The sequence below is a fragment of the Thalassophryne amazonica genome, chromosome 21 (assembly GCF_902500255.1).
Source record: "Thalassophryne amazonica chromosome 21, fThaAma1.1, whole genome shotgun sequence".
NCBI lineage: Eukaryota > Metazoa > Chordata > Actinopteri > Batrachoidiformes > Batrachoididae > Thalassophryne > Thalassophryne amazonica.
The window spans coordinates 21,396,506-21,684,863 of record NC_047123.1 but is presented as its reverse complement, the minus strand read 5'-3'; the positions used below and the strand labels follow the sequence as shown (position 1 = coordinate 21,684,863).

Below are 288,358 nucleotides of genomic sequence, written 5' to 3'. Positions count from 1 at the left end.
TCCACATTGCCTTCATTTTTCAGCACCTAAGGTTGAGACTTGGGCATGCTTAAAAGACCTTGAAATTTTTATGAGGTAATGGTGGATTAACAACTTGTGCTCTTGCTTGCCTCTACTGGTGGTTGGCTCTCACTGCGGTATTGTATCACTTCCTGTTCCGGAGCACAGCGGTGTTTTGCTGTATCTGTTAGCTGTTTAATCTGCGCAGTTAGATTGATCTAGTTATCTAGATTACGATTTGTTTCCCAGTGTAATCTTCACGTGCCTTAACTAAAGCACTCCTTCTGCTGAATCGCCCTTAAATTATTTACACATTATTCACTTTGCGTGTTTTTAGGAATCCGCTAGCTTAGCGCAGCTACTAGCTCTTAGCCGATTTAGCATGGCGGCTTCTCCTGTCTCTCCCGCACTTTTCTGGTCTGGGTGTGAAATGTTTAGTTATTCCTCGGCCTCCTTTAGCAGTAACGGTACTTGTAATAAGTGTAGCTTATTCGTAGCTTTGGAGGCCAGGCTGGGCAAATTGGAGACTCGGCTCCACACCGTGGAAAATTCTACAGCTAGCCAGGCCCCTGTAGTCGGTGCGGACCAAGGTAGCTTAGCCACCGTTAGTTCCCTCCCGGCAGATCCCGAGCAGCGGGGAAAGCAGGCCGACTGGGTGACTGTGAGGAGGAAGCGTAGTTCTAAACAGAAGCCCCGTGTACACCGCCAACCCGTTCACATTTCTAACCGTTTTTCCCCACTCGACGACACACCCGCCGAGGATCAAACTCTGGTTATTGGCGATTCTGTTTTGAGAAATGTGAAGTTAGTGACACCAGCAACCATAGTCAATTGTCTTCCGGGGGCCAGAGCAGGTGACATTGAAGGAAATTTGAAACTGCTGGCTAAGGCTAAGCGTAAATTTGGTAAGATTGTAATTCACGTCGGCAGTAATGACACCCGGTTACGCCAATCGGAGGTCACTAAAATTAACATTAAATCGGTGTGTAACTTTGCAAAAACAATGTCGGACTCTGTAGTTTTCTCTGGGCCCCTCCCCAATCGGACCGGGAGTGACATGTTTAGCCGCATGTTCTCCTTGAATTGCTGGCTGTCTGAGTGGTGTCCAAAAAATGAGGTGGGCTTCATAGATAATTGGCAAAGCTTCTGGGGAAAACCTGGTCTTGTTAGGAGAGACGGCATCCATCCCACTTTGGATGGAGCAGCTCTCATTTCTAGAAATCTGGCCAATTTTCTTAAATCCTCCAAACCGTGACTATCCAGGGTTGGGACCAGGAAGCAGAGTTGTAGTCTTACACACCTCTCTGCAGCTTCTCTCCCCCTGCCATCTCCTCATTACCCCATCCCTGTAGAGACAGTGCCTGCTCCCAGACCACCAATAACCAGCAAAAATCTATTTAAGCATAAAAATTCAAAAAGAAAAAATAATATAACACCTTCAACTGCACCACAGACTAAAACAGTTAAATGTGGTCTATTAAACATAGGTCTCTCTCTTCTAAGTCCCTGTTGGTAAATGATATAATAATTGATCAACATATTGATTTATTCTGCCTTACAGAAACCTGGTTACAGCAGGATGAATATGTTAGTTTAAATGAGTCAACACCCCCGAGTCACACTAACTGTCAGAATGCTCGTAGCACGGGCCGGGGCGGAGGATTAGCAGCAATCTTCCATTCCAGCTTATTAATTAATCAAAAACCCAGACAGAGCTTTAATTCATTTGAAAACTTGACTCTTAGTCTTGTCCATCCAAATTGGAAGTCCCAAAAACCAGTTTTATTTGTTATTATCTATCGTCCACCTGGTCATTACTGTGAGTTTCACTGTGAATTTTCAGACCTTTTGTCTGACTTAGTGCTTAGCTCAGATAAGATAATTATAGTGGGCGATTTTAACATCCACACAGATGCTGAGAATGACAGCCTCAACACTGCATTTAATCTATTATTAGACTCTATTGGCTTTGCTCAAAATGTAAATGAGTCCACCCACCACTTTAATCATATCTTAGATCTTGTTCTGACTTATGGTATGTAAATTGAAGACTTAACAGTATTCTCTGAAAACTCCCTTCTTTCTGATCATTTCTTAATAACATTTACTCTGATGGACTACCCAGCAGTGGGGAATAAGTTTCATTACACTAGAAGTCTTTCAGAAAGCGCTGTAACTAGGTTTAAGGATATGATTCCTTCTTTATGTTCTCTAATGCCATATAACAACACAGTGCAGAGTAGCTACCTAAACTCTGTAAGTGAGATAGAGTATCTTGTCAATAGTTTTACATCCTCATTGAAGACAACTTTGGATGCTGTAGCTCCTCTGAAAAAGAGAGCTTTAAATCAGAAGTGCCTGACTCCGTGGTATAACTCACAAACTCGTAGCTTAAAGCAGATAACCCGTAAGTTGGAGAGGAAATGGCGTCTCACTAATTTAGAAGATCTTCACTTAGCCTGGAAAAAGAGTCTGTTGCTCTATAAAAAAGCCCTCCGTAAAGCTAGGACATCTTTCTACTCATCACTAATTGAAGAAAATAAGAACAACCCCAGGTTTCTTTTCAGCACTGTAGCCAGGCTGACAAAGAGTCAGAGCTCTATTGAGCTGAGTATTCCATTAACTTTAACTAGTAATGACTTCATGACTTTCTTTGCTAACAAAATTTTAACTATTAGAGAAAAAATTACTCATAACCATCCCAAAGACGTATCGTTATCTTTGTCTGCTTTCAGTGATGCCGGTATTTGGTTAGACTCTTTCTCTCCGATTGTTCTGTCTGAGTTATTTTCATTAGTTACTTCATCCAAACCATCAACATGTTTATTAGACCCCATTCCTACCAGGCTGCTCAAGGAAGCCCTACCATTATTTAATGCTTCCATCTTAAATATGATCAATCTATCTTTATTAGTTGGCTATGTACCACAGGCTTTTAAGGTGGCAGTAATTAAACCATTACTTAAAAAGCCATCACTTGACCCAGCTATCTTAGCTAATTATAGGCCAATCTCCAACCTTCCTTTTCTCTCAAAAATTCTTGAAAGGGTAGTTGTAAAACAGCTAACTGATCATCTGCAGAGGAATGGTCTATTTGAAGAGTTTCAGTCAGGTTTTAGAATTCATCATAGTACAGAAACAGCATTAGTGAAGGTTACAAATGATCTTCTTATGGCCTCGGACAGTGGACTCATCTCTGTGCTTGTTCTGTTAGACCTCAGTGCTGCTTTTGATACTGTTGACCATAAAATTTTATTACAGAGATTAGAGCATGCCATAGGTATTAAAGGCACTGCGCTGCGGTGGTTTGAATCATATTTGTCTAATAGATTACAATTTGTTCATGTAAATGGGGAATCTTCTTCACAGACTAAAGTTAATTATGGAGTTCCACAAGGTTCTGTGCTAGGACCAATTTTATTCACTTTATACATGCTTCCCTTAGGCAGTATTATTAGACGGTATTGCTTAAATTTTCATTGTTACGCAGATGATACCCAGCTTTATCTATCCATGAAGCCAGAGGACACACACCAATTAGCTAAACTGCAGGATTGTCTTACAGACATAAAGACATGGATGACCTCTAATTTCCTGCTTTTAAACTCAGATAAAACTGAAGTTATTGTACTTGGCCCCACAAATCTTAGAAACATGGTGTCTAACCAGATCCTTACTCTGGATGGCATTACCCTGACCTCTAGTAATACTGTGAGAAATCTTGGAGTCATTTTTGATCAGGATATGTCATTCAAAGCGCATATTAAACAAATATGTAGGACTGCTTTTTTGCATTTACGCAATATCTCTAAAATTAGAAAGGTCTTGTCTGAGTGATGCTGAAAAACTAATTCATGCATTTATTTCCTCTAGGCTGGACTATTGTAATTCATTATTATCAGGTTGTCCTAAAAGTTCCCTAAAAAGCCTTCAGTTAATTCAAAATGCTGCAGCTAGAGTACTAACGGGGACTAGAAGGAGAGAGCATATCTCACCCATATTGGCCTCTCTTCATTGGCTTCCTGTTAATTCTAGAATAGAATTTAAAATTCTTCTTCTTACTTATAAGGTTTTGAATAATCAGGTCCCATCTTATCTTAGGGACCTCGTAGTACCATATCACCCCAATAGAGCGCTTCGCTCTCAGACTGCAGGCTTACTTGTAGTTCCTAGGGTTTGTAAGAGTAGAATGGGAGGCAGAGCCTTCAGCTTTCAGGCTCCTCTCCTGTGGAACCAGCTCCCAATTCAGATCAGGGAGACAGACACCCTCTCTACTTTTAAGATTAGGCTTAAAACTTTCCTTTTTGCTAAAGCTTATAGTTAGGGCTGGATCAGGTGACCCTGAACCATCCCTTAGTTATGCTGCTATAGACGTAGACTGCTGGGGGGTTCCCATGATGCACTGTTTCTTTCTCTTTTTGCTCTGTATGCACCACTCTGCATTTAATCATTAGTGATCGATCTCTGCTCCCCTCCACAGCATGTCTTTTTCCTGGTTCTCTCCCTCAGCCCCAACCAGTCCCAGCAGAAGACTGCCCCTCCCTGAGCCTGGTTCTGCTGGAGGTTTCTTCCTGTTAAAAGGGAGTTTTTCCTTCCCACTGTAGCCAAGTGCTTGCTCACAGGGGGTCGTTTTGACCGTTGGGGTTTTACATAATTATTGTATGGCCTTACCTTACAATATAAGGCGCCTTGGGGCAACTGTTTGTTGTGATTTGGCGCTATATAAAAAAAAAAATTGATTGATTGAATTGATAATGCTATTTTTAAAAGGCTGAAATAATTGCAGGGTAGCATACTTTTGGGATGCTTCAGTGTGTCGTCTGCTTATTTACAGTAGAAAATGTTTGAACACCTCTAATTTATCCCCCCGGTTGTATATTAACATATCCTTCTGTGCAAAGCCCATGTTTATGCATCTCCACCCATGTTTAGCATAAAGTCATGACTCAAGCATTCCGCCGCCACCACCACGAGCATAGTTTGTTGGTTTCTTCACGCCACAAACAAGGCATTTTCTTGCTCGTCGGCTCGCCGCGCCGGTTCCCGTAGAGGAGCCTGCTGATGCCTCTTTTAATTGTAGCTTGTAATCTGACTTAAACACAAGGATGATAATAGTGCAGTGTGCGTGGAGGTTAGGACTAGAAAGGCCCCTGATTCCTGCTTGCCTTCTTATTATCCCCTCAGCCTCAGCCGCAAGGAACCAAACGGGCCGACGTGCTTGTTTCAAGCAGTGCCAGTTACTCTGTGACTCATCTCCCTGAGGAACATTTAAGGAGAATGGAGCCCCTGTTTCCTGCAGCTCCCTCTCTGCACCGACATATAGCTGCAAGATGTGAAGGCAAATCTCCCGTCGTGCTTTGTGAGCATGAAAAACACATGGGCCTTCACCTCAGCTGATGTCACTTTAACCATGCCTCCAGGAAACCGCTATGGACTATCCAATTTTGGGTGCATTTCTCAGCATGAGCAATTCTTGAAGATGACATTTTTGCTGCCACTGCAGTGCTCAGTGCTGCCAGACTCATTAATATGGATTTTTTTTTTTTTGAGTCATCTTGTAATTGGACCTGTCATTTGACATATTTAAATGTTGGTGGGCTGGAAAGGTCCTGCATGTTCCTCTGGCACTACCTTCCAATAAACGTTTGGTTTAATGATCGGTGTTGTTGCGACTACACCTTATATTGTATGTATGTACATCATTTAGGCATACGAGTGCCTAAAAACAGAGTTTTGTGGAACTCTGTGTAAAGGATTTGGTCTGTTCTGAAATAGAACTTATTAAAGAGGTTGCAAATTAGTTTTTGGAGATTTTTCATGAGGGGTCAACTGATTATTGTGTCAATAATGAGCCAGGCTGATATGTATGTTTTAGGGGCTGATTATCAGCCTGGGGTCAACTCATGATTTGGATGGGGTTGACCAAATATCTGCCTAGGGTCAATCGATTATTGGCCCGAGGTTGACCGATTATCGGCCCTGGGTCGATCGATTATCAGCCCGAGGTTGACCGATTATCGGCATGAGTTTGACCAATTACTGGCCCGAGGTTGATCAATTATTGGCCCAAGGTTGACTGATTATCAGCCCAAAGTTGACCGATTATCGGCCCCAGGTTGACCAATTATTGGCCTGGGGTCGATCGATTATCAGCCCGAGGTTGACCGATTATCAGCCCTGAGGTTGACTGATTACCGGCCCGAGGTTAATCAATTATCGGCCCAAGGTTGATCAATTATCAGCCCCAGATTGAGCAATTATTGGCCTGGGGTCGATCGATTATCGGCCCGAGGTTGACCGATTATTGGCTCGAGGTTGACCAATTATCGTCCCGAGATTGACCGATTTTTGGCTTGGGTTTGATTGATTATTGGCCTGAGGTTGACCGATTATTAGTCCAAGGTTGACCGATTATTAGCATGGGGTTGACGATTGTCAGCCTGGGTTCAAGTGATTATCGGTGCCGATAATCAGCCATGCTGATATACAGTGAACAAAAATATTATACGCGATACTTTTGCTTTTGCTCCCATTTTTCATGAGCTGAACTCAAACATAAAAAACATTTTCTATTTACACAAAAGACCCATTTCTCTCAAATATTATTCACAAATTTGTCTAAATTTGGGATTCATCCGTGAAGAGAACACCTCTGCAATGTGCCAGACGCCATCGAATGTGAGCATTTGCCCATTCAAGTTGGTTACGACGACGAACTGCAGTCGGGTTGAGACCCTGATGAGGATGACGAGCATGCAGATGAGCTTCCCTGAGATGTTTCTGACAGTTTGTGCAGAAATTCTGTGGTTTTTGTTGCAGCAGCTGTCCGGGTGGCTGGTTCCAGACAATCTTGGAGGTGAACATGCTGGATATGGAAGTCCTGGGCTGGTGTGGTTACATGTGGTCTACGGTTGTGAGGCCAGTTGGATGTCCTGCTAAATTCTCTGAAACACCTTTGGGGATGGCTTATGGTTGAGAAACGAACGTTCAGTTCAAGGACAACAGATCTGGTGGACATTCCTGCAGTCAGCACACCAATTGTGCGCTTCCTCACAACTTGCGACATCTGTGGCATCGTGCTGTGTGATAAAACTGCACATTTTAGAGTGGCCTTTTATTGGGGCCAGCCTAAGGCACACTTGTGCAATAATCATGCTGTCTTATCAGCATCTTGATAGGCCAGACCTGTGAGGTGGGATGGATTATCACAGCAAAGGAGATAATCCAAGGCATGGACAAGGTTTTAACCCGTCACCTTCTAGGATGCATATCTGTGAAAGTGGGGGGGGGGGTTAAAAACTCATTTGGCAACAAGTGACTCCAACAGTATCCAATGATTCTCCAGACAGACCATGTACCAAAGACATCAAGTCTTCACTTTTGGTCACTGGTTAGCATCCAGGTAACCAGTATCTGGTATAAAAAGTAGTTTGTCCCAAACCTTGGAAATCTGGTCAGCAGAATTTTGTCAGCTTCCACTCTTCTGGGTCTATAGATTAGTGTGCTGAGCACTTGAACCCTCATTTTAGCAAATGTTCAGAACAAACGCTGTTGATCGATAGACATTTTTAATGCTAATCTCTTCTACACCATCCATAATATTGATTATAGTTGCTAGCAGGAGGTAGATCACTGCACTGATACACATTCATTCAAATACACATAGTTATTCTCCCCTACAAACACACAGCTAATTCAGGATTTAGCTTGTTCGTTGACGTCGGGCGGAACCCTTGTATTTATTGATCCCTTGGCCTCTGAAGGATAAGGTCATCAGGTCATCTGTCAGAGTCTGAGGCGACAGTGACACACGCATACTTCAAACAGAACTGAGCATGCGGCAGCCAGGCATGGTTTGTTAAACAGGGTCACAAGGGAGTGCAGGTTGTGGTCAGGGCAAAGCTAACATTGTTAGTCTGTATTTGATCACGTTGGATGGGAGATCACCAAGGTTACAGGCGATAGTGAGCCAATACAATGGCAGTCTGTCCTGTCCACCCGTACGTTTGCTAAAGAGACAGTTTGGACCTCATGCGGGTTGGTTTTGGATGTTTCCATCTTGGCATTGCCTGACCCCACCTATCTACTAGCTAAACCATCAATCAGTTAAGGGTGAAGCATCGTCAAAAATGCTACAGGCTACGTCACCTTGGTGTCAGTAATGAACGCATGTTTTTTTCAAACTAGCTTGGGTGTGGGAATTAGTGTCGATAACCGTGGCACTTGTCAGCGTAGCTAATGTTACCAAGCTATTGATATCTACTAATTTGTGCTAAATGCGTGAACGTACAAATTAAATAATACTAAATGCTCACTCAACAGAAATACTGGCACAAGGACTTTTTAGTTGGTGCCTTAGTACAGTTAACCACACAGCAGGCCATGTCATGGCAGATATTTGTAGGAAAATGGCACAAAATGGTGAAGTCCACAGCTAGTAGCTTCGGCTACCTGGAACTGACATACACTAGCTTAAACTGATAAGCTGTTTAAAATCACCCCAATGCAGTTATCTCTTTTTTACTAGGCTGTAAAAACCAAAGTTAGATATTTTGAGGTTGGGGTCTCTGAAAATCAACTCGCTTTTACTGCTAGCCTCAGGTGGCCATTCAAGGAACTGCATGTTTTGGTGTTAACTGATTGCTTTTACTTCATCATTAGTTCTGATTATGTAATGTGAAAGTCTCAAGTGGATGCGACTATGGGCTCGATTTCTAAGCGATGTATTCCATGACTGATCAGTTATGTCATATTGTATGCTAACGGGCAGGTCGCGGGTTGGTGGGTGGGGGGGGGGGTTTCCACACACTGTCTCTGTGTTTGTGTTATATCAGCGTATCAGCTGAAGGTCCTGGGAGCTGAAATAAGCCTGGTCTCTATTGCTGAATGTGAAGCATGCTGCTGACACAGCCTGAGAAATATTCCCGCAATGCTTTATTGTGTTTCCGCGCCGCTGCATCCTCACTTTGACATTTGGCTGTGATAAGAGGAAAGCCTTCAAACCCACACGTATCCGCGGCGAATTCCAACCGCTGTGGCGCACTGGATGGTCTCACCACTCCCACACGGCGGCGTACAGTACGACTGCTGCGCGGCTTTTGGACAATGCCCGGATTCAGGGGGGCTTGCATGAGGCCTATTCACACTTCCTATCTCTAGCATCTGCAATGCTAATGACCGGCTGACTGAGGGTTGCTCTCTGTGGCAGGGTTTGTTTTCTCTGTGAAACTCTGTCACTTCATTTCTTCCTTTCTATGAATCTTTCTTTCTTTTCTCCCCCCCACTCCCTCTCTCTCTTGGATCTGCAGATGGTGTAGGAGGTACATCTGAAGCCGCATCAAAGATTTAGACGTCAAAAGCAGCCATGTGGTTCAGAACATTACACAATCTTGGCAGTAAATGCCATTTGAAAGACTGGATAGGACTTATTTTTGCATTTGTTTCCAAAGATTTTATTATCTTTTCGGAAGATTCTGGTTTTGGATTGACGAAATCTGTGCCCCATACCACGGTCTGGTCCAAACAGTCAATTTTTGTCTTACCAAAACATGCGGCCTCAGTTCGGATCAAGTTGTACCATGGTATAGTTTGATTATGGTGTTACGGGAACACGGATGTTTCAACCTCGGATCTATGTTTAGACATTTTTGGGTTCATCTTAATTTAAATTGGTCTAGTATTGATTTAGAATGCTAACACGTCACATTCTAAACACATACATAATGCAATATCTGATGCAAGATCAAAGTAAACCGCCTCTTCTAAAGAGTCACTAAATCTGTTCAAATGTCATTATGAGTGTTTTCTAGCACGTCTACCTCACTAAATATAAAGAAAGTTTGTTTTTAAACTGACGACGATACAGTTAGCTGCTTACCTGTGCCTTCTGCCCATTCTGTAATGTGAATCTCCATAAAGTAATTTCCTACCTCATTTACCTCCACTGTCATCCAGATCAAAGGTCAGTGAACAGATCCAGAGTCAGTGATTAGAGTAAATACTCAGTCATGAGGTTCAAAATTTAGCAACTGTAATTAAAGATCCAAGGTCAGCAATCATTATTGAAAATTTGTAATATGATCAGAGGTCAACATTAAAGATCAATGTACAGTGAAAAAGATCAGAGACCAGTGAACAGACTCAAAGCTCACACATAAGAATCCAAAGTCAGGAACATGATTAGTTTAGTGATCATGGAAAGTGTTCAGTAATAAAGATCAAAACTTAGCAATCATGATCAAAGATTATGTAAATACAGATCAAAGGTCAGCATTATCGGAGATTAGTAGTATGACCAGAGATTAGCATTAAGGATCAAAGTTCAGTGATCAGGATCAAAGATTATTGATCGGGGTAAATGTTTTGTAATTGGAATCGAAGTAAAGTGATGGCGATCAAAGATTTTTGATTAGGGATACAAGGTTACAATTGCTATCAAAGCTCAGGTGTAGGCTCAAAGGTCAGCAACCAGAATCAGACGTTAGCATTAAGGATCAAAGTTAAGTGATTAGGATTGAAGGACGGTGACCACGATCAAAAATTAGTGTTCAGTGTAAATGTTAAGTAATCAAGACCTAGGTTAACTGATTGTGATTAAAGATCTGTGATTAGGGATCAAATAACACAATCATCATCAAAGGTCAGTTGTAGGATCAAAGGTCAGCAACCAGAATCAGAGGTAAGCATTAATGGTTAAAGTTCAGTTAGCAGGATGAAAGGACATAGACCAGTATCAATGATTAGTGATCAGGGTAAATGTTAAGTAATTGGGATCTAAGTTCAATGATCGTGATCAACGATCTACGATGAGGACCAAAGGTCACAATCATTATCAAAGCTCAGTTGTAGGATCAAAGATCTGCAGTCAGAGCTTTAAGGATCAAAGGAAGGGACCATGAACAATGATTAGCAATCAGGGTAAATCTTAAGTAATGAGGATCTAAGTTCAGTGATCATGATCAAAGATTACTGATCAAAGTTCCATGATCAGGATCAGAGGTCAGTGAACAAAATCAAAGCTCAGATATAAGTATCCCTCATCCGGAACAGGATTAAAAATGAGTGAACTTGGTAAATGTTATGTGATAAGGATCCAAGTTTAACTATCATAACAAAGATTTGTGAATAAGAATCAAATTGCAGTGATCTCTATCATAGGTCAGGTTTACGATCAGCTATACTGATCTTTGATCCTAACTAAAGTTCAGGATTAAGGATCAGAGTTCAGTGATGAGGATCAAACTCCGGGAGCATGGTCAAAGATTAGTAATGAGGGTCAAAGGTAAGCGATCATGTTCAAATGTCAGTCATATGGCTAAAACATCTGATCAGGATCAAAGATCAGCACCTGCAATCAAAGGTCAGGATCAAGGTTAACAGTCAGTGAACAATAATCAGGAACAAACAGTCAAAGTAATGCGCTCTACCGAGGGCTCCTCTAGTTGTTTCTTTGATTGTATTCGGATAGTTTCACTTCTTTCAGCACATTCTTTGATTTTACTGTCGTTCATGTTGTATTTGTAAAGCTGATGGTGAGCTGGTTTATAAATAAAGATGATTTATGTCAGATGTGGACTGGCGGAGCTTTTCGGGGCAGCGTGTATCACTTCCTCGGCTCTTCTCCTTGTCATCATTTTCTGAATTATTAAACATTTCCTCACAAACTCGGCAACACCACATCATTTTTTGGACATGAGCAACATTTAATCACATCCTGCCGCTGATACGTCGTCTCTTTTCCCATCTCTGCTCTAATCCACATCTTTATTGAAACACAGAAGCAGCTTTCTGGTAGCAGTGTCAGTTTTGACTTTCAACCCCCCCCCCCCCGAACGACCGCCGACCAGGCGGTGTGAGGCGGACCGCTGGCGGCAATAGGCCGTGCCGGAGGTGACTTCCTGTTCAACAGCTGGGCCCTTGTTCGGCCCCGGTCCGGGTTACCCCGCGATAATCTCCCATGAGTCTTTCCACATGGGCAGAGAAGCCGCGGTGTCGCACCACTGTTTTTCCTGCCTGCCAACAAAGAAGAAAAGGTGATTGTGTTGAGACCCTCTCTGCCCCTTGGCTTGGGGTCCAAGTTGTGTTTGTGTAGCGCGTGTGTTCTTCTGCGTATGCGCGCGAGCCGTGAATCATTTTACTAGAAGGATGAAGGCATGAATCAGCCTTTTCAGTAAGTGTGCGCGGAGATCGGCCACGTCCAGCTGTAGTCAGCTGACCTCAACCACAAACACACTTTGTGCTCTGAAGCAAACAGGGATCCCGACTCCCCTCGAGAACGCTGACACCTCATCTGCTCATCCTGAAATAATCTGGACTGAATTTGTGTGTGTGTGTGGGAGGCGCAGGGGGGACTTCCAACTTTTTGAAATCTCCTTTCCCATCACCCCCCTCCTGCTGTGACCTTTGGCCCTTTGTGCGCCCAGAGGCTCCCCCAGGCACAGGAACTGACCCGCACAGAGGTCAGCTGAGGTCAGCTGAGTGTGCCCAGGTTCTTGTGCGGACTGATGTGACTTTGATGGCTTATTAGGGAGTGTAATGTGGGTAAAGTAGTGGGAGTTCCAGGCTTCGCCGCCCGCTGAGAACGTGACGAGGCTGAGCTGCTATTAGAGCGATCACTGAGGAATGCCAAGAAAGAGAAGAACTCCTGGTCCAGATATACTCCAACATCAACCCTTTTCTTTTACTTGTCTGTCAGCCTTAATTTAAGGGTAAGTGCATCCAGATCAGAAGACCAGTGTCAGAACTGGACAGTCAGATGATGTAATGTTTCATGTCCAGTATCGATGAGCATCAAGGACTTTTATTAAAGTCAATCAAACAACATTTATTGATATAGCAATTTACAACAACCAAAGTGACCATGATCGCCCCAAAGGGTGTATCTCAACCTCGGCACTTCCAAGTAAAGTTGACCCCTTATGTAGTTGTGGAGAGTTGGCGGTTAGAACTAGAGCCAAACCAATATGGATTTTTTTGGGAGCTGATACCGATATCAGGGAGAAAAATCCGATACTGATATAGGTAACGATATACACATAAAAAAGGTGTCAAAATCCAGTCTGCGTCGTGACACCTGGCTAATGGATCAAGTAGGGGATTGCCTGTTGGGGTGAAATACAGTGGGGAACGTGTGTTTTGTGGTAACCATGAAGGCTGAACAGGAACTCTAAACTCGAGATGGTTAACGGGGCTCTGGTGAAACAAGAAGTCCTCAATGGTGGATCTCCGACCCCAGTCGTCTCGGATTTCCCAGCCATCAGACCAGGTTCAGGATCTGTCGAGGGACCATGTGTTGGTCAGCGTGCAACAACATTCCCACTTTAAACAAAGGCATCTCTAGATCAACCCTGATTAGATTTTCTCCACGTCCACCATCCTGTCCAGGAATCAATCAAAAGACAATTTTCCTCACCGCCAAGGGATTGCCACGACGACTTAAGAATAGCAGTGATTCCTAATGTCAAACCCTTATGATAAAGAAATGTAACTGAGGTTTGATGGGTTTTTTTTGCAGTTCAAACATGAAATTTTGTTGCAAATAACTATAAATTAATCAACAACCAACCAACGTGCGTCAAGCTGCCTTCACTCCTCTATTGTGGCGATGCCTAACTGGCTGAATTGCGACCACTTGTATCTTGTTGCTGTAAAACACCCACTCTGATGGGAAATTAATGGCAGCTGGTCACTTTTCCTCTGTCTCTTGCAGCTGATGTGACCAAGGGGTGATGGGGTCCCAGCTACACTTGACTGCATTGTAAATAATGCTGTCACATCACCAAACTATGTTGTGATACGTTTTCTAACAGCCAAAAATGAATTTCTGCATTATTTGGTTAAAAAAAAAAAGAAAAAGTTTTCATACCTGTAAAAATAACACCAGTACCAATATGTTTGTGAAAGAATTATATCTGCCGATATTATCGCCCGATCGATATATCTGCCAGGCTGCAGTTAGAACCAAGCAACATGATACAGAGAACTGTCTTGACAATTGGTGCTACTATTGATATTTTACCTAAGTAAAAAAAAATCCCAGAGTGATCTGCCTGGGTGGTTGCTATCCAGGACTCAAGGTGGTCCCATTTCACGTTGTCTGTGACTATGTGTTGATTTCCGATTTTTGAGCAAACAAGTAATTTTTTTTTCCTAGCCATCGAACTGGACCTATCCTCAGAACTTTTGCTGTTGCGTCAGTCTTCCTGTCAGGGACCTTGGGGACTTTATCTGCATCCCAGAAAACTCAGAGCAGTGGGCTCGAGATAAGTGTTTGATTCCCCATTGAGGTCCCTTACTTTGAGCATCTGCTATAGAAAATCGAATACATTTCTTGGCGTTGGATGGATTGGCGTCCCATCCAGGGAAAACCATAGGAACAGTTCATGTTTGGGAATCTGGGAATAAACGTGGGTCTGATGAGCCTGTACCGGATTTATGACTCAACGTAACACTTGAAACCAACTCCGGACCTCTAATCTAATGGCTTGCTACCAGTAGAACCCAAGCATTGATTGAATTTCTGCTTCTGCATGTATCTGTCCTACACAGTTAAATTGTCATGATGGTGGAATTATTGCACCACTTCTTTTAAAATCTAATTAGAATCTGAATGAGACTTTTACATTGAACAAAGGCTTTCTGTCTCCAGCCAAGAAGACACATGTACCCGAAAAGACTCATGCCACAGGGTTCACACAGCACTATTCTGATCTCCATTTCCAACTGAAAGGCAGATGACACACACGCGGCTACGATTGGAGGAGACAGCTGCTCCCTGAACGTACAGAGGGCTTTGATTGGCCTTGGCAGCTGCCCACACCGGGGTTCGTTTTAGTGCTCGCTAAGTATGTGTGTGTGTGTGTGTGTGTGTGTGTGTGTGTGTGTGTGTGTGTGTGTGTGTGTGTGTGTGTGTGTGTGTGTGTGTGTGTGTGTGTGTGCATTATCAGTGAGGTCACCGCTTCACCGTAGCCCTCTAATGCGTCTGAGCTGATGTTTATCCCTCTAATCAAGTTAAGGCCCTGACCGCCGTGGCCATCACTGAAAGGGGGGTTGTTCAAAAAGTTGAACTGTTTGTGTTCAGCCCCTCTTTGAAACAGGATTGAGTTGTCTTATGCGAAACAAGTTTTAACCAGCGTAAGTACATTGATATTTGTTTATCCAGACTTTTCTTTCAGTCTACAATAAATACATTTCCTTCTGTATATTACCCAGCGCACCACTGATGGTGAAAGCTGTTGTAATCACCTGTATGTCTCTGTCTGCGTACAGAATAACTCTGAAATGGGTGAGCCGATTTTCACCAAACTTGGTGGGAATATTATTTGGGTGAGTGTCTCCAGATGATTAACTTTTGGAGCAGATCAGTCTAAGGTCAAGGTTAAGGTTGTCAAAAACATAGTTTGAAAATCACGTTTTTCTTGATTCACTCAAAAAATGGCTCATTGTATGAACTCATTTCAGTTATGTGCAGGATTTACATCTAATAAATATATGTAGCCCAGACTCAAATAAAACACATCCATGCAAGATAATGTAACTTAATTTAGTTGGGACTACTTATATTTATTAGATGGAATCCATTCCAGTGAGTCATTTGTTTGAGTGATATCACGCAAACAAATGACTCATTGGATGAACTCAGTTCAATTATGGGCAGGTTTTCCATCGAATAAATATATGTGGTCCCAACAAAATTACATTAAATTGTGTTGCATGGATGTGTTTTGTTTGAGTTGGGGCTACATACTATATTTGTTCGATGGAAATCCTGCTCATAACTGAATTGAGTTCCTCCAATGCATCTGTTTTTTGAGTGTACAGTACTTTGCAAAGGTATTCACCCCTCTTGACATTTTCCCTTTTTGCAATTTAAATGCATTTTTGATTTATTGTTCTATAGGAATTCTTAAAAACAAGTTTTTTTTTTTATTTCACTTCATCAATTTGGACCTTTTTGTAGGTCTTGTGCACAGAATCCATATAAAAATCCATTTAAAATATGGCTTGTGAAGCAAAAAAATAAGGAAAATGTTGGATACTTTCACAAGTTGTACACTCACACATCAGATCCAAAAAACACAGTGAAGGTGATCTTGCATATTCTGAAATCCACAGCATCCATATTCCATCCATCTGTGGTTTTCTTTGAGCTCTACCGACAGCTGAAGCAGTTACATAATCGTATTATTGCTGCGGCGATGGTGGCGGCGACGGCTTGGCCACAAAGTGGCCCGCCGCAGATGGCGGTCCTAGCCTGCCCGCACCTGCAAATCATTGTGCTCTAATTGTTTATTTGGCTTTTCTTAAGTGCTACCAGTGTTTCCTCTCTGTGTTTGTGTCGCCTCTTGAACAAAAAAAGTCCCACTACCCCTTAAGCACATGACCACCAACAAAATGGGGCCAAATTAACTCAAAAGACGCCCTCCACTATCCAGCTCAGCCCTCTTTTCCTCAGGCTGTCCACTTCCAAAAATACATAGGCACTTAACGCAAATAAAGGAGTAATTCAAACAAGCATTTAGAGCGAAACAGAGGACCGTTGTTTGTTGCAGAGTTTTTTTGTTTGTTTTTTTGCGGGGGGGGGGGGGGGGGGGGGGGGGGGTCGTTTCCTGTAATTCCAATTGTATTTGTCTGTTTGTTGTTGCCAACACAATACAGAAAAGAGCAATCACTTCAAACAAACAAACCTCATCGGACAAAATTTTAATAGAAGAAATTCACCCTCTTGTTGGGAGTGAAAAAAAAAATCAAAACATATTTCAAATTAAAAATCGTTACTCAGTGTGGAGTTTGCGCTAACGAGGTTCACTCGATTTGTTAATGAGATAACGAGCTGGGCTAATGAGGCCCTGAAAGCAGGTCAGCTTCCACCAGCGCAGTAATGTGACAAATGTATTCTTCTGGGGAATTAAAGAGCTTGAAATGAATATATAACAAAGTAGATGATTATAGCTCGTCCCCGGTGGGAGTCTTTCCGAGCGAGTGCTTTGATGATAAAACGGAAAAACACAGAAAAAGAAGAAACGAGCCGACAGAACTGTTGTGTGGGCCGCTGAAGAGGAGGTACTGCTGGCCCACCACCACCAGAGGGCGCCCTGCCTGGAGTGCGGGCTCCAGGCACTAGGGGGCGCTGCCGCCTTGCAGGAGCAGCCAGAGTGACAGCTGTCACCCATCACCTGCGACAGCTGTCATCAATCATCGGATCTGCAGGGGTATATCAGCAGGACGGCATCTCCACCTCATTGCCGAGATATCGCTCTACCAAAGAGGTAACGTTCTCAGCCGATTCTATTGTCTTCCTGACAGTAATACTTTGTTGCTTGTGTGCAGACAGTGAGTAGTGCAGCTGGAGACTGTACTGGACTTTTTGGATAAGTACTCACATTCTTACACTACAGTATTTTTCTGACGAGAGGTGGAGGTGGTGTTTCCACCCTACGTGTTGCCGGGTGCTGCCGCACCCACACCTGACTGTTTCTGTTCCTCGCCAGCAGTACCGGATCCGACGAGCGGAGGCAGTGGCCACCTGGGAGTTCGGGACTTGGCGGCTCCAGTATTCCCGGGGTTCGGTGGCGGAGGAAATCGGGTGGTTCCGGTTCGACTTGGACAGACGTCTCCTATCTTCGAGCCTGCCCACACGACACCGTTGACATTTGGCTTATTTCGACATTGTAATCAGTTGTGTTTGTTGTGCGTGTTTCACAACAGTAAAGCTTTATTTGATTTCCTCCATTGTCCGTTCATTTGCGCCCCCTGTTGTGGGTCCGTGTTCCTACACTTTCCCAACAAGAACTGGACTTGTGTTTACAAATTTTTGGAAAATGAGAACGATTATCTCGGAAACGGTGCTGTTAATTAGGGGTGCAAGAAATTAAAAATGAAATGTGCAGTTGTGCACATTTCATTTTTGTTGTTGTTGTTATCACTTATGAATAACCTCCAACCATTTAAGCCAAAAAGTGGGAATTCCATCATTTAAAATGTCAGCCCATATTATTTTTGCCAAAAGTTAACTTCTCACTTTGCAGCCCATTTGAGCAGCTTTTGTCGCCATCTAGTGGGCAGTGTGAGCATTTCAGGGCTTCTGTACACTTCCTACTTGAAACACAAAATTCAGCAAAAATGTATTTATAAAAGTCAGAAATGCATTTTTTTTCGGCAGGCAGATCGTTGAGTCTTAATTTTGAGTCTTGACTTTTAGGACATACAAGATTTTGCCACACGGAAGGACAGCAATTTCTCTTGACAAGCACAACTTACAGTTGTGAATAAATAAATAATAGAAAAAACTGAGTGCAAACAACTGCTAACTGTCACTGACACCACAGCTCACTGAGATCTACCATGTTGGACACACATAGTGATAATTATTCTATTTTTACTACTTGACCTGCAGCACCGCATGATATAAATGGACCAAAAAAAAGAAAAACAAACAAACAAAAAAAAAACCTAAAAAATTTAACTAATTTATTGTCGATGCAACACATTTGTTGGCAAGCTAGCATGCAAAGATAACTGTGAGAGAGGATCATGGATGTACATTTGTAAAATATATGGAACATATAATACTGGAAATGTCCGTGGTTTTCATTTCAGAAATCTGTTCACTTTAACGTGTGTCAGATTTAGGGGTGTTTATCATTATTATTATTATTATATATGTATTTATTTATTTTTACCAAAAATGGAATATAGCAGTTATAACCATCTGGTCATTAGTGTATAATGCTGCAACAGCAAATTTATGTGTTTGTGTAAGGTTTGAATAAACCCTTCTGTATCTACATGGGAGCGGGCCCCATCATGGAGGCAGCCATATTTCACTGCCATGAAGATACAGTGTCCTAAAATGGACATACTTATTCTGTTTTATGTATTTTGCCGTGCAACCGGAAGACTGAAGAAACAAAAAAAAACAGTGGGTTGCTCCCCTACACACTGTCTACGGGTTGCAAATGCAGGCTAACAAGTTTTTGAGAACCTTTATTTTTGTGAAATGGAGGATCATACATATTGCTAATTACAAGAGAAAGCAAGTGTAAATCCCAACGGCTAACAAAGCGAAAACATGAAAAGAAGCAAATTTGTCATCAGTGTTGATATAATGGAACCTGCAACCTCACCACTAGGTGACACCAAATCCTACACACTGTAGCTTTAATCAGACTTTTTTACTTTGTGACAAATAGAGACAATAACTTTGTAATATATCTGTTGCCATGGCAAACACCATGCGATGACTCTTTCCTTGAAGCTCCTGTCATGTTCAAGGAGAGAAAATTACCTTTGAAGGCATGTTTGAAAGTAAAAATACATTTAATGACGCCTGCAGCGTTACAGCTGAGTCTTCACATTTCACAGAACCGCAAACGTTCTTGTTGCTATTTCAGCTCCGAAAGGAAGAGAAAGGTATTCAAACACAAACAAACAGTAAGAGTAAAAACGTCTGACTTACTGGTGGCAAACGACAGGAAGTAAAGCATCCTTGATGTGCGTCTGTGGGCGCGTTTTCAACACCCGAAATAGACGAGGGAGTGCATCCGCTCTTTCTTTGCACATTCTCTCTTCATCTTTTTAATCTCGCCGTCCATTTGTCCATCGCTGGGTGGAGCGACATTTCCTGTCTGTGTCGCGGCAACTACGGCCGCATAGGCAATAAAAGTCGAGCGGGAAACAAAAGCGGAGACGCTCTGATTGCGAATGAGGTGCCTGGCACCCCAGGGTCATGTTGCACACCCGTAATTCTTTTTCCCCTTTCAGTAATGCATATAAGGGGCCACTGGTACATGAAGACACGAGCATCCGTGCACAAAATCAATGATTTTCCAAGCATATTTGTCTGTGGTAGGATATATGTCAACCCTGGCAACATGACTAGATTCATTTATTGAAGCACGAAAAGATAACTGGGAAGGTTTGTGTCCCAGACGGGGTGGGCTGGTGGCCCGACAACAGGCATCTGTTAAAAGTCTGAGGCCTGGCCTGTAACCCTGGAAGGAAATGGAAAGCCTGAGGAGCATTTGGGAGACTATAGGGGGGCAGGATATATAGGAACTGGCTGGACAGTTCTCCCAACTATCATTACCGTTTCTACTTTGAGACCAGCAATGGGTCTGTCACCCCTTCCAGTCTGACTTTCCAGCCATCATTCCTGCAGACTAAGCAAATAACGGCTTCGCCTGCAGCAGTTTAGCTTCTTCACAAAAGTGCCGGTAGTCATTTTTATGCAGCTAAGTTCTAATAACCGCGTGCATGATGTTGCTCAAGCAGTTACGTAGGGTGAGTATAGCATCAATGAGGATGTAGTCATCATGTTTAGGGTAGAATTTCCAGATACATTTTTTTGCGTAATGGAAATCTGACCTTTGACGACAGTGACGTTTACCTTCATTCAAATGATTGATGTTTGGCTGTTCCTGCCAGGGCAATTCCAGAACCCACATACATATGTGTTCCATGTTTGATCCCACCCTGATTTAAGTGAAATTTGTTGAGCTTGACCCAATGATCAAGTTTGGTTTGGTTTGGTTCTGGCGATATCCGAGGATGGACTATAGCTGTAAACACCCAACGAATCCGTCACAGTCTGGCGTAGACCCACAGCTGAACTCTCATAGCAACCCAGAGTGGCATCAAGACTTCTGAAACCACTCCTGCACCACAATTTACTTCACTGCTGCTGAGGTCTATGCGTATACAACATTTCTAGAAATGTAAGAACAGTTCAGAACATTCTGAGGGACTTAACAGGCTATGGAACACAAAGCGCAGATGGATTTTGCTGTTTAGAGGGTGCATAATCTGAAGGTAAAATGGGCCACTGGTCTCAAAGGGGCTGGATTTATCATCTTCATTAGTCATGGGTGTGTTGTGGGCATAACAAGAAATAAACCAGCATCGTCTGTCATCATGATTAAGAGATGAAGTGCACCAGACTCACAGCACTCCGTTGAGAAATCTGACTCAACTGCGATATTTTCTGCAATAATCCATCAGAGCAAAACTGTGTCCATCAAAGCTCCCTGAGGTGAGGCAGTTAGGTGACATTTTTCCATGTGTGTTTACTTGCAGTTTGTTTAATGGTTGTTTTTAAATCAATTTCATTTTTAGATGCCCTTTGAACCCACTTACATAAGGTGTGACTGAGTATTACGCCCTTTGAATACCATGTACACTGCACTGGACTTCAGACTGTTTTTATTGATCTATGGTCCAACTGTGTTCTGCTTCTACACGATGCCAACGCACAAGCAGTGCACGTGAACACTCATGCTTTAGCCAACACACCCATGAGTGCATAGATGAGCACAATTCAACTTGCAGTTTAAACAAAGTGGCCACTAGGCGTGAAAATTATAATTGCATCAGTAGCACACTGTCATTAACACTTCTGTTGCACTATACGCTAATTTGCTTCAGGTGGTCTTGTGGACTCTTATGCACCAGGTGGAAAAATACTTTGTGCAGTTATTTGTTCATGGCGAAAGATTGTGCTGTGCACTCCTTGGCACCGGGTGGAAGATTGCACTGTGCACATCTTTGCATTGGATGGAAGATTGCACTGTGCACATCTTTGCATTGGATGGAAGATTGAGCTGTGCACACCTTTGCATCAGGTGGAAGATTGCACTTTGCACTCCTAGATTGCACTTTGCACTCCTTTGCATCAGGTGGAAGATTGCACTGTGCATGCCTTTTGACTAGGTGGAAGATTGCACTGTGTGCTCCTCTGCATCAGGTGGAAGATTGCGCTGTGCACACCTTTGCATCAGGTGGAAGATTGCGCTGTGCATGTCTTTGGACTAGGTGGAAGATTGCACTGTGCGCTCCTCTGCATCAGGTGAAAGACTGCACTGTGCGCAGCTTTGCATCAGGTGGGAGATTGCACTATGCGCTCCTCTGCATCAGGTGGAAGATTGTGCTGTGCATACGTTTGCATCAGGTGGAAGATTGCACTGTGCGCAGCTTTGCATCAGGTGGAAGATTGCACTTTACACTCCTTTGCATCATGTGGAAGATTGCACTGTGCACGCCTTTTGACTAGGTGGAAGATTGCGCTGTGCGCATCTTTGCATCAGGTGGAAGATTGCGCTGTGCGCGCCTTTGGACTAGGTGGAAGATTGCGCTGTGCGCAGCTTTGCATCAGATGGAAGATTGCGCTGTGCGCGCCTTTGGACTAGGTAGAAGATTGCGCTGTGCGCAGCTTTGCATCAGATGGAAGATTGCGCTGTGCGCGCCTTTGGACTAGGTAGAAGATTGCGCTGTGCACAGCTTTGCATCAGGTGGAAGATTGCGCTGTGCGTGCCTTTGGACTAGGTAGAAGATTGCGCTGTGCACAGCTTTGCATCAGGTGGAAGATTGCGCTGTGCACAGCTTTGCATCAGGTGGAAGATTGCGCTGTGCAAGCCTTTGCATCAGATGGAAGATTGCAGCATGCGCTTCCTTGCATCAGGTGGAAGATTGCGCTGTGCAAGCCTTTGCATCAGGTGGAAGAGTGAGCTGTGCGCTCCTTTGGTGGTGGTGCAAAGGAGCGCACAGCGCCTTGTAATGAACAAATGAGAAGCTGAATATACTTCAGGAGAGGTTTGAGAAGTATCTGATTGTACTTTCCGTGACTCTAGACACCCATTAGAAATAAATGGAGTACATTTATACTCGTATAGCGCTTTCCATCTGCATTAGACGCTCAAAAGTGCTTTACAAATAATGCCTCACATTCATCCCGATGTGGGGTTAGAATTAGAATCCGGGAAAGATACAATTGACATTATCTCAGAATCTTGTTGCGCAGAATGTAGCGCATTCTTCTTTGGAAGCTTGTTTGACTAGCAGAGGCATTGAAGTCCATCATGGACATCATTTTTGGTTAGAGATCCCAGAAAATATCCTTTGTTAACCTTCCCTGGAACCTGTTGCAACTGTTTGAATGCCTTGTAACATCATCAGCAGTCCTCTACAACAGCAACAACAACCGTTACTACACACATTTCAGTTCGGCACTAAGCAATGCTTTGATACCCACTGCAGAAACATTTTGTGCAATATTCTTTGAACAATTTGCTGTAACGTCATCTGTCTCCTGGAATATGCCGCCATACCTGTGTGTTCCTCTCTTCTGTCAACAGTCGGTAAAGACTATTTTACATCGTGATCCTGTGCCAGTTTTGTCTATCGTTTGCCATCCTGAAGTGAAGATGATGCATGAAAGCATAGATTGCCCGATACCAAACCCTTGTGCACACAAAGACACACAGACACAGTCTGCATAAGCTTGATTTCACACTTTTTTCCATCACTTTACATAAACGCATTTGGAACACAACCCTCTTATAGGCCCAGAACAAGATTCTTCTTTTATGGTTCCTGTAATTCTGATTATATAATAAACACGTTTATAGATTTGAGTGCGTCATAAAAGGGAGGGAGTGTGGACCGCCAGCCTGCCAGACCTCAGGCTCGGTATATAAGCAGCTCGACAGTATGTGTGTCTTAAATGAAAGTCTCCAAGGCCCCAAACCTTTTTTTTTCCTCTCCCTTTCTCTCTCATTCTCCCTGGGAATCAACTGGGAAGAGGCTCTGGGGTGTTGCTGGCTCAGGCGCTGCATGCAGAAGCTTGCTCAAAAACCACCAATTATGGACAAAGAGCTGAGATTTCATTTGGTTTCGATTTAAACATCTCTCTTCTCGCTCCCACGATGTGAAGCTCCAACGGCCTTCAGCGCGCATTTATGGATTGCCACACGTCGACTATACCTGTCGGAGTAATTATGTGACTCATGCTGTTATAACATGAAACTGACGCTCTAATTTCCCTTCTGTCATCTGACAGAACCGGTATACTAAATAAACCGCATGTAAACAGACCGGGAGTGATTAACTACTGACATGTAAACGGACAGGTCTCAACCTGACCGTTTATCATTGCACATTCCTCCATTATCTTTGAAACATCAGAACCACTTGTTGTAGATGAGTGGGGTTTACTAATTTGGCTGATAATCTAATGTTTGTGCCTTTGAGTCCCTCGTTAGGGTCAGTGGAGATTAGAGTATAGCCTCTAGGCATGCCGGTAGTTTCTACTACTAGTTACTACTACCATAGACTGTATCATTGTGGCAATCTCCTAGGTAGCAAGGAAGACCGTCGTTTGATCAAATCTGGGACGGCATAGAAAATCTACTTCCGTGGTCGATCTAGAGACTTCTGAGCGTGAGTTAGTTTAATATGGGAATGTCATTGTATGCCGACAAACATACGGCTCTTGACAGATCCTTAGCTTGGTACAATGGCTGGGAAATCCCAGGCGATCAGGGTCTGAGGACCTGCTGCAGCTGTCATCCGCTTTCACAGTCATTCGGTTAAAAGCCATCACCAGCTCCGCCTGATGCACCGTTAAGGACTTCTTGTTTCACAAGAGCTATGTTACCCATCTTGTGTTCAGGATTTCTGTTAGGCCTTCATGGTTACCATAGTGGCCAAGGGGCACACAAGTTCCCCACCATATTTCACCCCAACAGGAAATCCACTACTTGATCCATTGACCAGCTGTCGTGATGCAAATGAGGGGTTGGACCTTTACCCTCAAACTCTCCATCACTGACTCTGTTTAACCCCCTAATGAGTTGGCACGTGGGCAAGACCAGTGTGACCTGGTTGGGACAAATGAAGCCCAAAGATCTCGTAGATACCAAACTAGTGTAGCTACAGCTAACAGGCTAACTTTGCTTCAAGTGTTTGAGTATTGCATATTTTGGTGGACTATGGTTTTCATAACAGTTGACTTGAATGTGTGTATTAAAATGTATGGCTGGCAGTACAGTTAAGGCACAGCAAGGTGTATTATCACACATATTTACAATAAAATCAAAGCAACTGTGCCCCTAATTATTGGTAACCTCATGGCCTAAAATGCCTTAAACTGGTGAGTTATTTAAAATAAATAAATTAATAATAAAAAAAAAATCACCCCTGATCTTTGCCACAAATGGGGAAACTACCGCTAGAGACCAAAACATTTTTCTGCTGTAAAGTTGGACAGTTTAACATGGACATCTATGGAAAATGACTCAGTTTTGGAGCCAACCTCAAGTGGTCAGTCAAGGAACTACAACATTTGGCACTTTCACATTGACCTCATCTTTCAGCATCTGAGATTGCCACTGGGTTTCTGCTAAGGTCAGCAGAGTTTCTTTGGTACTTTGCATTTTTTGATTATCTGTTCTGATCCTGGTCTCTCTCTGAGGTCGCTTACATTTCTCTGAATGCACACTGTGTGGCTTTGTTCTGGAAGGAAACATACGAGGCAGCTGGTCAAATGTTACAACTCTTGACAAGGATGAGCTGAGAAGATCAAAGTTGTTCATTAGGGACCCTATGCGCTGGGTTCTTCATACCCGCTCTCACGTAGTCAATCCTACCCCAGCGGCACCCCTTTGCCCTCTGACCTTGTGAACTGTGCATGCACAGAACTGAGGTGGAACTAAATGGGTGGCTCCGGCGGCGTCATGAGAAGAACTCACCGTCATCCATGCAGAATGCGCGTCTGGGGATTGGGTAACTCTGCCAAGGGAAGAAAGAGCAGGCAGCACACACTGCACACATTGTTGAAACAGAAGACATCTCACTTACACAAGACAAGTGTGTAGTGTGTACACGAGGGAGCATCTGTGGATTTGTATGCACGTGCACGTATTTCTTAGAGACTCCATAAGTGTGTAAATATCTAAATGTATAAGTACTTTAAGTACTTTACACCAGGGGCTAGTATATAGTCAAGAACGAGCCCCTTGTTTTTGGAGAATCTATGCACATTTACACTCATAGAACCACAGCCTGTAGATACACAAAGATACACAAGGTGTTGCGACCTATGCACGGGCTGAGGCAAACAGTATGCTGCCTGGCTCCAAGTGGCCCAGAGGCAATGATTGATTCAATTCCATTTATTGCTATAGTGCCAAATAACCATATAAGTCACCCCAAGGCACTTCACAAGGGTAAGGTCTAACCTTACCAACCCCCCTGAGCAAGCACATAGGCAACATTGGTCAGGAAAAACTCCCTCTGGTGTTTTTGGAGAAGAAACCTCAAGCAGACCAGACTCAAAGGGGTGACAACAATAACAAAAATCAAATCAAAGTACAACAAAGAATATTCAAACATACATAGATATCGAGAAGAGTTCGCCTGCCTGCAGTTATGCAGGCACGTACCACTGACTCCGACTCCAAAAACAAATAAAAACAAAACAAAAAAATGACTTTTTCCTGACTTTTACCAAATGCTGAATAGGATTCTGCCACTGTGATTACAGCCAGGTAAGAGTTAATTGGGAAAAATGAGCTTTGCCTATGACAGTACATTACTATATTTCATTGTCCATCCATCAGGATGTTGACTGCAGACATTGTGATTTTCCAGTTAAGTCGACATCACTAAACAGTGTAAACAGGAATAACTTGTTTGACGTTACAGGGAGAGATTTAGCTGTAATGCAGCACCAAAGCCTTTTCTGAGAACTAGCCTGACTTGTCACAAGTAAACAAAAGGACTATGAATGCCTAGATACATGCACAGTCCATCTCATGTCCCCCCATATCCATGTCCATTTGAAGGAATATCCAAGCCTAACCCTGCCGTTGGAACTAATTCCTTGAAACGTGGGTAGTTCAGATCTCAGGATCTTGTCCCTGTAGTGGGAAAGGTCATTTAAGGGACTATCTTTGGGTGTCTGCATGTGGTTTTGCCTCTGGTCATAACCCCCCACAACCTAAACATATTTAGCTAAAGCTAATGACCCGTCATTAGTCAGTGTGCCCCAATCAAAGGTAATGAATCGTTGCTGCTGCTGTTTGTGCGCGTGCAGGAGCATCCATGCGTTCAGGGTTTGTCTTGCCTGCAGTGTGATGTACATTTTTGTATGTGTCGTCAATCACCAGAGCTTTGTTTTCTCTCTTCCTAGTGTTTGTGTTTACCTACAGATCTTATCTGATCTGGCCACACTGGAGGTCAATGCCACAACGGGCTCGAGGAAGGATTACTATAAGTCCATCCAAAGGGCAAATAACTGAGGATTAGTCTCCATCTGTCATTCGAAGCACATTAGGATGCTGACAGAGTTGGCGAATGAAGATATGTCAAACATTTTGTAATTAAGTATGTAGTGTAGCAAGTCCTGGTTTGAACTGAGTGATCGGTCAGGAAATGAATGTGGTGTCCCTTATGCATCTTCATCCATGAATTCCACCTTTGTGCTTGAATAGACCCTCTTCTGAAATCCTGATTTCTCATGTACAAGTGGTTGGAAACTTGCCTTGATGTATGTGCAATACTTATTGTAAGTTTTGAACTCTGGCACTCGCCTTGTTGGATAAATGGGGTGGGTTGGGGAGAATATGTGTCCATCTGGTTTGGGTCATACCTCCATGGCTGATCAGGTATCATATAATGATCATAACACATGTATGCAACATGTATGTATGTATGTATGCTGAAGCAATTTACTTGATACAATCACTGAATTACCAACCCAGCCTATTTCACTGGGTGTCATGCTCAGATTTATAAGTAATCACCGGGAATTGGTTAATTAACATCAACTTTAATCTCTAAACAAAGCAGATGTTTCCATTAATCATCAGCTTTCAATCAACAGGAACTAAGCACATTCCTTAAAAGACCATTCTCACTCACCTCTTGCTGTTTACAGATCAATGTCAAGACATCCCCTTCTCCACCCCACCACTTATCGTGCATTAAAATGACCAACTTCAACTTGCCTTCTGAGGCTTTCTGGTAGAACTAGGCAACACTTCGTTGTCTTTTGAATGGTTAATAGTGAAATTGTTGTGTGGGCCGCTGAAGAGGAGGTACTGCTGGCCCACCACCACCAGAGGGCGCCCTGCCTGGAGTGCGGGCTCCAGGCACCAGAGGGCGCCGCCGCCGCCCCACAGGAGCAGCCTCGGTAACAGCTGTCACCCATCACCTGAGACAGCTGACGGCAATTATCACTGGGGTATATCAGCAGGACGGCATCTCCACCTCATCGCCGAGATATCGTTTCTACCAGAGAGGTAACGTATCAAAGCTACGGAGTGTATCTTTTTGGATTTGTGCTTAGTTTGTGGATTACTGTTCCAACGAGAGGTGGAGGTAACTTCCCTGCTGTTCGGAGTCCTGGGTGCAAACGCGCCCCCATCTAACTGTCCTTTGTTCCTCGCCAGCAGTACCAGGTCCGACACGCGGAGGCAGTGGCCACCTGGGAGTTCGGGACTTGGCGGCTCCAGTATTCCCGGGGTCCTGTGGCGGAGGAAGCCGTGTGGTTCCGGTCTTACCTTGGAGAGGCGTCTCCTATCTTCGAGCCTGCCCACACGACACTTTTGTGAATTGACTGTTGTCCATTGCTGTGATTGGTTGTATTCGTTGTGCACATTCACAACAGTAAAGCTTGTTATTTTGACTTACTCCATTGTCCGTTCATTTGCGCCCCCTGTTGTGGGTCCGTGTTCCTACACTTTCCCAACAGGATATCTCGGCCAGCGTCATGGATCCCGAGGGGCGTCAACCGGCTGTTGAACGGCCAATGGAAGAACAGGACGCGCAGGCGTCCGCGGGAGGGGTAATCGGTGAGTTGCAGCGGATCCTCACCGCTTTCACGACTCGGTTGGATTTCATGACCGAGCAGAACGTCCTCCTGAACCGCAGGGTGGAGGCTCTCGCTGCGCAGGTGGAAGCGCGCCCTCCGGGCGCCGCTGCGGCTCTCCCTCCCGTAGATCCTGTGCGTAACGTTGACGTTCCACTGGTTGTTCAACGACCTCTCCCTCCTTCCCCGGAAGCATACATAAGCCCTCCAGAGCCGTACGGAGGCTGTGTGGAGACGTGCGCGGATTTTCTGATGCAGTGTTCGCTCGTCTTCGCACAGCGTCCCGTTATGTACGCGACCGATGCTAGTAAAGTAGCTTATGTCATAAACCTGCTTCGCGGTGAGGCACGCGCTTGGGCTACAGCGCTCTGGGAGCAGAATTCACGGCTCCTTCTGACATACGATGGGTTTGTGAGGGGGCTCAGAACCGTGTTCGATCACCCTAATAGGGGCGAGACCGCTTCAACCGTGCTACTGTCAATGAGACAGGGGCGCCGGAGCGCAGCTGTTTATGCAGTCGACTTCCGCATCGCGGCTGCGAGATCCGGCTGGAATAACGCTGCCCTCCGCGCCGCCTTTGTAAACGGACTGTCTTTGGTTCTCAAGGAGCACCTGGTGGCTAAGGACGAACCGCGGGATTTAGACGGGCTTATCGATCTTGTCATACGGTTGGACAACCGGTTAGAAGAACGTCGGCGGGAACGAGACGAAGGGCGTGGCCGGGCACGCGCCGTCCCTCTCCCTTCCGGTTCCGACCGCGCTCCGCCTTCCCCACGCTCCACGGCCCCTGCGCTCCGTGGGGCCACAGCTCCCCCTACTGACGAAGCTATGGACACGAGTAGGGCAACATTTAGGGCACCAGCTGCACAGAGGAGACGGGCCCATGGAGCTTGTTTTGTTTGTGGTGCACTAGAGCACCATGTGAGAGACTGCCCCGAACGGTTACAACACCAACGCCCGCCCCTAGAGACTGGGCTAGGGGTGGGCCGAGACATTCACGTGGGACACACCCACATTGCTACACGACTCCCAGTCACGATCCTGTATGAGGATTTAACCCTGAAGGCCCCAGCACTGGTGGACACGGGCTCTGAGGGGAATCTGTTGGACTGCAGATGGGCCAGGGAGATAGGGCTCCCTCTGGTGGCGCTTACCTCGCCTGTGCAGGTTCGAGCGCTAGATGGCTCCCTGCTCCCTCCGATCACACATAAGACACCACCTGTAACGCTGGTGGTGTCAGGAAACCACCGGGAGGTGATCGAGTTTTTTGTGACTCAGGCCACTTCCCGTGTGGTTTTAGGCTTTCCCTGGATGTTGAAGCACAATCCCCGGATTGATTGGCCGTCCGGGGTAGTGGTTCAGTGGAGCGAGACCTGCCATCGGGTGTGTCTAGGTTCCTCGGTTCCTCCCGGCTCCCAAGCTAAGGAGGAGGTCAGAGTCCCGCCCAATCTGGGGACGGTGCCGGTGGAGTACCACGACCTTGTCGACGTGTTCAGCAAGGATCTGGCGCTCACACTCCCCCCCCACCGTCCGTACGATTGTGCCATCGATTTGGTTCCAGGCAGTGGGTTCCCGTCCAGTAGACTGTACAACCTCTCACGGCCTGAGCGCGAATCAATGGAGACCTACATCCGGGACTCGTTAGCTGCCGGGTTGATCCGAAATTCCACCTCCCCGATGGGCGCAGGTTTCTTTTTTGTGGGTAAAAAAGATGGCGGACTTCGTCCATGCATCGATTATAGGGGGCTGAACGAAATCACGGTTCGCAACCGATACCCGTTACACCTGTTGGATTCGGTGTTCACGCCCCTGCATGGAGCCAAGATTTTTACCAAGCTTGATCTTAGAAACACGTATCATCTGGTTCGGATCCGGAAGGGAGACGAGTGGAAGACGGCATTCAACACCCCCTTAGGTCACTTTGAGTACCTGGTCATGCCGTTCGGCCTCACAAACGCCCCCGCGACGTTCCAAGCCTTGGTTAACGACGTATTGCGGGACTTCCTGCACCGGTTCGTCTTCGTATATCTAGACGATATACTCATCTTTTCTCCGGATCCTGAGACTCATGTCCGGCATGTACGTCAGGTCCTGCAGCGGTTATTGGAGAACCGGCTGTTTGTTAAGGGCGAGAAGTGTGAGTTTCACCGCACCTCTTTGTCCTTCCTGGGGTTCATCATCTCCCCCAACTCCGTCGCACCTGATCCGGCCAAGGTTGCAGCGGTGAGAGACTGGCCCCAACCCACAAGCCGTAGGAAGCTGCAACAGTTCCTCGGCTTTGCGAATTTCTACAGGAGGTTCATTAAGGGCTACAGTCAGGTTGTTAGCCCCCTGACAGCCCTGACCTCACCAAAAGTCCCCTTCACCTGGTCGGATCGTTGCGAGGCCGCGTTCAAGGAGTTGAAACGGCGCTTCTCGTCTGCACCCGTTCTGGTGCAGCCCGATCCTAGTCGCCAGTTAGTGGTTGAAGTGGACGCCTCGGACTCAGGGATAGGAGCTGTGCTGTCCCAGAGTGGGAAGACCGATAAGGTCCTTCATCCGTGTGCCTATTTTTCCCGCAGGTTGACCCCGGCTGAACGGAACTATGACGTCGGCAACCGAGAACTCCTTGCGGTGAAAGAGGCTCTTGAAGAGTGGAGACACCTGTTGGAGGGAACGTCCGTGCCATTCACGGTTTTCACTGACCACCGGAACCTGGAGTATATCAGGACCGCCAAGCGGCTGAATCCCAGGCAAGCCCGCTGGTCACTGTTCTTCGGCCGTTTTGACTTCCGCATCACCTACCGGCCCGGGACCAAGAACCAGAAGTCGGATGCCTTGTCCCGGGTACACGAAGACGAGGTCAAAGCGGAGTTGTCGGATCCACCGGAACCCATCATCCCGGAGTCCACTATCGTGGCCACCCTCACCTGGGACGTTGAGAGAACCGTCCGGGAGGCCCTGGCACGAAGCCCGGACCCCGGGACTGGACCAAAGAACAGACTTTACGTCCCACCAGAGGCAAGGGCTGCAGTCCTGGACTTCTGTCACGGCTCTAAGCTCTCCTGTCATCCAGGGGTGCGAAGAACCGTGGCAGTTGTCCGGCAGCGCTTCTGGTGGGCGTCCCTGGAGGCCGACGTCCGGGACTATATCCAGGCCTGTACCACCTGTGCCAGGGGCAAGGCCGACCATCGCAAGGCTCCGGGACTGCTACAGCCGCTGCCCGTGCCTCATCGCCCCTGGTCCCACATCGGCCTGGATTTTGTCACGGGCCTCCCGCCGTCCCAGGGAAACACCGTGATCCTCACGATAGTGGACCGATTCTCCAAGGCGGCCCACTTCGTGGCCCTCCCGAAGCTCCCAACGGCCCAGGAGACAGCGGACCTCCTGGTCCACCACGTCGTCCGCCTGCATGGGATACCATCAGACATCGTCTCCGATCGCGGTCCCCAGTTCTCCTCGCATGTCTGGAGGAGCTTTTGCCGGGAACTGGGGGCCACGGTCAGTCTCTCGTCCGGGTATCACCCCCAGACCAACGGGCAAGCAGAGCGGGCCAATCAAGAAATGGAGCGAACACTGCGTTGTGTGACAGCCGCGCACCCGGCGGCCTGGAGTACTCATCTGGCCTGGATCGAGTACGCCCACAACAGTCAAGTGTCATCAGCCACCGGCCTCTCCCCCTTTGAGGTGTGTTTGGGGTATCAGCCCCCGTTGTTCCCGGTGGTTGAGGGAGAGGTCGGTGTGCCCTCGGTCCAGGCCCACCTGCGGAAGTGCCGTCGGGTGTGGCGTGCCGCCCGTTCTGCTTTGTTGAAGGCCCGGATGAGGGCGAAGACCCATGCAGACCGGCGGCGGACCCCGGCCTCTACGTATCGCCCCGGGCAGGAAGTGTGGTTGTCCACAAAGGACATCCCACTACAAGTGGCCTCCCCTAAACTACAGGACAGGTACATAGGACCGTTTAAAATCCTCAAGGTCATCAATCCCGCCGCAGTGAGGCTTCAGCTTCCAGCCTCACTGCGGATCCATCCTGTATTTCATGTGTCGAAGCTCAAGCCCCATCACACCTCGCCCCTCTGTACACCCGGTCCGGCACCACCTCCTGCCCGGATCATCGATGGCGAGCCGGCTTGGACAGTGCGCCGGTTGTTGGACGTCCGTCGGATGGGCCGGGGCTTTCAATATCTGGTGGACTGGGAGGGGTATGGTCCCAAAGAACGCTCCTGGGTGAAGAGGAGCTTCATCCTGGACCCGGCCCTCCTGGCCGACTTCTACCGTCGCCACCCGGACAAGCCCGGTTGAGGGGGGGGTCCTGTTGTGTGGGCCGCTGAAGAGGAGGTACTGCTGGCCCACCACCACCAGAGGGCGCCCTGCCTGGAGTGCGGGCTCCAGGCACCAGAGGGCGCCGCCGCCCCACAGGAGCAGCCTCGGTAACAGCTGTCACCCATCACCTGAGACAGCTGACGGCAATTATCACTGGGGTATATCAGCAGGACGGCATCTCCACCTCATCGCCGAGATATCGTTTCTACCAGAGAGGTAACGTATCAAAGCTACGGAGTGTATCTTTTTGGATTTGTGCTTAGTTTGTGGATTACTGTTCCAACGAGAGGTGGAGGTAACTTCCCTGCTGTTCGGAGTCCTGGGTGCAAACGCGCCCCCATCTAACTGTCCTTTGTTCCTCGCCAGCAGTACCAGGTCCGACACGCGGAGGCAGTGGCCACCTGGGAGTTCGGGACTTGGCGGCTCCAGTATTCCCGGGGTCCTGTGGCGGAGGAAGCCGTGTGGTTCCGGTCTTAGCTTGGAGAGGCGTCTCCTATCTTCGAGCCTGCCCACACGACACTTTTGTGAATTGACTGTTGTCCATTGCTGTGATTGGTTGTATTCGTTGTGCACATTCACAACAGTAAAGCTTGTTATTTTGACTTACTCCATTGTCCGTTCATTTGCGCCCCCTGTTGTGGGTCCGTGTTCCTACACTTTCCCAACAGAAATCACCCCACTGCAAACTCGCCCCAGGTGAAGTCACCCCACTGTATTAACACAATATTTCAATTCAGATATGGTCATGTAATAAGTTATTTATACACGCCAGTGGCATAATACACTGTTCTTACTCAGGTTTTGTTAATGAGATGATGTTTAAGGTAGGGGAATGTAAAGCTGCTTTTTGAATCTGCTTTCATACATGATTATTGTACAAAAACAACATCTTAGTAAATGTACCAGAAACTGTCAAATTATTCACAGTGTGTCTTGTAACCATTGTGATGAGTAACAATTAACCATTGTGACAAATGCAGCAGTAATTTACATAATTTGGATTATAGGTGTTCTACACAGTGTCACGCTTACTCAATTGAGAAATAATTAGGTACTTTTACATGTATCATAGCTACTGTAACTATAATCGCTCCTGCAAACAGGGAAAAAAACTCCAGTCCCGTGACAGAAATATAAGAAACACACACTTAGGTGACTTTAGGTGATCTCACCTAAATGAAGTGGGGTGACAGAAATGACTGAAACATAAGAAGCGCACACTGGAGGTGCTTCTTAGGGTAGGGTAAAGCGTCAGGCTTGAGACCAGAGGATCCTCGGTTCAAATCCCAGCCTGACCGGAAAATCATGAGGGAATATTTCCTTAATGCCTAATTGCCTCCCCTTGGGCAAGGTCCTTAATCTCCTAGTTGCTCCTGGTGTGTAGTGAGTGCCTTGTATGGCAGCACCCTCACATCGGGGTGAATGAAAGGCATTATTGTAAAGCGCTTTGAGCGTCTGATGCAGATGGAAAAGTGCTATATACCATTTACTAGGGTGAGTTCACCTGAAGTGTGGTGACTTCCCTGAAAAGGTGCGGTGACTTCACCTGCGGCGAGTTCACAGTGGGGTGACTTCACCTGCGGCGAGTTCACAGTGGGGTGCTTTCGCTGAAAAGGTGGGTTGACTTCACCTGTGGCGAGTTCACAGTGGTGTGACTTCACCTGCGGTGAGTTCACAGTGGGATGACTTTGCTAAAAAGGTGGGGTGACTTCACCTGCGGCGGCTTCACAGTGGGGTGACTTCACCTGCGGTGAGTTCACAGTGGGATGACTTCGCTGAAAAGGTGGGGTGACTTCACCTGCGGCGACTTCACAGTGGGGTGACTTCACTTGCTACTCTTTTCAACTATCCTGTCAATATTAAAACTGGACTATCTATGGCTGTTTAGCTGCATCATTTTTCATTGTATGTTCTTGTCAATTTTGCACCTTTTTTTGTCTTGTTAGTATGCTATAGCGGATGGCCGCCTCACTGAGTCAGATCTGGTTGAGGTATTTTCCTGTAAAACCACAAAGCACTGAGGAAATATTTCCTTAACACCACTGCCAAAGTGCTTGTTCCTGGGGCGTGTAAGCGCTCGACCTTGAGGTGATTTATTTTATGAATGGGTGCTGTATAATTGGCTTGAATTGAATCCTTTCATCGAAAACAATAGAATGTCCGGGAAGGACAGAAGTGAACCTCGAACATACGCAGGTTTCCCCAAATGGAGGTCATGCAGCACCTTATCTGTAGCATTTTTAACCTCCATCTGAACCCACCAGAGGGATCTTAGAAGAGCCTAATTGCCATCAACTGTCCCGGCAGCAGAAGCAGCTCGTAACCCATTGATGCCATTTGTTAAGGCTCACTGCCATTTGCAACCTGCTTTATTTTTACACCACATAGGCTGCATGATTCAATACAAGGATGGGTTTTCCTTCATGCATTCCAACATTCATCCTTTAGCTGATCCCGTTTATCTTAAAAGTCATTTTTCTTATTTTGTCATCATCAATGGTTCCACCACCCCCCAGACATATCCGTTTCCTCTCTACCTCACAGTGGTAAAAGACAACACTCATTCAGACAGCACATACACTAAGCTCCATTACAGCTTTCCTGACACACATTCCATCCAAACGTCCCAGTTAACGGATACCCGGCGTGGGTCATGCCTTCCTATCCTGACATGATCCTCATACAAGCCGCTAACCATACCCATACTTTGAAAATATCCGGGGCACGATTGGATACCCTGCAGATCACTGCCTAGTGACTCCTTACGTCTCTAAACCAGCTGGTTCACATAATCAAGAGCTTTTGAGGAGACACTCGGGAACGTCGGCATTCCTTTGGATATCATTCCATTTCTCGCCAGGGTGGCTGTCGCTGCGAGTAAAAAGCACTCTGGGTCAGCGGCAGCTACAGTAATGGGATGGACAGATGTTTAGATGTGAGGGACCGGGGCCTCTACTGGGGGGGGGGGGGCACAGCCTGACAGAATGCAATCAGCTTGATGTGGAGGAACAGAATCCTGCACCGTACGTTCACAGGAAGGGCTGCAATATGAGCGGGGAAAGGGATTTAGATATCGGGATGGATAAGAGGTGAAATTAGCAGCGGAAAGGTGGCGAGTGAAAAGACCGACGGGAGCAGATATAAAAGACAACCAATGCGACGGATCCATAACATCTCCCTGTGCTGGGACATCTGCATTTATATGCAAATATTCTTGGATAAGCAACTGAGGGAGGACTCACGAAAGGGGCGAGGTTGGACGGGGCGGCTAAAAAAAAGTCACGGCAACAGAGAAGAAACAGTTGAGAAGTTTTTGAGGTGCGTCATTGGCTCCTGTCGCACTTTTATTTTGGCTGAGGTAAAAGGATACATGTGAGCAAAGGCAGACTCACTCTCTCTCTCTCTGGCGTCCTCCAGGCCTCACCCCTCCGCCATCTGTCCATGCCAAGTTTTTTTGTCCTGGGAGGTGATGTGAGTGTTTCCACATGTGGTAGGTCAGTGCTACTAGTTTGGCTCGTTACACCGACCTGACACAAAAGCCCCCTTATAGAAACACAAGTGCAAACAGGAAAGAACCCCACAGTTACCTCATGGTGCTTTAACTTGACAGCTCTGGGTTTTTTTGTAAGAAGAAGAAGAAGAGGCTGAAGAAAAGAGGACATTTACTGATTTAGGAGTGTGTTCTGTCAGTGAGTTGTCACAAGCATAAAGACTCACTTCTTGCAGTAGACCTTGAGCCAGACCCCTGGAAGTGGGTGTGTCACTATACCACCTTACTATCCATACCATAAGTCAGTCCTATATATAGACTTTGAGGTCCGTTGGTGCTGGTACGTACCTCTGGATTCCATAGTGTCAAGAGAATGAGAATCTATGGCACCCCCTGGATGGGGGTGCCATTCTATGGTGGTAGATGTGGCCAGGTTGGGGTCACTGAAGGATTACACAGGGGTCAGCATTTATAAATTTTAACGTTTCAATCATCACATTATTTGTCTAAACATAAAGATTCCAAAAAGGTATAGTTTGGACTATTTATGACTTAATGTTCTGGAGTTATGGGGTAAAATAAGCACAAATGGTGACAACGGGCAACTTCAGTTTATACAGGGGTCAAAAAAAAAAGTGATGCAAATTATTGGTTGAGTTAATAGGTTTCTAAAAAGGAACAGTTTGCACTATCTGTCAGAAGGCGTTATCACGTTACAGGCTAACATATGTGATGTGTCATAGAATCCAATGGGCGTTGACCTTGTTTGACCATTACTTTGGAGGTAAACATATTCAATACAGTCAAAACTATTCCATTTACTAATCCTAGTTACATGAGTAGTCATGCTCCCTTGTCTTCTCTTTTTTATAATCAAAATGTGTGATCCATTTCACAAAATTGAGATTTTGCCAACTTGTTATCCTGCAGTAGCAATCAATGATAGGTGAGCCTGGTGTATTCAATTGTCATTTAAAATACACAGAAATCAAACAATAACAGCAAGTGGACCAACCAATTTCCGAAGAACAAATACTAGAAGTGTTAAAGTTATAATCCCCTGTGTTTTATGGAATTCTGTGATGTGTTTTTACTCCATTTCCGACAGATTGCTTGAAAAAACAAAAGTTTGCGTCTGTAGATGTTAAGCCATATCTCATAAACCGCTGATGCCAAATTATTTCCATAAATCACATTTTTATGTTGTGAGAAACTGAAATGCTACCACGGTTACCGTCCAAAACAACTAAATTCACTCACTTTGCTCTGATATTAGTAACCACTGAGTCTGTTTGACCTTAAATTACTCAGAGTTCCTGATATCCTATCTGATTCAAATGAATTTTTTTTCCTTGAAATGGTCAGAAATTCGTGTTTTGAACTTTGACCCCAATGAAATAACCCGCTTCCAATATAAGGTCAGCAAAGTTGTTCCACTGAAGAGCTACGTTTACAACAATATGAAAAAAATATATGTTTCTGTACCCATCTTTCAATCTGTGGTGGTAATAATTAGAAGGGAAATGTTTTTTTGTATCTTCAGAATAATCCTTGTGATGTAACGTGTGATGGCGTAAAGCTTTGTCGGGTCAAAATCGTAATTTGTTTCTGCCTGTCGTGATCATTTGTTGAATTAGGCTCTTATACGATCTCAGTTCTTCTAATGAAGAACGAGGTACCGTAGACTTACTTGTACCCGGACGTTGTGGCAAAAAGCAGTTTGCCACCTCGGCACGGCTCCTGTATTCCAGGGGAATGCTGCTTGGCAAACATCTGCACAATTTGGGACAGCTCTGTTAAACTCGTGCCGGTTTTGAACATGTTCGAGGTATTTGGCAGCTCAGGCGGAATCCTGGCCTTATTGGCACTGTCTTGGGCAGCCTGGTCCAAACATGGAAAAAATTACGCTGAGATATCAACAGTTGAGGACAGAGTCTACACTAAATTCGCATGGACTTCCATCAAGTTGAGTTTGGACCATCAGGCGAGGCTGAGGTGGCTGATAGACTACGAACTCTGGAATTAGAGAGTTTTTTAACTTTGGCAAAGCAGTGTGCCTGCTCAGGAGGACTGTTTGGGGAAATCTGCCAACATGCGGCAACAACAACACAGACATAATCTAGAATCCAGACTGTTGTCACTGTAGCAAGCAGAGAAACCTGAAAAAGTTTAATTTTTGCACATTCCTTTTGCCATCTGTCAACAAATGAATGCAACATCAGATGTACTTGAATTGGCGATCAAGCTACAACGATGACATCGAAGAGGGCGGTAGTGGAGCGGGAAGCTATGCTAGTCCACCCCGGATGTCATACATTATTTTTTTCCTCCTGTAGATCAGCAAAGCGGTGAAAGCAGGGTATTGTTTTCACTGGCGTGTGTGTGTCTTTGTGACTGTGCACAGGATAACTCAAAAATAGTTGGACAGATTTCCTTTAAATTTGGTACAGATAATACCTGGGTATATATCTAGAGGTGTTTAGTTCGGACAAAACTCAAGGAAAACATGGTCTGAAAAATACCTGTTTTTGGTATATCTCAACAACCGAGAGGCCTTGGTGAATGATCTAAGACATATATGGATTAGAAAAATATTTGTGGCATGAATTTAGTCGGGAGGGAGGGGGCTCTATTTGAACTTACCGGAAGAGCCTAATTGGCGAGTTACTTTCAGTGCCGCGGCACGGTCAGTGAGGATTGAAGGTTGCTGACTGTGATGCAAGTTGAACGCTATTTAGAAGTGGGACAGCCGGCAGTGAGGAGGAGGATGGTGATGAAAGAGAGCAACGCAAGCACACACACACACACACACACACACACGCGCGCGCACACACAGAGTTTTGTGTCATGCCTCCGTCACAGTGGGGGGGCCGTGGCCTCTGTATAGCCTGAGAACGCTAAAGGCTAATCCTGCAGGAATGCTCCAGGAATGTGAAAGTTGAGTCAGAGACTGAACAAGAGATGAGTGGAGAAAATACGGGGTGGGGGTAGAGAGAAAAAAGGGGGGACTTGGAAAAAAGGGTGGCCTTCAGGAATAAATGAAAGGAAAGAGAGAAAGCGAAAAAAAAGGGGAACAGGGAGTTAGGAGTTCAGAGAGTAAAAGAGGTTGATGCTGAATGCAGAGAAAAGAAGGGTAGAACACACAAAAAGGGAACAATGAGAGAAAAAGAGAGAGTGTGTTGCAGGAGGGTGTCTGTCAGATAAGGGTTCGGGCGATTTCTTGAAAACCGCCATTTACAGCAGTTGTAACGGAAACAAGGCCAAACTCGCCGATTTGTTTTCAAAGACAACTCCTGTCCTGCAGGTACATAGAGATCGTCCAGATAAGTCTGCGGGGAAGAGGGGAGCGTGAGCTTGTCTCGTCATGAAAACGAACTTTGTGTCAACTTTGGAACAATGGCAGTTAGAGGCGTCTGCCGTTGGAGCTCAGCTGCCAGGATGAGTCTGTGCCTGTACTTGTGTTTCCTGGTTCCGGCTGCCACGATGGTTTTTCCACCTCTCAACTGTAGTCTTATGTCATCACACCAGCACAGAATGTTATGTTCTCCAACTGCGGTTTGGACACTCTTGGTCCTGGCAGTGGTACAAATGAAAATGTTTTCTGATAGAATTAGTCACGAGATACAGGTAATAAATACATACTGGTATACTGACTACGGATGTTGGTTTGGCACATGTTTTATGCGGGATGCCCTTCCTGATACAGCTCCAGATGTACAAGGGTGGGCTAGAACCAGGGATCTTCTGTTTGTGAGGCAAGCATGTCGCCCACAAGTACAGTGCATCTGGAAAGTATTCACAGATCTTCACTTTATCTGCATTTTGTTATGTTACAGTCTTATGCCAAAATGGAATAAATTAATTTTTCCCCCCACAACACCCCATAATGACAACATGAATTCACACCACTTTCCCCAATACTTTGTTGATACACCTTTGGCAGCAATTACAGCTTCAAGTCTTCTTGAATATGATGTCACATGCTTGGCACACCTATCTTTGAGCAGTTTTGCCCATTCCTCTTTGCAGCACCTCTCTCATATCCAGTCAACTGACTTTACCCCAGGTGGACTCCAGTTAAGTTGCAGAAACATGACAAAGGCTGTGAATAATTATGTATGTACATGTGATTTCTTAGTATTTTTATTTTTAAAATTTGTAAAAATCTAAAAAAAAAAAAAAAAAAAAACTAAAAACTTCTTTCACATTGTCATTATGGGGTATTGTGTGTAGAATTTTTAAGGGGAAAAATGAATTACATCCATTTAGGAATAAGGCTGTAACATAAAATGTTGGAAAAGTGAAGCGCTGTGAGTACTTTGTGGATGCACTGTATACGGGGCGTGTTTGGGTGATTATGTTGAGGCACCTTCAGTTACTAGACAGACAGGTGTGCCTTGATTATAAGAAGGGAACGTGACTGCACTTCATTACAAAGTGGCTTCTTTTGTTTGCTCTTGTGCAATCGTATCTGCAGGTTCAGTTGTGGCTACAGTTGAAGGTGCTGACAAAACACAGCTGGCAATGTGAAATGCACCTGCTTCATTATGAGTAGATGCTTGTACTGTACATTTATAAAAGAAATGAGTCATAGTTGTACTTAGTGAATGGTAAAATCAAATATTAACTGATTATAAAACACAATGAGTAATCATGCTGGGAAAGGTGTAGAGGCAGGCTTGTGACCAGCTGATCCTCTGTTCAATTCCCTAATCAGACTGGAAAATCCCTAAAGTGCCCTTGATCGAGGTCCTTAATCCTCATGTTCCTCCTGGACATCTTGTACAGCAGCACAAAGACATCAGTGTGATTGTGAGGCATTATTGTCAACTGCTTTGAACATCTGCAGTACCCACGCGTTGGAACCCCTGCGGTGTTCTGCCGAAAAAGGCGGGAGGGTGGATGCACGAGTGTGTGGTCAGTGTACGTTTGATGGGATGCCACTTTGTCCCAGCTAAGACATAAACAGGTGAAGTATTAGCCATACCCTACATGACATGGGCATGGCGATTAAACTCAAACATGCTAACAGTCTAACCATGGTTCACATGTTTTATTAAAGCATATTTTGGGGGACTGGTTGGTGGTCTTTCTTCCTTTTTCTTAAAATTTCTGACCATCTTTCTTCCTCAGGAATCGCGGAACTAAAATCATCAAGCTGCTAAAAGTGCTAACCGATGCTAACACAAATTAAATGTCACAAAAATTGTACTGAATGAAAATACTACCGCACAGACTTCTTAGAAGATATGTTGTGATAATTAATTGCACGACAATGCATTTACAGATATTTATAATAAAATGAGAAAGGACAGACACGGTCCTGCACAATGATGAGTAACCAACTGCTAGCAGAGCGCTAAGTGTGAGGAAAGATCTGCGCAAACCAATGACATCATACACAAGATAAGAACATGAAGAGAAAAATCTTGTGAAAATTACTTGTTTTTTGTATTGTGATGCGTTGGGGTGACAAAATTGGGATATTTAAGCAACTTCCACAGAAGAAAGAGATCTAGAGAGTTGCGTTCCATGCACGATAGAAGGGTATTAAACTGATGTGTGCTTTTCCCCATGTCGTAAGCACGTGTGGTTTGAAGGGACACTTCCAGCAGACACATCCCCACCTGCACAGAACACAATGCTGCCCGAGCTGATGTCTGTCAGATAAGGCCAGGCGCAAAGATCTCTGTGAAGATGCTTGGAACTGGGAACCATGTCCAAGGGTCTGAGGTGTCTGATCGTCTCTTTTTGTGTGTTTGTATGTCCGCTGGCCATCAGGAAGTGTGCTCATCGTTTGGTCACTGAAGTCCCCCCCCAGAGACAAGCTACTTCACTTTCTCAGGGATGAACGTATAAACAATTCCACAGAAAAAGACAAAGAGCAAGGAAAGGAGAGAGAGAGAGAGAGTGAACGAGCGGCAGTGGTTGGAGGACAACGGATAAATGGCAAATGTTTGAAAGAGTGGACAAACAGAGTGGGAGAGGAAGAGAGCAGCTGGAAACTGAGCAGCGATGATAGATTTTAAGAGGGAGGGATGTGAGGAGAGACAACCGGACAGACACGGGGCAGAGTGTCATACAGTTGGAGGAAGTCCCCTAATAAAAGGTTTCCTGTCTTGCTGAGCGTCCTTGTGCTCTGAAGGCTGTTCGCAGAGGCCTGCTTGATGCCAATTAAACCTGTTCTGAGACCGACCGCCTCTCTGCGGGACACAGCAATGACAGTCACGCATACGATGCAGCAGGCTTCTCAATATACGCTGACTCATGCTAACAAGTGCGGTTCCTGTAGTACTGTGTGATGTGATGACCAGTTTGTGTCTTCTTTTCTGTTAGCATAAATCTATAATTCTGCTGTCACGCTGAGTTTTGGCAATGCGTCAATGTGGCGATGCATCTTTAAAATGTGTGGTCTTCAGAAATGGATTCGGGATTGTTAGCATCATGACTCCATGGCATTCTATGAGACGCGCTGCACTATTTATTGTCTTGTGTGTTGTCAGTGTGGAGCTCAATAAATGATACAACAGGGTTGATTTATTTAGCCGTAACACAAACTCAAGAGGCAAATTTTTAAGCCAGCTGTATGCTAGCTAGTGTATCTGGCTGGCTTGTGCAAGACTGGCTGTGTCTCAGAAGATCTGGCCTTCCAAGGCCATGGAAACCTAACCAACCATTCTGAAATGAGACAATCTGGACCAAACAGCATTTGCTATTGCATCATTAGCTTATCCCCACCCTGCCTGCTGTCACATAGCAACCTTCATAGCTACAAGTGGTTGTAACCCATAGTTTAGCCATCATTTTTATTGCTTATTTATAATTGTACACACAGATCCTGAAACTATTCTTTCCTGTTTTTTATTTACAAACTATACAGTCTTTGAAGGATGCTGCCCCTGAATTGAAATACAGCTTTAGTCACCTTGGCTAGGCTAGGTAGCGCTCTATCAGGAGCATACATATCTATTCTCCTAGGGTCCTATGTTCACATGGTCCAGTTTTTCCAGGGCAGGGCAGAAGTTTGCTATTTTTTGTATATTGAAATTTAGATGAGGTCTATGTCTTGGGTTAAGGAAAGCTTGATTAGAATTTGAGGTGAATTCTGGAGTACATATAATGTACTGGGTTAGTTTCCAAGTTATGAGTAGTTTGGTGACAGAATGCCCCCGCCTCACTTCACCACAGTGCGGGGACGGATGTATCGGTCCCTCTGAGCAATCTTGTGTAATATGTTTCTTTTAACTACCCATAGTAATGGGCAGAAAGAGAGCAAGAAGTTTTCTATTTGTGTGGCCTGAAAGATCCTGGAAGAACTGGGACGATACAGCTGAGGATAAAGGATTAAGATGGTGGATTACAGAAAGGGGGCTGCCAGGGTGGAGGGGTCCAGAGGGGTTGGTGAAGTGGAACTGGGCCCAAAGCCCGGCACAGCATGCCACGCTCCAGGCTTCATCCAGGCTGCTTCAAAGCACCCTGAAATCTCTCCAGAGCCACTCAGACAAATTATAGCAATAAGCAACAAATCACCCCCCCGATTTCACCCCTTCATCTCCCAGGGGAAAAACAAATGGGCAAGGATCTCGTTGCCCTGGCTACTGAACCCTGACCAGCCCGCCCAGCCACTGACCGTCTGTTTCCAACTTTGTTTGTTTGTTTGTTTACTCAAAGACACCAGAGACTGCAGGGGGAGGGAGGGTTAGGCTGAAAGAGATGGAAAAAATAAAGAACCTCTATTACATGTGATTTAGGCCATCCTGGGGTATTAAAAAGATGGTGTATTTGATTGGTAGCGATAAGCTGGACTGAGAATGGGCTCTAATGATTCAGCCTACGGTAAAGTTGAGTGTACTTTCATCAATGGCCTGATTATTATATAGTGGTAACCGCAATTGTGATCTCCATATCCCAGCACAATGTCCACATTTGTGCTGAATGAAGTGTGTAGCATTAAAGGCACCAGGTACAGAAGATCTTAGTTCAAATTATTGGCAGATAGATTCACTGGTGACTCAATAGAACTGGGTTGGACCCAATTTTGCCTTCAGATTTGCCTTAACCGTCATAATTCTTCATGGCTTTCAACCAAGTGCTGGAAACATTCCTTGGAGATCTTGGTCCGTACAACATTGATACCTTTATGGAGTTGCCACACCATGACACTACCAGCAGCAGTTGGAGTTGGTGATACAAGGCAGGATAGGACACATGCTTTCATGTTGTTTCCACCAAATTCTTACTCTACCATCACTGAGCAGGACAACAGTGGGAGTGAGAGTTGGGCTACAAATGTATAGACCTGGGTTTGATTTCTGGTCATGGTGCATCTATGTGTCATTACACAAGACACTTCATCTGCATTTTCCAATTCTACCCAACTGGAAGTGGGTACCAGCCAGGATTATGTAAGTAACCTGCATCAGAGTGGCGTTCTGTCGAGAGGGAGTTGGAGACCCTCTTCACATTGTGGAATCCAGGATAAGCACCAGTATCAGTGGGCCTTACTTTTTCATCTCAATGCCACAGCAGAAATTGAAACTCATCAGCCTGGGCAATGGTTGTCCAATTTTGGAAAGCCCATGCTCATGTTTTCTTCAGTTTCTGTTCTTGATTGACAGGAGAATCACCCTACAGGAGGGTCTTATGTAGACCTTGTTTGTAACCAGATGAATTTCTGAGTTATTGGTTCCTTTCTCTCAGCTTGAACCATTGTGACAATTCTTCTAAACCATCTGGTTTGGCACCACCAACCATTGCCATGTTTCAGCTTGAACCAGCTTGGCCATTCTTCTCAAACCATCTGGTTTGACACCACCAACCATGCCATGTTTCAGCTTGAACCGGTCTGGTCATTCTTCTCAGACCATCTGGCTTGACACCAACAACCATGCTGTGTTTCAGCTTGAACCATCTTGGTCATTCTTCTTAAACCCTACTGGTCTGGCACAACAACCATCTCATACTTCGCATGAATTTGTACTTTAGTAGATTGTCTTGACCTATGTCTTCTTTGAAAGGTCATGGTTCACCAAACACCAGTGGTATCCAAAGACATTCCAGAAAGGGCCAGGAGGGTTCAGGTTTTCTTTGCAGCCAGTGACTCCAGCAGGTGATTTCACTGATGAACTCATCCCATCTGCTCAAAGGTGATATTAGCTACATTTTAACTCACTTTCTTATCATGTCAAGAAATAAAAATGTGTTGGAAAATAAACGCACCACTCACACGCTTCTCTCTCCGAGGCCATCGGCACCCAGGAGGTGTAGATTTGACAAGATCATAACTCACGGCCCTCTACTGTAGCTCACACAGAATCGCTGACAGAAAGCCTACGAAGCAAGAGTGGACGATCAATCACTGCCCTCTTCTTTTATCTTGTTTAGCTAAGAGGAAAGCCAGATAACACTCTCTGGAACCATTTCTACAAGGTCAATCCCTGCGTGACACTAAAGCTGCATTGGAGATCCACCAGACACATAGTGAGAGCGGGATAAAGAGATGTGCAGACAGTGAGAAAACACAAGAGGGCCTAGCATAAATGTTTAAGTTCAGAAGCCTTAACAGGGAGTGTACCTCCCAGAGCCTTGCTCCGGTAGATCAATCACGCTGATATCAGACAGTCATGGGAGGAATGTCAACAGCCCTCACCTCTAACCCCACGTGTAAAGGCATTACAGTGGAGCAATGACCTCCTTATTCTCCTCGTGGTGACCTCCAGGCAGCCCTGCTCTAATGGAGATTTTATGGATGGTGTTTCACTTTATAGCGCCTGACTGGTCGCTCTGTGAGACGTGTTATACGGATGAGTGAATCCGATTGTTTCAGGCGGGGACAGTCCTAAGCTGCCTTACTCAGGTACAAGTGGTGTTATGTCAGTTAAACTGGTCTTGAGTGCTAATGTGCCAAATAATCAACAATAACATGATGTTCCATGTAATTTATATTGTTCTTCTCAGCAATTTGGAAACCTTGTTTGGAAAACGAAATCAAACCAGTTGAGGAGTAAATCCTTAAATACTTGAGAAGTAATGACAGTGACAGACAAGCCACGGGTGTTAAGGAAGCTGTGGTGACTGATGCAAATCAAAAGTCCCAGTGCTTTTCTGTTAAGCCCACCCTGACCTTACGAGGCCAAAAAAAAAAAAAAAAAAAAAAAAATTAAAAGCCAGGCATCATCGTAGACTATGTATTTACTGGAGAGACGCTTTGTGATGTCACCCAGGGGATTAATGAAGAGTAGTTTTGAAGGTCAAACAGGTGCGGCTCCAAAAGTCACCGTCTTGGCAGTGTCTGATTCTCGGCCAACCCTTAAATGGGAAAAGAGTTGGAGCGTGGGCAAGACCGGCATGACAAATAAATGCTCCTTCCCAAGTGCAGGACCAACAGACTGAAAAACTCCTTTGTCCCTCAGGGCCATCAGACTGTACAACTCCTCACTCAGTGAGAGGAGGAGTAACAGGAAGACAGAGGACAGGAATGAGAGGAACAGTAGTACCAGTATTGATCAGTATGTCTGGTATTTATATTGTGTATTTATATTTATATTTATATTTGAGGGAGTCTTCCCAAAAGATCAATAAAGTTCTTTGTAATCTAATCTAATCTCTAAAGCCCAGACACACCCAATATCTCATAATTCCCATGCAAGTGAAGCTATGGCTAGCAGGCTAAATTTGGCTAAGTCTGATTAATGCATAATTTTGTCGACTGGGCAGTGGTTTTCATAACTGATGGCTTGGGTGCAGTCATGAAAATGTATGACCAGTCTAACCATTGCATGACAGTGGACCTTATGTCACCAAGCTACCTGGTATTTAGTGTTAACCTGCTAGTAAAATTTAAATAATTGTAACATTTCAGTTAGTGGAAATACTAAAGCAATGACTTATTTGATGGTCCATTCGTATAATTAACTGCACACCAAGTCATACGATAGTTATTTGTAATAAAATGCTCAGAAAAGACAAAATGTTGACTTGACTATGTCTTGTCCACTCGCAAGACCACAACTGTCATTCAAAATGACCACGCCTTCAATTATTCATAACTTTATTACTTACATTATCTTAAACTGATGTAAAGTTGTGGGGAAACTATACTCAACAAAAATATAAACGCAACACTTTTGGTTTTGCTCCCATTTTGTATGAGATGAACTCAAAGATCTAAAACTTTTTCCACATACACAATATCACCATCTCCCTCAAATATTGTTCACAAACCAGTCTAAATCTGTGATAGTGAGCACTACTCCTTTGCTGAGATAATCCATCCCACCTCACAGGTGTGCCATATCAAGATGCTGATTAGACACCATGATTAGTGCACAGGTGTGCCTTAGACTGCCCACAATAAAAGGGCCACTCTGAAAGGTGCAGTTTTGTTTTATTGGGGGGGATACCAGTCAGTATCTGGTGTGACCACCATTTGCCTCATGCAGTGCAACACATCTCCTTCGCATCATCCGTGAAGAGAACACCTCTCCAACGTGCAAACTGCAGCGAATGTGAGCATTTGCCCACTCAAATTGGTTACGATGACGAACTGGAGTCAGGTCGAGACCCCGATGAGGACGTCGAGCATGCAGATGAGCTTCCCTGAGACAGTTTCTGACAGTTTGTGCAGAAATTCTTTGGTTATGCAAACCGATTGTTTCAGCAGCTGTCCGAGTGGCTGGTCTCAGACGATCTTGGAGGTGAACATGCTGGATGTGGAGGTCCTGGGCTGGTGTGGTTACACATGGTCTGCGGTTGTGAGGCTGGTTGGATGTACTGCCAAATTCTCTGAAACGCCTTTGGAGACGGCTTATGGTAGAGAAATGAACATTCAATACACGAGCAACAGCTCTGGTTGACAGTCCTGCTGTCAGCATGCCAATTGCACGCTCCTTCAAATCTTGCGACATCTGTGGCATTGTGCTGTGTGATAAAACTGCACCTTTCAGAGTGGCCTTTTATTGTGGGCAGTCTAAGGCACACCTGTGCACTAATCATGGTGTCTAATCAGCATCTTGATATGGCACACCTGTGAGGTGGGATGGATTATCTCAGCAAAGGAGAAAGTGCTCACTATCACAGATTTAGACTGGTTTGTGAACAATATTTGAGAGAAATGGTGATATTGTGTATGTGGAAAAAGTTTTAGATCTTTGAGTTCATCTCATACAAAATGGGAGCAAAACCAAAAGTGTTGCGTTTATACTTTTGTTGAGTGTAGTTATAGACCAAAAGCATTTTGTACCAGGTTGTAAATGTGTTTATTACTGGTATAAAGTCGGTCATTTTAACATGGGGGTCTATGCAGAATGAGTCAAGCTTGCAGCCAGGTTCAAGTGGCCATTCAGGGAACTGCAAGATCCATCACTTCTGCATTAGCTGTATTTTTGAGGACTCTACGTTGCCGCTTGGGTGTCATCTACAATACTAACAATAGCCAGTTTTAAAAAATCTGTTTTAGATTGATTACTTTGGTAGATAAATCAGGAGATATTCACTAAAGCATGTCCTTTGTTTTCCAGTGCTGCATTTGAAAATAAATTAACACACTGTGTTGCTAACATATCACATTGGGAGTTGGGTAAATAGAACTTTAGTAGTACTGATTTTAAAATTAAAAGCTGGGACGTTTATAATTTGTCTCTACCAATTACTGACCCTGAAGCCTGATGAATGTCAGGTTCTACCAAAGGACTTACTTCATATTTTGATTGAATTAAGATACAAATAAGAAAAAGAGACAGCTGATACTTGTTTAAAAAAAAGGGGGGGGGGGCGCCTGCAGCTGCCAGGGGATATTACATTACAATACTTGTGTGACACACCTTGAGGCAACTTTGCTGTGATTTGGCGCAATATATGAATGAAAATAATTTTTAAAAATTGAAAGAAATCCTATGCGCGGGTTTATTTTCCCCCACTGAAAACTCTTAAACCGCTGGGATGAAGCATTTGTGAGCACTCTCTCTGTGCATTTCTGCCACAAAAAATGCCTTAGACTTTCATCGCTTCACGCTACATTATCCGGGGCTAGGTTTTGACACTAAAGGGGACTCAGGGCCTATAGAGAACTTTTTCCTTCTTCACTTGTTCACACACCTAAGAAGGATGTCCACCACTGGTTTTGTTGATCAGGATGATGACCACTTGCACAACGGTGATAAAAGTAACAACTGCTATGATGTTCATGAGTTGAAAAAACACCAAAAGCTTCCTAGTCTTAACTCACTGGGTGGAAAGGAGATAAAGAAGTGAGAAAAAGCAAAGGAGGAAATAGAAAAGGCAAAATTCAAAGACAGACAAGTAGACCTGAGAATAAGAGCGAGGGGGCAGACAAAGAATAAGGCAGTGAGACATTGTGGTTAGAGAGATAAAAAGAACAAGAAAGAGAGTGGCAGAGAGAGGAGAGAGATCAAGTGTCAGGTCCACTGTGGTCCATTTTGCCCAGAGACAGCTGCAGCCACAACTGACAAATCCAGAGGGCCCCTTCCTCTATAGGCAACCGGGAAAGTACCGGGAATTATCTGACGTCTCAGCTCTCTACTCCTCAGGGAACAGAGGGTCACGGCCAATTCCAGTCCCAGTGCTTCCACTGATACCCTTGTTCCACAATTCTCACAGCTCGCAATTCCGTAGCGGGGGCTAATACCAGAGACTCGAGCAGTACAAACCTCTTACAAGAACATTCCTGTTTAAAGTTTAGAGCAAAATAATATTAATTGGCTGTCACATTAGGAAATCCATTGAAGTTATGATCCATATACTTTGGAGTCCTTGCAGAGTTGAGATATTAACTTCCAGAATCTATACTAGGGGAGCTACGACCACTACCTTTGCACACACACACACACGCACACACACACGCGCACACACACACACACACACACATCACAACACACACACACAACACACACACACACACACACACACACACACCACACACCACACACAGGACTAAACCAAACCACTTTTGTTAGGTTCCTTAGATACCCCAAACACAATCAGGATTGTTCCCAAAAATAAATAAAACTGGCCTCAAGCCCAGTTATCCAAGATGGCGTCCAAGATGGCCGCCAAAATAGGGTGTTTTTTTTCCCTGAAACACCGTTCACAACATATAAACAACTTAAATATCACAGAAATTCAATGGGAAAGACCAGTGCAGGTCACAGCAAACTCATTTAGTGCCTAACTAAATTCATTCATGGGTTTAAGATTCAAAATGGCATCCAAATGGCTGCCAATAGACCCTTATCATTGAATCTCTGGGGCCCTTAGTGATTTTCCATTCAGGTTGGGATTTGAACCGAGGATCTTCTGGTCTCAAGCCCAACGCCTTAAGCACTAGACCATCACCTCACCTCTCCGCTATCTTGGGCACACTTGCGTACTCACGTTAAATCGACTGGATGTTGCTAACTTGTGTTCATTTTTGAACTAGCTAATCAGAGTTCAAAGGAGGCCGCAGCTTGCTAGCAAAGCGCAACACCTGCTGCGCTTGTAAAGGGAGCTGAATGAGTAAAGTGAAATGAACGCTACCTACTGTGACAGAGAAAGCGAAAAACAAGGGGGCAGTCTGCACACATTAGCGCATGAAAGGGGCGATCAGGTAAGTGTGTTGGTGTTGAGGAAGCGGGGTGGGGGGGGGGGTGGCAGTAGCTGGAAGGGTGAGAAAGGTACAACGGGGGTTTTGATGTTTGGAAAGGGAGTGCAGCAGGGGAGCGCATCGTAATGTATCTATTGAAGTTCGGGCCCCTGTGTTTGATACACTACATCTGTACCCCATTTCCCTCTTTTCCCCAATCTGTGCACCCTCACGTGTGCAGGACCATAAATTCCCTCACTCCCCCCCCGAATCCTTCGGCATCCATCTCCTTTAGCATTCATGTTTCCTTCTTTTATCTAATTTGTGGCCCCTCCCCCACCATCCTCGCCTTTCTGCTTTAATTAATGTAATGATACGGCAGGCCTTTCCTACCATGCTGACGTTCGCCACACATTTGCTGACTTGGTCAGTGATCCTCATCGCAGACACCACGTCGTAAAAAGCTCGGATTAATTGATTTCCTCTCTGTAAGAGGGGTCGGGTCTTGTTCTCCAGGTTCCAACATCCCCTACTACATCTGTCCTCACCGCCCACTCCCATCTTCTCACCTCCCTTCCCACTCTTACCTGAACCACTTTATCCACTCCGGCCGCTATCACCACTCTCTTCAATCCAAGAGAAGTGGAAGTATCAGTTGCCCCCTTCGCGTCCGCTGGGGTCTGCGCGCACGGTAAATGAATATGGAAGCTGTCGCATTAGGAAATCCATTGAAGTTAATGAGAGCCGGTGTTCTTTGCGGAGCCACATCTGCTGCTGTTAGGCCCAACACCCCCTCATCCAGACGCTACTATGGGGACTGCGAGGGAAAACGCGGGAGTGGGGGGTGAGGCCGATGGGGAAACTGGACCTTGGAGTATTGAGTAGTGGTGGCTACCAGTTGCCTGGGGAAAGCGGCAAGGAGACTCTGAGATCATGACCTCCAGGTAATTCTTAATAGTGGGCTGGATAGAACTCGAGTAATTGATACTCTGCTGTTATCAGGCCTAAGCTGTAGTAAAACCATGGAAACCCACTACTCCACACCCACATGATATAATACATAAGTGCATAATAATATCGACCTGTCATGTGAGACTCTTGGGTATATAACATTTATAGCGTCTATATTCTGGATGGTATCGCTGAAGGTCAGATTACATTAGAAATAAAATCATTTTACCATCTTATATCATATGCCAAAAGGTCTTATGAGTAGCTTTTAGACTGGTCGTGTCAACCAACAGTCAGTAGTTATATCAATAGTAGCTTGTAGGATATGATGACAATAATACTCAGGAAACATTTAGGGAATAATCCCGTTGTGGTCTGATGATGTGTCGGACGTGTCATGCTGGGTTATACCGTTAAGCATACAGCTTACCGACGACGTGTAGCGTAGCCGGTTAAACGAATATGTTTGACTGTATTACAGCATGAACGTCTGACACATCATCAGACACAAAGGGGTTATCCAATTCCATCGTTTGCACGGTTTATTTTTCTGTAGGTAATTCGGTCGTTGAGGCTTGCCGTGATGGCAGCGAGGGTCTCTCCAATAGCGGTCAGGGCGCAAAGTAATCCATCAAATGTGAAACGGTAATTCTGTATCAGAATCCAGATCAATACTTTAGTACAGTATCTTAAATTAACCCACTTCGGCGGCGGCGGCACGCGACTTTCTCTCACTCTAAGATAACAGCACTAACAGCTAGCAGCACGCGCAGCCGGTGTTCTGACAAATTGTGCATCTCGACAGTTCCGCATCCTGACAATACTGCACATGCAGGACGGAATGACATCTCGTCAGAACACCGATCAGGGTGCGGAGTAATACATCGTTGGCCACCGTTCCACAGATATTATACGCCTGATATATCACACAATTAACCATCAGATTCCCGAAAAAAATGTAATTGGATTAGAATCAGGCTAAAATTCAGGGTAGTCCCAAAAACCTTTCAAAAATATAATGGGAAATTTATATATATTTAATAGTTGTAAATAAATATAAGTAAACTCTAGTTCTTTCTTTTTTCAGGTGATGAACCTACGAAAATCTGGGAGTATTCATGTATGACTATGTAAGTAAGTCCCTTCGGCTGCTCCCTTGTTTGCACTCGGGGTCGCCACAGCAATTCCAAGGTGGATCTGCATGTTGAATTGCACCGGTTTTACGCCGGATGCCCTTCCTGACGCAACTCCCACATTACATGGAGAAATGTGGCAGGGGTGGGGATTTGAACCCGGAAACCTTCTGCACTGAAACCAAGCGCTTTAACCACGTGGCCACTGATACTATCAAATTTGGCTATCAGGTTGAGACCCCGCCAAAATATTCTACATGTATACTGGAGCCCAGTCCTCACATTTGTTTTTTCGTGATACTTTCACGACATGCATCAACATTTGTGACATGGTCAAGTTTAGTTCTCTACTTTTAACCCTAATAATTCCAATACCCCCCGCCACTGCATCACCCCAAATATTCTTGATACCATCAGGAACCATTTTGTGATAACGTTAAAGAAAATGTAACACATTTTGTGATTGTATCACAAACAAGGCTATTAATTGCTCAGTGTGGCTTCTTTCCCCTGTGTGCTCCGATACAGTGCTGCTGGAACCCAATTTCCCAGTTCTGTCTAATCTAATATAATCCAATCTAAAACACTTTTCGTTGTGCCATCACGAACTGGTGTGAGATCAGGTTGGATGCTGTGTTTGATGGAAAGAGGCTGTTCAGATTTCCCAGTCTCTAGCAAAGTCAAATTCAAAGAAAATGCCACCAGATGCCAGCTTTCGTATTCGTTAACTCAGGAAAGGTTTCTCAACACTGACTTCCACATTTTACATCATTCATCAGATGACGTTTGGCTCCCAAAGAGAACGTCCTTGGTTCAAGACCAAGTCCCACTGTCCATCTGGAGTTATGTCAGGAACGGCATCCGACATAACTGTGTCATATCCACAGGTGGATCATACTGGATACACTGTAGCAACCAGGAGTAAAAACTAGAGCAGTCAAAAGAAATTATGAGTGAAAAATGAATTCAGCAGAAGATGGTCATCGTTGCTCAAAGAAAGGATGACCCCGCATTAATCACATCAGGTTTGGACCTGGACGCCACCATCTAGGGGGAGATCCCTCAGCGCTGCACAAGCCACCACCCTGCAAGACAAGATCTTTGGTGCTCTCCTGTGTTTTTATCTTGTTTAGAGATGAGGTGCCATATGGCCCTTCATAAGACATGCGACCCTCTGAAGGAAGGCGGCTACAGTACTCCCACAGAGTGCCTGAATTTTAAAGACCCCAGCAACTGGAGATGACCAATGGGATGCACACGTTTCACCTGGCTGTGGCAGATAGATGGTTGGACGGGGTGTCTAACTGGGTGGTTGCCATCCAGGACCTAAGACGGATTCATAGAGTATTGAATGTGGCAACACCTGAATCATGGATTTAAGTGACTTTTTTGCAGTTGCATCCATAGCTTTTCCAACCCGCACCCTCGATAGCTGCATGGGACAAGCTAGCATAGTTGGCGTAGCCATGAGTTTAGTCATTTTTCAATACTTAATTCTACTTATAACACTACTTATTTGTAATTCTGCATACAAAGCCTGAAAGTCTTCTTTTTTCTTTTTTTTTCTAAGAATTCTAAGAGCTCAGTTTTGTCAGAGTGACAGACGCAGTCGGGTTAAAAGTTTAACGATAGTGTTTGAAACCCGGCAAATGTGCGTTCTATTGACGTGCAGACAAATGGTTCAAAGCTGACTTCAGTGACCGGTCATGGCACTTTAGCAGGAGGCCGTGAGTGGCCCAGTGATGTGCCTGGACTCTTCAGTTCTAAAGCAACAGCCTAAATGGGACAAAAAACAAAAATAATAATAATAATAAAAAATTTGATTATACTCATATGACTGCTTGAGTAATTGTTTGGTATCAAACTTGGTTAAATATTTGCAAAAGAGTTTATGTTTGGTTTCAGAATGGTTGGAGTTCAGATGGAAAAGTTTTCCACGTCAGATTATTACAAGGACTGTTTGGTTAAATGTCATTCAAGGAGCAGTAAGACGACATTCTTCATTTTGTTATTGTTTTTGTTGATCTTCAGAATTCCTAGTTTATCTGTTTAGCTGAATTGACTTTTTTCGTTTCGTAAGCAAAGATGAGCCCATTGACCTTTAAGGGCTTTTTCCTCACCTCACGTCAGGCCATGTGGTGCATTTCTCGGCACATACTGGTCATGAAGGTGCCTCAGTGTTGAGGACCTCATCAGCTGGAGAAGTCCAAGGAGATGGTTACATTCAAGAGGCAGGGATGGACTGGTTCTCTGCCTGGGTGGTTGCCATCCACGACCCAGTGTAGTTCCACAGTGTGGTGGATGTGGTAACACCTGGCACCAGTGCAAGCTTCCAGAGCTGACGTGGTATAAACTGGCCCAGAACATACCTAGGGTTAAAAAACAGGCGAGCCCACTTTAACCCCGGGTATAGTGTGAGCGTCTTGGGTTGTTACTCTGGCATGTACATCCTTCCTATATTGTGATATATAGACCACACAACCACCCTCATACGTCAGTTGTGATTGCGCCAACATACAGTAATGCGGAAGTAAATACCAGACTTTTCTCAAAATATTTTCAGCTCATCTCCCAAAACATGACAGTGGTTATTATTATTAATGCTCTTTATGACAGCAGGATAGAACGCTTACATTTAAATAATTTTCTCTAGCATACTAATCTTGTTGAAATCTGTCAGTACATAGTGGTGGACACAGCTAACTTAAAGGTTAGCTTTGATAACCGCTAATTCGCTAGCTGAAAGGTTAACTCTGATAACACAAAACAGATAATAAATTATGAAAACTGTTAACCGCTAACTTTTATTCGATGAATTTAACTTTGGCTTGGTTTTTTTGGGGCCCAAAATCCTGAAAAACAGACCGAGCTTCAAAATGAAAGTTCCCAAAAAGAGTTATAATGTTAAGATCAGATGGCGATCAAAATACACATAATTCAATGAACAAATGAGAATAAATGACTTACATTTAATCAGTGGTACGCACAATTCTGCTAATCTGGATTATCTTTTCAGATAACTTTGAAAACCATCAGCGGACCAGTTAGCTTCCGATAAATTTAGTTTGGATATTTTTAGACCGCTGACAGGTTTTTGCAGGCATAGCGAATAAAGCTTAACAGTTAAAAACATTTGTGAAGTCTGAAATCAAAGATTTTAGAGCCTGTCTGTTACATGTTTGTAGCAGACAGACAGCTATGAGTGGTACAGCTCTATCTGCAGGTAGAGGAGCACTGACTACCACAGAGAAAGAACGACGGAGGGGAAAAAAGATTTTCTTTCACACCATACAGACTTGCCGGCATATCACACAAGTCATGCACAGGCAGACAGTTTTGACTCATGGTTAAAATTTTAAACAAACTAATTCCAGACAAGTTATTGAAATTAATGTCACGTCTGTTGTTTTATAAAGCTTTATGTTTTAGTTTAAAGTATTGCACTAATTTTGAAGGTTTTAGTTTTATACACACATGCCACAATGCATTATTGGTAAATTAGTTTCCTGACATGAGTGGTTTCTTGGTCGGTATAACACATACGACTGAAACGTGTGGTGGGTTTTACAAATAAATCTGTATTTGCAAATATGTATTTTTTTAATTTGTGTGTGTGTGTGTGTGTATATATATATATATATATACTCAACAAAAATATAAACGCAACACTTTTGGTTTTGCTCCCATTTTGTATGAGATGAACTCAAAGATCTAAAACTTTTTCCACATACACAATATCACAATTTCCCTCAAATATTGTTCACAAACCAGTCTAAATCTGTGACAGTGAGCACTTCTCCTTTGCTGAGATAATCCATCCCACCTCACAGGTGTGCCATACCAAGATGCTGATTAGACACCATGATTAGTGCACAGGTGTGCCTTAGACTGCCCACAATAAAAGGCCACTCTGAAAGGTGCAGTTTTATCACACAGCACAACGCCACAGATGTCGCAAGATTTGAGGGAGTGTGCAATAGGCATGCTGACAGCAGGAATGTCAACCAGAGCTGTTGCTCGTGTATTGAATGTTCATGTCTCTACCATAAGCCATCTCCAAAGGCGTTTCAGAGAATTTGGCAGTACATCCAACCAGCCTCACAACCGCAGACCACGTGTAACCCACCCCAGGACCTCCACATCCAGCATGTTCACCTCCAAGATCGTCTGAGCCCAGCCACTCGGACCGCTGCTGAAACAATCGGTTTGCATAACCAAAGAATTTCTGCACAAACTGTCAGAAACCGTCTCAGGGAAGCTCATCTGCATGCGCATCGTCCTCATCGGGGTCTCGACCTGACTCCAGTTCGTCGTCGTAACTGATTTGAGTGGGCAAATGCTCACATTCGCTGGCGTTTGGCACGTTGGAGAGGTGTTCTCTTCACGGATGATGCGAAGGAGATGTGTTGCACTGCATGAGGCAAATGGTGGTCACACCGATACTGACTGGTATCCCCCCAATAAAACAAAACTGCACCTTTCAGAGTGGCCTTTATTTGGGCAGTCTAAGGCAACCTGTGCACTAATCATGGTGTCTAACTTGCTCTGATATTAGTAACCACTGAGTCTGTTTGACCTTAAATACTCAGAGTTCTGATATCCTATCTGATTCAAATGAATTTTTTTTCCTTGAAATGGTCAGAAATTCGTGTTTTGAACTTTGACCCCAATGAAATAACCCGCTTCCAATATAAGGTCAGCAAAGTTGTTCCACTGAAGAGCTACGTTTACAACAATATGAAAAAAATATATGTTTCTGTACCCATCTTTCAATCTGTGGTGGTAATAATTAGAAGGGAAATGTTTTTTGTATCTTCAGATAATCCTTGTGATGTAACGTGTGATGGCGTAAAGCTTTGTCGGGTCAAAATCGTAATTTGTTTCTGCCTGTCGTGATCATTTGTTGAATTAGGCTCTTATACGATCTCAGTTCTTCTAATGAAGAACGAGGTACCGTAGACTTACTTGTACCCGGACGTTGTGGCAAAAAGCAGTTTGCCACCTCGGCACGGCTCCTGTATTCCAGGGGAATGCTGCTTGGCAAACATCTGCACAATTTGGGACAGCTCTGTTAAACTCGTGCCGGTTTTGAACATGTTCGAGGTATTTGGCAGCTCAGGCGGAATCCTGGCCTTATTGGCACTGTCTTGGGCAGCCTGGTCCAAACATGGAAAAAATTACGCTGAGATATCAACAGTTGAGGACAGAGTCTACACTAAATTCGCATGGACTTCCATCAAGTTGAGTTTGGACCATCAGGCGAGGCTGAGGTGGCTGATAGACTACGAACTCTGGAATTAGAGAGTTTTTTAACTTTGGCAAAGCAGTGTGCCTGCTCAGGAGGACTGTTTGGGGAAATCTGCCAACATGCGGCAACAACAACACAGACATAATCTAGAATCCAGACTGTTGTCACTGTAGCAAGCAGAGAAACCTGAAAAAGTTTAATTTTTGCACATTCCTTTTGCCATCTGTCAACAAATGAATGCAACATCAGATGTACTTGAATTGGCGATCAAGCTACAACGATGACATCGAAGAGGGCGGTAGTGGAGCGGGAAGCTATGCTAGTCCACCCCGGATGTCATACATTATTTTTTTCCTCCTGTAGATCAGCAAAGCGGTGAAAGCAGGGTATTGTTTTCACTGGCGTGTGTGTGTCTTTGTGACTGTGCACAGGATAACTCAAAAATAGTTGGACAGATTTCCTTTAAATTTGGTATAATACCTGGGTATATATCTAGAGGTGTTTAGTTCGGACAAAACTCAAGGAAAACATGGTCTGAAAATACCTGTTTTTGGTATATCTCAACAACCGAGAGGCCTTGGTGAATGATCTAAGACATATATGGATTAGAAAAATATTTGTGGCATGAATTTAGTCGGGAGGGAGGGGGCTCTATTTGAACTTACCGGAAGAGCCTAATTGGCGAGTTACTTTCAGTGCCGCGGCACGGTCAGTGAGGATTGAAGGTTGCTGACTGTGATGCAAGTTGAACGCTATTTAGAAGTGGGACAGCCGGCAGTGAGGAGGAGGATGGTGATGAAAGAGAGCAACGCAAGCACACACACACACACACACACACACACGCGCGCGCACACACAGAGTTTTGTGTCATGCCTCCGTCACAGTGGGGGGGCCGTGGCCTCTGTATAGCCTGAGAACGCTAAAGGCTAATCCTGCAGGAATGCTCCAGGAATGTGAAAGTTGAGTCAGAGACTGAACAAGAGATGAGTGGAGAAAATACGGGGGGGGGTAGAGAGAAAAAAGGGGGGACTTGGAAAAAGGGTGGCCTTCAGGAATAAATGAAAGGAAGAGAGAGAGAAAGCGAAAAAAAAGGGGAACAGGGAGTTAGGAGTTCAGAGAGTAAAAGAGGTTGATGCTGAATGCAGAGAAAAGAAGGGTAGAACACACAAAAAGGGAACAATGAGAGAAAAAGAGAGAGTGTGTTGCAGGAGGGTGTCTGTCAGATAAGGGTTCGGGCGATTTCTTGAAAACCGCCATTTACAGCAGTTGTAACGGAAACAAGGCCAAACTCGCCGATTTGTTTTCAAAGACAACTCCTGTCCTGCAGGTACATAGAGATCGTCCAGATAAGTCTGCGGGGAAGAGGGGAGCGTGAGCTTGTCTCGTCATGAAAACGAACTTTGTGTCAACTTTGGAAACAATGGCAGTTAGAGGCGTCTGCCGTTGGAGCTCAGCTGCCAGGATGAGTCTGTGCCTGTACTTGTGTTTCCTGGTTCCGGCTGCCACGATGGTTTTTCCACCTCTCAACTGTAGTCTTATGTCATCACACCAGCACAGAATGTTATGTTCTCCAACTGCGGTTTGGACACTCTTGGTCCTGGCAGTGGTACAAATGAAAATGTTTTCTGATAGAATTAGTCACGAGATACAGGTAATAAATACATACTGGTATACTGACTACGGATGTTGGTTTGGCACATGTTTTATGCGGGATGCCCTTCCTGATACAGCTCCAGATGTACAAGGGTGGGCTAGAACCAGGGATCTTCTGTTTGTGAGGCAAGCATGTCGCCCACAAGTACAGTGCATCTGGAAAGTATTCACAGATCTTCACTTTATCTGCATTTTGTTATGTTACAGTCTTATGCCAAAATGGAATAAATTAATTTTTCCCCCCACAACACCCCATAATGACAACATGAATTCACACCACTTTCCCCAATACTTTGTTGATACACCTTTGGCAGCAATTACAGCTTCAAGTCTTCTTGAATATGATGTCACATGCTTGGCACACCTATCTTTGAGCAGTTTTGCCCATTCCTCTTTGCAGCACCTCTCTCATATCCAGTCAACTGACTTTACCCCAGGTGGACTCCAGTTAAGTTGCAGAAACATGACAAAGGCTGTGAATAATTATGTATGTACATGTGATTTCTTAGTATTTTTATTTTAAAATTTGTAAAAATCTAAAAAAAAAAAAAAAAAAAACTAAAAACTTCTTTCACATTGTCATTATGGGGTATTGTGTGTAGAATTTTTAAGGGGAAAAATGAATTACATCCATTTAGGAATAAGGCTGTAACATAAAATGTTGGAAAAGTGAAGCGCTGTGAGTACTTTGTGGATGCACTGTATACGGGGCGTGTTTGGGTGATTATGTTGAGGCACCTTCAGTTACTAGACAGACAGGTGTGCCTTGATTATAAGAAGGGAACGTGACTGCACTTCATTACAAAGTGGCTTCTTTTGTTTGCTCTTGTGCAATCGTATCTGCAGGTTCAGTTGTGGCTACAGTTGAAGGTGCTGACAAAACACAGCTGGCAATGTGAAATGCACCTGCTTCATTATGAGTAGATGCTTGTACTGTACATTTATAAAAGAAATGAGTCATAGTTGTACTTAGTGAATGGTAAAATCAAATATTAACTGATTATAAAACACAATGAGTAATCATGCTGGGAAAGGTGTAGAGGCAGGCTTGTGACCAGCTGATCCTCTGTTCAATTCCCTAATCAGACTGGAAAATCCCTAAAGTGCCCTTGATCGAGGTCCTTAATCCTCATGTTCCTCCTGGACATCTTGTACAGCAGCACAAAGACATCAGTGTGATTGTGAGGCATTATTGTCAACTGCTTTGAACATCTGCAGTACCCACGCGTTGGAACCCCTGCGGTGTTCTGCCGAAAAAGGCGGGAGGGTGGATGCACGAGTGTGTGGTCAGTGTACGTTTGATGGGATGCCACTTTGTCCCAGCTAAGACATAAACAGGTGAAGTATTAGCCATACCCTACATGACATGGGCATGGCGATTAAACTCAAACATGCTAACAGTCTAACCATGGTTCACATGTTTTATTAAAGCATATTTTGGGGGACTGGTTGGTGGTCTTTCTTCCTTTTTCTTAAAATTTCTGACCATCTTTCTTCCTCAGGAATCGCGGAACTAAAATCATCAAGCTGCTAAAAGTGCTAACCGATGCTAACACAAATTAAATGTCACAAAAATTGTACTGAATGAAAATACTACCGCACAGACTTCTTAGAAGATATGTTGTGATAATTAATTGCACGACAATGCATTTACAGATATTTATAATAAAATGAGAAAGGACAGACACGGTCCTGCACAATGATGAGTAACCAACTGCTAGCAGAGCGCTAAGTGTGAGGAAAGATCTGCGCAAACCAATGACATCATACACAAGATAAGAACATGAAGAGAAAAATCTTGTGAAAATTACTTGTTTTTTGTATTGTGATGCGTTGGGGTGACAAAATTGGGATATTTAAGCAACTTCCACAGAAGAAAGAGATCTAGAGAGTTGCGTTCCATGCACGATAGAAGGGTATTAAACTGATGTGTGCTTTTCCCCACTGTCGTAAGCACGTGTGGTTTGAAGGGACACTTCCAGCACATCCCCACCTGCACAGAACACATGCTGCCCGAGCTGATGTCTGTCAGATAAGGCCAGGCGCAAAGATCTCTGTGAAGATGCTTGGAACTGGGAACCATGTCCAAGGGTCTGAGGTGTCTGATCGTCTCTTTTTGTGTGTTTGTATGTCCGCTGGCCATCAGGAAGTGTGCTCATCGTTTGGTCACTGAAGTCCCCCCCCAGAGACAAGCTACTTCACTTTCTCAGGGATGAACGTATAAACAATTCCACAGAAAAAGACAAAGAGCAAGGAAAGGAGAGAGAGAGAGAGTGAACGAGCGGCAGTGGTTGGAGGACAACGGATAAATGGCAAATGTTTGAAAGAGTGGACAACAGAGTGGGAGAGGAAGAGAGCAGCTGGAAACTGAGCAGCGATGATAGATTTTAAGAGGGAGGGATGTGAGGAGAGACAACCGGACAGACACGGGGCAGAGTGTCATACAGTTGGAGGAAGTCCCCTAATAAAAGGTTTCCTGTCTTGCTGAGCGTCCTTGTGCTCTGAAGGCTGTTCGCAGAGGCCTGCTTGATGCCAATTAAACCTGTTCTGAGACCGACCGCCTCTCTGCGGGACACAGCAATGACAGTCACGCATACGATGCAGCAGGCTTCTCAATATACGCTGACTCATGCTAACAAGTGCGGTTCCTGTAGTACTGTGTGATGTGATGACCAGTTTGTGTCTTCTTTTCTGTTAGCATAAATCTATAATTCTGCTGTCACGCTGAGTTTTGGCAATGCGTCAATGTGGCGATGCATCTTTAAAATGTGTGGTCTTCAGAAATGGATTCGGGATTGTTAGCATCATGACTCCATGGCATTCTATGAGACGCGCTGCACTATTTATTGTCTTGTGTGTTGTCAGTGTGGAGCTCAATAAATGATACAACAGGGTTGATTTATTTAGCCGTAACACAAACTCAAGAGGCAATTTTTAAGCCAGCTGTATGCTAGCTAGTGTATCTGGCTGGCTTGTGCAAGACTGGCTGTGTCTCAGAAGATTCTGGCCTTCCAAGGCCATGGGAACCTAACAACCATTCTGAAATGAGACAATCTGGACCAAACAGCATTTGCTATTGCATCATTAGCTTATCCCCACCCTGCCTGCTGTCACATAGCAACCTTCATAGCTACAAGTGGTTGTAACCCATAGTTTAGCCATCATTTTTATTGCTTATTATAATTGTACACCACAGATCCTGAAAACTATTCTTTTCCTGTTTTTTATTTACAAAACTATACAGTCTTTTGAAGGATGCTGCCCTGAATGAAATACAGCTTTAGTCACCTTGGCTAGGCTAGGTAGCGCTCCTATCAGGAGCATACATATCTATTCTCTAGGGTCCTATGTTTCACATGGTCCAGTTTTTCCAGGGCAGGGCAGATAGTTTGCTATTTTTTGTATATGAAATTTAGATGAGGTCTAGTTCTTGGGTTAAGGAAAGCTTGATTAGAATTTGAGGTGAATTCTGGAGTACATATAAGTACGGGTTAGTTTTCCAAGTTATGAGTAGGTTGGTGACAGAATGCCCCCGCCTACACTTCACCACAGTGCGGGGACGGATGTATCGGTCCCTCTGAGCAATCTTGTGTAATATGTTTCTTTTACTACCCATAGTACTGGGCAGAAAGAGAGCAAGAAGTTTTCTATTTGTGTGGCCTGAAAGATCCTGGAAGAACTGGACGATACAGCTGAGGATAAAGGATTAAGATGGTGGATTACAGAAAGGGGGGCTGCCAGGGTGGAGGGGTCCAGAGGGGTTGGTGAAGTGGAACTGGGCCCAAGCCGGCACAGCATGCCACGCTCCAGGCTTCATCCAGGCTGCTTCAAAGCACCCTGAAATCTCTCCAGAAGCCACTCAGACAAATTATAGCACTAAGCAACAAATCACCCCCCCGATTTCAACCCTTCATCTCCCAGGGGAAAAACAAATGGGCAAGGATCTCGTTGCCCTGGCTACTGAACCCTGACCAGCCCGCCCAGCCACTGACCGTCGCTTCAACTTGTTTGTTTGTTTGTTTACTCAAAGACACCAGAGACTGCAGGGGGAGGGAGGGTTAGGCTGAAAGAGATGGAAAAAATAAAGAACCTCTAATTACATGTGATTTAGGCCATCCTGGGGTATTAAAAAGATGGTGTATTTGATTGGTAGCGATAAGCTGGACTGAGAATGGGCTCTAATGATTCAGCCTACGGTAAAGTTGAGTGTACTTTCATCATGGCTGATTATTATATAGTGGTAACCGCAATTGTGATCTCCATATCCCAGCACAATGTCCACATTTGTGCTGAATGAAGTGTGTAGCATTAAAGGCACCAGGTACAGAAGATCTTAGTTCAAATTATTGGCAGATAGATTCACTGGTGACTCAATAGAACTGGGTTGGACCAATTTGCCTTCAGATTTGCCTTAACCGTCATAATTCTTCATGGCTTTCAACCAAGTGCTGGAAACATTCCTTGGAGATCTTGGTCCGTACAACATTGATACCTTTATGGAGTTGCCACACCATGACACTACCAGCAGCAGTTGGAGTTGGTGATACAAGGCAGGATAGGACACATGCTTTCATGTTGTTTCCACCAAATTCTTACTCTACCATCACTGAGCAGGACAACAGTGGGAGTGAGAGTTGGGCTACCAATGTATAGACCTGGGTTTGATTTCTGGTCATGGTGCATCTATGTGTCATTACACAAGACACTTCATCTGCATTTTCCAATTCTACCCAACTGGAAGTGGGTACCAGCCAGGATTATGTAAGTAACCTGCATCAGAGTGGCGTTCTGTCGAGAGGGAGTTGGAGACCCTCTTCACATTGTGGAATCCAGGATAAGCACCAGTATCAGTGGGCCTTACTTTTTCATCTCAATGCCACAGCAGAAATTGAAACTCATCAGCCTGGGCAATGGTTGTCCAATTTTGGAAAGCCCATGCTCATGTTTTCTTCAGTTTCTGTTCTTGATTGACAGGAGAATCACCCTACAGGAGGGTCTTATGTAGACCTTGTTTGTAACCAGATGAATTTCTGAGTTATTGGTTCCTTTCTCTCAGCTTGAACCATTGTGACAATTCTTCTTAAACCATCTGGTTTGGCACCACCAACCATGCCATGTTTCAGCTTGAACCAGCTTGGCCATTCTTCTCAAACCATCTGGTTTGACACCACCAACCATGCCATGTTTCAGCTTGAACCGGTCTGGTCATTCTTCTCAGACCATCTGGCTTGACACCAACAACCATGCTGTGTTTCAGCTTGAACCATCTTGGTCATTCTTCTTAAACCTACTGGTCTGGCACCAACAACCATCTCATACTTCGCATGAATTTGTACTTTAGTAGATTGTCTTGACCTATGTCTTCTTTGAAAGGTCATGGTTTCACCAAACACCAGTGGTATCCAAAGACATTCCAGAAAGGGCCAGGAGGGTTCAGGTTTTCTTTGCAGCCAGTGACTCCAGCAGGTGATTTCACTGATGAACTCATCCCATCTGCTCAAAGTGATATTAGCTACATTTTAACTCACTTTCTTATCATGTCAAGAAATAAAAATGTGTTGGAAAATAAACGCACCACTCACACGCTTCTCTCTCCGAGGCCATCGGCACCCAGGAGGTGTAGAATTTGACAAGATCATAACTCACGGCCCTCTACTGTAGCTCACACAGAATCGCTGACAGAAAGCCTACGAAGCAAAGAGTGGACGATCAATCACTGCCCTCTTCTTTTATCTTGTTTAGCTAAGAGGAAAGCCAGATAAACACTCTCTGGAACCATTTCTACAAGGTCAATCCCTGCGTGACACTAAAGCTGCATTGGAGATCCACCAGACACATAGGTGAGAGCGGGATAAAGAGATGTGCAGACAGTGAGAAAACACAAGAGGGCCTAGCATAAATGTTTAAGTTCAGAAGCCTTAACAGGGAGTGTACCTCCCAGAGCCTTGCTCCGGTAGATCAATCACGCTGATATCAGACAGTCATGGGAGGAATGTCAACAGCCCTCACCTCTAACCCCACGTGTAAAGGCATTACAGTGGAGCAATGACCTCCTTATTCTCCTCGTGGTGACCTCCAGGCAGCCCTGCTCTAATGGAGATTTTATGGATGGTGTTTCACTTTATAGCGCCTGACTGGTCGCTCTGTGAGACGTGTTATACGGATGAGTGAATCCGATTGTTTCAGGCGGGGACAGTCCTAAGCTGCCTTACTCAGGTACAAGTGGTGTTATGTCAGTTAAACTGGTCTTGAGTGCTAATGTGCCAATAATCACAATAACATGATGTTCCATGTAATTTATATTGTTCTTCTCAGCAATTGGAAACCTTGTTTGGAAAACGAAATCAAACCAGTTGAGGAGTAAATCCTTAAATACTTGAGAAGTAATGACAGTGACAGACAAGCCACGGGTGTTAAGGAAGCTGTGGTGACTGATGCAAATCAAAAGTCCCAGTGCTTTTCTGTTAAGCCCACCCTGACCTTACGAGGCCAAAAAAAAAAAAAAAAAAAAAAATTAAAAGCCAGGCATCATCGTAGACTATGTATTTACTGGAGGAGACGCTTTGTGATGTCACCAGGGGGATTAATGAAGAGTAGTTTTGAAGGTCAAAACAGGTGCGGCTCCAAAAGTCACCGTCTGGCAGTGGTCTGATTCTCGGCCAACCCTTAAATGGGAAAAGAGTTGGAGCGTGGGCAAGACCGGCATGACAAATAAATGCTCCTTCCCAAGTGCAGGACCAACAGACTGAAAAACTCCTTTGTCCCTCAGGCCATCAGACTGTACAACTCCTCACTCAGTGAGAGGAGGAGTAACAGGAAGACAGAGGACAGGAATGAGAGGAACAGTAGTACCAGTATTGATCAGTATGTCTGGTATTTATATTGTGTATTTATATTTATATTTATATTTGAGGGAGTCTTCCCAAAAGATCAATAAAGTTCTTTGTAATCTAATCTAATCTCTAAAGCCCAGACACACCCAATATCTCATAATTCCCATGCAAGTGAAGCTATGGCTAGCAGGCTAAATTTGGCTAAGTCTGATTAATGCATAATTTTGTCGACTGGGCAGTGGTTTTCATAACTGATGGCTTGGGTGCAGTCATGAAAATGTATGACCAGTCTAACCATTGCATGACAGTGGACCTTATGTCACCGAGCTACCTGGTATTTAGTGTTAACCTGCTAGTAAAATTTAAATAATTGTAACATTTCAGTTAGTGGAAATACTAAAGCAATGACTTATTTGATGGTCCATTCGTATAATTAACTGCACACCAAGTCATACGATAGTTATTTGTAATAAAATGCTCAGAAAAGACAAAATGTTGACTTGACTATGTCTTGTCCACTCGCAAGACACAACTGTCATTCAAAATGACCACGCCTTCAATTATTCATAACTTTATTACTTACATTATCTTAAACTGATGTAAAGTTGTGGGGAAACTATACTCAACAAAAATATAAACGCAACACTTTTGGTTTTGCTCCCATTTTGTATGAGATGAACTCAAAGATCTAAAACTTTTTCCACATACACAATATCACCATCTCCCTCAAATATTGTTCACAAACCAGTCTAAATCTGTGATAGTGAGCACTACTCCTTTGCTGAGATAATCCATCCCACCTCACAGGTGTGCCATATCAAGATGCTGATTAGACACCATGATTAGTGCACAGGTGTGCCTTAGACTGCCCACAATAAAAGGCCACTCTGAAAGGTGCAGTTTTGTTTTATTGGGGGGGATACCAGTCAGTATCTGGTGTGACCACCATTTGCCTCATGCAGTGCAACACATCTCCTTCGCATCATCCGTGAAGAGAACACCTCTCAACGTGCCAAACGGCAGCGAATGTGAGCATTTGCCCACTCAAATTGGTTACGATGACGAACTGGAGTCAGGTCGAGACCCCGATGAGGACGTCGAGCATGCAGATGAGCTTCCCTGAGACAGTTTCTGACAGTTTGTGCAGAAATTCTTTGGTTATGCAAACCGATTGTTTCAGCAGCTGTCGAGTGGCTGGTCTCAGACGATCTTGGAGGTGAACATGCTGGATGTGGAGGTCCTGGGCTGGTGTGGTTACACATGGTCTGCGGTTGTGAGGCTGGTTGGATGTACTGCCAAATTCTCTGAAACGCCTTTGGAGACGGCTTATGGTAGAGAAATGAACATTCAATACACGAGCACAGCTCTGGTTGACATTCCTGCTGTCAGCATGCCAATTGCACGCTCCTTCAAATCTTGCGACATCTGTGGCATTGTGCTGTGTGATAAAACTGCACCTTTCAGAGTGGCCTTTTATGGTGGGCAGTCTAAGGCACACCTGTGCACTAATCATGGTGTCTAATCAGCATCTTGATATGGCACACCTGTGAGGTGGGATGGATTATCTCAGCAAAGGAGAAGTGCTCACTATCACAGATTTAGACTGGTTTGTGAACAATATTTGAGAGAAATGGTGATATGTGTATGTGGAAAAAGTTTTAGATCTTTGAGTTCATCTCATACAAAATGGAGCAAAAACCAAAAGTGTTTGCGTTTATACTTTTGTTGAGTGTAGTTATAGACCAAAAGCATTTTGTACCAGGTTGTAAATGTGTTTATTACTGGTATAAAGTCGGTCATTTTAACATGGGGGTCTATGCAGAATGAGTCAAGCTTGCAGCCAGGTTCAAGTGGCCATTCAGGGAACTGCAAGATCCATCACTTCTGCATTAGCTGTATTTTTGAGGACTCTACGTTGCCGCTTGGGTGTCATCTACAATACTAACAATAGCCAGTTTTAAAAAATCTGTTTTAGATTGATTACTTTGGTAGATAAATCAGGAGATATTCACTAAAGCATGTCCTTTGTTTTCCAGTGCTGCATTTGAAAATAAATTAACACACTGTGTTGCTAACATATCACATTGGGAGTTGGGTAAATAGAACTTTAGTAGTACTGATTTTAAAATTAAAAGCTGGGACGTTTATAATTTGTCTCTACCAATTACTGACCCTGAAGCCTGATGAATGTCAGGTTCTACAAAGGACTTACTTCATATTTTGATTGAATTAAGATACAAATAAGAAAAAGAGACAGCTGATACTTGTTTAAAAAAAAGGGGGGGGGGGCGCCTGCAGCTGCCAGGGGATATTACATTACAATACTTGTGTGACACACCTTGAGGCAACTTTGCTGTGATTTGGCGCAATATATGAATGAAAATAATTTTTAAAAATTGAAAGAAATCCTATGCGCGGGTTTATTTTCCCCCACTGAAAACTCTTAAACCGCTGGGATGAAGCATTTGTGAGCACTCTCTCTGTGCATTTCTGCCACAAAAAATGCCTTAGACTTTCATCGCTTCACGCTACATTATCCGGGGCTAGGTTTTGACACTAAGGGGACTCAGGGCCTATAGAGAACTTTTTCCTTCTTCACTTGTTCACACACCTAAGAAGGAATGTCCACCACTGGTTTTGTTGATCAGGATGATGACCACTTGCACAACGGTGATAAAAGTAACAACTGCTATGATGTTCATGAGTTGAAAAAACACCAAAAGCTTCCTAGTCTTAACTCACTGGGTGGAAAAGGAGATAAAGAAGTGAGAAAAAGCAAAGGAGGAAATAGAAAAGGCAAAATTCAAAGACAGACAAGTAGACCTGAGAATAAGAGCGAGGGGGCAGACAAAGAATAAGGCAGTGAGACATTGTGGTTAGAGAGATAAAAGAACAAGAAAGAGAGTGGCAGAGAGAGGAGAGAGATCAAGTGTCAGGTCCACTGTGGTCCATTTTGCCCAGAGACAGCTGCAGCCACAACTGACAAATCCAGAGGGGCCCCTTCCTCTATAGGCACCGGGAAAGTACCGGGAATTATCTGACGTCTCAGCTCTCTACTCCTCAGGGAACAGAGGGTCACGGCCAATTCCAGTCCCAGTGCTTCCACTGATACCCGTGTTCCACAATTCTCACCTCGCAATTCCGTAGCGGGGCTAATACCAGAGACTCGAGCAGTACAAACCTCTTACAAGAACATTCCTGTTTAAAGTTTAGAGCAAAATAATATTAATTGGCTGTCACATTAGGAAATCCATTGAAGTTATGATCCATATACTTTGGGAGTCCTTGCAGAGTTGAGATATTAACTTCCAGAATCTATACTAGGGGAGCTACGACCACTACCTTTGCACACACACACACACGCACACACACACGCGCACACACACACACACACACACACACACACACACACACACACACACACACACACAACACACACACACACACACACACACACACACAGGACTAAACCAAACCAACTTTTTTAGGTTCCTTAGATAACCCCAAAACACAATCAGGATGTTCCCAAAAATAAAAACTGGCCTCAAGCCAGTTATCCAAGATGGCGTCCAAGATGGCCGCCAAAATAGGGTTTTTTTTTCCACTGAAACACCGTTACACAACATATAAACAACTTAAATATCACAGAAATTCAATGGGAAGACCATTGCAGGTCACAGCAAACTCATTTAGTGCCTAAACTAAATTCATTCATGGGTTTAAGATTCAAAATGGCATCCAAAATGGCTGCCAATAGACCCTTATCATTGAATCTCTGGGGGCCCTTAGTGATTTTCCATTCAGGTTGGGATTTGAACCGAGGATCTTCTGGTCTCAAGCCCAACGCCTTAAGCACTAGACCATCACCTCACCTCTCCGCTATCTTGGGCACACTTGCGTACTCACGTTAAATCGACTGGATGTTGCTAACTTGTGTTCATTTTTGAACTAGCTAATCAGAGTTCAAAGGAGGCCGCAGCTTGCTAGCAAAGCGCAACACCTGCTGCGCTTGTAAAGGGAGCTGAATGAGTAAAGTGAAATGAACGCTACCTACTGTGACAGAGAAAGCGAAAAACAAGGGGGCAGTCTGCACACATTAGCGCATGAAAGGGGCGATCAGGTAAGTGTGTTGGTGTTGAGGAAGCGGGGTGGGGGGGGTGGCAGTAGCTGGAAGGGTGAGAAAGGTACAACGGGGGTTTGATGTTTGGAAAGGGAGTGCAGCAGGGGAGCGCATCGTAATGTATCTATTGAAGTTCGGGCCCCTGTGTTTGATACACTACATCTGTACCCCATTTCCCTCTTTTCCCCAAGCTGTGCACCCTCACGTGTGCAGGGACCATAAATTCCCTCACTCCCCCCCCGAATCCTTCGGCATCCATCTCCTTTAGCATTCATGTTTCCTTCTTTTTATCTAATTTGTGGCCCCTCCCCCACCATCTCGCCCTTTCTGCTTTAATTAATGTAATGATACGGCAGGCCTTTCCTACCATGCTGACGTTCGCCACACATTTGCTGACTTGGCAGTGATCCCTCATCGCAGACACCACGTCGTAAAAAGCTCGGATTAATTGATTTCCTCTCTGTAAGAGGGGTCGGGTCTTGTTCTCCAGGTTCCAACATCCCTACTACATCTGTCCTCACCGCCCACTTCCCATCTTCTCACCCTCCCTTCCCACTCTTACCTGAACCACTTTATCCACTCCGGCCGCTATCACCACTCTCTTCAATCCAAGAGAAGTGGAAGTATCAGTTGGCCCCCTTCGCGTCCGCTGGGGTCTGCGCGCACGGTAAATGAAATATGGAAGCTGTCGCATTAGGAAATCCATTGAAGTTAATGAGAGCCGGTGTTCTTTGCGGAGCCACATCTGCTGCTGGTTAGGCGCCAACACCCCCTCATCCAGACGCTACTATGGGGACTGCGAGGGAAACGCGGGAGTGGGGGGTGAGGCCGATGGGGAAACTGGACCTGGAGTATTGAGTAGTGGTGGCTACCAGTTGCCTGGGGAAAGCGGCAAGGAGACTCTGAGATCATGACCTCCAGGTAATTCTTAATAGTGGCTGGATAGAACATCGAGTAATTGATACTCTGCTGTTATCAGGCCTAAGCTGTAGTAAAACCATGGAAACCCACTACTCCACACCCACATGATATAATAACATAAGTGCATAATAATATCGACCTGTCATGTGAGACTCTTGGGGTATATAACATTTATAGCGTCTATATTCTGGATGGTATCGCTGAAGGTCAGATTACATTAGAAATAAAATCATTTTACCATCTTATATCATATGCCAAAAGGTCTTATGAGTAGCTTTTAGACTGGTCGTGTCAACCAACAGTCAGTAGTTATATCAATAGTAGCTTGTAGGAATATGATGACAATAATACTCAGGAAACATTTAGGGAATAATCCCGTTGTGTCTGATGATGTGTCGGACGTTCATGCTGGGTTATACCGTTAAGCATACAGCTTTACCGACGACGTGTAGCGTAGCCGGTAAAACGAATATGTTTGACTGTATTACAGCATGAACGTCTGACACATCATCAGACACAAAGGGGTTATTCCAATTCCATCGTTTGCACGGTTTATTTTTCTGTAGGTAATTCGGTCGTTGAGGCTTGCCGTGATGCAGCGAGGGTCTCTCCAATAGCGGTCAGGGCGCAAAGTAATCCATCAAATGTGAAACGGTAATTCTGTATCAGAATCCAGATCAATACTTTAGTACAGTATCTTAAATTAACCCACTTCGGCGGCGGCGGCACGCGACTTTCTCTCACTCTAAGATAACAGCACTAACAGCTAGCAGCACGCGCAGCCGGTGTTCTGACAAATTGTGCATCTCGACAGTTCCGCATCCTGACAATACTGCACATGCAGGACAGGAATGACATCTCGTCAGAACACCGATCAGGGTGCGGAGTAATACATCGTTGGCCACCGTTCCACAGATATTATACGCCTGATATATCACACAATTAACCAATCAGATTCCCGAAAAAAATGTAATTGGATTAGAATTCAGGCTAAAATTCAGGGTAGTCCCAAAAACCTTTCAAAAATATAATGGGAAATTTATATATATTTAATAGTTGTAAATAAATATAAGTAAACTCTAGTTCTTTCTTTTTTCAGGTGATGAACCTACGAAAATCTGGGAGTATTCATGTATGACTATGTAAGTAAGTCCCTTCGGCTGCTCCCTTGTTTGCACTCGGGGTCGCCACAGCAATTCCAAGGTGGATCTGCATGTTGAATTGGCACAGGTTTTACGCCGGATGCCCTTCCTGACGCAACTCCACATTACATGGAGAAATGTGGCAGGGGTGGGATTTGAACCCGGAACCTTCTGCACTGAAACCAAGCGCTTTAACCACTTGGCCACTGAATACTATCAAATTTGGCTATCAGGTTGAGACCCCGCCAAAAATATTCTACATGTATACTGGAGCCCAGTCTCACATTTGTTTTTTCGTGATACTTTCACGACATGCATCACATTTTTGTGACATGGTCAAGTTTAGTTCTCTACTTTTAACCCTAATAATTCCAATACCCCCCGCCACTGCATCACCCCAAATATTCTTGATACCATCAGGAAACAATTTTGTGATACCGTTAAGAAAATGTAACACATTTTGTGATTGTATCACAAACAAGGCGATTAATTGCTCAGTGTGCTTCTTCCCCTGTGTGCTCCTATACAGTGCTGCTGGAACCCAATTTCCCAGTTCTGTCTAATCTAATATAATCCAATCTAAAACACTTTTCGTTGTGCCATCACGAACTGGTGTGAGATCAGGTTGGATGCTGTGTTTGATGGAAAGAGGCTGTTCAGATTTCCCAGTCTCTAGCAAAGTCAAATTCAAAGAAAATGCCACCAGATGCCAGCTTTCGTATTCGTTAACTCAGGAAAGGTTTCTCAACACTGACTTCCACATTTTACATCATTCATCAGATGACGTTTGGCTCCCAAAGAGAACGTCCTTGGTTCAAGACCAAGTCCCACTGTCCATCTGGAGTTATGTCAGGAACGGCATCCGACATAAACTGTGTCATATCCACAGGTGGATCATACTGGATACACTGTAGCAACCAGGAGTAAAAACTAGAGCAGTCAAAAGAAATTATGAGTGAAAAATGAATTCAGCAGAAGATGGTCATCGTTGCTCAAAGAAAGGATGACCCCGCATTAATCACATCAGGTTTGGACCTGGACGCCACCATCTAGGGGGAGATCCCTCAGCGCTGCACAAGCCACCACCCTGCAAAGACAAGATCTTTGGTGCTCTCCTGTGTTTTTATCTTGTTTAGAGATGAGGTGCCATATGGCCCTTCATAAGACATGCGACCCTCTGAAGGAAGGCGGCTACAGTACTCCCACAGAGTGCCTGAATTTTAAAGACCCCAGCAACTGGAGATGACCAATGGGATGCACACGTTTCACCTGGCTGTGGCAGATAGATGGTTGGACGGGGTGTCTAACTGGGTGGTTGCCATCCAGGACCTAAGACGGATTCATAGAGTATTGAATGTGGCAACACCTGAATCATGGATTTAAGTGACTTTTTTGCAGTTGCATCCATAGCTTTTCCAACCCGCACCCTCGATAGCTGCATGGGACAAGCTAGCATAGTTGGCGTAGCCATGAGTTTAGTCATTTTTCAATACTTAATTCTACTTATAAACACTACTTATTTGTAATTCTGCATACAAAGCCTGAAAGTCTTCTTTTTTCTTTTTTTTTTCTAAGAATTCTAAGAGCTCAGTTTTGTCAGAGTGACAGACGCAGTCGGGTTAAAAGTTTAACGATAGTGTTTGAAACCCGGCAAATGTGCGTTCTATTGACGTGCAGACAAATGGTTCAAAGCTGACTTCAGTGACCGGTCATGGCACTTTAGCAGGAGGCCGTGAGTGCTCCAGTGATGTGCCTGGACTCTTCAGTTCTAAAGCAACAGCCTAAATGGACAAAAACAAAATAATAATAATAATAAAAAATTTGATTATACTCATATGACTGCTTGAGTAATTGTTTTGGTATCAAACTTTGGTTAAATATTTGCAAAAGAGTTTTATGTTTTGTTTCAGAATGGTTGGAGTTCCAGATGGAAAAGTTTTCCACGTCAGATTATTACAAGGACTGTTTGGTTAAATGTCATTCAAGGAGCAGTAAGACGACATTCTTCATTTTGTTATTGTTTTTGTTGGATCATTCAGAATTCCTAGTTTATCTGTTTAGCTGAATTGACTTTTTTCGTTTCGTAAGCAAAGATGAGCCCATTGACCTTTAAGGGCTTTTTCCTCACCTCACGTCATGGCCATGTGGTGCATTTCTCGGCACATACTGGTCATGAAGGTGCCTCAGTGTTGAGGACCTCATCAGCTGGAGAAGTCCAAGGAGATGGTTACATTCAAGAGGCAGGGATGGACTGGTTCTCTGCCTGGGTGGTTGCCATCCACGACCCAGTGTAGTTCCACAGTGTGGTGGATGTGGTAACACCTGGCACCAGTGCAAGCTTCCAGAGCTGACGTGGTATAAACTGGCCCAGAACATACCTAGGGTTAAAAAACAGGCGAGCCCACTTTAACCCCGGGTATAGTGTGAGCGTCTTGGGTTGTTACTCTGGCATGTACATCCTTCCTATATTGTGATATATAGACCACACAACCACCCTCATACGTCAGTTGTGATTGCGCCAACATACAGTAATGCGGAAGTAAATACCAGACTTTTCTCAAAATATTTTCAGCTCATCTCCCAAAACATGACAGTGGTTATTATTATTAATGCTCTTTATGACAGCAGGATAGAACGCTTACATTTAAATAATTTTCTCTAGCATACTAATCTTGTTGAAATCTGTCAGTACATAGTGGTGGACACAGCTAACTTAAAGGTTAGCTTTGATAACCGCTAATTCGCTAGCTGAAAGGTTAACTCTGATAACACAAAACAGATAAATTATGAAAACTGTTAACCGCTAACTTTTATTCGATGAATTTAACTTTGGCTTGGTTTTTTTGGGGCCCAAAATCCTGAAAAACAGACCGAGCTTCAAAATGAAAGTTCCCAAAAAGAGTTATAATGTTAAGATCAGATGGCGATCAAAATACACATAAATAATTCAATGAACAAATGAGAATAAATGACTTACATTTAATCAGTGGTACGCACAATTCTGCTAATCTGGATTATCTTTTCAGATAACTTTGAAAACCATCAGCGGACCAGTTAGCTTCCGATAAATTTAGTTTGGATATTTTTAGACCGCTGACAGGTTTTTGCAGGCATAGCGAATAAAGCTTAACAGTTAAAAACATTTGTGAAGTCTGAAATCAAAGATTTTAGAGCCTGTCTGTTACATGTTTGTAGCAGACAGACAGCTATGAGTGGTACAGCTCTATCATCTGCAGGTAGAGGAGCACTGACTACCACAGAGAAAGAACGACGGAGGGGAAAAAAGATTATTTCTCTTCACACCATACAGACTTGCCGGCATATCACACAAGTCATGCACAGGCAGACAGTTTTGACTCATGGTTAAAATTTTAAACAAACTAATTCCAGACAAGTTATTGAAATTAATGTCACGTCTGTTGTTTTATAAAGCTTTATGTTTTAGTTTTAAAGTATTGCACTAATTTTGAAGGTTTTAGCTTTTATACACACATGCCACAATGCATTATTGGTAAATTAGTTTCCTGACATGAGTGGTTTCTTGGTCGGTATAACACATACGACTGAAACGTGTGGTGGGTTTTACAAATAAATCTGTATTTGCAAATATGTATTTTTTTAATTTGTGTGTGTGTGTGTGTGTATATATATATATATATATATATATACTCAACAAAAATATAAACGCAACACTTTTGGTTTTGCTCCCATTTTGTATGAGATGAACTCAAAGATCTAAAACTTTTTCCACATACACAATATCACAATTTCCCTCAAATATTGTTCACAAACCAGTCTAAATCTGTGACAGTGAGCACTTCTCCTTTGCTGAGATAATCCATCCCACCTCACAGGTGTGCCATACCAAGATGCTGATTAGACACCATGATTAGTGCACAGGTGTGCCTTAGACTGCCCACAATAAAAGGCCACTCTGAAAGGTGCAGTTTTATCACACAGCACAACGCCACAGATGTCGCAAGATTTGAGGGAGTGTGCAATAGGCATGCTGACAGCAGGAATGTCAACCAGAGCTGTTGCTCGTGTATTGAATGTTCATGTCTCTACCATAAGCCATCTCCAAAGGCGTTTCAGAGAATTTGGCAGTACATCCAACCAGCCTCACAACCGCAGACCACGTGTAACCACACCAGCCCAGGACCTCCACATCCAGCATGTTCACCTCCAAGATCGTCTGAGACCAGCCACTCGGACAGCTGCTGAAACAATCGGTTTGCATAACCAAAGAATTTCTGCACAAACTGTCAGAAACCGTCTCAGGGAAGCTCATCTGCATGCTCATCGTCCTCATCGGGGTCTCGACCTGACTCCAGTTCGTCGTCGTAACTGATTTGAGTGGGCAAATGCTCACATTCGCTGGCGTTTGGCACGTTGGAGAGGTGTTCTCTTCACGGATGATGCGAAGGAGATGTGTTGCACTGCATGAGGCAAATGGTGGTCACACCAGATACTGACTGGTATCCCCCCCAATAAAACAAAACTGCACCTTTCAGAGTGGCCTTTTATTGTGGGCAGTCTAAGGCACACCTGTGCACTAATCATGGTGTCTAATCAGCATCTTGGTATGGCACACCTGTGAGGTGGGATGGATTATCTCAGCAAAGGTGAAGTGCTCACTATCACAGATTTCGACTGGTTTGTGAACAATATTTGAGGGAAATGGTGATATTGTGTATGTGGAAAAAGTTTTAGATCTTTGAGTTCATCTCATACAAAATGGGAGCAAAACCAAAAGTGTTGCGTTTATATTTTTGTTGAACAATCTCAATCTAATTTATGTGTTTAACTTGACTTTCCGCTCCTTCAATAATGTGCAGATTTCACTTATTGGATTAGTGTATAAAGTCCTGCAGGAACAAACCTGCATGGTTTTAGGGATTTTTGACTGTTAAACCCTATAAAATAAAATGTTAGGTGACTCAAAGTTATCAGAAGTAAAGTTAGAGGAAGCTCATTAATCTGCGAATAGCTTTCAAAGTTATCTGAAAAAGCTAATCTGCTAACGCAAAAGTTAGCTGTTAGCTGAGCTGTCTAGGTCCATTTTAATAACCCACATGAAGGCAGTAAAGAAATACTTGCACACTTGGCAGTAATGTCATTTCCCAGCAACATTCTTGAAATTTTCCGCATTTGTTGACATGATTGCATTGGTTAATTTTTTTGGTAGCGATAACACTTCCCAGTGCAAGTATAGCTCGTGTTGTGACCTTTGGTGATTTTTCATTTAGTTTCTCACATGTAAACCACAGGTTATCGATAGGTCTACTAAACACAACTAGCAGGAGGAAGGTGAAGAAATGGTCACTTAACCTTTGTCAATTGACAGAATAACCCACCCTTGGTCACCCACGGCGGGAGGTGGGTACACCCGCTATGGCGACTGATCATTTGTCACCTACAGTTCAGATCAGGGAGCATCTCCACCACAAACCTGCTGTCATCCATCTTCACTGTGAATTCTAAGCGTGTGTCCACACTGTGTGTGCGTTTCGTGCCATTTGTCAATAGTTCAGAGTGCATCTTCAGTCATTCGTCTTCTGACAGCTTTTTAAGTGTGCATTGTGTCCATTTCAGGTCAATAGTGGGCTGTGTGTATAATGGATGAATGGAGTTGGTGGTTATCTGGATAGTGTGAAGGATTCTTTCTTCTTGTTTGAAACCAACTGGACAAGTGAATACAATTACCTTCAAAGAACTCTACGCGCTTTATACAAAAAAGGGCACCTTTGATAAATTATAAGGCAAAACTATTAATGTCTGTTCACATTAAGCAGGTTTTTTTTTTTTTTTTGCAAAATATACAGGGGAAATTTGTTGTCATCTTTATTTTTGTGAACAAATTCTATTTTTATAATGCATTGCTCAGCATTTTGCTGGAGTTGACATAAAACAAATTTTTTGTGATGTGTTTGGTAATTTGGGACAGTGTCATTCAACTCTGACATATAGTTTTTACTGTATCATGTGCACAGTAAAAACAGGCAGTTATGCCACACAATTAAATTCTTACTCTGCTCATTCTCCCTAGAAAATTTGCATGTAAAAGTTCACATTAGATGATTAAAAAAAAGAAGAAGAAAGAAAACATTATGAAACACACATTATTAAATATATGTCTAGGATCACTCGGTATTACTATACTTATTAGCAACCCAGTCTCACGGCAGTTTGTGATAATATTACGAAAAGTCAATAAAGGGTTTGTTGTATCGTCATGAAAATGGGTGCTTTTCATGACGGGGGCAAGAAATGTGGGGTGACAGGGGTCTGGGGGGGTTTTCTTTCATCTAACCATAACCCCCCAATCACCCAGTCTCATGGCAGTTTGTGATATTATGAAAAGTCAATAAAGGGTTTGTCGTATTGTCATGAAAATGGGTGCTTTTCATGATGGGGGCAAGAAATGAGGGGTGACGGGTCTGGGGGGGTTTCTTTCATCTAACCATAACCCCCCAATCACTCAGTCTCACGGCAGTTCGTGATATTATGAAAAGTCAATAAAGGGTTTGTCGTATTGTCATGAAAATGGGTGCTTTTCATGATGGGGGCAAGAAATGAGGGGTGATGGGTCTGGGGGGGTTTTCTTTCATCTAACCATAACCCCCCAATCACCCAGTCTCACGGCAGTTTGTGATATTATGAAAAGTCAATAAAGGGTTTGTCGTATCGTCATGAAAATGGGTGCTTTTCATGATGGGGGCAAGAAATGTGGGGTGACAGGGGTCTGGGGGGTTTTTCTTCCATCTAACCATAACCCCCCAATCACCCAGTCTCACGGCAGTTCGTGATATTATGAAAAGTCAATAAAGGGTTTGTCGTATTGTCATGAAAATGGGTGCTTTTCATGACGGGGGCAAGAAATGAGGGGTGACAGGGGTCTGGGGTTTTTTTCTTCCATCTAACCATAACCCCCCAATCACCCAGTCTCACGGCAGTTCATGATATTATGAAAAGTCAATAAAGGGTTTGTCGTATTGTCATGAAAATGGGTGCTTTTCATGACGGGGGCAAGAAATGAGGGGTGACAGGGGTCTGGGGGGGTTTTCTTTCATCTAACCATAACTCCCCAATCACCCAGTCTCACGGCAGTTCGTGATATTATGAAAAGGCAATAAAGGGTTTGTCGTATCATCATGAAAATGGCTGCTTTTCATGACGGGGGCAAGAAATGTGGGGTGACAGGGGTCTGGGGGGGTTTTCTTTCATCTAACCATAACCCCCCAATCACCCAGTCTCACGGCAGTTCGTGATATTATGAAAAGTCAATTAAGGGTTTGTCGTATCATCATGAAAATGGGTACTTTTCATGACGGGGCAAGAAATGTGGGGTGACAGGGGTCTGGGGGGTTTTCTTTCATCTAACCATAACCCCCCAATCACCCAGTCTCACAGCAGTTCGTGATATTATGAAAAGTCAATTAAGGGTTTGTCATATCGTCACGAAAATGGGGCACTTTTCGTGACAGGGGCACAAATTCATTTCGTGACGGAAGCAAGAAATGCGGGGTGACGGGGGTTCTGGGGAGAGTTCTGCTAAGGGGAAGGGAGATGCTTACATTATGGTTGTAGTTAGAGTTAGGAGGAGGATTAGAAATTATAAAATAAAATTAAAAAAAAATGCGTTACGAAAAGCGGCCCATTATCGTGACGGGTACGAAAAAAGTGTGAGACCCAGTCTCATGGAAGTTCATGATTGCATTACAAAAAGTCAGTTAATCTATGGGTTTGTGATATTGTCAAGAAAATGGGGCGCTTTTTGTGACAGGGGCACAAATTCATTTTGTGATGGAGGGTCTGGGGGTTAGGGGAAGGGTTATGGTTATGAGAAGGAGTAAAAAAAAAAAGCTTCATAAAAAGTGACCCATTTTTGTGACTGGGCATGAAAAAATGTGTGAGCTGGTATTACCACGTGGTGGAACTATGTCATGTGACTATATAGTCATGCACATCCGGTCTTAAAACTGTGTATGTGTCAGGGTCACCACATCACTTTCTATATGGACCACATGCTGATTAAGCACGTTTAACACCAGATGCCCTTCCTGTTGTAACTCCAGATGTACGTGGTGAATGGGGCACTTTTGGAGGTAAAGCGCACCAACTCCTTGCGACACCCCACAGTAATACAGTACTGTACACCTTTCACTACTGAGGTCCAACATACTTGTCCAGGTTATAGATTTCAAGTTTTCCATCTTTAGGATCTCCTGTGTGATTTGGATCCTTATCATGCTGGAACATTCCCCTTCTTCCCAAACTTCCAGAGCTTCTTGTCAGCTGGTACTTCAGTATATCCATGGTGTCACCCATAAATCCCATCTCTCCAACACCTTTTACACTCAAGTCATCACACTCCCACTTCTATGCTTCACTGTCAAGGATGCATTCGTTATGGCGTTCCTGGTTGGGCTTGTGCCAACCGTGATGGATTCCATCTCAGCCAAACAAAATTCTTTGCCTCATCTGACCAATAGTGCTCTTGATACTTATCACCCTTCTTTGCATGTTCTTTTGCAAACTTTAAAATAGTCACTTTGAGCAAAAGTCCCAAGCAAGGGTCATTTTCTTGGATGGCGCCCACAGATGTCGGCATTATGGAAAGTCCTTCATACTGTCTGAACTGTCACCGAAACTCCATTTTCCACTGACAACCCTTGTGCCAAGTCTGAGGCACTTGCTTTTTCTTTTTTTTTTTTACAAAGCCAGACAGTGCAGGTTGCACACTGTCCCAGTTTAGGGCTGTTTGGTGCCTTGTTGTGTTTACCTCCTGATTAAGGTGATGCTGCTGTGTTTTCTACTGATTTTCAGTTGGTCTCTGATCATCCTGTATCCCTTTCAGCCGTTGAAGTCTCACGATTAGATTTTGTAAATTCCTCTGGCGATTTGCATGTGGAGCCACGATGCACACATGCAGACAGATGAAACTCATATGTCCAAAACGGCTCATTTTGTAACCATGTTTATGCAGTTAGAAAAACTGCAAATCACACTTGCATTCATTTTTACCACAGTGAAGGTGCAGTCAGGGGGTTCGGTGTCACTACGTGAAGTGGGGGTCAGACATTCAGGCCTGTGACATTTGCTCACCAAATGTATATAACATTCATTACACATATTCACCCCAAGTAGCCTGTCCCAACTCAGAGCATACTTTGTGAAAATCTAAAAATAACTTCTTTTCTAAAGGTCAGATTACCGCCAAACTTGGTATGAGTGTTCAGGATATTGACTCCAAAAAGCCTATCAGCTTTGAGGTCAAAAGGTCAAAGGTGAAGGACACTAGAGCATATTTTGCAAAAAAATCATCTTCTACCGCATAGTCCAGTTAAGGGTCGCGGGGGGCTGGAGCCTATCCTAGCAGTCATAGGGTGCAAGGTGGGGTACACCCAGGACAGGATGCCAGTCTGTCGCAGGGCCACAAACACAGACACACCCACACACCCACCACGGACAAGTTCAAAGATTCCAATCCACCTAACCCGCATGTCTTTGGATGTGGGAGGAAACCGGAGCACCCACAGGAAACCCACGCAAACACGGGGAGAACATGCAAACTCCACACAGAAAGGCCACAGGAATTGAACCCACGACTTTCTCGCTGTGAGGCAACAGCACTACCCACTAAGCTGCCCGCAAGCACCATAATTTCTTTCCTAATTGCTACCAAACTTAGGGTGTGTGTTAAGTCCTACACACCCCCCTTTTTTTAAAGAAAGTCATTTAAACGCCCACCTGAAATTAAATTACATGGAATACATTTAATGAATGAGGAAAAAGACAAAGAAATGGACACAATCAGGTGAGTTATTTGTGATATATGTTTTATTTGCAATGAAATTATACATTATTGACATTATTGAATTGCCATTCCGATGTACGATATTGGTCATACTGATGTTTTGGCCTGCCCTCTCTTCATGCAGAATTTTGCATGCAGAGCCTTGGGCCCTCTGATGGAAGAACAGGGGTGCAAATATATATATATATATATATATATATATATATATATATATATATATATATAGTTCTATGTGGTCCTAAAGTGGCTTTTCTGTGTTGATTTTACCTGGATTCCCTCTAATAACTCCTCACGGCTGAAACACTTTGAAATTTTTCCTCATCCTTGTGATCCATTTTTAATTTCTGCCAATGTAAAGCAAAACTGATGTGTTAAGAGCATATTTTCATCAAAATCAGGAGCATCACTTTGAGATAACCTGTTATATCAGATAAGGTAATGAGAGCAAGAAACGGCATGTGTGGTTGCATCGAAACCCCCAGTATGAGATATTTGGATTGATGTGAATTCAAGTTGAGAAAAAGCCTTTTATCATCATCACTCTTTAAAATGTCGTGACAGCCAACGACACAGTGCGGCTGCTTTAATTAACCCAGAGGATGATTTGTCTGAAACGCACAGTAATAACAGAATTGTGATTTGCGTTGTATAGATGGAGGTCTTTCGGGAAAGAAGAAAAACGGGCGTCTGCGTTAAGCTGGTTTAATGTGGATGCAGACTCACTAGTGACTGTGCATTCTGCATACTTGGCATCAGATCAAGGTAAACCTGGTATGAGTGAGGGAGTAAGTGTGTGTGTGTGTGTAGTCCTCATTAGTAAACTCCAGCCCTGTGTTCACAGTTTGAACACCCCCCCCCCCCACAACTAAATGAGGTTAATAAACTCCAGCGATTACTACCATCAGCCGCACCGTCCCACCCGGGCTTTCGGCCTTCATCTCTCCACCTCACTCCTAAGCCTCCCTCTTGCTTTCATCTCAGGTGAAACACCCCCCCACTTCTTTTCCCTCAATTCATTTTTATTGTCAATGTTGCAGGGCAAAAGCTCTGGGATTTCCTTTCTCGATTTCTCAGGACAGAGCTGCAATTACAGCTCAGGAGAGAAGAAGAACAGCTGTGCAGAGGAACTGAATACTGGATTTAATTGCAACAAGGAGACAAAGATGAGGGCGCCTCTAAGAGGCAAGGCACTGAAACTGCTTCTTTTAATCTTGCATTAATTTTAAACTCTGATGGAATCATCATCCTTTTTTTTTTTTTAAACGTGCTGCAGGTCATCATGACCAAGCAGGTATGGCACTCGAACATATGGCGCATCATGTGTTGGCCAGACTCGGAAATCTGAAAAGAACATCGTCTGTGGCAACAATGAGCGCTGATACCGCGGAAATGTGAAGAATGCATCGGACAGCCTTGGGTGCTCTTATCCTCGTGTTGCCAGGAACATCTGAAAAGAAATCAACAGCAACTAAAGTGATGGGAAATTTCACTATGACCTTTACACGTGCACAGAGTAAGTCTGTAGGAAAGTCTAGCTTTTGTCTAGCAATTGTTTGATGCATTGCAATATGCAAGTTACTACCCCAGCAAAGGCTGGTAGCCATTTACAGCGGGGTGGACTGGGCCAATGCAGATGAAGTGTCTTGTCCAAGGACAGACAGGTAGCATGATCAAGAGTCAAACCAAGTCTACTTATTGGTAGCCCAACTTCTTTCCACTGAGCTACCTGCTCTGAACTTGACACTTTACAAAACCTCAACTTTGTTCTGGAAAGAAAATTGACCTATGACTGTCAAACCCTGGCCAATAAGATTCTGGGTCATTATAGGCCAAAGGTTGCATGAAAAAAAACTTTTTTTTTTCCTGCTGGCCCAATGGTGTTCTAGGAGCATGCATTCGTGTCATGTCCACACCATGGAACCACCCTGGGTCCCAGACAGCAACCAACTGGCCCATCTCCACCTCCTGAAAGTGACCACCTATCTGACACAGCCAAGTGAAACATAGGCATCCCCTTGGTCATGTCCAACCATTGGATTGGATTGACTGAAAACACCTGTGTGCTGGATCCTGCCCCACGGGATTGGATGAAAACGTTTTAGAGCCTCATCTCTAGGAAAATCCTCAGGAGGGCACCAAAGGTCTTATCTTTGGAGGGTGGCGATGCTTGTGGTGGTGATGGGATCATCTGCGGCACAGTGGCACCCAGGTCAAAACCTTTTGTTTCTCATGGTGATGGCTACCTGGAACATCCTTCCCCAGAGCAAGGACGAAGATGACGATCAGGCTTACTGGGTTTATGAAATCTGTTTGATTGCAGTGCTAAGGTCTATTCGTGTGAGGGTCCAATCCTCAATTACTGTGGCTTAAAGTCTTGGAGAAAGACATTGAACCCCAAATCGCTCAATGTTGAGGAACAGCCCATGTCACTAAAATGAAAAAGGCATCGGCAACGAGCAGCATAGAGAAGAAAATGGTTCTCAAGGATACCTCAGCACTACTCTCCCAACAATCACCTGGTATTAATACTCAGATGTATTGAGGTTATGATGTGCACTTTTCATCACCTCATCTTAAGATGGTTGATCCCAGGTGGAAATGAAGCCTTGAACGTGGCAGTGACACCACACAGTATCACATTATTAAAGCCTGCCTGTTCAACTTCAGGCATCAGCTGCTTGCAGCGTAATGTTTTCTAACAGCTGTCGCCGTGCCAGATTGTCTGAGCGCATAACGGAGAGAGAGAGAGAGAGAGAGAGAGAGAGAGAGAGAGAGAGTGATGGCAGCAGGAGACCTGTGGGACAGTCAGCGAGGAGCAGACGGTGGTGTCGCTGGAAACACATGGTGAAACTCAAGTGTGTAATTTAGCTAGGACTACGGGTGGCCCAGAGTAGCACATATACGCATGTACACACAGTGACAGGGTATAATTTACCTAGGGCCTATGGGTGGCCCAGGATCCCATTGCGCTTGAGATAGCCCAAATACAGTTCACACTCCCTGACGGAGAGAGTGAAACTAATTTTCCCAGGCCTGAAGACAAAAAAGTAAGAAATCACAGAGCGACAGAGATGTTGGCGGAGGATGCTGCACGCAAAAGGGGGGACGTTTACGGCCCAGTGGAAGACGGTTCCCCAACGGTTTAACCGGTGGGAGTTGCTGTTCACCCTGTATCACATCCTCTAAAACACATCAATCTGGCTCCTTTTCAAAGCCACCGCTATCCCTTCTTGTAGCGGGGGAGAGGTGAAGGTCTTGGGAGCACGAGCAAAGGAGAGGAAGACAGATTTGAGGAGCGTGTCCCTCCCTACATTCCAACACTGACCTTTATGGTAGTACAGCACTGCAGCTATCACCAACCCGCCATGCTTTACAGCTGTTACGGAGGAGTGGGACCGTGCACGCCCCCACCCAATTCCACAGCAACCCCCCGACTGGATCTTATCTGGTTTCACATGTGGATTGACAGACAGGTTGTCTCAGACGTGTACAGTTTGAGGTGTCTGTCTGGCTGATATGAGAGCCTGTCTGTGAATCGCCGCGTGGGAACCGCCGTTTGATCTCGTTTTCCCAACCGAGGGGGTTTTAGCTTCACTCCAGGTGCAGCAGAGGAGTCAACCTGAGGGCACGGGAGGCGCGTACAGATGGAAGTTTCCTTGAAGCAGTAACTCAGACTGAGTAACTTTATGGTTTGCACTGGTTTACCAGTCCAGTGGTGTCACTGTAGAACGCTTCTAAGGGCTCGGCAGTGTGCTGAAGGGTAAACACACGCATTACCGCCTCCGCATGTGAACACCGGTCTGTGCCAAGAGACAATAACACGGAGAAAAATGAAAAGGTGAAAGGGCCAGCTGGTTCAGTGGGTAGTTTAATGACAATGTGCAGTGTAAGTGTTGGGTCTACTGTACACAAATGCAGATGGAACTGCTCTTCCAGGACACGGGGCCACTACAGAAGAGTGGCAAAAATATTCCCACCACCAGAACCCCTAGCTGTGCACCGACACTACAAACTTGTACCGTTCTTTCAGGCCTTAATCTCGACTGTAATGGGAATAATCCTCCGAGTCTCCATACAGGGAATCTGTGTGGTCCGTAATGAGGCCGGTAAACATCTGTTACCGCCGTATTAGAGACCATTTTCTCTCCATCTCATCCTGTAATATGGAGAAATTAGAGTGCAGGGACTCATTCGGCGTGTTTATACACACATTCACAGAGAGCAGACATAACATAAGGAGTCCAAGTGTTTTTTATACAACCCAGCTGACGCTGTAACATACCATCTCAACGCCACAATTTTCCATCCACAACAGTAAAACACTACCGGGTGTCCTTGGCCTTAGAGCCCATGAATACCAGTGTTTTTTTTTCCCCGCACAGAACAGTTGGGCAAAAGGGCCAATAAAACCTAAAAAGTCACTTTTTAGGTTTGACACTGTAAATATTTCGAGGTAATCTTTTGTCAGAATTTTTTGTTTTACTAAAATAGTTTAATTTGCTTGGCAGGAATTTCTCTCACAACCTACCATGGGACAACAATTAGGTAACTGCAGCTATATAAGGCTGAAGCTTAGAGAAATACTGCCACCTACTGTCAGGATTGGGCATGGCAGCATGATAATAAGTAACACCAACACAACAGACTTTTAAACCATTTTTTATTATTGAAACAACTTCTCAGATCCGTGATGCTAAACATTGCTCCTGTGGACAATAACAGCAAATGACTTCTTAATCCTGTTCCTCAGGACAGTAAAGAAGAACAAGAACTGGAAATGTATCCAACATCCACTTTTTGTTCCATGTTCATTCCAACCACACCTCACAACTCAATTTCTGCTCCTGGAAATGTTGAGGTTGATGGTTAAACTGAAAAACATTTCGAGTTTGGGCCTCCTGTGTTCACTGCTTCATCTCCTGCTCAACCTCGAGCGAGATCTCCTTCTCCAGTTTGGAGGTGTCGTACTCCCTGAGCATGTCGTACTCCCGCCAAGGCTGTGCCCACTTTTGGGCATGCTCCATCTTCTCCGGGGTCAAACATTGCTCAAAGTCGATGCCCTTAATGTTGAAGATGGGTCGCTCCCAACGTTTGGACCACGGTTTTGGCCGCATCTTTACTCTGAGCTGGTGAGTGAAGACAGATGTTCAGTCAGTGTCTAGTATTCAGATGACCAGGCAAGAGAATACCTTGCAGATCTGTGGATATCAAGAGTTTGAGCAAGATGGCTGTCCTTCCACCATTACACCAATTGACATGAGGGAACTGTGTAGCACATTTTTACTGCCCAACAGATTTTGGTCAATTGTCTTCTGTGACACTATCTCAAGCGGCCACATTTAATGTGACATGGAAGATCACTGGCCGTAATTTATGGCAACCCATAAAAATGCACCTTATCCAGTACAGAGATATATGGTAGGACACCCATCTTGCGTAAAGTCCTCCACAAATTTGTTAGGAACTCTCATATAGGGCTGAGACGATTAATCGAGAAATTCAAATAATTCGATTACAAAAAATGTTCGAGGCAAATTCTTTGCCTCGAAGCTTCATTTAAAGCTGTAGTACATATGCCAGGCCTGTAGGTGGCACTGTAACGCTCCCACAAAAAACCGAGAAGAAGACCGTAGAGCATGCCCATAACTAATATAAGTGCTAATCAATGTAGCAGGCGATGCTACAAGTTTACGAAGCCACATGATGAGTAAAATAAAGCCTTTTAAGAGAAAGGGTCTGTGCTGATCGTCTGAAACGGACTTATTATGCATTTAAAGTGAAGCAGTGTGTTTATATATATATTTTTTAAAACGTGGTTTGCTCCACTGGCTGCTGTTCACCTCCGCAGATGAAGCGAAAGGAAGCGCACTTTAAATTTGTTATTCGCCAAGTATCCACAGAAAACAAGGAATTTGACTTTGGTTTGAGATGCTCTGTACGGCATGTATAAATATATATTAAACACTGAATAAATCACAACAATAACAAGTGCAAATGAAATGTGCAATAAGGAAAAAAAAAAGAATGTCCTGTCCGCAGACTGAAGATTTCACAGAGCGCCTGGGCTTATGGTTTGGCAAAGCTCCAAAACTCAATGTGGAAAAAAAAAAATTACCTGGGAAAACAGAGAGAGGGAACATCCTAAACTTAAAAATCTGCATGATGGCACAGTGACATTGCGCCATTGCTTAGGGAGAGCCCTGCCACTACTGATATTGTTTAAAAATACAAAAGTACTTTTTATCCGATTACTCGATTAATCGATAAAATAATTGATAGAATACTCGATTCCAAAAATATTCGATAGCTGCAGCCCTACTCTCATACCTTTGTGACCTATCCAGTTTTTCTTACGTTCCTACTTAATCCTACAAAAATAATACAGGAAGGAACATAGAACCAATAGCTTGAGTAAAATAGACTGTGTTGGTTTGGAAAGGCCACATGTGTTGGAGATCCTCTTTATAAATTAGGTATACGTTTCCCACCTTGTTGACTGGCACGTCTTCAGTAAGAGAGGAGGAGACGGGCTTCATGTCAGGGTCCACAGTACTGTACTCAGGGAGGGCGTCTCTCAGGTACATCAGATTGTCGTCCAACCTCTTCTCCAGCTTTAACACTTCAATCTTCTGGATCCGAGGATTATACATCTGATAGCAGATCTCCACTCCTGGGTCACACAGAAATTAAAACGTAAATCTTCCTGCCTGATTCTCATCTTGTGCACGCGAAGAGAATCACAATGGGGCAAAAATTCATGCGTAACCCTCTCACCTTGATTATCAATGATGTTCCTCAAGACAAACGTGGCTCCGAGCCCCTTTCCGCCCCTCTGGACGCAGATGCCAACAAAGCGGTTAACTTTCCCGTTGGCGTTCACGTCAGCCATGGTCACCGCGAGAATACTCCCTTAAAATATCCAAAACAAATACCAATAACGAGAATGAAGCAGTATTTCAGTTGGAATTCTAAACTGAAAATCATCATGGAATTCCAAATTAGATATCAATGGGAATTATGGGGTGTTCCATTTGTACTCAAGAGGTCAGAACTTTGGGACAGCAAAGACCTGATCACCTTTGTGGCTTTCAGACCTTACAACTGATCTCACTTGAGATATAAGGGACTCAACCAGCCTGAAATTAGTCCTCAAGTTGTCTTCTAAAGCCCTATTTGGACAGGATTAGTTTAACATATGGAGGCGAGGTCATGTTATTACTACGAGAGCGCTCCCGTGTTGACTTTTACCTTCTGTAAAACAATCTGGAGAAATTACCTCAGGTTACATTAATGTTGTGCGAACAGACTCATCAGTTAATATCCTGTGGAAAATAATGGAGGCGCTTAGAGAAGCATTTGGAACACAATCAGCCTGTGTTGGCACGAGGAGGTCACGCCGACAAATACATAAATAAAGTCAACAGATAACTTAAATGTGGACAACAGAAAGTGACTGTATGGATGCGTCCATTCCATTATAAAACAGTTTCTTACCTACATAGAATTCAGGAATATCAAGAACTTTCCTCCTGCGAATCATGTCTTTCCTCTCAAGGAAAAACTTAAAAGGGTCTGTTCTCTGCCTGGGAGGGATGAACTCTGGGCTCAGGAACCTGACGGACACACGAGAGGGACGTCATTAACCTTAATCAGGACTTCAAGAAAATGTGCATTTTCTTTTCAAAATAGACATTTGTGCCCGAAATTGAACAGACACCCATCAAAACTACTTTCCATCCACCTTATTTTGTGCATCTATCGTTTGATTTGTAGTTCAATGTGCTTTCCTTCATTTGCGCATGATCGCTCCTCCTAAACATCTGAAACTTTTGTGTCAAGTCAAAGTGGTTCAAAGCAAATTTTTTAAAGAAATTATACATTTTTCAGTATTAAGGGTTTGATTTGTTTTACTTTATAGTTAGTTAACTGGGGGTATCAACACTTGAACTTTAACAGTCTTGAATCTCGATGTGCTGGAAGTGTCAAAAAAGGTTTAAAACAGTTGCAGTTCCGTCTTTATCCACCAGAGGGCTGGCAGACTAACAACACATTTGCCCTATTGAGATATCCCATAATCCCTTGTGCACCAGAGTGTCACTGCAGTCAAAACAGCATAGAGAAACCACATAACGACAATTTCAAATGCACATTATACTACCAAAATGTAATTTTCTTTATTTTTTTCATCGCGTTACTAAGAGGCTGCATGCATAAACCCTGAAAACTTGCTAAAACAAATATTCCAAATAATCCGTGTCTGATACGTTTAATAAGCGTGGAGTATAATAAACGCAAAACATATTTCAGACATTTTATATATATTACTCTGGAACAAACACAACAAATAGTGTAAGGGTCAATAAGCAGGACGTTAAAGAGCAAATTTCACTTTCCCCCACAGTGACCAAAAGGAAGCGATCGTAGCTCACAGCAACTCCCGCTGAAAATAACGGAGGACCAACCTGTGCTTCTTGTATGTTTACGTAAAACAAACACAATAACGTCTATAAACCCAGAGAATATATTCACCAGAGTTTTACACACAATATACAAAGTGCTTTATGTTGCAATGTTAACGCTGTTGTCCGTGTGCAGCGGTTAAAGTGCAGTCTGATCAGAGCGTCTCAATGCATTTCTCAATGTTAATGACATCTCGCAGTGCGGCAACCTCTTCGAAGTTTTGCGAGATTTTGTGCAATTTGAAACCTCAATTGGGCGAATTGCACAAAAGCAGCATCAAGATGTCATAGCAGCATTATGAAGTCACACCACAAGTCAGGACCAGTACAACTTGAAATGTGTTATCTGTAACCTAGAACAATGAAAGTACCAGCTGTCAACCTGTACTACCACTTTGATATACTCTGATTTTATCCACATCTATTTTGCAACCTCTAATATTCTGTGTAATATAGCTCATTTGTTGTTTATGTCCCTCAAAATGGCAACGCCCTGCATTAACACTGCGAGTTACCGTGTGTCGATCATACAAAGCATCACTTTTATAGCCAGTTTTCTGTCGACAAGTAAGGGAATGGAAACGTGAACATTTCCACATCACTGGATAAACTATCCTGGACTTCACTGGAGGAGGCACTTTCAAAAACGGAGTGATGCAAGAAACTGTATGATGATGATGCACCAGACAACAGCTGCAGAAGCTAACAGCTTCCCTCACTAGACTGTAGTCAGCACTCGATTTTTGAGAACTTCCTTACACATCTTTAAAATCTGCATCACAAGCACATTTGGATTGTTTCAGTTCTATTAGATCGTGTAGAGAGACACATGCGCACAGTCACTGTCCAGAGTCTAAATGGATTTTTTTTTAAAAACGAACAAAAAAAAGTGTAACACATTTGAAATAAAGTGGTATGTATGTGTCTTACTTTCTCAGGGATCCCTCAGGCCGAGTTTTATCTATGATGACAGGTTTAGTCGGAGGGACGAATTTGTGTGGCTGCTCATCAAAACGACACACAGACGTGGACACAAATCCTGCGCGCACACACAGTAACACAAAATCACGTTAGCGTTTGAGGCTAATGCTAGCTCACGAGAAAGTCCATCCAAAAATATTTACCCCCCATAAATGTTAAAATAAAGACTAGAAGGAAAACTGGTCGTACGTTCATTCTGAAGCTGCAGCTTTCGTAATAACCTGACGGAAACCATGAATTTATCCGCCTGTTTAACGCAGGTCGCCATGTCTGACCTTCTGTGTGGTCACATGGGATGTGTACGGAAGCCGTGTTGCAACGCGTTTCACCACCTTCCTCGTAGAGATTATATGATTGAACACCAGGTGGCGCAACTGTCTTGATCAGCTAAAATCAAGACTTACTTCCATTGACTCTTAAAACGTATTTTTCTATTATCTCCCATTTGTTATATTTCTTTTACATTATTGTAGTTATTCCTGCTGACTGTACATTTTAAATGTTTTGTGGGGCTCTTTGGTTAATGTTCTGAGTTATATTCAGCATTTTGGTATTTTTCTTCATTTAAAGTGGCTTATAAAATATGTATTATTATTATTAATCTTGCTGTATTTGTAAATAAAGCGGCATGAGCTATTTAGTAGTAATTAATTAAAATCTAACCACAAAGTATAAACTAATTATTCAGAAAATGTTTAACTTATTTAAAACCAATTACTTATTAAGGTAATGAAAAAGAATAATGTATTTATAAAGAGTTCATGGTAGTTTTTTATTTAAAAAATTAGAATCATGCTGTAGATATGATTTTTTTTTTCACTTCCCTGTCTGTATGATTTGATCATAATTCTTCTCTGTTAGACAGTATATCTTTTTATGTTTTTTTTTTTATCTTTGGTCATTTAATTTCTTTTCTTTTTTTTTTACAAACTATCACATTTTTCCTAATTAGAATTTTTTTTTACTCACTTTACTTTTACTCATTATTCAGTTATATTACACTGAAACATTGTATGTGGTCTCAAACTGGTGGCCTGGGGGCCATGAAGTAATCCTGTGCAGTCTGACATGTCTTGTCATGCATTGTTAATCATCAGGTGTCTTAAGTTCAAAGTTGAGCGAAAACATCTGCATCGTTTTAAACAAAAAAACTTTTTTCAGGTCTCCATCATACAACCTGCTTATGCACCTGTTGCTTCCACTGACAAGTGGCCACACCCCCTACACGCCCACTCACTCAGACTTAGCATAGACACACCCAGTGTCATAGCGAATGATTCTCTGAAGCAGTTACTGCTTCAAACATACCAAAATAATCATTTTCATATCAAAATGTTTCATTTGGTTTTCTTAGTATTGCAAAATCGTGGATAACTTTCTCAAGCATTTTTGTTTGTTTTTCTAAAACAATTACTTCCTTGACTATTTTGATCACTCTGAAATTGAGAATCGCACAAAGCAGCTGTTTGATCCGTTGTTATGAGTGTTTCAAACAGTTTTAAAAAAAGCATTAAATTTGCAGTTTTAATAATTTTAAGAAGCTGAAATATTTCCTCAAGCAACTGTTTTATTTAGAGGGTTTTGCAACATTAACATTTTAAAAGTGAAGTGGCCAACGCGTATGCGTGCATGTGTGTGTACCTTTGATCACGGAGAAAAGGTTTGAATATTTATGTATTTTGGGTCACGGATGAACCCCACGGAAATGAAAAGTTGATAGGATGAATATATTTGGAGAAATTACGGCTATTAGGTAAAGAACTGTGAACAATGGATGTTGATATCACCATAAATCAGTCCCTGGTAACCAGACAAGCTCTGAATGAACGAAATATCTCAACCTTGCCAGTTGTAAAACATGACATCAACTAAATGTGCCAAATAAAAAATACAATTATTCACAAAAAATCTCATTTTAATTTCCTGTACTTTCAGTTCAAATCATGATAGAAACTGCATAATTTATTACCACCCTTGAAAAATGTCAGCTACCTATTTAATAAACACAACCCAATCTAGAACCTGTGGATCCCCACAAGCAACACACTAGTTTTAATTTATTGTTTCAAACTTGCCAAAACAAACACTTTCACTTAATTATTCTTGAAACAATGACTTATTTTCTCAAGCACAGCGTTAAAAGAAAAAAAAAAAATAAAATTTCTGGTAGAGGTGGGCGATACTGGGAATTTACAGGTCCAGTATCACCGATATCGATACCGATACTTTTTCATATTTAGCTTCATAGATCCAAAGGATCCAAAAGACCTAGGATAGAATTTCGCCAAACATTGTACGTGATAACAAAATACTTTATTATCACAATCAACATTTTTGTTTAAAAACATCTCACTCAACACAACTTAAAACAAAATCTCCTGAGGTAGAGGGCTGATAAACCACAATACAACAAAATTAACACACCACAACAAATACTGTAAACAGTTTCAAACTTATTCTGTTTTTCAAGTCGAACAATACAATAAAATAATACAAAAAATAAGGAATTTCTTCCCTTTAGTGCACTTCGCTACGTTGTTTCTTAAATAAAGAGTGTAAAAATAAAACTTAAAGCAAATTAAAAGAATCTTCTGAGGTTAGAGAGCTGACAAACCACAATAGAGAAAAACTAACACAACAAATACTGTAAACAGTTTCAAACTTGTTCTTTTTTTTCAAGTCGAACAATACAAGAAAGTAATACAAAGAATAAGGAATTTCCTCCCTTCAAGCGCACTTCTGGCTTTAAACAAAATAAAAAACATTAAGTGAAAATTAAATAAAGAAAGTATAAATAAAGAAAGAAAGAGCACTGCTCTTACAGAGAGTAGACTTTGATGAATTTGCGTGCGCAGCAGTCAGTGCGTGCGGGAGAGAAAAAAGCTTGCGTATCGATCTTTTTACAGTAGGATTATTCAATATCAATACCAGCGTTGGTATCGATATTATCGATATTAGGATCGATCCGCCCACCTCTAGTTTCTGGCACTGCTGTGAGGAACACTGGGGGAGGGATTGACCCCCAAAAGCCACCCCTCTGCTACGCACATGGGCAGATGTGGATCGATCAAATCTCCACTTGCAATATTAGTGGTGGATTAATGTTGTATCCTGCACGATATTCTTTTAAAAAAATGTAGAGGCTTTTGACATGTTTGTTTGAAAATCCGTGTGCGTGCGCGCGCGCGTGCGCATGATCTCGGGCTCTTTGGGACCATGCAGGGCGCGCCGCGCCTCCAGGTGGGCGCATCCACAGCGCGCACGGAGCCGAACCTCCGGTCCCGATGTCACAGCGGGTTGAGGAGAGACATGCCTGCGCTCGATCCTCGCACAACCTGAACCCGATGCTGCTGCTGGATTTTCTAATGCTCCGGAGAAAGTGCCAAACTTTGAGGCTTCAAGGATGTTCCTCTCGGATGCGCTCCTGCTGGGAATAACGTGTGTGTCCGTCCTGTGCGATCTCACCGGGGGCTCTGCGGACTTCTCAGGTCGGGATTCGATGCGTGATTTGTTGTGTGTGAATGTGTGTGTGTGTGTGTGTGTGTTGTTTTTTTTTTTTTTTGATGCACACTCTTAATGGTTAATTTGAAACAACAACGACAAAATCCCATTGGACTCGGACGGTCGCGTGCGTCTGGCGCGATGTTTACTTCTTAAATCCTGCGCACAAGTTTCACTCTCAGAAACACAAACCTGGTTTTAAGAGCATTTTTTCATGCATTTTGTTTTCGGATGAGCCTTCACTAAACGAAGGTTTATGGTGAGTTTTAGAACTAACTGATGTGATTTTCTATCCAGAGGCGCAACCAGTCTTTTATTTTTTTGGTGAGGTGGGCAGCGGGGTGCCTGCACAACTGTCCAAACTTGTTGTCTTTAGGGCGTTTTGGAATTCTAATAATTAATCCAGAAGCAATAATTCAATTTGTATTTCAAGTATTCGAAAACACAGAGTCATTATCTTAAATATTTGTTTGATGTAGTGTTTTTTTTAACACTGACACTGTCTGAAGCATTTGTTTCATTTAATTTTTTTGAGTGTTTTGAAGTTGAATTTTTGATGCAGTGGTTTAATTTAGTGTTACTGTTAAATGATCAAAACAGTAATCTTAAGTAGTAGTTTTGTTTTTGCATTTCAAACTGGGGGATCATTTTTTAAAGAAACAATTTATCCCTTTAGTTTTTAATATTTAAAACAATTATTTTCAAAGAAGCTGTTTTATTAAGGGTTTCAAGGCTGTCCACACTTTCCAGAAACAATGGTTTGGTTTTGTGTTCCAAGCCTTTCAAAATGGTAAAAACAAAATAAAACAAAAATTCAAGCAGTTGTCTCATTTCAGAATTGTAAGTAATTTATTTTGTTTCTGAATTTTTTTCTAATTGGCTTTATGAGTGTTTCAAAACAATCATTTTCTAAAGCAGTTTGTCAGTATTTCAAGCCTGACCAAAGAGTAAATAACCATTTTTGTCTTTTTATGTTTTGTTCAAAATGTTTTTATAAAATCTGAAGCAATTCTTGTATTTGGTGATTTGAGCATTTCATAGTGTAAACCATTTTTTGAATTTTTTTCCTTTTGGGTTTCTGTGTTATCACTATCCTATTTCAAAATGCTAAATGGTTTTCCAAACCAATTTTTTCATTTAGCGTTTGACACGTTTCAAAGTGCAATACGTTTTGGAAGCAAATCTGTCCTTTTAGGTTTCAAGTATTTCAAAATGCTAAATAACATTGCACATTTCAGAAAACTGAATAATTTCAAAGCAGTTGTTTCATGTTGGGGCAGCATGGTGGCTTAGTGGTTAGCACTGTTGCGCACAGCAAGAAGGTCATGGGATCGATTCCCATTAAAGTGTCCGTAGGTGTGTGTGCAGGTGTGAATGTGTTTGTTTGTCTGTATGTGGCCCTGCGACAGACGGGCGTCCTGTCCAGGGTGTACCCCGCCTCACGCCCTATGACTGCTGAGATGCCCCGTGACCCTTAATTGGAGTAAGCGGTAGAAGATGAGGGAGTTTCCGTTTTGAATAACATAATTTTTAAAATCCATTTGTTTTATCTCAGAGCATTTCAAAGTAGTGAAGACTCTTCTGAAAGGTTCCCCAAAAGCAATGTGCTTATCTAATTATCCCTTTTTGTAGTTTCTTTTTCGCTTTTTTCTTTTTATTTTCTTTTATTTATTTATTTATTTTATTGAGATGGATAAGCTTGTGTTGTTCTTAAATAATGAAATTTCAGTTTAATAGAAATTAAAGTGTAAAAAAGAAAACTAAGTTTTCTTAAACTTTCGAGCCTTTTGAAAAAGTGAATTGTTTTCCAGATTAATTGTTTCTTTTAGTCTTTGTAACATTTGAAAACAGCAACTCGTTATTTCATTTTTTTTTTTTTTTTTTTTCATCCAGCATTTCAAAAAAATATAGAACCTTTTGCTGAAGCAATTGAAAGGATCAAAAATCTGCATGGGTGCAGTCTCTGGGTGGAATAGTTTAAAGCCCGAAACAGCCCCCCCCCCCCCCCACCACCACCACCACCCCCCGTCAACTCCGCCTGTGGCGATGAATGAGATAATGCAGTTAATGTGTTACTAGATGGGAACTGTTGTGTATTAAATGCTGTTATTTGCTGCAGATTTACAACTTGGAGAAGAAGCCGGGTCGTTTTCTGTTGCAGGAATCGAGGTTTATAACCAGCAGGGAGTCGTGGATTTATTTATTTATTTATTTTTAAATGCATGCAAAGAAAAAGCAACTTCTCAAGCACCAAGTGGCTTCTGCTTTTTGCTGATCTTCGTCTCTGAGCCTGAGGCATGTCTGCAGGTTTTGTTTTGCGATGCCCTAAAACAGGAAGTGAGCTTTTTGTTGGCGCTAATTGGCCTCTAATGAGTGTAAGGGTTGGAAGCAGCGCAATTAGCACCTTGGGGAAAAGTGATAAAGATGTGTGTCATAATTGCATGTGTGGATGAAGTCATGATCCCGTGAAGGCTGGCAACAAGGTTTGAGTTGTGTTTGGTCTTTTTTTTTCCACAGCACAATGCCCCACGTGTAAAAGGAATGTGGTCGTTAATACTGGTACACAGGCAAAAAGTGCTGAGTCAGCATCTCCCCTGTGAAGGAACTGAGAAAGGAGATTGTCTCAGAATACATCAGGGACAAAGAAATCCTTCAGTCCTCAAAATTCTTGACCGGTTCAGGTCTCCCAAGAGATAGCAGACGTTACTGTTGACGTTTTACTGCTACGCTGCCTAGTTCCTCTTCACCACTGGGGGCAGTGTTCCATTCAGTACCAGAAAGTGCAGCGCAGAAGAAGCCTGGAGCGTAAACAGTTTTGTGTCTGTTAGCGTAGCTTCACATCTCATCTGTTTAAGTCCATTTGTGAACATAAAAATCAGCTACAACTGTTATAGCTGGTTACATTTGTGTCCCAATGCACGCAGGGATGCAGCTAATCGCTATAAATTCATCTGTTGATATTTGTTTCAATGAATTAATACATTTTAGTTAATATAATGTCATAAAATTCATCTAAAGTGACATATGCACTGACTTATATATGAAGAAACGATCTGCGATGTGACCCAGAGGTTTTCCGAAGAGCGGGTTTAACGCTCAAGTGGGTTGACTTTGGGTGTTGCCATCTTTGTAGTACCGGACTCTGCCTCACCCTGGCCCAACCAATAACATGGTGAAGAGGTGTTTTGCCTGGCATGGCCTGGGCGGGAAAAAAAACCCTGTTTAGTGATTCTTATAATTGATGGCTTGCATATGTGTTAAAAACTTTGACCGACATATTTTCTCAATAACCGTGGTGCCATCAGTGTAGCTAACTTCATCAAGCTATCGGTTAACAGTGTAAATAAGAAAATTAAACATGATGTGCTAAACATGGTACCCACTAAAGGGCGAATATAGGAGAATATTAACTAAAACATACAACAGAACAGCAAACTATAACTAGAATTAAAGACTAGATAGAATGTGTGGCTGGGGATAGCACCAAAACCAAAACCTTTCTTTCGTACTTCAACATAGTGACTGCTACCTCAAAACATTACTGCAAAATATTTTGAAAACTATTTTGAACATTGTTTGAGAGTCCAAATAAAAAGGAAGACATCATAGCATTAGCTTGTACTAAATGGGGCCTCAGTATGTCACCAGTTGTTTCGAAACAAATGCTTTGAAACATTCTAGGTGATATGGTGTTGAAACCTATTAAAACCCAAGCGAATGAACTGGCATTAGCATGTATGCTTATACTGTATACCTAATCTTTACTCATATTAAATTGGTCGATTAACTATCAAGAGTTTTAGAATTATTTAGCGAAGGGTAACAACCAATTTGACGGACATTTTTAGTGGCGGATGAACTACATTGCTGCCCCGGGGTTACAGTTAAGTCACTTTTTTGTTTCCCCGTCATAAAACCCTGCAGACAAAAAAGTCTCACTCAATGGGAAGCGAGGCTGTTGAAAGGTCAAGAGGTCAACTGAGGTCAAACCAGAGCTAACTCATGAGAGTGTGGGCAGGAGGAGGTCTCATCCATCTTGGTCTTTGTTGTGGCTCCTCTGGTGAGCTTTATTGCACACATTACTCACAGGATAAACAGAAAGAAAGTTAAGTAGATGCCATTTATAAATGGAAAATTCATCATAATTGTAATCATAATATAAATTTCTGCATTGAATTCTTTTTATTGAGCAGAAACAGTTCAATTGAAGACTCAATTGGTCATTTGAGAGAAAAAAGTCAATGCAGATTTTGGTAGTTTTCCAGGTAATTTCCAGCAGTAAAGTGCTCTCGTTCTGTTTTTTTTGTATGTGCAAAGTTAAATTGTAAAGTATAAAACTATACTTGCATTTTCCACATCTTACACTACGCCAACTTTTTATTGCAGATAATTTCATGAGAATTACAAATTCCATCATGGGCCTAGCCCACTATCCCTCACCTGTCAAACCGCCAAGTTCCAGTGTTGAAGTTGCCAACTTAGCACACCACTATGGATGCATATAAAATAAAACACCTTAAAACACAGTCTTTCCATTTTTTGATGTTCTAGTCGAGGTTCAGTCCAACAAACTGCTAAGATTGACACCAGGTTTGTTAGCTCAGTTTGGTGATTCCATTGAGCTAATGGCAGTAATGATAGCCTGATTGATCTCATCCACCAGTGCAAGGCTGGTCTAATTGATTCCTGATTGATCCCACCGCGGCCTGATAGATCATGTCCAATATTGTCAGATCCTGCCTGATTGAACGTGTCCAATATTACTAGATCTGGTCGTCCAGCATTGCCAAGTCTGGCCTAAATGAGCGTGTCCAGTATTGCCAGATCTGGTCGTCCAGCATTGCCAGGTCTGGCCTGATTGAGCGTGTCCAGTATTGCCAGATCTGGTCGTCCAGCATTGCCAGATCTGGTCTGATGGATCTCATCCAATATTGCCTGGTCTGATTGATTCCACCCATTCATGCCAGGTCTGACCTGATTGATCACTGAGGGCTGAGTGGTCATAAATACTTTGACATACCCACGTAGACACACAAACTCAACTCCTTTTGTGTTTTGTGGGTGAGGTGCCTTGCAGACATGCATAAACACATAAACCCGACCCTCACAGTTCTTGAGGTCCCTTCAAACCTAATCCACTCTAAATTTTGACTGGCTCCACATAGGGGTAGCACGTTGACCCCCATGTTCTCACTTTGCACTTTCCCTTCCCCCACTCCTGCGGGACGCTGCCCCACTCATCAGCTCCCCTGCCTCTTTTGCCACCACCGCGACTTTGCCTCCCCGCCTCCTCGCAGCCACTCCTCCCTGGGGCTTGTCTGATCACTGTTTCTATGTCTATGTGTGCCAGGTGAGCTCTGTCTAAACAAATCCTGCCTCCCACTTGTTTTGTCTACTGCGGTGAAGGCAGGCGGCTAGGCGGACTGCGTCGGCCTGGTATAAGGCTGCTTTTCTCTTTAACTGAATAGGAGGGGGGTGCTTAGTTTCAAAGGGCGGATACGGTGAATGAGTGTCCCAATGGAGTGAATTGTCAAGGATTTTGATTCATTGCTTGATGGTAAAAACATACAGAGCTGCTCAGAGGGGACGCTTCGTGCACTGAGCCACCCGAGAAAATCCACATTTCAACCATAATCTGTCAATGATTTAATCTACGTATGACATCTAAATCATCTGTAGGAGGGAAGGCACTTGGTATTGTGTGTACAAACCTAGAAGTAATTGAGATTGAAAGGGTTTGTGAGCATGTAAGTCCTGAAAAGTGCACATTCCGAGGCCTTTCACACCTGCCCTGTTTGGTTTGGACCCTTGGAGATCACAGTACCGACCAATCAGCAAATTTCTGGGTCAGCTGAATTAGGTGGCCTCACCATGGTTTGGCTCATTTAAAGTGTGAAATCTTGTTGTTGTTGGAAGTTCCAGCGAAATCGACTATTGTCACAACCTCTTTGGAAATGATGAGGCTCGGTGTCTGTATTGCTCAGTGGAGGTCAGAGTAAGAATGTGCAGCTATTCTTTGAACGCACAAATAGAAGGGAACTCTGACAGTGCATATTTCCACTGAGGTCAATCTCTGTTTACATTTTTGTTTGAACTTTGTTTTCTGTATGAAACAGTTATTATTTTGATCTGTAACATTCTTAAATCCTGATTGTAAACCTTTGATCCTGAGCTGTTGTTTATTCCTAATAACTCATCTTCAGTTGCTGACCTTTGATCCTGATGACTGGTCTTTGATCCTGTTTGCTGACCTTTGATATTGATCTATATGAATATTTGATCATCACTGACCTTCCATCCTGAGTTTTGATCCAGGTTGCTGATCTTTGATCTCAATCTATGAATGTTTTGATCATCATTCACCCTCCATCCTGATCTTTGATCCTGATTGCTGATATTTGATCTCGATCAATGAATGTTTTGATCATCATTACACACCTTCCATCCAGATCTTTGATCTTGAGTGTTGATATTTGATCTTAATGTATTATCTTGATCTTTGATCTTTGAACTTTGTTTTAAAAGGTTAAATTTTGTCACAGTTTGTCTGTTTTGCTTTCATCCAGTATACAAGGTCAGTTGATTGATCCTGATCTTTGATCCAGATTGTTGAACTAATCAAAGATTAGATTAGAAACGAGGTAATAATCGGTGAATCGCTGGTGACGCTCAGAAATGACACATGTGCACTAAAGGCAGGGCGGACCGAGTTTTAGGGGGGACCGTTTGGTTGGCAACACAGGCATTACAATGTGGTGGCACCAAGTCTATTTCTCCCGAGCCCTAGTTCTTTTATGGAAATGGAGAAGAGCCAGTCAGTGAATACAGCTGTGATGATGAACTTGTAGAAATAAGAGTGAAAAATGTTTTGATATTGGAAAAAGAAAAACAGTGGAACCAACAAAATATTTGCAATTGTAGTTTAGCACATAAAGTAAAATGGGAATCCTACAGATGTAATTGAGATAACATTTGGATGGATTTGTCCTCGTATGTATTTATGGCTGTGTGTGTAATTTACGGTGGAAGTCTAGTCTGGCACAACAACATGATGATGATGAAAGACACGACCTATCGTTTCAGCCCTTCCTCCTGGATATAATAAGTACATAAACAAACATAAAGCAGCGCTTGACATCATGCCGCGGAACAACGAAGTGCCGCTGGTGTTGACAGACGGGCGTCGAAAACAGGAAACAGTGCTTTTCAAATTCAGTTTCAAGCTTGAAAATAATGAATAAAATTTGAGAATACGGAATAAAAAAAATTATTACAGTAAACGCGCGATACAGGAATTTTGTATATTGAACTTCCAAGCATATTTTTGGACTGGATGCACAGTTGATTTTTATGTCAAATAATTCTGATCTTATAATAACGAATGCTCAAATTGAAAAAAAAAAAAAGATTGGATTTGCACAGTGGGTGAATTTTGTTATTTTTGTCCTATAAAATTTTATAGGCTTATCAGAGCCTGTAAGATTTTATCTTAATAATTTAATGGTAGAACTCAGCAGGATAATCAACGTGCAATTTATTTATTTTTAGTTTGTTTTTTGAATTTGCCTTTTTTTTATATAAATTCAGCTGAATGAATTGTATGAAGCTTCTAAATGAACAGAGAATGCACCGATAGGCAACGTGTTGACATGATTAATCTCAAGACAGATGTAGCCTCAAGCTTGTGTCAGCTGGATCAAGTCCTGGAGTGTGAAGTGTTCTGAAGTACACCCATCACAATCAGTGTTAGATTTGTTGCCAAAATATGTGTGGCTACAGAGTACTTCCTGAGTGAGGTAATGCTTAACAAATGATTTGGCTGCTGCTGGGGTAATAATGAAGTAAATTGACTTACGGTATGTGTGTAATGTTGGTTACCACACAGCAGCGGTGTTTGGTATAAATTAGGCGGTATTATTGTACAATAACTTCTCTCTACCTAATGTGTTTGTAACTAGAGCTCTGGGCCCGTTGTGTATGCAGATGTTCTCGCATTACTGAAGGTTCCTAGTACTTAGCGTAAACTCAGAGTAGCAAGTGCGAAGGATCCTGTTGTTATTCAGCTGATTAAAATTTTTTGTTGATTTATTTTTAGGTATTTGTTTAGTTAATTTTTTTCTACTACATTATTAATCCATGGGTTCGTGACGGCAGTACGAAAATGCGGCGTTTTTCGTAACGGGGGTATGAATTAATTTTGTGACGGGCAAATATGTGGGGTGAAAGGGGGGTCTGGGGAGTCATTTGGGCAGGGTACACACTTATGCTATGGCTAGAGTTATGAGAAAGAGAAGATTATGAATAGCAAAATAAAAAAACCCGTAGGGCACGTTAAAAAAACATGAGACTGGGCTGTTTTTTTCAAGGTAGAACAAGTCATTGGACAGCCTAAGGGCCTGGTCACACGCCACACGGCAATAGCTGGACGAAGCATAAATGTCACAAACTGTCGAGAAAAAGTGAATGAAAGATCCTGCATCAAGAGTGAATCAAGAGCGAAAAAAGGAAGGAAACAAAACCGAAGCTATCGAAAGAAAAACGAAACTAACGTCGACCTTGACGGTTTAAACCAAATCAAAACGAAACATTCACGATGATGTGACTGAAAGCGGGTATAAAACTGAGCGCAGCCAGCCTTGTCCTTGTATCTGCAGTACTTGCAGGTGCGGGATTTTGCTTGTCTTGACAACAGGTGAAAGATTTTGTTTGTGTTCACAACAACAACAGTTGGAACGTGCATAAATAGCTAAAGTAAATCGTTCTTAACGCTATTGTTTCTGTATGACAACATGGCTTTTTTGAACCCAAACATGGACATTTCATTAGCGATACAAGGATGTTTCATTCAGCGCATCAAAGCTTTTGTTATTGATTCGTTCTGATATCGTCAGCCTTCGTTCAATACATCGGACTTTGGAAGTTGCACAAAGTTGTACGAAAGTCAAACAGAATGCTAACGTTACAGAACCCGCCAGGAAAGAAAGCAAAACAAAATACGGACGAATTGAGGTTGTCGTCGGTATTCGTTCAAATTTTTCAGCAGCTTAAAAATTCGGACAAAGTGCCAGCTGCAGGAACGAAGCTAGACGAAGGTTCAACAATGCCTCTGAAAGTCAACAAAAGTCCAGATTTCTTGTTTCGTTAAGGCTTCTTTGTTCTTTGTTAGTGCCGTGTGACCGGGGCTTAAAGGAGGAGTTAAACTCCCATTTCTGCCTGGAATGGGAGTGCCTGTGTCACTATTTTACGAAATATGCAAACTACACCGACGTAAGCTAGTCTTTGGCTTTTTGATGCAGAAAGGCCATGTTAGTGTTAAAACATTATTTTATTCCTGACTCTGAAAAATTAGGCTCTAAACCTTGAATTGTTTACTTTGTTTGCAAGTTGCTTGGCTTCAGTTTAGACATTTTGTGGTGCTGTTTATTTAAGATGATCTATCTCATGAATGAAATTACCAAATGGCATCAAATTTGGTAGGCCCATGCAGGACCTGTCTTAGATTCACAGCACCAAATTTGGTGTACATGCACCTATAGATGATGCAGTAAAGCATATTTTTTCACATTTCAAAGCTCTAAAATGCTCCAAATTTGACAAGTTTTTGTTTGAGAGCCCTTAAAATGCACTCTGTTATTATTAGACCAAAATTGATGATAAATCACGTTTAAATTCATTTTACGTGGGCTGATTGAGAAGTTTTGAGCCTTACCCAGAAAAAGTAGATGTGGTTCTCCATCTTTTGCGTTCTGAGAAACCAACATTCCTCAACATTGCACCCATTGAGTGAAAACTTCATGCATTTGAGAAATGTTGGTTTCTCAGAAAGCAAAAGATGGAGAACCATGCCCTACTTTTTCTGGGTCAGTCTTAATTCATTTTAGAACAACTAAAATGACTCAAAATGTTCCAACTCATTAATGGACTTACTAAATGGTATAAAATTTATCAGCTTGATCCGGGATATTATATGGAGTTGCTGTACCCAGTTTGTTGGAACTGCACCAGTAGTTGGACCTGTAAACTATGGTGTGAGTACCCTTATAAAAGCTTTAAAATTCTTCAAGTTTAATTTATATTGTCTCTGAAGGGCTTTAAAGGCACTATCACATTGATGGATACAATTTTTGTTGGTGAATCACAAGTTTTTAAAATTATTTCTTGTTTTCAAGTACCTTAAGAACACTTAAAAGGACTCAGCAAAGGTAACAGCATCGCCAAACATCTCTGTCCAGTGACCCCATGACTCGATCAGCTCTTCCCAGTGAATTTCTCTACAAGTTGAGCACTTTTACCACATACAGGTATAGTCCTGGTTAGCATTACTGACATCCCTATATTTTAAAGAACACATTTTAAAGTTAGAACGCAACCAGTATATAGGTAGTCCAATAACAAGCTTTTCTTGACCATATTGAGATCTGCGTTATTTTTGCCGATATGAAAACTTCTAATTTACTCAATAAAAAATGTAGAAAAACACGTTGGCTGTTGGAAATTGAGTCATTAAATAGTTTGTCCAGCAGAGGGCACTCTGACAGCATTGTTTATCACATTAGCTTGATCACATTAGCTACAAGAGACTGAGGCAAAGCAACCAGCTGTCAGTGGTCGCTATGCCACTAGCTAGGTTGTTGCTCACTGTATTTATAGTTATAATCATGTTTAAACTGTAAAACACAAAGCCTCAATTCAATTTCTTTGTCATAAGTATTTGATAATGAAATGTTAGAAATCATTGCTATTTTTTGTATATATCAACAGATATATCAGTATCATAATTTTTTTTTACTACTTAATATCTGTATCATTATCGGCTCCCTAAAATTCCATATCGGTTGGACTCTATTTAAAATATTTTAGAAATAAAAGCAAACAAACAAATTTGTATAATCAGATTACTGGACAGAAACAACAAAACAAAATACTTTCATAAACTGAAATAAAAAATTTAGACATAAATATACGTGGCACAAGGTCATTGGCACCGTTTGATTTTATAATAAATGCTCAGTTTATCATCGGGTTTTCTTCAGCCACATTAGTGGATGAATACATGAACATTTCCAAGTCATTGAATGTGTCTTGGGATAATTTCCCTCAGTCATTAAGAAATACAAACAGGGTGGTACTGTGTGGTAGATCTGTCTGGAGGAGGCAAATCAACACGTTGCTATAAGTGTGTTGACCAAAGTCTTAAACTGGCTGTTGGCGTAGGTGTCCCTTTTTTGCAGAAAATGGTTGTCTTCTTGCTAATTTTGAGGTGAAACCCAGACAGCATCATAATGACAGTCCCATACACCGACCCACTCAGGCTAATCAGGCGTTTTAACAACTAGCTCAGAGGGGCTGGATACATAATTCTGCAGTAGCTGTCTTAATCAAGGTTCGTCAACACCCCTTAATGTGATAATCATTATTTTACATCAACCTCTGTAAATCCCTTGAACCACCCATACGGTCCAATCGGCAGTTGAGCTCGTTGGCGTTAGAGTAATGACTGTTGTCGGGGGAATGGAGACGGGGTCTAATTCCAGAAGCGTTTAACTGTAAAGATGAAGACATTGCAGGTGTGTGTTTGCACTTGCCCACTGTTATGCGGGGGGGGGGCGGTGTTCGAAGCCCGAAAAGAACACACCACGATGATGGTTCTTGAGTGACATTCTGGCGTTGCCGCTGCAATAAACAAAATTTTTTCAAGGCAGCAGTTATATAATTAATGAAGAATGCGTTTAATTTGTTGTAGTCGAGACGATCTCTTCCACAATAAATGGTGTTAATTTAGAAGAGATGAAAACGGGAGAGACGTGTTGAGAAAAGTACGGGCATGCGCAATTATCGTGTCCACCTCAATTATGCCTTTATGTTGAATTATGCGATCCTGCAATACCCGGACGACTTGACTCCCCCTGCAGAATGTCGGCCATGCTTTGATTCTCCGTCCTCCTCCTGTCTCATTCCTACCCCTCCTCTTTTCTTCTTCTCTGTTTCCTTGGAGCTGATTTATGTTTCATTTCGGAGCCAGCGTGTCTGCTTTGAACCACCTTTGTTTTTAGCCTTTCTTCATCCATTCGCTCCTTTTTCACCTTTCTTCCGTACAGTACACGGTTTGATGCGCCATTATCTTTGTTTTTTTTTTTAATGGGTTGAGTCAACCCTTACGGGGGAAAAAGGAGGCATGAGAGGGATGGAGAGGTAATGAGGCAGGGCTCAGAAGGGCCAGTCTGAACAAGGAAGCATTGTGTGCCCCCCCTCTCCCCCAAATTGTGTCGGACTGACAATCTGCATTACAGCACGCTACAGCAGCCTGCTCCCCAAAGCTCTGCTAATCTGTTGCTTACCAGCCCCTCTGGTTAGCTCAGGGAAGGCGGAGGGAGGAGGAGAGCAACGTTTATTCACTTTTGAATGCAAACTCCTTTGTAGGACGCAAACAAAATTAGCATTATCCCCTTTGTAGCATATATAAAACAATCCCATTTGTAAGTTTATCCATATGTAACATTTAAGCGTTATGAATCGAAAATCAACTTTAAAGGAATAGATACGACGACATTGATACAAGTTCTTGAATGTGTCGAGATGTACTACGAACTGGTCGTTGGCTTGGCTTTAACGTTATAAATCGGTAGAGTTGAACTTGTTACCAGTGCGACACTCGCGTCTTCAAACGCTTGTTAAAGTTCATAGGTCGGGGGTGAGACTCATCAACACGTACCGATACACTTCTGATGGCCGAGTCTGAAAATCACTGAAAGTCTGGCTCTTAGTCTTGATGCAAGATGATTACAAACAAAGACACAGTGATTCCTCTTAACTTCTCAAGTGCTGTAATCAGAGCATCCACTGACTGTGGATGATCATTTGTGAAGTCAAGAAAGGCACCTAAGCTGCTACCTTCTAGTAGCTTAGGACATGACTGCTACCCAGTCCATGAAGCCATTGAATGGTGTAGGAACCACAACACATCCCTGAGGAATGCCGGAACTCACTGGGGAAAATACTGAGATTCTGCAACTTTCTGTGATATTCTGAATGAATAATGCGAGTTAAAATTCATAGTTTCTGGTCATTTCTGCAGGTCTGCCTACAATCCTTATGAGTGAAAAGGATCTCCTGTTGCACATCCTGCAGTCAGATTTTCACTTCCTTTGCTCATCAAGCATGCTTGTTTTCACAGACCACCCCTTTAGATGAACTTGATAACCTCAATGACAGTTTGATCTCCCACTGCAAACGCATTAAACCTGGCTAATGTGGTGTGTCAGCTATGGAAAAAAGTCAGCAAAACACAGAATGTGATAGAGTAGGTAGGGTGCTTCTTTGTTGCAGTGATGTGTAACAGAATACACCTAGCACTTCACATTTTACACAAATCATGCCTACATATCTGTTTGGTTATGCACTTCAACAGCCGATTGGCGCCTACTGTAGTCACTGCAGTGACACAAAGATTGTTCCTGGAGGTAAGATTTTTCTTCATGTATAAGTGGATTTTCTGGCTCTATGAGAGACCATTCATATGCCTGGACATCCATAGTTTATACCTATTTCTTGATTAATCTGAACAAACATGCACATCATCAATGCTTTTGGTGGTGATGTAGGAAGAAGAAACTTCAGCATGTTTTCCAACTCTTTTGATAGTCACTTTTCCAAGTAGGTCATTATTTTTGTCTGAGACACCTGGGAAGAGTTTACAGTGCTATTCCACCACGATTGCCCATGATTCAAAAAAACGCAAAAGCGGGATGAAATGGCCTAATCTGGCTTGCCTCCTAACAGATTGGCTTATAAAGTGCAGACCTGGCAACTGGCTGCCTTATAACGTTCAGTTCTGGTAACCCGCCCAAAAACGAAAGCAAGGAGCTGCACCTTCAGCCAAAAGGCTCAACAAATGCTGCTTCGGCTTCAAAGATTTACCCAAATGGAGCACGATCAAACAAGTTTCAAGCCGTAGTCACTATCTCATATTGCTGTTTGGGGTTAAAGGGAAGGAACGGCGCTCTGTGGAATGAGTCATGAGATTGATGGGTAAAGATGTTTGTAGAATAACAAAGGTCCAGTTCTTTAGGTTTCTTGACGCGTCCTGTTTTACTATGTAGTTGTTACTTAAATGCTAACTAGTGACTCAAAACAATGACTGGATTTTTTTGCTAGTTAATGAATGAATGACCTTTTCATCTGCTAACTCAAAAATTAACTGTGACAACAATAAACTGATTAACCACTAAAAGATTTAGCAGCCACAACTGCTAATAGCTAACTTTTATGAATTTAACTTTGCCTGGCTCTGAAGCCTTCAAAAACAGACCTAAAGAATTTAAATGCTAATTTGCTGAAGTGTAAACAAAGAAAGGTTTAGCATACCAACATCAGAAATGTTTTTGACCATGAAACTTGTTTTTAAAGTTCGCTACCTTAAAGCTAATGGAACTAAATATAGTAGAAGACAATGCTAATTTGTCCGCTAATGGTTTTCAAAGTTATCTGAAGAGTGAATCCGCTAATGAAAACGTTAGTTTAGCTAATCAGCTGTTACCTGATTAGCTGGACTGTGCACACCAGTGCAAACGAGTATTTAGTCAGGTCAGACTCCGGTGAGGAGTATCACTTGCATTGCGAGGGAACGTTAACTACGACATTTTCTACATGTGACGCATTTCTGTGAGCCACATGTCCAAGTTTTCTGTCAAACACATTTTCAATCCATCACAAACAGGAAAATACAAACTGTAGATAATTTTTGGGTGGGTGCAGGAGAGTTTCCTGTCTCGTTTTCTTGCTTCTCTTTGACTCGTCTTCATGTGAAGCATCTTCGGGTCACTCCTGAGTTGTTCAAAAAGCGTTTGTGCGCAAATCACGTCGACTCCAGTTGTCCTCACTGTTGAATATGTGTGATACAAAAGCTAGGCTAACTTAAGCTACTGGTGCCCAATCCAGGAACTACTCACGTCCAGTCTGCGTGTCGTGTTGGGAATGACTGATGGACACATCCGTCATTCATTCTGTGGGACACACTGTTACATCTGTGTTGTGTCTCCTGGACTGTGGTTAGCTGATGGGACAGGGACAGTCTGGCTGCCACCCACCTCTGCCAGAACAATAAAATTAACCATTAAAATGATGGATCCCTCCCCAACTCTGACACTTTCTCTCTCTTTCTTGCACTTTCCTATTCACACGTGTGGGTGTTTGGACATGTACGCGAGCGCAAGGGAGGGACCCTCTGTGCCCTCACTCTTTCACCCTTCACCTCGTATCCAATCCCACCAATGACATCAAGCACCCAACGCCCAAGCACAGAATCTCTGAGTCAGCCATCCTCTTGGCTACTGCCCTTTGACCCCTGGGGGTCATAAAGAGAGGCACGTGCTGACAGAGGTCATGGGAGGACATGGGTGGGACTTGCATTTTGTTTCTGGGGACCCCCTAGGGAAACCTAGCTGCTACTGCCGAACCGTGAGACCAGCCCCAAGCCCAGCAGATGTTTCTTACCAGATCGCCCCCTGAGGATGAGCTTAGAAAGCAGACGTACAGGTGGAGGGGCCCTTCTTTTGTAAGTAGAGGTTAGCTAACATTAACCTAGGCTTCCAGACTGGTCACTAACATGGAGAAGATGGCCTTCAGCTGTCACCAGAAGACTGTTTTGTGGACTCATTTAAGGCACAAGTTTCATTTACAGACACGCTTGATCTGTTATTTTCTTTTATTATATGTAAATAACATACAGTAAGCCCCTTATGTTCTTTTACTTTTTAATGTTATGTGTGCAGCTATTTCAAGATTTTGTACAGTACCTGTTCTGTACTTGATGCATAAAAAAAACACCCCAAAATAAAAACAATGGCCTTACATGGACCATAAATGCCCTACCTACCTGTTTATGGTTCATTTTTAAATGATAATAATATCTTAATTAAATTAGAACAGAAAGTGTTAAATTTCTTACCTTCCTTTGAGAAATAGCGGGGCTTCGGTGTCATAACGCTGATGTGGAAACACACTCGCGACTTGATCATCACTAAAAGCAGCACGGGGGAGGTGATGGTCTAGTGGGTAAGCGTTGGGCTTGAGACCAGAGGATCCTTGGTTCAAATCCCAGCCTGACTGAAAAATCACTAAGGGCCCTTGGGCAAGGTCCTTAATCCCCTAGTTGCTCCCCGTGTGTAGTGAGCGCTTTGTATGGCAGCACCCTGACATCAGGGTGAATGTGAGCCATTATTGTAAAGGGCTTTCAGCATCTGATGCAGATGAAAAAGCGCTATATAAATGCAGTCCATTTACCATTGTCCCAAGATCCTAATGACATGAAATTTCCACCTTAGCAGAAAATAGCACACTCTGGAGTTGAGGTGGGATTAAAGAGAGTGAATGCATTAACACACATTTAAGTAAAATCCAATCCAAGTAGAATCTGTCCAAGTAAAATACAATTCGAGTAGAATCCGTCCAAGTAAAATCCAATCCAAGTAGAATCCGTCCAAGTAAAATCCAATCCCAGTAGAATCTGTCCAAGTAAAATACAACCCGAGTAGAATCCGTCCAAGTAAAATCCAATCCGAGTAGAATCTGTCCAATTAAAATCCAATCCAAGTAGAATCCGTCCAAGTAAAATCCAATTCCAGTAGAATCTGTCCAAGTAAAATACAATTCGAGTAGAATCCGTCCAAGTAAAATCCAATCCGAGTAGAATCCGTCCAAGTAAAATCCAATCCCAGTAGAATCTGTCCAAGTAAAATACAACCCGAGTAGAATCTGTCCAATTAAAATCCAATCCAAGTAGAATCCGTCCAAGTAAAATCCAATTCCAGTAGAATCTGTCCAAGCAAAATCCAATCCAAGTAGAATCCGTCCAAGTAAAATCCAATCTGAGTAGACTCTATCCAAGTAAAATCCAATCCAAGTAGAATCCATCCAAGTAAAATCCAATCTGAGTAGAATCTGTCCAAGTAAAATCCAATCCCAGTAGAATCCGTCCAAGCAAAATCCAATCCCAGTAGAATTTGTCCAAGTAAAATCCAAACCCAGTAGAATCTGTCCAAATAAAATCCAATCCAAGTAGAATTCATCCAAGCAAAATCCATCTGGTCTCTTGTGGCACTGAACTGTGCGGTCTGAACAGTCAGTTCAAACATCGCTTTTTGCCAACTGCGGTAATGGCGCTGTATGCTCCTTGTCGACACTGTGACTCTGCCCTCTTGCTTCGTTATACATAACTCTATGGCCTCATTCAAGAACAAGCTAACTCAGCGCTGCCAACTGTCCTGCATTGAGCAGGACAGTTCCTGCATTTTCCCCCGTGTCCCACAGTTGTGTGGGTTTGTGCACGTCCTCGGACCCCCTAGTTACGCTCCGCACCCTTGTCACGTGGGTGTCCCACATTGGCAAGTTCAGATATTGGCAGGTATGCTAACTACGGCTGATGCTAGCACTTTGTTTCTGGTCATTTTTGAGAAACCTTTTTCACTGCTGTTGTAGCCTCAACCTGTTTTCAGTATTAAGTAAAAACGGTTTTATTGATTTTTTTTTTTTTTCTTGCTAACAAACAAATGAACAAACATGCTGAACACAATACTTCCTTGGCAAAGGTAACAAAATCTTCACCACAAGTACAGCTACAATTATCAGTGGTTCGGCCTTTTTTTTTTCTCCTTCTTGGTTAATATTTGACCATTTCTCTCATTAACTGTTATTTTAGCAGATTTAAATCGTGGCTGGAGGCACAGAGTGAAACATGTCAGAAGGCAGTACTCTGCTGTAGGATTTGAAGTTGTGCAGTTAGCACAATCAGTGCTGGGGTTAAATCCACGGGAACAGCCTCATGTGAGTAAGCCCGCTCAGCTGACATGAATCCTATTCACCCATTCATTAAGTGTGTGTACTGTACACTCTGTCTGTCTTTGCATTTCAACGGTGTTGAGTAAATATTGTAAGATGTCTGCACTTCACCTACCCAGCCATCATGTGCTACCCAATTACTGATGCTAGTACGTTACAAGAAACACATCATTAATGTATAGCTCAGAAATTCCCAGGAGGCCTGAAACGTTGAAAAATATTTGGTAATTTATGAGCGGAAACAAATTCTCTTTAGGCTCTTGCAGAATTCTGGTGACGTAGGGCTTGGACAGCATAACGGTAGATGAGTGGGTGAGTGAGTGAGTTAGTACATCTCAGCAAGCTTGTGTAGACAATAACTCCAAAACAATAAATGCTATCATCACCAGATTGACCGAAAGGGCAACATTGTGTTGCCTATGTAATATCCCATAGACATACTGTCACCTGCTGGACGGTATCTGCTTTAACAAGAATCAGTTAGTAAGTTATGGACAGTTAGTGGGTGTAGGGTAACTCGTTGTAAATTCTATACATTTCTGGATAGATCTTATGCCTTCTTCCTGAACACTGGATACATTGTTTGCTAATCCCTGCTCTCCTAGCTAAGACGCTAGCTTACTAGCTAGGGAGAAACATGATGGCGTATGTTAATCCGACCTAGTTTTTATTGTAATACTGTCCCTTTCAGAGTACAAAGTCAAACTATTTTGGCACTATAAATTTATTCAAAGTCACAGTGGAAAAACATGCCTGGATTCTGAAAAACTCACAATCCATCCGTTCAGAACCTCGAACAATGGACCAAAACAATTTTTATGAAGCACAACATGGGCGTGACAAAGGCAGACCGTATTTCGCGAAATCCTTCCCTTATTGGTCCCCGTGGGCAATCAAGGGAGGTCCAACCCCCTACCCATAACCCGCCCGATAACAGGACATATGATTTTTATTGTAACTTGAATCTCTTTGTTCTAAGTGGTAAAACCGGTTCAACCCAGTTCAACATGCACATTAGAAAATAACAAACTAAAAGTTTATCAAACTAAGAATATAACCATTGATGTAAAGTAATTACTTAATACCAAAACAAACAACAAAGAAAACTAAATAACAAAATAATAGATAAACACAAATATATCTAAGACCTATGTTTGCAAATTCTAGAGGAAATATAAAACCGAATATGAACCTCATACCACAAATAAACAATAGATAGAATGTGTGGCTGGGGATAGTGAGAAAACCTTTAGTCAGTTTTACAAATTAGTGACAAAACCTATTTCAAATGCTGTTCTAGAGTATATCTCAAATGGAAGACACCACTATGTGGACAAATGACACATGAAATTTACAATAAATCTGTTTAGCGCATTTTTCCAGACACAGAATCAAAAGGAAAACATCAGTAAATAGTAGTTGGCTTTGGAAACCAAAGAAATGAGATATGGTGATTATCTGTAACAATCCTGGATGTAACCAGCAGGTGGCAGACAGCTATGTGGTGTATTTAATTCACAAAAAAACCTGCTTTTTGTGTTGATCTAGATTAAGTTCAGCTGTTTGTGTTCATTATATGTCCTTATAATCAAGTAGAAATCTATGCCAATTTATGTCAAATTTAATGTCTTCTGTGCTCTTTTTCTGTTACATAGTTTGACCACCTAGAACATTGGCTAATCCATGTTTTTAATTTCTGAAGGTTTTCATGATGTGGATTGTTCCAAGTCCTCTCTTGGCATTATGTCCATTTTGTGGTGTCCATATGAACTTGGGCTCCTGTTTTGTCTTATTCCGATCTCTAGGCTACTTGATGTCATGCTCCAGGCAGTTGTGGTGTCTTTGTGGCCTCCGGGGGAAAAGTAATTATAGGTTCTTAAGCCATCGGATCTGGCCTTGAGACCTCTGCTGCCACATCCTCTAGGGAGTTCTCTTCATCAATGTCTCTCTTCATCTCTCTGTAGAACATTGTTTTTTTTAAACATCCCATCATATCACGAAAACAACTGCCCTCAAGAGTTTTTTTTTAAATAAATGTAATTCACAAAAAAAGTTCTTGCCGATGATGGTTTTCTACTTTTCGTCGTCATCTTTGACGCACTTCGTAATTTTCTACTCCATCTTTGAGGGAAACCTCCGCGTTTCCCAGTAATCACCACTTAAAGGGAATTCCTTCTCCAGGCCTTCAGTTCTCCCATTTGGGAACATTTTGATGGTTTGATGGCTATAATTTGCTTAAAAATAATACCAATAAAAATCACTACGCCGTAAAGGCCTAATGTAGTGAGATGAAACAAGCCTCGGTCTTTGATTTCACTGCTTTCGAGAATGTCACAGTGGCTTTGTTCCTCTGGAATGCGCTCTGAGGTACTGTAGATGGATCATTCCATTTATGATTTATGCTTTTTTTAACAGCATGGACTTTCATTCATGCCGGTTTTTACTTATGTCTAATCCTCTATAAATAGGTAGTGTTTAAGGTTTGTCATTAGTAGTCTTTATGACTGCATGAATCTCAACAGAGTCTCAAAAAGAATCTCAAAGTGTTGTTTCTATGAGTGATTTGTTCATCCGGTTCTTTATTACACAGCGTTACGAGTGCACTTGCCAAACAAACCATTTGGTTCATTCAATACTATACTGGTACCATCAACACTCTTTACAAATGCCTGTTCCTTCAGTGACCGATGCCCCGTTTACACCGGACTATGACCTATACAAGACCTACAAGATCATGACATCTTGTCAACTCTCACGTCTTGGTTGGTCTCCGTTGTGATCTGTTATTTGTGTTTACACTAAGCTTGCATTGCGACTGAATTGTGCGAGTGCAAAATATGCTAATATCTGCAATCATTGATGCAACCCTATGCAGAGTCAATTGAGAGTCTATTACGACCCATAGCATCAAGCTGAGAGCATGTTGATACGTGAGAGTGTATCAAGACCGATTATAAGACCCATGTATCTGTTGCACAACTTGTGTGAGTGTTTTAAACAGTTTAGTACACTCGCACACCTGTTGGAGATCGATGGAGAGTGATGGTGACCAAGAGGGATCTTTTTTTCTGACTACAGAGACCCCATTGTGACCAGGAACCCCAGTGGGAGTCAACAAGAGTGATGGTGAGCAGAGGCCGTATTTCAATCGCAACTCAGTCGTGGACTTGGTGTAAATGGCGTGTTACTGAGTTGAGTCAGGTCCTTATAGAAATGGGACAAAATGCTGAATGTAATGAACTGCACAGAGGACCTGGAAGTTGTAATGAACTATGGATTTATGCCCAGTTGGTCTACTATTTTACCTACTCTCAAATTCCCATTTTGGCACAATCAAAGTTCCCAGTTGGTCCACTCTCAATTTGTCTACTTTCAAATTCCTACTCATTACCAAAATTTTTTCTTGCTGGTCTACTCCCATTTTGTCTACTGATATTTTACTTAAATATATCTTACATCTATAGGTCTATGGTCTTGGAAGACGCCCTCCTCCTCTCGTCTGTCTAGTCTGCCCAGTCTGCCCAGTCTGTATTTTGTCTTTGTGTCTGTAAGTGCCAATACAGTATTTAATGTTCCATATCTCAGTTCATGAAACATCTCCGTGTCAGACTTCTTTTTCTTCCATCCATTTTTGAGGCTCTCGTTGGGTGCTTGTGCAATTGCACAATTGAGGGTTTAAGTCCAGCCTACAGCTTGCAGGACCTGTCTAGAACAGACTAGTGATTATGTCATTTTAGTTTTTACTAAATGCACATTTAAACATGAAATAAAATCTTATACCTTAAGAGCCAAATAGCAGATGATTAAATTTAAAGGCAGTAAACCTAACGCCAAATACGTTTTTGTGCATTGTTTCAATAACATAGTAAATCACAAAGTAAACAAAATGGCACTGTAAAGTGCCATTTAAATGGGAGAAGAAGAAATGAGAATAGACTAATTGGGAGTGGACCAACTTGGAACGGTGAATGGAATGAAACGCCCTCCAGACGAAGACGACGTAGTGACCATTGACTGTAACGAACAGTCCCGGATTAGGAAGTCGTATATAACGAGGAACTCACTGAAGTACCCTGAGTTGCAGGTACTCGCATTGAATAGTGAGTGGAATTAAGTTTTCTAAGGGCCATGTACTTGCATTGAATGATGAATGAAATGAAGTGTTCTGGCAAGTAGGACGTTCCAATGAATAGAATGAATGAACTGAAACTGGGCAGAAAGATCCCAAACAAGGACACAGACACAGGTAGCCTGAAAAGTGGAAACAGTTAGGGTTCGGGTACAGTTGAACCTGAATTCTGGTCTAATGTAGGTTAGGGGTCAGCAGTAACCTGGTGTCACAGTCATGTGATTGTGCTCCATGATGTGGATTGCACAGTACCATCAACACTGAGAAATCAGGCCAAAGAGACCTCTCACTGAAAAATAACATTGACGAAATAATGAAAACTAATGCCAAATATCCATGAAGTTGTAACTTAGTATTCATTTCAGTGCACTGAGTCACTGAGGCTACAATCACAAGCCTGATTTTCTTATAGGTGTAACTGGCTATGAAGTCATTTTCACGTGATTCTGTTGTGTGAACCAGTGGAATTTTGCGCTGCATGCTTGTTTAAGCATTAACGATTGCTAAATTAACACACATGGAGGTTTGTTAAATGTAGAACAAAACCAGTTCTTGAGGTTTCTGATCCACATTTTAACTTTGAGGATGCAAATTAGAAAATATTTATAGTCCAGGTTAATCTCTTGCTCAAATAACATAACTAGTAAAGGGGTCATAGTGTAAAAAATAGAAGGGTCTCCACAATATATGAGCAGTTTGTTCTTCTGTTGTCTGTTGTAGAGGTATGTGTCTAATCAGTGATCATCAAGGAGGAAATCCTTTCCCAGTCGGCCTCTTTACGTATCTTGTTGACACAACACAATGACTCGTAACTAATCTCCAAGGTACTTGACCTCTTGTAGAGGGTCAGACTTTGGGGTCGTCACATGACTACAAATGAGTAGCTAATTATCCATAGGGACTCTGGTTTCTAATTTTAAAGATGGCTCAGTTGAACTATGGATATCAACCAAACCCCAACTTCCAGTGCAGAGAAATGAAGCCAGTGTGGAAGTGTCCAATCTTGTACTTCCTTGAATCGCAAATTGATGTTAACTCCAACAGTAAGTCACACTGAGACCCCCGTGTTACCTCACCCAACATTTCAACAAAAATAAACATGTTTACAGCATGATACAAAAATGGTTTTGGTTTCGACACCTAGTTTCGCCATTCATGACAACTGTACAGGGATAGCTTTATTAAAATGTATATAACTCATCAGTTTAACCTAAATTATAACATAAAATTATGAATAAATAGGGGCATGGTTGCTTTGAGTGATAGTTAGTGTGTGCCAGCGAGCCAAGCGCTAGCAGAGGCCTGTGCTAGCAGCAGCCTCTGTTAGCGCTCTTTGTTACTAGCTGCTGTGGACTCGACTGTTTTCACTTTCTGGGTATTTTATTATAAACATCTGATATAGTATAACTTGCTGTGCAGTTAAGTGTGTGAATGGACCATCTAAGAAGTCAATGCTCCAGTATATATGTTGAGTGTAATTTCAATATTATTTAATTTGTTTGCACAAATTAGCAGACACTGAGAGCTTAGTAATGTTGCCTCAACCATTATTCCACAGTTACTGGGGCGTTATGCTGCTTTTAATTTTTAACTCCTGCACCCCAAGCAACCTGTTTTGAAAACAAGCATACAGTCGGCAAAAAATACGCAATAATAACCAAGGTTAGCCTGTTAGCGTTAGCTTATTTTGTAACTCCAAGATGGGGGGCATGTTTGGGCTTCATTTATCCCACTCAGGTCACATTGGTCTTGCCCACACTCCACCTCTTAACCCATATGAATTGGTCACGAGTTTGGCAGTCAGGGCTTGCCAACGTAGCGATATTTGTAATTGCCCCATTTGTCCAGTATACATGTACTCAGTGAGTTTGACTGGTTGAGATGATGTCCCAGGTATATGTAGCGGTACAAAACAAATCCCTTTCCGGCTTGTGTGAAGATTAAAAGGACCTTGAACACCTTTCAATCAAGGACACAACAAGCACGACCTGTTTGGACAGGAATGCATCTCAACCGCCTGTGATGCTTTTTGTCACCGCGACGCACAGGGAGCAAGTTAAAGAAGGAGTCTGGCCTTGCATGAAAAGAAACTGGGCGGAGAAAGGAGGTGAAGCGATGCCTGGGTTTTCCTCCAGTATTGTTCTGACCTCTGCCTCTGAGGGACACCTGTCATTGGGCGGGCGGTTTACACAGGTGCCCTAACCCCGCCTCATTTGTTGCCCTTGAAAGGAGATGTCAGTCAACACGTAGGGTCAGGTGAACAATATTGACACTCCTGAAGAGCGAGGGGGCGGTGAAGAAGGAGAATAATATTTGTCAGAAGACACCGCAAGGTTGGCATGAAATAATCTGTTGACTTTTACCAACAGTCCTACTTTTTAGGGCAGTAACCTCAACCTGTTGTGTTGTGTCACGGCTATCGTGTTTTACGAAGCCGCCCCTCTGAACAGCCAGTGCGAATTTAAGATCGCCGTTGGGTTTTACCCTCCGCCGTTACCAGGGTTTCACTTCTACGATTGAGGCCCAGTAACCGGGGGGCAGCAGGAACTTGTGGTTTCTCATGGCAGTGGCATTTTGCCAAGTACCAGCCCTAATAATGTGATACTGTGATACCAACGCCGCACACCCTGGCTTTGAGAGCACGCAATGAGTTCTGCTCACGTTGTTTGTGTTGACATTTTGTATTGTGTGTGTGTGTGTGTGTGGTCCTTCTGACAGGGGGAATGCCAGGTTCCCTTTCATGTGCCGTGGAATGCGGCAGGGAAAGCAGGCCCGTGTGTGAGAGGGAGATTACGGTGAAACCTGTCTCAAAACTGCAATCAGTGTAGTTTCTACATCATGTAAAGTACTGTTTGCTTCGTTTTTAATACAAGGAAAAATGTGTCAACTTGCTTGGAAATTAAATTCTTCACAGAAAATTAGGTAAAAACTGCTTTCATCATGTTTTATATCTCAAATCTTACTGCCATGTTTTTGATGCAGTGCCAGATCTTAATTTGGATCAATAAAAACAGGTTGTATTGTTGTTGTGCTGTTATTCAGAGTTGAGTCAAGTCTGGGCATGCGTGCTGGTGTCGCATGTCGCTACATTCATAACACTACATAAACGCCTTGTGCCCTGAATGGCAACCACCCAGGTAGACAACCGGCCTACCACCGCTTGTTGTTACCTCAGTCATTTGAAGCATGGACATCTCCTTGGTCTTCTCCAGCCAATGGGTTCCTCAAGATTGATAAACCTACGTACTATACACATTGAAACATTCCACATGGTCAAAATGTTGTTGCAGATGTTCCCTCACAATGCAAATGGTGCTCCTCATCTGAGTCTCCCTGAAGTCTTTCCAGGGGTACCAAAGCATCCCCCTTTGAGACCTAGTAGTGCCTACGACATCTAGTCATTGCCTTGGATCCCCCTTATCGTCCAACTGTCACAACCTTACAACCACCCAAGTAGACAACCGGTTTACTGCCGCTTGTTGTTGCCTCAGTCACTTTAAGTATGGACATCTCCTTGGTCTTCTCCAGCCAATGGGTTCCTCAAGATTGATAAACCTACTTACTATACACATTGAAACATTCCACATGGTCAAAATGTTGTTGCAGATGTTCCCTCACAATGCAAATGGTGCTCCTCATCTGAGTCTCCCTGAAGTCTTTCCACGGGTACCAAAGCATCCCCCTTTGAGACCTAGTAGTGCCTACGACATCTAGTCATTGCCTTGGATCCCCCTTATCGTCCAACTGTCACAACCTTACAACCACCCAAGTAGACAACCGGTTTACTGCCGCTTGTTGTTGCCTCAGTCACTTTAAGTATGGACATCTCCTTGGTCTTCTCCAGCCAATGGGTTCCTCAAGATTGATAAACCTACTTACTATACACATTGAAACATTCCACATGGTCAAAATGTTGTTGCAGATGTTCCCTCACAATGCAAATGATGCTCCTCATCTGAGTCTTCCTGAAGTCTTTCCAGGGGTACCAAAGCATCCCCCTTTGAGACCTAGTAGTGCCTACGACATCTAGTCATTGCCTTGGATCCCCCTTATTGTCCAACTGTCACAACCTTACAACCACCCAAGTAGACAACCGGTTTACTGCCGCTTGTTGTTGCCTCAGTCATTTGAAGCGTGGACATCTCCTTGGTCTTCTCCAGCCAATGGGTTCCTCAAGATTGATAAACCTACGTACTATACATGTTGAAACATTCCACATGGTCAAAATATTGTTGCAGATGTTCCCTCACAATGCAAATGATGCTCCTCATCTGAGTCTTCCTGAAGTCATTCCAGGGGTACCAAAGCATCCCCCTTTGAGACCTACGACATCTAGTCATTGCCTTGGATCCTCCCTTATTGTCCAAGTGTCACAATCTTAGAGTCATAGAGGACATACCAGACCCTAAAGACTGCCATCATGAACACTTTTGGCCAGGGACCTCATTGATTCATAAGCTCTTCCAAGTCATCTAACATTTGCAAAGTTCGAAGACCCAGAGAGATCAACATCCCTGCAAAGATAAGTGAATGACTCTACAGATAAGTCCAGGAAGTTATTAAAGTTGACCTTCTGTCAGCCCGAACCAGTCTGGCCTCTGCCGTCAACAAGGCATTTTCACCCAGAAAACTGATGCACACTGGATATTTTCTTTTTCAGACCAATGTCTGTAGACCCCACAGATGTCAAGGTTCCAGTAGATCGATCGTTTCACACTAGCCTGCTTAGTACCAATAACTATGCTATATTTACAATCACTTAAACTTTAACTTTCTTGTCTATTCTGATCCTTGGTTTTGAGCAGAGAAAGCAGGAATTCTGTGACATATGTCACATAACTCTGAAATGAGCCTTTTCTGACCAAGTACTGCTTATAGTAAGGTAGTTTCTACATGCACAGTCAGAATTATGGGATGTTGAGGTCACAACTCCTCACTCTGGGAGAGGAGGAGTAACAGGAAGACAGAGGTCACGAATGAGAGGAACAGTAGTAGCCAGTAAACCACTATTGATTATGTCTGGTATTTATATTGTGTATTTATATTTAGATTTGCAAACTGTTTTTCTTTTTTACTTTTACTTTTGATACTCTGTGTGCTTCTTACCCTGTGTGCTGCTATACAATGCTGCTGGAACCTCAATGTCCGAGTCTTCCAGAGGGATCAGTAAAGTTCTGTCTAATCTATTCTAATCTTTGTCATAAAATCCCAATCATATATGGGTTTTAAAGCTTGATTAAAATTTATTTTGCACAATTGAACCCTTTAAAGGATGTTGCTTGATTGGTTTATGTTTACAGATTATTTGTCATATTGCAGGAAATTACTTTTGAAATATGTGTAGAACAGGCGGTACGGGAGTGACATTGTTTGCAGTGTTACGTCGCACCAAGGAAAGCCGTTTGAACTTGACCGACCCGGCTGTATGGGCTCCTCGTTTCTTTCAGGCTTGCAGTTAGGTAGTTAATTACTGTCTGTAAATTGCCCGTAGCTATGATTGTAAGTCAGGTGTCTTACACTCTACTTCCCTTTTGGCCAGTCATGGCCAGGCTGATATTTCTTATAGCGTCTGTTTGAGTACTTAGTTTAACAAGCGGCCATTGTTTTTCATGCTACTTCAGACTGGGTTTCTTTTTAAAAAAAAAATCAACTTAATGAGTGAGGCAGCTGTGAAATTCTACAAACAAGAATAAATTGTTCATCTGTCTGTGCTCCAGGTTAGAATACGGCTTCGGTTTACAATGTCCGGCTGTTGGTTCCAGTGAATGGGTTTATGTTGGCCTGAGTCATCTTGCAGAATGTTGCGGTGGCTCTTCAACTTTATCCTTGAATGGGTTTGCGACCTGTCCAGGGTGTGTTTTACCTCTTGCACTGGGATAGGCTTCACCACCTTGTGACCTTCAACAATGAAAGTTATTCACAAAATAGTCCACAGATTTAGGGAATAACCCTGTTGTGTCTGATGATTTTCAGGCATTAATGGTGGATTTATGGTCGCAAATTGATCTTTATCGGCGGCGCGTTAGTGGAGCCGGTAAAACGGCTGTTTGCAGCCAGCCACGGTAATTCCATCAATCAATCCAGTTAAATCCATTAAATCTACACAGTTCTGCATCGTCATCCCTGGACTAGTTTCTGTCACTCTCAGGTGACAGTGCAGTTATTTACATCTGCGTAGCAGCGCGCATGGGCCACAGACCTCAACATAGCTCATTAACTCATACTTTTGTATGGTATCTTAAATTAATCCATTTTGGTGTCATTGCTCCACCATTTTTTTCCTTCTTCTTCTTCTTTGTGTTTCTTGACAGTTGACAACCTCTTGCTCTCATCTGACAGTGCCATTTTTGATATCTGCGGAGCAACGTGCGCAGACAAGGCACGGAGTAACACATTGAATGTGAAACAGTTTTAATATTTTGTCACCGTTTGTGATATTTTATGGTCTGAAATCTCACACGATTAACCAATCAGATTTGCGGAAAAAATGTAATTGGATTAGAATTTTAAATTACACTACAAATACTTGGAACAGATTTTATTGGGTAGATTTTTTTAAACAAACAAATTCGGTGTTCTGGAGTTACACGACTTGTAAGAATTGTTTGGGGGTGCTATGGATGACAAAACCCGTGGCTGAGATTCGATCAGTTTTTAGTCACAGATTAGATTTTTATTTTATTTTTTAGGTTCAGGATAGAAAAGGTCCTCCGGAGCAGGCGTATCTGTCAGCAGCAATCTGGAAAAGTGATTGTGGTTGGTTTACAATAGTGCAAGAAAGGTGTGGAAGTTACTCCGTCCTCATCTCCTGATAATTCATAGTGATTCTTTCTGTACTTGGACCCAAAGGTGGCAGAGGCCATCTGCTTTTAGCACGCTCCAGTCATGTCAATACATAGCTGCTTTTTCACCACTCATGTGAGCGCACTGGTTTAATTTCATTGTAACTTTGAATTAACATGCAAATATGACATTAAAAACAAGGCACTGTGACAGTCTATCTTTGATACATAGTTGTTTAAAACCAGATTATGTATGATTTATCCAGATTAATGACATTTTACCAAACCAACATTTTGCTGTTGGTTTAGAGCTGTGTGAAGTCTCTGGAATATTGAAACATTAGTGTGTCAAAAAGGGGAATGCGTGAATTAAGTCTTTAGAAATAAGAAAACATCTTGGGTGTCAGGCCATTTTTCTCTAAAATTAAACTGAAAAGGGGAAAATCATCACATTTCAGACATTGGAAGAGGCCAAAATTTGGCTGTTTAATTTTTATTTAAACTTAATGAATTTTACCCATTTACTGTACAATCAGAAAAAAACAAACAATCCCTGTCCAAGGTCAGTACTATGGTGTTTAAAATTTAAAACGAAAATACGGAACTAGAATTTTAAAAATCGAGTGAAACATAAGATTAAAAAAAAAAAAATTTATCCACTAGGTTCATCACAATTTTTGTATAAAATGGATAAAAATGAGTCAGAATTTAAAGGAATCTTGTGGTTCAGAAAATTGTTTTTGCTTTAATTAAGAGATCATCAGAATAACTGTCAAATATATCCATGTTTATCACCTGATCAATGAATTATTTTACAGTTTCACCTGTAAAATATTTCCTGAAGGCACGTGTCTGAGTCATGTATCGAACAGCAAAATTTTATTTAAGAAAACCCAAAAAACAGTATAATAGTATTAAAAAACACCCCCCTTTGGTACGACACAAACATTTGGATGTATTTTATGTATCGTAGTTGATGACTGTGTGTGGCCCGTGTTCCTCGAGTTTGACATAGGCGCTCTATAAGTGCGGAGAAAGAATGGATGAGTGGATGTACGTAAAATCTAAACCAGCGCTGGTCTGGCACCTGTTCTTATCTTTACAACCCAATCACAGATGGAAATGCTTTACTGTGAGTGATGGCGGGCTCATAAACATTTCTTTTAGAATGACGCTGACCTTTCCAAGCCTGTGAATGTCTCTGGTTTCTCTTCTTCCATTTAGCTGTTGCCATGGCAATAAGAGTACAATATGTGTGCATTAGCCTGTGTGCTAGCATACTTGTCTGTTAGAAAACAGCTTTATTTCCTCTTCTATCAGTGAATAAATAAAAGTAATGCGCCGTGTGTCCACTTTGTCGATGTGTGTGCATGTTGACTTTGTGTAAATGTGTTTACAAAGCACTTAGGCGGGAAAACTGAGCTGCCTTTAGATGTTTTCAAAGGAAAGAGCTGTGCCATTTTTTTTTTATGCTACCTGATAGAATAGAATCTGTATCAGCAGGACTTGGGAAGATTTGTGTGGTGACCCGTTATCTCCAGAACCTCAAGAGTCAAGATAAGCAGAGAAGGACTTTATATGACGATGTTCAAAGGAGCTCGCTGTCTTTTATCGTCTCACTGGAATGTTAATGGCGGTTTTGTGATGTGCTCAGGTCTCCTGTGTGACTGACAGGATGCTAACTCTCAAGCGCTTTTAAAGGATTGTGGGCTTACCCAAAAATGTTTCAGTGATTTACAAATAAGCACCATTTAGTTTCATTTGATGCAAATTGCATGTTTAAAAGGGTCATATTATACACCTTTTCAGAAAATGTGTTTTGGCCGGATACGTCATATTCTAATCCAATTACATTTTTTCTGTGAATCTGATTGGTTAATCGTGTGATATAATCAGGTGTATAATCTCTGTGGAATGGAACAAAATATTAGACTGGTGGCCAAAGATATTACTCCACGCCCTGACCGGTGTTCTGACGAGATGTCATTACTGTTAAATGTGATTCCTGTCCTCTGCAAGCAACAGCGCATGTGCACGCAGCTGCGCATGCACAGTATTGTCGGGACGCATAACTTTCAAGACTAACAATTTGTCAGAACACAGCCTGCGCACTCTGCTAGCTGTTAGCGCTGTTAGCTCTGAGTGAGAGAAAGTCGCTTGCCTCCGCCGAAATGGATGAATTTAAGTGACTGTACAAAAGTATTGATGTGGATTCTAATACAGAATTACTGTTTCACGTTTGATGGATTTAATGGATTTTCACATTTGATGACGCCGCGCCCTGACCGCTGTTGGAGATACGGCTCACGCCTTCATATTAAGCCTTGCCGACCGAATTACCTACAGAAAAATAAACCCTGCAAATGATGGAATTGGATTAGAATGGGAATAACGCCCTTGTTTCTGATGATGTGTTGGACATTCATGCTGTTATATACGGTCGAAAATACCGGTTTTATCGAATAAAACTCCTTTTTACTGGTGATGCATAGCAACGTGCTATTTTGGACAGTATATCCCAGCATGAATGTCCGACACATCATCAGACACAACATGGTTATTCCCTAAGTCTCGCAACTAGGCCGTCCCATTTTGAATGCTACTTGGGATGCAGCCACAGAATGCAGCCTTCTTTGCGCAATTTTAGTTATTTATTTTTAAGAGAAAATGGTTATTAAATAAAAACACAATTGTGGGCTCCATATGTGCAATTATAAATGAGTAATGTTAATTAAAGTGTACATAAGTGCTGAAACATGAGTTATGTTCACTATGCTAGCTTGTCAAGGTTTCCAATCGACAGGGGGTAGGGGTGGGAAAAGCTAATGATGCAATTGCAAAACGCTCCATGGGCTATACCTTTCAGAAGGGTTTATTCAGGTCTCTGCTGTCTTGGAGGGCCATATCTATATCGGACACAGCCTTAGAAGTATGCAGCCCCTGAATAAGGACACAGCCTCAAATCTTGGACTTGATTTATCTGAGCAGTCATCCATCCTGCTCCTGGAGATCAGCTGCCCTGAATTTTTCCAACTCTCCTTGTTCCATACTATATAGGACCTGAGGCCCATTGCTACCGCATGAAGCAAATAAGGGACTAGTACGATTCCCTTCGGACAGTATACCAGTCTATTGCATGTTACTTCCCCAGCTAAGGCCAGTACACATTTACAGAGAGGTAGACTGAGACAATGCAGATGAAGCATCTTGTCCAAGAACAAAGACTGGTAGCATGACCGGAAATCAAACCTAGGTCTACATGTTGCAGCATTCTTCTTATCCCACTGACATGAGCCAGGAAACATCAGACTTGACTAATCGGCTGTTTTCAGCAGGTACACTTGGAAAACATGTAAGTCAGGTGATCTCCAGGAGCAGGGTTTGTGGCCCTTCATTTACATACGTCATTAATAAATGCAAACAGTATGGTAATGTACGGTAAATGTGTCTGGAGTAGGCAACTCTCAAGACTGAGCGTTCAAGAAAACAACTGAGGGATGCCCCTGATGACAGACAGCACTGAAAGAGCGTTAAACTTTAGTGGCTGTGTTTGGACAAATTGCATCATGCAACTTTTGTCTGTTCAGTCACCAGTTATGCAGTTTCATGGATCCACAACAGAGCTGCGGTTTTTCCTGGATGGCAATCATCAGACAGGCAACCAGACATCTCTTGACCTTTTCCAGTTGCTGGGGTCCTCAACCCTGAGACAGTATGCGGGATAAGAATAAAGAAGCACACCACATGGCCAAAATGTCATAGCTGACATTTCCTTGCAATGCAAGTAATGCATTTCATCTTAGTCTCCCTTTCATTGGTACCCAAGAATCCTAAAGAGACCTAGTACCAAAGACATCCAGGTGTTGCCTTAGGTCAGTGGTTACTGGTCTCACAACCATACAGTAAGACATTGTATGGTTGTCTACTTGTATGCTTGACACTAGGATCTTAAAATGTGGGCCTTCATTCTCTTGCAAAGGTATTGGCATCGCCAAACACCTCTGTTGAGAGACCTCACGACTCCACAAGCTTGTCCCAGGCATGTCTCTCAGACGTTAATCCCAGGGACCTAGAACCGTGAATGTCTCTACAAGTTCAACACAGATAGACTTGCATAGCTGAGTCCAGGAACTCATTAGAAGCCTGGATCTTAAGTCATCCAGGACAATTGCAACCCTGGACACTTGGATTCCTCACTCAGCTTCTCGAGTGCAGTAATCGGCCTCTTGATTTCAGTTCCTTCTCACAGCCCTGTGTACACCTGTGGAAAAATGTCCAGTATGTGGTATTGTATGAAAAGTGTGATTACATCGGCCCTTTCAAATCATCCTTGGCAGCTATTCTGTTTGGCATCAAACACGACTCTGTTCTGAAGTCATGACTGGAGGCCTGACGCTAACAGCTAAATATGCCAAGGTTTTACTTGCTGTGTGTAGTTGTGGTATTCTTGGCCTAGAGGCATATTTGAGATGTTAACAGTCATTTGTTGGGGCTTGCTGATATGCAACACCCAGTTCCATTCAACTGGTATATTCCTAAATATTTCCTGCACACAGGCGAGGTATGATGGCTACAGGCTTCTTTTTCATCTAGGGTATTTCTTAAAACTAAAAAGAAAGGTAGTTGAGGAGACATGGGGATGTTTTCACCTAAGATACAGTTATACCTGCGTCACAACAGCAGAAAAAAGGATTCAAAGATAGGTCAGGCCTAGGAACCTGTCGCCAAATCCACCGCACTACGGAACAACAAGGGGTCCTGGTTGACAACCACCCAGGGAGACATACTGTCTGTCTCCACCTCTTAAAAACAGCCAACTATCCACTATAGCCAGTTGATACTTGAGCATCCTCTGGGTCTTTTCCTGGTGAGGGGGGCCTCGGCACTGAGTCCTCTGCATATAGGATCATGCTCAGAGTAGCATACTCGCTAAGTAACCGCTCATTTGGCACTACATCATTCCAGCTGTACTCAAGGATCCTCCTGAGAGATGTAGTACTGTAGTTCAGTAGTATGTGTCCCTTGGAGGAGCTAAGTTGGACACGCACTCTGTCAGTTGTGGTGTCCCTCGAGAATCGGTCCTTGGCCCCACCCTGTTCACTCTGTACATACTCCCCCTTAGCCATGTCATCAGCCGGCATGGAATATCTTTCTATTATTACGCTGTACGCTACGCTACTGAAGACATACAGTCATTGCTTCATGCCATGCTCAGAATCCAGGTCTTGCAACCACATATAAATGATCAGTTGCCATTTTCATGATGTTTAACATGATACCCGGCAAAGTATAAGACTCAGTGAGTGTTGTCGGCATCTCATTGACATCTGGTACGGTTGGTGATCAAGGTTCATGCTGTATTGCAACATTTTTCTGATTTTATCAGCACTTAGGATCAGGCGAAATCTGGTTGTGTCGCTTCTTCCTGGATTCCTTAGTGATGTGTGGCAATGTATTGTGCCTCCTGATCCATCTAATTTTAACGCAGTTCTCAACCCATTCCAGGTTTTCAAGGTGCATTGATCACATAATCCAGACTAACACAGGCATTTGGTATTTATACTTCAGTAGTCCTGCACCACCCTTGGAGGTCCTGAGGTGTTAAAAGACTCATTTGCTTTCTTTGAATTTTATAGCAACCTATTGCATTTTAATGTGCAAGCCTTGTTATCCCTCATAATTATGCAAAAATGCCATCAACCCCTACAGTATGGCTTTTTCATTTATTGATGCTCAGTACACCTTTTTGCTGATTCGGCATGTTGTCACCTGTTTCAGATTACCTGTCCAAAGTGTTGAGGAACTACACTGAGCTGGCCTGTGACGGAGACGTCTTGTCGCTTCGCTGCCCACCCCGCACCACGATCACCGTCCAGTCAGCTTTTTACGGGAGGAGAGGGCCGTCTGACTCACAAAAGTGCCCAAAGAGCTCCCAAGCTCTCCCAGGAGCTTTGAGGAGTCAGGAGGATGAGCGACATTGTTCTGTGTCTACTGCACTACAGGTGAATTCAGACGTTCCTGCTAACATTGTCTACTAGCAATGGATCTTTCTTATGTAATTTTGGTTAATTTACTTAGTTCTTGGCATCTTCAGCCAACTTGAAAATAATCACATCTGTGTCACATGGGGAAATTAACAGATTTAGACCATTAATGTAAACATAATATTCATTTTATCCAACGTTGATTGAAGTTTTCCACAATGTGAGCACATTTGCTAGACAACTCACCTATCTTCTTGTCGTGGCATATGTCTCTGCATCCACCACATCATGGAGCCGGCTGTGGTCTTGGATATCAACCATCCAGGCAGACAACCTGTCCATCCCCAAGTCTCAACAGTAACCAATCATCTGCCCCAGCCTGGTGAATCATGGGCATCTCCTTGGTCTTAGTCCATCTGCTGTTGTCCTCAACACTGAGGTACCAGCATGGTAGATCATGGTCAGAATGTTGCTGACACCCCCTCGCAATGCAAGCAGTATTCCTCATCTGAATATCCTTGAAGTGACTGTTTGACATAAAGTAATTACAGTGGCACCCAAGGATGCCTTCACTTGGCCACGTTTTGGCGGCAAGTCCACCTACCCCACTAGGATTGGTGGCCCAGTGCAGACTCCAGTTTTCACCACACTAAGCACGGAAGAGTTGAGGACAAAGTTCACCTGGAGTTGCATCAAGTTGCGCCATCCTGAGGCCAGTGCAGGTGGGGCTGGAAATCCACTGGGTTCAGGAAATTTTTTTTTGCCAACTTTTGCACCTCGTCCCTTTACGGTGCCAAACTTGTCCAGGTATAAGAGTAGCTTCATGTTTTGACCTGAATCGTTTCTCATCTTTAGCATCTCTACCTCTCTTGTACGAGTCCTCACAGACTTGCTAAGTTTGAAAAGTATTGTTTAAACTGGATAAAGTGGCCGCTGTTTAAATTCTGGGTGTCCGCCGATTGTGCAATGCTTCGTCAAAAGGTCTTCCAGCAAACGATGCTCTTCAATGACGAAATGGTCTTGTATGTTCCGATGCTACAAAGCGATTTCGTGGAAGAATGCCCTCCTAAATTGGGATTCAGCCAAGATGGAGGCCCCGCTATGCAACACAAATGCACTCTGTCCAGCATTCATTGCGTTGTTTTGTTTAGTTTAGCCCCACTTCCTTCTAGAGCAGGGAACCTTCTGTTTCCAGAATAGCCATGACCGTCATGAATTCACAGACTCTGAGGCGGCTTTGTGCTAAAGGGAGAGAATGATTGACGGCTCTGCCACCCACATTGGTAGAACCTGAAGAATCCCATTGTAGCACCTGTTCCTGACCTTTGGTCTGTTGTTCCTACGGTATGAATGGCCCTATATAAAGTGCGTAGTTTAAGCATTTCCCACCGTTCATACACAAAAAATGGTGACAGCTCCACAAAAGCTCATAATTAATGGCTTACTGTATGTATACCATAACATTGTTTCTTAATGTGACACATGATACAGAGATATTTAGATCCACAGTTGTGTTTTGACTTGTGTGTTTACACACATAAATCACTGAAATCGCTCACAGTAGGCGCCTTCATATATGTGTGGTGTCGTTTAAGGGGAATTACACCGATCGGGTACTCCATTTACCCCCCAGCACAAACCGCAACTCACAAAGCTGCATTCCATTATCCATTGTTATGAACGCGTCGTCGTGAAAATATCAGCGAACTTTCCACTCAGGTATGGTTCAAGCGACTGGGAGTCATGGAGCACACAATTTCCCTAAGAGTTTTGGTGTTTTGGAAGAGGGGAGTATATATATATATATATATATATATATATATATATATATATATATATATATATATATATATATATATATATGCGCTCTAAGCCTTTGGGGTCCTGGTGCTTCAAATCAAATTTATTAATTTATATAGTGCCAATTCACGATGAAATCGTCTCAAGGCACTTCACACAACATAATAAAAACAGAAAAAACTGAATTAAAAATTTCCAAACACAATAAAAAGACAAAACCATAAAAGAATACAAGAATAAAAACATATCATAACACTAATGATAAAACAAGGAAAGCAAATGAGTCTTTAAACATGATTTAAAAGTCTCCACAGTATCCGATTGCCGTATGTGTGCCGGGAAATCGTTCCACAGAGCTGGGGCACGGTAGGAGAAAGCTCTGTGACCGGCAGACTTTTTATTCACCCTGGGAACACATAAAAGTCCTGCACCCTGAGAATGCAGGGCCCGAGCTGGTACATAGAGGCTTACCAGGTCAGCCAGATAGGGAGGTGCAAGTCCATGAACAGTCTTATAAACTAATAACAGTACCTTAAAATCTGATCTTGCAGTGACTGGGAGCCAGTGCAGGGACGCCAAAACGGGCGTAATGTGGTCGAATTTTCTGCTTTGTATCAAAGTCTGGCAGTAGTATTTTGAACCAGGTGAAGACCCCCTAATCCTGGACTGCGGTAAGCCAGAAAATAGAGCATTATAATAGTCCAATCTAGAGGAGACAAACGCATGAATCAAAGTCTCAGCCATAGACAGGATGGGACAAATCTTCGCTATATTTTGCAAATGGAAATCAAATCAAATCAAATCAATTTTATTTATATAGCGCCAAATCACAACAAACAGTTGCCCCAAGGCGCTTTATATTGTAAGGAAAATCCAGACAGTAATTACGGAAAAAGCCCAACGGTCAAAACGACCCCCTGTGAGCAAGCACTTGGCGACAGTGGGAAGGAAAAACTCCCTTTTAACAGGAAGAAACCTCCAGCAGAACCAGGCTCAGGGAGGGGCAGTCTTCTGCTGGGACTGGTTGGGGCTGAGGGAGAGAACCAGGAAAAAGACATGCTGTGGAGGGGAGCAGAGATCAATCACTAATGATTAAATGCAGAGTGGTGCATACAGAGGAAAAAGAGAAAGAAACACTCAGTGCATCATGGGAACCTCCCAGCAGTCTAAGTCTATAGCAGCATAACTAAGGGATGGTTCAGGGTCACCTGATCTAGCCCTAACTATAAGCTTTAGCAAAAAGGAAAGTTTTAAGCCTAATCTTAAAAGTAGAGAGGGTGTCTGTCTCCCTGATCTGAATTGGGAGCTGGTTCCACAGGAGAGGAGCCTGAAAGTTGAAGGCTCTGCCTCCCATTCTACTCTTACAAACCCTAGGAACTACAAGTAAGCCTGCAGTCTGAGAGCGAAGCGCTCTATTGGGGTGATATGGTACTATGAGGTCCCTCAGATAAGATGGGACCTGATTATTCAAAACCTTATAAGTAAGAAGAAGAATTTTAAATTCTATTCTAGAATTAACAGGAAGCCAATGAAGAGAAGCCAATATGGGTGAAATATGCTCTCTCCTTCTAGTCCCTGTCAGCACTCTAGCTGCAGCATTTTGAATTAACTGAAGGCTTTTCAGGGAACGTTTAGGACAACCTGATAGTAATGAATTACAATAGTCCAGCCTAGAGGAAATAAATGCATGAATTAGTTTTTCAGCATCACTCTGAGACAAGACCTTTCTAATTTTAGAGATATTGCGCAAATGCAAAAAAGCAGTCCTACATATTTGTTTAATATGCGCATTGAATGACATATCCTGATCAAAAATGACTCCAAGATTTCTCACAGTATTACTAGAGGTCAGGGTAATGCCATCCAGAGTAAGGATCTGGAAATGGAAGAAAGCAGTCCTCCTAATGTCTCTAATGTGGAGGTCAAAAGACAACATAGGATCAAAAATTACCCCAAGATTCCTCACTTTATCCGTATGATGTATAACACACGAACCTAAGCTAAGCGCTAGCTGATCAAATTGATGCTGATACCTCGCTGGACCAAGAACCATCACTTCAGTCTTATCAGAATTTAAAAGTAGGAAGTTACTAGACATCCAACTTTTCACTGATGCAAGGCAATCTTCCAAAGATTTTATGTGAATGAGATTACCAGCAGTTATCTGCATGTACAATTGGGTGTCATCAGCATAGCAATGAAAGGCAATCCCAAAACGCCGCAGTATATTCCCAAGGGGTGCTACAAAAGGGAAAAAAGCAGGGGGCCTAAAACGGATCCCTGCGGAACCCCAAATTTCATATCCTTAAGATCAGAAGAAGTGCCATTGCACAACACACAGTAAGAACGACTAGACAGGTATGACGTCAACCATGCAAGGGCAGTTCCCGTAATCCCAGACTGATTCTCCAGTCTGTTGAGTAAAATATGATGATCCACAGTATCAAACGCAACACTAAGATCCAACAGCACCAAGACTGTAGTGGTATCCGAGTCCATTGCTTGGAAAAGGTCATTCACAACATTAGTAAGTGCTGTCTCTGTGGAGTGATATTTTCACTCCTGTCTTACTGTATGGTTGTGAAACTTGGACACTAACCAGTGATCCCAGGTGATGAATTGCTGCAAGGTCTCCTTGGAGGATCTTTGGGTACTGTTGAAATGACTGTCAACAGCAACAAGGAAACTAGTGAGGGAAGCCACTAAAACACCCACGACAACTCTGAAGACATTATAGGCTTCTCTGGATGAGACTTGAGAAACTGGAGAAAGTGCACCTTGTATCTCTTGCAGAATGGGTGGAGTGAGGCTGTTTTTTTTCTTATGCCTGCTCCTCTCCTCCATATTCCCATGACTATGGGCAGCCTTTTTGAAGTGGTTTTAGGTGTGCGTGCTGCTGTTCTCACAATCACTGGCTCATTGTCCTCAGCCTAACCCTCTTTTTGGTCTTCTCGCATGTCGCTCTTTTCTTTTTTAGAAAATGCTGGACGAGTGCCAAGACAGAAGGAGCTGTCAAGTCCTTGTCAACAGCCGCGTGTTTGGGACAGACCAGTGTCCCGGTAGCAGCAAATACCTCATTGTGTGGTACAAATGCAGACCCAGTAAGTTCCGTCATGGCCCCGGATCAGATCTGACTGTCTGACTGACCTTTATCACACACGTCTGCACTGAGTCATCACCTGGGCAATTCCAGAAGCCACCAAGTTTGTTGGATATCAGAGTGAAAATCATACACACATATATAATCTTTGACCGCTATGACCTTCACCTTTGCCAAAACAAGCCCTTTAAGGGCAGTTCTGGAGTTGTCAGTCATCCACATCAATCAAAGGTCTTGGGAGGAACAGATAAACATACATTTGACCTTTGACCTCAGTCATCTTGACCTTTGCCTAAACAAAACCTTAAAGTGAAATTCTGGGATCAACTTAGATGCACAAAACAAGTTTTGGTGGAAATTGGACCAAACACCTCAAACAACTATTGGAGCAAATACGCAAACAAATGTTTCTCAAATGGGGCAGCACGGTGGCTTAGTGGTTAGCACTGTTGCCTCACAGCGAGAAGGTTGTGGGTTCAATTCCCGTGGCCTTTCTGTGTGGAGTTTGCATGTTCTCCCCGTATTTGCGTGGGTTTCCTCCGGGTGCTCCGGTTTCCTCCCACATCCAAAGACATGCGGGTTAGGTGGATTGGAATCTTTAAAATTGTCCGTAGGTGTGTGTGTGGGTGTGTCTGTGTTTGTTTGTCTGTTTGTGGCCCTGCGACAGACTAGCGTCCTGTCCTGGGTGTACCCTGCCTCGCGCTCTGTGACTGCTGGGATAGGCTCCAGCCCCCCGCGACCCTTAATTGGACTAAGCATGCTCGTCGTCCTCATCGGGGTCTCGACCTGACTCCAGTTCATCGTCGTAACCGACTTGAGTGGGCAAATGCTCACATTCGCTGGCGTTTGGCACGTTGGAGAGGTGTTCTCTTCACGGATGATGCGAAGGAGATGTGTTGCACTGCATGAGGCAAATGGTGGTCACACCAGATACTGACTGGTATCCCCCCCAGTAAAACAAAACTTTCAGAGTGGCCTTTTATTGTGGGCAGTCTAAGGCACACCTGTGCACTAATCATGGTGTCTAATCAGCATCGGTTGAGCAAAGGAGAAGTGCTCACTATCACAGATTTCGACTGGTTTGTGAACAATATTTGAGGGAAATGGTGATATTGTGTATGTGGAAAAAGTTTTAGATCTTTGAGTTCATCTCATACAAAATGGGAGCAAAACCAAAAGTGTTGCGTTTATATTTTTGTTGAGTATATTTGTGTGTGTTGTACAATTATTATGCAAGTGAGTGCAAGCTGTAAAAAGTATCCTTGAAGCTGTGTCTGCAAAATGAGTGCTTGTATCATCTGCAATGAGGGTGAAACATCATCCAAAAGAGTTGTTCGTAATCCACAGATGGTTGAAGAACTCCTGGACTGTTGTAAAGAAAGACTCAGCCTTGGGGATACCAGCATTCAAAACCTCAGATAGCTTGTCAAGTTTGGAGGAGTCAAAAAGAAAAGACTTATTATATTACAGTGAATGCCATAAGCCCCTTATGAATAAATGTGTAATTAAAAGACTCAGGGAGGGTGCTAAAACGCGTGATAGATCTGACTCCCCCATAGGTTTCTTACCTGCTCTAGGTCGTCCCTCATGTTCAGATGCCACAAACCATCCAAAAAGGTCAAAAAGTCTATCTAAAGCAGAGGTGTGTCTGTTCTCTTCGTGTTCTTTTTGTGCATCTGATGCCAAAGAGCCTATGGCATCAGAAAATGTATATTTACTGCATAAATACTGTATGACATGTTTAATGTCCATGCTTCTCTTATAACTTGTAAAATGTGCATTTTAAACAACTATTGACATTTTGATACTTAATTGCAGGTATGTTTGTAATAAAATCCATTGTTTAATTAATGGAATGATTTGTTGTGATACTTTTATTTTATATAGAGGTGATAAGCATTAAATATAATTAGAAATTGATCTTACTGTAGTACGTCAATTGAAATCAAAATTTTTCATTGAAAATTTACCAATTAGCATCAACATTTAAAAGATCTAGAAAGCTAATGAGCGTCCTAGTCTCATTTTATCATAATCACTATTTTTTAATGTTTTCCAGGGTGTATCATTATTATGTTAAGTACCCTCATAACCCCATAGGAGGCTCCTAAGATGATAAATGTTATCGAAACTTTGAGAAAGCTAGGCCTCTAGATTAATTTTGGGGACCTTAGTAGACCCAGCCCCCCCAAAAATACAGAAAAGCAACAAAGCTTGATTTATTGCATGCAGGGTGTATTATTTATGTATTTAGTACCCTTACAAATTAAAAAAAGGACTATAAGATTGTGAAAATTGGTCTAGAATTGAGGAAGATATGCTTTATACTGTTTGAGGGCCCCCCGGACAGAATTACCCCCCTAGAGGTGGGTTACAGGGGTCAGAAAAATTGTACCCAGTTATTTTCAATGAACTGGACCCCTAACCAAGTCAAATCAACAAAAAAATACATTTTGGCCCAAAAATCTTACGGAATTACATATCGCACCGCACTATATGCTGAGCACAGACGGACGGATGAAAACCCTTCGCAGTACCCAGTGGCCATATTTGATGGCCTCATGTACAAAGCCATAAACATGAGTAAAAATAACAACCTGACACCAAAAATCTCTCTGAAACCACTGAGACACTCAGGGCAACTCTGGAGGAGTTGGAGGCTTCTGTAGTTGTGATTGGAGAGAATGTGCAAAGTAAAACTTTTGGTTGTATGATCACGACTTTTACAGCTTCATCAAACCATGACGCCACAGCTTTGGTTACTGGATGGCATCCACCCAGGCACACAACCCGTCTATTCCCACTTCTTGAAAGTAGTGACCTATCTGCTGTTAAAAATAAAGAGATAAGTGAGGGAAGCCACCTAATCCACCACCAATCCCAGCTTCACAGTATATCACGATTCATGGATCCACATGAATCATGAAAGGCTGCATAAATTCTACAAAGACTTGAGGTTTCCTGAAGAAAAAGAAGAAAAAACAGTCGAGCCTCCTTCTCTTCTTTTCCTCTCTACGTGAGCCAGGAAGGTAAGAGTATCACTCCAGTGGGGAGCCACAAAATTGCAGTAATCCCACCCAGAGTTGCAGTCTCCATTCATGGCTCGGTGCTGCGCTGAGACGAGCCGCACAACAGTTCACACAAGTGTGACCGAAAGCGGTCTTTAATCCACTGATCCGCCTGGCCTCCTCACTTTTTCTTTCTCGGCCAGACTCTGGGGCCAATCAACAACTCTTTGTTCACTGTCACTTAACCAGTGCCGTCTTGGGGGGAGAGATGGGTGTCAGTGAGGTGCAACGGGCAGGTGTCACTGCCTCTGAAAAGGGGTGGATCAAGGGAAGAGAGGTTGGAGGAAGCGAGAGAGTGAGATTGAATCCGTCAGCGGCACATTTAACAAACCCGTTCCACGTTTTCTATTTTCTGGTCGGCGTTACAGCTCACAGGTCACCGTGGCTGGATGTGTACGAGGAATGTCTCTGCATGGCTCTACATGTCCACTGAGGAAGCCTGTGTGCTTGGTGAATTAACTGGGTGGTATGCTGGTTGTGTATTTTTTGAGGTTTTGGAAACACTGTTGCACAGAACGGAAATGTTTTATTACGAAAGTTTTATTTGGGTCCAATTAAAATTCATATGTATCCTTTTGTCTTGTTTTAATCTCCAGATGAGTATAAGAGTAAGGTGGCATGCGAGGAGGAGAGGATGCGACTGAGCTGCAAACACGGGATGCAGATCGCCGTTTACTCCGCCATGTTCGGTCGGACCCAGCAGGGAACGCTGGAATGTCCACTGCTGCACCACCGGAGGGCGCCGTCACTAGGTGAGACACCCTGTCACTCCTACACTGGGTGGGTGGGATGAGGGGAGTAGAAAAATAAATTAATGAAAGACTTTTAGCTTTATTTTTCATGAATGTGTTTAATTAGTGCTTGTTAATGCTAAAAAATGACCCTGCAGCGCCAAAGACCGCTGGTTCACACAACACAATCACCAGTTTAACAATATTTCCATGATTGTTAAAGCTGTACAGTCTTTCAAATTTCACAAAATGGACGCAATTTAGTTTTTACTGAAATCCAAGCTGTTTCTTTTTGCAACATATTGCAAAATTACAGCTCATTTTAATGAAGAGAACATATTTACCAAGAGCGAATTCCATAGTGAATATTTTCTTTTTACGACTTTGTGCAGATGGACTATAGGAGGAAGTACATGTGCGCATGTTTGAGGTTTTCAGTTTACTTGTGACCTGACCCACTTGTTTGATACACTTTCCCAGGGCATGCACGCTAACATTCACAAGATGTCTTGTAAATCACTTCACAGGTGTTGTCTAGTTTCAGCATAGCATTTTTTAGATTTAGAAGTGTTTATTTCTCAATAACATATTAGATTTTGGATCATTTTATGCCATCTTGGTATGTTTTGTTCAAGCGAGCAACCAGCTGACGTCACACTGCCTTTCTTTACTCCGACTGGCAGTCGCAGTGTCCTTCCCTGCGTCCCTTCAGTGGAAACCCCCAAGTCATCTGACGTCACTACCAAATATAGATTGTGGCGTCTGATTATTTGGATTTCTCCCCCTGAGGGGGAGAAATTCTGAATTGTTTCCAAGCAGCCCAAATTTTGATGATATTGGCAATGACATTAAGAATCCCTTATTTAAATGATAAGGAATAAAATTATAGTGGTGTCAAAGAACATTCTTTATATGACTTAAATTAAAAAAAAAAAAGCCCAGGGGCAGTACAGCTTTAAGTTATGTCTTTATGTGAAAATGAGTTTCTAGCCAGTTATATCTGTTAGAAAATTATTTGACAGGCACATGGAGCTCAGCAGAACAGAAAAAATGGAGGACTGATCATCACAGCATCCATGCCATTGTGCTCGATCTGCACTGCGGATGCGCCAAAATGAATAATTTCCAAGTTAATGGATTTTTTAATGTTATTTTTGTTATTACATTGGTGTTATCCTTCATCGGTGTGATACAAATATATATATATTTTTGTGGTGTGGCAGGGGTTCTCCTTGTCCTGGCGCCAAGGAAAACATTTCTGATGGTGTTGACAGTATTGCGCATTCCATGTCACGCTGTATTTTTCACACCGGTGTACCGCCCACCCCTATTTTATAGGATCCTCTCTGTCTTTTCTGCCTCACATCCTCCAAACCAAACACTTGTCTACCACGCCCGTCCCTTATTTGCAATCAGGGCAGCTCATTTTACTTATTCAAACCCACTTACACACAGAAATCCAGATTTATAATTCCACAAAAAAAATCACATTTTTGAATTTCAGCGCCATGTCCCGAAAAGATGCTGAGGGTCAAGAATTCACATTAGACCTGCTGCACACGCACACACATTGCCAGGGGAATCAGGGTGGAATGTAGATCAGATGTCCGTCTCTGTCATCCAAAGCAAAGAGCGTTTGGCACATGGAAAGGGCCCGTATTGAGTTCCATCTCAGGATGGATGTGTGCGTACGTGCATGCATGTGGGATAAAGAGATGTTACCATCAGCCTTGTTTAGGGGAATGTTAATGACCCAAAGCTGATCCATGACATGTATTAGTAAAGCTACCGTGGTAGCCTTGGTGTCTTTTCTGGGCAGCTCATTCATTTCTTTCCAGTCTGTGGTGCCTTTGTGTAGAAGAATGCAGAAGGAACGGGCACTCTTGTAAATAAGTAGCCTGGGCAGGTGTAAGATAACAGGCGTGCGTGCTCTTGCATACAACAAAAAGCTTTTATGAAGCTGTGAACGAAGGTCAAATGTCATCAGTCACGATTCAATAATTACCTGCATACATGGTCAGCTATTGCGAGCATATCTTGAGCTCTAGCCCTACGTGTGCGCAGTTTAGTTGACTGTAAAATAGCCCAGCGAAAGGCAGCAAATAAACAGGTTTGAGTCATGGGAAAGCACACTTGGATTCCACACCGTTTCAGCCCTTGATGAGGTGGAATCATCCCACACTGCTAGAAGCAACCAGGTGTCTGATCTTATCCGGTGATCGCATGATTAATAATCACTCCTGACCGTCGTACTGCCCTGCAACCGTACCTCACTGAACAGTCGGTTCCAACGCAATCCCTGGGTAATCAGTGACAGATCCAAAGAAAGGCGTTGCATGACCATACTGATGTGTGTTTTTGAAACACCCTCAGCTGGAGTCGATCCTCCAAAAGCAGGCCAAAGGATGTGTGACAGGTAGGCGTAGCGGATGAGACGGGGTTGGCCTGATATCTGGTTTCAGACTCGGTGTTAAATACAGTAGCTGAGTTCCTTCACAAGTGAGTGAAAATAGAATCTACAGTTACAGTTGTATAAAGGCCAGATTAGTCTCAGAGAGACACTGGAGCTGGCAGTATGTTAGCGGTGGAAGACCAACAGTCCAAGCAAATCCAAGTAAATGCCCAAGGACTTTATGGGTGTTTTCTTCCAGTCAGAGCGATATTGAACAAAATGTAAAAACAATACAGATCATACATAGATGCATGAACTGCAATATGATTCAAGAATGCTACTTTTTATTATGGACTAATTTGATGCCGTGCAATACAATTCTTTGTTTTATGTAGTAGACATTTTCATTTTAACCTATTTTAAAATAGATTAAGGCAAAAGTGGTATTGATTATTCAATTACATATGTCATGGAAAAAACAGGGATCTTCTTTTTGTTAGTGTCCTGCAGCTTGTTGGTGCTACCTCTGCTCGCCTTTTGTTCACCACTGGGGGCAGCACCACATATAGTAGCAGAGTGTAGCATTGCAGAAGCCCAGAAAAGAAGAAGCCAGCTGTTGTTAGAATTTCTACTACTATAAACAACAGGTTGGTCTTTGTCTTGTCTCAAGGCTCTTGAAATGGAGCAATATCTCCACCTGGTGGACATTTATCATTGATGCTGCAGGTACAATAGAATTAATGGAGGTATAATGGAATTTAGCTAAGAGCTTGTGTAGCATAAACAGCAAAGATTCTGAATCAGTATGACAGTATTACCAATTTGTGAGCCTAACATAAGTTCAAACAGGTATCTGTTATACTGCCACTATTGAACATGATAACTTTGCTTTTAAACTTGCAAAATTAGCTTTTGTGTTTGGCGAGAGCCTTGCACTGACATTTCAACTTTTACTGGATTTGTATATGTAAAAATAGCAATGAAAGAAGTTTAGATCAACTGATTCATGATGCTAAAATCAAGCTGGTCAACCAGTTTATCATACATTAAGATCAATTCAGGGGTCTGTGTATAATATAGTTGTATCGATTTCAGTTCAATTAATTGTTATTCCCATATTGTTTCAGTGCTTGTGCTTCAGGCTTGATTCAAATGCAAGCATTTGTTGAGGAATTTTCTGCAGTTGCTGCATGTCTCCATCAGATGGAGTGTTTCCAGCTAAGTCAAGTCAAGTCTAGGAGTATGCACTGGTGCTGTGTGTCGCCATGGAACCACCCTTACTTCCAGATGGCAACCACCCAGGCAGAGAATGGAGCCAGCCTACCTCTCGAAAGGAACCATCTGTCTGCCACAGCTAGGTGAAACGCTGGCATCTCCTTACCCTTCTCTAGTTGCCAGGGTCCCCAACACAGTGTGACCTACGTGGTACATCAACCACAGGGAAGCACGTCACATGGCTAAAATGTTGAATGCTAATGTAATACCCAAGGATCGGCCAAAGAGACCGTGTATCAAAGACATACGCAACACCTTAGGTTACTGTTAGCGTACAAGTCTCACAATCACACAGTAAGACAGAAACATTTCAGGCAATACGGCAGAATTCCCAACTCATACATTTTTGTATCCCTGCGCCTATTTTTGCTTTGAAAATACCAAACAAACTATTAGCACTGTGTGCGGCAATCGTTATGCCTCATCACCAATCATGCAGCAGTCTTTCAACTGTGCACAAACGCCTTGTTGTTCCTTTTCACGCATACATCCTCAGGCCCTTCCAAACAGTCAACTGATGGGATTTCCCTGTTGGCTCAGTCTTTGATGTGGCTTCCACGTCACCACTTCAGGAAGGGGGAGATCGCCTTGAGGGACGCCTCAGACCCAAACAGTTAATTCCCTTTAAATGGTTTTCACTCTCCCGTCCAACATGTTGCGATGCCTCACTCGACGTGTGCTTGCTGCTCTACGTGCAAGCTTGTTTTGCTTCCAAATAGCTTTTATGCCTTTTATTTAGTAACAGTTGCGAAACCGTAATCTCTAAACCGCACAGCCCTGGCAGCCGTACGTCAACAGTAAGTAGAGTGTGGGACAACACCTGAACTCCTACTTGCACCTGTTCCTGTGGACGGTGTCAGGTGGCACACACGGCAGCAGGGGATTTGCTTGTGTACTTTCTCCTCCAAAGATCAGGACTGAAATTTGATATCCACCTGCCACATCGGGGGTTGATTTGTCTTTGTGGCTCACTGCCAGACGTGTTGTGTGGGCCGCCAGAAGAGGAGGTACTGCTGGCCCACCACCAGAGGGTGCCCTGCCTGAAGTGCGGGCTTCAGGCACAAGAGGGCGCTGCCGCCACGGACACAACCGGGAGTGACAGCTGTCACACATCAACTCATGACAGCTGTCACCCATCTTCATTTCATCACTCCATAAAAGCCGGATGTCATCTCCACCTCGCTGCCGAGATATCATCTACCTGTGAAGGTAATTCTCTGCTAAACTGAAAACACTGACTAATAGTCTGAACTTCTTTGCAGCCGTTTTCCTGTAAGTGTTTCCTTATCTGTGGAATTGGCGTTTGGTGTGATCAGCGACAGCTTCGCTTCACACCCCAACCAGATAAGTGGTTAGACAGGAGCTGCACGTGTGTGTGATTAGAGGTGGAGGTGACTTTCCACCTTCTGACTGTTTTTGTTACTGGGTGTGCACACACCCACATCTCACTGTTTGTGCTCCTCGCCAGCAGTACCAGATCCGACAGTCGGGGACGGTGATCACCTGGGAATTCGGGACTTGACGGCTCCAGTATTCTCCGGGTTCTGTGGCGGTGGAAATCGTGTGGTTCCGGCTCTTCTCAGGACAGACGTCTTCTATCCTCGAGCCTGCCCACACGTCACCTTGGTGTATTGACTGCTGTCAGATTCTGTGATTGTCTGTATCATCGTTGTGCACATTCACAACATTAAATTGTTACCTTTTGGCTCATCTATTGACCGTTCATTTGCGCCCCCTGTTGTGGGTCCGTGTCACTACACTTTCCCCAACAGGATATCTCGGCCAACGTCATGGATCCCGAGGGGCGTCAACCATCTATTGGACAGCCAATGGAAGAGCAGGGTGCACAGGCGTCGGCTGGAGGCGTGATTGGTGAGTTGCAGCCTATCCTCACCGCCTTTACCGCTCGGATGGACCTGATGACCGAGCAAAACATCATCCTTAATCGCAGGATGGAGGCTCTCACCGCGCAGGTGGAAGCGCGCGCTCAGGGCGCTGCTGCAGCTCCTCCTCCTGCCGACCCGGTGCCGAATACAGACATTCCACTGGTCATTCAACGACCCCCCCCACCATCCCCTGAAGCATACGTAAGCCCCCCAGAGCCGTACGGAGGTTGTGTGGAGACGTGCGCGGACTTTCTTATGCAGTGTTCGCTCGTCTTTGCACAGCGTCCCGTGATGTACGCGTCTGTCGCCAGTAAGGTGGCTTACGTGATTAATTTGCTTCGAGGTGAGGCACGCGCTTGGGCTACAGCGCTTTGGGAACAAGGTTCACGGCTCCTTGCCTCTTATACTGGGTTTGTGAGGGAGCTCAGAACTGGTTTTGATCACCCCAACAGAGGCGAAACCGCGTCTACCGTGCTGCTGTCAATGAGACAGGGGCGTCGGAGCGCAGCCGAATATGCAGTCGACTTCCGCATCACGGCTGCGAGATCCGGCTGGAATATGACTGCGCTCCGCGCCACCTTCATAAACGGACTGTCGTCGGTCCTGAAGGAGCACCTGGTGGCTAAGGAGGAACCGCGGGATTTGGCTGAGCTTATCGATTTGGTTATACGATTGGACAATCGGTTAGAAGAACGCCGACGGGAGCGAGGCGAAGGGCGTGGTCAGGCACAAGCCGTCCCTCTTCCTCCCGAGTCCAAAAGAGAGCCGTCTTCCCCACGCTCCACAGCCACAGCGCTCCATGTGGCTACAGCTCCCCCTGCTGACGGTGCTAGGGACACGAGCAGGGCCACATTCAGACAGAGGAGGCTGGTCCCCGGGGAGTGCTTTGTCTGCGGCTCGAGTGAGCATCAGCAGAGAGTCTGCCCCAAACGGTCAAAACACAAACGCCCGCCCTTAGAGACTGGGCTGAGGGGGGGTCAAAACATTCACGTGGGTCATACACATCTTTCAACACAACTCCCAGTTACAATCCTGAGCGGGGATTTAACCCTTCAAGCCCCAGCACTGGTGGACACGGGGTCAGAAGGGAATCTGCTGGATAGCAGATGGGCAAGGGAGGTAGGGCTCCCTCTGGTGGCGCTTTCTTCGCCAGTGAAGGTGCGAGCACTAGATGGCACTCTTCTCCCTTTTATCACACACAAGACACTACCTGTAACCCTGGTAGTGTCTGGGAATCACCGGGAGGAGATTGAGTTTTTTGTAACTCCTTCTACCTCCCGCGTGATTTTGGGCTTCCCATGGATGATTAAACACAATCCCCGGATTGATCGGCCGTCTGGGGGTGTGGCTCAGTGGAGCGAAACCTGCCACCGTAATTGTTTAGGATCCTCGGTTCCTCCCGGTGTAAACGCTAATGAGGAGGTTAAAGTCCCTCCCAATCTGACGGCGGTGCCGGTTGAGTACCACGATCTTGCTGATGCCTTCAGCAAGGATCTGGCGCTCACCCTTCCCCCGCACCGTCCGTACGATTGTGCCATTGATTTGGTCCCGGGCGTTGAGTTCCGGTCCAGCAGGCTGTACAATCTCTCACGTCCCGAGCGCGAATCAATGGAGACCTACATCCGGGACTCATTAGCTGCCGGGTTGATCCGGAATTCCACATCCCCGATGGGTGCAGGTTTCTTTTTTGTGGGCAAGAAAGATGGCTGACTCTGTCCATGCATTGATTACAGGGGGCTGAACGACATAACAGTTCGTAATCGATACCCTTTACCCCTGTTGGATTCAGTGTTCATGCCCCTGCATGGAGCCCAAATTTTCACCAAACTGGACCTCAGGAATGCGTACGACCTGGTTCGGATCCGGAAGGGAGACGAATGGAAGACGGCATTCAACACCCCATTAGGTCATGCCGTTCGGCCTCACTAACGCCCCTGCGACGTTCCAAGCTTTGGTTAATGACGTCTTGCGGGACTTCCTGCACCGATTCGTCTTCGTATATCTGGATGACATACTCATCTCTTCCCCGGACCCTGAGACTCATGTCCAGCATGTACGTCAGGTCCTGCAGCAGTTGTTGGAGAACCAGCTGTTTGTGAAGGGTGAGAAGTGTGAGTTTCACTGCACCTCTTTGTCCTTCCTGGGGTTCATCAACTCCTCCAACTCCGTCGCCCCTGATCCGGCCAAGGTTGCGGCGGTGAGAGATTGGCCCCAACCAACAAGCCGTAGGAAGCTGCAACAGTTCCTTGGCTTTGCAAATTTCTACAGGAGGTTCATTAAGGGCTACAGTCAGGTAGTTAGCCCCCTGACAGCCCTGACCTCTCCAAAAGTCCCCTTCACCTGGTCAGATCGGTGCGAAGCCACGTTCAAGGAGTTGAAACGCCGGTTCTCGTCTGCACCAGTTCTGGTGCAACCCGACCCTAGCCGCCAGTTCATGGTTGAAGTGGACGCCTCTGACTCAGGGATAGGAGCCGTGCTATCCCAGAGCGGAGAGACCGATAAGGTTCTTCACCCGTGTGCCAACTTTTCTCGCAGGTTTACCCCAGCTGAACGGAACTATGACGTCGGCAATCGAGAACTCCTTGCGGTGAAAGAGGCTCTTGAGGAGTGGAGACACCTGTTGGAGGGAGCGTCTGTGCCGTTCACGGTTTTCACTGACCATCGGAACCTGGAGTATATCAGGACCGCCAAGCGGCTGAACCCCAGGCAAGCCCGCTGGTCACTGTTCTTCGGGCGTTTTGACTTCCGAATCACCTACCGCCCCGGGACCAAGAACCAGAGATCGGATGCCTTGTCCCGGGTGCATGAAGATGAGGTCAAGACTGAGCTGTCGGATCCACCGGAGCCCATCATTCCGGAGTCCACTATCGTGGCCACCCTCACCTGGGACGTGGAGAAGACCGTACGGGAGGCCCTGGCACGGAGCCCAGACCCCGGAACTGGACCAAAGAACCATTTATACATCCCACCAGACGCCAGAGCTGCAGTCTTGGACTTCTGTCACGGGTCCAAGCTCTTCTGTCATCCAGGGGTGCGTAGGACCGTGGCAGTTGTCCGGCAGCGCTTCTGGTGGGCGTCCATGGAGGCCGACGTCCGGGAGTATGTCCAGGTCTGCACCACCTGTGCCAGGGGCAAGGCAGACCACTCCAAGACACAAGGGCTTCTGCAACCGCTTCCGGTGCTTCGTCGCCTCTGGTCTCACATTGGCCTGGACTTTGTCACGGGCCTCCCGCCGTCCCAGGGCATGACGACCATCTTCACGATAGTGGACCGTTTCTCCAAGGCGGCCCACTTCGTGGCCCTCCCGAAGCTCCCTACGGCCCAGGAGACAGCAGACCTCCTGGTCCACCACGTCGTACGTCTGCATGGGATACCAACTGACATTGTCTCGGACCGTGGTCCTCAGTTCTCCTCACAGGTTTGGAGGAGTTTCTGCAGAGAATTGGGGGCCAACTTGAGCCTCTCGTCCGGGTATCACCCTCAGACAAATGGACAGGCAGAGCGGGCCAACCAAGAACTTGAACAGGCCCTCCGCTGTGTTACATCCGCGCACCTGTCGGCCTGGAGTCACCATCTGGCCTGGATCGAGTACGCCCATAACAGCCAGGTGTCCTCTGCCACCGGCCTCTCCCCATTTGATGTGTGTCTGGGGTACCAGCCCCCATTGTTCCCCGTGGTGGAGGGAGAGGTCAGTGTGCCCTCGGCCCAGGCCCACCTGCGAAGATGCCGTCGGGTGTGGCGCACCGCCTGTTCTGTCTTTTTGAAGGCCCAGACGAGGGCTAAGGCCCATGCAGACCGCCGGCGTTCCCCGGCCCCTGCTTACCAGCCCGGGCAGGAGGTGTGGCTTTCAACGAAGGACATCCCTCTCCAAGTGGACTCACCCAAACTCAAGGACAGGTATATCGGTCCATTCAAGATCCTCAAAGTCCTCAGTCCGGCCACAGTGAAGTTCCAGCTCCCAGCTTCACTGCGGGTCCACCCGGTTTTTCATGTTTCCCGGATCAAGCCACACCACACCTCACCCTTCTGTGCTCCCGGACCGGCGCCGCCTCCTGCCCGGATCATCGATGGGGAGCCTGCATGGACGGTTCGCAGGCTCCTGGACATCCGTCGGAAGGGCCGGGGGTTTCAGTATCTGGTGGACTGGGAGGGGTATGGACCTGAAGAACGCTTCTGGGTGAAGAGGAGCTTCATCCTGGACCCGGACCTCCTGGCCGACTTCTACCGACGTCACCCGGACAAGCCTGGTCAGGCGCCAGGAGGCGCCCGTTGAGGGGGGGGTCCTGTTGTGTGGGCCGCCAGAAGAGGAGGTACTGCTGGCCCACCACCAGAGGGCGCCCTGCCTGAAGTGCGGGCTTCAGGCACGAGAGGGCGCTGCCGCCACGGACACAACCAGGAGTGACAGCTGTCACACATCAACTCATGACAGTTGCCACCCATCTTCATTTCATCACTCCATAAAAGCCAGATGTCATCTCCACATAGCTGCCGAGATATCATCTACCTGTGAAGGTAATTCTCTGCTAAACTGAAAACACTGACTAATAGTCTGAACTTCATTGCAGCTGTTTTCCTGTAAGTGTTTCCTTATCTGTGGGATTGGCGTTTGGTGTGATCAGCGACGGCTTCGCTTCACACCCCAACCAGATAAGTGGTTAGACAGGAGCTGCACGTGTGTGTGATTAGAGGTGGAGGTGACTTTCCACCTTCTGACTGTTTTTGTTACTGGGTGTGCACACACCCACATCTCACTGTTTGTGCTCCTCGCCAGCAGTACCAGATCCGACAGTCTGGGACGGTGATCCCCTGGGAATTCGGGACTTGGCGGCTCCAGTATTCTCCGGGTTCTGTGGCGGTGGAAATCGTGTTGTTCCGGCTCTTCTCAGGACAGACGTCTTCTATCCTCGAGCCTGCCCACACGTCACCTTGGTGTATTGACTGCTGTCAGATTCTGTGATTGTCTGTATCATCGTTGTGCACATTCACAACATTAAATTGTTACCTTTTGGCTCATCTATTGACCGTTCATTTGCGCCCCCTGTTGTGGGTCCGTGTCACTACACTTTCCCCAACAAGACGTGGACAAACCGTATTTGCTATGGAGGTTTTCTAGTAGTTTGCTTGTTTGGCTTCCAAAGTTTTCTGTCGAGTTAAAAAGTAAGCGACTGCACACGTGCGCACACAAAGTAGGACCCCTTTGATGTCTTTTTTTGCTCGGTGGGGTGACGGGGTGGGAGTGGTGCGGTTGAACAGGTCTTGATGACGATGTAGGATCCTCAAAGCAAAGGGGCCCATTTCTACCCCCGCTATAGTCATGCACACGTCTTTGACAGATAAATAGCCCCCATGCTTGGCATGCTTGCGCTGCTCCTTTTTTTAATTTGGAAGCAGGGGGAGGGGGCAGTGCCCTTTCACTTCTCTGTATGATCTTCTGACGAAAAGATCTAGAAGTATGCACATGATGATCAATCGGGGGTCACAGTGTCTTTTAAAAGCCACACCGTCAGCTGCAGAAGGTGATGCAAACCACAGCTGGGCTTCAGATTTAACACTCTGGTTTCGTAAGTCTGCAGGCCTAAATATTTTTGTGGTAACTTTATTCTGCAGATGGATTCCCATACATCTGTATTTTTTGGTAGTTTCCTTGCCCATATCTTACTCAAATGACAGGTTCATTATGTCAAGCTAATGGAAATGATATCTTAAAGCAAGAGTGCGTAGGATTTAGTGCCATCTAGTGGTGAGGTTGCAGATTGCATTGCTGGTCACAATGTTGTTTCCCTTCATGTTTTTGCATCTTTGGCTGCAGGGATTCATGCTTCCTTGTCTTCTCTTGTGATATCCTCCATTTCATAAACTAGCACAAACAGTACTGTACACTCTCAGCTACTAACAAACCGATTTTGAGTTTGAACACCGCCAACGCTTCTGATAGAATCAAAGGTGATCACAAACCCAAACACAGCCAATGAGTCAGTGCTTCTGTCTTTGTGTGCCCTGCCCACTGCTGTAGGGAAGCCTCATTTACCTTGACAGCATACAGCCGTTCAGCTGTGAGGCAGACATCTTGAAAAGGAAAGCAGGTTTGACTTATGGTTTTGATTGATAAATCAAATTAATCCGCATAGAATAACTGCATTAATGTAAACTCTTAAAATGTACAAAGTGAAAATATAACAAATCTGTTCATTTTAAAATAATGCACTAATTCTGAAAATTTGAACATAAACACACAGATGCCCAGAGGAATTATGGGTAAACAGCCTCCACTCATAGTGATTGGTTGACTAATTCATCCTATGTAAAAACCAACACAAGTGAATGTAACGTGTGTGTTTGTGTTTACAAATAAATGTGCTTTTGTAAAATTTGTAATTTTTTCATTTGTAAAAAAAGGCATTTGCAAAATCGAAAAGTCTGGTAAGTTGTGATTCAGATCGACAACAGTGTGATATAACCGGGCGCCAGTAGATGGCAGCATTCTATGCTTTTTGACCCCGGTTATATCACACTCATATACAGCATTCCTTTGTTCTGTACTCAGCTGTCACAAGACTTTCTTAATCTCATAATACCATCTTAAACCCCCACACATCAAATCATACAAACTATATGTATCACAGGTGAGTCACATTAGACTTGTAGGTGGGCACTGTCTACCCACTGTCTTGGAAATTCCAAGAGTGACATGGGATTGTGAGTGAAAACTAGAGGGCTGAGAGTTTGGGGAATTTCCTATTCAAGGAATTCTCTGGAAGTACAATAAAATTGGTAATGTGATGCTGGACAAGTAAATGGCAAGTTAGGGAGTGACTGGGACGAGCCATGTAAAAGATTTGCTGGAACAAACAAGATCCAAAATGCTGGCCAGCCATAGAAGATGATGTCTGATTAGGATTGAGATTATTTTTATTCTAATTTAATTGAGACAAATCGTGCTTTGAGCAAATACACTGTGCATTCCTATATGCTTCACTGGAGTTCAATATAATACAAATGGGAGTTCATGGGCTTTCAAACAGGACCCAAGAATCCAAGATCCAGACTGTGAGGTGGGCAGTTAGCAATGTGGTTGTTGCAAGATTAGCAGTTACGAAAATAAGAGGCTTAAAGTCAGGCAGTCTGCAAACATTGATTGGTTTGGACTTTGAGGTTGTGATGGTGGTGGAGTAGGGAGTTCTCTAGAACTCAGTGACTGTGCAAGAAGGAGCATGGGTGCAGCAGATAAGAGAATATTTACAGAGGAAAACCTCAAATGGTGATTCAAGCACCAAATTTGGCACAAATACTCCTCAGACATTACTCTTTTCAAAAAGCAGAATGTCCACTTGAATTTTCAATTGGTGGAAAAATGTGAAAGATTTTTTTTTAGTTGTCCGCTGCGCTACATGGTGAGGCAAGCCACCAAGCGAAATAGTTCTAGGCTTCTGTCGTTGGGATTGAAACAGTGTATTATGCAACTTTTGTCTTTTGCATCACACAGCTTCATGGTGGAATGCAACAAAGGATTTTCTTGCAAGAAAACTGATCAAATCTTGGCTCGGATCTCCCATGTGCCTTCTGGCAAACTGGAGCTGAAATTCCACATCTTCTGTGCCACTCCACAACTGGTGATGTAACATCAGTGAAGATAAATGCACATGTCCATCCAGGAGACTCCTCTTGTCTTGACTGTGGACGTTCTCTTACCAGAGTGCAGAGGCTCAGAGGTAGATGAGGGTAAAGGTTAGAGGTAACGGGGGTTATTCGTGTCTGCATGCAGGAGAGAGTGGGAGAGAGAGAGAGAGGACTGTTTTATGCTTGTCTTTCTGAATTAAGGCTACTAATGGGAGCCAGCGGAGGTCAGACCTTGAAGAATGCTCCTTTAAAGCTGCATGCGCAACTCCCAGAAAGGAAAAGGGAGATCAAGAGTAAATTTAAAGTACATGTGGTAGACGCTGAACATGGAAATGCACACATGTGTAATTGTGACAGATCATGCTACAATTAAAGCTACAGTCTGTAGAATTTAGTGTTATCTAGTGGTGAGGTTGCAGATTGCATTAGGACCTCACTGGTCACAATTTTGTTTGTTGTCACATTTTCGCTTGTTTGGCAATGAAGGTTCAGACTCCATTTGAATAAAATAAACTTGTTATCTATTTTGGCCCCGCACTAACTGGCGGCATAGCGAGCACTTGTCTCCTCGCTATAAACCGCCCATTCTGATTGAAAATAAATGGCAGCTGGTCCTTTTACCTCTTGTGATGAATGTGATCAAGGGGTGATGGGGTCCCAGCCATGATTGAGCGCATTGTAAACAATGGCATCAGAGGCCTCTGCTGGATAAAGTACGCAATGACACCAACAACCAAAGTGGTTTTTATATTGTTTATTTAGTAAGATAAAAGTTTTCATATCGGCAAAAATAAAGTTGATATCGATATGTTTGTGAAATCTGCCAGTATTATCAGGCAGCCCTTATATTGGTCTCGCCTTTAGTAATAAATACGTTGTGTTTTAAGCAGCAGTGGGAACTGTTGAATCTTCGAGGGGCCTGAGTTGAGATTCCTTTAAACTGCTGACAGTCCTCCACCATGCTCTATCCTGGTGGCTCCAGCTGGGAGTACTAGGCAGTGTCCGGTTACAACTTTGGACCATCAAATGAGGTTCTTAGGAAGCTTAGTTCTATGTGTAAAACTAAGGAATGAACCCCCATAATCTTTACTAGTCAGATTTGTTTACTAACATAATCTTGCATTAATGTGAAGGAAATCGTATTTCTCACTTCTTTATATTTGTAATCCAATAAGGCAGATTTACACAGTCATCAGCCACTCGAAGCATTGCTAGTGTTGACCACTAACTTGCCCTCTTTCACTTCCTGAATAGGGCGTTTGCCCTTTGACCGGTGCATCATTCATTGTGGCGAGTTGGCGTGTGAGCCAAGCCTTAACCAGCCCGTTCTCCATCGTTTTTCTGATCTTTCTCCAGGGCCCACCAGGACAGACAGATCAAGATCCCAGTGACCACTTTCAAAGGCGAACCTCTTCCTGTTGTTTTAAGGGGCTGAGAGAACACGGGGGGTCTAGGAGGCATCCAAGCAGAACCCAGGCCCTCTCTGCATTCCCCTGAGGCTAAGCAAGTGTCTTTATTAGTCAAACCCAAGCCTGCGAATTGTACTGAATAAAACCGAAAATACTGATGAGTCTGACCAGGTAGCCCACTCTAGGAAGACACCCAGGGGTCCTAATCTTTTCCCATGTAAGAATTATGGAGATAAATGTGTTTTTGGTAGCCTTCTATGCTTTCTTTATACCTTTATTTGTAGCCTTCCCTAGATTTGTGATTGACGGACAACAATACCAATGGTTGAAACTTTTCACAAAGTGAAAACCTTGAGCGTGTCATCTTGTGAGTTGTGTGTCGAATGTCGGATCGTTAGTCCTTCACAAGTTTCCTGAAGATCATTAAAAGTGGTACAGATGCAACAGGTCTGATACATGTGGTTGGATCAGTTGTGGGATACTCACTGTGAGGCAGCGGTATGGTTTCTCTGGGAGATGCACAGAGATGAGTCGGATGTCGCTACCATCTTCTGTTTGGACTTGCTCATGCATTATGATTAAATATCAAATCTTGACACTAGTCTGTCTTATTGACTGAATTAATCCTGTCATTCCCGTCTTTCTCTTCTTGCCAGACTGCCAGTCACCTGTCGCTCTGCAGGTTTTAACCGCTCGCTGTCAGGGGAAGAGGAGCTGCCTGATACGAGCTTCCAGCAGAGACTTTGGAGACCCGTGCTATTCTGGTACCAGGAAGTACCTCAGCGTGATCTACACCTGTGGTGAGTCCCAAAATACAGGCCTTCATTTCCTTCCCTTCCCAGTAGGTGGGGCTGTTTATTCGTTGATGAGTTAGTGCTTTAGCTCTCAGACAGACCCTGTCATTATGATGTAAATATTATGATGAGCTGGTATGTGTTCATTTCTATCACCATTTCATCGACTCTTACTTTGAAATTATTATTAAGAATGTCATTAAAGGCGACAAAGTGTCAATTTGGTGGTTTCTCTGGGAAATCGGAATTTATTTTGAAAATATAAAACTACAGACATCTCATCTAATTTTTCTTTTTCGTCTTGATATTCAAACAGCGTTGTCTTGATTTTACACCTCTATGATGTTTTTACAGTTTATCTGTTCTGGAGTGTCGTTAACTAAATATTGGCTGGACAAATTTTTACCAAATTTGGCGAGAATATTACTCGGGCATTTATCTTGAGATGATGGACGTTGGTTTGGAAAATATATTTCCTGCTTATATCTCTGCAACCAACAGGGCTGGAGACATGATGCATAATTTATATTGATCAGCAAAATATTTATAATTGATTGGTAAAAGTGATGTAATGATAAGGAAGTAGAGAAGCTTGAATCTTCGACTGGACTGGGTTGCTTGACGCGAGGACATTTCGCTTCAAATCGCAGAAGCTTCCTCAGCTAAAATTCTTGCTCTGGAAGTCTGACTCCTGTCTGACTCTTGTAGAGAAGAATAAAACAGAAGCCAACAAAAGCTGGAGTTTTAAACCTAACCAGACCCCTCCTACTGAGAGGCAGACTGCTATAGGCTAGTGACTAAACAATAGCTCTAATTAGCAACTATTGTGCTGCAGTTAGCACACCTAATGGCTGGACAGCTGTCCCTCTAATGATGGGATGGATGCCTTTCTGATGGCTCCCTTGATGACGTGAATGACTCATTACCATTAACAAAAGACTGAAACTCCTTTGACCTGAGTACCCCATTGTAAACAGGGGATAAAGTGTGTCTCAGACCCCCTCCCCGGTTAAGGCTGGGTTTCAAACGTTTCACAAAGAATGCCTCCTTGACCCCTCTCTCAAACCATTTCTTCTCTCTGGCTAATATTTTAACTTCCTTGTCCTCAAACATGTGGTTAGTGTCTTTGAGGTGGAGGTGAACCGCAGACTGAGGTCCACTGGTGCCCTCTCTGCGGTGCTGGTATAGCCTTTTGTGTAAAGGTTGCGTCGTTTCACCTATGTAGTGTTCGTTACAGTTTTCCTGACATCTGATAGAATACACTACATTGCTCTGTTTGTAACTAGGGATCCTGTCCTTAGGGTGAACTAATTTCTGTCTCAAGGTGTTAACCGGTTTAAAGTAAACTGGGATTTTGTGCTGTCTGAAGATCCTCTGTAGTTTTTCCCCTACTCCTGCTAAATAAGGGAGAGACACTCCTCTTCTTCTTGTCTCCGAGAGGAGTGTCTCTCCCTTATTTAGCAGGAGTAGGGGAAAAACTACAGAGGATCTTCAGACATTTAGATGTATATTATATTGTGTATATTTAGATGTATATTTTGATGGTTGTTTGCTGTGATGATGATGTAAGGCATATTTATAACATATTTTTATGGTGAAACCAAAGGCAAATGTCCACATTATGGATAATAAAGTTCTCGTATCGTATCATATTGTATCATATTTTTGTCACATATTACAACAGAAATCTGCCCTACACGTCTAAACCAGCCCTCATGAGATACAAGAAAAAAATAGGGCTAATACATCATACACTTTTCCTATCAATTCTATTGCCCTGGAAGCTGTGGCAATAAAATCAGGGCAATACAAATCTTAAAACAGGGCGATACAAAAAAAGACATTGAAAACCACCAATGACACACCCCCATCTTGTGTTACCCTGGTGACAAGTGCAGGATCCTGATATCCAGATCTTTTCATTCAGCCAAGATGTCTGATCAAGGTGAGAGAGTTTTCACCTCGCTAGCACAGAGAATTCTACAACTTGAGTCTCACACTGAAGTTGTGAGACACCAGTGAAGAGGACACTCATGACTTAATTTACATCTTTACATGATTTATCTGTGTTATACGTTCAACTTGATTCATGTGTAGGGTTATTGTTCTATATTTTTGTTGTAATATGTGATAAATATATTATTATATGTCTGTTTATGTATCACACCCTGTATCATGCCCCGATCTATCTGACTCGGGCTGATACAGATACATCAGGGAATGATACAGGGCGTGATACATAAACAGACATGTGATAAGGTATACGTATCGCACCGCATCGTATCATATCGTATTGCATCATATCGCATCGTATCGTATCATATCGCATCATATCACATCGTATACCATCGTATCGCCTTGTATCACATCATATCACATAGTATACCATCATATTGCATCGTATTGCATCATATCATATCGCATCGTATCATATCGTATTGCATCATATCATATTGCATCGTATTGCATCATATCATATTGCATCGTATCATATCGTATTGTATCATATCATATCGCATCGTATTGCATCATATCATATCGCATCGTATCATATCATATTGCATCATATCATATCGCATCATATCATATCGTATTGCATCATATCATATCGCATCATATCATATCGCATCGTATCATATCGTATTGCATCATATCATATTGCATCGTATTGCATCATATCATATCGCATCGTATCATATCGTATTGCATCGTATTGCATCATATCGCATCGTATCATATCGTATTGCATCATATCATATCGCATCATATCATATCGTATTGCATCATATATCGCATCATATTGCATCATATCATATTGCATCGTATCATAACGTATTGCATCGTATCACATCCAGTCCAATCCAATCCAATTTATTTATAGAGCACATTTAAAAACAACAAAGTTGACCAAAGCGCTGTACAAAGACATAAAATAAATCAATAAATAAATAATCACACGATAAATAACAGTGGCAACAATAAAAGTTTTTTAAACAGCAAAATCATCAACCCTCTAGTCAAAAGCCAAAGAAAACAAGTATGTTTGAAGACGAGATTTAAAAACTAGAGGTGACTCCGCCTGTGTGATACAGAGAGGCAGGTCATTCCACAATCTGGGACCAACAACAGAGAAAGCTCTATCACCTCTACGTTTGAGCTTTGTCTGAGGAACTAAAATCAGAGCTTGATCTTGTGACCTAAGAGAACGTGATGGGGAATAAGACACAAGCAAGTCAGACAGATACCGTGGAGCAAGATCATTAAGACATTTAAAAACAAACAGTCAAATTTGAAAATCAATACGATAACGAACAGGCAGCCAGTGAAGGGAAAAAAGAATGGGCGAAACATGGTCACACCTCCGGATCCAGTCAAAACACGGGCTGCAGCATTCTGGACCAGCTGCAGCCGTGCAAGTGAGGCCTGGCTAATACCAGCGTACAGTGCATTACAATAATCCAGCCAAGTCATAACAAAAGCATGGATTAAAATCTCCAGGGCGTGATACATAAACAGACGTGATAAGGTATACGTATCGCACTGCATCGTATCATATCATATCGCATCGTATCATATCATATCGTATTGCATCATATCGCATCGTATTGCATCATATCGCATCGTATTGCATCATATCGCATCGTATCATATCGTATCGCATCATATCGCATCATATTGCATCGCATCGCATCGTATCGTATCATATCACGTCATATCGTATCGCATCATATCGCATCGTATCACATCATATTGCATTGCATCATATCGTATTACATCATATCATATCGCCACATATCGTATCATATCATATTGCATCGCATCGTATCACATCATATCGCTTTGCATCATATCATATCGTATTACATCATATCATATCGCCTCATATTGTATCGCATCATATCATATCGCATCATATCATATTGCATCGCATCATATCATATCGCATCGTATCACATCACTCTGCATTTAATCATTAGTGATCGATCTCTGCTCCCCTCCACAGCATGTCTTTTTCCTGGTTCTCTCCCTCAGCCCCAACCAGTCCCAGCAGAAGACTGCCCCTCCCTGAGCCTGGTTCTGCTGGAGGTTTCTTCCTGTTAAAAGGGAGTTTTTCCTTCCCACTGTAGCCAAGTGCTTGCTCACAGGGGGTCGTTTTGACTGTTGGGGTTTTACATAATTATTGTATGGCCTTGCCTTACAATATAAAGCGCCTTGGGGCAACTGTTTGTTGTGATTTGGCGCTATATAAAAAATTGATTGATTGATTGATTGATATTGCATTGCATCATATCATATCGTATTACATCATATCATATCGCCTCATATCGTATCGCATCATAATCGCGTCATATCATATCGCATCATATCATTTTGCATCACATCGTATCGTATCGCATCATATCATATCGTATCGTATCGCAATGTATCATATTGCATCGCATCGTATTGTATCGAATCGTATCGTATCACATCGTAACCAGTAAAGTACTGTTCTCCCGACCATCTAATTCACGTTACAGAATCCAGGGTTCACCACGGGCACCAATGGGTCTTCGGGCCTATATAGAACATAGCTATGTTCATAGAAGTCGTACTACATATTCCTCCTTACAAATCTGAACATCCACACTACTGCAAAATTTGTACGCACATTCTTGTATGATTGCACAAAGAAACAAAATTCCATTTATTTAGTCAAGTCTTGATCCATGGAAGCCTGTTTCCCCTACAGGGGTCTCACATTTATGTAATATTATGACAACAACAACAACAACAACAAAAATCCCCAGAAGATCATGACATAATTATGAGATTGAAAATTTTGTGGCAGAAACGATCTTCAACAGTAACCAGATCAGCCAACTTAAGACTCTTGTTTCTAAGTGTTTGTTGCCGTCAGATTGTTCCCCAAGAATCCGGTTGTTCTCTGTCAGCACCAGTCAGATAAGAACTCGCCGACAGTTCAGCTGTGTTTGTGAAGTCGTGTAGCTCGATTCGCCGTCTGACCTCTCTTATCTGTCCGTCTGATAACGTATCTTTCCAACAGCTCTGGTGCTGAGTTGGGTTTTGTAAATCTGTTTGGCCATGTCAGAGAGAGACAGAAGAGAGGGGAAGGATGTGGGACGGTGTAATGTGGAATAGATAGAACACACTGTAAGGTGGGAGGAGGCGGCTTTTTGGGTTTGGATTCAGGGGGCTGAACGTGAGTAAATAAGTCTAGCTGCAGCAGACGTTAAGTCATTGGTTTTTCCAGGCTCCAGCAAAGGGGTAATTTTTGGAGATTCTCTTTCACTGGTGGTTGAATGTGTGCAGATTTGACCCCCTTTGTGTTGGAGTAGGGGGGCGGAGGATGTCTATCTGTACACGATTGGCTGTATTTATGTGCATAATGATGCATTAAGTATGGGTTTGTAAGCAAAATAATTTGTTCTAAAACAAGATGTTTCCCGTAAAATTGACCAACACAGATAGCCCAATGTTCAAAGTAATGCCAGTACTTCTTGCTGGATAGTCAACCATTAACTCAATAAATCAATCATTATTTCCTGTAGGATTGTCTTGTTGGCCTGGTGGTCGGCTTTGTCAGCTAAAATCGGTTGAGGACTATTGATTTAGAGATGCTTGAGCTGTGAGAGTCAAGACAGACACGTCTGACATGATCTTACTATACAATTCGAGGCCACAACTCCACTTTTCACTCCGTGGTTTTGTTGGGTATGTTTATGGCTACAGGCTCTGGATCAGACAACCCACCTTTGATTCTTTGCGGGGATTTCACTTTTCATGACAAATGTAATCTTTAAAAAAGAAAATCTCAGTTTTGGATCAGGTCTAGGGTAAAGGTTCATGTTAGGGTGAAAGTCTATGTAGTCTTTGGTATTAATCATGGACTTTGCGTCTTCATCATTTGAGGGCATCTTCAGCAATTAGAAGAGGTCAGATTTTGTCAGTTGTGTCAGTGGAAACGCACCCTGTTTGCATCCTACAATGACACACTTTCACATTAAAACTGTTTCTTGTGGCGCTTTTGCCACTTTTATGTTAAATTACTTTTCTTGGTGGTTAGGTTAGGTTCTCGGCGATAGCTTTTCACATTTAGTTTTACTACCTGCTGCAACCCAGTTCTCACTTGATGAAACTCTCATCATTTAAAGGTACTTTATGTAAAATTTCAGGGCTAACCTACGTGAAATATAATTTTGATTGCTAGACCTTTAGTCATTTATCTACCCCCCGCCCCCACTACCACCAATACCGACAGAAAAGAATTCAAGTATCATCTTTTTACAAAGTCAGGATTTGCTTCAATTATTTATTTGAGAGAAATTGTGACTGATTCTGAACTTTGGTAGACCAAGGAGAGAATCCATTGTGGCGACAGACCCTGCTCGGACTGTAGCATTTAAATATGTAGTCTGTCCAACAGGTGGCAGTATAGCACATGGCGTCTTCCTGTTCAAAGACTTTGAAACATTTCAAAGCACTTAACCATTATACTAGGGGAGCTACGGCCACTACCTTTGCATCCCCCCCAGGACTAACCAAACCAACTTTTTTAGGTTCCTTAGATGACCCCAAAATAAAAACTGGCCTCAAGCCAGTTATCCAAGATGGCGTCAAAATCTATCTATCTATCTATCTATCTATCTATCTATCTATCTATCTATCTATCTATCTATCTATCTATCTATCTATCTATCTATCTATCTATCTATCTATCGATCGATCGATCGATCTATCGATCTATCGATCTATCGATCTATCTATCTATCTATCTATCTATTTTTTTTTCACTAAAACACCAATGGTTTCTGTCATTATTAAGTCTATTGTTTGTTCCTACTATGTATTTTAATGATAAGGGTCTATTGGTGGCCATTTTGGATGCCATTTTGAATCTTAAACCCATGAATTAATTTAGTTTGGGCACAAATGAGTTTGCTGTGACCGGCAATGGTCTTTCCATTGAATCTCTGTGATATTTAAGTTGTTTATATGGTGTGTAAAGGTGTTTTAGTGAAGAAAAAAAAAAAACTATTTTGGCAGCCATCTTGGATAACTAGCTTGAGGCCAGTTTTATTTTTGGGAACATCCTGATTGTGTTTTGAGGTCATCTAAGGAACCTAAAACAGTTGGTTTGGTTTAGTCCTGGGGGGGGGGTGGGGTGGGGGGGTGCAAAGGTATGGTCGTAGCTCCCCTAGTATCACTAATTTGCAGTACAAATGAAAAGTTTTGCTTTCATCTCCAGCCGCGCATTCTGTCAGACTTTTCATTGTGATTTTACATTCATGCTCTGTTGTAAATTTTGGCCCATATTTGCCCCCATAGTTGAGATCCTGTTTTTCCCTACAGTTTCTAGCTCATCAAGGTTTTTACTGTCCAAGACCTACACGATTACTAGCGCAAGGAATACATCTTACATCAGCATACGCACACATGCGCCTGATTGGGAATTCTTGTTTGATGTCTGCTACAGATTCAAATTGTGCCTCTGTGTGACTGCGATTTGTCAAGTCATAAACCCTTTGAGCTCCTGATTGTTCTTTACACAGCCCTAGGGGTGGACTCGCTCCCTCACCAAAACACAGCAGTAAATGGCCTGGAACCTTCCATAAGTCTCCGGGCACACTTCAACCAGCCACCACTGTCAGGTTTCATTTGCTTTCACTCCCACAGGAGGAAGTCGCTGTATTTGTTTATTGACCAAAAACTTCTTGAGGGCCATCACAAAGTGACAGCATCATTACGAATCAGACATCTGAGGAGTTTAATGTGTTATAGAATAAAATTTATGTCGAGTCATGTCTCACAATTGGATTAATGTCTAAATTTGCGAAAGTTTCCATCCAACACAGTTGTGGGAGATTAATGAATGAGTGCGCTCGGAGCATTTTCTTCAAAAAGCAAAAGTTCCAACGTGGATCCTTTGAAGTACTTCAGTCATGCTAATTATTTTGTCTAAGGTTTACCGATGCTGTTTGAAACTGGAGGATTGAAAAAAAATGTACAGCTACACGTAGCATATTTATGTTTGAGCTTTTTTTCGTTTAGGAAAAAGCCCAGTAGGAAGGATCTCATACTGCTTAAGCAGACTTGTTTTTTTATTATGCCCCCACTCAACGCTCAATGAAGCTCGGGTGCCATTACGTTTTCACCTTGTCCAGGCGTCTCTCTATAAACTTCTTTATTTGGCCCAATAACTACAGAATACATCCTCTGATTGAAACTATTTCTTGGTGGTGTACTGAGGGAGGCAGAAGGAAGGTTCCTTTCGAAAATGGCCGTCATCCATTAACCAGTATGCTGCTATGGGCGACATCTTGCAAAGTAACTAAAAAAAACATCTTGTTTTATTGAAACCATTTCTTAGTGGTGAATTAAGGGAGGCTTCAGGAATGTTCCTTTTGAAAACGAGGTTCATCCATCAACCACTGTGGCCTCCATGGGCACCATCTTTATTTTTGTTTCCACATAATAACTGAAGAAAGCCTCATCTGATTGAAACCATTTCTTGGTGGCGTATTAGTGAAGGCTAGAGGAACATTCCTTTTAAAAATGGCCATTGTCCATTATCCAATATACCCACTACGAAAGCCATCTTGAATTTCATTTGCACACAATAAGTAAAGAACACCTTGTCCGATTGAAACCATTTCTTATTGGTAAATTAAGGGAGGCTTCAGGGAAGTTCCTTTTGAAAATGGGGTTTGTCCATCAACCACTGTGGCCTCCATGGGCGCCATGATGATTTTTGCTTCCACATAACTGAAGAAAGCCTCATCTGATTGAAACCATTTCTTGATAGTGTATTAGTAAAGGGTAAAGGAAGGTTCCTTTTAAAAAAGGCCATTGTCCATTATCCAATATGCCCACTACGGAAGCCATCTTGAATTTCATTTACTCACAATAAGTAAAGAACACCTTGTCCAATTGAAACCATTTCTTGATTGTGTATTGGAGAGGCTTGATGAAGTATCCTTTTGAAAATAGGGGTCAATACACCACATACCAAATGTAAAGTTGCAATGTTCTGTTATACAAATAGGCCATATACCATCTTTTAATCACCACTCTTTCACTATCAAAATAATTTCTCAACTTCACTATAACCTCTCCTATGAAAAGGACATATGTCACACTTTTCCTTGGTCTTGTTTTTTGTAAGTGTGTTTGTGTGAAAGATCTCTGATATATAAGCTTAAACTGAATTTATCAAAATGTAATTCATGGGCATGCTTGATGATCATCTCATATCCCAAGAACCTTCCTATGTCTTTGCTGTATTGGTCCCAGAGGACAGTTCCTTTCCTCCTTGGACCCGACCTTTTCCCTCTTGAACTTTTCTTTGCAGGCCCTGAATATACCTCACAGCCACACCGCCTATTTCAGCCACGCATAGTGGATTCTTTGAGGGGATGAAGGGAGAGGGAAAAGTCCAATGAACTGGGAAGGAAATGGATTAATTGCAACACTTAGCTGGTTAAAGGAATTTGGTTTTTAAAAGGGGTCGTCAGTGGGACACGTTAGACAGTTCAAGTCCTGAGTCATAAACCTCAAAATAGAAAAAGGAAAAAAAATCCATCCATCCATCCATCCATCCATCCATCCATCCATCCATCCATCCATCCATCCATCCATCCATCCATCCATCCATCCATCCATCCATCCATCCATCCATCCATCCATCCATCCATCCATCATCCAAATATAATTAATAACGCTGATAGCCTATATGACTTTTCAAATCCAGAGCAGAGAGCACTTGACATTTTGACTGGAGGCAAACTCTGATTGTCCCTAATAGCTATACCAGAACTGCATCGCACATCAATTGAAAAATATTTTAGTTGTGTCTTCTGCACAATATTATAGACATTTTTTTTTTCCACAAATCATGACATATTCAGGATGTTAAAATAGCAAACAATAGTTGGCCACAAGACACAGGTGTTTTAGCTGGGGAAGATCAAGAACTGGGGTGGGCATGGACGGCCAAGAGAGTGTGAAGTTCTCAAATAAGATCTTCTGTTTTGACTATATTCAGTTGCAGGAAAATATCAGCCATTCCTCATAATCTTGATAGCAGTCCTGTATTGACAAGTCCAATTGACAAGTCAACAACATATAAAGTAACTGCATCAGTTGTCCAAGATGCCTTCAGAATTATTGAAGATGTATTCAAGGGGAAGATGTATAGATTGAACAAATGGAGTTCCAGGACAAAACCTTGAGGCACTCTGGAAAACAGACTAGCAAATGAGGTCACACTTACTGGCAGCAACTAAGAAAGTCTTAGGCCAGGAAGGATTAATTATGTCAGGGGCAATTGTGATATGACTAAACAGCAGAATTGTTTAAAACACAGAATGATTTCAATCTCCAGGAATTTTCACAGCACTGAGTCCAAACACTAGGCAAAAGACAGGAATCTGGAATGACAGCGAGAGTCGATAACGTGGAGTCCAAAACACTATAACTTGAGCAAAAACAGTATGCAAAAGGAGGCCCAGAGTGACAGCAACTTTAATAAAGGGGAGTCAAGAAACACTGAGACAATACTGAGAGTTACTTCATGACAACTAGTCTTTAAAGGACGCTGTGCAGTTAAACCTGTAGAGATGTGAAGAGGAAGGTCTACAAACCGGAAGTCAAAACTAATGCAGTGTTCATCTAAAGAAGAACACTACAGTTAAACACCACAAAATAGCATAGAGGAAAAAGTATCAGAGATCACTCAGAGAAACTATAAAATGCTAAAATACCATCGGCCATATGAGCATTGTGTTCTCTTTAATTTGCAGTTGTTTAATTAATTATTAAGATCCTACAGTTTGTAGGATCTTACATTTTTTTACATACAATTTGTACATGTTCAATCAGTCAATAAAAAACAATATTTAAGTTTTAACTGTGTCTGCAGGAGGCCTTGCGGGTGCGCATATATGATCTTTTGAGAAGAGCAGAAGTTCTCTAAATCAAGGAATATTTGTAGATCACCCTTTGTGCATTTCCAGGTGTTAATGAGACAAATTTAACTCCATAGCAAGTTAGCTTTGAGTTAGCAGAAGTTAGCGTGCATGCTAACATCAGCAAATTGTCTTGAAAATCAGTTCAGAGCTGTTATTAGGTTCCAAAAACAGCGTTTTAAATAGAAAAGTGTTTATTTCTCACTAGCTTTTAGATAATATGAGAAAGGTGTTATTTCTAGCCAAAAATGAAATGAAATAAGCAGCTACTGAATCCAGGAAGTGACATCACCACGCTAATGGCCGCTAAATGTTTCGTAAATCCTTCCAGAGGTGTGATCATATTACAAAAACAGCATTTTCAATTTTAGAAACGTTTATTCCTGGCTAGCTTTTACATAATATATGAGAAAGGGGTTATTTCTAGCCAGAAATGAAGCGAAGCTTGCACGTAGCGACACGTCACCACGCAAACATCCACGAGATCATACCATAAAATCAGGTGCAGAATGTGACTTTTTCACATGTTTTGTCTAAGGTCTGTGTCCGAAGAATAGGCTCTGTCAATTTGAAGACTGTGGCAGTAACAGGACTGGACTTATGCTGAGCACAGACAGAGGGACGGATGTACAGACAGAAAGCCTTCTCAGTACCCAATGGCCATATTTGATAGTCTCAGGTAAATAGACAAAAACAGGAAAATAGGACTGGAGCTAAAATGTGACCATGACATTATCTTTCCCATCTATAACCAGCTTTTTTGGGACCAGTTGATGTAATTTGATAAAGAAAATAGAGCATTATTTTTATTTTATTCATTTTTTTGTGAGTGCTTACTGCCTATGCCATAAGGAGACTAGTGAGGGAAGCCACCAAGACACCTATGACATCTCTGAAAGAGTTATAGGCTTCTGTGGCTGTAATTGAAGAAACTGTGGCTCATACGTTATACAGCTTCATGGTGGAGTGGCACACAGAAGAATTATATTACAGCGAACACAACATTTCAGCTACCGTTTGCCAGAAGGCACATGGGAGACCCGAGCCTAGATTTGATAATTTCCTGGTGGATTCCACATCCACGTGGTTTTATAAAAACATCTGTAGGCTCTCCATCCGGATATTTCAGGAAAAAGCTACTTTCAAAGCGTTTTGACCCGAGCGTGATCCGCGTTGCGTCTGACTGAGTGTTTGCAGAGAAGCAAAGCAGAATGGAATGAAGAGGCCCCTCTGAAAGTGTCTCGGCTCCTCAGTGCAAACCTGACTGTGCGGAAACCCTGGAACAACAGCACAGACGGCGGCACTCTCAGGAGCACTGCTGCGAGAAAACACACTGAGTGACCTCAGCCGACCCTCCGTTCCGTAGCGCCGGTGGTTGCTTTTGGACAGCGCCTTAAAAAGGCATCGAGTGTTATTTGTCAAATATATTCTTTTTACAAACTCAGCCATGTGGTGCCATCAGTTTCGGCCTTTAATCTTCTCCGGAGTAAGCAGCTGAAACTGGCCGCTCACGGTGCGGCGTGCGGCACGGACGTAAAGACACGTTTTTGGCTCAGATTGCATGTTGTTATTGTGATGTGCTGACGGCACAGGTGGATGGATTGTGCTTAATCAGCATGTTGTGCCACCTGATGTCACTGATCCATGTTGTCAGCATTTGTTGCCACACACATACACACACACACAGACGGGCAGAGAAAGGGATTCTTTTGATCACCTTCAAATATGCAAATCTGAAACGTTCATTTTACATATGTTGGGGTTAAAACGCTGCACTCAGTCAAAAAGGTCGGTTAAACGCGTACAAGTTTTGATGACGGGTCTTTGTTGTCACTTTAAATAAAATGTGTCCTTTGAAGGCACACAAAGTCCACACAGAAAGGAACTAGGCACAGGTGGAGTCAAACCCTAGAACTTCTTGCTGTGAGGCAACAGTGCTAACCGCTGAGTCACCATGCAGGATATTTAGTGCCATCTAGTAGTGAGGTTGCACTTTATGTTCTGATGTCACCGGTCATGATGTTGTTTCCCTTCATGTTTTTGCTTCATTTGTCATGTTGATACCTCTGGGCTACTGTGTCAGCATGGTGGTCTCCATGAGGGGGCGTACTCCCACGTACCAATGAACGGGTTCGAATTTTATGAAAGCATATTGATTCAGTGTTGCAGGTAACGTATGTATTAAAAGCCAAATGGCCTCTCTGTACGTGAATCCGTGCGTGCGTGCATGTGTATGGCTTTGATCGCGCAGAAACTGGGGAGAGCTGACATTTACCATTTGGTATACTTATGTTTTTGGGTCAAGGATGAAAACCGCCAAAACAGAACTTTGATAGAACTAATATTTTTGGAGAAACTACAGATATTAGCTATCAACTGTGAACATTGGACATTGATAATTACATTCTGGACTCACACGTCCTTCCAGCAGGGGGCGGTAAATCATCTCTATATTGAAAGTGAAGTGGCCTCTGTGTATGTGTATGTGTGCGTACGTGGGTGTGTGTACCTTCGATTGTGGAGAAACTGGGGAGAGCTGACATTTGCCATTGGGTCAAGGATGAAAGCTACTAAAACGGAACTTTGATAGGACTAATATTTTTGGAGAAATTACAGATATTGCATAACAGCAGTGAACAATGGATGTTGATAATTACATTCTGGATTTACACGCTATTCCAAGTCATTATAGCAACTTTGCATAATTTATTACCACCCTTGAAAAATGGCAGCTACCTATTTTATAAACACTACCCAATCTAGAGCCTGTGGATCCCCATGGACAGTGCGCTAGTTAATTTATTAATTTGTAACGACATTCCCATTTTAAGCAAGCCCACGCACAGGCGTCTCTAGATCGATCCTTGATGTAGATATCCCATCCGGGATTTGCGCAAGACTACCTTCTTCGCCATTGAGGGATTGCAACAATGACCCAGCACCCAATTCATGCATCCTACTGAACAGAGTAGGATCTAGAACACATCTTTGAGAAACACCAGAATTGGCTGGGAAGAAGTCAGAGACTCTGTTGTCCCAACCCCAGCCCACAGTGGGTCTTCAAAATGTACTTGTGTACTTGTGCCATGATGCTCAAGAATAAATGCTGTTGCTTTACATTTGGTCAACATCATTCCAAAGTCAGATTTTTTTGGCCTCTGTTATTGCCAAAAGGAAGTGATGTTGCCCCCACCTGAATTTGACGAGCCCCTATACCCTGTGAATGGTGACACTAAAGTTTTTTCTGCTCATTTGTTTTCTTTTCCGGACCGTCTGGTATGATTGTCGAGAAATAATACTTCTGTTCCGTGTGTCACAGGATCCAGTAAAAGTTGTTCTCAAAGAAATGGGAAAACCAGGGCCTCTCTGCTGATCGTTTAGGGGTCGGTCTCTTTACTGTTTCCAGTCAAAGCCATTTAAATCGCTGTAATCATTCCAACCCCGAACCTAGGGAGCATTCCCAGAGTGTGGGGGGGGGGGGGGGTCTGCACTCAACTTTGTGCCATTTGTGACCTGCACAAATGCAGTTCAGTCAAGCTACCATTTGTGTCGTCACGTTTATGCTCACTATAAACACTGGACGCGCGCGCAGGCCAACAGCTCCCTCTGATGTTCCCTGCGGCTTTCGCTTCGCCTGTTTTCCCAAGCGAGCGAATGTGGAAAGTGCAAAAGAAGCAAATCGCTGGATGAGAACTCGATGCCAGATTGTCAAATGTGCTCGCTAAACATCTCCGTGGAGTGTGCACGTGACTGTTTTTGTGTTGTTGTTTTTTTCTTCTTCTTGTTTTTGCATGTTGGCTGTGTAGTGTTGATGGGGGGGCTGTTGGGGGGGGCATGGGGGGTGTGTGTGTGTGTGTGTAATGCTTTCCAGTCTGTGGCTGGTTTCAGTTTTCTTCTTGCGGTGAACGCGGACGAAGAGATCAGGAAGAATTTTGTGTGTGTGTTTTGGGGTGGGGGTGCAGTCTGGGAGTTGGGATTCAAAGGGAGGGATTCTGAGGGCATCTTCCACACCGCATTCCCAGATTTCCAGTCGGAGTTGAATGAAATTTTCAGGTCATTTCCTGCGGCTGGCTGCACACTGACTTTTTTTTTCATCTTTCTCTCTTCCTCTTACACACTGAGCCCCCTCCGCCTCTCTTTCTCTCCACCTCTGGACACTGCATTCACCTCTTCTCTCTCTCTCTCTCTCTCTCTCTCTCTCTCTCCCCTGCTGTCACATTCCTGCTGTCTGAATCCGGCTTTAACTTTCCACCGAGAGTTGGACAGCAGGGAAACAAACCTAAAACAAGAGGCGAACCAAAGGATGAGCAGCTTTCCTCACTAGTTTCTCTCGTTCCCAGGATGTGAAGAAGACAAGAAGAGGAATCTCTTCATACTTCCTTGGCTCATGAGGGGAGGCGGTGGTGGGGAGTCATCACAAAGGAGCATACCTTCTTAAAGGGACAAACCTTTGTAATCCCGTCCTCTTCTTTCCCTTTTTGACCCGTCATCCTTCATTCTGCTCGGACCGGCCGACTGTTCACGTGAGCGCTTGTTTTTATGGCAACGATAGTTTCAGCTCTCTTGGCGGGACAGAGAGGGAGGAGTGTTTGGCACACACAGACACCAAGAGAGAAAGTTTCTGTCTGGACCTCGGAGGATTTTACGTTCACAGATGCCTTTGTAAGTGTCACCTTGCTGTCTTACTTTTAAATCCCTCCGCTGAGTTTGATTGTTGTTAAGCTTGTGTGACCGTCTGCAGTCTTGTTGTTTTCAGTCATACTGATGGCGATATGTGAAAGTATGAATGGATAACTTGTTGTGAGTGTGTGCTGTTCATTTGGAAGTGGTTTTGTGTGTCTGTGTTCAGCAGCTGAGAGAGGTAGATTTGGCAAGATGACTGATTGGATTAGATGTAGACAAGGGACTGTAGGTGTCATGTGCGGACAGATGGGCTAGAAGTACTCAGAAAGGTATGAGATGACTTTAAGTGCAACACGTACACATCCACTTTAAAACTACCTAACAACAGCCCTATCAGTATTGCTTTTGTCTCTTATCTCAGTAATGGCCTTTTTTGTAGTTTGCTTTTAATCATAGATAAGATGTGGTGCTCCTCAAGGATCAGTTGTAGAGCCACATATTTTTTCATGACACCTCTATGCAAAGCCATCACAAGACACAGTATTGGCATAAATACACTCTATGTGGTCATATCCATGATGACCTTGCAAAGAGATAACGTACAAATCTGTGCAACAGCACCCACTGATAAAAGAACCAACTTAAAAAGTGTTACAATCGGTAAAACAACTTAATTCACCCATATTTGACCAATAGTAACACTTTTTAAAAAACGTGTTTACATGCTGGCCTGGGCTTTGCGGTCACAGGATGCGGGACTTCTCTGTGTTGCCAGGGTGAGAAAGAAGTCAGCAGGTCAAAGAGCCTTTTCTCATCGTGCACCCCCCCTGTGGAACAGTCTTCCTGCAACCATAAGGTAGTCAGAGTCCGTGGACATTTTTGTCAAGACTGAAAACCTATTTTTATTCTCTTTCTTATGAATAGTTTTTATTTTTCATCTGTTTTATTCTTTTACTTCTGTTTTTAATTATGTATTTGAAATTTTTTATTCATTTTTAATTATTTATTTAAATTTTATGTTGAATTGTTCCGTGTAAGGCGCCTTGAGACGGCTTTTGCTGTGATTTGGTGCATTATAAGCTAATTAAATTGAAATTGAAATTGCTCAACTATTCTCTTTTTTTCAGTGCAGTGTTTGTCAAATTTGAAAAGTCCAAATAGTCATATTCCAGCAAAAATCAAATAACCTATTTCAGTAGTGACACAAGTCAATTATTAAGTTGCAAACCTCATTTTAAATTAAATAAAAATGGCAACAACAGTAAATAAATAAGTTGACAACACAGACGGTTGAGATCTTTACTGAGATATCTGTTCTTTCATTCAGGCTTTAACAGTTGCTTGTCGTACTGATCAGAACAGAACTTGGACTCTGCTTTAATTAACTTCGGGGAATGTATAAAAGTACAATTCACCAATTCACGATGCTGGTAAATGATTAAAACACACCACATCCGGTTGCTGATTTACCGCAGGCAGTTGATGCAAACTAACTGGAAAGATGTCACTTGATCCCAAAGTCCGTGGCGCCGCTATCTTTGAAAGCTGACACCTTATTTTTTGGTTTGTTTTGCGTATTGATGGTTGCTTCCATGTGATTTTGTGTCTCATTGCATGACTGGAAAACTACTTTGCATGAACTACTGTAGCTCAGTAAGATTGAAAAATAGAAGTATTATTTTATGCTATTTCGTATCTTTTGCAAAGCAAAATATTTCTACCTTTTGAATTGAAACAGAGATACTACAATCTGTACGTAAACCCTGAGATGCCACTGTACCCTTTTTAAATAAATCTTTACCTTTCATATATATTGTTTAGGGCCAATTTCACTCTCTCTCTCTCTCTCTCTCTCTCTCTCTCTCTCTCTCTCTCTCTCTCTCTCTCTCTCTCTCTCTCTCTATATATATATATATATATTGGCATATTTACATGTAAAATTTTAAAAATGAGAAGTTAAATTGAATGTTTCATTTGAAAAGATGTACAGAAATGAGGCCAAACTTTGAGTCGCACAAGTCCCTGATTCTTCTTGTTTGTCTTTCAGTCTTCTCAGTAGCCTCCAGTGAATAGCAAATTTTCTGTGTAATATAGGTGCTGTGGCTTTGGTGTGATGTATTCAGCATTTTTGTTCTTTTGCAGAACTACCAGCTGTTGTGCATTTTGTGCATCGACTAAATATTTGATCATGTAAGGTGTTTTTTTTCTCTCCTTCGGTCGACATACTCTCCTGAATGGGCTTCACAATGAAATATTAATATAATTAACGTAAGGCAGGTCAGTCTTTCACAGTGAAGCTCTTTCATTGTGTCAGGTACACACTGCCGAGCTAACAAAGGTGTCCTAAAAACACAATAAAGATTGAGGTATTTAGTCTGTTTTGTGGCTCCTGTGTTGTTTAAGGCCTGCATGGACTGGATGTGTTGGGTCGGGTTGTGGAAACCAGCCGCTTAGGTGCCTTTGTTGTCAAGGAAAGTTTACTGACCTTGACTTTGCTGAGGATCCTGTGATTGCAGCACTTGAGGAGCTGAGTTAGGAATTGGAGTGTTTTGGTTTGTTATTGTCCTGGATTAAGACTAAGATTAAGGCTTTCAATGACTTTCTGGACTTGGCTGTTGGGAGTGTATCTTGGGTCTTGGGAAGAGTTTATGGATTCATGAGCTTGATGCCAATAAGTTTGATTGATGGTCCAAATCTGTGGGTCCTGGTGCTTCCTGGCATGCTGTATAGTTGTAAAACCTTGACATTAACCAGTGACCTACGGTGTTGACAAGATGTCTTTGGGACCAGATCTTTTCAGAAGATCTTTGTGTATTGCTAGAATGACTTTGTCTCAAGTGTGGTTACTTTGGGAGACTCAGATGAGGAGTATCGCTTGCATTGTGAGGGAATTTCAACTACTACATTTTGGACATGTCTTGCATTGATCCACTGTGCAGGTGCCTTGGTGTTGAGAACCATAGCCACTCATGAAGGCCAAGAGGATGCCCATGGTTCACCTGGCTGTGGCAGATAGATGGTTACTTTGAAGCATTGTGGGTAGACCGGTTGGCTACCTTTGTGGTGGTCATCCAGGACCCAAGGCAGTTCCGTAGTGTGGTAGATAGTCTGAGACACTGTACCAGTATGTGCTCCCAAACCTGACCCTAATTTGACATTTGGATACTTCTGTCACATATCATTGCGGAGGTAATACCAGTATCCCACTACAGTGCTGGTCTCATGTTGGGATCGGAGCATAATCGGTTCCCCCACCTCGTCCAAAATTTATTGAAACCTAAAATATGAGCTGTTCCAGGATTGGAGGCCCAAATATTAGCATATCCAGCGATTCTTTCCTGTTGTTCATTGTGTGCCGTTCCAGAGAAGCCCACCACAAGCTCAAGAAAACTGCTGGCTTTGCAACCATCACACACGTCAACTCTCATAAACAGGACTGGAAAAAAACAGGGAGCTGCTTCCACGAGACAATAGTGGAGTCAGACAACCAGGCCCTAAAATGACAAAATACTTCAGATAGCTTCCAAATGTTATGTGTTTGGGAACATGTGCCTTCAGCGGGTCAGTGCTTTTCAGCTTGATCTTAGCTGTGAATGTGGCTGCGTATAAGGTTGTAAGCTGACGATACTTATCCACACCTACTTTCACCTACACCCAACTTGCAGTGCCGGCTCGGTCCCTCCCAAACCACAAGGGACTCTTTGTTTGTAATTTATGAATTAGTGTGTGGTTAGGCTTATGAGAACAGGGGGCAGGCCAGAGGCTCGTGGAACAGGAGCAAGAATGAGACCAATCCCCGAGATTAGCAGTGGAGATATCCTTTAGAGATGGAGAGAGAGATTGAGATGACAGTAGAAATGATGGACGACCGACTTGTTTCTTATCTTTGTTTTACACTCTTTCACCGCACACTAAGGTAAGATTTCAGGTTCGACAATGTTGTGATCATCTGTGTGGTTTGTGTCGGACTGCTCCGTTACAAAAGCCGTCAATCAGCATTTCTCTTTGTGCTTCTTCATTGTTTCTTATTGCGCAAATCCCCCATGCCCCATCACTTGTTGGCTTGCTTTAGCTCTTTTTCTATAGAAAAAAGTTTTATTTATATAGTCTAGTATGAATGGAACCTGGCACCGTCCGGAGCTTTGGCCTTGTTCTCGCAGTGCAAAGCCCCTTTTTCCTATCCAACCCCCTCCGCCTCACTGTACTACCATTGATTTGATTTTCATCCCATTCTTCTGTTTTTGAAAGTCAGCTTGCCTTTCTAATGGCTTCTACTCTCCTACAGAGAGGTGTTTTTTGGTGGTTTTCCTGCTGTAACAGGAATGAGACTATAAAGAAGATCTAGGTTTGGGTGATGTGTACTTATTTGGTAAATCATGAAGTCCCAAACATGTACGTGTAACTTCAGGGAGGAAAGTTCTTCCTGCTATCTTGGATTATTTTCTGTCTGTGCTTGAGAAGAAAATTCTTCAGCCACCAAGCAATTCTGAGCACAATAAAAATAAATAAATAATCATTTTAAAATTATATTTTAACTGCAGTAGAACTGGAACCTTGACCAATAGAAAATCTCAAGCACTAGTTTGGAGTACAAAAAAAGTCCAGTACTGGCAGTGGAAAGGAAGCCTTATTTCCCATGTAGCAACTTGCAACAGTTCCGGGGTGCACCTTCTTTTTCCTCTCCAACATATTATAGCCAATACTCCAATAATATTTCAGTTCAGCCATAGTATCCGGTTACACCCCACTTCTCTGTGTCTGTAGTATCTCAGGCTTCAGCCATGACTCAAACTAGAATAGTGGCTGCAACATCCATTGTTTACAATCATTATCTATATTTGTTTTTATGCCTTTGGGTACTCCTAGTTGCTCAAGGTTGCGGCAGATGCCTTTACTGACATAGCGCCAGTTCTAGATCAGGCAACATGCTTACAGCTCCCAAGTGGTCTGCCAGTCAAGTGCTAATCTACACCTACCCTGCTTCACTTCTAAAATCTTTTGGGATCAGGTGCCCTCAGCATTACGTGTCCTATATTCTCCCTTGTTGTACTGTCTCAGCACAACACATGCGTGATGTTTCGTACTGACACTGTGACAATTCGTGATCATTGTTGCTGACATTTTGTCTGGTCGAAACAAGGTCGAAAATAACCTACCATCCCTGGTTCTCAAGACCAGGCACCTAAGTGGCTGTACTCTACTCTATTCTACTCTTCTATTCTACTCTTCTTTTTTTTTTTGATATTTAGATATACCTTAGTATACACGAGTAGAGTTCTGCCTTAGAATTGGAATGTATTATAGAAGACATCCATCCATCCAGCCATCCATTTTCTTCCACTTTATCCGGAGTCGGGTCGCGGGGGCAGCAGCTCAAGCAAAGCTTCCCAGACCTCCCGATCCACACACACCTCCCCAAGCTCCTCCTGGGGAACCTCAAGGCGTTCCCAAGCCAGTCGAGACACGTAGTCCCTCCAGCATGTCCTGAGTCTTCCCCAGGGCCTACACCCAATGGGACGTGCCTGGAACACCTCTCCAGCGAGGCGTCCAGGGGGCATCCAGAAAAGATGCCTGAGCCACCTCAACTGGCTCCTTTCGATGTGGAGGAGCAGCGGCTCATCTCCGAGCTCCTCCCGAGTGACCGAGCTCCTCACCCTATCTCTAAGGGAGCCCCAGCCACCCTGCGGAGGAAATTCATCTTGGCCGCTTGTACTCGCGATCTCGTTCTTTCGGTCATGAGCCAAATCTCAAGACCATAGGTGAGGATCGGAACGTAGATCGATCGGTAAATCGAGAGCTTTGCCCCCCTACTCAGCTCTCTCTTCACCATGACGGTCCGATACAGCGACCGCATCACTGCAGATGCTGCACCGATTCGTCTATCGACCTCATGCTCCATCCGTCCCTCACTCGTGAACAAGACCCTGAGATACTTAAACTCCTCCACTTGAGGCAAGGACACTCCACATACCTGAAGAGGGCAAAGCACCTTTTTCCAGTTGAGAATCATGGCCTCGGATTTGGAGGTGCTGATTTTTATCCTGGACACTGCAAACCGCCCCAGTGCATGTTGAAGGTCCTAATTTGACGAAGCCAACAGAATCACATCGTCCGCAAACAGCAGAGACGAGATTCTGTGGTTCCCAAACCAGACCCCCTCTACACCCTGGCTGTGCCTAGAAATTCTGTCCATAAAGATAATGAACAGAACCGGTGACAAAGGGAAGCCCTGGCGGAGGCGAACGTGCACTGGAAACAGGTTTGACTTACTACTGGCAATGCGAACCAAGCTCCTGCTGCGGTCGTACAGGGACCGGATAGCCCTTAGCAAAGGACCCCGGACCCCATACTCCCGGAGCACCCCCACAGGGTGCCCCAAGGGACACAGTCGAACGCCTTCTCCAGATTCACAAAGCACATGTGGACTGGTTGGGCGAACTCCCATGAATCCTCGAGCACTCGATGGAGTGTGTAGAGCTCGTCCAGTGTGCCGTGACCAGGACGAAAACCACACTGCTCCTCCTGAATCCGTAAGCATCTGTAAGCAGTTTTATAGAAGACATACCTTACTGAATTTTCATGGAACTCTCTTGCAGCTTTGCTGAAATGAGCATCATTGCAGCAGTATCTTTGCAATGATGTCACTACATGATGAGCGGGGCACTGAGAAAAGTTGCCAAGGTCCTCCAAGAACTTTAGTTGGCTTATAGATCTTGGCAATCTGTGAAGGTCCTGGTAGTCAGGAGGATATAAGCCCTGAGGCCCATTGGTGTTCGTGCTTATTGCCAGATTCCATGGTGTGAAGTGGATACTTGTCTACCCCCTCCTTGGGCACGACGCCGGTCTGATGCGGGTTAAATCCCTGCCTAAATCCGGTACCCATTTCCAGCTGCATAGACTGATCCAATATAGGACTCAGGCATTTAGTGTAACCAGGAAACAAACTCAGTTCTTCATATGGGTAGCCCAACTCCTGATCCCACTGATCTACCTTCTCTCCACTTCTCAAAGCAGATGCTTCACTTTATTGTTCTTCTACCCAGCCTTGGCTTCTCGTTTTCTCCTGGGCCTGGTCTTTTTTATGCTATGAAACAGTCAGTCCTATCCCAGCAGAGCTGTGTTTTATCACATTGCTTTGGTCAGTGTTATTGCTCGTGCTTATTTTGGATCGGGCTTTGTTGAACCTCACAGCCTTGGGGAGTAGTTTGCCTCCCAGCAAGACTGTGAGGTCAACTTTTGGATCCTTCTAGCTTTAAAATGTCATCATGGTGGGTGAGAGCGAGAATGTGGGATGAAAAACAGCGTAAAGAATTGTACTACCAACCTGTGCTACCGTTTTGGATGTCATGTTCACGCAGGAAAATTAACTTTCTGGTCCAAGTACTCTGGTTAGGGACAAGGATGCCACACTCCTGTGTGTCTTGAATCTGTGTGTAGTTTCCTGGGTGGTCTGGACATTGAAGTACTCCAGTTAATTAAAGGAAAAGCAGAAAAAGCCTAGTGTTAAGTGAAGTGGGAGGGTGATTACACAGGTACATCCGATCTAATTAGTCTCCAGACAAATTCATTCACTGTTTTATAGACATTATCTGGGTACAAGATGATCTCAACTCATTACATTTTCATATTAAACTGCATAATATTGCATGTTAATAAGGCCAAAGAGTTTTTTTTTATTCCCAATCAGCCAATACCTGACAATGCTTTGCACCAGTTGTTTCTAGGATGCGATGGGAAATATCTTCAACCATAAAAATCCTCAGTGCAATTAATTAAATTCCTTAAGACAACATTATTTTTGGAAATTATTAATATGTTTTCATTGCACCAGGAGCTCTACTGGTTTGAATGGTACTAGGGTCTTTTTGTGGTGGGCTGCGTTTCCTTTATATGCATTTTGTGGCTGTAAGCTGTCGCTGCAAGATTTCTGCCGGCGCTGATTCAGTTGGGCAGGCGCACATTAAAGCTGGCCTCTCTGTAACTTGCATTCGCTCATTTATTTGATTGGCATGTGCATCGACGTCAAAATAAACCCGGGAATAAAATATCCTGCAGAAATACTCGTACATTCATCAGTATGCCTGGTAAGTTTTTCCCCTATGAAATAGTTCATGCTGTGTGTCAGTCTCACTGTTTCATAAGTGTGCTGCCAGTTTTAAAAACATTTCACTCTCCTTTGCTTACAGTATGCACCACGTCTGTTTCTGATGTGTGATAAACACGTCTAACAGGCCAATCGGGTAGCGATTTCCACAAAAAAATTTGAACATTTTTCTGGTTCTTGTAAATGTTTTCCTCCTGCTCACAGAGACAGTACAGGTGCATAGCCAGAGAGGCATGTGGTTGAAAGGCTTCCTTCACTATTAGAGGAAAGATCCACATTTGAAGACATTTTAAAGATATTTTTTACATATGACAATAACAGTAGTAACAGTAATAATGATATATTTATTATTATTATTGTTGTTGTTGTAAATAATACCACTTATTAGCAGTGGCCTGTCTTCTCTGCTAATAAAAATGAAATAGTTTCTTTCCGAATGGGTCTTCATTTTGTTACATACACTGCTGTATAATTTACACAAGGGACCGTAGTATACTTTTTTCACTAATAGTTTAAATGTGGTAAAGGTGATAAAAAAGGCTTGTATCCAGGGATATTAAAACAATAACCTATTATTTTAAGTTATTCACTGTTTAAGGTGGCCACTTTTGGCCGACATGAATGCGTATGCCTTAGTAGCATTAATGTTTTCCACTTTCCACTCACGCCTCACTCCCATTAAACTGAATTTGTTCTGAGAAGTGGAGAGCAAAGCCCACAAACAAGCTACTTGGACAGACTAAACCAGGAAAGACTCGCCATAGAGCTCTGTTTACTGGGACAGCAGTAAAAAAAGATTGCAGCGATTGGTACACCATTACGAGCATATTTGAAGTAGATTAAACCCAATAAAATATTGTTTAATTGTACAAAATTAGTGTAATTTTTGACTTACTGCTTTAGCAAATGTAGAGCAGGTAGCTCAGCGGGATTGGAGTTGGGCTACCAATATGTAAACCTGGGTTTGATTGCCGGTCACACTACCTGTCTGTATCTGTGGACAAGACTGTGTTTGGCTAGTCCCAGGCCACCCAGCTGTAATTGGGGATCAGCTTAGGCTGGGGAAGTAAGTGCGTTGGACGGTGTCCCATCTGGTACACGGGGCATCTTGTCCACTTTATGCTACAGAATCTGGGCATTAGTACGGATACTAATGGGCCTCGCGGCCTTTGTAGTAGGACTTACCTGTTTAACAAACAACACAGGGTACCAAACTGAGCCATTCTGGTTCTGAGGATGTAACCAGCGAACTGTAGACTGAAGAAGCCACTTGAAAGAGTGATGACATGGATTAAAAAGTAAACAAGAAGTTCAGATCCCTTTGACAAATCCTCTCCAAACCCGTAGTCCATTTATGACTTAATTGATCTAATAAAGATCAACACAGTTTTTATGTATTGGCTTGAGTCTCAAAACTCATCCACCCACTAAGACTTCCAATGAAGGTTGTAATATGACGCCAGTGGGTTTAATTTAAAAACTCAGTCAAAATGAAGACAGTTTGTTAGATCCTTTGATCTAAACATATGTTTCTCATAGATTTCAGTATACAATAAACATGCTTTCAGTTGGTTTCGTCATTATAAAGCCACTGTATTTCAGGTTTTAGAAATTAGCAGACATACTTAATGATATCTCGTTTTTTTTTTTTTTATAAAGCATTATATGAGCAGCTGCAGATGTGAGGCAGGTTGTAGACTTCTGTTGGTTGAGAGGCGGACATCTGCTCGGATACAAGAGGCATAATGAACCATTTGACTTTGTATAACCCGGAGGTTTGATGGGGGGGAATTGAATTTGTGTGAATAGTATTAGTAATAACAGCCACTTGTCAGATGTTGCACCGACACGAACAAACAGCTGCTGGTGTTGGCATGGAGAAGGTTTTTAAGGGCATTCAATGGTACAGTTGAGGCCACATGTTTATAACAAACATCTTTACTAAAAATGGTTAGAAACAGGTTTCCCAAAATACACATTTCATTTCACCAAACAAAGGCCATTTAATTTTTTTAATGAGCTATGTATATAAAAGATGTCCTGATATAATTGCTGTTCCCTCACAATGAAAAGTACAAATAATCAGTTTATCCTGGGATCACTTTGAGTCGAGAGGAGTAAACATTTTCCCACCTTCTCGACAAAGAAGGTCTGACATTTTCCCTCGATAAAGACCTGACTGTATGTCGTGAAGGAAGCACGGGACACGGAGAACGTGGACGCATGATGAACCACCGTCTCAAACAGCCATGTTCAGCTCACTTATCACCGCGGGCTCTGTGGACGGCGGCTTTACTCAACACAATATTGATCTCCGATTGCAGTTTTCAGGGTCATAGGTTATCTGATGGGTGATGGTCACAGGACATTTGTCAGTTTGGTGTTCAGGTTTCACTCTGTTTCAATGATCAACAGTGTTGAAATTTCTTTATCAGTGAAATTTTTGATAATAATAGACTCGTGAGCTGCTTTTTTTTTTGCTTCTGAGCAGCTGCACGGTCTCTAGTCAGCAGAGGAAGACGAGCATTATGGGTAATCAGAGACTTTATGACCCGTGGACATGTTGGCTTGTCCGTTGGGGTTTTACATAATTATTGTATGGCCTTGCCTTACAATATAAAGCGCCTTGGGGCAACTGTTTGTTGTGATTTGGCGCTATATAAAAAAAATTGATTGATTGAATTGATTGATTATATCAAATTTTATTAACATTAGCTTGTTAATTTCTTTGATGTCTACATTGCCCGTTGTGTTGACAGGCATGTTTGTTTACTGATGAATACATATTTTTGTGGACTGGGCGGTGACTTTCATAACTGGTGGCTCTGGTGCGGGTATTAAAAACTGTGACTACCTTGGTAACTATATACCACTGGAGTTAACATTACCAAGTTATCTGTACCTACTAGTTAGTGCTAATGGTGCTAACATGCTAATTAAATAACACTAAAATTTCACTCAGTAGAAATGCTTGAGCACAGACTTCATCTGTGGTCTGTTAGAACAATTAGCCAAACACAAACCATATTATCTCAGATATTTGGAATAAAATGCCCAGAAAGGACCACCACAGCTACAGCTACAACAGCTAGCAGCCTGTGTTAGCGGTGGTCGTCGGCCTTTATGCTAGCTGTCACTCAGAGTGATTCATAACTTTATGGTGTAACATATCTTAAATTAATGAGTTATATAAAAATTCTACATGGTACACTTGGCATGACGAGGGGAACTAGCTATAGAGACCAAAACAGTTTTTGTACCAGGCTGTACACATGTTCTGCTCTAAAGTTGAGTATTTCAGCATGGGTGTCTGTTGAGATTGAATTACTATTGGTGCCAGCCTCTAGTGGCCATTCAAGGAACTGCAGTATTTAGCACTTCCACACTGACTTAATTTTTCAGCACTTGCCACTAGGGAAGCTGCTTCCTTCTCTCCTTTCCCCATCCCGTTATGTAATCCAAAATGAAGTCCAGCACATTGATAGGATCGACTGTTTTCAATCCCCTTCAAAATTAAGAGCCATTTCTGCCATGTACCTAAACCGGTTTACCTTGATCCAGCTCAGTCTCAGTGAATTCCGCTGTGATGGAAATACTGAAAGGAGCACATGATGGCGAGATTAATTCCTCTAGCTTTAAAATGCATTCGTGCCCTTTGGGTTGTGTTCTAAATATGTCTTAAATAGTCTAAAGCAGCCTAACTCCGTACTTCAGAGCCCCGCCGGGCTGTTATTTAAAAACCTCCCAGAGAACTGCATCACTCTGATCTCGAGCCAGAGCTCATTGATCTAGCCTCCAAACACCGCCCAGCTTCACTCTTCCTTTTCTGTCCAAGTGGGAATGAAAGGATGATGAAGGAGGGATGGAGAGGGTGGGGCGTTCTCTCTCTGGCCTTCTTTGGCGTGCTTTTTTCCCTCCTTTTTTCCCCCCAGCAGGCCATCTGTTTCCTGCCTGCAACACGACACCCTCTCCATATTCGGGTTTGGCTACCCCCGTGGTCCGACTGTGAATTGATCTGCTTTATGATTAGCAACAATGCTAATTCATCTTGCGGTTTATTTTTGAACAAACCAGTCCCATGTGCTCTCATATGATACAACTAGACACATTTGACCCTGAAGCATGTGAGAACCATTGGCTGTGTATCACTGATTCATGGAGTGTTCGCTGTGAATGCATTATTGACAGTCAACAAAATAAATGGATGTTTGTTTGCTAAATAATACTCTTTGGGTTAATTTTGGAACTGACTGAACAGAGTAAGAACTAGACGTCCATGATCAAGATCACAAAATGATACCCCACGCTCTCCCATACTGGTTGTTTGCATGAATTATACACAAGTGGCAGTAAATCCTTTATGATGAAATACCTGAATTAGCAACGAGTCTGAACATCAAAACAAAAGTCCAATTATTTCTCCTTGAAAATGTCACACTATAATTATTTTCCTTCAAGCACATCTTCACACATTGTGCAACCATAATGTCAAGTTTCATTGAAATCCATTAAGTGCCCTAGTAAGAGTTGTTTTTCTTAAGTAAATACCATACAGTATAATGCATCAATTAAACACAAAATTCCAATTATCTCTCATTGAAGACTTCAGACCACCATTATTTTCCTTTATGTACCTCTTCATATTGTGCGCTGACATGGTGTGAAGTTTCATTGAAATCCATGAAGTGGCGTAGTAGGAATTGCTCTTGAAAAGTATATATCATACAGTGTAATGCATCAATTAAATACAAAAGTCCAATTATTTCTCATTGAAGACTTCAGACCACCATTATATTCCTTTATGCACCTCATCATATTGTGCGCTGACATGGTGTGAAGTTTCATTGAAATCCACGAAGTGGCGTAGTAGGAATTGCTCTTGAAAAGTATATATCATACAGTGTAATGCATCAATTAAATACAAAAGTCCAATTATCTCTCATTGAAGACTTCAAACCACCATTATTTTCCTTTATGCACCTCTTCATATTGTGCGCTGACATGGTGTGAAGTTTCATTGAAATCCACGAAGTGGCGTAGTAGGAATTGCTCTTGAAAAGTATATATCATACAGTGTATTGCATCAGTTAAATACAAAAGTCCAATTATCTCTCATTGAAGACTTCAGACCACCATTATTTTCCTTTATGCACCTCTTCATATTGTGCGCTGACATGGTGTGAAGTTTCATTGAAATCCATGAAGTGGCGTAGTAGGAATTGCTCTTGAAAAGTATATATCATACAGTGTAATGTATCAATTAAATACAAAATTACAATTATCTCTCATTGAAGACTTCAGACCACCATTATTTTCCTTTATGCACCTCTTCATATGGTGCCCTGACATTGTGTGAAGTTTCATTGAAATCCATGAAGTGACATAGTAGGAATTGCTCTTGCAAACTATATTATACAGTGTAATGCATTAATTAAATACAAAAGTCCAATTATCTCTCATTGAAGACTTCAGACCACCATTATATTCCTTTATGCACCTCTTCATATTGTGCGCTGACACTGTGTGACGTTTCACTGAAATCCATGAAGTGGCATAGTAGGAATTGCTCTTGCAAACTATATTATACAGTGTATTGCATTAATTAAATACAAAAGTCCAATTATCTCTCATTGAAGACTTCAGACCACCATTATATTCCTTTATGCACCTCTTCATATTGTGCGCTGACACTGTGTGACGTTTCACTGAAATCCATGAAGTGGCGTAGTAGGAATTGCTCTTGAAAAGTATATATCATACAGTGTAATGCATTAATTAAATACAAACGTCCAATTATCTCTCATTGAAGACTTCAGACCACCATTATATTCCTTTATGCACCTCTTCATATTATGCGCTGACATTGTGTGAAGTTTCATTGAAATCCATGAAGTGGCGTAGTAGGAATTGCGCTTGCAAACTATATTATACAGTGTAATGCATTAATTAAATACAAAAGTCCGTTTATCTCTCAGTGAATACATCATATTGTAATTATTTTCCTTCAAGCACATCTTCACATGTTGTGCTACCACAATGTGAAGTTTCTTTGAAATCCGTAAAGTGCCCTAGTCGGAGTTGCTCCTATCATACAAAAGTCCAGTTATCTATCATTCTAATCTAGTTACATTTTTTCTGCGAAACTGATTAGTTAAGCGTGTGAAATTTCAGACCGTATAATATCCGGTGTAACCTCACAAAATATTCGACCGTTTCACATTTAATGTATTACTCCATGCCCTGACCGTCCGTGCACGCTGCTACGCAAATGTCAATAATGACGCTGTTAGCTGAGAGCGAGAAAAAGTCGCGTACCGACGACAATGGCAAAATGGGTAAATTTAAGTTACCATACGAAAGTACTGATGTGGATTCTGATACAGAATTACCGTTTCACATTTGATAGATTTGATGGATTTTCACATTCGCGCCCTGACCGCGGTTGAAGCGAGGCTGCCTTGGCTCGACGGTAAGCTTCGCCGACCGAAATACCTACAGAAAATGAAACCGTGGAAACGATGGAATTGGATTACAATGGGAATAACCCCCTTGTGTCTGATGATTTGCGGATGTTCATGCTGTTATACGGTCGCAAATATCTGTTTCACCATAAAACTCCTTTTTACCGGCTCTACTAATGTGTCACTGGTAAAGCTCAATTTGTGACTGTTATATAACCAGCATGAACATCCGCAAATCATCAGACACAACAGGGTTATTCCCTTATTGAAAACTTTGAACCACCATTATTTTCTTTAATGCACCTCTATATCTGGTGTGCTTCCATTGTGTGAAGTTTCATTGAAATCCTTAAAGAGGCTTAGCATGAGTTGGTCTTACATCATCACTTGGTGGATCTTCGCTGAGTGTTTAGACCTTTATTGGGATTTTGTCTGTTTTCCACCATGAACAGTAAGAACTGCCTCGACGAACTGGGACAGTCCCCACTATCTTCTTGCACTTCTCCAGTCTAAAGGTGAAGAAGTGAAAGGTCTCTCAGCAGTAAGATGGATAATTCCCCCCAAAACGACAGAAAACAAGAATAAAAGACATAGGTCTGTCCATCACATTGTCTCTTCATCTCTGTCGTCCATTTATTATTTTCTGCTTCCCCTTGTCTGTTTGTATCCGATGGAGATTTTCCACCCGTAGGCCCACACTGAAAAGCTGGACGTCTCTCTGCCCGTGTTTGTTTTTAATCGATGTGCATAATGATGTCTGTCAGCTAAAGTGAAGCCAGACCTCCGAGGTGTGTTTGTTTAGTGAGGCTACTGTGGAGCTCAGCCTCCGTAGAGAGGCTGAGGCACACTCTGCCAAAGCCTGGCAGATTTTGGAATGGGAAATTTATGCAATTTTAAAGTTGGGTAGTATGCTAGTGCAAGCAAACGTTAAGGATAGATTGACTTGCAGGTTCACCCAAACATCTTCAGCCATGAAGTTCTTAATACCTTGGCACATCTTGCGTTTGTCCTCGTGGGTGGTCTGCATGCAGCTCAGCGGAGATTTCCATGAGTCAAATTTGTGCAGGTTTCAAATGCATTCAAAGTTTTCGGGAGGTTGGTGCAGGCTTGATGCAGCTCTGCATCAACATATCAAGAGTTGAGGATGGAGCACACGCCAAGTTCACGCAGAGCTGCATCAGGTTCTGCTGAGTCTGGTCCAGGTCATTCTGAGCCAAGCTCCACCAAGCTGTAGAAAAAAAAAAGCTTTTCTCGAATCTTACAGAGGTGGGTGCCTGCTGAAAAGGACTCTCCACCATATACAGCCAGGTGGGAACTGCTTGGTGAAACAGCTAAAGTGTGCAGAGTTGTCACTTGCCTCATTACGGAGCAAGACTGAGCTCAAAAGCCTGTACATATGTGAATCTTCGGAGTGACATTATCTACATTGCAGAATGGAAAATCTGTGGAAAATGTCTGAAAGAACAAGGTCACAGGTATAAGCGGTGGAAATTAGATTCCTCCGTTGGGTATCTGGGCTTACACTATGGGACAGGTTGACAAGCTCAAATATCTGGGAGGTACTCACAATATTGAAAGGAGCCAGCGAAGGTGGTTCGGGTATCTAGTGAGGATGCCCCCTGGTCATCTCAGCCGGGAGGTCTACTTGGCACGTCTAACTGGGAGGAGGCCTTGAGGAAAACCCAGAACACACTGAAAGGATGACAAGATATGCGACCCTCCTGTCCTGTGCACCGGCAAATTTTCCTGTATATTCGTTTTTGTAAATTGTTTTGTAAATTGTGTTGGTAGCATGGCCCAAGCAGAGGGTCACCCCTTTGAGTCTGGTCTGCTTGAGGTTTCTTCCTCACATCATCACATGGAGTTTTTCCGTATCACTGTCACCTGTGTGCTTGTTCTAGGGGGTTTTAAGGTTAGACCTTACTTGTGTGAAGCACCTTGAGGCAACTTTGTTGTAAGTAAGTACATTTTTGTAAGATAACATCAGTTAATCTTTAAAATTCAGGAAACACGCAAAAAAGGATCTCATTTAGTCCAAATCGTGGCTTTGCTGAAGTAATAAACAATTTGAAAGCATTTTATTATCGAACAACATGGTAACGTTTTGTGACAAACTGTTAAACAGTTTTAATAACGCTGTTTTCTTACAATACATGAATGTATTTGAACATCTAAGGTTTTTGTTAGCTTGTTCTCTGTTGTGAAAGAATCAGAACTGTTAGAAAAATAAATCCTAGTTTGACTTTAATCTGCCTTTAAAACCTGTTTGGGAACCTGATCTGTGTTCACATTTAGTCCTGAAGATGTGCAGTGGGATTTTATCCCCAAAATATTCAGTTTCTCCACATAAAACGAAAACGGCATATCAACATGAAGGTTACCACTCAGTCTTTTTGTGTATAATAAAAGTACAAAGACCCTTTATTGAGATTCACAGAGATTCCTCGTCTTTCCTTTGTCTAATAAAGTGTCTTATACAGCGCTAATAAGATATAAAGGTCAGTGCTGATGAACTCATGGGTGGTCCTTCTCAACATCTCTCTGGCTCTTTCAGCGCCACATATCTTTCAAACGACCTTGCAAAACCCGACTGTAGTACATCCTGATAGTTGTTAAGTTCCAGTAAGAAAGTACACAACACTACTTGAACTGCACATTAAAATGGGATTGAATCTGCAGATTTGGGTCCAGTTACTTTGACATGTTATCAGCTACTGAATATTTCTGTGTAGGCTCTCAGCTGTCCAGGTGGTTTCCATAGTAGAGAAGCTTGAATCTTCGACTGGACTGGGTTGCTTGACCCGAGGACGTTTTGCTTCAAATCACAGAAGCTTCCTCAGCTAAAATTCTTGCTCTGGTAGTCTGACTTCTGTCTGACCCTTGTCAAGAACAATCAGACTACCAGAACAAGAATTTTAGCTAAGGAAGCTTCTGCGATTTGAAGCAAAACGTCCTCGCGTCAAGCAACCCAGTCCAGTCGAAGATTCAAGCTTCTCTACTATAGCTACTGAATACAAATTGCACGGTCAATTTTATAATTAGTAATGTGGTCCAAATACTTTTGGAGTATTTCGAAAATCATTTACTGAAAACAATGCACGTCATCATAACAATTCACACTACAAATTTTCTTTTTTTCTCTTTGTCTCATAATAAATTAGAAATTCCAACAAACTATCTTAAAGTAGATCTCTTTGAGTTATTAGAAAATTTTTGTGTAATTTGTTTACTAGCCTTCAATGTTTATTTTGTTGTGGTACACATTTTCTAATTAAAAATGACGGTGATATTGGGAGGAATCGAAAGCTGGTTTTTCAAGTAACATGGATGGAATGCTGCTGCTTAAGTCTCGCATCTTGTAGAGATTTTCTTCAATAAAAAAGACATGCCATTGGTTGAAGATTGACCTCTAGTCGCTACTTGGTTGGCGATGCTTCTACTTATTAGCATCGGATCATTAAACTAATCTTTGTAATTTTGTATAATCAGTAAATTAAGAAGTAATCCTTGATGACATAGCGCTAATCTGATTACACATATTTCCAATGTAATCTGGTCTGATTATAGTTACTTATTGGAATCTGATTATGTAATCCTGATTACATGTAATCCATCACGACTCAACCCTGCTAATCAACCAATCGTGTGGCAGAAACTCAGTGTATTTAAGCATTTTCTGGAGTTCAAACCATCCATCAGAATGGGAGGTGGGGGGGTGATTGAAGTGATTAATTGGACTAAAAATGTGTAGACCTGGGTATTTTCCACAGTCGCACTACCTGGCTCTATGACTACCTTCACCAAGGATCTATGGCCTTGGTGAAGGAATTTGGCTCCCCCTTCTCATCTATCTACACCCCCCACCACCACCACCACCAGCCTGCTGTTGCCTAGCATTGTCAGACTTTACACACACACGGACAGAAACTGACAGAAACTTAACTTATCTGCACACGACACATGTCTCCCTCCCTCCATCCCTATTACCCCCCCCCCCCCCCCCCGTGTCTGTCCACTCCCCTCACCCTGGCTTCCTCCCTGCCACCTTGAAGGCAGCGTGGTTTTTACTGCTGCAGCCTTCAACTCCCCAAGCTGGGCAGCGCGGGCCGTCCTGCTGCGGCCTTCACCCACTTTTCCTCAATTCGGATAACGGACTGTTTCAAGTTTAATGCACATAAACAATGTCAAATGTGTATGTGTTGTCTTTAATTCTGATGTGTGTCATTATTACGGTAAACAAGTATTAATTGTGGATTAATTGCTGTATTTTGTCTGAGGTAATTGGAGTGTAAACGTAATTTTGTTGTTGTTACGCTCATGTTTGTTTGTTAGTAACTTGCGATGAACTGGTGTCCTATACAGCGAATGTTGTCACACTACGCAAACACATGCACCGCTGGACTCAGGGCTTATATTGGACTTATTTATGGTAGTAATAAATGCATGACATCAGTAGAAGAACACGGGTGCCACTCCTGCCAACCGAAAACAGGAAACTGAGGCTACAGTGGGCAGTGGCTTACCAAAATTGAGCAGTGGAACACTGGAAAAACACCATCTGATTGGAAGAGTTTGGATTTCTGCTGTGATATTTACATAATAGGGTTAGAATTTGGTGTAAACATCATGAAACCATAGCTCCAAAACCATAGCACCTTGAGTTTTTGAAGCTGGTACTTTGGATTAGCTTGGAGTTGATCCATTGTATTGGTATCAGAACAGATCAGCACATGAGAGTTTAGAACCTGGCCAGTGGGCTTTAGCTAATATGAAATGGAAACCACTTGTTTCGTGACCTGTATGCGTCACGCTCAGACCCTCACTACTTTGGAAGGGTGACCTACGTAATGCGCCTGAGTTATGGTGTCAAGAATTTACCTGTATGTAAGACTCTATAGGCACAGACTATGTACCGTATACGAGATACTGCAGATTTTTAAAAAAATGTACAACCATTTCAGCTCAGATTTCATTGTCAACCAGAACTGGTCTGTTCTGTGGTTGCTCTACGGTCGTTTGATGCCATGTGGATTTACAGCGCAGCTGGAATGACAGTAATTCAGACGATTCCCGTTGTGTTTAGTGACCGTTCGCCCCTACGCTCGTATATCTCACGGGGTTAAGACTCAAGAAACAGTTGGCGAGGTTACTCTGCTACGTTAGATTCATTGTGGAATCCCAGCCGTTCGGTTAGAGCGCCCTGGCTCTGCAGTGTACCCCCCGGGGCGCTTCAGCCACTGCAGCAGGTGTTTATTTTAAAGACCCTTATAAAAATGTCTCCGGCACCCTCTGTCTTGATCGCACTTTGTCCCTGAAGACATAGATCCGCGCATGATGTGGATCACACTGCTTTAAGGCCAGCTGTGCCCAGAAATCATCTGCAGCGGGAAATACCGAAACGTCAGCCCCAGACGTCAGTGTATTTTCAGCAACGGGTGGCGCGGATTTACTGCTCTGTTGCTCCAAGTGTGTGAAAGAAAACATCAGCGATGCCAAGAATCCCAAGTGGGAGAAGAGAGGAAAAGAGTTAAAAGAGAGGAAAGGAAAGGTTTATAGAGATTCTCCTCTTCCTCTATCCACTCTTCTGATGACAAACAGCTGTTCCATGCAGCCTCTGATATCACCCGCCTACCGTGGTCTATTTTTGGACGTAGTTCTAATAATAGCTCATAATAGAGTGTTGTCAGTGGTCGGTTAGGACGGACAGGTTCAGGGCCGTGTTTTGGTGGCAGAGTAGATAAGACCTGTTGTGATAAGACCGATGACACCTTGAGACTGATCCAGACTTTGTCAGCACTGATGAGGTCTGATCCCGATATGACCCAACGCTCTGTCAGCACATGCAAAAACAAACAAACAAATCAAGTGCATAGCCTGCAGTAAGCCATGGTGCACCAGGCAAAACTTAAAAGGCATGTTGCAAAGTACAGTTCAATGATTTTGACCCAGAATCAGTATTCTTCTTGGAGTCACCATATTGAAAACACATACCAAGTTTTGTGACATTCGTGCAATTAGGACAGAAGTTATTGCGCTCCCAAGATTTTTACAAAGCAAGAGCCACTGACCTTGACTTTTGAAGTTTTGACCCCAACAACAGTAGGGTTCTTGGGGATCAGTATAACTAACAGATCCACCAAGTTTGGTAACAATCAGGCAGTTAAAAAAGAAGTTATTGTGCTTAAAGTATTATAGGCATAATTGTTACTAGCTGTAACAAGCTCACCACAAGAACCAGCATAAAATGTTCCAATTAATAGAGTAAGTTGACAATTAGTAATCCTTACAGTTTCTTAAAAATCTTTTGTGCTTGTGTAATATCACCACGCTGCTGTCTTTATTAAGGTAAAATCTCTTCAAATAAAATTTGAGCAGCAAAAATAACATGGGACCATTTTTTAAAATATAAAATGTCAGGAGTGAAGTTTGATATCTTGTGGTAGCAGGCAGAGATCGAGGCCAAAAGCTGCTGTTTAGTTCACACAGGTTCTTGAGAGCAATAAGGCTCCACGTCTGTTTATAATTAGACATAATTGCTAATTGTGAAATTGTAAATTTGAGGAAACAAAGAATATATTTTTTGGGGGGGAGTATAAGTGGCAGGGTTTTTTTTTTAGTTTGGGAGGCCCTGCAATTTATACTCTGGTGCGACTTAAACACAAAAAAATTAATAAATAAATAAAAATAAAATCATAATTTATTATTAATAATAGTAATTAGAATAACCATTGATATCAGACTTTCCCAGAAATCAAAATACTAAACAAAAAAACCTCCAATAATAAAGAATAAATACCAATAATAAAAAGTACACTACAACAATTGCACAAAAATCAAAAAAAGAGCTCATAATACAGAAAAGGGTGTGATTTATAGTTCGGGGTGACTTATATGAGTATTATTGTTTTTTCTTCTTCAACAGCCATTTATTGACAGATATGAACTATGGTCTGGTGCAGTTTAATGTCAAGAAAATGATGTGGATTCGGTTGCCTGATGTGATGCTTTATAGTTGCAGTTTCCTTATGTTGCCACTAGATGTTGTGCATACACATGATCAGAGCTGTTTGTATATTTGCACGCATTCCTAAGTGTAGGTACAAGCTCGTAAATTCTACGCTTTTTCTTAGAAATGGCCCAAGCAAAGGGTCACCCCTTTGAGACTGGTCTGCTTGAGGTTTCTTCCTCAGAGGGAGTTTTTCCTTGCCACTGTTGCTCTGGGGGTTGGTAAGGTTAGACCTTACCTGTGTGAAGCACCTAGAGGCAACTCTGTTGTGATTTGGCGCTATATAAATGAAAATAAATTGAAAAATTGAAATTGAAATTAGAAATGTTCGTACACACGCATTTTGCACAAATCTGTGCATACGAACAGTTAGTAGTTTGATTAGTTCTGGTTTACTGAAAAGGCTGAAGTGGACAAAATGTGAAAAAACACCCAAGACCTGATGACTTCAAGCATCTTGTGCAGAATCTCATTTCGTAAAGAACATACTTCGTGACGTCCATCAACATTCCATCAAAGGGTCTTTGCCTGTTCAAAGACAAGCATATTGCTTAGTCTCAATGCTGTTGGTTTTAATTCAGTCTCATACGTGCTCAGCTAATAGTTTGACAATGACAGGGAGAAGACATACATGAATGCAGAGTGCGGTAAGAGGCAGGTGGTCGTGTTTTGTCCACAATAAAGACAAATCACAGTTGACTGTAAAGGTCTGTTTTAAATCAGAGGGTGTGCTGAATCAAACTCTGCTGTGTTATTCCGGATTCTCTGTCATTTAGCACATTGGGTTGTTTTGTAATCTCTGCAATCCTGTTGTTTACTGACAGCCCAATCTGAGGATTTTCACCAGCGCACGTGGCTCTGAGGTCATGCTCTGTCATTATAGTTATCGTTGTACATTGGCGGTCATGCTCCCAATCTCAGCTTACAGTTTCATTTCTCACTTGTTCAGAAAGGCGTGATTTTCTTTTCTAACTTTGTATTTTAAAGTGTGCAAGATCTTGAGTAGCCCATGAGCTTCAAAGCCCTAATTTGTACCACCTAAGGTGCCCAAACAGCAATTAGAAAGTGTACTATGGCCTACACAAAAATGTCTAATAACCATCACAAGATGGTACCTATAGCCAAGTAAGGCTCAATGAAGGATTGAAGGGTATACCACATTATTTGCCTCATCATATGGATTCCAACAAGGTATAGTTTGGGCAATCTATGATGGGATGTTTTGGAGTTATGGGGGGGAAAAGCAGCACAAATGGTGAGAAATGTCAGTTTCAGTTTGTACAATGGTGAAAAAATTAAAGTTGCTCCAATTTTCATCCAAAGTGGTACAAATTATTGGTTGAGCGAGTAGGATTAATAAATTGAATACTTCTGACTGTGTTGAATGCTTTGTCTCGAAAGCAAGGGTTAAACAAGGTCGATGTCCATTGGATTGACATGACGTATGTTACACTGTAACATGATAACTAAGCATGACAGATGGTGCAATCTATCTTTTTAGAGCCCTTTTAGCGCAATCAGTACGGTGCATCACTTCACCAAAATTGGAGCAATTTTAACTTTTGACCCTTGTACAAACCTAAATTGACATTCACCACCATTTTTGTTGTTTTTTGCCCCATAACTCCATAACATTCAGTCATAGATAGTCCAAACTATACCTTTTTGGAAGTCTTTATTGCAGACAAATAATATGGTATGTTTTTCAATATGACTGGAGCTTTTTTAAATTTTGACCCCTGTGTAATCCTTCATTGACCCCTACCTGGCTATAGCTGTATACCTCAATGGGATGGCTATCATGTATTTTTGTGTAGACCATGGCATAATGAGGTTGGATTATAACTGTTGATTGGTCACCTTAAGTGGTAGTGACAAGCTGCTTGGTCCACAGCGGCTGGGTCACTTGCGAAGACAGAAGACAATGTTCCCTTCAAGGCTTCAATAAAATCATCAAGAACCAAGCAAATTGGCATGCGGACAAACAAGCAAACAAGCGTGCAGATCCACATTGAATCCACTGTGACAAACCCAAGCACAAATAGAGAAGCCAAAAGAAATTATTTGGCCAGTATCCAACAACCATCCAGCAGGTGGTGGTGTTAAGCACGTGGCAATCAGTTCTATGGGGAATTACATAAGCAAAACAAACTTCATCTTTGGATTTAGCTCGTGCACCAGAGTTCACGAAATTTTAATTGGTCTATCACCATTAAATCGCCTTTTAATTTGGAGACGGAGCTTTTCAAAATATAGGTTCAGTGCAACTACTTGTTAAAAATAACAATGGCTGTTGGCCATCGTTTATCTTTCACTAAAACCTCTTGTGTTGGTCAGATCCCTGGTATTTAAGTGTTGATTGTACCACCATGTGTGCACAGTTGTTGGCTCCTACTAAACATAGCACCATTGTTTGGACATTGTTGAATGTAGCTGCCTTCAGTTCGTCATCTGGACAGAACGTGTCGCCACCGCTTCTGAGTCCGTTCTACCTCATTGACAGTAGATGACTATTTTCGCAAGATCCCTCACCATTTGTCAACCGTAGCATCTTGCTGACTTGATTCAAACATGGCACTTTACAGTTGGTATGTGGTGTATTGACCCTCATTTTCCAAAGGATACTTCCTGTAGCCTCACCAATACACCACCAAGAAATGTTTCAATCAGATGAGGCTTGTTTAGTTTTGCGCTGATGAAAATGAAAATCAAGATGGCAGCCATGGCAGCCATATTGGATGACAGACAACCCATGTTTTCAAAAGGAAACTTCCTCAAATTTCCCTCGATCATCCACCTAGAAATGGTTTTAAAAAGACAAGGTGTTCTTCAGTTTAGCAGGGAAATGATAATCATGTTGGCACCTGTGGCAGCCATACTGGATGACAGACAGCCCCCATTTTTGAAAGGATGTTTCCTCAAGTTTCCCCCAATCCACCAACAAGAATTGGTTTCAATCAGATGAGGTGTTCTTTAGTTATAAATGAAAATCAAGTTGGCGTCTGTGTCGGCAGTATTGGATAAGGGACAATAGCCATTTTCAAAAGGAACCTTCCTTAGCTTCCCCAAAAGTCACTCCAGAGGTACCCAAGGATTCTCCCAAAAGACCTGGCACCTTAAGTCACCGGACAGCATCCAAATCTCTCAACCATACAGATACACAGGATCAACCAGGACTCTCCGTACTTGGACCTCCATCCAGCGACTTCATGATTCCATAAGATCTCCCCAGATATCTCTTGATACAAAGCCCAAGGATCCAGAGACATGAATGTCAATGCCATGATAAGTGAAAGTCTCTACGAGTTCAACATTTTCACCACATATGTACAGATACACATCTGATGGCTCCAGGCCAGGAAGTGTTGAAAAGCCTGGATCTTAATGTTGATCCAGGACGAATGCAAACCCAGACTGTCCGGTTTCTCAGTCGGCTTGTCAAGGTCATCCATTGATTCTGCAAAGATCACACCATCGTCCACAAAGTCAAGGTCAGAAAGCCTTTCCTTGCCAACAAAGGCACCTAAAGTCGCTGGTTTCCACAGTCCCACCCCAACACCCCAGTCCACGCAATCAGGACGATTCCAGCATATGTTTATGTGTGAGGTTTAAACAATGAAAAGCTCCACAACTGAGTCATTTTCTCAGTGATTATGACGACCTCACAGTGTCAACAGTGCGTCTATTTCTGTCCCGGGATTTGTGTTAATGACACCAGCTGTGCCTGTGTGTGTTTGAGGCCTTTTTAAATAGTTAAACCAGCTGGGACTTTAAGGTTCGTACTGATGGTTGTAGTGCAGTGAGACCGTGTTCAGACTCTGCAGCGTGGTGGGCGTGTGCTGCACGTTGGAGCGCCCCACAGCAGACTCCAAAGGGATTTGTGTTTTCCATGATAGTAAATTTACATTATTATGATGCCACGCAGCTGATTGGCGGAGCTGTTCCAGTCTTGATCTTCTTTGTCCCAATTTGACACGTCATACTGGATCACAAACCAGAAATGTCTTTCATGCCGCACAGAATATAAAGAACAATGTGCACACCATTCTTGGTGTGTGTGTGTGTGTCTGGCAAAACAAAAATTGAACACATGGTTAGATTGTCATCACATGTCATGTCATGTTAGATTGTCAATAACATTTTTCGCAACAAAACTGTCACTCTGTTTTTAAAAGCACATTATAAAAACATACAGTGGAGGCACTCAGTTAATTAGCATCAGCTTGTGTTATGCCCGTTAGCATCACGTTATGTGACATAGGGGATTTCCGTGCTAACACTAACTCATTAACATTGGGTTTTGTGACACCTGTTAGCATTACATTGCATGACGCTAGAGAGTTTTCACACTAATGTTAGCCCATTATCGTTGTGTTATGTGATGCCTGTTAGCATTGCTTTATGTGATGCTAGCAGGTTTCCATGCTAACCCTAACTCATTAACATTGGGTTGTGTGACACCTGTTACCATTACATTGTGTGACGCTAGAGAGTTTTCACACTAATGTTAGCCCATTATCGTTGTGTTATGTGATGCCTGTGAGCATTGCTTTATGTTATGCTTGCAGGTTTCCATGCTAACCCTAACTCATTAACATTGGGTTGTGTGACACCTGTTACCATTACATTGTGTGACGCTAGAGAGTTTTCACATGTTAGCCCATTATCGTTGTGTTATGTGATGCCTGTTAGCATTGCTTTATGTTATGCTTGCAGGTTTCCATGCTAACCCTAACACATTAACATTGGGTTGTGTGACACCTGTTACCATAACATTGTGTGATGCTAGAGAGTTTTCACACTAATGTTAGCCCATTAACATTATGTTATGTGATGTCTGTTAGCATTGCTTTATGGGATGCTAACAGGTTTCTGTGCTAACCCTAACTCATTAACACTGGGTTGTGTGACACCTGTTACCATTACGCTACGTGAGGCTAGAGAGTTGTCACACTAATGTTAGCCCATTAACGTTATGTTATGTGATGCCTCTTAGCCTTGCTTTATGTGATGCTAGCAGGTTTCCATGCTAGCATTGGGTTGTGTGACACCTATTACCATTACATTGCGTGACACTAGAGAGTTTTCACAATGATGTTAGCCAACTGTTATGTTATGTGACACCTGTTAGCATTGCATTATGTGATGTTAGCATGATTTCAAGACACGTTAGCGATTAAATCCATTGTGAATCATTGCTTTAAGGCTTCCCCCTCGCACAGGTCATCAGCCACCACAAGTATCTATATTTTAAAGTACATTATAAATACCGTTGCTCACAATGGAGGCACTCAGCCCATGCTAACGTTGGGTGCAGTGGCCAAAGACTTGACATTGCACGTAAAGCCAAGCTAGCTCCAAGTCACTTATACAGCATATTATATAAAGACTTGAGCTTTACTAAAATAAGAAAACACTTCTTCAACATACCGTAGCATTCAGTATTTTTTAGGATACCTTGTAAACAAAAGAACAAACTGGTCCTTTGTTAGTTGCTCTAATCTAAATAATCCACATTCACTGGATAATTTCAAACCCCTCGTTTAAATAAACGTTGGAGCCTTTGGGGCAGGAAATCAGGATCACAGTTTTGATTCTTGCAGCTTTTTTCAAAAGCTTTTGTGAATAATGTACATGTGCATTTAGAAACAATCACGCCACATAACTTCCTGTCATGACAAGTTTTCCACCAGCCGCATCAGATCGGCTCCGTTTTAGTTTTGTGGGGGGATTAAATGTCTCTCTGAAGGGCACTTTGTTCTTCAATCGTGGATTTAAAGGGCAACTTTTTGATTTCTGGTGTTGTAATTGTTAAATCTTTAGTTTCTCCTTAAATTTCCCCTCTGTGAATGCTAACATTTAGAGAAGTGCTAACGGCCACGCTAGCATTTGGAAGAGGAAAAAAACTCTCAGCTCAGACCGCCGGTCCCTCACGTTTACATTGCCAGACGTTAAGGATGTCTACTTAGCACACACAAGACGAGAACCTTCGTGCCGATCTCTGACGTGTGCGCTCTCACTCAAACGAACACACGCACAAACAGACACTTGTGTCCGTTACGTGCTAATGCCACTGCACAGTGGAAGTTCCGCATGGTTGTCTGCAGTGATGATGAGGGAGAGCAGAAATACAGCCTCTATATCTCCAGATCATCACCTTCTTGCATGTTGTTCTTCAGGACTGCCATTTGCAAAGTGAAAAGTTGATTGCACGCGTGTTGGTGGGTGTTTTGGCCCAGATGCAGTGAATCAAAACTTTTTTTAGCGTCCACTAATTAGGTAGTTTTTCACCGGCTTTTGTCTGTTAGTAGGATAACTCAAAAAGTAAAGAAAGGCATCAGAAGGCTGATGCATACGTGCAACTTAATTCTGAAGTCATTCATACCAATTAGTCACAAATATTTTGCTGATCAATATATGCTTTTGATCATCCATTTTGGGTTTCTTGGTTGTTAAGATAGACAAAAAAGAAAAAAGAAAAATATGTGTTTTTGGACTACGTATTCCTTAACCTTGACCTTTGACCAAACTACTCTAAAAATCTAGTCAGCTCTAGATATCTATCCAGGTATCCAGGTAATAGTCCCACCAAGCTTGATCCATATAGGCTCCTTGATCATTGAGATAGTCAAAAAAGGTTTGTTTGTTATATTGTCCACATTTTCCTTGATCTTAACCTTTGAGCAAATTACTCCAAAATGTGAGCACAGCTAAATATCTACCCAAGTAACATTCCCACCAAGTTTGAAAGAAATCCATCCAGCCATTTTTGAGTTATCTTGTCCAAAGACACACTCACACACACGCCTGCAAAAACAATCCCCCTATCACAGCTTCACCGACGTGCACGGTAATGAACGGATTTCATCATTCAGCTGCAAATTAACACCATCTTCTGTCAAAACTGCACTGTACGCACTCTAATTTTCAGCTTCAGACACGTCTTCGCCTTCCCCAGGTTTTGTTCTTGACAGCTTTACTATAATATGATGTCATACTCGCACCTAAGTCACGCTGCATATAATTTTGGCTTTTGCTTCACGGCAGGATCAAGCGGCTCACCACATGGGAACAGCTCGGAGAACACGTCATAGAAAAGTTACAGTGTGCCATTTCCCTACATATAGAAATGCTAGCTGTTCATAGTTTTTAATACACAGTTTATCATGTTTTGGTCTTATCTGTGTCCGTGTCCTATTGTCTGACCTTTATTTAGCTGTTGTTATAGTTTAGTCACTTGTCTTAGTTATGTTCTGATTATCTTTTCTGTTTGTTATATTTTTGTCCCATTGTCAGTTCCATTTTAGTTTAGTCTTAGCTTTTAATTTTTGTTGTTGATCTCTTTTCAGTTCTTACATTTGTTTCCTGGTTTGATTCATTGTTCCTTCGTGCTGGGTTTTCTTTATTTTATTTATTACGCCTTGGGTTTTGTCCATCTTTGATTTTGGTATTTTACTTTGGTCACGGTAGGTTGGGTTCATCTTTTAGTTGGGTCCTATTCACTTTGCGTTTGTCTAACTGCACGCTCTTGTCTGGTGTTCGGGGTTTGGTATGGGTGTGTCTTGTCCCTTCTGTTTGCCACGCCCCCTTCCCGATTGTTCTCTCACACCTGTGTCTCATTTGAGGGTTTGTCCAGTGTGTATATACACAGTCTGTGGTTGAGGATGATGGCGAGTGTCTCAGGTTCGATATTGTTTCTGATTTAGTGTGCTTTAATATTCCAAAATATCCACTCTGGCTCACGCGGTTTTGTTCCACCGATGTTCTGTATCAGTCAGCACATGTCCCACAAACGTAACACGCGCTCTTGCCTGCACAGCACACTGAAACAAAGTCGGGCTCTGCCAGTGTCAACACGGCCCTTTGTTATGTGCACCGTGCTCTCTCTCTTTCTCTATCTCTCTCTCCCACTTCACTTCCTGTGGCGCTCCAGGGCTCTCGCCGCTTTGCAAGAGGTCCAACTCTGGCGTGGCTCCTGCGCTGCAGCGTTATATTAAGAATTGAATTCATTTGCCCGCTGTTTATACGACTCTGTCATTATAACGCTGGCTGCAGGGTGTGATTTATGTGCACTCTCTCTCCCTTGCACTCGTCTTTCTCTTCTCCTTTTTTACGGCGTGGCTTTTTTAAGTGTGGTTTGTGACTGTTAAATTTGAACGCGGGGTGGGGTTTACACTTTTTTTTTTTCATTTTTAGACAACGCGGCACACAGTTTAGCTTCACGCGTACGGATGAATGCTAACGAAACGTTTGCAGAACCGCGAGCCCGAGTGCAACTTTACTCGCAGAGTTTTGTCTTCCTGTCTCATCATGGCGTCTCTCTGTTGCGACCCCGGGCCACATGTGCAGCCAGTTAGGGCCAATCAGAAGGCTGTAATTAGGGCGTGGCATGGCGACGGTGGCGACGGTGGCAATGCTGTGACGGAGGAGTTTAAAGACCCATGATTAGCGTGTCAGATTGATGAGGAAGGACAGGGGAAGCTGCCAGGCTAAATCACATTTCTTCTTTGCGTTGCTTTTTTCACCTTCCTGTTACGGACGTTTTTTGTTTATTTAATTTGTGCCAGGCAGAACTGGATGATAGGGTTTCAGATAGTTTGTTTTTGTCTATGTAGTTGTCAGATTGCTGTGGTTTGCCACATAGGATGAGGCAATTAGAGAAAATATTTAAATGTTGGAGTGTAGTTTTCAGTAACTGGCAACTTGCCTGTCATTATATGCAGTGAGTAAAGGATCAGCGACGTAAGCACATGGAATCAACGAGCAGAAATAATTCACTTTTTCTACTTGGTTCCAGGTCTGGCAACAACACGCTGGGGGTTTTGATTATGAAAATAAGAAAAGCTTCAAGCAGATTAAGGGAAGCTGAGTTTGAAGTCTGTAGGTTTCGTTAAACAAAATTTGTGTCAGCGTTTAAAATTCCAGCGTTGCTCCGTACTCCACTGCTCCATCAGTCTCAGCAGCTTCACCGACGATGATGCTCTTTGTAGGGTTTAAAGGGGGTTCATTGTGGAAAAGTTGGATCTCAACCTTGCCCATTTTTTTTAACTGCAGTTTCACAACCAACCTTTAGTGACATACTAACCTTGATTAAAAAAAATGCCTAAATGATCTGGGAGAAGTAGACCTACAAAGAAGACAGGCAGCATGGCCTTGTCCCCAATGACTGACTTTTGGCAACTTTGACCTTGTTGAGCAGTTTCAGAACCAACTCCTTTATCTGTGCCAGGTTTGGTCCAAATTGGAGTGAAAAACTTAAATTTTAACCCTTGAGCTCAATCAGCTTTACCCCAATGACTGACCTTTGGGAAATTAGACCTTGACTGGTCAATTCCTCAACCTTACTATATATATATATATATATATATATATATATATATATATATATATATATATATATATATATATATATATATATATATATATATATGACCTTTCACCCCAATGATCTTGACCTGTGTTCAAACAAACCCATTAACGTCTGTCATCCACGTATCAAGTTTGGTGGAAATTGGCCAGAGGACCTGGTAGGAGCAGATAAACCAACTTTTGTACCTTTTTACCCCAATAACCTTCACCTTTTCCAAAACAAACCCCATAAAGGCAATTCTGCGGTCAACCTACATGCACACAGCAAATTTTGGAGAAATTGGTCCAAAGAGACACAAATGCATGTCAAATTATAGGAGAGGTGGAACGATACACTAGATACAATATATATCACGATACACATATCGTGATTCGATGCACGCCAATGTAGAAAGTAATCTGTTGGCAATGTTTATCTTTCAAGAAACAAATGATTCTGAAGTACGTGATCTATTAGATAATAAACTGACCCTTTTATTTTTTTTTTAACTATATGGATTTGAATGACTAGCAATTACACCAATCACACTTGAACCCTCGTGCGCATGCGTGAGTTGTTTCACGTGTGTCGGTGACATCATTTCCCTGTGGGCAGGCCTTGAGTGAGATGTGGTCCCGCCCTCTTGGCTGAATTCCTTTGTTTCACACGTTGCTTTATTAAAAATTTTTCTGGACCTGTGAGGAATATCCGAGTGGACACTATTCGAGAAATTAAGCTGGTTTTCGGTGAAAAGTTTAACGGCTGATGAGAGATTATGGGGTGTTTCTGTCGGTGTAAGAACTTCCCATGGAGCGGGACGTCGTGCAGCGCTTCCAGGCGCCGTCGTCAGCCTGTTTTGACCTGAAAACATCCTAATTTAAGGCTTAATTCACCCAGGACGTCGTGAGAGAACAGAGAAGATTCAGAAGAGGCCGGCATGAGGACTTTATGCGGACATTCCACTGTTTAAGGACATTTTTTAATGAAAGACGTGCACGCAAATTTGCCGAGTCGTTTCCGTGACGACTCGGCAAATCTGTGTGCTCCGCGACAGGAAAAACACCTCCGTCTTGAAAACCATTTGTAAAATTCAGGCGGCTTTTGATGGCTTTCAACAAGTGAGTAACTGAGAAATTGTTTAACAGCTTGGGCATGTTCCAACTTGCCCGGCCCGACATGCGACTCTGCCCGCACGTTCTTTCATTACAAAATGTCCGTTAACAATGGAATGTCCGAATAAACTCCTCATGCTGACTTCTTCTGAAAGTTCTCTGTTCTCTGATGACTTCCTGGATCAACAGAGCCTGAAATGTGGAAGTTTTCAACTTGAAACGGTGAGACGCTGCCGCCTCGAAGCGCAGATCCCCGTCAGGCGCTGTGGGCCGTCCTTACGCCGACACTACCAGACCAAAATGTCTCATCAGCCGTTAAAATTTTTACCGAAAACCAGCTGAATTTATTGAATGGTGTCCACTCAGTTGTGCCTTACAGTTTTGAAAAAATTTTGATCAAACAAAGCAGCAGTCTCTGAGCCATTCCTAAACAATGAAAAAAATCGAGGAGAGGGTGGACGACTCCTCACTCAAAGCCTGCCCACAGGCGAATGACGTAACCGACAGGCGTGAAAAAACTCTTGCATGCCCACGAGGGTTCAAGCATGTCTGATGTAATCACATGTGATTCAAATCCATATGGTTTTTGAAAAAAAATAAGGTCGGATACTTTTCTAATAGACCTCGTATAAATTGTAATCGTTGATGTGATCTGTTTTGTATTTGTATATTTTATGAATAATTTTGATTCTTTTGCAAAAGGTCATTATTTCTTCCACATAGTAATTGACAACTGACTTTTCATGGTATCATGATATTCATTTAATAAAAGTCATAGTTTTTCCTTTACAGCTTTCAAATTGCTGAGCCCGTCTCAACAGTTATCAGAATCAATATGCAAATGTCAATTAACGGAGCTGTGTTGTGCTAAATCTGTTATGTTTTTATTTTTGTCCTTTTAAGAAGAATTTCACGTTAAACATCAAATCAGTGTTCATTTAAAAGCTAAAGTTAGGCATAAAACAGCCCATTTATCAGTGCTAACAAAGGTTGGTGGTAACCATGATTGGTCTTAAGCATTAGTATGTGCTGTTAGCATATTGTTTGAGACACTAACCCTGTTTGATGCTAATACTGAGTGTCAAACGCATCCAGAAAATCCAGTAATTCCACTTTTTAAAAAAAAAATTACAGCCCACTTTTGTGGTGGAAGGGCATCACATTTAGCAATAGTGCTGTCATCTGTCTTAAAATGGCAAAATGTTGTGAGAATAATGTTGCAAAGATGTCAAAGTTGTGTATAACATTTGCTAAATGTGCATTTTATATTTTTAAAAAAAATCAGATGGGGACATTATTACCCTTAAGGCTTAATTGAGTCTTTGAATACCATCAAAAATGCATCTATTGAAATATGATCTGTTTATTCAATGAGCTTTAAACAAAGAGTCTGTCTTTACCCCAAATGAGATTGTTTCACAGTTTGCACCCTTGATGTCAATGGAATTTTAAGCATGGGGGGGCGGTCAGTAAATTTTGTCTTGATCAGACATGACGGACAAATTCAGTGACCCGAGTGCAACCCACCTTCCTAAACCACATGTGGGCGACCAGGAATGTATAGCCCACTGCAGTGTGGGTTTGAAATTGAAGAGGGGAAGGAGCAGAGACGCCATGAGTCACATGACACTGTGAAGCGGGGGGGGATCAGTGCCATATTGTGAAGTTTCCCCTTTATCCAGATTGGCAACAAAGTGTGTTATATTTTAGAATCAGTGACGTATTCAGGATATAGTGTGTTTAAGAGAAAAAGTTAAAGCTACAGTGTGTAAGATTTAGGGGTGTTTATTAGCATAACTGGAATATAGCATTCATAACCATCTGTTCATTAGTATATAATTATCTGTAACAATGAATCAGTGTGTTTTCATGAGCTTTAAATTAATCGTTTGTATCTATGTGGGAGCAGACCTCCTCATGGAGGCCGCCATTTTGCACCGCCATGTTTATTCAGTCGTCCAAAAGGGACATACTTACTCCGCCATTTACATTTTGCAGTGCGACCAGAAAAATGGAGGAGAAAAAAAAAAAAAAAGAATTATTGCGGATTAGCTCCATTGTGTAATGTCTACTGGTTGCTAGCTCAGGCTAAGTTTGAGAATCCTTGTTTTTGTGTAATGGAGGATCATTATCACAAGAGGCGTCACAAATCCCAGTCGCTAAAGAACTGAAAACACGAAGGAAAACAAAATCATGACTGGCAATAATACATAATGCAGTCTGCAACCTCACCACTAGGTGACACTAAATCCTACACATTGTAGCTTTAAAGGTAACAATCTTTTCTTTCTAAAAGTGTGGGCTATCTAAATGTTTTCTTTCTTGCTCTGTCTCATTTTGATGTGTCTTCTCGACTCTTTAAAGTTCCAAAGAAGTTGATCCGAGAACAAGGCCCCAGAGTGCCGGTGTACCCCGAACCGCCCGGCGTTCATGACCCCAACGTGGTGGGAGACGGCACCCCTCCGGAGGGGACCTTAGTCAAAACTTCAGACACCGTTCCAGGTGAGCGCCAGCGACATGCTTTCAAAGTTGTGTACGTGTTTGTTGCAGTGTGGCTGAAAACATTAAAAAGAATAAAGAGATGAAAGAACGAGGAAGGAAAACGCACAAAGCTTTATTCATGAGACGGGATGGCCGACGTCCAGCGTGGGAATCACCCCGATTGGGCTACCGGGAGGACGGATGAGTGAGTGTGGGTTTAGGAGGATACGAGAACAGGAGATGTTTGGTGGATGACACTTTTCAACACGAGCCGCTCATCTGGAAAAACCCGTTTCCGTCTCTGACGCTGTAACAGGTTGAGAAAAACAATGTAGGGACCTGGTAAAAATGTCTTCATCTGGGTTTAACGTTGCTTATTTAAGCCTTTAGGTCCACTCTTGATTTCGACACGTGAATTCACTTTTGTGCCTCAGCGCCTGTTGTTGCTGTGGTGTTTCTGCTTTTGCACACAGATCGCTGAGTCAGCACTGAAATGCTTTCTGCTGAAACTTTCTGCCATTGCCTTTCTGTAACCTTGTTCTTCTCATTTTATCTCCCTTTGTTGTTGATTACCCTTCCAACCAGTCTTAATGAAGTTACAGCACCTATAAAGTATTCAACCCCTCAGGATTTTAACTTGGTTTTTATTGTTTTATGGCATTAAAAAAAGCACCAGTGTCTGGTGCTGGGAAATGAAGCCATTGTAGAAGTGCCAAATCTTGCAGTTCCTTGAATGGCGACTTAAGGTTAGCACCAAAAGGGAATCAATCCACATAGATGCCCATGTTAAAATACCCCACTTTAAAGCAGAAATGAACATATTTACAGCCTGTACAAAATATAGTTTGGGTTTCCATAGCTAGGTTTCCCGTTCATGACAACTGCAAGTGGGGTGATTTGTTTCTATTATAACTCATCAATTTAAGATATTTTCCACCATAAAATTATGAATAATTAGGGGCGCGGTCGCTGTGAGTGACAAGACTGCTCGCAAGAGGAGTCCAGACTCTAGTGACCCGCTAGCAGTGGCTGCTAGCTAGTGTGCACTCGACCGTGTTTACTTTCTGAGCATTTTATTACACACACACACACATACACACAAGTGTGTTTTCACATACTAAATTTTTAAAAATCTGTTGTTTAAGTATAAACATGCACATAAAAAGTTCAGGCTAACTGAACATTTCCATGTCTGCATTGTTTTTTTTCTGTTTTTGTTTGACTTATATATACAGTGGCAGTCCTGCATGAACAATCTCAAGGTAAATCACAGTTTGTTTGTTTTTTACAGCGAGGACCTCTCCACGCTTTGATTCCTGCGCACACATCACAGCGTGAAAACAGAGTAAAGAAGCCAAAATTAAGAAAAGAACTCCACAGCAGGAAGCAGTCGTTCCCATCTATAAATAGATCCGTTTGTGCAGCGTTACAAATGTGAACCCTTTCCCCCATGTGGGTCTGTGTTCTTGACCTGAGTCAGAATGGATTCAACACAAGCGGATGTTGTGATATCATTCAAAATCTCATGGTTAGCATGTGTGGCTTTGTATGACTGATGCAGTGTATCACTTAAAATCATATGTACTGAAAGTTTCCAGATGATTCAGTGGTCTGAGTGCTGAAGTCACAAAACCCCACGGACATGACGCTCTCATCTGACTGTAAACAGCCCAGACACAGCCATCGTGAACTGACTGTACATACCGTAAGTCTTTGAGTCACTTCTGGTCGCATTCGGTGACTATCCCTGATAGTATGTGTGGCCACAGACTCCAGTCTTAGTGTGTTTGGCAACTTTCCTGAAATATCTGTAGTTAAATGTATTACAAAAGAAAGCAGTTATCACTATAGACTGGATATATCTGTTGTGTGGGCCGCTGAAGAGGAGGTACTGCTGGCCCACCACCACCAGAGGGCGCCCTGCCTGGAGTGCGGGCTCCAGGCACCAGAGGGCTCCGCCACCTCACGGGAGCAGCCTCGGTGACAGCTGTCACCCATCACCTGAGACAGCTGACGGCAATCATCAGTGGGGTATATCAGCAGGACGGCATCTCCACCTCATGGCCGAGATATCCTGTTGGGAAAGTGTAGGAACACGGACCCACAACAGGGGGCGCAAATGAACGGACAATGGAGTAAGTCAAAATAACAACGCTTTACTGTTGTGAATGTGCACAATGAATACAACCAATCACAGAAATGGACAACAGTCAATTCACAAAAGTGTCGTGTGGGCAGGCTCGAAGATAGGAGACGCCTCTCCAAGGTAAGACCGGAACCACACTGCTTCCTCCGCCACAGGACCCCGGGAATACTGGAGCCGCCAAGTCCCGAACTCCCAGGTGGCCACTGCCTCCGCGTGTCGGACCTGGTACTGCTGGCGAGGAACAAAGAACAGTTAGATGGGGGCGCGTTTGCACCCAGGACTCCGAACAGCAGGGAAGTCACCTCCACCTCTCGTTGGAACAGTAATCCACAAACTAGCTCAGTCCAAAAAGATACACTCCGTTAGCTTCGATACGTTACCTCTCCGGTAGAAACGATATCTCGGCAATGAGGTGGAGATGCCATCCTGCTGATATACCCCACTGATGATTGCCGTCAGCTGTCTCAGGTGATGGGTGACAGCTGTCACCGAGGCTGCTCCCGTGAGGCGGCGGCGCCCTCTGGTGCCTGGAGCCCGCACTCCAGGCAGGGCGCCCTCTGGTGGTGGTGGGCCAGCAGTACCTCCTCTTCAGCGGCCCACACAACAATATCATTGTCAAACCCTCTGTGATGCCACCCATAGGTTTTTTGAAGATCAAGTTTGAAGCTGAAATGTGGCAGCTCTAATAGGGCGGTGCAGTCTCGTTTGAACCCCTACGTGATATTGCAGGACCACATCTGGGGACAGCCGGTGTCGCAGACCGAACAGTCTGCCCCTGAAAATTGGTCTGCCCTGTCTTCACTGCGCATGCATCATTTCGGAGCTCAGCCGTTAAGACTGAGTCTCTTCACCCAAAGCGATCAAATGGATTAATGTGATTATGAACAAGGCAGAACCTCTTAAATCATTCTAAAATCAGTTTTAAGCAGAAACGAGGCTGTTTTAAGCAGAAACGAGGCGAAACTTGCTGACACTTTGAAATGACCGACACGCAGTGAACGCATCAGCTAGCAGCTCATGTAGCCCCGGCACTCTGATCGCTTCCTCTGTCTTTTATGATAAAATAATGCTGAATTTATGTGGAAATGTTTGTTGTACTAAAGCTTCAGATATCTGTCGCTGAGATAGATGATGACTGGAGGGAAGTTTGAAGCAGAAACAGGGTGATAATCTGTGAACGCGGCTAATGACGCATGCGCAGTGAAGGCAGGGCGGTCCGATTTTTTGGGGGGACCGTTTGGTCTGCAACAATGGCACAAACATGGCAGAGAATTCCCAGGCGGAGTGTGGGAATTTCAGCACAAACCATTCAGAACGGCTCGGTGAACCTGACAGCATATTTGCTGTCACCTAGCGGACCTGCCAGTTTAAAATGGTTTCCACTGAAACCCCCGTCACCCAAATGGTTTGTGCTAACACTCCCACACTCCACCCGGAGATTAGTCTCTCCCCACAAACAGTGTCAGTTCTAACGGAAAATGGTGAACTGTTTTGTTTTCGGCTGCAGTCACAGAAGCAGTCGCAAAAAGTGCAGTTTTTTGGTTCCCAGCGGAGAAGGGAAGATGAGGCAAATTGGAGCGGTCGTGTCGGTAAGTGTTAGCCTACACAGCTAACCAGAGTAGCTGCGTTCTCTCGCCTGCAAAACCGCCTAGACATGTTTGAGCTCTGGGTCATAAACAAACCGCAATATATGTCCACTTTCCACCGCATTGTTACTTTTTCTTTGCATTTTCACTTTGTTTGTGTGTAATTTGCCCAAAAATTCAGAGAAAGTGCCATGTTTCTGCCCCCGGAAGTAGAGAAATTATTTCACATGCGCCATATTTTACCCTTTTAGCGCCCGCCCTCAGACTGTGCTGCCCAATAGTCGCCATCTTTGCAGTGCCTGACTCTGCCCACCTATATGGAAATTCTCAAGATAGCGAAGGCGAACAAGCCTTAAAATGGTTTTGGATCATTAATTGATGTATATTTTGGAGGACTCGGTAGACATAACGCTATCCGTGTAGCTAACATTATCCAGCTATTGATAATCTGTGTTGGCCAACACAGATAAAAGCAGTGTGCCAAATTTAATAGAAATGGGTCATACGGGGCAAAGTGGGAGTCTGGAATTCTGTACGTCCAACACGGAAAATTTCAAACCCCAATAATAAGGGATCTGGTAATTTTGCAACCAAAGCTAGAGTGGCACTCACAGAGTACAACTCCTGTGCCTTATATGTATAAAACCAACTTATGCTCATTTATTCTTTGTAATTCATTGATTCTTTTCAAATTAAATGTTTGACTCACACACATATCCCTTCCATTCCTTATTCCATATCGCCTACGAAGTGTGTGAGTCAAACACATACTACCTTGAGTTTGACCTTTCAAGGTTACCCCAAAGTCAAAAATCATTTGACCAAGAGAAAGTTGATGACTTCATATTAGTGGTTTTATAGGAACCATAAGTGTGTCTTTAATCAGTCCCTTGAAATAGCCAATCTAAGCTTCTTCTATAGATAATCAATGACCAAACAATTTTACCTTGGTCTATGAACTTAGACCTAGGACCGACTCTGCTCAAAATTGAAGCCCTTTGTCCTTGTCTGACCCTTGGTTCATCCCAAATCTAACCAAAACTTCTAAACATCTACACACATATGAGTTATACAGGTTTACATATTGGTAGCCAACATGTAGACCTGAACCGAAGTTTCCATATTGATAGCCCATCTGGTAGAACAACCTCATCATGGTGCAGTGATACCTGCTCTGTGCCATGATGAGATTGTGGTACTGTGGTGTAGGGTCTTGTGTCGAATTTTAAGGAGATCTGCTGTACTGTAGCATAGTGGGAAAAGGTTTAAACAAGAACTTTAAGAGTTCTAATGAGATTAATGAACATTAAGTATGGACTGACCAACACCACGGTAAACTGTGTGCCAAACTTCAAGAAGTTGCCATAACTTTATGGAAAGCTCAGTCATACACAGAGACATCGTGTGGTATTGGTATATGTAGCACTGGTTATCACTCTTGTCTCATGGCCAGAAGGTCCGATTCCACCTATATTAATTTCCTTTTTCTTTAGAGTTTGGATCACCCCTCCCTAGGTCCGCTGGGGGTTCCTCGGGGCATTTCAGTTTCCTCTCATCTTCAGAACATATCAATCAATCAATCAATTTTTTTATATAGCGCCAAATCACAACAAACAGTTGCCCCAAGGCGCTTTATATTGTAAGGCAAGGCCATACAACAATTATGTAAAACCCCAACGGTCAAAACGACCCCCTGTGAGCAAGCACTTGGCTACAGTGGGAAGAAAAAACTCCCTTTTAACACGAAGAAACCTCCAGCAGAACCAGGCTCAGGGAGGGGCAGTCTTCTGCTGGGACTGGTTGGGGCTGAGGGAGAGAACCAGGAAAAAGACATGCTGTGGAGGGGAGCAGAGATCGATCACTAATGATTAAATGCAGAGTGGTGCATACAGAGCAAAAAGAGAAAGAAACAGTGCATCATGGGAACCCCCCAGCAGTCTACGTCTATAGCAGCATAACTAAGGGATGGTTCAGGGTCACCTGATCCAGCCCTAACTATAAGCTTTAGCAAAAAGGAAAGTTTTAAGCCTAATCTTAAAAGTAGAGAGGGTGTCTGTCTCCCTGATCTGAATTGGGAGCTGGTTCCACAGGAGAGGAGCCTGAAAGCTGAAGGCTCTGCCTCCCATTCTACTCTTACAAACCCTAGGAACTACAAGTAAGCCTGCAGTCTGAGAGCGAAGCGCTCTATTGGGGTGATATGGTACTATGAGGTCCCTAAGATAAGATGGGACCTGATTATTCAAAACCTTATAAGTAAGAAGAAGAATTTTAAATTCTATTCTAGAATTAACAGGAAGCCAATGAAGAGAGGCCAATATGGGTGAGATATGCTCTCTCCTTCTAGTCCCCGTCAGTACTCTAGCTGCAGCATTTTGAATTAACTGAAGGCTTTTTAGGGAACTTTTAGGACAACCTGATAATAATGAATTACAATAGTCCAGCCTAGAGGAAATAAATGCATGAATTAGTTTTTCAGCATCACTCTGAGACAAGACCTTTCTGATTTTAGAGATATTGCGTAAATGCAAAAAAGCAGTCCTACATATTTGTTTAATATGCGCTTTGAATGACATATCCTGATCAAAAATGACTCCAAGATTTCTCACAGTATTACTAGAGGTCAGGGTAATGCCATCCAGAGTAAGGATCTGGTTAGACACCATGTTTCTAAGATTTGTGGGGCCAAGTACAATAACTTCAGTTTTATCTGAGTTTAAAAGCAGGAAATTAGAGGTCATCCATGTCTTTATGTCTGTAAGACAATCCTGCAGTTTAGCTAATTGGTGTGTGTCCTCTGGCTTCATGGATAGATAAAGCTGGGTATCATCTGCGTAACAATGAAAATTTAAGCAATACCGTCTAATAATACTGCCTAAGGGAAGCATATATAAAGTGAATAAAATTGGTCCTAGCACAGAACCTTGTGGAACTCCATAATTAACTTTAGTCTGTGAAGAAGATTCCCCATTTACATGAACAAATTGTAATCTATTAGACAAATATGATTCAAACCACCGCAGCGCAGTGCCTTTAATACCTATGGCATGCTCTAATCTCTGTAATAAAATTTTATGGTCAACAGTATCAAAAGCAGCACTGAGGTCTAACAGAACAAGCACAGAGATGAGTCCACTGTCCGAGGCCATAAGAAGATCATTTGTAACCTTCACTAATGCTGTTTCTGTACTATGATGAATTCTATATATACATATCTACATATCCATCAGGTTCATGCTCCTTTCGTTGTCCTTGACAAATACTCTTTGGCTCCATGGCTCTGCAACTGGATTTGGTCCCTGGGAATTGGACTGCACCTTTATTCTGCACTTTCCACCTTATTTTGCAGAGAGGAAACGGGTCAGGGAGTCTGGTTCTTACTCTGAGGAGAAGAAGTCTACAGAAGCTGGAACAGCAGAAGGTCCACTGCAGCCCCCAGGCATGAATTCCGTCATCAACTCCACCTCCAGCTTCAACATGGCTCTTGTCAGCAACGCACTGGCAGCCTACACCTACGTATCTGGTAGGGCAGAGTTCACATACACGTGTCAGCTTGGAGTCAGGTAGGGTCGAGATATGTGACGTCCTTGGAGTTGGAAGATGAACATAGCAACTGGAAATGTGGAGGGAGTGTTTGAAAATATGTTAACACTGGAAGCAGATGTGACTAGCAGCAATTACATTGAGGTATTTTCTATTTTATTGCCAACACAACACAATGTACAGTAGATTTTGAGGTTATGATGATTTATAGTATTACCCTGGTGCACCCCCATAAACCCCATATCAGCTTGATATAGGGACAAATTGATGTCATGCAAGGGGCCAGGGAGTAGAACAGTGGACCAGCTTTATAGATTTTGATGGATCCTGGATCTGGATCTTGGATCATCAGCTACAACGCAACAGTGATGAGTCATGCCTTCCTGAACAGTATCCAGAGCACAGGTGCCTCAGTGCTGAGGACCCCCAACAACTGGAAAAGTCCAGGGGAATGGCCATGCATCACCACACTGTCGCAGATACTGTAGATAGAGTTGGTCAACCTTGGTGCTTGCCAATTAGGACAAAGGCCGATTCTGTACTGTGGTGGATGTGGTGAGACATGGCGCCAACACATGCCCCAAGATCTAATCTGACCTGGATCCTTGAAGAAGCATTAGAGTTTGCCTACCCAGGTGACATTTGATTTCTGGGTTTGACTATGTCCATTGGGGGCATGGTGGAGGATTTTGTGAGAATATGGGGTGAACTATGAAGTGAAAAATCTGTAGTCAGGTTGGGCAACTTCAATGCTTGATGTCACTGGGAAACAACCACCAAACAAGGACAATTATAAGCATTCTGAACTTTTGATAATCAATTATTACTAACCAGTTTATAAATGACAACCAATAAATTGAGCATTTCCACCTTCTTAAATTCGAGGAGTCCCTCCTTATTGCGATTTTGTATTGCTTTTTAGCAATTTTAGCCATTTTTAAATTACTCTTACAACATTTTAGTCACTACATGATTAATTAATTGTAATCACAATTGACATAGGAACTGAAAATAGTGATTGAATAAGCACTATACCCAACTGCAGTGTTAGAACTGGTAACAACCCAAGTTGCACATTGGCTGTATTTGCTGTAAATACTCACGTGTTCCTTTCTTTCCCCTTTGCTAGGCCACCCAGAGCGAGCGGCATTGTTCTTCGTCTGCGGCGTGTGTTTGGGTCTCTTCCTCATTCTTTTTGCCCTGGTGGTTCAGATATCCTATCGCACTGACTGCCAGCCCCGGCAGCGGCCTCCCGCCAAAAAGCGAGCTCGCCCCACCGAATCGTCATCGAACACCAGCGACTCGGAATCTGACTGGGACACCACCTCGGACCTGTCGGCACGTAGGCACCGGCGATTTGAGCGCACGCTTAACATGAATGTGTTCACATCAGCGGAGGAGCTAGAGAGGGCGCAGAGACTTGAGGAAAGGGAGCGGATAATTCGGGAGATCTGGATGAACGGGCAGCCGGACATCCCCGGAACACGCAGCCTTAATCGATATTACTGAAGAGCTTTTGATGGAAAACCTCTGACTTTTTCTCACTCGAAAGGATGCACTTCCGTGGGAACGGACAAGAGAGTGGGCTCTTTTAAAACTTTATATGCAAGAGCTGACAGTGGAACACTGCTTAGAATTCACAGTGATGAGCCCAGTGGAAAGTTTGGCATAACCCAGTGGTATCATAAGATATACCCCTCTCATTAAGACCATAAAATCCCACTTTTGAATGAAAGTGCATTTTTTTTCAGTGGTATTTACTGATGGAAGTCTATCTGCTGCACTACCTTGCCCAAAACCTCAGAAAACCATTTTGAAGGTAGGATTTATTCCCAATAGTCCTGTACGGATTACATGGAGACTGAAGGACCAATGCCTCAGTAGGACTGAACGTGGGGCTCCGTCAAAAACCAGCAACAGGTTGACGCTCAACGCTGTCCGTGCTCATGTCGGGGCTCAATAACACAACAACAAAGTGTATTTGGACAGCGTTTTAGACAATCTTTCCACAGTGATTCTCCATGCTGTTTTGCAATTTTAAAGAACCAAACAATGTTTCTTGGGAATTCATCTCAACCCTTCTTAAATCTATTTTATAATATTTAATAGTTTGTTGATGATGTGTATTTTTGTCCTTGAGTATGGTTATATTATGAGATATTTTTATACCTGGCAAATGTTGTCTGGCACCTCAGGGATGCAATCCTAGTGTTCTTTGTTTGTATTTGCTTCCAAAAAAGGGGGATCAGCCCATTTAAACAGCTATGTCAGCATTGAAAATAAAAAAATAAAGATTTAAATATAATTTTCAAAGCCTCAAAGAGGTTTAGGGATTTAAACATATTTTTGATACACTGCTTAAATCCAGTGACAAAAGTTCTCTAGGAAATACTGGACTTCCAAGTGTGGCAGGGACTGCTGTTTATGCCAAAAAAAATTGGAACATCAAAATGATGTATTTGACTCCATTTTAAAGAAAACATAACCTGCAATTAATGTTAACGTATCTAGCTGACCACTAGTGGTTAATGTTAGTGTGCGGTCACACAAACTGCAGCTTATGCTAGCGTGACCACATACGTATACTCACTGTGACTAATGGTGCGTTTCATTTGTAGTCTTGAGTTCGGAATTTCCCAGCTGCCCCCCCCCCCCCCCGAACACCCCCTCAAGTCAGAATTCCAACTTGTCAACTTGTTTGAACCCCACATACTCAGAGTTCACAATCCAAGATGGCTGCTTCTACAAGCAACAATAGTGAAAGCTGTAGGGTTTTTTTTTTTTTTATGTTTTTTGGCACTTTTTAAAACACCACTAAATTAAAGTAAGATTTGCACACAGTACTGCCCTACTGCTGCTATCTGTGCACACAGTGCTATGGTATTCATATGCGTGAAATATCACATAATGTACTTTTTATCAAGTGGCGCCGCTAATATTTGCTAACCCGGTAGATGTTAACAACAACTAGCTACACAGTGCTACAAACTGAGCAGTAAATTAAAACAACTTCTGCACTATCTGTTTTCTTCCAAAAGGTCTCTTTGGTGGACAGAATATTTTTTTTTCTAGCACTCTACACTTCAAAAACTTGCAGGGTCAAGATTATTCTCCGATTTGTCTGAGTTTATTTAGGAGTTTGACAGAGCTCATGAACATTTTGAACATGTTCAGATGGGTACAAGTTTAACCGACCTTTCCTCACTTGTGCTGACCAGGGTTCTCACAAAGATTTTTTCACAGCATAGGGGGGAACTTAGCGGGGCCTAGCTGCGCAACGAGCATTGCAAGCGCAAGTATTGTAGAATGGTCCAAGGGCATCTCCTCCCCCAGAAAACTTTGAAGTTTATAATGCTTTGAAACACTATTTCCTGTATTTTGAAGGCCTCTTTTTGTTGGTAACTGGGACGTTAAATAACGTGCGACATGTCCTTTAAAAAAATGGGAAAAAAAAAATCCAGGAAAGCCCCCTATGCTGGTTAAATCATAGCATAGGGGCCCAAATCACAGTGTAGGGGATCCAAATCACAACATAGTGACCCCTATGCTCAACTGCACTGGTGAAAACCCTGTGATCTATGATGAGTTTAGAAATGAGCATTGAAGGAACTATCCTGAGTTGAGTATTAGTTGTCTGGAGTTGATCTGAAGCTACAGGTTTGGCTGGAGTTCACCATGACTATGAAAGATGTTCACCTGGATTGTACCCAGATTTATTTCGGCATGGAAACCAAGTTGGACCTACCTTACTCCGAGCTATTTTGAATTGAGTACAAGCTAAGCCATTGTAGTTATCAGTTTGAGTTACCAAAACTTAGACCAGTATGAGTTTAATTGAGTTTTCCCAAATTGTGCTGAGCCATATCGAGTAATATACCGAGTTCCTTTGGAGTAGTATAAGAGCTAGGTCGAATCAGTACTCAGGCAAACTCTGTGCTAATGATTGACAGGTGCGAGAGCTGGGGAAGTTAACTAACCCACCCAGAGTTGCAACTTAGCCCAAATTGGCACCAGGCATACTTTAGTGTTTTCTTTTATACGGCCTGTCCGCAGAGGTGCCAAAAATGGAAGAATAAGGAGAAGGATTCTAGGGGCCCATGATTAACAGGAGACCAGAGAGGCCCCTAATACAATTATAATACTGACAAAATAATATGGGGGGGTGACCCAGTAAGATTTCTTTTCATGGGGCCCAAAAACCCTGGCAGCGCCCCTGCCTGTCCATAGTCAAACATGCAATGTTAGTATTCCCTCTGGCACAAATAGCAGGATGTTACACATCTGGAAGTTTGACAATTCCTGGTAAAACCTGGTCACTGATTTTGCAGTGCAGTGCCTTTCCAAGCTATTAAGTCACTGTTACCAAAAATGCAGCTAGTTTATGACTGAGTAACTGATCAGACGATGCATTGATTTCAAGTTACAAACAAATCGGATTATACGTGTATTCTGTTTTCTCTTGCTTTGCTAAGTGGAGCGAGTGTGTGTGAAATCCACATAGAAATTAAGAATGTTTCTGTTAAGCGTTGAACTTTCTGTCTGCCTAAATGTAAATGAACGTAACCAGATCATGCAAAGTCTATCAGTGGATATATGTGATACTCACTACTACTTTATCTTTTTCCTGCATGGAAAACTGTGGGGGCGCTTATGGAAAACTTCTTGTTGCTGACTGTGTCCTTATCTCAGAGACAGTGTAAAAACAGAAGGGCACCTGTGGTGTCATCACAGTTTGACGAAGGAACCGGCACTGCAGTAAAAGTTTCATAATGGACATGCAAGCTGGGTCTCTTAAATCACGTTGCCAGTTTTATCATATAAGCTATCGTCAGTTCAGTTGTGTTTGTGCTGCACTGAATTCAGATGCAAAAAAATAAAAAATAAAAAACACTTTTAAATTTCCTCAAGTGCTTTTCATGTCAGAGTTGAATTGAAAGTACTCGGGACACAATATGTAGAGTATCATGCACATTTAAACTGACACTATGCAGGTTTTGCAGTGCTGTCTTTCAATTTGAATGGGGGTTAAAATGTGCCACTAGCTGGTGAAGTGAGACCAAAATACGACTCCTGTGCTTGGAATAAAATGTTTAAAACAGTCGTTGTTTTGTATGTGTTTTCTTTGTGATCTTGTACATTTCTTATGTGAAATGCAATTTTCCACTTCTGTGGTGCACATCGTTCAAGCTGAAGCCTTTAAAAATATTGATCAACTTAACTTTTGCAGAAATGCATAACCCCTCCTATTCTTTTAACATTTTGTCTCCCTCTGTTGGTAAATTTGAAGATCTTCATCTTGAATTATTAGACTGGGAACTCTTAAGCACAGATTTTTATCCTCAAGCCCTTTGCATTTATGATTGGGAAGTGTCAATAAGTATATTTATTTATAATTAGTTCTATTTTTCCATGCAATTATAGAATTATAATATTTGCAAGATTGAATTATAGATTTAATTTACAGGCTGTCCGTATCATGTATCAGCATTCAATTCATTCATAATAATCCTCTCCTGTCACAGACACTATTGCTGTTGGTCTACAATTATTACATAATATCCTGCTCTACTAACACATAAAACGAGCAACATAATAAATAGCAAGAAATATTAATTGACAGGATCTTATCTGTTTTTCCTGCTACATTTGTGGTTTAAATATAGATGCTCAAAAGAACACTCAAAAAAAAAGAAGAGGCTGCATAGTTTCTCCTAATTAAAAAACACAATTTATAATCTCATAATTGTCTCTTCCTAATGAAGTAGCGGAAACTGGCTTCAACCATAAACACGTTGCTTGGTCACATTGCAAAACGTCATTCGATTCCTGACCAATATGGCGGTCCGCTGTCTTGTTTTTTGTTTTAATCTCCGTGGTTACGGCACGCTTCAGCACGCGACGTCCCCTCTAGTGTTTTTTCGTCTCTACGGTAAACGAGGCGAGTGAAGGTTTGAGTGTATATGTTGGTTCAAGTCAAGCCGTTAAACATTATTTTGACAAACTTGCGAGGTTTTTATGTGTGTGTGTGTTACCCGAAATGTCGGAGCATATTAATCACGGTTTGCCATTTTTACCGGGAAACACTTTTCGGGATTTAACGGTAAGACAAACAGTAATAAAGTGAATGGAACAAAGTAACGTTAACTGGTGATTTAAAGCTACGTCAGTCTTTAAGTTAATTGGACTTTTGGAACAACTGTCTTCAGGTGTGTTCTTTTTTTTTCTCATTTAATTTTATAAATAAGTCGTACGGAGCCATATTGGTACGTAGCATCTCTGTCATTGGTCAGTATAGGTCACGTGATCATAAGTCCACGTACTTCTATATGTATTTCATTAATTTTAAATTAACTTTTATTTAACCAGGTTAGTCCCATTGAGATCCAGACCTCTTTTGCAAGGGGAACTGGACATTTATAAAGTTTCCAATTCACCTAACCTGCATGTCTATAAATTTGCTGTTGATGCATAGATCCCTGAACCCCGAACCGAACCATAACAACCCTAATCACCATGACAAGGCTGCGCTTTTTTTTTGGCATGCATTTAATTTTTTTTTTTTTCCTCATACAGAGGACATTATTTCATGTGCCGCAGACACTGGGATATAGAAATGGGATTTTAATGCCCCGTCGTCCCAGCATCGGTATTGGAAACACTCCCTTGTTGTCTGAGCAACTGAACCAGCAAAACACCAGTAATTCGACCTTTAATGAATCAGAATTTACCTACGGCCACATCAGCCGCAGCATATCCCCAGTCTTCATCCCGGCTTATGTGGCTCTTGGCCAGAAGGTACATTTCACAACCTGGACGCACTAGTGATGCTTGTTTATCCAAATAACACAGGTTTTTGTTCCTCACTTATTCCATGTTTGTTCTTCGCTGTCTTCTTGCAGGTGTTGCGTTTCGATGCATACTTTAAGGAGGAGGTATTGTACTTCAGTAATGCAGAGTACCGCATACGGCCTGTAAACATTTACTACTACCTAGAGGATGACAGCATGTCCATTTATGAGCCTGTGGTACAGAATTCTGGGCTATCACAGGGCCTGCGGCTCAAACGTCAGCGCTTACCGACGAACAACCGTGGTGCGTACTACCACTGGAAAGACCTCAACCTTGGTGTTGACTTGGAGGTGTTTGGAGTGAAGTACCGCATCACACACTGTGACGCATTCACAAAGGTACAACACTTACCTGTATGTGTCCTGTTGTATTCTTTGACCCACTGAGTCAGAACCTCACATATTCTTTAGAAATATTGGTTTCTCAGAATTCAAAAGATGAAGAACCACGCCTTACTTTTTCTGGGTCAGGTTCAAAACTCATAGCTTGTGGTGTTCCTCAAGGTTCACTTCTAGGTCTTCTCACACTTGGGGCACATAGCTTCCTTAAAAAAATGAAGAAAGATTTATCTCATCTATGCTGGTGATAATTGTTTATCTGTTGTTCATGCCCAACATTATGCTCACATGATCAGCTCTTAATACATTAACTGTTAAACACCGGATGGCAAATAATTTCTTGCAGATGTAGACAAAATGAAAATCCTCATCCATACCTCATTCAAACAATCAAGAATCATTGCCAAAGTCAGGCATATTTATTGTGAAATGTAAATTTTGAACAGCATATTGCTGCTTTTACAGTGATTCTCAACACACCTTATTCGCCTCATTTGTCTATATGACTATTTACAGGAATTCCTGGAAAGTGAGGGCATGGTTCTAAATGACCCCGAGCCGGTGCCATTGGATCAGTATACCACACATCGCAAAATGAATCAGGCTCCCCGCAAAACACACACTGCCCTCGACCAGAAGCACCGGTTTCTCACACTGGATGACAAGGTAGGAGGAATTCTCTTTGTGGCAAAGTCAGTGAGAGAGTTTGAGAAAGGAGGTTATGTGATGACAAAGTTGCTCGGGGCCCAGTCTTGATAATATACAGCACTCGGTCTAAGGTGCATAGCACGAGTGCGTTTGTATCATGTCCAACTCTTTGCTACTTGCACAGTATGTAAGCTGAAGGCAAAGTTGGGCCCGGGGTGAAAAGGGGGTAGATATCTTCTTTTGGGCTTGTTTTGGGTATAACATGAAATAAACCAAATCAGATTATCTGTCATCCCCTTTAAGAGCCTGATGGTGCCAGGAACCCTGTGCACTGCTCTTTAGAAAGTGAGATGGTTGCAGAGAGCAGCCACCAAAGCTCCCTGAGGTGAAGCAGTAAGGAAATATTTTGTATTTTTTCCCCATTGGTGTTTAATTTAGTGGTGTTTTAAATCAGTTTGCACATACGTACATGCAACTTGTGTGTGTCGTGAAGCCTCTTATGTAAAATGTATCTTAATATCATTTTTATAAACACCATAACAGGCGTGCGCTCGACGTCAGACCAGGCGTCAATGTACGATGATGCAATCGCTTTCTGTTGCAACACAGCATCACTGCAGGGACGCAGTGCCTGACAACACTTAATGTATTGACCAAAGTGCCACTGGATACATGGTTATACTTCACACAACATTAGCAGTGGGTGCAAAAATTACAACTGCGTTAGCTTTATACCCGTTATCTGTTATATCATTGGATTTCATACCAGGTGCTGCGTTTCTTCGCTTTATTGGAGGATAAAGACTCTTTGCACGAGGACAGCAGACCTGTGACCATCCATTATTTTTTGGTGGACGACACGGTGGAAATCAGAGAGGACCACACACCCAATAGCGGGTTGGACCCCTTCCCTGTCCTGATGCGTAGGCAGAGGGTGCTGAAAAAAGTCAAACCAAACTTTGGTGAGAAGCAATCAACACCATAAAGTCGGATCTTACATTGATGCATGTCCATGATATCTGTACAGTGAAAGTACCGAACTTTAATCTTTAACTACAGAGAACTTCCCTGCCTGTGTGCTGGAGGTCTCGTCAAAAGAAGTGGATGAATATTATTCCCCAGCAGACTTTAAGCTCGGTGAAATGATCACGCTCATGGCCCGCCGCTACCTGCTGCAGGATTGTGACGGATTCACCAAACAGTATTTCCAAACGCACCACCTGGACATGGAGCAGAAACCCATTGAGAAACCAAAGGATGTGCCTCCACCCAAACAGATGGTAAGAAATATGGAATATTTGAATTTTATTTTTGCGCTAATGTTAGGGTGATTCTTAGACTATGGGCACTTATTATGTCCTTTGATCATATTGTATGAAAAACAGAAAAAAGGGGAAATGTCACATTTTTAATAGTTATCTTTACAATGAAGTGTGTTAAGATATTTGTTCTAGTAGTCTATGATGACTTTTTCACCTTTTTTCAGCATCATTATATGCAAATATTGCTGTTTTGTGCTTGTCCCACACCCAGACTTTTGATCTTCAGTGATAAAAATGAATGGTAAAGAAACATTTTTTTCTAATGTTTTAAAATATCTCTGAATAAAATATCAGTAAAATAATCAAAACATAATTGGGGTATTCAGTGTCATACAACTGTTGTGATTTTTTTTAAACAAAATGTAGTTGTCCCACACTGTTGCCGTAATTTCCACCACAAAACTGTAATGTCCCTTTAAACAGTTTGTATGAAAGATTGTTTGGGTAGTTTCTATGGAGATAAACAGTGACATCAGAGCACATGTATATAGCGCCAAATCACAACAAACAGTTGCTCCAAGGCGCTTTATATTGTAAGGCAATGGTGTGGTGGAAATTACATTTACAAGGCCAATAGTGCCCGTAGTTAAAGAATCATCCGTTAATGTCCACTCAATATGTGTATATACACGTGTTGTATATACATATAAAATTACAACCAGCAAACTTTTTTTAATGTTAAGATAAAATTTGGCCTGATTTTTGCTGTCATTTCTTTTTCGTCCTGGAATAATTGTACTGTTGCTTCCAAAACTCCCACTTGGCCATGGGGAACCAGTATACTTTTCATGTTTTGTTTCCTTTGTGATATATTTTTGAAAGAGTATAATTTTTTTTACTTTCTTCTCACACTCTGCTGTCCATGTGATCCATCCTAATAGGAGGTTCCTCCCTACAATGGTTTTGGTTCCCTCGAAGACTCTTTCCAGAACTGTGTTTCTCTGATTCCTCAACCCCCCAAGAAGAACATGATCAAATTTCTGGAGAACAATCATAAAGTGTTGCGCTACAGTGCCCGGCTGGTGAGAAAATATTCTGCAGTATGTTTTGTGGTGCTTGTGTGATGTGGACAACTTCAGGTGGCAACTACTTCAACGTCGTCGTGTCATTGATAACACACAGGACTCCCAGATTCCTGAAGACGAAGGCCGCATTTTTGTGCTGTCCTACTTCCTGGCAGATGACATGATCAGTATTTTTGAAAAACCAAAACGGAACTCCGGTATAATTGCTGGCAAATTCTTGGAAAAGTCACGTGTCCCTAAACCCAACTCGACTTTGGAAAATCCCGAATTCTACTCACCCGCAGACTTTGCAATTGGAGCCACTGTCGAAGGTGAGGTTGTGTTTGTTTGTTTTTTTGGTGTATTGTATTTCTCTCCTTTAATGGTCGGAATGAGTCTTTTGTTGTAGTATTTAGGCACCGATTTGTGTTGACTGACGCCGACCTGTACGTGCTGAAACACCTGGAGTCCATCTCGAGTCAGATCCCTACACACACTCTGGATTCTGTGCGGCAGAAGGTTTGTGACGGAACAACAAACGACCAGCCTGTTGGTCCAAGCGGTAAGAAAAAATAATTTGTCTTCAGGGACTTGTCACTTTATTTATTTGTGCTATTCCATGTTGCTTCATGTTTAGTATTTATTGCTTTTTCTTTCTTCACCAGGTGGTAATAACGAAGCCATCGCACCATCATAATGTCAAGAAAGGCCGATTTTACAACGCTGTGAGAAATGTCACGTTCGTTTCAAAAATCTTGAACAGAAAATAAGTTACAAACACCCCAAGTATGAATTTTAGTTATTGAAAATGAAAAGTTGTATAGCCTTGAGATGTGGTTGACGAGCATGCTGTTGCTCTTATGATACAATGCTGCCACCTGGTGGGGGGGAGTAGAAACTTACATACTCACTGTGGGATTTGCAAATCCAAGTCTATACTCGTCAGATGGTACTTGTTAGTTATTGAAGTCAATAAAAGTTAAGCAGCATCTACCTGTGTAAAAAAAATATGAGTGAAAGTTGTGCCAAATTTAAGAGCAAATAAATACTTTGGGTAATTTTCACATCTTTTCCAGTTCTTGTTAAGGGTCACCACAGGAGATGTGAATCTATCAGCTACCTAAATGTTGGTCAGTAGTTTCTGAAATACTCAGCCCATCCAGCACCAACAACCAAAGTTCAAAGTCACTTAAATGCCCTTTCCTCCCCATTCTGATGCTCGATTTGAACTTCAGCAAGTCGTCTTCATCACGTCTAGATGCTTAAATAGATTGAGGTGCTGCCATGTGATTGACTGATTGGCTTTTTGTGTTAACAAGCAATTGAACAGGTAACTAATAAAGTGGCTGGTAAGTGCATATATATATATATATATATATATATATATATATATATATATATATATATATATATATATATATATATATATATATATATATATATATATATATATATATATATATAGAGTTCATATGTAAAACCCAGTAAGTATTTTTTTGTTTTCTTAAATGGAGAAAAATACAGTACAGATTTAAAAGGAAACCATATTCGGAAATGCACAGATTTTCATCAATAAAATTAAAACAGTTTGTTCAAATTTTCATTTTGCACACTGATGGTCCCCTCAACAGCCAAGTACATGTTGGCCTCAAATAAAAATTTATGGTTTTGGAGATACTGGGTTTTATATATGTGTGTGTGTGTACTACTTCATTGCTGAATGACGGGATTGCATTGGTTTACGTGGCTCAGGAGCACTTTCATCTTAATTTGGTGGCACTGGAAGTGGCGCCCTAGTTTTAGGGTATGTGTGATTTAAATGAAGTTAATAAATAATAAAGTTTTAAATGTGTGATATTTTAGCTAAAGCCTATCTATCATTCCCAATTTTTGATACCAGATTGTCTAAGGTGTGGGGGGAAATCTGATTTCCAACAGGGCCTGAAATCAGGTGTAATTTGTAGTAAAAGTAGCATTGCAGAACATTGTAATTGGGAAAACTTAAAAAAAATTATGTCTGGATAAATTGTGATCCAAGAATAGTCACTAATTGGTGCAGATCTGGAGTAATCTTACATAAAAAGTAGGATAAAATAGTATGTATGTATGTACAGTATGCAATAATCGGGACCTACCGTTCCCTCAGTCACCTCCTTCTGATCCTCCTCTGTGACACGAAAGTATGTTGTGCTCATCAACAGAAGACAGAATTGAGATTTTGACATTAACTTTTTTGTAAAAAGGTGTGGCAAACAAGTAGCATTTTGCACATTTGCAAAAACAGTCATGTGATGGAAATCGTATATACTCAGGTATATTCTGCAATAATTGGTTAATTGTATGAAAACTGGCCTTAATTTCCTCCATTTTGAAATTGGGATCAAAATTCGTGCCAAAAAAGTGAAATTGGCAATGGGGCACCATCCTTAGGCACTTTAACGAGGAAAAGCATTCTGGAAAGCATCGCCGCAGTTCCACGTTTTCAGTATTTGGACAGAAATGTGGCTGATAGGGGGTTTGTACCTCTGTCCAAGTGTATCAATTCTCATCTACTGTGTTTAAAAAGTCAACCACAGGTGCAGTTACTTTATAAAAATTTTGCATTTGAAATCAAATGTGAAAACAGACCCAAGAAATAAAATTGTCAGAAAAATGCATCATTTAATAAAGTAATTAACAAAAGAAAAAAAAAAAAAAAACATGGAACGGCATGCAGTAATATCCACCATACATACTTTGTTTAACTGTTACGTGACCAGTGACAAACAGAATTTTAGACCGACAACCCACTGGTAAGAGTTTGCGTGACCGCTGTACTAACTGGCCAAATCTCTGGTTCCTGGCGCGACGTTATGTCTGGCATGGAGCCAGACCTGCATCATCCAACGCTAGTAACATTTTTCTGCTCACAAACGAGAAACCGGCTCAGTTGCAGCTGACAACAACTGCAACGTCAGAAAAGCGCTACAAATACAGTACTCGTGTTCGAAGATAAGCATCATTCGGCAGTGATGCGCACATGGTATACGCTGTGCGCTGCACACTGCTTCTTGTATTTTAATTGTCTTGCATAAAATGGTGCTCCGTAGGGTGGGATAGAAGGCTGTGTGGATTTATAAAAATACTGAATATAAGAAGATTGTATGTCCGTTGGGCGTTTAGGGATTTCCTTGGTTCCAGCATTCAAGCCTGTGTCTGCAGCGACTTGAGTCCCTGGTACATCTCAGGACACTCAAACAGAAGATCGGTGGCCAGCAGTTTGTCCACTGTGCTGATGGGGAGCTTTAGTTGGGGCTAAAGCTACTGTCCAGGCCAGTCAGAGTACTATCTTAGGGCGCTTTGAGTTTTTTGGTTCTTGGCGAAGTTCCGTTCTCAGCTTTGAGAACTCCGTTCTCATGGTGCCCAACTGGAAGAAAGAAACAAAAAAAATTAGCAGTTAGCATGACCACATCTATCGACCAACAAATGTTAATGAAAATGAATAAATCCACTGTTTCTACCAAAGACAGAAAAACATTATTTCTATTTAGAAATGCAGCCTAACCAGAATTAGACAGGTTTGGTTTTACAAATGTACTGCTCATTTGCTCAGCAAGTGGTTAATGCATTTGATTTCAGTTCTCAGAAGGCTCCGGGTTCAAATCCCACCCCCGCCACATCTCTCCATGTAATGTGGAGTTGCGTCAGGAAGGCCATCCGGCGTAAAACCTGTGCCAATTCAACATGCAGATCCACCTTGGATTTGCTGTGGCGACCCCGAGTGCAAACAAGGGAGCAGCCGAAGGGACTTACTTACTGCTCATTTGCTCAGTGCGATACATACTGACAAACAGACAATGTTACACCAGAAAGTATTAATGTTAGGAGACAAATTTATTTTTCCAGAGGAGTCAGAATATAAAAAGTAATCATGCCTGTTCATGTATCTATTCCAGAGTACTGGAGAGGAGGATGCAACCGATGGTTGAACCTCGGATTCAGGAGGAGCAGTGTGGTTTTCATCCTGGTCACGGCACACTGGACCAGCTCTACACGCTCCATCGGGTGCTCGAGGGTTCATGGGAGTTCACCCAACCAGTCCACATGTGTTTTGTGGATCTGGAGAAGGCATTCGACCGTGTCCCTCGGGGGGCACCCTGTGGGGGGTGCTCCGGGCTATCCGGTCCCTGTACGTCCGCAGCAGGAGCTTGGTTCGCATTGCCGGTAGTAAGTCAAACCTGTTTCCAGTGCACGTTGGCCTCCGCCAGGGCTGCCCTTTGTCACCGGTTCTGTTCATTATTTTTATGGACAGAATTTCTAGGCGCAGCCAAGGTGTCGAGGGGGTCTGGTTTGGGAACCACAGAATCTCGTCTCTGCTGTTTGCGGACGATGTGATTCTGTTGGCTTCGTCAAATCAGGACCTTCAGTGTGCACTGGGGTGGTTTGCAGCCGAGTGTGAAGCATCCGGGATGAGAATCAGCACCTCCAAATCCGAGGCCATGGTTCTTGACCGGAAAAAGGTGCTTTGCCCTCTTCAGGACGGTGGAGTGTCCTTGCCTCAAGTGGAGGAGTTTAAGTATCTCGGGGTCTTGTTCACGAGTGAGGGACGGATGGAGCGTGAGATCGATAGACGGATCGGTGCAGCATCTGCAGTGATGCGGTCGCTGTATCGGACCGTCGTGGTGAAGAGAGAGCTGAGTAGGGGGGCAAAGCTCTCGATTTACTGATCAATCTACGTTCCGTTCCTCACCTATGGTCATGAGATTTGGCTCATGACCGAAAGAACAAGATCGCGAGTACAAGCGGCCGAGATGAGTTTCCTCCGCAGGGTGGCTGGGCGCTCCCTTAGAGATAGGGTGAGGAGCTCGGTCACTCGGGAGGAGCTCGGAGTCGAGCCGCTGCTCCTCCACATCGAAAGGAGTCAGTTGAGGTGGCTCGGCCATCTTTTCCGGATGCCCCCTGTACACCTTGCTGGAGAGGTGTTCCGGGCACGTCCCATTGGGAGGAGGCCCCGGGGAAGACCCAGGACACACTGGAGGGACTACATCTCTTGGCTGGCTTGGGAACACCTTGGGGTTCCCCCGGAGGAGCTGGGGGAGGTGTGTGTGGATCGGGAGGTCTGGGCGGTTTTGCTTGAGCTGCTGCCCCCACGACCTGACTCCGGATAAAGCAGGAGAAAATGGATGGATGGATGGATGGATGGATGGATGGATGGATGGATGGATGGATCATACCTGTTCCTCCATGAACAGACTGTTACATAAATGATTATTGCTAGTAGTTAGCATTCGTATGTGCAGTCATGCTAACCATGACTTGCACCTTCTTTAATACAGTCCACCATGTCAACATCATGTCTAGTATTATATCCACTGGAGGTATAGGCACAACCTGGCACATTTCTATCAGAGGTATTAAATTGTTGACCTAATTTATTTTAATACTATCCAAATATATGTGTGTATCTATTTAAATGTGCACAATTAGTTTTTATCTTCCTTTTAAAGCAGAATGACTGAATTTTAGATGAAATCTGGTGGTAACACTTCAGATTGCGACCCATCCAATACCCTGTAGTTCTGTTCTTTAAAAAAAAAAAACTAATAAAAAAAAAAGATCACAGGATGGATCGCTAGGTGAAAACACGCTCAGGCTGTGTGCTGTTCTATTGAACTCAGCTGGTTTGGTTTTGTCTCTAATTTGCTTCTAACAGCCAGCTGACAGCTATCATAGACTGGAACGATGAGATTTATCGATTGATACACCAAGCTGACCTGAAATGAACCACTGTACATCAAATTGATAAGTCTGACCCCTTTGAAAAATGACCAAATTACATATATTTGTACTGAGTACGGCGATGTTTTCACTGACAAAAAATGGCCACTAGAGTGCGCTGGGGTAAAGCCCGACCTCCAGAATACAGTGGCACTTGTGAGGTTTGTGCAGCCAACATGGACTCTGACATTACGCCTCAGTCCCACTTTACCATATTGTTGACAAGACATTAGATTAGGACTAGCGGCGCATAAACGTTAACTTTAGTTATGTAGACAACACAGAGCCTCAGTGAAAGCCAGACAATAATAACTAGCTAGCTTGCCAACACTGGCGTTTCAAACTTTTTTTTTTTTTTTTTTTTTTTTTTAAATTGGTGTAACAGTACAACAGCATACCTTCGGTTAGCGTGCTAGTCTACAGTGTGCTGTGTCTCTGTTTTAACTTTGGCAAGGTCCGGTTATGAAACCTTAAGTCTAGATGACGTTAAAAATTCTGTGATGGCTCTGGAAGATTAATTGCAATTTTGCGTTAAACATCTGCAAATTCCCTTGCTAAACACAAATTAGGCCCAAATCAACCATTGATAACGGTTAGCATTAACATATGTTAGCATACATAGTTACACTTAGGGTTGCCAACCATCTCCTAAAAAAAAAAAAAAAAAAAGTCATCGTCCTGTATTTAGAAACAAAAGTACATGTAAAATAGTTTAAAAATGGTTTCACACAAAAAAGCGACTTTTTTTCCCCGCCATGGCGGGAAAGGTGAAGGCAATCAGGTTGACCGGCCCTGCCAAAGAGGCGTCCCTTATTTATTTTACACCAGCGTCAGCTCCAGTCACCATTAAGTGACTGCATGTACCAATGCTAATCGCTGAATTGTGACTACATACGCTAAGGCTAACCACGGTTAGCGTTATCTTCAATAGAGTGAAATATGCTATTATCAATATAAATTAACTTCATTTTGTGTTATAAAGATGAACACATTACAACCTATGCTTGCATGGATGTACTCACGGGAGTCTCGCTTCAATGGTCGGGCGGGTTGTTTTGAGGCGGCCTTCTTGCGAATGGCCTGTTCGTGTCGGAATTCTCTCCAGCGCCTCAGCTGGAAGCGGATAAACTTCCAGAGTAGCCACGACTGGGTCAAACACACCAGCATTAAAACGATCATCCTAGTGGAACACAACAAAGGAGGATTGCAGCAACCGTGCACAGTTCTGTCCGAGTTTAAGGATTCACAAAAATCTACTGAGGAAAACAGTGACTAGATATAGGTTGAAGGTGCATGTGCGTGATCCATTTTTGTGACTACATTTTTACAAGTGCTTGAATTTGCACTTTACAGAAACTCTAACAAGTAAACACCAGGGCCACAAACTCAAGAGTGTCCACAGGCGGGACGACTGGACGCTAAGGTTAGCTTTTACCTTATAAAGACAGTGTTGAAGTTGCCAGTCTCCAAGTCCAAACCCTGGTTCTCAGCCCGAGCCAAACCAAAGCCCACCGCCAGGAACATCAGGGTAAGGGTCGACATCCGCGTGAACACAAAGCTGACCGCCCACAGGTCAAACCTATGGCGCAAGTGGTCATCATTAGTGAGAACGTAATCTGCAAAAGCAGCAACAGATGTGACACAACTCAAAAATATGATGCTGAGGTAAGAACAATAAACCAGACCGGTGTGACCAGGCTGAGTAGATCAGGAATCAACAGTTGATCCTGTATCTTTTAAGTGAGATATGGGTTTGTGATGGATCTTCCAAGGCTGACACTCTAGACAATCACAAAAGCATTAACAGTTCTAATTTTAGGCAAACGGCCCTTCAAATTTGGCAAGAAAACCAAAGATGTGCCAGAACCACTTCTTGCCACCGTTTTAATATTTTGGATTTTTCATATTGAGCCTATAATCTTCAAAATGTGTGAAAATATGAGTAAATTTGAGACCATGATCTGGGAACCATTTTTTAATTTCGTATGGAATGACTCCGACTTGTAGATGGCTGTATTCCATTTCTGCTAATAAATGCCTCTTGGTACTCTATAAAAATACTCGGCTTATTAGTGCAGCAGATAACAGAATATCTACAGAGGAATCCTGCAAGTGGTGACACAAGCACCAAATTTGGCAGAAATACTCCTTAGACATTACTCTTTTGAAAAAACCGATTGGCCACTTGAATTTTCAGTAGGCGGCCAGGTAGGGGTCAATTAAAGAATTAGACAGGGGTCAAAATTAGAAGATGCTCCAATCATATTGAAAACTATACCACATTATTTGTCTGATCATAAAGATTCCAAAAAGGTATAGTTTGGACTATCTATGACTGAATGTTCTGGAGTTACGGGGTAAAAACAGCAAAAAAATGTGCAGTGGTCAAAGGTTAAAGTTGTTTCAATTTTGGTAAAGAGTGATCCAAATTGTTGTTTGAGTTAATAGGATTCTTAAAAGGAATAGTTTGGACCATGTGTCATGCTTAGTTATCACATTACGGGGTAACATATGTCACATGTCATAGAACCCAATGGACGTTGTCCTTGTTTGACCTTTACTTTGTTTGACCTTTATTCAACACAATCAAAACTATTCCATTTATTAATCCTATTAGCTCAACCAATAATTTGCACCACTTTTAACCAAAATTGGAGCAACTTTAACTTTTGGCCCCCGTCCAAACTGAAATTGACCTTTGTCACCATTTTTGCTGTTTTTACCCCATAACTCCAAACCATTCAGTCACAGATAATCCAAACTATACCTTTTTGGAATCTTTGTGATCAGACAAATAATGTGGTATAGATTTCAATATGATTGGAGCATCTTTTAATTTTGACCCCTGTGTAATTCTTCAACTGACCCCTACCTGGCCGCCTATTGAAAATTCAAGTGGCCAGCCGGTTTTTTCAAAAGAGTAATGTCTAAGGAGCATTTGTGCCAAATTTGGTGATGGTATCATCATTTGAAGGATTGTTTGAGTTATCTGCTGCACTATATTTAGTAATAATATATTGATAACTCAGGTTTGCATCACGTACATTTTCTGGTGGCTCTCGTCAGTGAAGTAGAAAAGTCTGGCGATGTGGAAGCCGAGCTCTGAGATATACTGAAGGAACAGGAGCACCAGTCCCACGCGAGTCAAACTGCACAGAAGACGAGGCGTCATTCCACAAAAATACAATCAATCAGATATTTTCCCCTCAAACTGGGCTGTTAACTTACTTTAACAAATAAGCGGCGGCGATGTGCAGCAGGTACAGGCAGATGTACTGGAGCTGACGAGAAATCTCCTCCTGAGAAACAAACGTGTTATTTTGCAACCTTTCTTCTCTCGCGTTCCGTTTGATACACAACATAACAAGCTCGCACACAGAGATTATCTCAACCCAATCCAGAGCTCCTCCCGTTCCCATGGCCTCCCGACTGACCTTCCGTACTTTCTGGAAGTACAGCTCCGGCAAAGCGTGCAGCCAGTAAGCCAGCTGAGTGAGGTAGAAAAACTTCACCTGAAACCTATGATGAAATAATAATAAAAAGACAAATAAGGTGTTACAAGTCCTATCGCTTTAAATTTATTTTTTAAAAATTCAATGAAATCTCCAGAGGAGTGATATTTACCCTACGTGCACACGCTTTTCAACACGTAATGACAAGACATTTGCTGACTGGCAGCTTTATTGGTTGTTGAAATATCCCTTTTTTAGCCAAGTTATCCAATTCCGTTGGAAATTTGTGGAAATTAGGAAGACTACATTCTTAAGAAGTCTATGCAATAGCCGGTCAGGAAATAGATTATTCCATTTTCCTGGAAGCCACCATGGCGGCCATCCTGGATATGTATATATGAGACATTGCCAACGTATGCATTTTGAATTCCTTGGACCTGAAAATGTGTGTTCCACCACTAGAATCAAGATCTTAGATCATCTAGAAGCAGAGACCTTGAAACCTCCCATTTTAAGTCAGATTTTTTTTTCCATATCCAAGGTGTCCATGGTGGCCATCTTGGATTTGTTTATGACTTTACCTACATATGCATTTTCAGCCTAGTCTCACGGTTTTTTATTTTAATTTTTTGTGATACCACAACAAAATGTGTTACATTTTCATGACACGGTCAACTTTCACTTATTATTTTTAACCCTAACTATAACCACAGTGCACCTCCTCTCACGATGTCACCCCATGTTTCGGGATACGATCACAAAAATCTACTATATTTCATGATGGTCTCACAAACTACTATATTAAGTCACTTTCTGTGATGTCGTCACATTTTTGCCATGTAATCGGTTAACATTTTTGTAATTGGCACAATTAGATTCCTTGGCACTAACTATATGTGTTTTGCCACTAAAATCAAGATCCTAGGTTCTCTAGAAGCAGAGATCTTTAAAAGTGCCCTTTCTTGGCCACCATTTTTACAAATCCAAGATGTTCAATCCACTATGGTGGCCATCTTGGATTTGTATGTGTGACTTTACCTACATACGTATTTTGGTCATTCGTACCATTGGATTGCATGGCCATGACAGTGTGTTACGCCATTAGAATCAAGATCCTAGGTCATCTAGGAGTAGAGGTCTGGAAAAGTGCCCTTTCTTGGCCGCCATTTTTACAAATCCAAGATGTTCAATCCACTATGGTGGCCATCTTGGATTTGTATGTGTGACTTTGCTTACATATGCATTTTGGTCATTCGTACCATTGGATTGCTTGGCCATGACAGTGGTATGCCATTAGAATCAAGATCCTAGGTCATCTAGGAGTAGAGGTCTTAAAAAGTACCCTTTCTTTGCCGCCATTTTTACAAATCCAAAATGGTCATCAAGGTGGCTTCAGGAAAAATGGAATCATCCATTTTCTGAGTGGCTATTGTTGGCACGTTTCGAAAACTTATAGTTTTGCAAACTGCCACAAAATTCCAACAAAGGCTAGTACCTGAACATAGCGAGCCTGACCTTTGACTGATCGGCTCCAAACAATTATCATCTGGAGTAGAGACAGGCGAAATAGATTTTGAAACAATACCGCATATTTAATGGTATTTAGATGACAACAATGCTAGTAGTCACGCCTCCCCTCACCGAAATCCAACAGACCACACACACACACACACGAGCAACTACTTCATACCTGAGGTGTACATGGGGATAATCCTCCCATAGACTGCTGGGATGCAGAAGAAATCCCTCCTGTGGAGAAAAATTTTAAATAAATATATATAAAAAAAAAAAAAAAATTTGTTCCCTTTCCAAGACCTACGGAATATATACCATTTATCACACAACATGACCTCATAACATGACTGTAATCTGAGGAATCACAATAAAAGAATCTCACCGTTATGAGCACATAGAGGCTCCACACGCTTGACACAAAGTGAAACACACACAGCTGACCCGACTCGTTAAACTTTGTATTCTTGCTCTTGGAGAGATGAAGACGCCGGTTAACTTTCTGCAAAGCGAACAGTAAAAAAAAGATGTGACACAGGAATACAAGCTCGATGAGAAATGATAGTGTTATTATTTTGGGCTGCTGCTGGAAACCTTCAATAGGTTGCGAAGCGGCATTAAACTCTACCGAAGAAAAAGAATGTGGCACAAGATGAGGACTTCATAAAGAAAAATCTACACAAACGTGCAGCCAGATTGTGCAGTTTCAAATGTTATTTACATAGTGTTGCCAGATTGTGCGATTTCAAATATTCTTTATGTAGCGTTGCCAGATTGAGTGGTTTCAAATTTTATTTTGCTGGTAAAAATAACTTGGAGATGGTTTGAGATCAGTTTGGTGAGTTTTATAAACACATTTAAACACTAATTTGAAACAAAAGCTAATTTCTGAAATGCGTAAATGTACGAACTGTACAAATAACATGTGCGAGACAGTAACACTTACATCTAGAAGATACTCCTGCACTACTGCATGGAGGATGATGGCGATAAAGAAATAGAAGAGGATGGTAGCGCAGTCCTTCCATCCGTAGTGGTACAACGTCACCTCGCCGTCTGGAAGGTTTAAACACAATCGTAAGAACGAAGCGAGGTAAACTCTGAGTTTAGGATGTCAAGTGAGGCAAATCTCTCTCAGAAGTGGAACGGGTCCCAACTAAATAAAAATGCAAGTAGCCAGGGTGAATTTATAAAAAGTCAAGATATGCATTAAGATACTTTAACGGCTTGGTCCGTTGCACTGCATACCTGCTGATATTGTGCTGACATTGTACTGAGGCTGGATGAACAGTATGGCCGTCTTTGCTGTAGCCTAGAAATTAAACCAGATGGGAATTAGCAACATACACCAAGTTAAGGAATTATCGCAGTGTTTCCCTCTACGACTGTAACTAGCGACTTTTACCATGCGGTTAATGTCTTATGTTCAATCAATCAATCAATCAACTTTTTTTTTTTATATAGCGCCAAATCACAACAAACAGTTGCCCCAAGGCGCTTTATATTGTAAGGCAAGGCCATACAATAATTATGAAAAACCCCAACGGTCAAAACGACCCCCTGTGAGCAAGCACTTGGCTACAGTGGGAAGGAAAAACTCCCTTTTAACAGGAAGAAACCTCCAGCAGAACCAGGCTCAGGGAGGGGCAGTCTTCTGCTGAGACTGGTTGGGGCTGAGGGAAAGAACCAGGAAAAAGACATGCTGTGGAGGGGGGCAGAGATCGATCACTAATGATTAAATGCGGAGTGATGCATACAGAGCAAAAAGAGAAAGAAACAGTGCATCATGGGAACCCCCCCACAGTCTACGTCTAAAGCAGCATAACCAAGGGATAGTCCAGGGTCACCTGATCCAGCCCTAACTATAAGCCTTAGCGAAAAGGAAAGTTTTAAGCCTAATCTTAAAAGTAGAGAGGGTGTCTGTCTCCCTGATCTGAATTGGGAGCTGGTTCCAGAGGAGAGGAGCCTGAAAGCTGAAGGCTCTGCCTCCCATTCTACTCTTACAAACCCTAGGAACTACAAGTAAGCCTGCAGTCTGAGAGCGAAGCGCTCTAATGGGGTAATATGGTACTACGAGGTCCCTAAGATAAGATGGGACCTGATTATTCAAAACCTTATAAGTAAGAAGAAGAATTTTAAATTCTATTCTAGAATTAACAGGAAGCCAATGAAGAGAGGCCAACACGGGTGAGATATGCTCTCTCCTGCTAGTCCCCGTCAGTACTCTAGCTGCAGCATTTTGAATTAACTGAAGGCTTTTTAGGGAACTTTTAGGACAACCTGATAATAATGAATTACAATAGTCCAGCCTAGAGGAAATAAATGCATGAATTAGTTTTTCAGCATCACTCTGAGACAAGACCTTTCTGATTTTAGAGATATTGCGTAAATGCAAAAAGGCAGTCCTACATATTTGTTTAATATGCGCTTTGAAGAATACTATGTATCAAGGTGTTTCGATTCCAATTCTGGCCACCAGAGGGCTCACTCAGAGGGAGGAGGAGTAACATGAAGACAGAGGACGGGAAGGAGAGGAACAGTAGTAGCCAGTAAACCAGTATTTCCGGTATTTATATTTGCAAAATGTGTTTTTTTTCTTTAACTTTTGATACTCTGTGTGCTGCTAATAATGCTGCTGGAACCTCAATTTCCCTGAGGGAGTCTTCCCAAGGGATTAATAAAGTTCTAACTAATCTAATATCTTGTGTTTGTTTTATCTTTACAAAGAGTATTTGTGTTTATCATTTGCCATTTGTTTATGAGAATCTGCCTTAAAGAAAATAATAATCCCAGCTAGCATATGCAGTAATACCAAACTCAGTTAGCATGTTCCGTAAGATGACTCATTGTCAATCAAATGCACCATGTCAACATAACGTCCAAAATACATAACGCTTCACCACAAACCTGGAAATTTGACAATATCCTGAAAACATCTGGCACTAATGTTGGATACTAATCCCAAATTGGTTTAGCATAGGGGTGTGGCTGTACGGCATGAAGCACCACAGTTATCCACTGATGACCACATGGGAAGTAGAGGTGGGCGATACCGGGAATTTTGGTATTAATCTGATAAAGTAAATACAGGCCCAGTATCGCCGATATCAATACTGATACCGATACTTTTTCATATTTAAGCTTCATAGATCCAAAGGATCCAAAAGACCTAGGATAGAATTTCACCAAACATTGTACGTGACAACAACATACTTTCTCACAATCAACATTTTTGTTTAAAAAAAACAAAACAATACAACTTAAAACAAAATCTCCTGAGGTAGAGGACTGACAAACCACAATACAAAGGTGCGCTGCTCCGTGTTGTGTGACACAGCGCAGCGCTGCTCTTACAGAGAGTAGACTTTGATGAATCTGCGTGCGCAGCAGTCAGTGCATGCAGGAGAGAAAAAAGCTTGAGTATTGATCTTTTTACATGAGGATCGTTCAATATCAATACCAGCATTGGTATCGATATTAGGATCAATCCTCCCACCTCTATTGGGAAGTATTTGACACAAACAGTGTCATGTTAGCATGTAAGATCTAGTACCTTTATTAGCAGATAGCCTGTAACCAATGTGGTCCTGAAAAGAACCTGCCCCTTTTTTAATGTCCACTGCAACTACAGCCAGTCAAGTCAAGCATTTTCTAACTCTTTACTGTATTTTGCGGAGTACAAGTTACTCCGGAGTATCAATGTCACCTTTTTTGTTGCCATGCGGAACTCACTTTTTTTAAAAACACATTGTTTACCTGTGGGAAAGTTTAAAAACAGCCACCACGCTGTGGTGTGCACATGTGCACACCACAGCGTGGTGGCTGTTACTTAACATAAGGACTTTTAAATTCCAAAAATAAGCAACTTGGATAAGTAAACATGTTGGTCAGCATACTGGTCAAGGGTATAATGATGCAACATGAATCATGATATTTATATTGTGAAGCCTTTAGAGTCTTTTTTTTTTTTTATTGAGTCCGGTGATGCCATGAAAAGTCAACTGCTGCACACAAGAAATAATAACCTCTTCCAGAAGAATCATAACACACAATCATACACAAAGGAAAGAAACAACATCAAGGATTACAATTTATACTTCAGAATTTGTTTCTTTAAAGTTAGAAACCTTCACCCTACATTACTTCCTACATAATTAGTAGGAAGAGTGATATAATTTCATAGTGTGATATGCATCAAATTGATAGATGTATCACAGTGTTTATCAGATGGTGGCGCTAGTGTATCCTTGGAGATTAGCTGATGCAGTTTGGACAAAAGGAATCATCACATGGATACAGATGGAGAAGTTAACAGTGAATTTATGCTGGAAGCCCTCCGCCTGTGGTGTGTACCATAAGGACTCTTAAATTTGGGGTGGAAAAAGCAAGATTAACAAATAAAAGTGTAATAGACAACATAGTGGCTGTTATTTAACACAAATGAACACTGACTGGTGACCCAAAGCATTGGAAATGCTAGAAAAGAAACATCAGTAAAGACCTTAGATTTTTTTTTTTTAAATCAGCTGTTTAATTTGGAATTTCTGTGTGTTATGTTGTCATTTTATTATTGCCACTTATTCTTTGATAACTGGAGTTTATTTTGTTTACTGCACTGAATCCTGGGAAATCCCAATATAAATAATCATTACTATTATTAAAGAACATGTGATTTTGCAGTATATGGGACGCACCGGAATGTGAGTCTAAGAACCTTCCAAAGTAGCAAAAAAAGTGTCTTATACTTTGAAAAATAAAGTATCCAATTACTGTTTTTTTTTTTTTTTTTTTTACTCTTTACTGCAATAAACGACCAACACTTTTCCTCATGGAAGGGATCAGATGACAGGATGATCGTGACACGCACGTTTAGCATTTGTCGTCATCATTGTGATCCCTTTGTCATTATAATACAACTGGCTGCATCAAGTGATGCTAAAGCCACTCTCACACCAGGCGAGGTGAGGCACCAGAACAGATTTCCCAAAACAGTTCTCATCTGGCCGGGTTCAAGGCTGAGTCCACCGGAGCAGGAACGCCGCTGGGCGAGAGTGGATTTGATCCCGACTACAGTTGGGCTCCCAGCGACCTCATCCCGGCCCACACTTAACTCCGGATGGCCTGGCACAACCTGGTGCAGCCTCATACTTGCCTCTTGATATTTCGGGGTGATTATTTCCGTGATCAGGCTGAGTAACCCAGAGTGTGCAGCACGTCAAGGATGAGGAGTCCAACTGATCCTGATTTTATCAAGACATCAAAATGCATTAGTCCATCTGACTAATCACTAGTCGCGGAAGCTGCAGATGTCTTGACAATACTGAAATTTACTCCTGAAACCAGATAGCTGCGCCTCTGTCACTTCCTACCGAAACTGGCAAAAAAAAAAAAAAAAAAGTTTCATTTAAAGACAACCAGCTGCGCTGACAGCCAGAGTTCCGGGCTGAAACTCTCCTCCCAGCAGCGGCCTTGTACGCTCCATTTGTCTAAAGAACAACCAATTCATGTTTGGTGTGAAAACCCTTCAGGTCAGGAGTGTTTGGTGCAGATTTGCCAGCATATAGCGGCTCAAACGTTTAAGACGTGGCAGTTAACCGCGAGCGTCAAACCACACGCATAAAACACCTAACTTCCTTTAAGTACCTTTCAAAATAAAACCTGTAAAAACGAACTGGCGTTGAGCGCGTTTTGTTTAAAACGCTCGTTTTTTAGTGCGAAGACTATAAAAAGGCTTTACTTCCTATTTTAAGCGCGATTCTTTTGTGGCGTTTGACGAAGAAAAAAGTTGCAGTGACTTCGTTGCTTTTGCTGACAACTGGAATTAGACATTTTTTTCGAGATAAAAAAAGTACAATGATCGTTAAAAGTAAGACGTCGACATCCGAGTTTGTGAGCTTTGAAAACTGTGACGCCACGTGATTAAAACGACAAAAACACGAACAAAACTAGCCGAAAATGCTAAATCTGATCAGTGCAGCGTTCAGGTTGGAAACATTCTTAATTCAGGGGTAAAAAAGAGATTAAAATACAGATCGAGCAGCCATCACGTGTTCCATTTTATGAGATTCAACTTTGATGTGAACATCTGGATTATCTTCATTTCTTAAAACCAGCCGAGGAAGAAAAAAAAAAAAGATTTGAGTTCGTCTCACCTCAAACATCAAACCAATCAGAATGAAAATGACCAAACTGAAGACGATGTCGGCGTGGTTCTGTATTAAAAACTCCTGGCTGAAGAAAGGATAGCTCTTGTTTCTCCGTCGGAATGCCATGTCAGCTGGACGCACTTTCCCCTGCGATTTTATAAATCAGATTTTTATTTATTTATTTTTTTTCTGACTACGAAGTTCAGGAGTTAACTTTCTCTCTGATCTGCGCATGCGCGGAGTCTTAAAGGGCCAGCGCCGTGAATGCCTCCCTTTATAAATCAAAGCCACCTTTAATGATCGATTCATTGTGACGTTTAAAGCGATCATGAATGCAGTTTCAAATTCAATGTGATTTTTTTTTTTTTTTTTAGATTCTGTCTCTGAAGTGTACCGACGATAAAAATTACAGCCCTCTTTATTCTTTGTAGTTGGGAAAAATTGCAAAATCAGCAGTGGATCAAATACGTATTTGCCTCACTGTACATTAAAAAGGTTTTTTTTTTTTTGGACCATGATTTACATGACCGCTTTTTCGGACCAGGTTTTCCTTGACGTTGACTGTTGACCAAACTACTCCAAAATGAAATCACCTCTGGATAACTATCCAAGTAATATTGCCACCAACTTTAATCCATCTAGGCTTTTTGGGTATGAGATATACCAAACAATAATGTCTTTTTTTGGACCAGGTTTTCCTTGACATTGACTAAACTACTCCAAAATGAAATCACCTCTTGATATCGATCCAAGTAATATTGCCACCAACTTTGGTCCATCTAGGCTTTTTTGGGTAGTGAGATATACCAAACAATAAATGATATGCACGGTAAAACAAACAAAACAAAAATCCTGTCCAATTTTGAAATGCCTCTCAGACATACAATCAGTGTGATAAATTTGGAGTAGGCCATTCTCAAAGTCCATGTGCAAAGAGGAGACTAGTGAGGGAAGCCACCAAGACACTCGGACACCTGTTCAATATAGACTTCTGGGGTTGTAATTGGAGAAATTACATAGTGTAATTTTTGCTTGTTGCACTACTAGTCACAGCTTCATGGTGGAGCCCTTTTTCTTTCACTTGACCTTGAAAGTCACACTCAAGGTCACTCAAGCTTTGATCATTAATTGTGTCTATGCAGTGCCCAATTTGCCACATTTCTTTCATAAATGGCATAAATAATCTATTGTGTTTCTGTTCATCAGTTTGTTATTTCAGGTCTATTCAAATCTGATCAACCATACAGGGAAAAAAACGGACACAATTGCCTTTTAGCATTTTTATTCTCGTCACCCCAGTATGTCAGATATTTATTGCTTGTTTAAAGCCACCAGTGGCTCCGCACTTCACATTTTCAGAGTTTTATATCGACAGTCACCTCGGAACAAGAGAAAATACACAAACCCAGCACAGTGCTTTGCCTGTGGATTTTGTGTGTTTCATGAGAACAAGCAGTGAGCGAAACAAAATTTGGCCCACACATAACCAAGAGCACATTAAAAACTCAAAAACTATAACCATCTTTTCATTTTGTTTCACAGCTGACATTTGAGAGTTAAAGTACCTGAGAGATCTTTTCTCAAAATCAAAATATCAATAATAATAATTTAAAAAAATGTATTACAGCAATTAATAAAGTTAGAACATCAAACAGTTTTGCCAGGTTGCCACAATGGGCCTGCTCTAAGCATTGCCAGTCAACGTGAGTGTACAAAAAATACAGCATATTACTGTCTGAGGGGACAGGAATATGATTTTTCAATCAAAATAAAAATAAATTCAAAAATCACAGCAAAATAGATATTGTACAGAAGATATTTGTGCTTTTGAGAAGCCAGTGAACATCTGGCTGTTGCTGAGATGGAAAAGATCTCAGAACAATGTCTCCATCTGCAAAACTGCTAGAAGTCATTAATCTGACAATCACATTTAAGGGAGCCATATTGTGCAGGACATCTTTTTGAAATCTTTAATTTAAAGCTACAGTGTGTAGGATTTAGTGTCATCTAGTGGTGAGGTTGTAGATTGCATTATCCTGTTGATGGTCAGTATTTTGTTTTCCTTCCTGTTTTTGCTTCTTTGGCAACAAGGATTCACACTCCATTGCCTTCTGATAATATGTAAAATCCTCTAGTTCAAAAAAATGAGGGTTATCAAAGTTGGTAGCCTGCCCTAGCAACAAGCAGACAGCGTATAGGGCAGCCACCACTGATTCTTATTATTTTTCCCCTCAATCTTCTGGGCCCACCGCAAAATTCAAAGTTCAGAGCAAGTATGACCCTTTTGGGTTACTGTATCAATATGGCGGTGCAACCAAAGACTGTATATATACTGGACAAAGCCTGCATGATGTCACCCATAGCGTTTCCTACAGACTCATGTCTAAGCGTTGCCACATTGGCAGCAGCAGCCTCGCTGATTCACAATACACTCAATGCATAAAGGGGCCCCTCTGTCTGTGTCCAAACCAGCTAAGCTAACAGGCTAATCTCGGTGCGGGTATTTATTAAAACTCATTGTTGAGGACTGTGTAGCAGTTCTCAAAACAATTTACTTTGGTGTGGATATTAAAAGTCACTTAATTTCTTTGTAATCACACATTAATGTGGCTTAATAGATCCGGCTACCGATAGCTGCTAAAAGCGCTAACGCCATTAGCATGCAGCATTTAAAATACTCCAAAGTATAGACGCAGCCTCCACAACAGCTAGCAGCCGAATTACACAGACTGTGAGCTGCGATCGGATACTACCAGAGGCGGAGTCACTGTGCTCAGCTGTTGTCACTCAAATTGACCATGCCCCCAATTTTACAGAACTATGTGCCTTAAAACATCTCTAACTTATTAGTTAGAGAAAAAAACACCCCCCATATAGTTGTCATGGAGGAGGAAACTAGCTATAGCAACCAAAACATTTTTGGTTTTTTTTTGTACCAGGCGGTAAACATGTTTATTTCAACTATAAAGTTGGACATTTTAACATGGACTACTATGAGAATGCGCTTTGTTTTGTAGCCAGCTTCAAGTGGTCAGTCAAGGAACTACATCTTTTTCTTATTCCGGTTGGGCTTCATCTGAGACCATCGAAGCTTCCCGCTTGGGTGCAAGATGGCGGTTTCCATGAAGGGCTCATTCTAAGATTATTAAAATGCATTGATTTGTTATTGCAGGTAATTAATTACACATGAATGAGCAGACGGTTATTAATGCTATATTCCATTAATGCAAATTTCCACAAAGGTCCACAATGGCTATGACTGCTAATACAGATACTACGAAGCTGTAAATACAATTTTGACTTGAAATGGCTTTTTTAGTCTTCTGTGACGTATGTCAAGGAAGGACTTACCTGCTTTTTCTGTCAGACATGATTAAAACGTCAGAGAGAGATGGAAAGTGTAGCAAACAGCAATTCCTGTTACTGAGTTGCTAACCTTTTCTATTTGGGTATTTTAGGCTACATACTTTAAGATATGTTTTTAAGTCACCCGGTGTTCTATATTAGCTTCCTGTAAATATGTATATATGTATAATATGACCCCTTTAAATGTTTCCCCTCTGCATTTTTGGCATTTAGTTAAGCTAATGCTTCTAGAACAGTGTGTCTCTTACAAGCTAGTTCGCAAGCTAGCTTAGCATGACCAGATCTGTTTCGTGTTCTAAATATAGACATATTGAGTTGAAACGTCTGATTGGCTTTTTCATCCAGCACATTTAGGATTGTTTAGGTACCATCTAATAAAGGCTGCTCTTAAAACATTATGTCACAAGAAGGCTTAGAAGTTATCGTCTTCATCTTTTCGAGACATAACGAGCTGTCTCCTCGGACCTGTGAAATGCAGGACGCTTGATGGGGAGCCCAACATTCCACAATCCAGTTTAGGAGTGGAAGTGCAATGTGGCCCGACCCGGCTCATCAGCCCGCGGATGTCTCGGTGAAGGGATGGATCACTTGGGATGGAGTTAAGGTGCATCCCCCTCTCCGGTCCCCCAGTGTCCCGGTCCAAATGTGGGTTACTGGTGCTGCTGGGTGACTGAGGATCAGCACTGAAATATATCGTTGAACTTGACTCTGTGGGGCAAAAATACGGCTCTGGACTGTCGCAGAGCACAGATTTACCCTCTGGTGAGCGGCGCTTGAAGTCCGACGCCGGCGACTCCATTGGGCTCTCCATCTCCAAACTGTCGTCCTCTTCTTCAGGTTGTTCGTTCGACGTGGGTTCACTCACACTTTGAAACTCATCTTTGCAGTCCGAGAGGGGTGCCAGACCCTGACCCTGAGACTCATCCATGGAGACAGCCTCGCAGCTTGCGGCTGCCGTGATCATGGCGCTGTCATTATTCTTGAACTCTTGGTTGTACTCTTCTGTACCCAGTATTGCTGCTGCTCCACTGGCCCCATATGCCCTGTTAATCTTCACCAGGTCTCCGGTTTTCAGGGCCAACCGGATCAACAGCCAATGGTGGTGGTAACAAGGGCAAGAGCTGTTAGGTCTGGCACCGCATAAACCCGGATGTTCTAGTAGGGTTCCTGCAATGCCTGAAAGGGAGAAGCTGCCATGGTTTTGACTGGAGGAAGGTGGCAGGCTTTTATCTCCAAAAGAAATGGAGGACTCTCCTCGTTCAATACATGTGCTGGCCATGTGGTTGTGAGTTGATCCCTGGGAAATCTCTGTTGACTTGGGGTGGAGTAACCGGTAGTATAGGACCAAAGAGGTAGCACCTGGAGAGCACACAGAGAGGCTTTCCTTCAGTACAAATTCTTTCATTAATTTAATTCATTCTGGAGACAAGCTGTAGGATTATTCTCAGTGTGGGTATTTTAGCACTTTATGTAGGTGGAACCCCATTTTTCAGAGATCAGAAAATATTTAAAAACTTCACAATGTACAAGTGCTAAAAATCCCTTGGAGTTCAGTTCAATGTGTTGAATGTGACATTTCAGTAAACCTGGGTAAGGTTGGTTGTCCTTGAGAACTGAATAACCATGCACGATGGACACGAGTGAGTGAAAACACCTAGTATCAAACGGGCTTGAGGTCTCCATGAGGTGACCTTGTGTACAAAATTTCACCTTGATACACAAAGTCTTTGTAGAGATATTGCATACTGAGAGTTTCACAGGCAATGCCCCCTGAAGGTCATAATTACGATCAATGTGCGCCCAACGGTGAACATATCTGAAGTCTACGTGTGGCAATCTTGTGTACCAACTCCAAGTGGACCATGATACAAAATGGCAAGATATCATGTACTCACTGACCACACGGATACAAACAGACGCACTTGCCGAGTCGAACAACTGACCCGCTCTGCTTTTGGTGATGCAGATAATAACAAAACCTCCACCGATTTCCAACACCTAATTACATTGCACATTGTATAATGAATTTCTTGAGGTCTGGTGTGAATTGCACTTCAACAGAATGTCACGCACTAACATCCAAGTTTGTCTTGGCCAACCTTGGGGTAGATAAGTCTGGCAGTTGTATTGGAGACGCGGGGAAGGTTTTGACTGGCATAATTGTTGCTAGTAAACCCCACCCATGTGATCCAGGCTGGATATATTCTCAGGTTTTGCTCATGTGCTTCAGTGATGGCACTCCCGTGGTAATAAAGACTTCAAATTGAAGCAAGGCGTCTGTCTTCCTCTTCTGCGAGTCAGGGCAGTTATTATTATTTTTTTTCTGACAGAGAGTTAATAAACGCCGTGCTAATCATCATGTTTGTGTAAAAACTGCGGCGATCCCTGCTGGCTCGTCTCAGCTGAATCCTATGCAAAGGAGGGCGTGGCTCACCGAGGAGAAAGCTACACAGCACAGCGGCGGGGAGGGTCATGTTGTCCCATGATGCTTCACTGAGGAAGTCAGAGGCAGCCAGTAGCAGAGTGGCATTCTCTATGAGCATGAACTGGAGGAGACAGAAGGTCACACCATTAGTCATCTGCAGACAGCGAGAGGACACAGAGGCGACAACAACTAACTGCACACTTGTTCTGTGTATCTACACAAACTGAGGAGCTGGAATTTCACCCGAAGCCACGCGCCTCACCGCGTAAAAGCAGGCCATGCGAAAGCGCGAAGGTCCGTCTTTGATGTTGAGGAAGAAAAACACATGGACGAGTCCCATGATGCCATTGAAGGCGCGCCAGCACCAGGGGCCGCTGCAGATGTCTGGTTGCTGTGATACCAGCCAGAAGGAAGCAGTGAGCCAGTGGAAACCTGGAGGTCAACACAAAAATAGACTTGGCAGCAGCAGACAAGAATCCTTGTGCAGAATATCAATCTGAAACAGAGGAACCTCTTGATTAAGCGGACACGCAAGCATCACTGCGTCCGACGATGATTGCATCACTTGTTCACTTGAATATAAGTACATAAAAATCAACCTGTTTATTATTATTATGGATCATTTATTTTGAGCAACCAGTGAGCATACGTCACACTGCCATCACCTTGCCTTCACTCTGATTGGCAGTCAATATGTCGCAACGCTCAGCATTTGCATAAAATAGACTTTTCGTGTGTTTTGGCCCCACCTAGTTTATGATATAGCAACCACAAAATGCCCAAACTGACTGAAAATGAATAGCAGCTCTTTGCTTTGCCTCTGTCTCTTACAGCTAATGTGACCAAGGGGTGATGGGGTCCCAGCCATGCTGGACTGCATTGTAAACAATGCCCTCGGAGTGCTCTCTGCTGGACAAATTATGTAAAGACACTATTTCCAACAGCCAAAGTGTTTTTCTGCACAGTTTATTCTGGAAAACAAAAGTTTTCATATTGGCAAAAATAAGTTCAAATTGTGTCATAAAATCTTGGGTGAAATTCAGACCTTAACAGAGGGATCCCAATGTTCTCAATGTTAACTTGAGTAGAGAATATATGACCATGTTTATTAATGGAAGCAAAATGCATTTAGTCCAAAAATGACTGCCAATATAGGCATTGTGAACATATTCAAACATGTTCCCTCCCATTGGGTGATGATTTTAGTTTTTGGTTTGGTTTTCATATGACAAGTCTTTTTTGAGACATAAGCACCTATTTTCATGTCCAAAATGAAGGTCACTGGAGGGTCATGGTGAAAACAAAAGGTCAGATTCAAAGGTATGGCAGCTTTGAAGGAATTACATTAAGAAGATACCACCCCTTTTCAAAAAAACAAACAAACAAACAAAAACCTCAATGTCCCGAAATGAGGTTAATCTGATGATCAAATCAAAATTAAATAAAACGTGCAAACCTATTGATCACCCCGTCCAAATTTAACAAGATTAACAGCATTTTGTGTTGGAATGAGGCAGACGAATAGACCCCAGTGCTATAACTCCCATGATGCATTGTGCTGGGAGTGAATTAGAGGCACAGCGGATGTTAGGGGTGCAATGGATCACATAGCGCATGATTTGGATCGGATCCTGATTTACAGTCATAGATCAAATCATTTTTTGGATTTGCAAAAAAAAAAAAAAAAAAAAAAAGACAGAAGACAAACAAACATTGCCTCCAAGTGACACGCGCCACACATGCCAGAAGTTGGGAACGTCCCCCTGAACAGCTTACTGGTCTCCCAGCCACCTCAGCTTCACCCAGCGAGGTTGGGACGGCACATGGAGGTGTGGCACACATAGTGTCCTCAACCCCTGATATTTCAGAGTGATTCTTTCCGTGCTTGGACCCCAGTGTGCATGTCTCCAGCAACACAGCACAGGCTGTCTGCTTTAAACATGCTCTGATCACGTGAATGCAGCTGCTTTGATTTCTCTATAACTCTGCCATTATAACTTTAGGAGTCATTCACCTTGATAATGAATCTGTATTTTATGCTAGTCTGTAAACGCCACACAATCAATGTTCGGTTTGTATGCATGCTGAACTGTGGGTAGGTGAGGCGGTCGGTACAGATCACAGACTGGAACTGGACGTTGCCATTACAGACCTGAACAGTCAATGCCAGCTGTGTGGAAACATCATCCTGGCACTGATCACCTACCTGTCGATGGCAAATATGTTCAAAATTCAGGCATGTGTCCAAACTGTGCTCATGAAAATACTGAATTTGGAAGGATGAGGTCGACCTAAATATGTCACCAAGAATTTCAGTGGGAAAATTCATTATTTTTTTTGGAACTCTTTACTATTAAATGAGGGATTTTAGATTCAGTACTGGAAGTGAAAATTTAAATATTGGCTGCGATTTCTATCAATTTAGCATACAGAGTGCTGAAAATAATAAAACTTCCTGCTTACCCACCACGCCGCAGACCCACCAGTTAAACACCCTGGCGAAGAACGTGAGGCAGGTCACCCTGGCTCCCAGCATGCCCGCTCGCCACACCAGCTGGCACAGCAGAGCAGCCGGTGGCATGGCCAGGTGTCCCGGTCGGATGAGGCAGCAGGCTCGGCTGTACAGCACCAGGGCCCAGGAAACGGACAGCAGGCACAGACCACAGCAGTACGCCACTGAACAGAAAGATGGACAGTACGAAATGTCTTGACGATGCATTAAATACTACATTTATAGAGTAAGCGGCACAAAGACCAGCTCACCTGGGGACATGATGCCCACATCAGTAGACATCACGACATACGCCTGCAGCAGGCTCTGAGGCAGCGTGAGGACGAGGGCCTCCATCAGCCAAAGAGCGGCGACATCCGCCTGTTGCATGACGGCGAAGGCGAGCTCAGCCACTGAGCTGTGTGTGTGCAACACAGACCTCATGCATTCCCACAGCCTGTCACAAGAGGGCAGCACAGACGTCAGAAAAGCATCTCCTTGTGATATTGACCTGTCCAGCATTTATACTTGAGGTAATAATCCAAACAAAAGCTGCTTATTAGCCCAAATATTCGTGTGGCGGACAATCTCGCCTTTTGAAGATGCCCAGGTGCAGCACGTGTATGACAGAGAGGAAGCAGCGCCTGTCATCGCCGTCGTCGTAGTACCACTTCAGACTTAACAGCTGAACCGCCATCCCTGGTACAAAGAGGCCAAGGGTGAGCCCCACCCACTGCGTCTCCTCGTTCCAAAGGTAAAAACCTATGCAGTAGATCACTAATGCACACAAACAATGGAGGATCAAACATATTATTGATCACCAGATGAATCCCTGTGGCCAAAGAAGCAAAAACATGAAGGTCTGGTGAGAATATAATGCAACCTGACCACGAGATGATACTACAACCTACACACTGCAGATTTAAAAATACGACGAAGAAGAAAAAACTGCATTTTTGTGTTATACTGCAGCTTCCTGTATCAGATCTGTTAATACATGGCTTCTTATCAGGGATCAGTTAATCTGCCAATTTCTTTCTGTGTGACTCATCAACTCCCCTGTGGAGAACTTTACTAATGCTGTAATTTTATCTGCTGGGAACAGAAATACCTGCTGAAGGCAAAGTCGCTGTGCACATCCAGTCACCTTGTGTCCTTGACATTGGCTCTGAGCTGCTACACGGCGCGGAACATGGTGTTAAATACAGATCGGATGTTGTGTGTCTGTAAGACAATGTTTGCAACCTTGTTTCACTGAAATTTGGTGGTTGTTTTCACGTTGAGCAAATTATATTTTGAGGCAGTTGCTTGTTCTGGATTATTTAAAATTTGGTTTGATTATATATATATATATATATATATATATGTGCGTGTGTGTGTGTGTGTGTGTGTATGTATGAACAAAACTACAAAAAAATTATTAAATTCAACACATTTAATGAAATTAATATTCACATGCATTAATTTAGAATTGCAATTATGGAGATAAATTTACATATACCTTGGCAAATAAATTTCAAGCTACTATCAAAAGAAAACTGATTTTTACTATTATTATGTAGTGTTAAAATGCTGTCATTGGAATCTATTTGAAATCTTATGCCAAAGTTGTTGTATAGTTGAATAGAAAATACTGTTCTGCACATGCTGGTATAAAATCTTCATCAAATGTGCAAACACTTTGAATATAATGGTGCATGAAAGTGCTATTACGCTGAACTTGGAATAACCTGTCATCACATTTCAGTAATTTGTGAAAAAACTGTCATAGAATATAAGCAACAGCGGCCTCCAGTGGCTACAAGAAGCAAGTCATAAGTCTTCAAAAGCAACTTGACAGTGTGTCACACTAAATATTACTTAAAAATAGAAATACTGTTATTTTATTTCAACAGATTCAATTCTCTGCATGTGCGGCCCTGGAATTTCAATAAATATTTGTAGAAAATTTCCATTTACCTTGTCGTTGCTTGGCGGTGGCATGATTCAGTTTCTGCCAATGAACGCTTTATGTCTGAAGCAATTGGATTACAGATTTGACGGCCATGTTGTACTGATTTGTGCATGTGTGCTAACAAGCTAGCATGTGCACATAAGCGTATTAACTTGTATTATACTATGTTCAGAAACCTCTTTGAAGCTCGGAAAGACCCAACATAAAAAAAACCCTACTTCTGGAAACAGTGCATTCATGAGATTACCTCAATCAATTAATTAGCCTACCACATTAGAGCTAGGCCAGGGGTGGCCAAGTTCGGTCCTCGAGAGCCACATTCCTGACACTCTTAGTTGTCTCTCTGCTCCAACACACCTGAATCGGAGCAGAGCGACAACTAAGAGTGTCAGGAATGTGGCTCTCGAGGACCGAACTTGGCCACCCCTGCTGAGCTAGGCTAACATTATCTTTTGGAAAAAAATGAATTCATCAAAGACATTTTTGCTGATGTGTGGTGCTAACTTATGTAATTGCACGTAGACTGTGAATATATTACATATAGCAATAATGTCTAGTTAAAATTTCATTTTAAAGATGCATTTTCAACATTAGTAACATTGTTGTCTAACCAGTTGACAATGTGGCTGCCTTAGCTAATGACGTCAACTTGGATACCTCAGGTTGCTCAATTTCCTGATGACTTTCTGAGTGAAACTCTGGCCCAACAAAGCATTCAAGGTATTTTTCCCGAGCTAGAAGTTGAAATCTCCGACTTTCCCCTGGTTTTGAATGCAGCATAATGTTAATACAGGCAACATAATAGCAGGGCTATTATTTTGCTTGTTATAAGACACCAACATAGCCCAAAATATGAGGTTCGCCGATCTTCACCTGTATCTATCAGAACCCAGCATTTCATAGCTGAATATGCTGTGGTTTTTATGAAATCATTCATAGAAAATTTGCAGACTCATTCACTGACTGTGAATCCCGTCTTTGCTGTGCTACCACAGAGGAAAAAATGTCAAAGGCGAAGTGAGCAGTCAGCACCTTGATGGCTAATATTTTATTTTGCCTAAGATCGTAAAATAAAATAAAAAAATTTTAAAAAGTGAACTGGTCCTTTAAGGCAGTTAGCTCAAACTGTTAGCACGGAGTTAATTTATCAGGCTTGACCTGTGATTAACAGCAACGTTTTGTGGAGATACAAGAGAAAAAAACAATCCGGTTTGTATATAAATTTTTAGTATAAAACGGATAACCTATTGGAGAACAATTTAAATTCCAGGTTCGCTAATTTTTTCAGTAAAAGCTGCCAAACAGCACCACCTCGCGGCGTGGCTGTGCAACTGCACGCTTCGTTCATTCGAGGTGAACGAAAACAAGCCCATCTCACGCGCACGCGCACACGCACACATTTCACAGGTCGGCCCACTTACGAGCGCCCCGTTCGGCCACGATAACCAGCGCCGACGCGCCGAGCAGCAGCGCCTGACAGCCGGCGACCCAGCGGCCGCTCCGCCGGCCCGCCGCCCCGGGAGCGTTCATCACGGCGCCGCGCAGCAGACCGGGGATATTTTCCTCAGCATCGTTCACCCTGCGTGGGTGCACCGCTCCGCGCTCCCACTCTACATCCACCGCCTTCCCCACACACCCAACTCCACAGTACAAAAAAAAAAAAAGACACGTGACGTCACTACGTGTTTTTAAAGGAGCATTCCGTCTTTACCAACATTTTGCATTACCCCATTGTTTTCACAAAACAATTAAAATAATTGTCTCGTTACCTCAAGAAAATGAAATTTTGTTTTCTGGAGAGAACTCGAGAATTTCTCAAGCACAATTTGCAGATGCAGATTCATATCAGATAGAGATGTTTACAGGCGTCGCAAGGTCGGGGTGCTTCTCCTCTGCTGCGGCGAACTCAGCCGTGTTTGTAGCAGACGGACCAACCTGGAAGTCAACAAAACTGTCACGAGTTGGAGGTGTTTCTTATAGTGCCGTTGCCACTATGACCATGAAGATCGTTGACTCGCATAAAACGACTAATCTACAAGTTTAGCCTTTGATGTGTAATGGAGATTAGGCGGAAAATGTTGGGCGACTAACCTTAGTCGACTACATAAACTAAGTAGACTAAAAGATTAGACTGCTTTATGAAACCGGTGTTGCAGACTGAATGGTCCCCCTAAAAAAATCTGTCCCCCTTTTGCATCTGTGCATGCGTCATTTCGGACCACAGCAGCACGTCTGAGACAGTCTCCTCACCCAAAGCAATCAAAAGGATTAATGTGATTATTAGCCATCAGATGATAAAGGTAAAACCTCTTAAATCATTCTAAAGTCAGTTTTAAGCAGAAATGAGGCGTTTTAAGCAGAAAAAAGGCAAAATTCCGTGACGCCTTGAAATGTCTGAAGCGCAGTGAACGCATCAGCTAGCAGCTCAATTAGCCGCAGCATTCCGCCACCTTTTATGATGAAATAATGTTGAATTTATGTTGAAATGATTGTTGTACAAAAGGTTCAGATATCTGTTGCGGAGATAGATGATTACTGGAGGGAAGTTTGAAGCAGAAACGAGATGATAATCTGTAAACCTTGTCACCAGGGGGAACTGATTTTTAGGGGGACCATTCGGTCGGCAGTGATGCCGGTAACGCGTTTAGTAACGCGTTACTCTAATCTGACCACTTTTTTTTAGTAACGAGTAATCTAACACGTTAATCTTTCCAAATCAGTAATCAGATTAAAGTTACTTCTCCAAGTCACTGTGCGTTACTATTATTTTTCATTGTGGGTCGATAGCAGCATTAAAGTTGGTCCGTGGGCAGGAGGTCGGGGTTCGACTGAATTGCCCACTTTAAGCGAGCTGTGAGCTTTTCATCCGCGGTTTTTTGCAGCTGCTCGACTCGTCCTCCCCTCTTAAAGCGCGGTGACAACAGCACACCTGCACTGAGCTTTACAAAGACATTTTTGGGTGATTCTTAGACTACGGGCACTTTTATGTCCCTTGATCATATTTTATGAAAAAAAGAAAAAAGGGGAAATTTCACACTTTTATAGTTATCTTTACAATGAAAGTGTTTGAAGAAATTTGTCCTAGTAGTCTATGATGACTTTTTCACCTTTTTTCAGCATCATTATATGCAAATATTGCCGTTTTGTGCTTGTCCCACACCCAGACTTATGATCTTCAATGATAAAAATGAATAGTAAACAAACGTTTTTTCTAATGTTTTAAAATATCTCTGAATAAAATCTCAGTAAAATAATCAAAACATAATTGGGGTATTCAATGTCATACAACTGTTGTGATTTTTGTTAAACAAAATGTAGTTGTCCCACACTATTGCCGTAATTTCCACCACAACAATAATGTCCCTTTAAAAAGTTTGTATGAAAGATTATGTGGGTAGTTTCTATGGAGATAAACAATAACATCAGAGCACATGTATATAGCGCCAAATCACAACAAACAGTTGCCCCAAGGCACTTTATATTGTAAGGCAATGGTGTGGTGGAAATTACATTTACAAGGCCAATAGTGCCCGTAGTTAAAGAATCACCCTTTTATGCTTTTTTCCTCCTTTATTTAGAATTCTGAGCTGAGCCGCTCCGTATCTGCTGCTAAAAACAGCGACGCGTCAACAACTAACACTATTTTCCACTCAAATACACCTAAACTGTCTTTCTGAGGACCACATGATGTGAAAACGCAATAAAACTTTCTTACCTGTAAATCTGGTCATGTTTTCTGCATAAATAAATGTTATCCATTCTTTGTGCTCAAATGCCAAAGCAGGGGCGAATCCAGATGGAATGGGGCATGGGGCAAGGATGTGCCCCCCTCCCCCACAACACCCCTAGATTAAAGGTCCAGTTTTGAAGCCGTTTTTTACTACAACTACTAATATTGCTTAAAATAATAATAATTTCGACAAGTAAAATGTTTAGAGATAATTTAAATGTTAGAAAAATGTTAGAATTTAATAGTTACATTTATAAACAATGTAGGTTCAAAATTGCAAGTTTTACTGTTACAGTGCTGTCAACAGTTAAATATGAGGTCAAGAGAGAGGTCTTTATTTTACTTTTTATAAAACAAGTATTTATTTTCATTGAAATCAAGAAAGAGTGACTATAAAGTGAGTTTTGGCAAAACAGGTATCATTGTCATGTTGAGGTGGCAGAGGGTTGTTGTCGGCAGCTGGGAAAAGTAACTAAAAAAGTAACTAGTAATCTAACTTAGTTACTTTTACAATTGAGTAATCAGTAAAGTAACTAAGTTACTTTTTCAAGGAGTAATCAGTAATCAGTAATTGGATTACTTTTTCAAAGTAACTGTGGCAACACCGTTGGTCGGTGACACGGTTTCATAAAGCAGTCTAATCTTTTAGTCTACTTAGCTTACGTAGTCGACTAAAAGGTTATAGTCGCCCAACATTATCTGTCTAATCTCTGTTTCACATTAAAAGGCTAAACTTGTAGATTAGCCGTTTTATGCTAGTCGACGATCATCATGGTCATAGCAGCAACGGCACTACAAGAAAGTCTCTCCTTCCTTTATCCTCCATGAAGTGTTGGTACACGATACCCGCCTTTTTTGAGGTAAGACACTGAAGTTTTGTCGACTGAAATAAGATTAGCCTCCTCTGTAGCAAGCTAAAAACTTCAGTCGGCTAACACAAAACTTTAGCCAACTAAGCGCTTTATGCAACAACTAATGTCAAAAAATTAGTCAACTAAGTGAGTTTAGTTGACTAAACACGATTAGAGTACTTTATGAAACTGGTGCTTTGCCAACTAAGAGCTTAGCTGGATTTTTTTTCTATGACAGTGGAATCATTGTCACATTATCTTGGAAAAAAAATGTAAATTTGTTTTACAGACAAAGGAATAGGAATTAAGTTGTTTCAAAATTTATCTCAAGAAACAACTTAGTTTTATACGGAGACAGTGAGTGGAATGATTCACTCATTATCCTGAGAAAATTCCACAACACTGTAATGTCCCTTTAAACAGTTTGTATGAAAGATTGTTTGGGTAGTTTCTATGGAGATAAACAGATGTCACTGTTTATCTCCACAGTGTTGTGGTGGAAATTACGGCAATAGTGTGGGACAACTACATTTTGTTTAAAAAAATCACAACAGTTGTATGACATTGAATACCCCAATTATGTTTTGATTATTTTACTGATATTTTATTCAGAGATATTTTAAAACATTAGAAAAAACGTTTCTTTACCATTCATTTTTATCATTGAAGATCAAAAGTCTGGGTGTGGGACAAGCACAAAACGGCAATATTTGTATATAATGATGCTGAAAAAAGGCGAAAAAGTTATCATAGACTACAAGAACAAATTTCTTAACACACTTTCATTGTAAAGATAACTATAAAAGTGTGAAACTTCCCCTTTTTTTTCTGTTTTTCATACAATATGATCAAAGGACATAATAAGTGCCGTAGTCTAAGAATCACCCTTAAGTTGGTTCAACTATTCTCTTTTTTCAGTGTACTTTGAAAATGTTAATGGCTTTATTTTAATATTATAAATAAGTTGAGTGAAACCATTTTGCTGCTACTTCTGCATCTACAGACTCTTGTAAAAGTTGAAAGGTCAGCATGAGGCTCTCGCCAGACTGGTCACAGGCAAGTTTCCTGGGAGGTTAAAAACAAAATCGGCAGGTCTTATTGTGGCAGGCAGTATATCCAATAAATGTACTAAACGGTATCATTCCTGAATAGTATCGTAGCCCATGTATCTAGATATGTATCAGATTTACATATTCATAAATGTCTCCAGTTTAGTTTCAGTGTAATTTTAATACATTGTTACAGTATTTTCTGGTTTCGAAGTCTTGACTGTTTCACTGGTATTTTAATGTAATGCATAAGTTTACTTCTTTGTATAAAAATTTGCTACTTTTGTAATTTCTATAATTCTGTAAAGTTGTGCAAAAATACTCGGCACCTTCACAGAAAAAAACAATAAATACAGTATTATTGCACATGTATGAAGAATTCTTCGCTACTTTTCTTGAATTTTTTGCCCCGCCCCCACAATAAAATTTCGATGTTATTAATTTTTTTCCTCCATTCACTGTAAATAAGCTTGATTTGAAGTTACTGGTGTAGTTACAATTAAAGAGATAAAAAAAAAACAAAAAAAACAATTGTTGACCCATCCGTTGTTGGTTTATTGTCTGTCATGTCATTAATATTGAAACTAAGATGCAATCCATGTTGGTTTATTCCCCCCAAAAATACACACTGGAAAAACACAGAATAGCAAACTTACTTTATGCATGTTCAAAACAGATAGAAAGCAGAAAACACACTCAATAATGCAGATACATCTTTCACAACTTAAGAAATTAGATTAATATTAGATAAGTAATAAATTAACATTACATCAGATCAGTCGGTTCACTGGTTCCAGCCCGTGCTGCTAAAGTTGTGTCTCTAAAATAGAAACAAGGTGATCGGTGATTTCGATAAGGCTTTAATTTAAAAGGGGCGCTAACAAACAGCTGCTTAGTTGATCAGTAGACATTATATGGCTCTGTTCTAGGGCTCTGATATACAGCCAGACTCTAGCTTGATGTTGGTTGGACACAGAGGTATCAAACCGCCGTGACGTGGTTGGCTGGAAGCATAGTTTTTCACTGGTTTCTTAATGCTGATGAGTTCCAAAGATGCACTCTCCCCTCTGGCTCCATCCTGATGGCCAGAAGTGTGTCTTTCTATACTCTGTAGGAAGTCAAACACATTCCCCTTGTCCATTTTGATGTCCGCAGCGATGACGTCAAGCTTCTCCGCTGCCTCGCTCATGTCAAACCTCTCAATTTCAGAATTGGCCTGATGTAGCTCCTCCGGATCTTGTCCCGGGGAAGCCGAGGAGGAAACAGGGCAGAAGCCTTGAAGGTGCACCTGGAGGCTGCAGTGGTGGAGGTAGGCGCAGGGACAGTGAGGACACCGATGAGGTTGTTCTCCAGTGTGGAGGCATTTGTGAAGCTTCAGGTGGATGAACTGGGTAAAGCGAGCTGGACATAACTTGCACGGGTAAGGTCTCTCACCTGAGTGTAGCCGCTGGTGGGTCTTCAAGTTACTAGTGCTACTGAACCGTTTATGGCACACCTGTGTCAATAGAGAACCAAGGACACTAAGTTTTAGACACTTTTTTGGTCTAATCTAATACCATTGCACTTATTGTCTTGATGCACTAAAATTATGAAAATCAGTGTTAGGACAACGGGTCAGACCTGACAAGATATAGTTGGTTGGTCAGGTAACAAATGTACTGGCACTGGGCACTGCCACATGGCACTGTCCTGGGTCCCAAATGGCAACCAACCAGGGAGGCCAGTGGACTATCCTTAGTGCCCAACGGTTGCCATCTATTTGCCACGGTCAGGTGATACCTGAGCGCCCTCTTGGTTTCAGTCTGCTGTTGGGATCCTCAGCATTAATGCCTCTGTGTGCTGAATACTCAGCAAAACCTACAGTACTGCCATTATATCATAATTGTTGTTCCCTCAAGATGCAAGTACAATGTCTAATCTGTGACTTCTTGAGTATCAGCTCAGTTGGCACAAAGTAATTCCAGTGGTACCTAAGGATACTCCAGAGAGAAGTGGCACCACAGGCATTAAGTTTGTTCTTTTAAGTCAGTGGTTAATGTCGAGGTCTCAAACCTTACATTAAGACCGTAACCCCAGGGCCCAGTTTCATACAGCAGTCTAATCTTTCAGTCTGCTACACTTACTTAGTCGACTACAGTTAATCACCCAACATTATCCGTCTAATCACCGTTTCACATTGACGATTAAATTTGGAGATTAGCGGTCTTACCTTAGTCAATGGTTTTCAGAGGCATGACGGCCCCAAAGCGTGACAATTTTATTTACTTCCGGGTTGGTCGTTATCATGAACTATGTCACTTTTTTATTAACAATTACGGACCCTAACAGCGGAATAACTTGCTTAGCTCTTAGCTTAGCAGTTTCACTCTTCAGTTTCTTCTTGGACACTTCAATCAAGCCTTTTTGTACACACAACGTTGCTCAGCATAACAGCGACGCCCAGTGGCTTGTGTGAGAACTGTCACAAACACATTGTGACAGTCGTCTGCTACAACCATGGCCAAAAGCAGAGGAAGCTCTTTTTTTCGACAAATACAACGTAGGGGTGCTTTTGAGTGTTCCATCAAGTACTGGTACATGATAGCCACCAGTTATTGAGGTAAGACTGAAATTTTGTCAACTAAAATAAGATTAGCCTCCTCTGTACCAGGCTAAACACTTTAGTCGGGTGATGTGAAACTTTATCCAATTAAGTACTTTGTGCAACAACTAACGTCAAAAAAATTAGTCAACTAAGTGAGTTTATTCAACTAAGATTAGACTGCTTTATGAAACTGGGCCACACTGTAAAACTCAATGAGTTAGTTGAACTCAAACCATTTGAGGAAACCGATTGCCTTAAACCATTTGAGTTTGCCAACTTCGATAAAATAATTTTCAAAAATGTAATCGTTAAAGTTTTAGTAACTTAACAATTTATCGTTAATTAAACTTATGTAAATTCAGTTTATGTTTTTCAAAAAAATGTGACAAATAAATTTCTGCCTAAAAAATTTGCATTACATTTTGGATTAGATTTTTTTGATGCAGTCTTTGGTTTACTTGTTGACTCTGCGTTGTGTTGTTATGACTTCGCCCATTTGCTCCCCTCAGGACGCGAACTTACGATCTCCGGCATGTAAGTCGGACTCTTTAACCAGAAGGCTAAAACCCAGGGCTCTGGCCTTGTGACCAGAGAATTCTTTTGAGTTTTCAATTAGTTTAATTAATGGAAATAAGTGACTATAACTTTTTTCAAAGTTTGTGTTCCATTAACTTAATTATTGTATTAAAATGGAGTGTTCGGTTTAACAGTGCAGTACTCTAAAGACATGAACCTTTGGTCCCCTGCAAAGGAATTGGCTTTGCCGTATATGTTTGCATATGCTCCATCGACATCATGACTCTAATAAGCTCCTCCTAGAGGTCTGTCAACCTCATGGTTAGATATTGCTTAGGGTATAATCGTCAAATACACCTTGCAGTACAGTGGGACCCAGATCGGTCAGGTAGAGACTGCAATAAATCCTGATTTGCACAATTTTGACACAAATTGGATTTCCAATGAATGGTTCCAGATTACACTAAATAAGTAAAAATAATTTCCAGAATAACATCAGAGTTTTTCATTGCAAGTTTTGTACAGTATCTATGCAGTATGTAGGCCATACCTTGCATTCGTGCGGTTTCTCTCCGGTATGAACCAGGTAGTGTTTTTGCAGGTGGGCAAGCTGTGTGAAGTTCTTACTGCAGGTTTGACATCTAAAGGGCCGCTCTCCACTGTGTACACGCAGATGTACCTGAGGATAGAAGGTCAGAGATAAGTGTTGGAATTCTGTCAAACTCAACGCAAACAAAAAGTATTTGGCAAGTGTAACACTTCTTCTATGGATGTGTCCCAATTCAAGGGCTACATCCTTCTGCGTCCTACAGAGATGAAGCCGTCCAAGACCATGGAGGCCAAACCAACTGGTCTGAAATCAGACAGCCCAGCCCACAGAGCATTTTGTTATTGCATTACCTTTTCCCGCCTTGTCACCCCACTATGATGTATGCGGTTGACGAATGCAACCTTAGAAGGATGCGGCCCCTGAATTGAGACATGGCCTGAATTGAGACATGGCCTACATTTGACTATTTTAGCAGCCTTATTTAATCCACAACTAACCTTGAGGTTGGACAGCTGCCCAAAGACCTTCCCACAGATGTTGCACTCATACCGGATTTTTCCATTCTGCCTGGTGAGAGGGTAGTTCAAGGTCTTGTAACCAATGACCTGTCCTTCTCCTTTTGTCTTTCCGAGGTCAGCTGCCTCCTTAGTAATTGTCTGTGTAGCAGAGGTGGGTTTGGATGGAAGACCTTCTGGGGAGGCAGCCATGCCCATTGGAGGTGAGCTTCCTCTCGGAGTAAGAGAGCATAGCGCTTCCCGGAGGGAGGCGATGACGGATGAGGCACTCGATGTGGCAGGTATAGGCAGACTTGCTTGGAGATTGCTGGGAGGATGGTGCACGAAATCTCTGGGGAGATCATCAGATGGCACACCACTGGGACTACTGAGGTAGTGCGTCCGTTTGGACGCGAGGTCAGTTTTGTCTTTTTGCTCGGTGGCTGGTGAAAAAACGAGGTTTTGCTTTGTACTGGATAGTGGAAATGTCAAGCTTCTGTGTCTGTTCGGCAAAAGATGTAAGATAGGTGTGTAGCTCTCGAAAGGCAGCAAAGGAGACGAGAGTGTCAAGTGAGGTTTTTGCCGATCGTACAACAGGTTGGAGTGAGGTAGACTGCTGCTAAGGCCAAGTGGGTAGTGAGGCAGGAAATAAGGAGTGTGCCCCAGAGTAGGATGAACACAGTCAAGCATGCAAGGCTCTTGGTAAGATTTGACTACAAGAGGCCCTTGATTTTGCTGAAAAGTAAAACGCAAACTCGAGGGGTGAGGACCACTCAAAGCCGCTGTTTTGGCAGCTGGAGGGCCGCAAGGTGGCAGATGTGCATATCTTTTGTCGTGCAGCGATTCTGAGTGGGGCTGGATTGGATAGACGACACCGGGACACAACGGGAAAGCGGGGAGGTTGGTCTGAGACAGGGTACTGTCCAGATGTCGAGAGCAGGCAGTCTGGGACTTGGTTGGGTCTTCCCGGAGGATTTCAGAGACGGTGTGCCCTCGTTTCCCTGTAGTCTTCTTCTGAGCTTGACTCTGTTCTGTGAAACAAAGATGCGCAACAAAAGAGGACTGAATTATTTACCAACATAAGTCTAATACTGCATTACAGGAGCGTCATCATCTAATTCAGCATCATATACACTCGACTGGATGTCATTAGACACCGTTGAGCTCTTTGTTGAAGACACGTTGCATCTTATCGCATACTTTTAAAGCTACCTCCTCTAGTCCAACGTGTTGCTTTGTGCTTTGATGATAAGATCATAGTTTGTCATTTTATCAGGTGCCTGTGTGTCTTTAAATGCCATCTGTAGTCTACCACACCTGCTTTGGCACAATAAAAGTAGATACCAGAGAAGAAACAATGTTACCTGATCACAGTACAGATAGAATAGAAGTAGGATAGTTAGTGCGTACAGTATGTGCTGTATAGTGACATGTGCGCTATAAATATCTGCTGTCTGCAAGACTAACTGATGACGCATAGATTTGCCCAGACTGTAAGACATGAATAATTCTTTTAAAAAAAAAAACACTGCTAGAGAGTTAAGCACCTGTTAGTACTTTATGATGACATTAAATACCAAACCAAGTGCATATTCAGTTGCACGTTCTTGCATCTTGTAAATCACCAAAAAAAAAAAAAAAAAAAAAAAAAAACATATGACGTTAAAATTAGAGCCCAACCAATATGGATTTTTATTTTTTATTTATTATTTTTTCGGGGAGCCGATACCGATATTATGGCGTAACAAAATTTTCAATAGCATATATCTGCCGATAAATTCCTAACATTTTGTTATCAAACCTTTACATGTATGAATTTTACCGTTAAGTTTTATTCACGATGCCAGCAAAAAAAATGTTCGTGGACTGAAAGTTAGCAAAACTAAATTTAGCAGATGCTAAGTGGTCTGCTGATTGTTTTCAAAATTAGCTGAAAACCTAACAATAAAGTTAGCTATGCTAATTAGCGGTTAGCAGATTAGCAGAATTGTGCCCACCACTGCTTATGATAAAGAAACAAATTTGAAGCTTGATGTTTTACAGCGTAAACATCAACTTTATTCTAAATAGCTGTAAATATAACCAACAACCAACCAACGTACACCACACTGCCTTCACTTGGATTGGCAGTTGCCATGTCACATCGCTCAGTATTTGCATGAAACAGATGTCTATTTTGGCCCTGTTTAGCTGGCAACATATCGACTGTTTGTCTCTTATTGCTGTAAAACACAAAAATGAATGGCAGCTGGTTGCTTTGCCTCAGTCTCTTGAAGCTAATGTGGCCTAACTATGTAATGACACCATTTCCAAAAACCATTGTTGGTTTGTCGAAATGAAAGGCTCACGTCAGCTGACATTATCGGCCAATCAATGACAGTATCAATCGGGCTTCAGTTAAAAATATTACGATGTACCAGATCAATCCAAAAACAAGTTTGTTTTGCTTTGGTAATACCATTAGACCTGTATTCCATCTACTGGATGGTTGGTGGATGATGGAAATTAGGAGCAGGTGTGGCTGAGTATAGACGCAGTTTTTGTTGCCACCTGCTGGTAGCTTTTGTTGTCACCTGCTGGACACATTTGGGCTTGTTGCTGGGAATAATGTAGTCATAGTCATTACATGCATGCTGGAAATTATGAGTAGGTGTGGTTGAAGTTACAGGTAGCTTGAAATGAGCTGTGCTAACAGCTGTTTTGACTGTGGAAGTAGCACAAACACTGTGTTGTAATTCATTCATTCAGGCGTAAAACCTGTGCCAAATATCAATGCGGATCTGGTTATAGCCGCTGTGGCGACTCCGAACACAAAAACGGGAGCAGCCGAATAGACAACCATAAAATTCAGAAGCAGTGGCATCAACAGCCACAGCTACTTAAGCTAGCATCCTCCTCAATGTTGTGCATTTAAGGCTGGTATGATTTTTACATTGCCTTCTGGAAAGTTACAATTTGGGTAGATTTTTAAATTGAATTTGAGAGGTTTTGAAGTTTGACTGAGCAGAAAATTGTAAGTCTAATGTAGCAACACTGGAGGGAAGCACAGTTCTGAACTGCGGAGTAGCGTTAGCTTCTCCGTGAGCAGCTCCTTCATCGCTGTGGTTACACAAATGTCTTCAAAATGTAAAACTATACACCTACAGGAACCACTTTTAAAATGTAAGTAATAATTTTGTCAATTGATATACAAGCACACACCCACAACCAACTGACAATTGGAGTGCGGTTCTGACTCCGCGAGCTACTATTAGAGGCGGGTTAGCAAACAATTATGGTGTTATGCAACGGGAGAGGTTCATTTATTGTGAAATTACATTTGATTATGCAATATGCTATGATTCCAAACTATGAAACACTAAAAAGTAGTATCAAATACAGACACAAGATTATGATTTTTCAAATTCGAGTAACTTTAACTTTCCATTACATTCAGCAACTGGTTAGATTTATGGAATCTGGTACCAAATGTGTATTTTATACCAGCAAATCATTCTGCTGTACACACAGGAAGTCAAGAAGAGAGATTCTTCTTCACTGACTTCCTCCAGAACAGACAACGGACAAGAGCTGACAAACACAGGAAGACAAAATACAGAAATATACATGTGCATTTCACCTACAGACACAATTAAGACGAAGAAGCACCAATACTGAGCGCGGCTCTTATCTCCTGCGCATTACCCTCCCCCTGCACCATCACCACTCCTGAGAGGCCAGTCCTCGGAAAGCAAACAGCCGACACTCAGTGAGATATCAATCTGTCAGCGGGTCGTCTTGTCAGGAAGTTCAAGTAGTCACTGGAGAGCTTCCTACCTTTCTTTCTCCTTAAGAGCCAAATAAATAAGGGGAGTCGTGCCAAAATGCTGTCAGCACCTCGAGCAGGCCGGTGCGCCTCTGGGCGTGCGCGTGACAGGATTAGTATTTTGGTGTCTGCATTCAGTTTCATTGTAAAAACAAATGCAGAGTGGGTGAATGAGTTGTGAGTCCGCATGGGATATTTTTTTTCTAAAAAAATGGGAAACTGAAACATGCCCTAAATTGGTCTCATCTTACCAAGGGACTATGACTGCACCTGTATTCTGGGCTCCTGTTGTCCCCCAATCCCCTTTCAACAATGGGCTGTGGGTGTGACTTGTTAAACACCCACACAAAACGTTTGTAAGTCGGTAAACGCTTTGAGTGGAAGCCTTCTGTAGTGGACTGGCTGCATGCCTTGGAATCCCTAAGTAGCAAGGTGACATCTTGAATGAAGTATGTTCCTATTAGCTAGGAACATATTAGCTTGTAGCTAGTAGCCAAGCTGGTAGGAACATAGTTCAGTCAAGATCTCACTTTGCCACACATCCTTTGCTTTTCATTGGTGGATCAGTGTAGGTATCAAAACCTATGACCAACACATTGCCTTTGTAACCATTACACCATCAGTGGACCAATATCGCCACTCAGAACCAGCTCTAGCCATTTTGGTGCCCTAGGAGAGATGATCATACCTAAATATCATAAGTGGAAATGTGCTATGGTCCGTGAATACTTTGTACTTGTATTTGGTACCAAAGGGCCTATATAGAAATAGAATGTTCAAATAAGACAACATAAAACTATAATGTAGCACTAAAATCTTATCCAAATCCAGTTTCCCTGTCTGGCGCTGTGCAGATCCGTTATGAATACTGACATCGCGTGAAACCTCTCTGAGTAGGATTTCTTCTCTATATATCTTTAATTCCAACAGTCATTTTTTAAAATAATACACTATGTACTTAGGGTATAGTGTATGAAACTCTGGGATTTTGGGAAAAATTACTTTGTTCTTATATATTACAAATAGGAACCTGATTATGATGATGATGATGGTGATGATAAGTGGTTAGTGTGCTTGGTTTCAGTGTGGGAGGTCCCCGGTTTAATCCCTTTGGTACCACTCTGTAAACATACTTATTTGTTCTCTGAAGTTAAATATTTTAACATGGGGGTCTATGGGGAGTGACCCAAGAGGCCATTCAAGGAACTGCAAGATTTAGGTTGGCTTCATTTCCATGTTTGCTTCATTATTCAGTATTGAAGGTTAGGACTTGGTCTTATTTAGGCCCTGATGCCCATTGGTGCTTGAACCCCAGATTCCGTAACCTGAAATGAATGAGAGTCTATGACTCATTGGGTGGGATGCTAGTCCATCACACGTTACTTTCCCAACCCAAGCCACTACCCATTTACAGCTGGGTGGACTGAGTGAATACAGATGAACTGTCTTGACCAAAAAGACAGACCGGGGATCAAACACAGGTCTACATATTGGGCGAGATCCATCAAGGTTCTTGATCTGCTCTATTGGATAACCTTCAAATTTCTCCCCAAAGCTTCTCCTCAACCTAAGCCAGTGTACACCACTAGGTTCTAAATGGATTCAGCTACCTAGATAACAAACTTACCAATATTGTCAATAACCAGCTGACCCAGTGGAGGATAGTTACAGCGCTGTGCAAATTCAGGACAGTACCACACCAGAAGTTCCTGGCCAGGTTGAAGGGGTTTGATGGTGTAGAAGTAAATGTCAAGGCCATTCTGGCACGCAACCAGGTTCTGTTCCTCCACAGCACAGGCTGGGTTGACGTAACGCATCCAGTTGCTCCGCTCTTCATTTAAACCATCCAGGATGTGGTGTAAGCGGCCCTCTGAGAAGACCTATGGGGGTAAGGAAATCACATGATGACTATGTCAGATCTACACTGTGGACATCAGTGACTGTTAAACTGTGCTGTCATGAATTTCCGTATGCTGGTAAATTCTGTGCGGCCTTTCAGCTGAGTCATGGTTGTAATATTAACACAATGTGTTAAGGCTGCTTTAAGTTTTCATTTGGGTTGCACTATTTCAAGGTTGCTGACTCTTAATTGAAGAACTGCACAGGCGAGTTCGTCGTGGAAGACATCCTGCTGCATGATGCTGCTGATTTGTAGCGTAGCAGTTCTCAGGCTCAAAGCCACTTCCTCGCTTAGTCAGTGTGAGAATTTGAAAGTGTGCAGAAGTGATGACATGTGTTTGCCGTATTTACTGGCAGCGATACCGAGAGACGCGGCGAGAGAGGAGAACCGCTGCGTCACTGAAACCAAACAGCTGTGTGTTACCTCAGACAGCCGTGAACATGACCGGCAAACAAAGGCGCATGTGAGCTTTTAAGATACCTGAACAATACCTTATAGTTATAGCAAGGCAAGGTTCTTGACCACAACTTGTCGCAGTAGGGTACACCAATCTCTCCAGAAGGAGATAAAGGGTATGAATTGATATGAAACACACACATTCATGTAGTTCACACACTCACTTACCCTCCAAAAATATTTCCTGTTGGCATCTTTTAGAAGTGTTTCATTGGTGTAGCGTTCCCCTACTAGAGGACCAAACCTTGTCCCCTTAGGAATCAACTCTTTACTGGTCACGCCAAGCACCTGTTACACAAATACAACATGGCATTGTCAATCTATAGACTACCTAAAAATGTAGAAGCCCGTCCAGTCACCAGGATGCACCCTGAAAACCAAAAAGAAGAACTAGGCTCTTGGGAATCCAACCGTCTGACAAGCTTTTCTACCTTCTTTCTTTGTTCTCTTGGAAAAAAAAAGAAGTCTCCTGAGATATACAAGGTATAGGATAGGAAACCAACTACCAAGCAATTGTGACAAATTCTGCCCTCAGAGTATATGAAATTTTTGCTGGGCTGCCAATGAATATTTCATAAGCCAATTGCACAAGTTATCTTTAGTTTCTCTACCATATTAAAATTTCAGCATGATTCTTGTTCTGCTACCTTCAGGTGTGAAACTCACCCTCCGTATCAAGCCTCCTGGGTGGAGAAGAGAGGATAAGGTATCATGGGCACACCCCGACCAGTCAACGGCACCTTGTTCAAATCCCTCAAAGCTCTTTCTCTTTCATTTCTCTTTCAACTATGCGACGTTTGGTTTATCTTTTCCAGCTAGTTTTACCCTGCTTTCATTATTATCTTTGTCCACGATTTCCGTTTTAAGTGCCCTTGTGTCACAGTTATTGCAACGTATCCTGCTTTTTGGTGTCAACCAGACTCCAGGTGGACTTGGGTCCCGTTTCCCCAAAGAATTTTGAGATTATTTTAAACTGTAGACTTAGATTTGGAATAAAATAATCTTGTTCGTATACTTTTTGGAAAGGAAGCCCTAATTTGAAGATCGGTGTAATAGCCTAGTTGTGTTGAAGTAGTCACATCAGTTCTCTTTTCTGATCTCACCTAACATTTCTTTTTTTAATATATCTTTGACTGTCTATGATTTTCTTCATTTTTAAATCTTGAATTTTGAAGTTATTTTGTTAGATTACACCATCAAAATGGCAGAAAAGGTTTGCAAGCAAATCTATAGTACATATGTCATAAATATGCCACCCTTAAAATTGGCAAAATCTATATTGGTTGCTCTACCCCTACTTTACCCCTAAATATTTTGCTTGGTTGAGTTTAATCACCAGCCCTACGTACTATCATTGCTGCTTCAAATAAAATGCTTGGTTTATAGATGCCTGTCCTTGAAAGTCAGACTGCAGTCCAGCAACAGCCAGAAGGGGCAGTGGTTAGACCCAATGCACACCTTGACAGGTTTCACTCTAGATGTTTGAGGAGCAACTCCTCTCAAGGTGGAGTCCAGGGGTCCTCTATAAAACCTCCAAGATACGACAGAAAATGGACTATCCAGTGTATATAGTGTGCCTGTGCCGAAAATGTGAAGTCTACGAAGCTTAGAGGTTTTGCTAACTTCACTGTGTACTTCGATCTCTTGTGGTGGAACTATATATTGTATATTTTCAGAATAGTTTAGGTAGAAAGTTACTCATCTCCATTGAGGATCAACATCCTCACTCCTGGAGATCAACTATCTCCTGGAGTTTAACTAACCTAAAGTCAGGTGTACTTAGCCAGTCAAACTGGGAAACACCAGACTTGATGAACCGACTGTGGTTGCAGCAGGTATACTTGGAAAACATGCAGAGCAGGTGATCTTCAGGAGCAGGGTTGGTGACCCTCGCCCATTTCTATTACTGTTGATGACAACTGTGTCCCCAAAGAAAGTTTGTTAAACAGTCAATCATACCAACTTCCATTTATGTGACTATCAAGAAGGATCCCGTGCCTCTAGCTTTGCTTTGCAGGCTAATTGAGTGTTGCATCACTGGGCTGGGAACCTGAGGTAGGTACTAATCACAGAATCTTCAGGCTCTGCGGTGAGGGGCTTAGGTATTGTCTCTTTGTTTGAACACAGCAGAGAGGAAAGGCTCAAATTGGACAACATATCAAATACTTCCTCCCTGAGGATGGATGGATAGATGAAAGGATGTTGTGTGAAGGAAGGAGTTGGCAGTTACAAAAAAGGGACAACAATACTCAGATACCACTCAGATATACAGTGGAATGCCTTAATAACATCTAGACAATCTGGCGGACCAAAGTAAAAGCTTTGTTTATGTCGGTGACTCCTCATACGTACCTCTGTTGAGTTCCGGCTGCGCTTCAGAGCCAGGTTTCTTGGTAGCGACCTCTCCGCTTGCGTCCAACCTCGATTTTCTGAGTCTTCCCCCAAGGGGTGGTCCTTCACAATGTAAGTGCAGTTCTCTTCAAAATCCACTTCGGCCCATGTTGCCATGTTGACTTCCTGTGCATCTGGCAACCCCGCCGCGAGAACGCCTGTGCTTTTTGGTGAACGCTCAGTTAACATTGCTGTGCTACCCTGGGATGCGGAGGCCTAAAGAGAAGATGGAGAGATTTTTAAGTCGGGAAAGGCAAAGTAAGCATTAAATGAAATACCACTCTTTATTTTCCTATTTCTGTCAGTTTTTGTTTTACTACTTAGAAATGGGGGGAAAAACCCCCACGGTAACAAACAGCATCTGAAAGGATGTTTTGGATTGGGGCTAAATTTAGACTCCTAAGTGTGACGTGTTACGCAGTAGGCTGCACCAAGGTGGGGAAGGAGTGGTGGAGGAGAATCTAGCTTTCCCATCAACTTCTACCGGACAAACAAACATCAAAGTTGAACCTTCACGCAAGCTGCCCTGTTGCCTCCACCATCCCACACATCCTGTGACTCTGTGAATCACAGCGGCTGAGCTATGAGGGAGGTTCCTGTGGACGTCAGCTCCAGAGCAGGACCACTTTCACAAGGAAACCAGTACTCTCAGTGAATCAAGCAGACTTCCTTTGAGCTGACTGGGATTTGGCTCTTGCCCACATCTAAACTCTTTTCTCTCTCTCTCTCTCTCTCTCTCTCTCTCTCTCCATTCTTGGCTATATTAGTATCGTTCCCCTCTTCCTCAGGAAGATTGCTGCAGGACGACTCATAAGTTAGGACAAAGGGAATAAAAGAGTGATTCGATCTGCCCGCTCATTGCTTATCCTTGAGGCTCATCTCTGCAGTACGATATTGGTAGAAAAGACTTTCAGTTAATTGAGCAGACGTCAGGCTTGCTTTTGAAGAGTGATGAAAACCTTTCAACAAATAGAAAAGGCAACTACACCTCAGTTGGTCGAGTCCCCGTTGTGGTTGAGTCTTGATCTGTTCTTCTGCAAGACGTTGAGCAATAAGTTGGGTTCGTAACTCATCAGGGGTTGGGATGAAAACAAGGAAGTCTCCTAATTAACTTACTCATTTGACATCAATTAAATCACAGAGTTACTAATTCGCCCAAAGTTTGGCTTGGACTTCGTTCGCTGCTTTGACCAATTGACTAGTAGGTTGGTTGCTCAGCTGCACCATTTCTATGACTGCATGTTCTGACAGTTTTATTTTGTGTTTTATTTCTTGGCATGGCCAAATCAGATGGGCACCCCAGTGAGTCTGGTCTGCTTGAGGTTTCTTCTGATGATCAAAAAAAACATCGAAGGAGGTTTTTTTTTTGCCACTGTCACCAGTGTGTTTGCTCATGGACTTTGCTGGTATATAGCATTTTGGCGCTCTATAAATAAATTGAATTGAATTGAATTTTTTTCTCATATAAATGTGAGAGACAAAGTGATTTTTGGTAAAATAAATAAATAAATCATGGGTTGATAATTGTATGACTTTACCTAAACTGGAACCTGTTCTTGTTGCCAAATGCTGATAAATTATACTCTATTTATTGTCTTTTTACCGCCTGATTCTGTTTTTTCTCTCTGTTTAAGGTGCGGCTCCATCCAGAGATGGGAGTGGGTGTTTTCTCCTGCAAGGCCTCCCATATTGTGCACCAGCATGGACTCCCAAAATCTTCCAAAATTTCTTGTATTGTCAATTGTATCGGTAGCATGGACCAAGCAGAGGGTCACCCCTTTGAGTCTGGTCTGCTTGAGGGTTCTTCCTCAAATCATCAGAGGGAGTTTTTCCTTACCACTGTTGCCTGTGTGCTTCCTCTAGGGGTTAATAAAGTTAGACCTTACCTGTGTCAAGCACCTTAAGGCAACTTTGTGGTGATTTGGCGCTATATAAATGAAAATAAATTGAAATTGAAAATCTGTAAGTTGTATACAGGCCATAAACCCCGCTTGCATATCCCCAGATACCATATTGAGAAGTGAATGAGAGTCTACAGTTCCCCATGGATTGGACACCAGTCCATGGGAGGTTACTTCCCCTCTCAAGGCTGGTAGCCACTTACAGCTGGATGGACTAGGACAATGCGATGAGTCTTGTCCGAAAACACAGACAGGTTGCTTGAACAGGTAACAAATCTCGGTGTACATATTGGTAGTCCAAAGTCACATGGGGCCTTGCATTTTTCTCCACCAAAAATATTGGAGGAGAAACAAATAGTCACAAGAATGGCTGTATTTTGAAAAGACTACATCGGCCCAAAACCCCCTTCTGTACTTACCATTCGCACGGCAACACAAGGGACACACAACACAATGCAAAATAAAAACTGGCCTCCCACCAATACCTTCTTCAAGTGGTAGAAAGTTATTTATCTCATACATAACCGAATATATTGCTGACAGGGCGTGCTGAGAAGATGCAAATAAAAGTGCACAGAGGTGAGACGTTTTACAGTTTTTCCTCTGAAGTGTGTCACCGCGTATAACTCGGAATGACTGTCACAAGTGTGAAAGCTCAGTGCGAAACCGGTGACACAGCAGAAAATAATATTCTGAAAATCCAGACATGAGTCAAAGTCACGCAGCTGTCGCGCAGGTCGACTCTAGAAAGCACGGGTTATCTCCCGGTGACATTGGAATGTAGAAAAATCAATAGATTGGTGAACACAGATTGAAAGGTGCACACTTACTGCAAAGCCTTGAGAGGAGCCGCACATAGGGCAGGTTGTCTGTCTCTGCCGCCTTTGAAAGTGTCAATGAGCAACCGGTGGCTGTTCTCTCTCTGTCTCTCTCAGCCAACCTCAGTATCCTGTGTAAATGTGTGTGACTGACTGACTGAGCGCCTGAACGCTTCTTGTTTACAGAAGAGGAGGGTGTAGGTGTAGGTTTGAGAGCGATACACCCATTTCCCCGTATGCTCCCTCCCCGTTCTCCCCTCTGCTCCACGACTGTTGATGTGTGTGTCATTCTCTGGCCCCAAGGCGTCGTGCTTTCTCTTGAAGGTGGCTGTCACACAACTATGTCCGGATCAGACAAATACGTCTTCATTTTTCTGTGTCGCGTTCAGGAGCACAAAATTATGTTTGTACTTTATTTGTGTGAGAGAAATCAAAGTTAAACATGAATATTGATTTTGTCCTATTTGGGAGCGACCCTTTTCTTACATTACAGGATGTCTTGTGTCCATTAGTCCCCATCAGTAGACACTGACCAGTGAATTGTGGTGTTCCTCAGGGGTGTGTTCTGGTTCCTACTCTGTTGAATGCTTCCATGGACTGGTTGTTGGGTAGGGTTGTGGAAACCAACATGTTTGGTGAGTTTGCTGGTGGGGAAAGGTTTACTGATCTTTGTGGAATCAGTGGATGTTCTGGTTGCAGAATGCGACGAGAGAAGTCGGAGTGTCTGGGCTTGCAATTGTCATGGATTCAGGCTTTCAATGACTTCTTGGACTTAGCTATCAGACGTGTATTTGGGAGTGTCAGATTTGTCAAGATGTTTATTTCTCTTGGTTCTCAGCCTTTGAAATTGAGAGATGCCTGGAAAGATCTTAGGGAGCCAGCAGGTTGCTCGACATGTTTGCCAATGCCAGGAGAACAAAGGTCCTGGTGCTTTCTGTCTTACTGTATAGCTGTTAGACTTGGATGCTATTGATCGGAGGCCATGACTGGATTAGATGTCTTTGAGGTATTTTCAGATCCATTTCTACCACTTCACCTCAACATATTTCCACAATGTCAAACATTTACACGAACAGCCCCATAATTGGTCTTCTCTGCTATTGTGTCTTCATTGCGGTGAAGACATGCAGCTCATGTGGCTACATATGCAGTGTCAACATAATTCTGTGACCATTTCAGCCACGCCGGAGTTTCTTGTTTCTCCTCAAGGACTCAAATCTTTGTTGGACCTCATCTGTCAAGTAGAAAGCCAACAACACCTGTTCCTCATTATTGCTCCATCTTCTGCGCATTTGGTCATCCAGCTTGGATCTTCTTGTTGTCTTCTCCCATGTGAGTTGACAACCAGTCAGTGTCATGATTTGCCCAAAAGGTTTCCAAGACCATTCAGAAGTTCCTACCCTGGAGAAGGGACGTATCTCCTGGAAAAAAACAAACAAACTAAAAATCACCTTTCAAGGGTGATCCCTGCAGTGGAGACACATGCCAAGGAGATCAGAACCCCTAAAATGCCCTGTGAGTACTTGCAATGGAATGGTTACTTAAGGGGATTCATTTGAGGTGTACCACTGACACTGTGAGGGAACGTCAGCTATGACATTTCGGTGAAATGGCATGTTTCCTGTACATGATCCAGCGCAAAAGTATGTCAGTGTTGAGGACTTCAGCAACTGGAAAAGTCCACCTGGATGTCCACATATCACCTGGCTGACAGATGTCTGATTTTAGGAGGTGGGGATGGACCGATTGGATGACTAGGTGGTTGCCATCTAGAATCCAAGACTGTTCATCCACACTTTGGAATTCTTATATATAGTTTGTCCCGTTAAGAATGTTAAGGAAATTTGTGGGGAAGTGATGGTCTAGTGGTTAAGCGTTAGGCTTGAGACCAGAGGATGCTGGGTTCAAATTCCAGCCTGATCGGAAAACTCACTTAGGGCCCTTGGGCAAGGTCCTTAATCCCCTAGTTGCTCCAAGTGTAATGAGCGCCTTGTATGGCAGCACCGTGACATTGGGGTGAATGTGAGGCATCATTGTAAAGCGCTTTGATCATCTGATGCAGATGGAAAAGCGCTATATAAATGCATTCCAGCTACTGATGCTGTTTTGATGTCAAAAAAACCCAAAATATAGACAAAAGTGGTTGATGTTGTAGGTCTCTGGCTCACTACCAAAATTCCATCTCAAGGACTACTTGAAGACATTTTACCCAGTGTGCTCTGCTCTTGTTCTTTTCCGCAGGCTGGTATTGGCTGGCTGCCCGTGTGTTTTTGATTCGTCTGAATTTTCAGACTCGTCCTCCACACGTGCGACACGTGACCCATTGCCGGCGACCTTTGGGCGTACCCAATTCTCATTGACTTTCAGACGTACTTTAGCATTACACACGTAAAGTGGATGCTCTTTATCACACTTTGCGGTGTTTTTCAGTTCACTCGTGCTTTTCATGTGTCCTGTTCCACTCACCACACCTGAGCAAGCCGCTAAGTACAGCCGCTGACATGAGCCACCATGTAATTTAAAATCCACTTCTCGCTCGTTGTTTCTTTCTGTGCCTCTTTTTTTTTTTTTTTTTTGCCTTCAGTCATCTCATTCATCACCTTCTATTCACTTCTCCTCTTCCCCACCTCCGCCTCCTCTTCCTCACTAATGCATTTCTATCGTGGCCTCCTCCTCGCTGTAGTAATTACTCATACATACTGTGAGGACTTATCACGTAAGGCTCAGGCAGGTATCTGATCTGAGATTGCACTCTTGTGCATGTGGGTGGATGTTTTTGATTGTGGATATGTCACTGAGTGGATTGTTGGCATTGATTTTCCACATATTAACACACTTTGACAGGATGATGAGCGTACTCGCGGGGCTATAAAAATAACTGCCCAAATTATAACAATTATTTGTATCTATCTTATCTTTAATGGGCTTATTCTTTAGATAGAAAAGTTTCACTTTAAATAGGATGTTTAACTGATATGTTACTTAGAAATTGATGCAAAAGATCAAGCAAAACAAAAACAAAAAAAAAAGCACAACTTTTTTTAGTGTATGTAATATCCCATAGGCGTGACTGCCCCCTGCTGGATGCGGTGCCCACCTTCACATGAGCTAACAACCGCGGTGAGAAATATTAGATTAGATAGAACTTTATTGATCCCTTTGGGAAGAATCCCTCATGGAAATTGAGGCATTGTATAGCAGCACACAGGGTAAGAAGCACACAGAGTATCAAAAGTGAAAGTAAAAAATAAATAAATAAAAATATAACCATTTTACTGACAAGTAAGGGCCAAAATATACAACAGAATGGGAAAGTAAAACCTGACTTGTCAGTGGGTAGAAAGAGTAAATGGGGTTGATATCAGAACTTTTCATTGCTACTGCAAATTACTTATGGCAAACTCAAAACACATGCTCCAATTATAAAATGCTTGTTTTCAAATATTGTTCCAGAGTCAAAGGAATACAATACAAACTATGCTGCCACCTACTGAACACTGACACCTGCTGGATGGTTCAGGAATGTGCATCCATATTAAATTCTTTAAAGGCAACAGTGAAAGGATCTGGAGATGAACTTGCTTGTCTGGTTGTATTTCAACTTAATCTCACGCCAGGTTCACGAAAAGTGATTCAATCTACTAGTTTGTGATACCGTCGTGAAAATGTAACATTTTGCAACGGTATCACAAAATTATTTCATGATGGTAAAACGAAATTTGGGGTGACAAAAGAAAAAAAAGCTGAGATTGGGCTAGATATTTAGATGAAAACTGTAGATACCTCACATTAGCAGCTTTTGTAGTGAAGGGGTTAGAGTAGTTAGCTAATTAGCACGGTCATTAGCTAACATATTAGCAACTTCTAATTGTAACTGTGGCCACCAGGGTGTCAATTCTCTCAAAAGTAGCATTTAAAATAATGCCACAGGGACTTGTAAACAAGGTAAATTATCCTGATTATCCTGTTGTTTTTTTAACAGTTTCTTCTTTGGTCAGGCAAAATTTATGAAATTAGCTAGCTAATATACCACCACGGGTAGTGGATAACAACCACCCAGTGCAGACAACTTGTCCGTGTCTGACTTACAGAGACATTATGAGAGACAGTTTTTCTACTGTATAATTTTAACATTTTATATACATATGTATAAAACTGCCACATGGTTTGCAGTGCTGATTATCAGTCCATTGTCACACCTACGCCTAGCTAGCTAGCTAGCTAGGCTATTTATTAGCTAGCTAGCTAGCTAGCTAACAAATAGCTTGCCTTATGCGGTTCTAACTAAGTCAGTGATTAATAGTTGTATTAGCTGTTTTAATGAGTTTTATTTTATTAAAGTAACAGGGAGTGTATAGTTTTGAGCATACAAAATTTTTTTTGGGGGGGGGGTTAAATAATATTTCTCTAGATAAGATTAGACATAGACTAAGTACTGTAGCGTAGCTAAAGATTGTGATAGTTATCATTGTAGCATTTTAGAGACTTTGTACTGTCTGAACCACATGACACACATAGTACCACTACACAGCTTTGCATTGCTTGCTAAATATGCTAAATATAGGTGAAAATAGTGAATAATATGGCATGATTACCTAATATGAGAGCTGCCGCCATTTTTATTTAGTATTTTTATTTTCAAGAGATTAACGCCAAATCCCCTGTGATGTAATAGCTGAAGCGTGTGTATGTGGAATACTGATATCTGCTCGTTCCTCTGCGGCCTCTAAATGGTCCTTTTAGCTTTGGCCCTGTAATTTCCTTGAATGTATAGGGTCTGTTCTCATAGGAGCACTAAAGACAGCTCTCTGTCCTTTTACATCCCACAAAACAATTATCACTGCAGGAATGGTTGCAACTCTGCCTGTTTTACAACTGATTACAATCCAAATACTTGACACAGCCGCCACCTCTCGCTTTTTACAGTTTTATGTCTGACTCCAGGACAAATAGTTGACATTCTATCACAGCCATCTTGTCGCATTCCACTATTGCCGTCCCTTTCATCCTGAGTTTTTCTCTGCCACGCTGTGCTGATACTGGCCTGTCTGCCTCCTTTTCTGTTTTATTTTAGGTCTTATCCCTCACCATACATACTGTGCTTAATACACCCACCCCCAAACTGAGTAAATTCTGGCGTTCCTCAAGGATGTGTTCTGGATCCTCCACTGACTGTACAGCGCTTGCATGGATGGGGTGTTGGTTTGGGTTGTGGAAACCAACACCTCTGGTACCTGTGTTTGTGAAGAATCATTACCTGGATTATAACACTTGAGCGAGGAATTGGAGTGTCTGGGTTTGCATTTGTTCTGAGTTAAGACTAAGATCTAGGCTATGAGTGATTTTCTGGACTTGGCCATCAGAACTGTATCTGTATGCAGCAAAAATGTTAACCTTATGGGGACATTCACTTATTTTAGCACTGCCATTCATGTCTATGAGTTTTCAACCCAAAACCAGGAGACACCTGAGAAAATCTTATGGACTCATGAGGTCATTGGAATGCCAATACCTTTGCAAGAGGACAAAGGTTCAAGACTTGAGACTCTCAGTCCTGACCTGACCTGAATATACGTTGTGACTAAGAAATCACTCCAACCCCTCCTTGTTTTCCATTTCACCTGTGTACTTATATGTTTGACTGTCATGAGAGTCACAGCCCACCTGGTCCATCAGCTGTCGTCTCTCCAGCCGGTAGATGATCTCTTGTTGACATTCCACAGCTCATTATCAGAGCTGCAAGGGTACGATGAAAGCCACTGCATTTCACAACATTCCAACTCCTAAAGAAACCACCCACAGCAATGAGGAGGATTTGTATAAGAATGTAAATGTTTGCTGATGACAAATAAAACACGCACAGATTTAGAAAGACAACACGCAATCCAACCTCCTGCATGAATACACCTGGACAATATCAAGGGCACCAAAATAAAATAAAAAAATTACATTTACATTTCCCTCCAACCAGGATCCCTAAAAATCAGTCAGAAGCAAAAACTCAGTGGACTGTCCTCTCGCAACATGTTATGTAAAGGTCATAGGTTAAATGTCAAGGTCAAATGGAGGATCATTTTCTACTTTCTGCAGCAATATCTCAAAAATGCAAAGACAAATAGCACTCAAACTTGGTGAGTAAACTCAGTGGACCATCCTCTCACAACACAGGTGATGTAAAGGTCGAAGGTTAAAGGTCAAGGCCAAATAGGGGCTTAATCTTCATTTTCCATGGTGATATCTCCAAACCACAAAGGACAATATCAACCAGATTCAGTGGATAAACTCAGTGGACCATCCTCTCACAACACATTTTATGTAAGGTCAAAGGTTAAAGGTCATAGCCAAAGAGATTCATTGTCTATTTTCCATGGTAATATCGCCAAAGAGCAATATCAGTCTGATTTGGTTGATAAACTCAGTGGACCATCCTTTCACAACTCAAATCATGTCAAGTTCATAGAGCATAGGTCAAGGTCAAATCATAGGTCATCACCTGAAATACACTAATGCAAAATATCTCATAAACAAGATGAGATACTGAAATGCAATTTCTTTGCAGAGATTTATCCTCTGCTGGGGCAAAAACTGTATCAGATCTCTGATGTCCATAATGCCACGTTATGCCATCAAGCAAAGTTAAAAAAAATAAAATAAATAATAATAATAATAAAATAGCTTGAAGTGGTGAGTCACTGCAATGCTTTCTTGTTCCGACAGCAATGAGACCTCAAGGCAATGTGGCTGACCCTCCATTTTATCAGGTGCTTTCTGTGTATTTGGTCTTGAGTGAAGTGTTTCCTTTTTCCCACACTTGCTTTTTGGTCAATTAGCTCTTCATTTCTTCCTATTTAAAGCCACAAGTTGACATACGCTGGCTAAATTGTCAAGATGCGAGAGGCCGAATACATTGATTGCTTCTCCCTGCTTTTGTATTTTTGGAGGTTGATTTCTTTTTTTTTTTAGGTTGAATTTTTGAGGTTGAGTTATTTTATTTTATTTTATTTATTTATTTTAGGTAGAATTAGTTTTTAGATTGAATTTTTTTTAAAGTTGAATTTTTGAGGTTGATTTTTAATTATTTTTTATTTATTTAGGTAGAATTTTTGAGGTTGAACTTTTTGAGGCTGCATATTTTGATGCTAAACAAATTCAACCTTAAAAACTCAATTTCAAACTCTGATTTTGATGCGAAAAAAAAAAAATCCAACTTTAAAAACTCAAATTCAAACTCTGATGGCAGTTTTTCTTCCACTGATTTATTTCCATAGATTACTTTCAAATACATCAGTCTGACTGACAATCTTATCTGTCGCCTTTTAATCCCAAAAGTGTTTGTCTTGAACAACATATTTGCCTCCAACATGTTTTCCTAATTAAATGGGAGCTACAGGCTCCACTGGGTCTTTACGACTGAAAAAGTAAGATTTTCCTGCTGAACGCCAGACGAAATGACTTGTTTGGAGGCTGTGCAGTGGCGGAAGTGTCAGATCCCCAGAAACTGCACCTGAGTGTATTAAATAACTCCTCACATTGTTTTGTGTTCCTCTTGATTACTAAGGGCAGCCTGTAATAATGACCAACAGTGACATGTCATCCGGGAAGGACGAAAGACGTGCACACAAACACACAGCCGCTGTCTTGCACAACTTCCAAAGCTGCGTGCACATTGCCAGCTGAAGTGATCCGAGTCACTTTTTTGCATCACTACTGGACGCGTATGTTTTGATCACCTTTGTCTCTTTGGAACAGGTTGGATTTCATACTTTTCTTTGTAGAAAGTGTCTCATTCAATGACAACCACACCTGCTCCTACTTTTCCATCATCTATCCAGCATCAGCTAACCACACTGAAAAAAGAGAATGTTTGAACCAACTTAAAAAAGTGTTACAATTTGTAAAAACCCAAATTAATTAAGTTGTTTGAACTTAAGTTTGAAAGTTAAATGAACTCTAACTTACAAACTTAAGTTCAAACAACTTAATTCATTCAGGTTTTTACAAATTGGAACACTTTTTAAAGTTGGTTCAAATATTTTCTTTTTTCAGTGCATGCAGCAGGTAGCTGTGTTCAGCAGATCACTGGCAGGTCTACAGGATATTTTAAAAACAAAAAATGTTTTTATATTTAATCTGGTGCATCAAAATGTCCCAAATTTCAATCAGTTTATCCTTGTTATATGCCCTTGTTATATGGAGGTGTACAGGATGACAGCATTTATTGTTTTTGAGTTATTTTCACAAAACGAAGGGGATGAACTCACTCATTTTATCTGTATGTTCACTACAGGTTACATGTCTAGACTTTCCAAAGTCTAAAAATATATATTGAACACAGAGATTAAAGTGTGTAAATATGAAGTTTCCACAGTTCAGTACTGCAGAATAAGATTATGTGCTGCTTATTAGTATGCAAATGTATGCACAAACTTCTCAAATTTAAATCAGCTCATCAACTCCCCAAGTGCTACCTGTGCTATTAATATCACGTGTCTAATATGTATTTATTTTGTGTCGTCATATTCAGAATGTACCTACAATGTACATTGCGACGGGTTGTATAAATTGAGTGAGAAACATCCACACATGGATTTAAAAAGAAAAAAAAAAGATTTAGGTCACTTCAGCTGATAATGTAAACGCATTTGGAGTGATATGATTATTAAGTAGGTGTTTGTGTGCATCTGTAGTGTGTCAGTCAGCCTCGGGTATGTTGACATTCTCGAGTTCCTGCCGTGTTTCAGGAGTAAACCTGATCTGTGTTGTAACACTCTGGCACAAGGGTAGGGTTTCCCTGCACCCTCTGTCTCTCTCTCTCTCTCTCACACACACACACACACACACACACACACACACACACACACACACACACACACACACACACACACACACACACACACACACACACACACACACACACACACACACACACGCATACACGCGTTAATAAAGACACACAGAAAGCCCTGCTTTGACGCCTTTCAGCAGCCGATGCCCGTTGTGAGTGCATCTTTGTTTTGTGCACAAGTTCACATTCCCTTACAGTACAGTAACTGATACCGACCTGGATCTCACCTTGACAGCTGATTAATTATTAAAGAGTCAAGAGGACAGAAATAGCTGCTGCTTCTTTTTTTTATTCAAGTCCAAATTTGAAAAATCGGTAAATGAATGGCGCCGCAATAAAAATTCTAGATGTTGAAATTGACACACAAAAGTGCAGTGGCTCGCAAGGTTTTCCATCCAACGCCTGCATTTAAAAGGTGGATCCCCCCCCCTGTCAAATCCCTGATAAGTAGTTTAATAATTAATTGATTGGTAATACTTACTACTTACTGAAGGTACAATAATATCTTTCTCACACAGTTTCCATTCATTTAATGGTGTTCATTATTTTGACATCACTTTCTTTTTTACCAGTTGTCCAGTTACATTTGGGCTGTTAAAAATGGGGGACAAGCATAAAAAAAATTGATTGCTACATTGTTGACCTGATTTGGATCACTTGGATGATTTGGACAGGTTTTTTTTTCCATTTATCTGTCTTTTTAGCTGTTTGTTTGTTCCTTTATCATCACGATGTCTCAAAAGAACATGAGTGGATTTCAATCAAATTTGGTGGATATATAGGCCTTGGCCTGGAGCCCCCTCCGATTCAGTTCCGGTGGTGGATCCTGCAGTTATGATTTTTGATCATATTTCCTTTGATCTTGATCCTTCATTTGATCATGGCAATCTCCTTGTTCCTTTTGACCTGTAATCAGGAATGCTGACCAACTCGGATCAAAGGGTATAACTTGAACTATTATGAAATTTGATCCTGTTCCTTTGATCTTCATCAAGCCTTTGATCTTTGAAACATATTAGTTTTAACCTGTAGCCAGTAATGCTGATTAATTCACCAGTCAGGATCACAGGACAGCTCCTGGTGTATTATGATTTTGATCTGGTTTCCTTTTATCCTAATCCATCCTTTGATCTTGATGCACATTACTTTTAACTTGTAACTAGGAATGCTAGTTAGCTCACCAGTCTGGATCAAAAGACATATCCTGACATGTTATGTTTGATCCTGTTCTTTTATCCTAATCCTGCCTTTGATTCCTTTGAACCAGTAATCAGGAAAGCTGCTTAGATCACAGACCAGGATCAAAGGGTATATCCTGAACTCTTATAAAATTTGATCCCGTTCCTTTGATCTTTATCAACCTTTCATCTTTGATACATATTATTTTTAACCTGTAGTCAGAAATGCTGATTAGTTCACCCATCAGGATCAAAGGAGAGATCCTGGTGTATTATGATGTTTGATCCAGTTTCCTTTGATCCTAATCTGGCCTTTAATCTTTGATACACATTACTTTTAACTTGTAACTAGGAATGCTAGATAGTTCACCAGTCTGGATCAAAAGACATATCCTGACATGTTATGTTTATTCCTGTTTTTTTCTTTTATCCTAATCCTGCCTTTGATTCTAATTCCTTTGAACCAGTAATCATGAATGCTGATTAGATCACAGACCAGGATCAAAGGACAGATCCTGCCATGTTGTTAAGTGTGATCCCATTTTCTTTTAACATGATTCTGACTTTTCTCTTTGATCCATATTCCTTGAACCTGTAATCAGGAATGCTCATTAGTTCAGTTAGGATCAAAAGGCAGATGCAGATCCTTATCTGTTATGTTCGGTCCTGTTTCTTTTAAATCCTAATGCTGCTTTTGATATTTGATATCTAGTTTGTTTTCATTTGAACCTGTCATCAAGAATGCTGATTAGGATCAGGATGAAAGATGAGGATCTGGCCCTGTTCCCGATTCCTTTGATCCTGATTATAGGATCACAGTCAGACAGACAAATAGCAACAAATGTCCATCCAAAGTAGGGTTTAGATCTAACCACCCATTTCCCACAATCAGATCAGGTGTAGGAACATGTGCTGGTGCCACATGTTACTGCATCCACCACACTACAGAACCACACTGGGTTCTGGTTGGGAACTACTCAGGCACACAAACCGGTGCATCCACACATCCTGAAGGTGACCATCTATCTGCTTCAACCAGGTGATATATGGTTGCCCCACTGGCTTTTTCCAGTTGGTGGGCATCTCAACATGGAGGATACATGCATCACATGGCCAAAATTTTGTCGAATGCATTTCCAGGCACGGTGGAGTGCAATCCCTTTAGGTTTGGCAATGGGGGCAGTTACCCTTTCCAGAGTGGGACAAGTCCAACTTCCAGTCTGTTTGGAAGATACTTGGAAAAAACTTAAACATTGGTTTGATATAAACAGATTGTCACTAAATCTTAATAAGAGAAATTTCATATTGTTTAATGACAGAGTGGAAAAAAATGATGTCATTAAAAATAGATGGAATGGAGATACAAAGGGTAAAAGAAACAAAATTTCTAGGAGTCATGATTGATGAAGAGCTTACATGGAAGTCATCACACATAAATTACATAAAAGGAAAAATAGCGAAAGCCATTGCTGTTTTGCATAAAGTAAAATTTTCGTTAAATAGTTATGGTTTATTAACATTGTACAATTCATTGACTGTCCCATATTTAACTTATTGTGTAGAAATCTGGGGATCAACATGTAAAACTTATACACAACCATTATTTATTCTGCAGAAAAGAGCTTTAAAAATGATTAGCAATAGTTGTTTTAGAAATCCATCTAATCCATTATTCATTAAGTATAGGGTACTTAAATTTCATGATTTAGTTGATTTGAAAATATTAAAACAATGCACCAAGCTAATAAAAATACCTTACCAATAAACATTCAAAATATGTTTGAAAAAAGAGTAAGTAGTTATAATTTGAAAGGAATAGAAGTCTTTAAAAAAAACCAAGATTCAGAACCAAAGTAAAGGAAAGGAGTATTGCAGTGAATGGTGTAAAATTATGGAACAACCTCAAAAAAGAAATCAAAGAATCAAGGTTGCTTAAATTATTTAAAAAAGTATTAAACTAGATGTATTAAGTAAGTATGAAACTATGAAATAAGTCAGTGGGTTGTGACAAAGTCTAAAATGTAATCTGGTAATAATGTCTAAAATGTTTTAAGTCTAAAATGTAACCTGTTAAAAATGTAATCTTTTAAATAATGGCTAAAATTATGAAATAAGTCAGTGGTATGTGACAAAGTAAAAAAATGTAATCTGTTAAATAATGTTGAATAATGATGCTTAAAATTGAAAGATTGTATTGTAAAAAGGGGCAGAAAATATAAGACTTGTTCTTCCCTCTGCTCCTTTTCATTCAATGTCTTGTAATATATTCATTTCTGCTTTTCTGTTTTTTCTTTTAAATGAATGAAATAAATATTAAAAAAATAAAAAATAGTATTGGTTTGTTGTAACACCTGGAGAACATATAGGTTTCCGCTATGGGCAGTCACTATTTGTTATCATCACCTTCCAGATGTGCCTGTCATGACCGCGCACAAACTCCAAGGATATACAGTCACTGAGGGGGACCATCGCCTTTTGGCGCCAACCTCTTTGCAGCCTGCAACAGGGATAAGTGGTTGAAAACTTGTGTTAACATTAATTTTCTATGAGCAAGATGACATAATTGCTGCATTTATGGCCTCTGTTGTCATCGACAGCGTTGGTGCGTTATTGTAATTTCCACGATTGTGCAAAAGCACAAATAGGCGAGTAAACGGCGGTTTGAGTTGACTCCTCAGGAATGGTTACAAAAGAAGAAATTTACTGGACGACATTAGTGACATCACCAGGTGCCTGTGTGTCTTTCAGGACCAGTCAGACGCCACTGTCCTCCACCTGTCTCCAGTCTTACCTGCCCCAGTCATTACCAGGGTCCCACAGACCCGCCGTAAGTGCACCTGTCAACAACCAAATTACAGGGCAAGTGCACGCACACATTTGTTTTGCTTTTTTAGAGGGCGATATCCGTCTGCACGCAAGAGATTCCTTCATTTTCTTTGCACCTTCCTTTTGCTTTTTTGTTGTTTTTTGCAAAACCTTGAAAACGGGTGATGTCCAACGACATAATAGATAGAGAGATGTCCATATGGACTGACTCTTCCCCGCCTCTCGCTCAAATACTTAAGATGACGCAAAGGAAGTACAGAGTGTGCAAGTAAAAGTACGAGTTTAACAAGAAGTGCCAGAACATGCTGTAGATCGATATCGCTGCGACTAAAAGATAAATAGGCTGAGTTCAGACTGTGATGTCAGCTCGTCTTTTCACCCCAAATACTTATGTCAGTGCAAATTGTGCGTGCGCACATGCTCTTTCACTTCAAAGTTATGTTTTTGAAAAACCGTCCTTTTATTCGCAGCTCTGTCAACAAGTCTGCTTCGGTGTAACCTGAGCGCTTTTTTTTTTTTCCTTTTCAACATGACCGATACAAACAATGAAAAGCTTCCCCTTTCCTCAGGGTGATGTACTCGTGACTGACGTGTTTTCTTAAAAAGTCTTGAAAGATCACAAGATCATATGCCTGAATAGATAATGAACAAAAACTAAGAGTTGTGGTTTTGCTGTCTTCATGAAACAATGAAAGTTTAGCAGATATGCTACATGACAATGACATGTAGAGTTGCAACAACAAAACAAATAGTCAAAGAAATTATGAAAAAAAAGTCAATAGTGTACAACACTGGCAGTTAACAATGGAACTCAACATCAAAAAGATACTATACAATAATACAAAACATAAAATTATAAAAGTATAAAAATCCTGTGGTCTTGATATTTGATCAATAGTGTAAATGGTAAATGGATTGCGTTTATATAGCGCTTTTCCATCTGCATCAGATGCTCAAAGCGCTTTACAATAATGCCTCACATTCACCCCGATGTCAGGGTGCTGCCACACAAGGCGCTCACTACACACCAGGAGCAATAGGGGATTAAAGAGGCCCTTCGTGATTTTCCAGTCAGGCTGGGATTTGAACCAAGGATCTTCTGGTCTCAAGCCCAACGCCTTAACCACTAGACCATCACCATCATCACTAGACCAGACCATCATAATTTGTAATTCTGTGTATTTATTTAATTTGTAAAAGCAAAAGCTCACTTGATTTTGAAAGACGATAACAAACGTTTTTTTAAAAATTAGGGTGCTATTTGTTCTTCATATTCTAAGGGTCCAAAATCCAAGATGGCGTCCAAAATGTCCTATATTTAGCAATAATGCAGTATCTTTGCAAATACACAAAATATAATTACAAAGTTTTTAAATATGTTTTCTGACACAAGGAAACCAATGGAATTATGAAATTATGTAATTACTATTTTTTAATGTTTAAATGATATTCTAACAGAATCAGGTGAGTTTTTGCTTAAAAAAACAAAAATTATTTCATGACAAATGAGCCTACACTACAATTCTGTCCAAAATTGAACCACAATGTCCTTTACTAACACACAACCCTTCCACCATGTTAAATCTATGGTGGGACCAAACAGTTGAGGTTAAACTGTTATGACCTTGAGTTTGATCTGTCAAGGTCACCCAAGAGCAAAGGTCATATGACCAATGGAAAAGCGATAAATGGTGCCATGTTACACAGTTATCAGCCTATCTTGAACCAATTAATTATAATATAATGCTAAATATCTCATACATAAGAATTCAGAAAATTTTTTTTTTATCTTGGCTTGCGAACTGACTGTCACCCAAGTCAATATCTTTGGCTGTGCCCCATTAACTTCATCAAATTTGGTGCTACCTGCATTAAACACCAAACAACACACCCCACACATGGGGGTACTATCTAAATATAACTGCAGTATATATTATTTTTAAATTGTCAAATAAAGTAGTTTATAAATTATTTTATATATATTTTTTTATTTTTTTAATAATTATTTTATAAGTGTTGCCTCAAATTTGGATAAAAACCAGAAACATAATAAATTATTCATATGTAAATTTTTGATTAAATTAGACCATATAAAGTATTTTCTTCTGTTTTCTCATTTTCAGCAAAATTCCTTGAGTACGTTCAGTATTTGATTAAAATAATTAATATTACTACTGGCTGGAAGCTGCTGTGCTGTCATTATTGAGAGCACAAATATATAACGTTGCTAATACAGCATTAGCTATTTAATAACGTCACACATACGGTTAACACATATCAACTGAATGTATCATTTCCCCAGAAATGAGTTTATAGGCTTGGTTCAGAGACAGCTGTATGCTAACTATGTAAGCTAACAGAGAACCATTCTCAGTTGCAAAGCTATGGTAGCTAGTGAGCTAGCATGGCTACTAACCGTCATGTAAAAAAGGTCGCTTTGTTACTGGACACGATTGTAAATATTATATAATTTGGGGGGGGGGGGGACTTTTATATACACTATACCAGCATGTGTTGAACACATAACTTTAACATGCACTTTAATAACGACATTTGCACTTTTGAATCAGATGTACTTCATTCAATATTTGCACATTACATTTACATGTGTGTTAGTTATTCAATCACTTCTCTCCTTTCTTCCTGTGTTCAACCAAAAGAGTCCCCCAACAGCACAAACACGTTATAAAGGTTCCGGAGGGGACCAAGTTATAAATTAGGGTGTGGATCCAAAGGGTAAAGATGTATTGCTGTGGAATGTAAATGCTTTTTTCATTAATATTTTTAAATGTATTATTTTTGATAGAGGTGGAAGTCAACATAACAGGTAAAACTTAGAAAAACAATCAAGTTTAATATGTTTAGATGACAAATTTGATGGTAGTTCACCTCCAAGATGGCACATGCCAGTGCCGTAAGGTGTAAAATTCACATCTGTTCAGTGTGTGGCTGGTGTTTATTGAATAAATCATTTTTGTTTGAGATTAGTGGTCCATCTATCACTACAACCAGCCTACCGCTCAAGGATCATGCTAACATTTCACCACAACTTACTGCAAACTAAAACATGTATTTTGGAGAAGTTTATACTTCAGCCGGGCAGATTTTTATATATTTAGATAACTTGATATAGCTCAAAAATCAGCTGTGGCTTGTTCAGGTTCTCTTTAAGGACACACAGATACATTAAATTACGTTATTTCCATTTTATTATCCTCCTATTGTCTAAGCTAATGACAAAAAAATATTTTCAGTATCCTGATCGTCACCTCAATCACAAACTATTTCAAATAAATGTTGACAGTTCAAAGTCTTCTTTGTCAGTCGCAGATTTCCATGATCAGTTTTAGTCACATTTTTGCCACAGCACGAGATACAGTGATGTCTTACGTGACAATCTATATTTAAAATAATTTGGTCTCTCCTGTATTTGTAACAATCTTCTGCCTTTACTTGAGGTTTTTTATTATTATTCAGTAAGTCAACAAACTGCACCACAACATATCCGCCGATCATGTCTGTCATCCCGGGGTGCTGTAATTTCTTTCCTCCTGATCCTCAGTAACATCCTGTTGTCTGAGAACATCTGAGGCAACAGATTGGACTGACCGTCCACCACATCACAGGCAGGACGGAGCAGCACAGACTGTTATCCTGCATAATGACAGCCGAATGACACACTCAGGCAGGAAGCTGCCCCCTGTGAGCTCTGTATTTAAATGCAGCCTTATTATTGCTTTGCTATTGTTTTGTCGCGGTGGCATCCTTTGGACTACAGTTATTAAGCGGAAGGACTTCTGACTTACAACAAGTTTAAGTTACCGTGACACGCAGGGCGCACAAGCTTCATCAAAGCTAAAATATAAAATAAACAGGAACATATTTTCCTACTCTTTCATGTCGATTTATGATTATTATGCGACTTGTTAGACTTTCCTGCCTTCTTTTAATGATGTCACTGGCCAGACCCCCCCCCCCCCCTTTATTTTAACATTTGTCCCTTTTCCATTTTATTTCCCAGTAAATTTTTCCTGTCTAAATCACATATAGTGCACGACCATATCCCAGGATCCACTGGTCTTAAATCTGGCATTAAATTATTTGCAAGAGTCTAATGGAGCAGTGTAGCCACAGAGACTCAAGAGCAGATTTTCAGCTTAAAATACTCAGAAATACCAAGTTTCTATTTGCTTTGCTGAAACACTGTTCTGGTATATAACTGGAAATATTTTTAAGCTTGACATCAATGAACTCACCATTTGCTGTAGCTCAGTAATGAAACTGATGATGGAAAGCAAATGCTGGGCTTCCCTGTGGTACGGTTTCCGGTAAGTGGTTGAAGGTGAGTGAATGAGTGAGTAGTCGGGGATCCCAAGTTCCTATTTGTTTCAATCAAACATTTTTTCATGAAAATAACCAAAAACACCTACTTTGACCGCCGATCCTGATGAAATGACCCCCTCACTGTATCTCAATATGCAATGCAACAATATTGAGATACCAATCCGATCTCAGCTTTTGTCGTGATACCATCATGAAATGCGCCACATTTTTGTGATGCAGTCAAGTTCAGTTCACTATTTTTAACCCTACTCCTAACCCTAGCCATAACTCCCATGCCCCCAACCCAAACTTTGTGATACTATAACAAAATAATTTCCTAATACCGTCATGAAAATGTAACACATTTCATGATGGTGTTAGATAATATCTGAGCTAATTCCTTATTTTATGTTAGTGATCAAGTATTTGCCTTTGTTATCTGTATGGAAATCTCTGAGATCTGGTTTAAAATTTAAACATGAGTTAAGTTTCACTTTCATCACGCATGTGCAAGTTTCAGATACAGGGAGGGCTCCCCTATCTGTGAGAGCCAGTAACATATAGACTAAACCATACCCACTGTAACGCCCACATCGTATAAAAGTGTGGAGCCATCTTTGTCATCTTTCACAAGATGGACTCCGTCTGCGAAGACCCAGGCCTGATTTTCAACGTGACCTTCAATAAATTCAAAATGAAGAATATATCGATTTGGTTCTTTGTAAGGGTTCTTTATGTGATTTACATAAAGAACCAGGAGAAATTACAATGGTATTATGAAGTAATAGATTAAATCCGTTTTTGCAATGCCATCAGGAACTAGTTTGAGATGGGGTTGGAGAGACAGTATCAGTGGATACTTAAATTCCCAGCAACCCCAAACATTGTATTTTCTCCAGTTGGCAATTAGCATCAAGTGACCTTGA

The 288,358-nt window shown here is 42.3% G+C and overlaps 6 protein-coding genes across 8 annotated transcripts; 2 read left to right on the top strand and 4 right to left on the bottom strand.

Moving 5' to 3' along the window:
• Positions 1–87,019: 87,019 nt before the first annotated feature.
• Positions 87,020–92,581, bottom strand: mrpl19 (mitochondrial ribosomal protein L19). Its single transcript, XM_034162509.1, has 6 exons — positions 92,463–92,581; positions 92,223–92,331; positions 90,328–90,446; positions 89,608–89,742; positions 89,322–89,503; positions 87,020–87,959 (listed from the first exon to the last, which is right to left on the bottom strand). The coding sequence occupies exons 1-6, from the start codon at positions 92,539–92,541 to the stop codon at positions 87,738–87,740; spliced, it is 846 nt and encodes a 281-aa protein (XP_034018400.1). The 5' UTR covers positions 92,542–92,581; the 3' UTR covers positions 87,020–87,737.
• Positions 92,582–95,515: 2,934 nt separating this feature from the next.
• Positions 95,516–217,052, top strand: LOC117503102 (protein eva-1 homolog A). Of its 2 annotated transcripts, XM_034162270.1 has the most exons (8): positions 95,516–95,761; positions 130,299–130,522; positions 135,282–135,405; positions 139,069–139,224; positions 154,439–154,582; positions 204,563–204,700; positions 211,758–211,931; positions 213,081–217,052. In XM_034162270.1, the coding sequence occupies exons 1-8, from the start codon at positions 95,677–95,679 to the stop codon at positions 213,458–213,460; spliced, it is 1,425 nt and encodes a 474-aa protein (XP_034018161.1). In that variant the 5' UTR covers positions 95,516–95,676; the 3' UTR covers positions 213,461–217,052. The 2 variants fall into 2 exon arrangements, with proteins under 2 accessions (XP_034018161.1, XP_034018162.1); XM_034162271.1 differs by lacking the exons at positions 95,516–95,761; positions 130,299–130,522; positions 135,282–135,405; positions 139,069–139,224; positions 154,439–154,582 and adding an exon at positions 169,937–170,205.
• A 745-nt stretch (positions 217,053–217,797) lies between these two features.
• On the top strand, positions 217,798–223,447 carry efhc1 (EF-hand domain (C-terminal) containing 1). Of its 2 annotated transcripts, none has more exons than XM_034162708.1 (10): positions 217,798–217,880; positions 218,525–218,746; positions 218,851–219,138; positions 219,655–219,804; positions 220,556–220,748; positions 220,846–221,066; positions 221,990–222,130; positions 222,231–222,444; positions 222,522–222,674; positions 222,778–223,447. In XM_034162708.1, exons 2-10 carry the CDS (start codon positions 218,576–218,578, stop codon positions 222,807–222,809), a joined length of 1,563 nt encoding a protein of 520 aa, XP_034018599.1. In that variant the 5' UTR covers positions 217,798–217,880; positions 218,525–218,575; the 3' UTR covers positions 222,810–223,447. The 2 variants fall into 2 exon arrangements, with proteins under 2 accessions (XP_034018599.1, XP_034018598.1); XM_034162707.1 differs by lacking the exon at positions 217,798–217,880 and adding an exon at positions 217,892–218,051.
• Positions 223,448–224,748: 1,301 nt separating this feature from the next.
• On the bottom strand, positions 224,749–239,222 carry tram2 (translocation associated membrane protein 2). The gene is made up of 11 exons (XM_034162476.1): positions 238,986–239,222; positions 234,082–234,145; positions 233,780–233,889; positions 233,219–233,335; positions 233,012–233,070; positions 231,304–231,388; positions 231,098–231,168; positions 230,914–231,018; positions 229,305–229,448; positions 228,892–229,049; positions 224,749–225,518 (listed from the first exon to the last, which is right to left on the bottom strand). The coding sequence occupies exons 1-11, from the start codon at positions 239,103–239,105 to the stop codon at positions 225,442–225,444; spliced, it is 1,110 nt and encodes a 369-aa protein (XP_034018367.1). The 5' UTR covers positions 239,106–239,222; the 3' UTR covers positions 224,749–225,441.
• A 1,025-nt stretch (positions 239,223–240,247) lies between these two features.
• On the bottom strand, positions 240,248–250,854 carry xkr5a (XK related 5a). The gene is made up of 7 exons (XM_034162099.1): positions 250,637–250,854; positions 247,855–248,038; positions 247,534–247,718; positions 247,234–247,446; positions 245,033–245,202; positions 244,780–244,891; positions 240,248–243,704 (listed from the first exon to the last, which is right to left on the bottom strand). Exons 1-7 carry the CDS (start codon positions 250,743–250,745, stop codon positions 242,758–242,760), a joined length of 1,920 nt encoding a protein of 639 aa, XP_034017990.1. The 5' UTR covers positions 250,746–250,854; the 3' UTR covers positions 240,248–242,757.
• A 4,633-nt stretch (positions 250,855–255,487) lies between these two features.
• Positions 255,488–270,402, bottom strand: prdm1c (PR domain containing 1c, with ZNF domain). The gene is made up of 7 exons (XM_034162557.1): positions 270,273–270,402; positions 267,503–267,757; positions 265,319–265,438; positions 264,422–264,674; positions 258,993–260,020; positions 258,496–258,624; positions 255,488–256,340 (listed from the first exon to the last, which is right to left on the bottom strand). Exons 1-7 carry the CDS (start codon positions 270,297–270,299, stop codon positions 255,771–255,773), a joined length of 2,382 nt encoding a protein of 793 aa, XP_034018448.1. The 5' UTR covers positions 270,300–270,402; the 3' UTR covers positions 255,488–255,770.
• Positions 270,403–288,358: the final 17,956 nt, after the last annotated feature.

Coding starts and splice junctions, on each gene's coding strand:
- mrpl19 (XM_034162509.1), bottom strand. CDS start 92,541: ATGGCGACCTGCGTTAAACAGGCGGATAAATTCATGGTTTCCGTCAGG. Junction 92,332..92,462: donor GCTGCAGCTTCAGAATGAAC/GTACGACCAGTT, acceptor GTGTGCGCGCAG/GATTTGTGTCCACGTCTGTG. Junction 87,960..89,321: donor AAGACGTGCCAGTCAACAAG/GTGGGAAACGTA, acceptor TTCACTCACCAG/CTCAGAGTAAAGATGCGGCC.
- LOC117503102 (XM_034162270.1), top strand. CDS start 95,677: ATGTTCCTCTCGGATGCGCTCCTGCTGGGAATAACGTGTGTGTCCGTC. Junction 135,406..139,068: donor GTGGTACAAATGCAGACCCA/GTAAGTTCCGTC, acceptor TTTAATCTCCAG/ATGAGTATAAGAGTAAGGTG. Junction 154,583..204,562: donor CAGCGTGATCTACACCTGTG/GTGAGTCCCAAA, acceptor GACTCTTTAAAG/TTCCAAAGAAGTTGATCCGA.
- efhc1 (XM_034162707.1), top strand. CDS start 217,989: ATGTCGGAGCATATTAATCACGGTTTGCCATTTTTACCGGGAAACACT. Junction 218,052..218,524: donor ACACTTTTCGGGATTTAACG/GTAAGACAAACA, acceptor TTCCTCATACAG/AGGACATTATTTCATGTGCC. Junction 222,445..222,521: donor AATTGGAGCCACTGTCGAAG/GTGAGGTTGTGT, acceptor CTTTTGTTGTAG/TATTTAGGCACCGATTTGTG.
- tram2 (XM_034162476.1), bottom strand. CDS start 239,105: ATGGCATTCCGACGGAGAAACAAGAGCTATCCTTTCTTCAGCCAGGAG. Junction 233,890..234,081: donor TGTCAGCACAATATCAGCAG/GTATGCAGTGCA, acceptor TAAACCTTCCAG/ACGGCGAGGTGACGTTGTAC. Junction 225,519..228,891: donor ACCATTGAAGCGAGACTCCC/GTGAGTACATCC, acceptor TCTTTCTTCCAG/TTGGGCACCATGAGAACGGA.
- xkr5a (XM_034162099.1), bottom strand. CDS start 250,745: ATGAACGCTCCCGGGGCGGCGGGCCGGCGGAGCGGCCGCTGGGTCGCC. Junction 244,892..245,032: donor GCATGGCCTGCTTTTACGCG/GTGAGGCGCGTG, acceptor TGTCTCCTCCAG/TTCATGCTCATAGAGAATGC. Junction 243,705..244,779: donor GCTGTGTAGCTTTCTCCTCG/GTGAGCCACGCC, acceptor TGTGCTCTCCAG/GTGCTACCTCTTTGGTCCTA.
- prdm1c (XM_034162557.1), bottom strand. CDS start 270,299: ATGTGCGGCTCCTCTCAAGGCTTTGCA. Junction 258,625..258,992: donor GGCAGCTGTCCAACCTCAAG/GTTAGTTGTGGA, acceptor TTCTATCCTCAG/GTACATCTGCGTGTACACAG. Junction 256,341..258,495: donor AGAAACCGCACGAATGCAAG/GTATGGCCTACA, acceptor CTATTGACACAG/GTGTGCCATAAACGGTTCAG.